The sequence below is a fragment of the Podarcis raffonei genome, chromosome 6 (assembly GCF_027172205.1).
Source record: "Podarcis raffonei isolate rPodRaf1 chromosome 6, rPodRaf1.pri, whole genome shotgun sequence".
Classification (NCBI taxonomy): domain Eukaryota; kingdom Metazoa; phylum Chordata; class Lepidosauria; order Squamata; family Lacertidae; genus Podarcis; species Podarcis raffonei.
The window spans coordinates 67,534,374-67,780,638 of NC_070607.1; the positions used below are offsets into that span (position 1 = coordinate 67,534,374).

At 44.2% G+C, this 246,265-nt stretch overlaps 3 protein-coding genes across 7 annotated transcripts; 2 read left to right on the plus strand and 1 right to left on the minus strand.

The window, feature by feature from the left end:
* The first annotated feature begins 3,170 nt into the window (after positions 1-3,170).
* On the plus strand, positions 3,171-68,947 carry LOC128416244 (receptor-type tyrosine-protein phosphatase V-like). Of its 3 annotated transcripts, none has more exons than XM_053393708.1 (37): positions 3,171-3,768; positions 9,027-9,093; positions 16,128-16,394; positions 20,877-21,143; positions 22,488-22,754; positions 23,919-24,191; positions 25,107-25,373; positions 26,063-26,338; positions 27,995-28,264; positions 29,005-29,274; positions 29,985-30,254; positions 30,664-30,936; positions 38,693-38,965; positions 39,812-40,084; positions 41,015-41,287; positions 42,592-42,873; positions 43,149-43,286; positions 43,384-43,594; positions 44,190-44,257; positions 44,612-44,738; positions 45,624-45,671; positions 46,532-46,625; positions 47,830-47,920; positions 48,982-49,058; positions 52,810-52,944; positions 58,015-58,137; positions 58,475-58,635; positions 59,300-59,435; positions 60,124-60,203; positions 60,721-60,808; positions 61,177-61,276; positions 61,431-61,507; positions 63,367-63,501; positions 63,781-63,903; positions 64,155-64,312; positions 64,786-64,924; positions 67,328-68,947. In XM_053393708.1, exons 1-37 carry the CDS (start codon positions 3,697-3,699, stop codon positions 67,385-67,387), a joined length of 6,309 nt encoding a protein of 2,102 aa, XP_053249683.1. In that variant the 5' UTR covers positions 3,171-3,696; the 3' UTR covers positions 67,388-68,947. The 3 variants fall into 3 exon arrangements, with proteins under 3 accessions (XP_053249683.1, XP_053249685.1, XP_053249684.1); XM_053393710.1 differs by having other exon boundaries at positions 61,180-61,276; XM_053393709.1 differs by having other exon boundaries at positions 43,152-43,286.
* A 14,699-nt stretch (positions 68,948-83,646) lies between these two features.
* On the plus strand, positions 83,647-227,206 carry LGR6 (leucine rich repeat containing G protein-coupled receptor 6). 3 transcript variants are annotated; one of them, XM_053393711.1, is made up of 16 exons: positions 83,648-84,119; positions 144,062-144,133; positions 147,321-147,392; positions 159,262-159,333; positions 175,939-176,154; positions 183,716-183,787; positions 206,915-206,983; positions 208,550-208,621; positions 209,349-209,420; positions 210,395-210,460; positions 211,294-211,365; positions 213,488-213,559; positions 217,550-217,675; positions 219,000-219,160; positions 224,273-224,353; positions 225,161-227,206. In XM_053393711.1, exons 1-16 carry the CDS (start codon positions 83,893-83,895, stop codon positions 226,408-226,410), a joined length of 2,772 nt encoding a protein of 923 aa, XP_053249686.1. In that variant the 5' UTR covers positions 83,648-83,892; the 3' UTR covers positions 226,411-227,206. The 3 variants fall into 3 exon arrangements, with proteins under 3 accessions (XP_053249688.1, XP_053249686.1, XP_053249687.1); XM_053393713.1 differs by lacking the exon at positions 183,716-183,787 and having other exon boundaries at positions 83,647-84,119; XM_053393712.1 differs by lacking the exon at positions 206,915-206,983.
* Positions 227,207-232,066: 4,860 nt separating this feature from the next.
* On the minus strand, positions 232,067-241,984 carry UBE2T (ubiquitin conjugating enzyme E2 T). Its single transcript, XM_053393714.1, has 7 exons — positions 241,805-241,984; positions 239,713-239,825; positions 238,546-238,615; positions 237,618-237,723; positions 236,728-236,826; positions 236,155-236,238; positions 232,067-232,510 (listed from the first exon to the last, which is right to left on the minus strand). Exons 2-7 carry the CDS (start codon positions 239,819-239,821, stop codon positions 232,382-232,384), a joined length of 597 nt encoding a protein of 198 aa, XP_053249689.1. The 5' UTR covers positions 239,822-239,825; positions 241,805-241,984; the 3' UTR covers positions 232,067-232,381.
* Between the last annotated feature and the right edge of the window lie 4,281 nt (positions 241,985-246,265).

A 246,265-nucleotide genomic window follows, 5' to 3' on the forward strand; every position in this document is an offset into this window, starting at 1 on the left:
TGCATTCAACACAGGGCCCATGTCTGAAAAAATTTGAAAACTATTGGTACACTGTCAGGCAGCAGTTCTGCAGGGTCTCAAGCTGCAAACACAACATAATACTGTAATAAATAATAATAATAATAATTTAACTCTGGGCAGCTAACAACATATATAAAAACACAACAAAACATCAAACATTAAAAAACAAAATATCCTATACAAGCAACCAATAAATCAATAGAAATCATCATCATCAGCAACAGTCTACAGTTATACCCAAATTAAAATAACCACCAACTCCAACTAAACATTTAGCCAACACCAACCAAAGGAACTTAAATTAGAACAATTTAAAACATTTTAAAACATTTTAGCCATTTGCCGCAAACCAAGAGTTGTTCCAGCAACGTCCCAGTGGCCTCCCAGGAGCCTCTTTTAGCTGTTCAAGGTGAGTCAGGGCCCTGCCTCTAGGCCAGGTGAAAATGGGCCTTGCAGCAGGGAGCAGTCTTCCTTCCAGCACTCATGGCAGCAGCAATGTAAATCATTATTAATAAAATTACTAATAACAATAACAACATAAAGTTATAATTATTTTGAAGACATCTGAAGGCAGTCCTGTATTGGGAAGTTTTTAATGTTAGATGTTTTACTACATTTTATATATGCTGTAAGCCGCCCAGAGTTGCTGGGAAAACCCAGCCAGATGGGTGGAGTCTAATGATTATGATTATGATTATGATTAACAACAACATTCAAAGCCAATTCCTTATTTCCAAAAATTATGTGTGCTCTCAAAGAGTTACAAATCTCAGCAACCTTAACAAATCTCAGTACCCAGAATTCTTTGAAGAGAAAATACGCTTCAGGTGTTTTTTTGAGGTATAGAACGTACACAGCCTCAATAAGGAGACTTTCTCTTCTACACATGTAATTGCCTGGGGTTTAATCTGGGACTCTACCACTGAGTTATAGACCTTCCTCAAATGGTAAAAACCTGTGTGCATCATCTGAAGAAGGTTCTTCTTCTTTCCATAGTGTTCCTCCACCTCAATCCATTTCCTGTCTTACAAGCTGGCTTGCCGTTCCTACAAAGCCACCCACACAAACTCTAATCCATAATGCACACCCAGTGATCTTTCAACACTCTTTGAGTCCCTGAAAACTATACGCAGGAATTAGATTTCAGTCGGGTGTAAACAAAGCAATGCAATCTTCTTTGCAGGGAGATTTTCTATCTCTTGCGGGCTTGTCCTCTCTGCCTCAGGCTCTAAAGGTGAACCAAAAAACCCTAGACAACACTTTTGAATGCATCTTAAGATATACCATATTGGTGTATGCACCTACACCAAGGAAACCATAGAAAATGCTAACGTTGACTTACTGAGAGACTCCAAGATGGATCTCTCAGATGATAATGATTTGGTATTCCTGTATACTTAATGACTTTGGATAAATTTTGAGAAGGTAGAAGAAGAACTGGTATTCTCTTCTACCTTCAAATTTTTTTTTTTGGTTCTAAACCAGAAACCAAATACAAATATTCTTCTTGAAGGGCACATCCACCCAACCTGTGAGCCACTGAGCCAACTGCAGCTCCCTTCCTCATGCACGGCAGCCTACAAGAGCTTGAAAATCCTCTCATTTTTGATGACTGCTTTAGGGGCAAAGGCTGGGGGCGGGGTGTCAAATGTGTGTGCTCTTTCAACTTGTTTAAAATAGATTATTTTGAAAGATACTTCAAGTTGTTTGAGAGGTTGGGATAACGTATCCCTTTTTTAATATAGAAGGAATGGGTTGTATTGCAAAACATCTATAATCCGCATGTAATGACAGAGTGTTAGGAAATGTATTTGGTTCATTTTCATTACATCTGTTAACAAAAGGTAATGTTTCCTACCTTTCCTTTACCACACCAGCAACCCCTATACAAGTAGGCTAGTCTGGGGGCCAAATTAGATTTTGTACCAATGAAGACCCTCCCATGAACTGCAAATAGCAGTTGACCACAGCAAATATGTTTTCAGAAAACAGGTCCAAAGTTGCTTAGGCTTCCCTGTGGCTATTTACAAAACCCAAAATGCACATATTAATTAACACCACACCTAGTTTGGCCCTAAGAGTTATTGTATGCAACATCTTCTCATTTCTTCTCTGCTGTGCCATCACGAAATGCCGCTCACTGAATTTTGCAGGCCCATTTGTTGTGTGAGAAATGAATGCCCAGGAATCTGGCAGCATGTAGTCAAAGTAGAGACATAGCAATGGTCCAAAAGGCTGAAGCCCCTTCTCACTCTCACTGTCATTCTTTGCCATGTGCTGTAAGGGGTATATGTTCAATTAAAAATATATGTGTGTCATTTATTATACCTAGTTTTTTTTTACCTACCTGCCTGAATCTTGTTTTTTATCAGTAGTGAAAAAAATAACAAAGCTTGTAGGGTATGAGTGTGGTTAAGGTGCTGGACCCCATAGTGTGACAACTCATTAAGCTCCTTGTGTAGGTTTAGGATTTTAAAAACATTTTCATGCCACTTTTGATATTCACTTTTGAGGATCTGTAGGATTTTGTGTGACATGTGTATCATTGCACATGTGTATACCATGTGTGCACTTCACAAAGGTTTGAAAGTTGTCTTGTTGTGTGTGCATGATTCACAATTTGTAATGCTTTTGTGTGCATATGTATGCATTCAAACTCTCAGCAGTGTTTGAAACACTACTTTCCCAGAGTGACAACCAGTGGGAGATGTTTGTTCCAACGAAACTCAAGCACATCATCAGCTTGATGGTCAAAGCTTGCCAACGGTGGATATGAAAATGTAACACGACGCAGAATATTTTATTGATCTAAAATTACTTAGAAGCCTGTATTGACTCCAGATAATGACTGAATACAGAATACAGAATTACAAAACTCTTATCTGAAATGCTATGAAAAACAGCTACATCCAGGACAATCTTTATTTCAGTGAACTTTTCAGCTCTTTTTTTGTGTCACAGTTCTGGCTCAGTGGCTCAGTCAGCCTGAGGTCTCACTGTTCTTGAAACTCCACTGACCATTCCGGAGCTTTTGAGTTTATGGGAACTGAGACTCCTAGTGGGTCAACGCTGCTGTCTGTTCATTCCAGGAGAGAGAGAACAGGCAGACATTTCTCTTTGGGCTACTCTACCACCCTGAGCAAGAAGAGTAAACCACCCCCCAGTCCCTCCCCGGCAACTTCTGTCAGCTTCGACAAACTTGTTCTCAAAGAAGAAAATGTCTAAAAAACAAAAGAAAAACCCAGGACAAAAGACGTCCTCTTGGAGACACACACCCATAGAAACAGACACTCCCACATGGAGGAACAGCGCTGGCAAGGCTTGCTCACACACGCAGCCACACACGTACAGCCTCTCGCGCGCAGGGAACAGTCGATGCTCCCCCACACAGAGAGGAAGGCACACTCTCCCTCTCTCAGACACACAGGCACGCTCCTCGTCCTCTCATGCACAGCCTCTCGCAAACTCACACATACACCTTTGAACTCCCCGGCAAACTGGCGGCTGGAGCTGGCATCCTGCATGCCAGGGCCCTGATGTCACAGGCCAGCGAGGAAAGTCTGCAGGAGTTGCCGTAGGGACAGCTGGGTGAGGAGGGCAGCTGCTCTTCGAAGAGGACTATAACTTGCTGCTGCGGCTGCCTTTCTCTGCTCCTCGTTCCCCTCTCTCCACCAGATGCTGTGGCTGCTGCTGCTGCTGCCCATGGAATGGGCCTCTTCACAGGCGCATCTGCAAGCTGTGGTTGAGGTGAGTCCACGTTTCTCTCTCTCTCTCTCTCTTCCAGTGCCTTTCCTAGCTGGCGGTGGAGGCCGGCTCCTCCGAGTTACAGCCAGCCTGCATTTCTCTGCTCCGCTGGGGGATGAGAGCATTCCTGCCTGCTGGCCACACAGCTGCGCTGAATTAGCACCATTGCCCATTAGAGAAGCCTGGCTCCCTCCAGGAGCTTCCCCCAGCCTCTCCTCTAAATGAGACCACAGAGCCTTGTGCCAAGGCAGTGCGCGTGAACAGGACAGGAGGACACTTATTGTGGCGCATGGGGATTCGCAGCGCTCAGGAACGGGGCATGGGAAGGGGTATGGCCTAGTAGTAGGGCACATGGAGAAGGTCTCGGGTTCAGTCCCCAGCATCTCCAGGTAGGAGATAGACCCCTACCTGAAACCCCAGAGCTGTTTAGACCAAGGGTCTGACTTGGGAGAAGGTGGCTTCCTGTGTGAGGAGGCAAAGCCACGCAGTGGGCCTGTAAACAGAGATGGGAGCTTGTCGTGAGTAATTGCCCTGGTGCTCAGTGTGTGTGGCACATTCTGCCGCTGCTCACACCTTCACCTGCCCGACTCAGAAGCACACCAGGTTCCCAGTCTGGATGCTGAGTCTGTTGGAAATGCTGGAATGAGGTGCATTATTATACTTCATACTCTATACTTTTAGTTCTACTTGGGTGTTTCCTGCCAGCCTCTCTGGACTTATGTATGCTTCCCACACACCCCGGCTGGGGCACATGAACCCTCATCAGGCGCAGCTCTGTGACCTGTTTCCATTAAGGGCCTAGTTCCTCTTTTCCCCCCTCACAATGCATTGATAGTTGTAGAAATTTGCCTTTACGCAAATCTACCGTGCGGCCAGACCTGGAATACTGTGTGCAGTTCTGTGCGCATATATATTTTTATATATATATATATATATATATATATATATATATATATATATATATATATAATTTATTAGTTTTCAACATATCATTTTCAACAATAATTAAACGTACTTTAACATCTTATACAATTTTTTTACTTCCATCAATCACCTCTGAAAATTTTCCAATCTATTTACTTAATTTACATTTCTTATTTTCACTATTACATTTAAATCTCATAACTAATATCTCTCTTCTTTCTCTTCTTTGCAATATTTCATATATTTCTCCTTACAAAACTTATTGTAGACCTACTAGCGTAATTTGTTGATTCCAATTGCTATTCAAATAGTTCGTATATTTCTTCCAATCTTCTGTAAATCTCTGGTCCCGCAGGTTTCGAATCCTTCCTGTCATTTTATCCAATTCTGCGTAGTCCATTAATTTTGTCTCCTGTTCTTCTTTCGTTGGGACCAGATCAGTTCTTGTACAAGGAAAGGTCACAACTCCTAGGGCCTTTTTTTGTTCAGGGAGAAGGGAGCGAACAAGGAGGGATGTAAGAGATGGAAATTATACTTGGTGTGGACACAGAGAGGATTAGCACTCTCTCATAATACCAAAACCCAGGGTTGTCCAGCGAAGCTGAATATTGGGACGTTTAGGACAGGCAAAAGGAAGCACTGCAAGATGTAGTAATGGCCACCAAGTTGAGTGACTTTAAAAGGGGATTCGACAAATTCACAGAGGCTATCAACAGCTGCTAGCCACAATGGCCTTATGTACTACTGCCTGAATCAGAGACAGTATTGCTGTAGTTGTTGGAGGGGCCCATTGAGCTCATGTCCTTCCCATAGGCATCTAGAAGGCCACTGTGAGAACAGGATGCTGGACTAGATAGGCTTTTGGTCTGATTTGTACATTGACTCCATGTGCCGGTTCAGGATTTTGGCCTCCCAAAATTCTCTACTCTGTTTGTGTACAGAAAAAAACTTGTGTTTCAGACCATTTCTCCAGAGAGAGGAGAAATTATCCTCATTATTATGTCACCATTAGGTGTGGCAGTAGCACAACCTCTGCATCCCCAAGTCCCCACCCCCACTTTGTTGCTAAAGGGCCCTAGCATCATTCGGGATCATGCAGGAGATGGAGGGGAATGATGGCACCACAAAAAAGGTGGATAATATTACAGTGGTACCTCAGGTTACATACGCTTCAGGTTACATACGCTTCAGGTTACAGACTCCGCTAACCCAGAAATAGTGCTTCAGGTTAAGAACTTTGCTTCACGATGAGAACAGAAATCGGGCTCCGGCGGCGCAGTGGCAACAGGAGGCCCCATTAGCTAAAGTGGTGCTTCAGGTTAAGAACAGTTTCAGGTTAAGTACGAATTAAGTACTTAACCTGAGGTATCACTGTAGTAGAAAATTCTGCAAAATGGCTTTCTCTTTTTGGGAGGAGGGGGAAGAATGAGGTAAGAGGAAGAATGAAAAATCACATCTTCTAAGAAATTTCGGCTCTGCTCTAGGGAAGGTTGTTCAGCCAGGCAGGTGATTTCCCTGGTGATTCTGATCACTTTCTTCATGTCATGAGAACCATCCTGGAGGCAGGGTGAGGCCGAGGACAGGGATTGGTGTTGCATTGCCCTGCCACTTGCGAGAATTCCCCAGATGCATTGCATGAGATGCTATTCCAACCATAAGATTTACATACTTGCAAGCCTTTGAAAATCCTCTTTTTCATTTGGGTAGCTCTCTGGGAGTCCAGAGATGTTGGACTCCCATAATCCTTGACCCTTGTCTATACTGGCTGGTAATAATGGGAGTCCAACAAACGTTTATCGGGTGCCTTGTTGGTAACTTCTGCACTAGATCTTGGTTTTAACCATGATATTCAGCAGCATATTCAGAACAAACAAAACAGTATGCATCATCACACACAATTCATATGTGGAAATCATTCCGACAAGCTGTAATGATGGCCACACTAGCATAAATACCTTTAAAAATAAATTTCAAAAGTCAGGATTGTTCAATGACAACTAGTAATAATCTTGAAGGACAGAACTTCCTTCCACGTTTCATGAATAGAACTTCACTGTTCAGGATTAATGGATGTGGGGGGGGGGGGATACAGCAGGAGAAAGCTATTCCAGCATGCCTTGCTTGTGAGCAATCCAGGGTCATCCAGCTGGGAGAGTTGCCAGCTTCAGTCCTTTCCAGTCCATGTAGCTCTGCCTTTAACAGCAACTTGATGCACAGACATTGGGAGGAATTCAGCTCCACATTGCTACAAACATTCCATCATAATGCATTTCTGCTAGCCCAATGAAATTATCTCCCCATACATGCTGTTCTGGGGGTACTGCTGACCCACACTTCCACTAATTTGTTGAGCTGGAAGGAAGCCTCATTGTGCTAGTGGAAGTCCTTGTATGGGCTTCTGCTAGCAGGACCAGTTAGTTGAATCTGGCCCCGGATAATGTTTATTTCCATCCTGCAATAAAAAACATTGTACCCACTGATTTCTACACATCAGCCTGTTGTGGAAAGCAGACCTGCTCCTTTCTGCTGGCAACCTTGCTGGTTGCCATTACTGGAGACAGAATGCAGGATAAGGGGAATCTTTGGTCAGACCCTGATAAGCAAATCTTAGGGGTTTTTGTTCTTGTCCAAATCTCATTGTAAAATTAGGAGCAAAATTAGGACAGCAGAGCTTAAACTGAACCTGATGCAAAGAGGAGGAACTCCCATGGATCATTTCTTCCTGGCTTTTCCAACTTCACGTTCCTCCAACCTAACTATTGCCATAGGGCTGCAACTAGAGTGGAGGCGAAATCTAGACATTTTATGCAGTTGGGTGTAACTTTCCCAATCATTAAAAATAAAATTAAAAGCCTTAGAAGGCTAAAAATTTAAGTGGAGGGAAAGTGTGGTGTCCGTGTGCTTGACCCCCCCATTTCTTTCATTTATAATCTCATCCCCCCCCCAACTGTTCTTCCACAGGTATCTTAGTTTTGGTAAAAATGGGAAATAACATACCACCTTCCTATCACTATTCCTCTATTTATGTTTACATATGCAGACTTATGATGTTGTTTTACACACACACACACACACACACACACACACACACACACACACACAAAACACCTGTGAGGGAACATTGACTGCATGTAATACCTAGGTAAAGGTAAAGGGACCCCTGAGCATTAGGTCCAGTCATGACCGACTCTGGGGTTGCGGCACTCATCTCGCTTTATTGGCCGAGGGAGCCGGCGTACAGCTTCCGGGTCATGTGGCCAGCATGACTAAGCCGCTTCTGGCGAACCAGAGCAGCGCACGGAAACGCCGTTTACCTTCCCGCCTGAGCAATACCTATTTATCTACCTGCACTTTGATGTGCTTTTGAACTGCTAGGTTGGCAGGAGCAGGGACCGAGCAACGGGAGCTCACCCCGTTGTGGGGATTCGAACAGGCGACCTTCGAACCCACAGAGACACCCGCGTCCCATGTAATGCCTAGTTTGCCCCTAATTGTTTACTTCAGGCACCACCCTTTACCACCACATACCAAAATGGGGAGAACCAGGGAGTCCACTACAGCTGCAGCGTAATGACCTGACCCTTGTTACGAAGGAAGCAACCTGGATAATGCCACAAAGAGAAACAATGCAAGAGGCAGGGCTTGGCTGTACACAGCAACAAGTCTGGCTTCCAGAGAGACATACCAAGCTGGGAAGGGAGGCTGGCAGCCAGACCTTACAGTTCCTGTAAGCCAGTCTAGGTAGGATCTGTAGTTGGACAGCACTTGGCAGCTGTCAATGCTGAGCCCTTGACTGTGAAAAGAAGATGTAGCCTTCCACCACTCAGGCATTCCATGCTGTACCCATCCATTTGGATGCAAACTCTCTTCCCCTTTGAGGTTGTGGTAGCAATGTCTGGCGAGGATGCACTTCTGTTTTAAAATAGTTTCATGCACCCATCCCTGGCCATTAACTATTCTGGATGGGGCTGATAGGAGCTGGAGTCCAATACATCTGGAGGGCACCAGGATAGGGATGACTGGACTTAGTGATTCGAATCAGAGAGGTGTCCCCTCCACATACTGCAAGTGTGAGGGACCAGGCATAAAGGTGGGTATCTCAGGGGTGGGGAAACCTGTGGCCCTATCATCCGTGACCATTGGCCATGCTCACTGGGGGCGATGGGAATTGGAGTTCAGCAACATCTGGAGGGTCACAGATTCCACACCACTGGGGTGTCATAACATTAGAGGTGTTGTGTCTCTTTGTTTTTATGGCAGAATAGAGATGCAGTCTTTTTCTGAGCCTTGCTTCTATCCAGACACCACTAAGGATTTTATTAATTTCAATCTCATAGGATGACAGATGCAACCAAACAGATTGGCAAAGGAATCCAGGAGTGGAAGGACTGCCTGACGAGAAAGGTGAGTTTTCTGCTCCTCTCCCCTGGGAGTTCCCAGACACGGAAATCTGGAATATCACAGGAATATCCACTGTTATTGGAGCCAGATATATTTCCCTAGAGATCGTTTCAAGGGACAAAGTGACGGAGTGATGGAGACCTAAGGGAGTGAGAATGTAATGGGAAGGTGTCCCTCAATGTTCTCACCTTCTTTTCCCTGAAGAAGAGGGAGAGATACTTTTCCTCCCCAGTGCAGCTCAGCCTTCAACTTCCAACTGGCTTTTATGGAGCCAAGCTTCATGGGGAAGGACACAGCTTGAAAAACCCTCCTTAATCTAAAGAGTCACTGAAAACTATCTGTGGCATTTGTGTGTGTCGGGGTGGTGGCGGCATTCTTACAGTCCACAACTTTTTAAAAGAATTGGCTTATTGTGCACGTTGGGAGACCGCAAACCCTTTATAGGAGGCTGGGACAACCCAGTCAGATGGGTGGGTACTACTACTACTAATATGTGTGTGAGTGTGAGTGTGTTTAATTAAAATAGTAGACAATGAAGGAAGGAGGGTGGAGATTGTGTTGCTAATCTCTAATTTTCCTTCCTTCTTTCCTTCCTTCCTTCCTTCTGCGCAATATTCATGATTTCTCCAGTTTTATCCTCACCCAGTGTTATACCTAAGGCTTAAGGGACAGTGACTATGTCAACATCACCTTCTAAGCTTCATGACTGAGTCTAGGTTTCCTCAGTCCTATTCTTACACTCTGTCCACAATACAACACAAGCTCTGTATCATATGTCCTATAAGTGCTTGTGACATTTGCACTACCACTTTCCATGCAGCAATACACACACCTAGGGAAATATTCTTTTCCCGGCACCATGTTTCTACAGACTGTTCTGGGTAAAAAGAAACCTGGAGCCAGTGCCGAATTGTATTAGGCCTCCCTTATTCGGGCGATTCTCCAAACTATTGTTCACCTTTTCTGTGTATGAATTTCAGTGTGTTTTCAAGTAGCTAGAGATATACAGTAGTAGACAAAAGCTTCTGAACTGCCTTGGCGAAACAAAGAACTGTTAAAAGTCAGATCTCTTTAGGCAAGCAAGATGCACATTCAAGATCATGAAAAGTGACAGCAGCATTCTACAAGTGTTCTGCCTTAGCATAAAAATAGATGTTGAATTCTGTAAGCTATCTAATGCTTGCAGGGATGGAGAATATTGTGAAGGAAAGGCCCAAAATGAATTGGCAAAAGTTATTATTGCTTTCCTCCTGGAAACCAAGTCAAGCCAAATTCTCTTAACTCAGGGACTGCACATTTCCATCATCATCATCATCATCATCATCATCATCATCATCATTATACCCTGCCCATCTGACTGGGTTGCCCCAGACACTCTGAGTGGCTTCCAAAGTAAATAAAAGCATAATAAAACATTATGCATTAAAAAGCTTCCCTATACAGGGCTGCCTTCAGATGTCTTCTAAAGGTTATATAGTTATAAAACCTTGAAGTTTTTATCAATATTAATTAACCTGGATACATGTTTGCTCAACAATTAATTGCAGCATGCAGAATTTCCACATAGGTGAGTTCAACACAAGCCACCAAGAATATATTAACAATTACAACATGCAAAAGTAGCACAGGTTGCACACAGACTTTGCCAGCAAGCAGGTAAACAGGGCATTAGGCACACTTCTAATACATCAGCAAAGCATTAAATAAGGCCTTTGTCTCCAGAGAGAATTACACTGCAATCCTAGGAACACATTAAGACTTCATTATGTAGATACTTCTCCACAGTGAGTTAGAATTAGAAAGGAACAGGGCAAGGTCTGTCTTAAACTGCTAATTCACCTAATGAAACCACCCAAGGTGTCTGCAGATCTTGCATCCAAAACTCATAATTACCTCCACCAGGGGGGAAAAGCATACCAAAGTATTGTAGAACCTGAAAGGCCAACAGATTCATTGTGACATAAGCTGTCATCGACTAGAGTTCACATCTTCTGATGCATGAAGAGTTATGCACAGTTAGTGGATATAGTTGGGCATTGAGGGGAAAGATAGTAAACAATGAAGCCAAATAGCATGAAATGCAGGAGTGGCAGGCTCTGTTTACACATGTGCGTGTGCATACACATTGCAGACAAAGATTTCAGTACTTGTATGATTGGATGAAACCCACCACGTCCCACCACTGCACACAAAAACATGCCCCATTGCCTGAACAGGGCTACAACCTATGGTGATTCTGCACAAAGCTTATATGTCAACAAAATAAGCATAGTGGCCAATCACAACAGCAATGTGCAATAACACAACATTCCTAGCTTCACTATGCTAATTTTTAAATTACTTACCTGCAGTAGGAGAGGAAACTATTATCTATGTTGATGCCATTTCACGCTGGAATGAAGTGCCTTCACGGAAAAATGATGGCTTTTAGGTTAGGAACAAAGTGTTTTCTAAAGACTGCCAATGGTTTCTGAATATTGCCATTTTTGTGTTGCCTTATTCTTTTCTGTAAAGACTGACTTGCTTGTCCTAGGTCAGGCACCCCCAAACTCGGCCCTCCAGCTGTTTTGGGACTACAACTCCCATCATCCCTAGCTAACAGGACCAGTGGTCAGGGATGTTTTGTAGTCCCAAAACAGCTAGAGGGTCGAGCTTGGGGATGCCTGTCCTAGGTAGACACCAGAAGGGCATTGTTGACAGGGCATTACAAAAATTACATGTAATGAATTGGAAGATGAGCCTGTGAACGAACACCTGATGATATGGTTGGCTTTATGGATGATGTCTGTAAGACTGTTGTATGTATGAAAACGGAGGTAGAGTTGGCATCTGGGCTTGTTGCAGAAACTGGTCCTTAGGTTAATTGTTGCTAGTGACTAGCCAGTTTCAATTGAGGGGCTTTCTGCAAGTGTGAACAGGGCTACCACCCAAGGCCTGTCGAATTGTCCAGGATAGGCTGTAGATTATTCATGATGCATTGGGGCACCTTTACCTGGGAGCCATAGGTGACAAGTTATTTTCTCTTCTGGATCTGACTCGTAGAAGGATATGCCTGGGAGTCAGACTGGCTTTTTCAGTCTCTTATTTGCATTTCAGGGTGAGGGTGTCATCAGTTTCAGGAATGCCTGATGTAAATATTGAGTTCCTTTCTAAGGAGCTGGAACAAACGTGGTTGGATTGTGGGGCTTGACTACAGACAATGAATCATGTAGTGCTGGGGTTGCCAACACTGCCCCCCTCCACTTTGACCACTTCAAAATTGCTGATGGTCTTAGCAGACCAAATTATGATTTTCCTGTCTGTTGTTTGGCAATTGTAGATGCTAAAGAATTAAAACATGACTATTCTAATGCAGTGGATTTGCCTGTCATACTACTGTTGCTTTTTATAAACCAACCACTCCTACTCAGGCTCAGCATGAGAGTGAGGAGGCTTTGCTGATATCTCAAGGGCCTCCGACTTTTTGGCCCAGATCAGGGGTAGCCAATGTGGTGCTTTCCAGTTGCTTTGGACTGCAACTCTCACCAGCCCCAGCCAATGGTCAGGGATGAAGGGAACTCCCCTGAATCTGTGTGGCTCATTTGACATCAACGTGAAACTGAGCCTTTAATGTCACTGGCTCAGTCATGTGGAGTGCTCTTCCAAGAGAGATTCAACAGGTGTTTGTGAAAACTTTTATGTGCCGCCACACTTATAGAGTCAACAAAGAAACATAGTTAGCTCGTGATCTGTTTTAAATTCTTATATACTTTTTAGTGTCTCTGTGTGTGTTTGTGACAGCTTTGATTGTGTGTGTGTGTTATACAATTATTTTTTAAAAATAAATAATAAATAATATGGAGCCCACAACATCAGGATAGCATCACGTTTCCTACTCACCTAGGTGATGAAGGTGTTATTGATCTATGTCAGATAGAGAACAGGCCTTTGGGTTTGGGGGTTAAAGACAGCAGACCCTGAAGGACAATACAGTTTTGAGCACCTTATAATAATAATAATAATTTATTATTTATACCCCGCCCATCTGGCTGAGTTTCCCCAGCCACTCTGGGCGGCTCCCAATCAGTGTTAAAAACAGTACAGCGTTACATATTAAAAACTTCCCTGAACAGGGCTGCCTTAAGATGTCTTCTGAATGTCAGGTAATTATTTATCTCTTTGACATCTGATGGGAGGGCGTTCCACAGGGCGGGCGCCACTACCGAGAAGGCCCTCTGCCTGGTTCCCTGTAGCCTCACTTCTCGCAATGAGGGAACCGCCAGAAGGCCCTCGGCGCTGGATCTCAGTGTCCGGGCTGAACAATGGGGGTGGAGACGCTCCTTCAGGTATACAGGACCGAGGCCGTTTAGGGCTTTAAAGGTCAGCACCAACACTTTGAATCGTGCTCGGAAACGTACTGGGAGCCAATGCAGATCTCTCAGAACCGGTGTTATGTGGTCCCGGCGGCCACTCCCAGTCACCAGTCTAGCTGCCGCATTCTGGATTAATTGCAGTTTCCGGGTCACCTTCAAAGGTAGCCCCACGTAAAGCGCGTTGCAGTAGTCCAAGCGTGAGATAACTAGAGCATGCACCACTCTGGCGAGACAGTTCGCGGGCAGGTAGGGTCTTAGCCTGCGTACCAGGTGGAGCTGGTAGACAGCTGCCCTGGACACAGAGTTAACCTGCGCCTCCATGGACAGCTGTGAGTCCAAAATGACTCCCAGGCTGCGCACCTGGTCCTTCAGGGGCACAGTTACCCCATTCAAGACCAGGGAATCCCCCACACCAACCCGTTCCCTGTCCCCCAAAAACAGTACTTCTGTCTTGTCAGGATTCAACCTCAATCTGTTAGCCGCCATCCATCCTCCAACCGCCTCCAGGCACTCACACAGGACCTTCACCGCCTTCACTGGTTCTGATTTAAAGGAGAGGTAGAGCTGGGTGTCATCTGCATACTGATGAACACCCAGTCCAAACCCCCTGATGATCTCTCCCAGCGGCTTCATATAGATATTAAAAAGCATGGGGGAGAGGACAGAACCCTGAGGCACCCCACAAGTGAGAGCCCAGGGGTCTGAACACTCATCCCCCACCACCACTTTCTGGACACGGCCCAGGAGGAAGGAGCGGAACCACTGTATGACAGTGCCCCCAGCTCCCAGCCCCTCTAGACGGTCCAGAAGGATGTTATGGTCGATGGTGTCAAAGGCCGCTGAGAGATCCAGCAGAACTAGGAAACAGCTCTCACCTTTGTCCCTAGCCCACCGGAGATCATCAACCAGTGCGACCAAGGCAGTTTCAGTCGCATGGTGAGGCCTGAATCCCGATTGGAAGGGATCCAAATGGTCCGTTTCCTCCAGGCGTGCTTGGAGTTGTTCAGCAACCACCCGCTCAATCACCTTGCCCAAGAATGGCAGATTTGAGACTGGGCGATAGTTGGCCAAATTGGCCGGGTCTAAAGATGTTTTTTTAAGAAGCGGTTTAATGACCGCCTCTTTCAGCGGGTCTGGGAAGGCTCCCTCACAGAGGGAAGCATTCACCACCCCGCAGAGCCCATCGCCCAGCCCTTCCCGGCTCGCTTTTATCAGCCAGGATCGGCAAGGATCAAGGAGACAGGTGGTCGGTTTCACTTGTCCAAGCAGCCTGTCCACATCCTCGGAGGTAACAGATTGGAATTGATCCCATGTAACAGGACCAGACAGAACTCTAGCACTCTCCCGCCGTGGCCCTGCTCCCACGGTGGAGTCTACCTCCTTCTGAATCTGAGCGATTTTATCTGCAAAAAACTTTGCAAAAGCATTGCAGGAGATCTTGGGGTCCCTACCAGGCCCCGGTGGTACAGGTGGTTCCGATAGATTGCGAACCACCTGAAAAAGTCTCCTGCTGCTGTTTTCTGCAGATGCAATGGAGGCGGCGAAGAAGGCCCTCTTCGCCGTCGCCATTGCCACTTGGTAGGCTTGACGTTGAGCTCTAACCCGTGTCCGGTCTGATTCAGAATGAGTTTTCCGCCACTGGCGCTCTAGCCGTCTCAACGATTGTTTCATCACCCTCAGCTCCGGGGAAAACCACGGGGCTGTCCGGGCTCCATGCAATCGGAGAGGGCGCTTCGGAGCCAGACAGTCAATAGCCCTGGTTAACTCCGCATTCCAGCGGGCCACCAGGGAATCAGCTGAAAGGCCATCAACTTGGGATAAAGCATCCCCTACCACTCTCTGGAAGCCAATTGGATCCATTAAGTGGCGGGGGCGGACCATCCGAATCGGTCCCACCTCCCTGCAGAGGGGAAGGGTTGCGGAGAAGTCCAGTTGCACCAGGAAGTGATCTGACCATGGCACTTCTTTTGTTTCGCTTTTAGTTAGTGTCAGATCACCAACATCCATAGAGGTGAACACCAAGTCTAAGGCATGTCCACGGCTATGAGTTGGGCCAAACTTATTCAGGGACAGCCCCATGGAGGCCATGCTTTCCACGAAGTCCCGAGCGGCCCCTTGTAAGGTCGTGTCGGCATGGATGTTAAAATCCCCCAGGACAACCAAGCTAGGTGTCTCCAGGAGCATATCCGCCACGACCTGAAGCAGCTCGGGCAGGGAATCCTTGGTGCAGCGGGGAGGTCGGTACACCAGTAGGAATCCTGTACTGCCCCTATTGCCCAACTTCCAGAACATGCACTCAGAAAACTGGGTCTTCCCAATAGGACGCCTGGTGCAGACTAATGACTTCCTAAAAATCACTGCAACCCCCCCTCCCCGCCCACATGACCTGGGTTGCTGTGCGTAAGAGAAACCTGGTGGGCAAGCAGCGGCAAGGACAGGCCCATCTGCTTCATCCAACCAGGTCTCTGTCACACATGGTCAAATCCTCCATCCACAATCAGGTCGTGGATGGCAGTGGTTTTATTCATCATTGACCTGGCATTGCACAGCAACACTTTCAGGTCATGTGGGTTTCCCTTGCTGATTACTGTATCCTTCCGGTCAGGACAGACCTGGAGGCAGGGATAGTCCTCAAACAACGACTAAACCAGCCTCCTCGGTAATGACATGGTCTATCTTCCCCAGGACACTTCCTGAATGTGAGCATCAGCAGCCAAGGTCGCTCTGACTACCTCCTCTTGACCTGGGAAAGGCCCCCTGGAGATGTCCGGGGCTTTTCACTAGCGCTTTATGACTTCAAGACAGACTCTTTGCTGCAGAATGGATCAGCTGGGATCGATGCCACCAGTTTTGACTTCCAGGGCTTGCTTCCTGGGACACGATACAGCATTGAAGTCACCGTGCTGCTGGTCTGTGCACGAAACTACAGCAGGAGAGTCACCGGGCAGACAGGTAAGTGGGAGACAAATGCATCTACTTTGCCGCATGAGGCTATTCTGAGCATAGAGTTGGTTTATATTTAGAAACATGGACATCGCCTTTTCTCGCTTTCATTCACACACTCAAGACTCAGCATGCCACATTGTGTAATGGCGGCCTCCCCTTGACATGCCTGGCTGTCTGCTTTCTTCAAAAGTTGAAAGTGCTCACTTCTATAATAATAATCATAATAATCATAATTTTATTGTTTATACTCCACCCATCTGTCTGGGTTTCCCAATCACTCTGGGCGGCTTCCAGCAAAATATAAAAAATAATAACATTTCAGACATTAAAACCTTCCCTGAATAGAGCTGCCCTCAGATGTTTTCTAGCTTACTGAACAAGTAAAAGAACAACTAAGTGGGTCAGGATGGAGGCAAGAACCACCCTGGCTTGTGAGCTGCTATGCCATGGAGGAAAGTCCCACTCGGCTAGCACTATGCCTTGCACTAGTGCAGATAGTTCATTGAGCCTTGCCCTCAAAAAATCAAAGCTGCCATTTCATTGTCAAAGCTTCCAGCTACCCATAAAGGAAGGATAACGGAGCAGCCTAGGACTTTTGCTTTCATTTAATACCCTCTGCCATTCGTATCCTCCTTAGAGTCTGAAAATACATGGCAGAAGATGCTTCTGGGAGGCTATGCCAATCACACTGCGCTCACACTGATGTTCATGCAAATACCATCAAATGTTAGAAACATGCAGGATCACTTTACAGTATACTTGTTTTTTTCTATGACATCTACAGTGGTCTGAACTTGATTTTGGATGGCTCTTCCAGGCTGAATTGCTTTAGCTGTGTCAGGCTAAATATAACATGATGTACCAGTACTTGCGGTTCTACATCCAGTATTTAGCACAAATGCAGCAACATCTGGCTATTTTTTCTGCTTGCACATCCAAGTTGGGCCAATAAAATGTGTGTCTGGCCCATCGTTTATGCAACACTATACCCTCTTGTTCACAACTTCCAGATGCTTTGCTGGGGAGGGGGAATACTTTGTTCCATTATCCCTTCTCAGCATTTGCCATTTCATTCCAGAAACATCTGAATCGTATAGCTAAAAGCAACATGTTGTTTTGTGCATGCAACATTGCTTTTATTAACGCTGCAATCCTAAGTATTTCCTGCTTGGAAGCAAAGTCTCATTAGTTAGAATGAAACTTGCTACCAAGTTAGTTTTCTTAAGGTGGATCACAGCTTATCCTCCAAACCTCCCTGGCTTGCAATTTACATGTAATAATAATAATAATAATAATAATAATAATAATAATAATAATTTATTATTTATACCCCGCCCATCTGGCTGGGCCTCCCCAGCCACTCTGGGCGGCTTCCATAGAAACCAAAAATACAGTAAAATATCACACGTTAAAAACTTCCCTGAACAGGGCTGCCTTAAGATGTCTTCTGAATGTCAGGTAGTTGTTTATCGCTTTGACATCTGCTGGAAGGGCGTTCCACAGGGCGGGTGCCACTACCGAGAAGGCCCTCTGCCTGGTTCCCTGTAGCTTTGCTTCTCGCAATGAGGGAACCGCCAGAAGGCCCTCGGCGCTGGGCCTCAGTGTCCAGGCTGAATGATGGGGGTGGAGACGCTCCTTCAGGTATACTGGACCGAGGCCGTTTAGGGCTTTAAAGGTCAGCACCAGCACTTTGAATTGTGCTCGGAAACGTACTGGGAGCCAATGTAGGTCTTTCAAGACCGGTGTTATATGGTCTCGGCGGCCGCCCCCAGTCACCGGTCTAGCTGCCGCATTCTGGATTAGTTGTAGTTTCCGAGTCACCTTCAAATTTACATGTACAATGTACAATTTACATGTACAATGATATTGAAATCAACTAAGGCAAACTGATTTGCAACCTTTCCCTGTGACTTGCACAGAAACTGAGAGCAATTGTCAGGCTCTGCAGGCAGCTGGCCGCAAAGTTAGCTCAGAGTTATTCCATGGCCGCCTGTTCCTAATGTAATGGTACCACAACCGTCTCACAATGTCCTTGTGGACTTTGGAACAGTGGGAGCCACTAATTGCAGAAACAGCCCAAGGTTTTCTGTTGGAGCAACTGATATGGGTCGTTCTATTACAGACAAACTGTGCCCAGACAATTCTGTTACAGAGAAGTGTTTTCCAGGCTTACGAAAAATTCCTTTGATGGCAGAAGTTCGTGTATCAGTCACCAGCTGAAATTTGCTGAATGCAGTGTTTTCACAAAAACTGTTTTTACCACAGCCACACACTTGAGGTGGTGTACGTTTCCATTTAAGTGCTTTTTATTGTCATTCAAGCTGTAGCAGAACCTCACTGCAGTTTGTGCTTGTGAGAGTGCCTCTGAAGTATAGCAACAACCAGGGTCGGAGCTAGGGTAGGATTGCACCTGATCCAAGTCCCCACCAAAATCATAATTCATAGAACAGTATAGTTGGAAGGGATTCCAAGGATCCTCTAGTCCACAACCCCCTGCAATGCAGGAACCCCAGCTAAGTATGGCCTTCCAACCTCTGTTTCAAAACCTCCAATGAAGGTAAAACATGCTATATGCATTATTTACTAAAATGAAATTTACTTTAAGAAAAATAATGTCTTAGGTGAGATTGCTGGTTGTAGTAATGATTTAAATCCTGCAAATATTTAGGGTGTGTACATACTGTGTGATAATGTGCATTCGGAGCTGGATACAGGAACCTTTTTCGGGTGCTGTACACATGACATCATCCCCATGTCATCCCTGCCCCCGCACTAATGGTTGATCTGCTGGAGTGCTTATAATCCATTTTGTGCTGAGAATGCACTTCTCAAGTGCACGCTGCCGGCGTGTGTACACAGAGCAGGCTTTCTCAGGTCACCTCCTATTGGGGCAGACCTTCTGGCCTTGCAGGACTGTGCCACTCCCCCTCCCCGTATTTAACTTGTCTATGAATGAAATAGTCAAAACAGGAAGCCATACCATATCTTAGTTGTCTCTTTATGGTGATGCACACCAGTATATCAGCACACCAGTTTCCAAAGACTGCAGAAAACAACTTTAAAAACAAAAAGTCTGTGGACCCAGTAATTCAGGAGAGTAGATAACACTGTTGCACACTAATTTTAAAACATGCCCACCTGTGTTTACAGACAACCTGGCTAGCAGCTGCTACTTTAGATTGTGCCATTGCATAAAGCTGTGTACAAAGGCAAAAAAGGTAAAGGGACCCCTGACCTTTAGGTCCAGTCATGACCGACTCTGGGGTTGCGGCCCTCATCTCGCTTTATTGGCCGAGGGAGCCGGGGTACAGCTTCCGGGTCATGTGGCCAGCATGACTAAGCTGCTTCTGGCGAACCAGAGCAGTGCATGGAAACGCCGTTTACCTTCCCGCCGGAGCAGTACCTATTTATCTACTTGCACTTTGACGTGCTTTCGAACTGCTAGGATGGCAGCAGCTGGGACTGAGCAACGGGAGCTCACCCCAGCGCGGGGATTCAAACCGCCGACCTTCTGATCAGCAAGTCCTAGGCTCTGTGGTTTAACCCACAGCGCCACCCATGTCCCTTGTACAATGGTAAAGTCCTATGTAAAAAAGCATGCTATAATAAAATGGCAACTGTGCATTTCAGAGGTAGAGTGTGTACACAGCCTTAATCTGAAAGGCAAAACTTTGGAGCACCAGGCGCTGTCAGTTCTCCCAGTTCCAGAGTCATCAGACCTCCTAAAATAATCCATGAATATTCACCAACTGTGTCTATCCAAGTCTTGCTATTTATCGTTTTATTATAACTGGTGTTAATGTTTTACGTTATAAAATAGGGGGGTTGACTTAAAGATGTGTTTCATGTTCTTTGCCCTAGGCATCAAGATACTTAATTGTGGCCCTGGCAACAGCCCAGCACTTCTTTACCTATAGACACCCTGTTTCCTGTGTCTGCATGCAGGCTGAGTTTACATAAGGCTGAGCTGAGGACTGTGAAGCTTTAAGCATGCAATCATAGGTGCACTTTCCCAATCACAGTGGGTTTCATTTCTGAGTAAACATTAGTCGACTTTCACTGTGAAGTGTTTATCTTTCAGTTCAGTGGTGGGGAACCCGTAGCCCTCCAAGTTTTGCTATAGGACAACTAAGAACTTAATTCGTTCTGGAGGTCTGTTCTTAACCTGAAACTGTTCTTAACCTGAGGTACCACTTGAGCTAATGGGGCCTCCCACTGTTGCTGTTCTGTTCCACGCGATTTCTGTTCTGATCCTGAAGTAAAGTTCTTAACCTGAGGTACTATTTATGGGTTAGCAGAGTCTGTAACCCGAAGCATCTGTAACCTGAGGTACCACTGTACTTCAGATAGGCTAGAACAGAACTCACATAAAATACTTTAGAAATCTGGTCAGGATTTGAGAGAGATAGGAGCAGGTTTGGGGATCTGGTAAATATTCTGAAATGCTTACTCACTGGCAACTGTTTTGGAACCTTCATCTTGTTTTAGCTCCCTTAGCTGTGCGGGACGTGATCCTCAGCTATGATGGCCCTTCTGTGTTAGTAGCCTCTTGGAGTGAAGCCCCTGGCGGGAAAGATGGCTACCAGCTGGTTCTGTACCACATAGACTCACAGGCACCTGTCAGGAATGTGACTCTCCCTAAAGGGGCCACCACCTTCCGCTTTGAGAGGCTTCGAGCTGGCAGTGAATATGCCCTGCGAATCACCACCCTGGCTGGATATTCCAAAGCGAGCACCAGTGCACGTCAATGGACCGGTATGGAAAGTTGCTACTCTGACCTGAGGGTGTTGTTGGAGGATAAAATCAGCTCTGTAGAGACAGAAGCGTCTCCAGAAATTAATCAGATACCTGGGTGGGGCTACGTTATCTCATTGTTCCCGCATGCTCAAGGAGTAGTGAGGGGGAAAAGAAAGTAGGCAGGGGCTAATTAGCCATGCCTGAGATTAGTTTACGACACCCGTGGAGCTTATGAGGCCTGACATTTTATCTATTTATTATAAAGTGATTTATGACTTGCCTTTCAGCCCAGTGCAGTCCCTAAGGCGGCTTACAATTTAGATAGGCAATTTAGACAATTGTTGTCTATGGAGTAAGACTCACCTTCAAGCAGCCAGGCAGGAAAAGATGACAACCAGTCACTGGGAATCACAAATGGAGACACTGCTGTTGGTGCTCAGGTTCTGGTTGCAGGCTTCACGTGGCCACAGTGAGAACAGGATGCTGGGCCAGAAGGGTCTTTAGCCAGCTCTGGTGAGGCTCTTATATCCCTGTGTTCTTAAAACTGACCATTTTCTCTTCCGTTAGGCCAAAGGCAGAGAGGTTGTGGTTCTTGCTGGACTACAACTCACATCATCACTGACTGTTGGCCATGGTGACTGGGGCTGATGTGAGCTAGAGTCCAGCAACATCTGCAGGGCCACCTCTGCTTTAGGCTACCAGCGTGCCATCAAAAATTGGCAAACGTATGTGTGAGCAATATGTGTGAGCAGTATGTGTGAGCAATTGGCAAACGTATGTATGAGGGACGTGGGTGGCGCTGTGGGTAAAACCTCAGTGCCTAGGGCTTGCCGATCGTATGGTCGGCGATTCGAATCCCCGCGGCGGGGTGAGCTCACGTCTTTCGGTCCCAGCTCCTGCCCACCTAGCAGTTTGAAAGCACCCCTAAGTGCAAGTAGATAAATAGGTACTGCTTTATAGCGGGAAGGTAAGCGGCGTTTCCGTGTGCTGTGCTGGTGCAGGCTCGCCAGAGCAGCTTCGTCACGCAGGCCACGTGACCCGGAAGTGTCTCCGGACAGCGCTGGCCCCTGGCCTCTTAAGTGAGATGGGCGCACAACCCTAGAGTCAGACACGACTGGCCCGTACGGGCAGGGGTACCTTTACCTTTACCTTTATGTGTGAGCAAGGCAAGCAAGTAAAAAATGACAGTGGCTTAGCTGCTTTCACTGACTGATTTGTTTGCAAGGGTGCTGGAGTGTCCTCTTCCGAGGACTGGGGACTTCCATGGAGTGGGGGTATCTTTGAAAAGGGACCCCTCTTCTTGGAGCAGGTGGTTTCCTGTAGTGAGAGATGGCTCCCTTCAGCTTTCCTTTGTCCCAACAGCTCCTGTTGCCCCCAAGGCATTGGCATTCCATAGCAACTCCAGCTCCAGTCTGACAGCCTCATGGGCCAAAACAGAGGGAGCAGAATGGCTCCATCTCACTCTGCAGAACCTCCACACCGCAGCTGAGAGCAGCACAGTGTCACTCAGGAGAGGCCTGTCCAGTTACGTCTTCCAGCACCTGCAGCCGGGCACCCCCTATCGCCTAGGGATCAGTGCCGCAGCTGGGCTTTACCTGATAGAGGGGCCCAATGTCACAGCTTATACATGTGAGTATGCAGCAGGATACTGTTCAAGGCACTTGGAAGTCAGGTAGGCAGGCCTAAACTGGAATGAGAGGCTACTTTGAGCCTATGAAACAGAATAAGGCAGGGTTACAATAACAGGTAGTCCTTATCCTGAGAGACCTAGAAGCTTGCTCTGAGTCTGTTTAATAGGGATAACTAACACACATGAACATGTGTATAGTGCTTCTGGCTGTGAAATAAAGACAGTCTTATTGTTCTTTTCGCATTATTTGGTGCTTGTGTTTCCCTACTGTAATAGAGGCTCCATAATTTACTTTCTGAATACATGAACCAGAGACATTGTGTTTTACGTTACCAAAGCAGTGCCAATAAAGTTGAGAATTTCCAAAAGTCAACCAGACTTTTTCCAGTCGGTGGGTGTGTTCTCAGTGCAGGAGGGTCCTTCAGGTCCCAGGGACCATTTCTAAAAGGCGATCCCTATATTCCAGTTGACTAGCTTTCATGTTTGGCGAATCCAAGCTACCTGCAAATTGAGCCTTTGGTTTTTTCCTCACTTGTATTATGCAAAGCAACTAAATTCATTTCCTTCCTTTGAAGTATGGGTTTCCCTTACATCAACTGTAGTTGCCGTCAGGGAGACTTGACATTGTGTGTGTTTGTAAGTCTTAATATGCAAAATATTCCCCTATTTCTCATAGAACTCAAGAGCAGAGCAGGTACATCCCAAACATCCCCCTTTGTTTACATCACATTCAGATATGCATCTGAAATATATGTCAAACCTCCAGTTTTGTGCTCCACTTATCAGTGCTAGCTTGACCCTTCAATTATCCTAAGAGTTGAGATGGAGAACTCTGAATCATATGAGCAGCTAAGGGTTTGGAAAGCTATCACAATCTATTTACTAATTATTCCTAAAGCACCTAACATGATTTGTTGGCTCTGAATTAAGGAAGACATAAGCTCTGTCCACAGGTTTACAGACCACATCACACTTTTCCAACCTGGTGCCCTCCAAACTACAACTCACATCAGCCCCGGCCAGCATGACCAATGGTCAGGGATGATCATAGTTGTAGTCCAATACATCAGGAGAGTACCAGGTTTGGGAAGGCTGACAACACCCTGTTTCTTGGCAATTCATTAATGGTGAACGCTGATCCTTCCTTTCATTTTTTCCCCCAGACCCCCTGAAGCCAACCAATGTGAGCTTGGTCAACAGTGGCAAAAATAACACTTTGAAAGTGACATGGAACTCACCAGCTGGAGGAAGAGAATTCTATCTGGTGATTCTGCAGGAAGGGGAGAGCAGGACACCTGTCAGAAACGTATCGGTGGCAAGGAACAGCACACAGGTCACCTTCCAAAGTCTGAGCCCTGGGAAAAGCTACATTGCCTTGGTGACCGCTGTTGCTGGACCCCATAAAGCATCTACAAAGAGCATCTCTGCCTGGACATGTAAGCAGGGCTTGAAGCTCAGATCCTGCCGGGAGGCAGTGGCTCCTATAGAAATGCTTTGCTACTGGTTTTGGGTAGGAGGGTATTTCAGTTACCTGACTGAAGGGAATCCTGGTAAGGTGAGGACACACAGGGAAGAATTCAAGATAGCTTTAAGGAGATCACTCTGTCAGTGCAAGCATTTCTACTTGCTGGATGGAATTATCTCCCCACTCCTATCTTCCCCCACACCATTCTGGGGCTTCTCCCAACCTCCAACCCCTCAGCCAATTGGAGATGAGGGCACAGAGGGAGGAGAGGGTGGGGGAAAAACCCATTGCGCTAGTGGGGACCCGTTAGTTGACTCCATCCCTCACTGTCTTCAGCGCCAACACTGATGCTTCATCAACTTCAACCTAAGGGACCACAGAAAGAGGTTTCTTCACCACAGGGTCATAAAGTATGGTTCCAAGGCAAATGAGGGCACCAGCTTGCTGAAGCTAAGCAGGTTTGGGTCTGGATGGGTGACTTCCTGGAAACCACATGTGCACTGCCTTGGTTTCCATGATGGGAGAAAGGCAGGATAGAAATGCAAGATTTTTGTTTGTTTAGCATTCCCAACCATCTGTCAGGGTCAGTGAAGAGAGACTCCAAGAGAACAGTTCTCTGTCTTGGCTGGGGCTTCAGTTATTAGGCGTTGGACAAAACAAATATTCTGAGTTGACTTGAAGAGGAGACCTTTCTGATAATTATGTCCATCTTCTACTCTGGAAGCTGGGATGGGAGAAACATCACAATGAGTCTTCTGGGAAAGGGTTTTTTTCTGGTCACCCTTTCATTCTACACTCCCAAATAGGTGCTCCCCAATTCGTATCAACCCAGACCTTTCATAGAAGGCCCTGTGCATAATTTTGTGTCTGTCTTTCCCCCTTCCAGATCCCGCAGCTCCGCCAGGTGGGAGCTTGTCGAGCCAAGGCAGTGCCCACATGCTCCGTGCCCACTGGCAAGAGGCGCCTGGGACTGGCTATGTGGCAGCATTGTACACCACGGAACCCCACATGCTGGTGCAAAACAAATCCGTGCCTAAGGGTCATAACAGTCTGCGCTACGAAGGGTTAATACCAGGCACTCGCTATTCCTGGGAGATTTGCACCATTGCTGGGCCCTACATCTCCCCGCCCCTCGTCCTTAGCAACTGGACACGTAAGTGCCATGGGAAGTCCAATAGGCTGTCATGCACACGACTGTCAGGTCCAAGCCTTGAGAGTTTTCTTGGGTAATTGAAGGGGAAAAGGAGCTGCCACTGAAGTGGGAAAGGGGTCTGGGTGGGTGCAAGAGAGACAGGTGGGGCCTGTCAAAGTTCAGTCACCCCCAAAGCCCTGGAGCTTAGTGAGGAGGTGATTTTAGAGCTGAAAGGCTCGTGATCTCTTTCAGAACCCGTGGCACTGGACTGACATTTCACACTTTTGCCTTTATCGTCACCACCATTTCATTTGTGTGCTGCCTTTCCACTTATGCTCAAAGCAGCTGACAGCAATACACCACAAAATCAACAAGAACTATTTCACAATAATGATACAGCAGCATGTAACAACATCACAAGAAAACAACATTTCAGTACTGTGAATGTAGGCACCTCCTGGTGGAAGCAAAAGTAATGAGGGAGTCTGAACAGTTTCACCTTAGTCCTAGCCACTGCTGCTATGTCTTCAACAAATTAGCAAATAATAAAGTCCATCTGATCAAATCGCAAAGCCTCAGCTTCCCCAAAGGACCACTGCACCTTTGGTGTCATTATTTGGGCAGCGTTAAGGCTTCCAAAGGCAAAGGGGTGAAGAAGCTAGAGACAAACCTCAGAAATGCCTGAAATTGGTCTGATCTCCTCCTTTCAGATCCTTTGCCTCCGGAGCATCTGAGCCTCAGTAATGGCGGTCACAGCACCAGGTCACTACGGGCTTCTTGGCAGAGTCCCTCTGGGGTCGGAGGCAATTATGCAGGGACTCTCTTGGAAACTAAATCCCAGTTGGTGGTGAAAAATGTAACAGCGACGAAGGGTGGGACAAATGTCACCTTTGACGGGCTGATCCCAGGGCGTCAGTATACTCTGAAGATGATGGGAGTGGCTGGACCATATCCATCCATCATTCAAACAGCCAGTGACTGGACATGTGAGTATGCCATTTTCTGGAGAAGCAGTTGAGGGTTCTCCCAGCAGGTTCTGTCCCTGGTTGATTTCCATCGAGTCTCCGTATTTACCCATGAACAGGAGAGAGAAGATGTATCCCATCTGAAGGAATAGTAGAGGCAGGAAGACAGGGAAGAGGCTGGTAGGGATATTATGAGGCCTAGTTTGGCCTTTGCTGACAGAGGAGTTTAGCCTGATTCCGAATAGCCTAATTCTGAAGTACGTGAAATTTTCACCAGCGTTTCAGACTTTTGAATTCAGACCTTTGACCTTTCAATTTCAAAACATTTTCAAACTTTTCCTTTAAAATCTTAATTCTTGTTGATGAATTTAAGGCAAGAAACAAACTGGTGGGGTAAATAATTTTATACTTTTGCCGCCCAAAGCAACAATAATAAAAACACAAACTCAAGTTCCAAATCCAAAACTATCCATAACTGGTAAATGTTAAAAAGAAATAGAGCAAGGCTTCATTTGGTTTGTTAGGGGTCTTTTCCTTCTCCAAATTAGGAGAATTTGCATGTGTATCCCCTTCCACCCATTGCCCAGGTTTCTGATTTCCTCCTCACACCTGAGCAAAACATAAATGTTGTTTGGACCGTACAAGATGTATTACTAGTTCTTGGAGCACAGCATCCCCACCCTCCCTGTATGAATCATATGGACTTTTCCTATCTGCATATATCTGACAGCCATGAGCCTTTAGGCTGCACATCCCATTTTCCCCAGTGGATAAATATTATAAACCTGTGTATATGAAAAGGTAAGTTCACAAGCATCTAGCCCCAAAGGGGAGTTACCCGTAACATAACCAATTGGGACCATTTTGTGGATTGAAGCCAGGGTGGGTGGGCAGAGCAGAGTGTCTGAAACTGGACTTGGAGGGTAGTAATCTCCTTACAAATGCTGATATGAGTTTTTCAGGAGAAATTAAAGCTTGCTGGTATTTTGGTCCCACAACTACACCCCAGGTTTTTAGGTCTCATGCACATGTTAAATAAATAACAAATAGCAACCATTTCCCAGTGTGGTATAGTGGTTAAGAGCGGTAGTCTCGTAATCTGGTGAACTGGGTTTGCGTCTCCACTCCTCCACATGCAGCTGCTGGGTGACCTTGGGCTAGTCACACTTCTCTGAAGTCTCTCAGCCCCACTCACCTCACAGAGTGTTTGTTGTGGGGGAGGAAGGGAAAGGAGAATGTTAGCCGCTTTGAGACTCCTTCGGGTAGTGATAAAGCGGGATATCAAATCCAAACTCTTCTTCTTCTTCTTCTTTCCAACACCCAAGAATACCTGCCCTTGTGGAGAACATCTGCATTGGCTTCTGTATCTCACCTCTCTTTCCTCCCCGTTTCCTCCCTGAATGTAATTAGATCTAATGGCTAATGAGTCATCTCAGGCTGTGTCTTTTAAGAGGGCAGAGGGAATGGCATTAGGCTCCTTGCCAGTGCCCCTGGGCACCCTAATCTAGTGTGGATGTGATGTAAGACAGTGTCCTGTCCCCAGTGCTGATATAAGAGTCTGCCAGTCCAATGGGATTCTGTAGGAGAATTAGGGAAGGGGATGCAGAAAGCAAAATGTCTTGGCCGGGCATTGCTGTATGGTGCCGACCAGCCACTGAGAAATCTATTTCTTTTCAGACCCTTTGCCTCCTTCAAGGGTGACACTGGCCAGTAGCAGATGGTCCCCCAGTCTTGTTGCCACTTGGGACCTGCCTCCAGGTGACAGAGACCAGCTCTTTTTGCGATTCTACAGCCAGGAGCATCCTTTGCAGAGGAACATCACAATTGGGCCAGGCATGCAGAATTTCACTTTTGAGGGCCTTCTTCCTGGCAGCCAATATTTCTTGGAGGTTATAGCACTGGCAGGAATATACCGGGCTTCAGCACAGGTGGTCTCTGCATGGACATGTGAGTATGCAAAAGAATTTCTGAACAGTGTGAGACCTCAATAGTGAGACTTTCTTAAGCTTCCATCATTTGTGCAATCTAACATCTCAGCTTCTTGTTAACCCCAAGAATAGCAGGTGCTCCAAGTGTCCCTATTTTCCAGGGACATCCCTGATTTAAAGAAGGTGCCTCAGTTTCTGATTTGATCCCAGAATATCCCACTTTCCCTTAGGATGTCCCTATTTTCTTTTCTTTTTCTTTTCTTTTTTTAAATTAACATGTCCCTATTTTCATTGAAGAAATATTGGACAGTATGGAGTTATCCAACCCCCAAGCCGTCTGAAGGCAATCCTGTATAGGGAAGTTTTTTTGAAAAAGCATTTAATGTTTTTTATATATGTTGGAAGCTGCCCAGAGTGCTGGGGCAACCCACTAAGATGTGGGGGGGTATAAATAGTAAAATTATCATTATGGAATGGGACATCCTTATTTCCATTGGAGAAATGTTGGAGAGTATGGAATAGGTCGAGTAATGTAGCATTGGAACAAAATTATTTGAGTGTTAATAACGCACTGCCGGTTAAACCACAGAATGTGTAAATCTAGGAATTTAGCAAGCAGGTGGCAAAAGCCTCAAGATGCCACAGTGATACATGTCACATTAAAGCTAACACAAAATGCCTCTGTGAAAGCAGCTGTGTGCCTGCTTCCTTATGCCACCATGATGTACCTCCCACACACCATTTTTGTTGCAACCACAGATCCTCTGTCTCTGGCTAATGTCAGTGTGAAAAGCAGCCAGAGCCCCCAGCAGCTGACTGTGAGCTGGATGGAATCAGGAAGAGGACGAGAGTACTGGGTGCAGCTCTACTCGGGTGAATCTCTCTCCGTTATCCGGAATGTTTCAGTGCCACATGGAACTACCCAGGTGACCCTCGATAGCCTGGTGCCGGGGACTCAGTACCGGGTTGAGATTGTCTCCAAAGCTGGACCACACCACATTTCCTCACAAACAGCCATTGGCTACACAGGTACAATGTTGCCCCCTTCTGTCTTTTCTCCCAGGCCAAACATTCTAGTTAAGTTTGCACTCAACACTAAGCCTAATGCGTTTGTGGACATTCATCCACAGACTTTAGGCTTACTGTGGTTTACAGTCTAAAATATTGACTTGCAATCTGAAACGCAGATTCAGGGAACATGGGGAGGGGAGGGAAGCAAAGTGTTGTATCCATCTAAAACAGTCATATTCAGAATAAGTCCGCTTAAATCAATGGACTTAAGTTAGCCAATAGTGATTTCGGTGGGTCTGACGTATTAGGTACAACCCCCAACTTTTCCTTAGTATAACTTAATGACCTGGTGGAATGGCCACTGACTAAGGCAAATTGCAATGGGAGGAGCAAATGGGCATTGGCTCCAGCTAAGCCTCTTGCCTCGTTAGAGTCTTGTTGACTCTTGTTCCTATTTCATGATTACTTTTTACTCTGACATTTTGTGGTACTTGCTGATGACTCAGGTTCTTGCCTTGCTTGTGGGGTTGTTCAGAACTTACTTGTTGCTGTTTCCCTCCTGCATTTGTTGTATGGCTTGTGTGTCATATCTCAAAGGACTTAGAAACTTTAGAAAAGTTGCCAGGGGTTATGCAACATAGAAATCAACATGATGGCTGTCCCCACAGGCATAGCTGTGTTCTCTGTCAACAGTTCTTTCCTGAAACCCTTTGTGGTTCTCCTTCTAGTGCCCTTGATGCCACTTGCCGTGACGGTGACCAGCCATGGCTCCTCAGTGTTGACAGTGCAGTGGAAGGCCCCAGCTGGACAGAGAGATAGCTACATGGTCTCCGTGTCTGAAGAGGACTCCACAGCTATCAGAAACCACATGGCTGTCGAGAAAGCCAGCACTAACCTCACCATAGAAGGGCTAACCCCAGGCATATGCTACCTCGTTGCAGTGTGGTCACTGGCTGGACCGTACAGCTCCACGTCTCGGAACAGCACAGCCTGCACAGGTGAGTCGAGTGGTCAATCCAGTGGGAAGAGAAGGTGTTACATCTTGGATGGAGGAAGATCTGTGAGAAATAATTGAGCCCATGCTGCTGATGATATCAAACAGTGTTACGGAGTTACATCTGAATGAATTCTGATGCAAAAAACTTGAGCAGGTTTGGATGGTGGTGCAGTTCTTCCTTTCAGCATGAGTCAAACACTAGATCTGCAGTAACTGTCAGATAACTTCATACTCTGCTTTCGTGTAGCCGTTGCGTAGACTGATCTTCTCTTTAGCACTGGGCTTGTGATTAGCAGAAGTTGACTACTGCTCCAGCTGTATCACTGTGAGATGTGTGGGGTGTTGCTGTGCCATGGGAATCAACGGCCCTTTGTGTCTGAATGTACCCTCTTCTTCTTTTTCCCCGGAAGCCCCTGCTGCTCCTGTGAACCTGACCCTGAGTAATGTTGGCAACTCTTCTGTGCTACACACAGCCTGGGGAGAGCCTCCAGGAGGAAGAGACCACTACCGGATGGTCCTGTATAGCCTAGTGCCTCCAGGCATGGAAAGAGTTCGGGTTGTGCAGCCAAGCACCCAGGACTTCCTCTGGACGGGTTTGCCATCAGGAAGCCAGTTTGCTGTGCAGGTCATCACAGTGAAAGGCCAAGCTGAGGCCCCTTCGACCATTGCTGTTGAGTGGACATGTGAGTCTGACAGGCTAAGTCCCACCCCAAGGTTGAGGAATGCACCTGTTACCATCTGACATGCAGCTTCCTTGTACAGTTCTAGGCCTAGAACTCTTTCCTCTTCTTCAGTGGCCCATTTCATCTCTTCTCTCCTGGGTCTAGAGCCGAACTGAAATTTCTCAGAAGACCTTTCTTTTCCTGAGAAAATTTCTGAGATTTTTCTTGTTCTTGCCTCCCTAGAAAAAGACTACTTGTCAGCGCTGCCCAAGGTCCCAGCTCACACAAGACCAACGCTGCTTCTTCCTCAAGTTTAAAAGTCTTTATTGAAGTACAGTTTCATTTCCAGACGCGCAGCGCGCAACGCTACGTCTATGCATCAGACCGTAGAAGTCCCATCTGAATCTCCTCCCCCCTGACACCAGCTTAAGATTCTAGCCTTACTCCACCTCTTCCTCTGTTCCTTCTTTCTCTGGGTCCTTCTGCTAGTCGGAGTCTCAGCCCTCCTAGATTCTTCTGACGCTGATTCTGCCTACTCTTCTCCCCCCCTCCTTCGGGCTTTAGGACCTGGCTCCCAATCCGGGTTTTCTGCTGTCCCGCGCTCCTCCACATTTGAACTTGGCACGCGCGCGCAGCCTCCCACTTTCCTTCTGACCGTTACACTTGTGTCACTGCTCCCCCTTTCGGGGAGGCTAGCTGGACCTGGCCTTCCCTCCGTTTCCCCACTCCCCGATGGAGGAGAAGCTGGTCCTGACTCACGTGACTCTTCCCCCCCACTGTGCTCTGGTGGGGGAACTGGTCCTAATCCTCCGCTACTCCTTTGGGACTCCCCTCTGGTTCCTTGTTTATGGATCGTCCCCCCTGGGACTCGCCTCGCCCTTACCATAGGCGCCCCCTCCTGGGAATCTTCTGATTCGCTGGAGAAGCTCATGGAATCTCTCGGTCCACTGTCATATTCCCCTACGCTCCCCTCTGATTCCTCTCCTCCGCTCTCTATTTGCTCTCTCCCCTGCTCTTCTGCTCCTGAGCCTCTGACATCCATCCCCCCCTCGAAGCCCCCCCTTCCCCCCTCCCCCTCTTCGGGTGTGGGTTCCAGGTGCTCCAGCGCTGGGGGTGTGAGTGCTGGCTTCCGTTCTCTCCCCCTGGTGTGCAACCGGCCAGCGGGATCAGGCCCCCCCACGATGGGTTCGTCGACGTCGACTTCCTCTGCTTCCATTTCTCTGCTGTCGTGCTCAAAACCAAGATCCTCCCCCCACACGTCCATGTCCACCTCTCCACCCGGTCCCTCGGGTGAGGCTGTGTGCAAGGGCCCCCTCAGCAGTTCCCTGCTCCACCCCACTTCTGGTTGAGTGTCCCACCAATAGGAGCGGTCCGTGGCAAACCCCGAGAGCGACCCCTCCGGGGAGCTCATCCCCGGCGTCGGCTCCTCATCTGAGGAGAAACCCTGGAACGTGCTGGCTGACAGTGTGGGTGTGAAAAGCCAGTCGTCGAAATACTCCGCCGGCATGGGTCTGTGTGGGAAGATCGAATGGAACTCGTCTTTGAGGTAGTGCTCCTCCACGGCGTAGCACGGCACCCACTCGTTGGCGCTGGCCGGAGTACCCTCCCTGGCGAGGAGATATTCAACTCCCTCTTCCCCCCATCTGGAGTCCAAAATCTGCGTGACCTCGTTGAGTGGCGTCGCCCTCTGTGGTCCCTCCCCTGTTGGCGATGGGCTACGTGGGGCTGGTGCGGTCCCTGGCGCCTGAAACCTGTGGGGTGCCTTGTAAGGCGTGAGCACTGACCTGTGAAAGACTGGGTGCATTCTGGAGCCCTCCGGGAGTGTCAACCGGTAGGCCACTGGATTGATTTGTGCCGCGACCTGGTAAGGTCCCAGCTGCTTGTGTCCTAGCTTCCTCTTAGCTAGCGTTCTGGCCGGCACTGCCTGAGCTGCTAACCAGACCCAGTCCCCTACCTGTATGTCTTCCCCAACCCTCCTGTGCCTGTCTGCCTGCATCTTGTAAGCGTGTTTCGCGAGTTCCAAGTGCCTTCGGAGTTGCTCATGGACCTCCTGTAACTCTGCGGCTAAGTGCTCCGCCCCCCGTGGCTCCCCCTCTGCCTCGGTCTCCAACCCCGGGAAGGTTCTGGGGTGGCGCCCATTGTTGGCGAAGAACGGTGTCACCCCTGTAGACCCGTGCTTCGTGTTGTTGTAGGCAAACTCGGCTAGCGGTAGGTAGTCCACCCAGGTCGAGGGCTGTTGATTGGCGTAGCATCGCAGGTACTGCTGCATGATGGCGTTGACCCTCTCCACTTGTCCGTTGGTCTGCGGGTGTCGTGCCGACGCTAAGTTGATCTTGACGTTCAGGATGCCCAGCAGCTTCTGCCAGAAGTTCGAGATGAATTGGCGGCCGCGGTCGGACAGGATGAACCGCGGCAGGCCGTGAGCTTTGAATACGTGGTTTATGAACAGCTTGGCGGTCTGTTCCGCTGTGGCCACCTTCGCGCACGGAATGAAATGCGCCATCTTGGTGAAGAGGTCTACGACCACGAGTACCGCTGTTTTGCCGCGCGAACTGGGCAAATCTGTAACAAAGTCCAGGGCCACTTTCTCCCATGGTTCGAGCGGCGTCTGCAGCGGTTCCAGCAGACCCGCCGGCTTCCTGTGTACTGGCTTGGCCCTTTGGCAGGTGTCACACCTGGAAACGTAATCCGCAACTTCTCCCCGCACCTTGGGCCACCAAAAGTCCCTGGTGACTAATTCCGCCGTCTTGTCCTTGCCGAAGTGCCCAGCGCTGGGCGCGTCGTGCAGCTGCTGCAAGACTCTCGCGCGAAGGTCGTCTCCCGGTACGTAGAGAGCCCCTTTGCGGAGGAGTAGTCCGTCGCGTATCTGGAACTCGTCGTCCCTCGCTGTGCCGTTTTGCACCTCCTCCATCTTGGATTGCGCAAACGAATCCGCCTGTAGCGCGCGACGGACTGCGTCCAGGTCCACTGCGGCTGAAGCGCACGCCCACACCTCTGGTGCGAAAATGTGTTTGGCCGCTGCCGGTGCCGCTTCCTCGAGATACTGCGGCTTCCTGGATAGCGCATCCGCCATGACGTTGTTGTCTCCCGGGATGTATTCTATCCGGAAATCGAAGTCAGCAAAGAACTCCGCCCAGCGGATGTGTCTCTGGTTCAGGAACTTCGCCGTGCGCCAGTACTCCAGGTTCTTGTGGTCCGTGCGGACCTGCACTGTGTGTCTTGCTCCGACGAGGAAGTGCCGCCACGCCTTGAAGGCTGCATGAATGGCCAGCAACTCCCTGTCCCAGATGGTGTAGTTCTGCTCCGACGTGCTGAGCTTCCTGGAGTAGAATGCGCACGGTCTCCAGTCCCCTTGCGGATCTTGGTGCAACAGGACCGCCCCCACCGCTCTGTCCGAGGCGTCCGTTTCAACCCTCATCGGTTTGCTGGGGTTTACGTGTAGCAGCTGTTCTTCGGACGCGAAGAGACGCTTGAGCCTCCGAAAGGACTGCTCCGCCTGGTCCGTCCAGGTGAACTTCTTCTTCTTGGAGCTGAGGGTGTCCGTGATGGCCGCCGTCTCCTTCGCGAACCCCTTGATGAACTTGCGATAAAAGTTGGCAAAACCGACGAACTTCTGGACCTCCTTCCGGTTGCGCGGGCTCTTCCAGTCCAACACTGAGCGGACCTTGGCGCTGTCCATGGCAAGTCCCTTGTCGGACAGCTTGTAGCCCAGGAAATCCACCTCTGTCGTGTCGAACTGGCACTTCTCCAGTTTGGCGTAAAGTCTGTGCTCCCGTAGTCTCTGCAGGACCTCCTTGACGTCCTCCTCGTGCGCCTCCTGCGAGTCCGAAAAGATCAGGATGTCATCTAAGAAGCAGACGCACTTCTTGTAGAGGAGTCCCGCTAGCACGTGGTGCATGAAAGCTTGGAAACAATGGGAGCCATTTTGGAGACCAAACGGCATGACTCTGTATTCATAGGTTCCTAAAGGCGTAAACATGGCTGTCTTCCACTCGTCGCCCTCCCGCATGCGTATAAGGTTGTAGGCCCCTCGTAGATCCAACTTGGTGAAGATCCGTCCCTTCCTCACCGTCGCGAGCAGGTCGTCAATTTTGGGCATGGGGAATGCTGTGGGCTTTGTCCTGGAATTGATGATTCTATAATCCACTATGAGCCTCCGTTCGGGCGTGTCTCTCTTCTTCACGAAAAACACGGGACTGCCCCCCACTGCTTTGGATTCCCGGATGAATCCCCGCTTCAAATTGCGATCTATGAACTCCCTGAGTTCTTGCATTTCGTCTTCAGACATGGAGTACAGTCTCCCAGTCGGCAGCGTCGCCCCTGGCAGGAGGTCAATCTTGCAGTCGTAGGGTCTGTGGGGAGGCAGCTTGTCTGCTTCCTTCTCGCAGAAGACTTCCAAAAAGGCCTTGTACTTGTTGGGCACCGCTTGCACCATGCCTAGGTGTAGCTGCGGTGCATCCTCTTGCCCCTCCTCTTCCTGGCAGGTCTGGATGCAGTGCGCTGCGCAGTAGGAAGAGCAGAAGGTCAATTGCCGCTGGTACCACGCTAATGCCGGGCTGTGCCTATCCAGCCAACTCATGCCCAACACTATGGGCGTGTCCGACAGGTGGGTGACGTTGAAACTGATGACTTCACGGTGGTTCCCAATTTGCATCACCAGAGGCGGTGTCTGCTGTACCACCTCTCCTCCCAGTATCTTCCTGCCATCTACCGTGACAACATTTAGGGGCGTCGTGGCTGGCAGGAGTGCTATGCGATGCTGCTTGACGAAGTCCAACCCTACAAAGTCTGCGTTGCTACCAGAGTCAATGGTAATAGGGACCTCCAGGGTGAGCCCATCGGGCAGCTGGAGCGATGCAGTGAGTTGCACCACTGGTTTGGGTGGGAGGGGGTCTGTGGGCTGCAAAATCTCTGGGGACTGCTTCACTGACTCGCCTGGTTGAGCCCCAGTGCCTCCGTCTCCAACCAGGCTTCGCCGTTTCCCTGCTGCTCTGCTCCCTGCTGAATTGCTCCTTTAACAGTTGCTGAGGCTGCAGTGTGCTTCTGGAGCCTCTGGGGACACTCTTTGGCCATGTGCAGTGCACTGTCGCAGATGTAACACTTCCTGCTCCCTCTAGGAGCCTTCGCCTTGACTGCTCCTGGTGTTTGGGCTCTGCTTGCTGTCTGAGCCCTTGCACCTCCGATTTCCATTGGCTCCTCTCCCCTCATCAGCGGAGGCGTGGACTGAGCGCGCTCTGTCTCTCTGGGTAGGAAGGGAGTCGTTCTAACTGACGTGTTTGCTCTTCGCCCCTCCTCCCTGCTCCACGGGCGTTCTTCCAGGCGCACCCCAATTGCGAGCGCCCTTTGGACTACTTCTGTGGTATTTTGGGGTCTCTCCCCCCTGGCCAGCTCATCTTTCACGGCTCCATTCAGCCCCTCCCAGAACAGATCCCTGACGGCAGCTGAGTCCTTCTGCCAGCCCAGCACATTTACTAACCCAAAAAAGCGGGAATGATACTGGCGCACCGTCGCTTTTCCTTGCCGCAATCCATGCATTTCCCTTCTAGCGACATCCACATCCACCGTTGATTTAAAGCAAGCGTCCATGGCTTCAATAAAGGTGCTTGAATCTTTGAGGGCGGGGTCATTTTCGCGTAACAAGGTTCGCAGCCACGACTTAGCTTCCCCATGCAGATGAGTGATTATGAAACCCACTTTCTCCTCCTCATCTCTAAAGTCTTTCCGAAGCAATTTGAGCGCGAAAACTACTTCTGCTCTGAAGTTAGGGTACTGCTGCAGGTTCCCGTCAAAATGGGTCACAATACTCGCCCCCCTTTTCCCGAGGCCAACTCCCTCCGGCTTGGCTCCCAGCTGCCCCTCCTTTCCCCATCTGTCCCACCTGGCTTGCAGATCCTGGCAGAGCGCAGCTGTTTCTCCTTCCTTTTTCTTAGACGCAGCCAATTCTGCGTAGAGCGTTGAGACCGCTTCCTGCAGTTGCTTGACTTTCTCCTCTGTAGTCATCTTTGCCTATCTTCGTGAGCTTGCAGAGTTTTTTTTGAGATGGGACTTACTGTCAGCGCTGCCCAAGGTCCCAGCTCACACAAGACCAACGCTGCTTCTTCCTCAAGTTTAAAAGTCTTTATTGAAGTACAGTTTCATTTCCAGACGCGCAGCGCGCAACGCTACGTCTATGCATCAGACCGTAGAAGTCCCATCTGAATCTCCTCCCCCCTGACACCAGCTTAAGATTCTAGCCTTACTCCACCTCTTCCTCTGTTCCTTCTTTCTCTGGGTCCTTCTGCTAGTCGGAGTCTCAGCCCTCCTAGATTCTTCTGACGCTGATTCTGCCGACTCTTCTCCCCCCCTCCTTCGGGCTTTAGGACCTGGCTCCCAATCCGGGTTTTCTGCTGTCCCGCGCTCCTCCACATTTGAACTTGGCGCGCGCGCGCAGCCTCCCACTTTCCTTCTGACCGTTACACTTGTGTCACTGCTCCCCCTTTCGGGGAGGCTAGCTGGACCTGGCCTTCCCTCCGTTTCCCCACTCCCCGATGGAGGAGAAGCTGGTCCTGACTCACGTGACTCTTCCCCCCCACTGTGCTCTGGTGGGGGAACTGGTCCTAATCCTCCGCTACTCCTTTGGGACTCCCCTCTGGTTCCTTGTTTATGGATCGTCCCCCCTGGGACTCGCCTCGCCCTTACCATAGGCGCCCCCTCCTGGGAATCTTCTGATTCGCTGGAGAAGCTCATGGAATCTCTCGGTCCACTGTCATATTCCCCTACGCTCCCCTCTGATTCCTCTCCTCCGCTCTCTATTTGCTCTCTCCCCTGCTCTTCTGCTCCTGAGCCTCTGACACTACTTTTTGCAAATTTTTATTCAGATATGCTCCACCAATATATATGGATTGGATACTGACAAGGCTTCCAGCTCAGTTACTGCTATTGATATTTGCAGTAGCAGCAGCAAAAAGAAACAAAAACCTCTGAAGAAAAAGAGGCTATGCTACTCCCTCTGCAAATGGTGAGCCTCACATCTGAGAAAGTGTTGGAGAATTTCTACTTGGAGGAATTTGGTGGACTACACCCCAAAATTTCTTTGCACTTATAAGATGGATAATTTTGAAATACCATTTGCACTCAGCTCGGCTCATCCCTGACCTTTTCATTCACTCTGTTTAGTTACCCACTTTCCTACCCTGTTACTGAATTCCACATGATAAAATGGAAGGATTTCCCCTCATGTTGAGGTATTACTAGCCTGGACCATCTTGCCTCATTAGAGGGAAGGAAATGTGAGAAGTTTGGGGAAGTGGAAAGGCTTGTTCTTCTCTAGATGTGTGGCTCACATGGGGGCAGATATGCAGGCAGTCACTGACTCACACAGGCCACAATCATACACACAGTATATAACACCTATCCTTTATGCAGACATCTTCCCAGCATGTGACCAATTGCATGCACAGAGATTTCTCCAGAAGATCCAAAATGGCGGCAGGGATGAGACATAAAACTCTCTGATCTATGTTCTATAGAAAGGTGGACTGAACCAGGTGCTTCAAAGTTTTTTGGCCCTTAAGTTGGTTTAAAAAATGCCTTGAGAAAGGTTGAGTTGGACTTGACCAATCTTGAATTCTCTCTTTCAGCCTGAGCTATTATTGATAGTTTAGTCCTGCCTGCATGCTATGCCATGTAGATCCCATTGGATAATTATGATAGTTCCATATATTGCAGCTACAATAAGCAGCCTCTTCCTTCAGTCACTGCCCTTTATTTTCTCATGCAAGTTCTTACTATTTCACAGCTCCTCTACCTGCTACCTCTGTGCAAATCAGGAATGAAAGGCACCCACACCGGCTGAGTGTGGCTTGGACACCAGCCTCTGGTAGACTGGATGGCTACGAGTTGAACTTGTATCGCTCAGGATCTGGTACCACAGCAGCACAAACATCTCTGGGGACAGATGCCACCAATTTCACCTTCTCAGGTCTGACACCAGGAGCCAAATACTTCTTTGAGATCATCTCAAAGGCAGGACCCTATAGGACTTCAGCAGGGAATGTCAGTGACTGGACAAGTGAGTAGCACAGGCTGACATCTGCCATTTTAATCTGAATGTCAATTTCTCTGTGGGAGGGAAACAGTCAGCAAAACAACCTTTCAATTCATTCCAAGCAGAGTGTTGCAGCCTGCTGTGAAAGAAAGCAGCACTGTGGCATTTATGAGACAAGACAATGAGGCTGTCTGGCTGCTCTTATCGCCCAGGAAATAATCCTATCATTGCCTCTGCACCTCAGGATGAAGACATAGGAAACCAGAAATGGGATTAACTGGGTCCACCCATTTTATTCACTTGAACAACTCTGATCCACAATTTCATTTTAAACAGCCCCACCTTCCCGGGGCAGGCCAGCATCAGATCAGTTCCTATACTAATTTTGCCCTTCACAGCCTGCACACTTCAATAGCATTCCCAATGCTATTGAAGTCTGTTCAGAGGTCTGTTCAGCATTGGCAGCCTTGAGCCAGGACACAATGGAGTCAAAGAGGCCATCAGAGTCCAAGGGTTAGCAAAGTTTGCCAGGGCCCACTTCAAGGAGTTAGTTTGGATGAGTCTCTCTTCACCACTCTGAAGGGAGCCTGTGGGTGCTCACCTCAACCTGATTCCCTCCAGATGTTTCAGCCTCAGCCAGCATGGTCGATGGAGTTGTAATCAAAAACATTGGAGGGACCAGGCTGGGGAAGGATGTTTTTTGTTTTCCTTCTTCCTGTAATCCTACACAAAGTCTCCCAGATGTGACTTAGGGATCTGTTGACTTTTAATACAGCAAACCCATTAATACCCAACAGAGAAGAAGTGGAGGGGGACATTTTCATGGCTGATTCAGGGTGCTTTTCTCTTCTGGTATTGCCTTCTTCTTAGGTCCTCTGCCTCCTCACACGGTGCATCTGTCAAACAAAGGGCAGACTGACAAGCTGAGTGCTTCCTGGGGACGCAGCGCAGGAAACCAAGATGGCTATGTACTAACACTCTATTATGCTGGATCAGGCACTGTGGCATCCAAGACATCTGTCATGAAGGATGCTACTAATTTCACCTTCGTTGGCCTGAATCCAGGAAGTAAATATTTGCTAGAAGTTGCTGCTGTGGCAGGGCCTTACCAGATAGCAGCAGAGAATGTCAGTGACTGGACATGTGAGTATCCTAATGCACTTCTGCGGGTTTGTTCACACTGGAGCAAAATGTGGATTTGAACCACGTTGACTCCCCATTAATATAGGGGTGTCCATATGATGACCTCCCCATCCCAGCATGGATCTTTCCGCCTTTAAATGTGGGGTTTGCCCATCCTTGGAAACAGTCCAAAACAAGCAAGACAAAAAGAAACCCCACATTTGAAGCGGGAAATGAAAACACCCATTGTCTAGCCTCTGGGTATGCATTTAAGCCTTTTATGCTGATTGCTGCCCCATAGAAAACAATCCAGGTATCAGGAATTTTAGTGTACTTTTGACTGGGGAGTAATGTGTCTAACTCAAAATAAAATAGGAATTCATTATTTTTCTGACTCAGGCCTTACTCCATACAAAAAAAGATGGCTTGTTCTGTGTCTGTAAACATTTTTAAAAATTACTCTGCTAATGCTAATGCAGATAAAGTCCTTCATTATTTTATCCATCCCACAGAGGGTGGGGCTGTGGTTTAGGGAGCATGGGTTACACCAGGCCGGTAAAATTAGCCATTGTTCTGATACCCATTTTGCTAGATGGGGAGAGTTGGGAATCAGAGCCAGTGTATGACAGCCTTACCTAGGAATGGCAAGCATTGAACCTGGGAACGTCTGCATGCAAAGCATAAGATCTATCACTGCACAATTGCCCTTCCATTTTGCATTCATAAGGCTCTGTATTCAATTCCTAACATCTCAGTAGAGGTGCTAATCTCAGCAGAGAGCCTCTTCCAGTCCAGGACGATACCACAAGCACCACTGCTCTGACTACTGAATGTCAATGGTGGCTCCTCTAGACCAACTCTCTCCCTGTTTGTTCCCCCCAATCCCAAAGCAGACGGCCCTGTAGTTTTAGTGTCTAACTCACCCTCTCTTGCATTGTTTTTACACCACAGATCCTTGGGTTCCTCGGAAACTCTCCATAAAGGCAGAGAAGGGAAACCCAGCACTGTCTGTGTTCTGGACAAAGCCCCTCAGCAAGCCAGAGCGCTGCCAGCTGCAGCTGTGGCACCCAGGCAACAGCACCATGCTACAGCACCATGCCTTGACCCAGTGGCAGGTCCAACATGTTTTCCAGAGACTGGTCCCAGGGAGAAATTACTCCATATCCCTCAACTGCATCGCTGGACCATATACGAGCAGCTCTGAGACCGCAGTGATGCCAATAGGTAGGTATGCACTTGTCCTAGGACAAGAGAATGTGGCAAGAACTTGCAGGACTTTTATTTTCTTTTTATTGCATTGGCAGTGGCAAAGTCTTGAAGACTGTGTAAATGTGCCACCTTCTAATTTTCTCTGGATAAACTCTCACTGGTATAGAAGGAGCCTCAGAGGCAATGCAATGCAATGCAACCAAACACATTTATATTATCCATTGGTGAGATTGCTCACTGCTTTCCCTTTAGTATAAAGGCTTTCTTAAACATACTCTTGGCTCTATCATTCCCTGAGGGGTTCTGGTGAATCTTTCATTCCTCCAGGAGAAAATCCAGAACTCTTTTCATCATAGGGCACTCTCATGCATCAAGCTTTGTGCTTGTCTGTCCCTTTTTAGTTACAGAAATCTTCACAATTTTGTTCCTTTTTTCATGGAGTTAACTTCACTCTTCTTATCAGTTAGGTAAATTTCCCCACTTGTTTTATGGGTTTGGTAGTGTCCTACTGCCTTTAGCCTTCAAAGTCTGTTGCTCTTGGTCATTTGTTAAATTTTGCTCTGCACCCGTCCCCTATATAGCAGTGGGGGAAGACAGAGCATGTGCATGCCTCACACCAGCTCTATAACAATTTGACAGATGTTTTAATATCATACAGAATGGGCTGAGAAATATGATGATAACAAAACAACAGCACCACTGATTTTTCATTTATAAAAGCCCCAATATTCAATCATTCCTCTTCTTTAAGTATCAGCAGCAATGTATGTTTCCTGTTGTTAGTGTCCTGAGGAACTCTCACCTATGTACTCCCCAGTGAAGACACAGAAGCAATTTGCTTCTATTCCCAAGAACAGTTGGGACCAAAAGAAGGAGATGTGAAAGGAGAACGAGAAACACTTACAAAACCCCCAAATATATATGTCTCCATGCAACAAACCTATAAATTATACTGCCCCATAGAATTTATGAACATCTTGCTTATCTGAGACAAACTGTTCAGGATATAGGATTCCGTCCTTCCCAACTAGGCCTCACCTTCTGTCCTAGGCCTGATCACCACAGCAACAACTGTGGGATGAAGAAGAACTACTCCCTTCTGTAACTCAAGGACCATATCCCAAGGTGGTGTAGGGGAATCTGTTGCAACCATTAGTCACCCTACATTGCGTCCGTGTGTCTTGATGTGCTGAGGGCAGTGCCCCCCAGAAAAACGCACCCAGGGCCTCTACAGCCCACCCCATGCTGTGCTGGATGTGTGGTCATCACAGAGACAGCCAAGCTGTGCCTCCTCAAGTTTTTGTGTTGTGTCTCTCCAGAGCCCACACAAGTGAAGGACCCACAGTGTCTGCCTGACAGCACAAGTATATTTCTGAACTGGACCATCCCTGAGGGTGATATCGAGTCTTATAAGCTGACAACGAAGAAGTTTCCCCAAGGAAGCCAGCAGCAGCCTGTGCTTCCTTTGGCTGTTTCCAGGGCTGACGTCACTCTGACAGAACTGTCCTCAAACACTTCCTATCAAATCAGCGTTAGTGCTGTGGGCAGAAATGGCATCGCAGGCCCAGCTGTGACACTGCTCTGCAATACATCTGTGGAAGGTATGTGTCTTCCAGGGTCTCTGTTGCCACAGGTTGAAAGTGCCATAACTTAGTGGTTGAGCAATAGGTTTGGATACAGAAGGTCACAGGCAGTGGCAGATCCTGGTAGATCCTGGGTGCAGTAGGGCAACTAGGTGAGGTTGCACAGACAGGATAGGGGGGCAGTTGAAGAGATGTGAAACACTGAGCATTTGAAATATGTTATTTAAACTTTTTATTTATATGTACACCTGCTGGTGACACCCTAATACCTCTTCCTTTCTGGCTTTCCAAAGCAGTTCTCCCGCCTCCTGTGCGAATGGACACCCCCCAGTTTGACGCCAGTTCTAGAGTCATCATCTCCCCTGAAATGTTCAGCGAGGAAAATGGCCTCATAGAGTATTATGGAGTTGTTGCCACCACTAATGAGTCTTGTAAGTATCTGCAACCACCATGGGCCATCCTTGTGAGGGGATTCATGATGCCCCCCATGATCATAACATTGTAGTGCTTCCCTCTCTGTATCTCCAGTGTTGAGGCCCACCCAAGACATCATCTCCCGCACATGGTATGACCACTATTACGGGCAGGAAGACTCTTACTTGGCTCTGTTGGTGCCAAACCCATTTCGTTTCAATGACAGCACCAGTCCCAAGGCCTGGCCAGTGACAGTGGGTGCAGATGAATGCAGCCGCTCTCGAAAGACCTGCAATGGAAAGCTGAAAAAAGATTCACAGTACAGGTAAGAGCATAAGAAAGTGCCTAAACAGAACACTAAAGGCCTATCTGTTCCAGCACAAAGCCATGTTCCTTGGTTCACTTGGGAAGCTCACAAGCAGGCATGATGAAAATGTTCCATCACCAGATCCACAAGGATCTGCTAATCAAAAATATACTGCAGCCTTCTCGTTACTCTTGACCATTGACCATGCTGGCTGGGGTGGATGGGAGCTGTGGTCCAATAACATCTGGAGGACATCCTGTTGCAGAAGGCTGGTAGACTGTTTCTGCACATGGAGGTGTGAAATTAGGCAAGCTTAACTTGGAACAAACTAAGCTCATTCTTAAGTCTTATGAATCATTGCATAGTTGTTTCAGCTCTGAAAGTGCTATAGGAATAAAATTTACCACTCAGGAAAATGAATAGAATAGTATAGAATAGTGGCTGATACAGCACTGAGTCATCCTTTATATCTCAGTGTAATGCACCTTGAGGAGTCATTGGAAAAATAAGGGGCAGGAAAAGAACCATTTACACTGCTGAACTATTTGGAGGGAAGGTGAGGTATAAATGTAATGAATAAATGCATAAAATTCTCCATTTTGTTCTGTTACAGGTTCAGCATTGCTGCCTTCACCAGATATAGTCAACAGGCTCCTAAAGTGTCATTCACAGCATTCTCAGGTGAAACATGTCTCTTCATCTGGTTGCATTCTGGATTAATTAAGCCTCTAGTTTCTTAGCCAATTTCACTAGGTCCTTTTTGGCACCTCCTGTGTATCTTTCAAAATGATGAACAGTACAATCCTACACATGTCTATTCAGAAGTGTACAGGAGTGCAGCCTCCTTCACAATCGTATTAATATGTTAATCATGATGCTTCCTGAACAGTGAAGTGGTGGGTGGCAGGAATCCCTGGTGAGTGCCATATGTGTGATAGATCTCCATGTAAGGGATATTCTCATGGCTACCTAAACCTCTGGGTAGAAAGGGAGGAGTCTCATATAAACTGTACCTTTCATTGTCTTTGTGTTCAGCGGCAGACACCTCAGTAGCCTCTGCTGCTTTATCTGCTCCAGTTGTGGCTGGGATCATTATGGGATTCCTCGTGACAGTCACAGCAATTGCTGGATGGGTCTACTGGAAACATCTGAGAGCAAGGAGGTGAGGACAATTGCAGGGGTTGCTGCTTTGGAAGGAATGATACAATGCAGGATTTTAGTATTTGGAGCTTGCTTGGAAATCAGCTGGCAAACATTGAGTAAATCTCGGGTGCTTCCAGAAAAGAGCCTTCTTGCATTTTTTTGGTCTTCGCTTTCCTGTTTTTTGTTGCATGTGGAATTCACTAATCCAGGCTTCCTCAACCTCAGCCCTCCAGATGTTTTGAGACTACAATTCCCATTATCCCTGACCACTGGTCCTGCTAGCTAGGGATCATGGGAGTTGTAGGCCAAAAACATCTGGCGGGCCGAGGTTGAGGAAGCCTGCATGACTAATCCTTCCGAATCACAAATTCCTTTTATGGCTTTTGTTTTTGCTACCATGCTACCATTTCCCATCTACATCAATGAGCATGATGGGATATAGCTGGATTTGTCTTACCTCTTCCTCCCATATTCCCTCCCACTGAAAATTGCTTTCTTTTTGAGCACAAAATGGCCCTAGATAGACTCACTGAATGTTTCTAAAATACACACATTCATAATATCCAACAGGTGAGAAACTATGGGCAGGTTTCAGCTAACAATTCCCACTAGAAGAAACACATGCAAGGACTTCCACCATCCCTGGCACCCCCCTATTGACGGGGGGGGGAGGGGAAACCCCAGGGCAGTGCACAAGGCAAGGAAAGGGGTGGGGATCATTCCATCTGGCAGTGACAGAATAATCAACATCGTGTGACATTGAAAATGCCCCCTGTACCCCAAGCACATATAGAAGTTTGGGAACACATATAGTTCTCCCCTTAGGTGGGAGAGTCAGTAGTAAAGAAGATGCTTGTCTCCCCACTAGGAATTAACCACCTACATGTATGTGCCTTGCTTTCAGAATGAAAAAGGGTAACATCCCCCAAGAAATGGCCACCTACAGCCCAAGGTGAGTGAAGCTACTCTTGTGTCTCCCCTGCTCACTTAGTGTCATCTTCTGCCACAGCATAGGCAACAAGCCAGGCTTTGGGGCAGGAGGAGTTGTGGGTCTGGCCATTCCAGTCTATCCTGGCAAGGAGTTGTTGTGGCACCAGCTCTCCCTCTAAGGGCTCATCACGTGAGATTTCAGCTTGCTCTAGGCTGAGCTGGTTTTACTTCTATGTTAGTCCCAGACAATGAGGCAAAACATTTAAATAAACAACTTCCTTCCCACCTCTTGTCCTGCAAGGGGATTCCTGTAGGGATGGGTGAATCTTCTTTTTTTATGTAATATACCATAATGCATTTGGGTATGCTCTTTTCAGTAATATATGAATCTATATGCACAATTTCCCCTGGCATGTGCATTTTGTGTTAGAATTCCTGCATGTTACTTGGCTGGACATGTTATTTGGCTGGAGAACTGCATTTCAAAATTCAGAGAAGGGTGACTTTCCCCAAAGGATGGCTCTGTTTCAGTTCATATATTATTTCAGAATGTGTATTAGGTAGATAAGCATTTCTCCCCCATGCTTAGATTCATGCCATACCTTGAAACTGAAGTCATTGTGAATTCTCTTTTCAAACAATGGGCTGATATCCTCCTTTGACTACTATAACAGTTTGCCATACGCCTGCTGATATACCGGTAACTTCTATTACAAAAGAATGTTTCTTGTTTGTAATTTGAGACTTATCGGAAAGGAACCTGAATTTTACCTAACTTGTTGTGTATGTACATTGAACCACTCTCTCGGTATCTTCATTCTGCCTAAAGGAGGATCCCTGCACAGCGCTCCTCTCTCTTATGTGCATCTTTATTTCTTGCAGAAATACTCACCGGCCAATCCCCATACAGAGCTTCAGGCAATATTATGAGACAAGGGCAGCAAATTCCAATCATGGCTTCTCTCAGGACTTTGAGGTAAGTGTCCCCCTCTTCTTCAAAGTTAATCCAGGCTGACTGTGAGGCCACGGTCAGACATCATCATTGAATGCAGGCTGCAGAAATTTGCCATTTTCGTGCTTTTATTAGAGCTAAATTTCACTACCTATGAAATATCCATCGAAACCAAGGCAGGTGAGCATGAAATGTTTCTCATCTCCTCCCAAATCAACATAATACTGAGTAGCGTGCAGTCTCCTCTTCTTGTTACTAGTAGGTGCTAGTTAACCTAGAAGGAGGAATATTTCTCTGCCAGCATGTGCTGAATACTATAAATTCAGGCAGAAGAGAGGCTATGTTCATGGCACCCCCAACCACCACTATACAGTGGTACCTTGGAAGTCGAACGGAATCCGTTCCGGAAGTCCGTTCAACTTCCAAAACGTTCAGAAACCAAGACGCGGCTTCTGATTGGCTGCAGGAAGCTCCTGCAGCCAATTGGAAGCCACGGAAGCCCCGTCAGATGTTCGGGTTCCAAAGAACATTCACAAACCGGAACACTCACTCCAAGTTTGCGGCGTTCAGGATCCAATATACGTCTGTAGCTTCAAATATCAGTTTAAACAATGGTCAAACCAGAAGAGACCAAGGTTTTAAAATAAATTCAGATAAAACCAAAATGTTGGTTAAAGACATGGATGATCAGTAAAAAAAATTGTTAGAAAAAATGTCTGGTTTGAAAATATGTAAAAAAAAAGTAAGATATTTGGGATTCTGGCTGACAGCAAGAAATTGCAATGTATTTGAAAAAAAATTATATTAAATTGTGGAAAGAGGTTAAGAAAGAGTTGGAGATTGAGGAGAGAATGAAGCTTTCCCTGCTAGGTAGAATTTCAGCCACTAAAATGAATTTATTGCCCAGGATGCTGTTTTTATTCCAATAAATCCCAATTGTAAACAATTCAGACTGTTTCAAAGAATGGAAAAACGATATTTCTAAATTTATTTGGCAGGTGGGAAAGCCAAATAAATTGGCTTTCTCTGACCTTGATACCAGACTTGAATGTGGTTTGTTTTAATTGTGATAATCTTTTGTAAGCTGCTTTGAGAGCTTCTCAGGCCATAAAGCCGGGAGATAAATATTCTAAACAAATAATAAATCCCCTTCTCTATGAGATTGGCACCTGACTCAAACTGACATAGGGGATCTTGCTGATAAAAGTTTCTTCCTTCTGTCCCACAGGAGCTGAAGGAAGTAGGGAAAGAGCAGCCAAAAACGGAAGCTGAACTGCCTGCTAACGTCTCCAAGAATCGATATCCTCATGTTCTACCATGTAAGTTCTGGACAGAATTATGTATAGCTAATTTGTCCCCTCTTCCTAGTTGGGTTATCTTGGCAAACTCCCTTCTCTGGTTGGCTTCATGCATTTTACAAATCTATTGGATGTTGCAGTTTTAGCCATTTCCTGTCCCATGAATTGTAACAGAGCTGAAAGACGGTTGGCTACACCTTCATGCAACTTTTAGCCCCTGCTCCCCTTCCTCATCTTTTTGCCCTTTCCCCTGCTTTACACCCCACCTCCTGAACAAGTCCCCTCTGCGGTAAATCCCACTACGATGTGCCTGCATGTGTGTGAGTGTGACCATGTGTGAGTTGTATGCCTGGTGAATGTGTGGTGGAGTGAATGTGTGTGTGATCTGTACATGTGAAGTGTGCATACTGATTGATTGATTATTTAATTTCTGTACCGCTTAATGGTCGGCATCCATCTGTGTCAGGAGGAGTGTGGTCAAGCTGTTGGAAGGTTGTAACACCTGCTGTGGCTGTAGAGACCAATGCGGGAGAGACATGTTTTGTTGCAGCTGGGGCAGATGAAGGTATCCGGTTGTGCTGCTGCAGATGCACCAACTCTGAGCTTATCCCAGCCATCATGCCCCCTCTGGTCACTGCTGTGGATACACGACCTGACAGCTTGTCTCCAGCCACTGTGGCCGTCTGCAAGGGATTCCCACACAGTGGGGTTAATGTTGCCAACCTTCACATCACACAAAAAGCAGAGAATTGGCTAAACTCTTCCAAAGGGCTGCCAAGTTGCAACCTGGAGAATCTGATTTCACCTTTGTCTTCTGTGTACCTTCTTCCTTTGCGTGCTGTAAAGGAATATTACAGTCCTTTGCAAACAGAAAGATCAGAGGAGAGGAGCACTTACCTCAAAATCCTAAGAGAAGCCACAATTGGAATTTGCTGCCCTTGTCTCATAATATTTCCTGAAACTCTGTATGGGGATTGTCCGGTGGGTAAAGATGCACATCAGAGAGAGCAGTGAATTTATATTGGTTTATATGTATTAGCAACTTTGTGTTTAATGTAACATTTTAATATGTTATTGTGCAGATGATTACTCCCGAGTGAAGCTGAGCCTGCTGGATGAAGAACCACATTCTGACTACATCAATGCCAACTTTGTGCCAGTGAGTTCTTTGAATACTTCTGTAACCTTACTGGCATCTCATAGGAAGGTGCAGGGTGTTAGGGCACCTGCAGCAAGATCTTCACTTATGATTTCACACAGGAATGAAACCTAGATCTCAGGAGGCCTGGTTGACCATTAGAATACTCTGCAAAGTTGGGAACAAGATTTATTTATTTATTTATTTATTTATTGAATTTGCATCACTATAGCTTCAGTTAGGACACAGCAGGTATATCTTGTGAAGCAAATAGACATTTCTAATAATTTTATACTGTCACTATATTATTAGAGTCTTTGGTTTCTATGGAATGATAGAAAACCCAGCTTTTCTTTTCTTTTCGGTAAGTAGGAAGGTAATACGAAGATAGACAAGGATAAAAGGAAAACAAAAGATGGGGAGGATGGGTCAACTGAGCAAGGTGTCAGAATATCATAACTTCCACATGAGTGTAAACATGGTCTAAAAGCGGACTCAGGCATGGACACCATGTTTTCCTCAGTCCAAATTTACTATAGTCCATCTCTAGGCAAAGGCAGGCATAAGAGCAGAAGAGAAGCCACAGATGTCTCTCAGCTGCAAGATGGGCCTGGCTTCATGAACTGACAAAAACAGATGAAAGTCTTGCCACCCACCTGCAGCTTCAGGGGGGCTGTCTACTTTTAAAATTTTTAAATCACCATATGAACATTCACACATTTATATGCATCCTCTTTTAATTTCTTAATAAAACCTTACCAGTTCAAAACCGCTCTGGGGATTGAAACTGGGTAATATGTCCTAGTGACTTTGCAGGGGCCAGCCAATCACCACCATGTGCGGCTAGCTTCTTCTTCAGACTTGCAGAGCTGTTTTCCCCAGAACATGTTTGGGTTTGGACTGAATGGAGCAAGGGCACTCCCTGAGCAGCCCCATTGCTCTAAAACTTTCACTTGTCTTTCCTCTTTCTCCTGCTATTTACAGCTGCATATTAAAGAGCTTGGATGTTTCCCTTATGCCTCTCTGGTGATTTATCCAGGTAATGGCTAGAAAGCGCATCTTTATGTGTGTGCATGCAGCACTTGTATTTGCACACCCAAGTCTGCCTTGTGTGTACATGGTATGCGTGCATAATAGCACAGCAGTCATGTTTGCATGCTTGTGTAAGAACACTGTGCATCATTTGCACGTTAACATCTAAAGTTAGAAAAGAAGCCTTTTTAGCACAAGAGCACCTGTGTCTCCTTTGCAGGCTGCATTGGCTAAAAAGTGTGAGCCTGGCTGGCCGCTCCTGGAAACACAATACTGGAGGAGATGATCTGTCTGATCTGACAAGGCTCTTTTTGTATTTGTAAAAATGTGAGCAGCGGCAGGCAGTGGCAGATACGGCAAAGGTGGCAGCCTCTCTTTTGCTAAACAATCTGTGCAACTGCTCATTCCTGGCAGCCCCTCTTTTACTGAAAAATTGTTCACCACGTATGGAGAAGGGATGCTAGATACAGAGGACCAGAGGGCTAAGGGACAAAGGAGATCGGAGGCTAAACATTTCACATTCCTTTTAGTTTGGTTTGGGTTTGTTTGCTGTCAATACAAAGCATTGCTGGGGGACAGTGCATGGAGATGAGGGTTTTTATTATTATATTTATTTCTACCTTGCCTTTTCCCCAGACAGGGACTCAAGGTGGCTCACAGATGAAATAGGAACAGCTAAAAACATAGGGGAGAAATTGTTTTTTAAAAGCAATGAAACCCTAATAGAATATATTAGGAGTGTGCAGAGCAAGGAGCGAGCAAGTGCTGGCTGGGTGACCATTCAGCAAGGGGGCCATGGATGTGGTGGCAAGGCCAGGCAGGGCTCTGGGGCAGGGAAGGACGGGGAGCCGGGGATGGGGCCCGTCAGGATACACCTGGGTACGACGGAGATCCCTGTTGAAGCTGGCACCTGTGTGTCACCTCCTCAAAATTGTGTGCCTGGGGTCACGCTCCCCTTGCCCCTCCCATGCTGCTCCCCTGCCTGTGACCCTCCAAATGTTGATGGATTCTATCTGCTATCAGCCATCACCCAACATAGCCAATGATCAGAGATTATGGAAGCTGTAGTCCCAAAAATATCTGCAGGGCCACAGTTTCCCCATCCCAAGTGTAGTGACTTCTGCTGAGAAGGTACCTTCTTCACTTCAGCTCTCTGTAGCATATTGTAGCATGCATCATGAGTGGCTTGAGTGTGTTAATAGCGCAGGCATGGGGTAGTGCATTGAGAAATCTTTCTTAGATTTTCAGGTTGAGCTATCTGATTTTCCGGTTTCTTCAAGCCCAGTGAGGTGGCATTCTATGAACTTGCATTCCTTAAGAGAGCCAGTGTAGTGTAGTGGTTAAGAGAGGTGGACTCATAATCTGGTGAACCAGGTTCGCGTCTCCGCTCCTCCACATGCAGCTGCTGGGTGACCTTGGGCTAGTCACACTTCTCTGAAGTCTCTCAGCCCCACTCACCTCACAGAGTGTTTGTTGTGGGGGAGGAAGGGAAAGGAGAATGTTAGCCGCTTGAGACTCCTTCGGGTAGTGATAAAGCGGGATATCAAATCCAAACTCTTCTTAAGCATGTAGGACTGTGCCTACTGCATTCTGTGGCTTGGAGAATGTGAGATCACCTGAGGAAGCCAGTGGGCCTTTCCTTCACTCTAGAAGAGCCCACAGACCACATTAATCCAAGACTTTTTACGGGTTTCTTGAAAAGACCATCTTTGATCTCTATTGACTCCCTGTGTCCTGAGCTGAATGTTGTGCATAGCATATGGAATGTAGAAGCATTTTGGATCTTGAGCCTTTTAAGGTGTGATGCTATCCTACAGATCCACTGACTGAGGGGTATTAGAAAATGTGGCTCTACCAGCAAAGATGGAGTTACCAGCATGGTATGGTAACTCCCAGTGACACAAGTGGAGTTTTCCACCAGCTTGTCTGTAGTCCTGGTGTATGACAGGGGTGAACATAGGATTGTGTGGCTCACTGTGTTTCTCCTCCGTTATTAGAAGGGTTTAAAACTTGCTGTTTAAAAATAATGGGGGAAAGGTGCCGTAAGGAATGTGCAACAATATTATTGTAGGATGGAGAATTAAACCTCTATAACTTTGCTGCAGCAGAAGGATGACTCAGAATGTACTCAGTTTGAATCTATACAGCTAAACATCAGTACCTCCATCTGTTAATAATTGGTTACATGAGAAGTTTATTTGGTTATGTTCATAAATAAGCATGCAAGATATAAATGAACGTCACAACCAGTGTTGTCCAAAATATTCGGAGCTGGCCAAGTTGGTGAAGGCTGCTGTGTAGCATAAATGCATTCCAAACAGATCTGAAACACTGTTAAATGTTTTGGATGACAACAACAAGAAGTTTATTATTTATACCCTGCCCATGCTGGCTGGGGCTGATGGGAGTTGTAGTCCAAAACATCTGGAAGGGCCAAGTTGGTTAAGGCTGCTGTGAGGAAATAGCAAGCATCTGCAAGACCATAACCACAACCATCCAAAACAAGTCAAGCTTAAAACTCATCCTATTGCTTTCAGCAGGACTTGGTCAGCACTGACATTTGCTGGATTGTGCCCAAAGTTCTTTCAAATTGTAAACTAAACTATGCTCTATTTTTAAAAAAACAAAAAACAAAAAAAAACCACAATACAGAGTCATTAAACCAGATCAATACTGTATGCTTTCCTTGGTTCAAGAAAAGCATTCTGCGATTGCTAATTCTGCTCATTCATTCTTTCAGGGTTACAACTCCCCGCAGGAGTTCATTGCCACACAGGGGCCCCTGAAAAAGACCCTGGATGATTTCTGGCGGCTCGTCTGGGAGCAGCACATCTGCACCATTGTCATGCTGACCGTGGGCATGGAGAATGGACGGGTAGGTCTGATGGAAGCCCCTACTGTAGGGGCGGGGTCCCCCTTTTCAATCCATATAGGCCTCTTTCCCTTCTTGGCCAACTTCCAGGGGCCACATGGCAGAGGTGGGCGGGGCTAGAAGCAGAAGCAGGTGGAGCAATCAATGTTAATTTACTCTTGCCCCCTTCCATATCCTCCACCCCAATAAACAAGAAGCAGAAATGCATATTCTAGCCAAGTAGAAACACACAAAGCAGGGCCCATGGAAGAAGGGACTTGCCTGGGGAAAGATCTGGGGGGGGGGGCCAGATAGAGAAACGTGGAGGGCCACATTCAGCCCCTGGCCTGAGGTTCCACATCCCTGCCCCACTGTATATGGTCCAGGGAACAAGAGTTTTGCAGCATGGTAGCATAAGTGCCCCTTGCACAGGCAGTGGGAGAGTCTTGATGGCCACTCGGGACCAATACTTCTTTCCATCAGTATTGTCAGAGGCCTGTTGCTTTATATCTAGTGGAAGGGAATGCTGAGGGCCAAAAGTAGATATATGAAAATGTGTGTAACAAAACAAAAAAAATGTAATGCAGACTTGGGAGGCTTTGATCTTGAGTGAAGGATCAGTGCCTCACCCTTTACCCACCAGACATTTCCCCACTCAGAATCATCCCCAGCAGTTTCTGCCCCCTCGGAAGCAGAAAAGCACGGTAACAATTGAGATCTTGTGCATATAAGCTAAGAGTCCAGCATTTCTAATTGCCTGAGTTAACATCTTTTTGCGGGTGGTAGCTGATCAAAAATTTATAAACTTTTCTTAAATAATGAATGTTAAGAAAAAAGCAAATTAAAGGCTAGGCTACATGATTAAAATTAGAAGAACCTATTGGCCAATGGGAATACCCAGAAGTATAGGAATGATTTATTATTGCTTGCCAGCTGAAGAGAAAGTTAACAACTGTGGTATATTACTACCACAGGTTGACACATAATCATAGCCCAGTGTGCAGGAAATGTGGGACTGATGCTGGTTTTGCTTCATGGTAAAGATCTATGGGAGAGAGAAAATAATGAAAGCATTTTAATTGCTACTGCTGCTATTGTATCCTGCTGTGCCTCCAAAACAAGAGCCCAGGACAGCTAACAATGATCAAACCACTACAAGTCGCCAAATATAACTATAAAATATCCATAAAAACTGACCGATCAGCACAAAACAATCTGCAACTGGTATTAAAACAATCTAATTCAATCATTCATTTAAATAGTGACATAATAACAAGCTAAGATTTGTAACTCAATCCCATTCTTTTTATTTATTTTTACTGTGCTGCTTACTCACACAAAAATGCCGAGGTCAAAAAAGGGAGAACTCCTCCCATCTTGTGTGGTTACTTTTAACAAGCATACTTTGGAAGTCAATGACGTCCGGGCGTCCGGCACACTTCCGCTGCGCTCTGGTCTTCCCCCCTGGGACCTTTGACTCAGCAGAGCGTAAAACACAGCGGAACAGAAGCTTGAACGTTCTTCGTGTGATGGCAATAATTCAGGCTGAAACGCAGCAGTCTCCTTATCTTTAAAGTCTTTATTCCTTAGCAAAACACAACAGCAATAAATCTCCTGCCTGGCGACAGTTCGCACATGGCTGCTGCTCTCCACGGAGCAAACACACACACAGACTGAGAGAACACAGTAAAACCCTCCCTTCAGTGTTCTAAACCCGCCCTCAGAATGTGAGGCGTCATCACTCAGAACTCTTAACCCTGTAAGTTCTGAGCCTCTCCTAACACCCCCTCTCGAATCACGTTCTGAGAGGACTTCTGAGTGTTCAACACCTTTCCCATTGCCTTCCGCCCCTTCCTGGCATCGTTGTTAGGCACTTGTTGAACCTCACAAACCTCAGGTTCACACTGTGCGAAACCAACCCACGCATTTGTGACCTGAAACCTCTCAGGTGGAATTCCCTTTGTAGCCCGCGATGACCGCCTGGGCACAAACTGGGGTGCTCCTTTTGACCCACTGGGGCCAGCGTGTGCGTCTTCCTCATCAGAAGACTCCCCCTCTGACTTGACACGTCTGTGAGCTTTCTCCATTATGCGCACTGGAGATGAGGGCTCACTCTTGGACACTCCCTTAACAACCTGTGGAGACGCCCTACTCTGTTCAGGGACCTGGTCTCCACCAGCAGGTTCAGGCTCTGGCTCTCCTTCCTCCTCAGAGTCAGACAGACAATCTGAGTGAACGTCAGAGCTCGCTTTGCGCCTTGCCCAACCATCCTGCTCAAAGAACTCAGCCTGTTTACTGACCAGAAGCTTGGTCTGATCACCTTTTGGGTATGCGAATCTCCACCCTTTTGTCGCAGGCTCATATCCACAGAAGATCATTTCCTGGTACCTTGGGCCACCCTCCTGCTGCAGAAACTTTGGTACAGGCACCATGGCTCTGCTACCAAAAGTGCGAAAGAAATGCACAAGCGGCTTCTGCCGATGAAGCAGGAAATACGGGGTGTCACCTACCACTGCATTGTAGCACCTGTTCATCGTGAAATTGGCTGTCTTTACCGCCTCCCCCCAAAAACTTTGAGGCAAACCAGAGTCATCCAGTAGAATCTCGGATGCTCGAACCAGAGCTTTACTCCTAAGCTCTGCCACGCCACTGTCCTGAGGAGAAGTCACCTTGTGACGCATCCCCCTCTGGCGAAAGAAACCCTTTAGAGCAGACCCAGTGACCTCTGAACCTCGGTCACACTTGAACCCCTGCACCTTGGTGGAGAACCTTAGTTCCACCTCTGCAACCCAATCTTTGATCAGTTGTGTTGCCTCGTCCTTAGTTTTCAGCGTGAAAGCCCATGCGTTCCGCGTATAATCATCTGTCAGCACCATCAGCCACTTGGCCTTGCCCAGACTTGGCTGTGGCATACCTAAAAGGTCTGCATGCACAAGCTCAAAAGGCTTTGTGGTTACTCTCTCCACCCTGGGATCATTAAATCCCTTGTTCCTTGCTTTTCTGCAAGCTTTGCAATTCAAAGGTTGACCACATTCTTTTACCTTGCAACCTTTGGTGCACTCTGATAACATCTGAACGTCCTCACAGGACCCATGTGACATTCTCTTGTGCCACACGCAAGCACACGACACATGAGTGTGATCAGTGGCTTTCCCAGTATTCCCCTCACCCTCCAGAGGTGTTTCCAGAACAAAGAGGTTGTTCTGATCTTTTGCAACACTTATGAGCTCCTTCCCATCTCTGGAAATTGTGCAAACATTTTTTTCAAAACTCACTGAATATCCCTCCTGTAAAAGGCACGGTACAGACAACAGGCAATGTTTTATCTCAGGGAGAACATAGACCTTCAGTTCAGCCTGTAAAAAAGAGACAAACATGTTAACAACATGGGTTATACGTCCCTGTGAACCTGTAGCAAATTTAACTGTTTTCTCAGTTGAAACAGCCTTGCAGTTCCACATTTGTCCATCAGGTGGCGCTGTGACCAGATGGGCATTCGCAGCCGAGTCAACAACCCAACGTAGGACTCTCCCCCCTCCGGAGTTGTCCTTCTTTGTTGCCTTAGCAACTGACTTCCTGCTGCCCCCGACCTTGGGGCTCTCGCTGCAGGTGTTCTCCAAAATAGCCATCGAAGCAGTCAGCTGATAAGCCTTCCCACGCCTGCCTTCCCTGCAGGCCCAGTTGCCATGGAAACCCGGCTGGTTCCCATGGGAAGCGACCTTGGACACATCCTGCCCTGTCTCCCTTGCTCTCTGTGGGCAGCTGCGACGCAGATGGTCAGCCGAAGCACAAACAAAACATCGCCTAGTGGAAAACTTTGCAAACTTGCCTTCGGTCTTCTCTGCCCCCCCAACCTTTCCAGCAGCACTGCTGTTGGGGAAATGGCTTTTGGCTTCTGCTGTGGTTTCTCTGCAAACCCCCTCCAGCTCCTGCCAAACAGCCTGGGCACTCTCAAGACCCTTGGAATGGCCTGCATCTCCACTCTCAGGTGCAACTCTCTTCTCTTCTCTCAGCCACTCTGTAGCACGCAGCTCATATGTAGGGGCATTCTGGCAGCCCTCCAACACAGTCCCAGCCCCCTCTGGGCCTTCTGGGCGTCCCTCAGCCCCTCCTGGGCTTGGTGCCTTCTTTGAGTAGCTCTCAGCCCCTCCTGGGCTTGGTGCTTCCTCAGAGCAATTCTCAGCCCCCTCTGGCCTGGCTCCCACTGTCTTCTTCAGTGCCTGCCTTCTCTTGACCCAGGGCTTGCTCCCGTCCACCTTATCAAAGGGAATTGACGACTTCTGGCTGTCTGCCATCTCTCCCCCGGGGCCCGGCCTACTTACAGGTAACGGTAGTGCCTCCCGGTCCGGCAGATCCCAGCTCCTCCCAGCAAACTCCTGGCTGGCTCCAGCTACTCCTCAGCTGGCCTTTGGCTGCTCCTTAGCCTCTTTGCCTGCAGTCATCTCACACACGAACGTTGCTTATCTTTATTGCTGATCTCCCATAACCTTTGGAAGTCAATGACGTCCGGGGGTCCGGCACACTTCCGCTGCGCTCTGGTCTTCCCCCCTGGGACCTTTGACTCAGCAGAGCGTAAAACACAGCGGAACAGAAGCTTGAACGTTCTTCGTGTGATGGCAATAATTCAGGCTGAAACGCAGCAGTCTCCTTATCTTTAAAGTCTTTATTCCTTAGCAAAACACAACAGCAATAAATCTCCTGCCTGGCGACAGTTCGCACATGGCTGCTGCTCTCCACGGAGCAAACACGCACACAGACTGAGAGAACACAGTAAAACCCTCCCTTCAGTGTTCTAAACCCGCCCTCAGAATGTGAGGCGTCATCACTCAGAACTCTTAACCCTGTAAGTTCTGAGCCTCTCCTAACACATACTCTACACAGGAGTGCAGATAGAAACTCCAAAACACGGTGGAAGTGGTTTTGACATTTCCTGCATTCGAAGCGGTTTGTTTTCAGGGAAGATAGTATGTGTTGTGCACAGCACTGTAGAATCCACCAAGCACATTGCACAAGGATAGCCAGGGGCAATATATAAGGAAACAAGGCTCTCATTTCCTTTGAAAATGTTAATTGCAGTTCCATCTCCCTTGCTAGGTGCTGTGTGAATACTACTGGCCCTCGGACACTTCTCCTGCCTCTTTTGGGCAGATCAGCATCCACCTGCTTGCTCAGAATTTTGCAGATGAGTGGACTACACGGGAGTTCAAGATCCAGCATGTGAGTAGGAGACCAGAAATACCCCATGGCACCTCCCAATAATCTTGCCCAATCAAAAATGCAAATATAATATAAACTGCAGCGTTGTGGTGCTCCAGGGAATCCTAATGACCGGAAACAAGGCAAAACTCTTTTGCGAACAGTTGAGAACATCTGGAATAAAGAGTGCATCCTTCATAAGCTTGTGGACCAGCTTTCTTTGTTGTAGTACCCAAAATCAGCAGAAGCATATCTCATGCAGTTTAATGGCAGGTGCTTCCTCTCTTGCAATTTCAGGTTTAGGACTTTGCCTGAGCTGCTTCTGTGGGCACTAATGTGGGCATCTCTTATCACACAGGAAGGGCTAAACATGGAAAGGAGAGTAACTCACTTGCACTACACAGCATGGCCTAATCATGGTGTTCCTGAGTCCACAGCTTCCATGATTGCCTTTATAGAGTTGGTGCGAGCACACATGCAGGGTGCAAAGGAATCTGGGCCTACGCTGGTACACTGCAGGTAAGTTTCAGGCAACGCACTTGGCTGGTTATTAATGTTGGGATTCCTTTCCACCTTTTGCTGCAGACATGGGATTGTTGCGTGTCACAGGTCTGTTTCATTCCAGCACAGATTGCTGGCATGAGCAGAACTTCCACTCTGTGTTTCTTTTGTTTTTAGTCTCTCTCCGAGAAGACGGCAAGGAGAAATGCCATGTTTTCTTTGTCTTGATTTATGTATAATAAATGCGTAGTTTAGTATGTGTCTACAGCCTCAAGCCTCTTCTGTTGTGCAGTTTACACTGCTGAGTAAAGTGTGCTCAAGTCTGCAAGCTTGAGTCACTGATGTACATCGGAGCAGAGGTCGATGAATTTCTGCAGCGGCAAGGCTGAGGGAAAACACTTCAGCTGGGGCCGAGCCAGCTGGCCTTTCGACCCCCCCATAGATTCCAACAATTACTACCAAAATCTGTAAACGCAACGAAACATCAAGAAAAATGCTGCCATAAAATCATTCAGTTGGTAAACATCATTGCCTTGCCATGGTTGGCATGATCAGGTGTCCTCTTTGCCCAAATTCCTTGACTGCTGGGGTCACAAAAGGCAGGGAGCACAGAATGAGAAGGAATGAAGGCCTCCAAGGTGAGCTGTGTGAAAGAGCCTCTTCTTTCCCTGTATTATTGCAGTGCAGGTGTGGGGCGCACCGGGACTTTCGTTGCTCTGGATCGGCTCCTGCAGCAGATGAAGTATGAGAAGGTGGTGGATGTGTTCAACACCATTTACAGCCTGCGGATGAACCGCCACCGGATGATTCAGACCCTGGTGAGAATCTCAGAGCTGCCTCTCAGGTCGCTGGTTGCCCTGACATGGGAATCATTCAATGACACAAGGTGGCCTTACCCTTTCTGCTGGGTATTTGTGGCCAATGCGGAGGGATGGAAAAGATGCCAGAGACACAATGGGCAACAGAAACTAGAAGGAACAGCAGTGAGGGACCTGGGGGAGGGCTCAAAACATGGCAGGGACAGCCAACCTCTTGGAGTCCATAAGCACATTGGCAAACCAGAAAAGCTGTCATGCACACACACACACACACACACACACACACACACACACACACAAACATACTGCAACCAAGAGCACATGGCAAACTGTTCTAGTGGCTACAAGAGAATGCTTCTTTCAAGCCTAATTTCAGTGAAGGGGTGGGATCCTTTGGGCATCCTCTATGGGCATGTAGAGAAGCAAATGAACAAAATGGGCAGCTACTGAAAAATAAGCATAGGATGAGGTACAAGCATTGGCTGTCAACTGGTTTGCAAGCAGCTTCTTTTTTATTTTATTTATAGAGGCTGTAGAAAAATCAGTTCTTTGGCAAGTTCAGAAATAGAGGCCTGAAGCTCCCAGCTGCACATTATAATGATTAGACCTGGTTGCCTTTCTATTTCAAGGTGCACTGCAGGGCTTTCAGGGTCTCCATGTACATAAAATGTGTGCTCTTCTCTTCCAGGGGCAGTACATTTTCCTGCACAACTGCATCCTAGAGAAGATCTCTGAAGACCCACAGATTGGCCTGTCTGGAGTGGAGCTGTAAGTTTATACCTAATTTCCCCTTCCATTCCAGTGGAATGCATAGTTCTCTCCTGTAAGCCACCCCTCCCCCTGCTTAACATAGCTATTGTGCCCAGAAATGAGGCTACTCCTTCTTCCCCACCCATATGTGCAAACAGGCTATTACATTGCTGGATCAGAGCTAGCACAAGTATAATGCAAAGGGGGAAAAGCAGTTGGTTGGTTGGTTGGTTGGTTGGTTGGTTGGTTGGTTGGATGGTTGGTTGGTTGGTTGGTTTGTTGGTTGGTTGGTTTCCCCATTCATCATCTGGAAAGGTCTATAGGGATCAGCAACCAGGGCACCATACTCATTGCAAATAGGAATGGCCTGCCTCAAATAGCAGCAGAGGCTTCTTGTTCAGTAGGAGTTGCAAGAAGTCTCCTGGGACCACAGTGTCTTGTTCTCTTTTCAAGGCAGCTGTGCCATCAGCTCATGTTAGATGGATATGGAATGGGGAAGCTGAATAATTAAACCCATCTCTCATGTTTTCTCAAGCTCCCATCCAGTCCCTCTCAAGAACTTTGTTCAGCACCACGCAAAGAACAGTTCCAAGGCCAACACTGGCTTCCTAAGGGAGTATGAGGTAAGAGGTTGGCACACAGGGATGCTGGGTTTTAAGGGTGCTCCAACTCCACATGCCATGTGGGTGACCAGATTGGGCCGCATCAGAGATGCACGACTATCACCATGAGGGCAGCTCAGGCTCAAGCTGTGAAAATATACACCCAGCTGCATGTAGAATGTAGTTAACTCTTCGGAATGAATGTTTTGAAGAACTCTGCATTAGCAGCTGTATCAATGATTAAAGTACTCACCATTGACTCTGGGGTCAGTGATCCTGCATGCTCAGTCATAGTGAAAAGTCCACCCCAACCCATTTCTCCATCTCTCTCTCTCTCTCTCTCTCTCTCTCTCTCTCTCTCTCTCTTCTACTTTGCTTCTCCTCATCAGCAGATGCTCCTGGAGGCTGCCAAAGAGGAAGTCAATTCAGCAGCACCACTTTCTAGCAGTGGCAACCAACAGATCAACCTTCCCTCAAGCAAGAACTCTTGTGAGTAACAGGTTTTGTGGTTAGTATTGTTGTTGTGCATGAATTACGGGTGGGGCATAAGGCGCTGAGCTGAAATTCTGCAGCACAGGACTGAGCTGTGCCTGACGCACTGTGTCACCCCACCCTCCACCTTCTCACAAAGGCTGTTTTGCAGATGATCGCTCAAAAGTGAAGTTCTCGCAGCTGGATCGAGATCCCTTCTCAGACCTCACGAATGTCTGGCTCATCCCTGTGAGTCCACCATGAATTTCATTTCCCTCCTTTCGGGTCCTCTGTTGTTGCCTCCAGATGTCTTGGCTGCATGCTGCACTCCTATAGAAGGGAGCAGTTCCTTGTGTCACTGTTTTGAGGGGTTTTTTTCTTTTGAAATCAAGAGGTGTATATACTTTTTAATGAAATGTTATGAAATAAATGTACAGTGGACACTCGGGTTGTGAATGTGATCCGTGCAGGATGCACGTTCGCAACCCACAGCATTCACAACCCGCATCTGCGCATTTGTGCATGCGCGGGTTGCGATTCGGCACTTCTGCACATGCGTGACTGCCGAAACCCGGAAGTAACCCATTCTGGTACTTCCAGGTTTCGGCGGTCTGTAACCTGAAAAAACGCAACCTGAAGCATCTGTAACATGAGGTATGGCAGTATGTGCTTTTCCTTGCTTTGGTGAGAGAGAAAAGGCTAGGTCATAGCAAGTACAACTCAACTGCTGCCAAGCTGTGAGAAGGTAACAAGTGGATTCTGTGATCCTGGCTGTTCCTTGGCTCAGTATTTAAGAAGATAGACAAGAGTGTGGCAAACAAAGCACTCACATCTCTGGATGACTAAAAGCAGGGCATTATTGAAGACACTACAGTGGTACCTCGGGTTACATACGCTTCAGGTTACAGACTCCGCTAACCCAGAAATATTACCTCGGGTTAAGAACTTTGCTTCAGGATGAGAACAGAAATCATGCTCTGGTGGCGCAGCGGCAGCGGGAGGCCCCATTAGCTAAAGTGGTGCTTCAGGTTAAGAACAGTTTCAGGTTAAAAACGGACCTCCGGAACGAATTAAGTACTTAACCCGAGGTACCACTGTATTAGAAATTAAAATAATATTGATAAACTGGAGAGTTGGGACAAAATGTACAAGTGTAAAAGGAATGCCACTTCAAAGGAAATAAGCCCAAGTGTGCAAAAACTACTCAATAAATAGTGAGTTCTTAGAATTGTAGAGTTGGAAGGAACCACAAAGGTAATGTAGTCCAACCCCCTGCACTGCAGGAATATTTTTGCCCGTGGTGCTCAAATCCATGACCCTGAGATTAAGAGTCTCATGTTCTACCAATTGATTTATTGCAGCCCCTGAAATTAATACAAGACCTGATAAAGTGCCATTGTGCAAAAATGGCAAACACTTTCTGTGGCTCAATTGGCAAAAGTATATTCAGAGACAAAGGAGGGCCAAGTACATGATCATTGGTTACAAATAATTGTTAAGTAATTACAGTAAAAGCAAATAGTGCATTGTGGGAACTTTGTGACAAGCCTGCCAGTGGTGGGTATAGGAGATAATACACTGGAAGAGGATAGAGAGCTGACTTCCGGATGAGGGATACAGCAAGTAAATTTCAAATGTAATACCTTGTTTGGGAATCTATATAGCAGTAAGTACCTGGGCCAGCCTTCTTTAACCTGGTGCTCTCCAGATTTGTTGGACTACAACTTCCATCAGCCCCAGCCAGCACGGCCAAATGTAAGAACACCAGGCTGGAGCTGGCTGAGCTCGACAATCTATTAGGGTAGTTTAGTTCACAAAGTTCCCTGATTATCAAGACCAAGAAATCTAGTCTAAGACAAGTACTTAAAGAAAGAAAATATGCTTTCATTTCACCCTCTGATCTGTCACTAAAGTTGCCAGCAACTCCTGGTGCCTCATCTCCAACTAACTTCCCATGGAGGAATAAGCCAGTTACAGATACCATAACCTGCAGCTTACTCCTGTAGCTAGGATAATCCTTATCCAAGATTAGACCAGGCTTATCCTCTGCCACTGACACTTTGCTAACTCTGCTAAATGAGACTCTGTTTTTCTTTTTCTTTTGGCAGGGCTGTAACTCGGCCAAGGACTATATAGCTATTGAAGGACCTGACAAACTGGCCCTGGAGGAATTCTGGGGGCTGGTCTGGGAACATGGAGTCCACACCATCATCACTCTACTACCTGGACAGATGAACAGCCCCGTAAGATCCACATTATGCATTATGCAGACCCACAGAATTATAGAGGCAGGTCCTTCTGGGATAGCTGCAATCGCTGGGGCCATAGCACAGAACTATGGGACAGGTTTGGTTTGGGCACCTGGAACTGAGAGCTGTGCCGTTTAGAATCCTGGCTGTGTAAGGACTGCTTTTCCACAAGTGGTTCCCATGTAACTGGAGGCTATATCTGAATGGTGCCATCATGTGGTCAGGGCAAATGGAACTGCAACTACAACCCGTTTTTTATGTGTGTATGTGTAGGCTCCAGACAACTCGTGCTGGCCCTCTGAGGGTGAACCTGTGTGCACAGAGACGTTGACCATACAGCAAGGCCCAGAGAAGGTTATTTCAGGATGGCCATGCACTCAGCTGAGACTGAAATATGTACGTGAGTTGGGAATAGTGGGGGAAAGCCATGGGCCGTGGGCAAGGTCAAGAAGAACAATGAAGCAATATCACTGGACATGGGAGTCCAGTGGGAGTTTGCGGGGAGTGTTAATTGGAGAACTCCTTGTCACCATAGCTAAGCTTTTGAGCTAGACAGAATTCTTCATTTGTGCATTGGCCTGCCCTCTACACTGCATTCCCAAACAGTTGCTAGATCGATTATCATATTGTCTTTGTTACTTTGTCAGGAGAAAAAGGCCAAGGAGAGACTGCTGCAACGGTTCCGGTTCCCTTTGGGGGAAGGAGAGGAATTTCCAGACCCTGAGATCCTGGTGGGCTTCCTCACCACTGTCAGGCAACTGGTGCCATATCGGAAAAGAACAAATCCCTTGGTCCTGCATTGCAAGTAAGGCCCTGCCTCTCCAGGTGCCCTTGGGCTCTTGCCCAGTAGGCAGCCCTTTTTAGCAGGTAGCATATGGTGCCAGTGAGGGCATATGCCAATCCTAAGATGTAGGCATTCCCATCTCACTGAGCTGATACCCATCAGTAAAAGGGCTACTATCCGACCCCCTGCTGGTTCTATCTAGTGGCATCCAGTATGTGGAACTCCCTGCCTCATGACTTCAGTTTTTGTGACCAAGACGTGCCTATCCATCGAGCTCTTTGGTGATGATGCTGATGTTTTGGTAGGATCACCTGTGTTGTGATTGTCACTTGCTGTGTTGACATGAGGAATAATAAGCTCCTGGTTTTAACTAATGTCCAGTGGTTAATGGTTTTACGGATGGTATTTTTTTATTGTATTGTGAACTGTCCTGTGCTGAAGGGTGCACTAGTTTATTTTTTAAAAATTATTTGATTTTTTTTTTCCTTTCACAGTTCTGGCAGCGTAGGCCCAATCGGGGTGCTGATTGCCCTGGATACTCTGCTGCAGCAGCTGAAAGGAGAGAAGAGTGTGGATGTCTATGGTGTTGTTCTGAGGCTGGTGAGGAGCTGCTGCCTCATGACTCCAACACTGGTAGGTAAAGGGCAGAAAGGGAAGCTGGAGCAGCAATGCTAGCCAAGAGCTGTGTCAAGGCCAAAGGACACTATGCTGTTCCATGCTCTGCTCTCCTGCAGGACCCCTGTGCTTTCTGTCTCCCTAAAGCTAGTCAAGGAGGACGTGGGATCCCTGATGGCCTTTCCCTTTACTGTACTGGGGTACACTTTTTGCATGGCTATCCAATATTGTGGTTCAAAGTGGGGAAGTAGGTAATTCCAGTCATGACTCCGTCTGATCTTGTATAGCAAGCCCTTTGGATGGGTCTCTACAGCTCAGTGCCCTCTCCCCCTCTCCAGCCACCATCTGTCTCGTATTCATGGAGGGCTGGGAAATATTGGGCAACTTTCACACAGCAGATACTTTTGGACCTGCTTTCTTTCACCAAAGCCAGAGGGATGTCAACAAAGTTTTCAGTTCAGGCTTTTCCATATCATCAACCAAAGCATTTTCCATACTCTGTGAGATATTTATTTCATCTGCATGTAATAGAAACTGGGGGAGTTGGGATCGTTTTGTGCTGCTGTTCATCTTTTGAAAAATTCAAAGAGGCTAGATGTAGTCGTGATGCTATGCAGGAAAGGGAGAGTTCATAATCTCCAAAGACTTTGGGGGATGGATTCAAGGAAATAGTTGTACTAGAGGATGACAGTGTAATGAGTTTTGCTAGCCCAATGGGGCTTCCTCCTCCTCCCTCTGTGCACCCCCCATTAGTTCAAGGGAGTGGTCAGGAGAGTCCCCAGAAAAGCACATGGAAGAAGGATTGTTCCATCAGTCAAGCGGAAATGCTTGCACTAACGGAGCAATTTCCTTAGCGCATCTTTGAATTCCATCCTTGGGGAAGAGGATCTCTAGGGGCTTCCTGTAATGCATACAAGAGTGACCAACACTAAAAGCAATCAGTAGCCAAGAGTGACCAGTGACTGGCGCAGGTCCAATCCGTGCTTGGAACACCAAATCAAATAGCAATAAGTACACTACACAGCGGGTGTTGCTGTGGGTTAAACCACAGAGCCTAGGGCTTGCTGATTGGAAGGTCGGCAGTTCAAATCCCCGCGGTGGGATGAGCTCCCGTTGTTCGCTCCCAGCTCCTGCCCACCTAGCTGTTCAAAAGCATGTCAAGTGCAAATAGATAAATAGGTACAGCTCCAGCGGGAAGGTAAACGGCATTTCTGCTTGACTGATGGCCACATGACCCGGCCACATGACTCGGAAGCTGTCTGCAGACAAAAGCCGGTCAGGGGTACCTTTACCTTTTTTACCTTAGAGAAGAACTGCAGTTTTCCCATGACAAACCATTGCAATTTCAAGCGCTGGGAAAATGCAGTCTCAGCAGCAGTATCTTCTGCAGGGAATATGTCCAGCCTCTAGGGCAAATGTCCAGCCTCTGTACAGTAAATGAGAGACAAATGCACATTTACTGCATAAAAAGGTTTGTGTATGTCAGGAAAGGTAAAGGTACCCCTGTCCGTACAGGCCAGTCTTGACAGACTCTAGGGTTGTGCGCTCATCTCACTCTATAGGCCGGGAGCCAGCGCTGTCCGAAGACACTTCCGGGTCACGTGGCCAGCGTGACAAGCTGCATCTGGCGAGCCAGAGCAGCACACGGAACGCCGTTTACCTTCCCGCTAGTAAGCGGTCCCTATTTATCTACTTGCACCCGGGGGTGCTTTCGAACTGCTAGGTTGGCAGGCGCTGGGACCGAGCGACAGGAGCGCACCCCGCCGCGGGGATTCGAACCGCCGACCTTTGGATCGGCAAGTCCTAGGCGCTGAGGCTTTTACCCACAGCGCCACCCACATCCCGTATGTCAGGTACATATGCCCAAAACTGCAGTATTAGGCTGCTTCCACATCAGCTGATCTTTGTGACAGTTGTGCCACTAGAGGGCATTGTGCTCAAGCCCTTCTGAGTGAAATCCTGTGTATTGCAGGACTTATCACAGACCAAAAGCTGCAGCACAGGTGTACCATACAACTTAAACTGCATACACACATACACACCAAGTTAGAGCTCCCAGACATTGCCAGAAGAGAAGAATGTGGCCCTCCCTAGTGACCAAGCTGCTTAGCTGCAGAGATGCTCACATATGCAGCCTGCATGCTTCCTGTAGCCATAGAGCAGCTATAAGGGGTTCCACAGTGTGTTTTTGTGCCCCTGCTGCTGCATTAGCAGTTTGATCCAGCTGAACATGCTTGCCTAGTTCACTGTAAATTCCTGGAACTAATTCCTGGCCTGTTGTGATGGCAATCCTTGGCTGTGTTTTCCCTTTTCACCTTGGAGTATTATTACAGATTCTTTGATTGTCCATGGGAGATGATGAGAGCAGAGCTCCTAATCTCCCCCACCTCTCTGCTTCTCTCTCTCTCTCTCTCTCTCTAGGATAAGTACATTTATCTGTACGATTGCATTCGTGACATCATCACCCAGAAGCAAGTTTAAGTTGCCGCTCTTTGTTAGATGGGTGGAATGCACCGAGCACAGCAGTGCTGTAGGCATAGCCAGGATGGAAGCGATCTTATGTGGAGATGAGCAGCTGCATCTTAGCAAGAGCAGAGTGGTGAAATAAGAAGAGCCAAGAACAGTGAGCTGATTACAAGGAACTTAAATCTGCTGTCAGAAAGGCACGGGTATCCATGTATCCCCTCGGTCAGGATGGATTTGGTGGGGAGGGGTTGGGGAGAAGCTTTCCTGAGACTACCTGGCCTGGTTTCAGCATTTGGGGATTCTGAAGAACCTCGAGGTTCCCATACACTGACAGAATTCATGGGGACCACAATAATGGAATCAAGAAGTCTTATCAAGTATGACAACCTTTTGGATAACTTGTGGCATTCTAGATGTTTCGTGCCAGAAAGAGATACAGCAGGAGATGATGTAGAAAAAAGTGATTGGCAGGGCAGACCAATGGTCCAGCTTCTCTGCTACCACATGCCTGATACTTCTTGGTTTTTTGACCCTTGTGCCAGTGGACTTGCACAGCTGGGTCTGTGTAATCAATTTGTCAGACTGACACAGTCCCCACTGCAACATGTCTGGGTGATTCCCTTGCACAAGCAGACTTGAACAGTCTCCTATTCTCATCCAGCTTGCATGGCGTCAAGAACAGGACAGCACTGACTAAGTTGCAGTATCTTCTTCACAAAAGCACCTCTGAAATAAGCATGGATCATCTTGCACACAGGGAAGGGAAGTTTAAACCGTCGGCAGTTTATGAAACCTTATATGATGCAACAAGAGTGAGTAAAAAGAGGCTAAGCATGTTTACACAGAACGAAAGAATGGTGGTATCCAGTCTAATGAAACTAATAGAAAGCTAATTCTAGGATATCCCAAGGACTTCTTTGCACAATGTAAAAATAACCTATGGAATTCAATGCCAAGGGGAGTTGTCTATTTGTATAAGTGCTTACGTGGCTGCAATCCTATATCAGATACCAGGAGCAAGTCCCACTGAACTCAGTAGAGCTTATTTCTGAGTGGAGGGTTGCACTGTTAATGGGTTAGACTAATTAATGCAGGATGAGGATATCCAGATGAAAGGATACAGTAGGGACAGCTAATGTAGTGGCCCTCTAAATTTTGTGGACGACAGCTCCCAGCCAGCATGGCCAGTGGTAAGAGATCACAGCAACTGTAGTCCAGCAACATTTGCAGGGCACCATGTTGGCTACCTCCAATATACAGAAAGGGTTAGAAACAATGCAGAAGGTGGATACAATCATTTTACCCTATCTGTGCATTTCTTTAGCACAAAATGCTGGTTACTGTTTTGGGAGATTTCTAAAAGAAGAAGAAGAAGTTTTAAGGCCACTATTAGTTTGATTCAGCATGTTTTCATAACAGTCCATATATTCCACATGGTAAGCCCATCAAGAACCATCTCTCAGAAAGCAGACAAGACTTATCATCATGATCCCCCAACACCCTCTGATTCTGTTCTCTTTCACTTCCTGCCTTGGCTCTTGACACTGCTAGGCACCCTCTTGAGAGCTGGGCTTGTTCCTCTAGTGTTGCAATTCTTTCCCTGGGAAAGGGGGGTATTGGGAATATCTGCCATTGCACTCAATGGGGCTTAACTTGTGATTGAACATGTTTAGGATTAAATTGCAGGACATTCTTTGGTAAATTTGATTCCCGTCCTCAGTTTGAGTCTCATCATGCCCAAATCTTTCTACTTTAAACTGGCTCACTCTCAACTCTCTTTTTAGAATGGACACTTTTTTTTAAGAGGCTTGAGGAGTATGCTGAAAGAAATATGCTGTTGTAAATGAAAACAACTTTCACCAGTTTCTCTGAAACAGAGAAAAAACTGGGGGAGGGGTTTGTAATAATAAATTATTCATTTTTTAAAAATGAAATTTAACACTTTCCTGGTTTTATTTATTTATCCAAGTATTTATAAACCACAAACACATAAAATTAATATCATGGTAACATACCATCCAATCATTAAAACTTCATAACATTGAAAGAACAAATATGAGCAACAACACAATGCAGTTCTCTAAAAATGTTTGACCAACAGATGAATTAATATCAACATTGTAAGAGCCTCTCGGAATTCAGACAGTACTCCAAAGTAGAGGAGCCACTGTGGTGAGAGCCTTTGTTTGTGTAAAGGTAAAGGGACCCTGACCGTTAGGTCCAGTCACGGACGACTCTGGGGTTGTGGCGCTCATCTCACTTTACTGGCCGGGGGGGCCGGCGTACAGCTTCTGGGTCATGTAGACCCCTCTTAAGCCATGGTTGGATATCTTGCTGTCAGGGTACCTCAGTCATCAAGAGGGATTGGTGTTCCGCTAGAGGGCAGTGCTGCCATCTACAGTACACACACAGGATGGAGATTCCAAAGGACAGGTAGGTAAAGAAGAGAAAGAGATTGCTGAGGGCTTTGGAACCAACAAATTTATACAACTGAAAGATGTAGAATAGTTCACTTGTTGGGAAACATGGCTTGAATGGATCCAGGCAGAATCAGCACATGGTGAAGAAGTTGAATGACAAAGGATGCTAATTGTTATTCTATACAGCACAGATTTCTATACAGTACAGGCTTCCAGAACCTGGGGCCCTCCAGGTGGTGTTGAACCATGGGTAGGCAAGCTAAGGCTCAATCGCCTTCTAAATCCGGCCCAAGGACGGTCTGGAAATCAGCATGTTTTTGCATGAGTAGAATGTGTCCTTTTATTTAAAATGCATCTCTGGGTTATTTGTGGGGCATAGGAATTTGTTCTTTTTTCTTTTTCCAAAATATAGTCCGGTCCCCCACAAGGTCTGAGGGACAGTGGACCGGCCACCTGCTGAAAAGGTTTGCTGTCCCCTGTGTTAAGCTCCTACCATCCTGGACCATTGGCCATGTTGGCTAGAGAGGATCAGATCTGCAGTCTAACAATATCTGCAGGCCATCAGGTTTGAGAAGGCTGCTATAGCACTAGCTATGGAGGCTTTACATAGAGCAGTGTTGAGAGCCCTGTTCCCAGGGACGTTCAATCCAAAAATGAATGCAAGGAAACAATGGACAGAAATGGAGGTAGAACTATAAACAGGGGAAGAATATTCCAGCTACACAACATACTTTGATTTAGTTACAGCAGCCTTCGCTGTGCTGCCTAGGACTCCCATGAGTTGTAGTCCAACAATGGGCAGCGGGCAACAGGTTGGTGAACGCTGTGTTAAGTTATAGGGGAGAGGGCTCTAGTCACAAGGCTTCCTGGCAAAATGAGTCTTGAGGAGGAATTTGAAGGAAGTAATGAAGGTGGCTGCACAGAGGCATGCTGGGAAGCAGTTCCAGGTTTAAGGGTGAGTAAGGGAGAAAGGGCAGTTTCCTTTCAGGGAACAAAAGCTATTTGGTGAGTTGAGGGTGATGCAGCTGGACCAATGTTTATCATATGTAGCAGTGCCCACTGAGCAAATCTCAGTGCACTATAGTTTGTTTCTGTCAACCAATCTTGAACAACCGAACCACAATAACCATCTTTAAAGTAAAGAGCCTGACCTCTGATCAACTTTCTAAGTGATTCATTTATATACTGGTTTTTCAGTATATGCTTAAAGCAACAAAAATAAATAAAAACATGATAAGAACATAGCAGAACAAGTTTAACAAAACAGCCAGTCAATTAAAAACCCATTTCTTTCCATTGTTTTATTTTGTTTATTCACTTGTTTGTTCTGGAACATAAATAAGAATTTTTAGATACAGCTAACCTTATTTCTGTTTGGTTTTAGACTTCTCCAAGAGCCAACATTTTTAAATAAGTTTTAGGAGTATGGTAACTACTAGACTAAACAAGGGGAAATATTTCAGCTACAGCCACTTCAAATGTAAAAGCTCCGAAATAAGCTTGATTGTTCACAAGAGAGCATGGCTACTCTTGCAGCCTGGAGTTCAGACAGAGAACAAATGAATCCAGCTCTAGAGGACCAGATGAGGAAAGCTGGATTATTTTCAAACAGTGGCAAGAAAAACTAATGGTTCATATGGCATTGTGTGAAGAAGAATTCAAAACACTTGGCATAGACAGCAATACAGCATCACTCTTGTTGTTGTTGTTGTTTGTTGGCATCCGACTGTGTTGGGAGACAATGGAGGAGTGTGCCTTTGGGGTGAAGACAAACTATTGGAAGGTTACAATGCCTGTTGTGGCTGCAGCATTGCTCACATCACTTCCTAACTCGTAGCATTGTTACTCTCTCCAATATCTCCCCAACTGCACAATGTATTCCCAGATTTTGAGTGGAATATTCCAATTAAGTTGAATATGCAGGTCTATACACATTGGATTTTGCACATGTATATGCTATGAAAGCATTATACCCATGCATGGATATCTGGTGGTCTTGGAGATGGAACAGGGAGTAATAATAATAATAATAATAATAATGTTTTTATTTATACCCCATCCATCTGGCTGGGTTTCCCCAGCCACTCTGGGCAGGTTACAGCATATTTAGAAATGTAATAAAATCATCAAGTGGGGAGGAAATATGTGATCTCTCTCACACACACCCTTGACCATGTGTAGAGATGAGATTTGAATCTTTCAATCCAGCCCAATGTGCACCTCCTGCCTCTGCAACTGCCATGGAGTAGGCTTGCTTGACCTAATGACACTTTGCAGGTGTAGCTATTACTCCCATTTCCTTCTCTGCAGTCATTCCTGCCTTTCCTTCTGGCTTAAACATTTACCAAGGTCAATAAAACCTGCGCCTCTTTATTGTTTTAAATGGTGGGAATTATTTGCTCACACACAACTGAACAACAAATAGGGCAATTGATTGTTTGGGACGATGACGTACTCACTGGGATGCATAGCAATCTGTATGTGAGAAAATGCACAACTCCCATTCCAAATAAATGAATGAAAGCAGAGAGGGTGAACAAAGGTATGCTGTGCATAAATTACTATTACAGAGGACAATGGTGCTCTAATTTGTTCATAATTACAAGCAGTGAGGCAAGGAAAGTGTCAGGCACACTCTAGGACAAAAAGGAACAACCTGCTCGCCTCCCACTTTTTTTTTGTTAGCATGGAGGGATGATGCAAGACAGTATAGCATGACAACATAGCATGAGAGTAGCTGAGTACAGAGTTGCTCTGTTCTGCCAGCTCGAACAATGGCAGCATGGGAACACATTGCCTTGGAAGAGGTCAACCAAGATGACCGACTGGGGAATTTGCAGCAGCAGCAAAGCTAATCCACAATCCAGCTTAGCCAAGCCATGACTAGCCAGACTTCCACAAAGTGAACCAAAGTTTTAGGTAAGAATTATGACCTTCTCCAAATCTCTAAGGTGGGTGGTGTAGGAAACCCTTGGCCATCCAAATGCTGTTGGCCTGTGACTCCCATCAGCCACAGCCAATATGGCCAATGACTAAAGATGATGGGAGTGGTCGTTCAGCAACATATAAAGGACCAAAGGTTCCCCACACCTGCTCTGGAGCAGGGATGGGGTATCTGTGGCCAACAAGATGTTGTTGGGCTTCAGCTCCCATCAGTCCCAGCTGGTGCTATTTTTCTAGAAAAAAAGGTGCCGGAACTCACCCTGATCACCTCCCTCGTTCTCTTAGTTCCAGCACCTCTCAGGTGGGTGCCATTGCCCAGCCACATGGCCAGTGGTTAGGGATGCTGGGGAGTTATACAGTGGAACCTTCATTCCCAAACAGCTTAGCTGACGAAAAAATCAGCTCCCGAATGCCACAAGCCCAGAAGTAAGTGTTCCGGTTTGCGAATGTTTTACGGAAGCTGAATGTCCATTTCGGCGGTCGGCATTGTTTCCGGGGCCCATCAGCCAATCAGAAACCGTGCCTTGGTTTTTCGAACGTTTTGGAAGTCAAATGGACTTCCAGGATGGATTGCATTCGAGAACCAAGGTACTACTGTAGTCCTACATTAATTCTACTCATCAGAGACAAGAAATAGGTTGTCAGTCTTACTCAGGCCTTGGTTGCTCCTGCACCTGATCACTTACTTTATGCACCTGGAGCTGCTTGTTGTACCACCAGCATCATTATGTGGCACACCTGGGCTTCGCTTGTGTCATACTTTAAGCTGGTTGCTTGGCATAAAATGTGACGACCATACAAGTTGATGGTCCTCCCTATTAACATGGATTTGAACATGATATCCCCTCCCTTCCCAATCCTGTGCTTTTAGGATCAACCCATTTAAAGTGGGGAGAAGCCTGACCCAATCCCTAATGCTTGTGATGAAAGCAGAAAATGGAGATTCTGTGGCTAATGCTCAAGGATCATCTCATTCTTACTCACAGCCGAAAGCAGGTGAAGCTGGGTCAACCCTTTCCTTGGGAAGCCACCTTGCAATTTATCCCAGGGAGGGAGGAAACTCAGCTCTGAGGGCACAGGCCAGATGCTATGGAAGCTACACATCTGTCAAGAACGCAAGTCATACTTCCTCCCTCCCCCCTCCACACGCACCTCTTAGCTTCTGGGGATGCTTTACAGACAAAGCAGGTGGGCGGAAGGCTCACTGCTCAAAGTGAGTCTTAGATTTCTGGCTTTGTTGGGTTTTGTTCCTGGAGAATGGCCTTAAGAAAAGGAGGCCCTGAAATGGAGATCAAAGCTAGGGAGATTGCTCTAAGCAAGGAACAAAGGCCCCAGATAGTGTCTGGCTCCCGAGAGCATCACAATTAAAGAGAAGGAAAGAAAAGAAGCAATTGGGAGTCTACAATGTGAAATGCATAAGTAACCTGAGCTGGGGGGTGTCGCCAGGAAATGGGAGACAGAGTTACAGCCCACAGGAGCAGGCCAGAGCTCAACCACTCTCTTTCTCTCTCCCCTCACCTGCAGCACCAGTCCTGCCTTTGCACGGTGCATGGTGGCAGGTAGCATCATTACTGGCCCTCTTCTCATGCTCTACCAGCAGCCCAACATGCAGACATGCAGGACTTTTTTCCCCCCAGCCACGGAGATAAAGTTTTTGGGAAAGCTTCGCTTGCTTAACTGATGTGCATTGAACAGTTGTTAAAAGGACAGGAAGAGGATCAGTAATAAATCTGGGAACTTTCATTTGTAAATGTAGTGGATGAATTGCCTTGCTCTGAGTTGCCAAGACTGGCTCTACCATTAGACAGAGAGAGATAGCCATTGGTCAGGTGTGTGTAGCAAACAGAGTTTGAGCAAGCTGCCCTGTACCTCTTGAACTAGCCTGCTGCCCCCTCTGTGCAGTTGAAGATATTGTCTCATTGCCAAGGTTGAAGGAAGATTCGAGTGCCCGTTTGTATGCACCATCTTGTCCTTTGCCTCTGGCAGTAGAATGTCTTTGGCTGACCCTGTGGGCTGCCTCACTGATTTTGGGTATTGAGTTCAAGGAAACAGCACTGTTAGATTTGGATGCAAACATTTTCTCAGCCATTGTCTGCCCTAATGCACCTTTATCATTTCTAAGCAAAAGCAGACTGAAGCACAAAGAAATCATTGCTAATATTCCCAATAGTTGCCAGGGAGCAGGCAAAGGTCTATTTGCTCCTATTTATTCTCTCTCACGTCCACACACACATGAACCTAGTCTTATACTTCACTAATGTTTATGCACCCCTGTAGACACACTTAGCCTTGCACTTACACAGCTGCCATGCAAACATGCTCATGCACACACGCACTCATGCATACACTGATAAATATGAAGCTCCACCCTCTGTCTGCTAAAGATGAAAGCAGCTCACAGATTTTTTTGGACACATTGAGAACTTACTCTGCAATGTAGTGATGTACACAGGCTACTAGGTAAGGAGGTAGGAGACGGATGTTCCTTCAAGCCAGAGTTATTCACAAACCTCCCAGTACAGTCTCTGTGAAGCTACTCTCTTTCAGCCTATGCCAACAGGGGATGCTTTTCCTGGCATGGATATTCAGTGTTGGAAAATCAGCCTTAAAAGCATGTAGAGAAGAAGATAGGGCTTGACCAAACACAGGTTGGTGTCATATTTTTTTAAAAAAGGCAAGTCTGCTGGGAAGGCAAGGATCATTTTGACTGCAAGCCAGGAGATCCCCTGAGTTAAAACCCCAAATTTCCTCCAATGCAAACCAAAACTATTCCAGCAAGTTTTGGACTTAGTTGTGTCTCACCGGAGTTATCAGCTACATGGAGAAAAAATGGCTGTTGTACCTTTAAAAACAGCTTGATCTGCAGAAATCAGCAGATGAAATTTTTCACAGCATGCAAATGGGATACTGAGCTGTTGTTAAAGGTTAATTAAATGCACAGCTATAGTAGCCGGATGAAAGTTAACTAATAATCTTACTGTCTTTTTGGTTTAATTCCCTGTCTGCTGCAAGGAAACACTGACTCACAGGACCTATAGTCATCCTTTGGCACTCATTTCTTCGGCAGTGGATGTGACGCGTGGTGCATGCATGCACACTTGCACATGCTATTTAGTTAGCAACATAGATGAAACAAGAGAAGAATCCCCATGAGACACTTGCCTAAGTCCAAGAGTGTGCCTGTATCCTCTTCTAGGCCCAGTAAGGAACAGGATTTATTGCACTATTTTCTGATTTATTAATGCTGCACCTGCTAAGCAGTTGGAAGATCCAGTGCTTTTTTTCTGGGGGGACGCAGGGAGGTGCATACCCCTAAACATTTTGTGAGTCTAAGTTTGGCCTCATTGAGGGGCAGTATTTCAATATGAGTAGGAAAATGAGACTACCCCTAAACATTATTTTTTTGGGGGGGAAGCACTGGGAAGATCTATCTTCTGATGCACATGCACGCACAAATGCACCTCTCTCTCTGGAACCATTTCCCCTGCAAACCATTGATAACTGTTGTTGTAGGATGGGGAAAGCATGATGCTGAAAATGCAACAGACTGGTCATCCTCCTAGGAACAAAATTAGTCTGATCAAGGGGGATGAGTTTAAATTCAGAGATGAACGCAATCAAGTGTTCGTTTTTTAAAAGAAGAAGAAGAAACCTGGAATGTGTGTGGTTTTAGGCCACCATTGGCCTATGACCTTCTAAACCATTTTGGGCCATTTAAGGGCTGGCTGTGTGTTTGCACTGCCTTGAGTTTGTGTTTACATCTTGAAACGCGTCCAGGAGTCATTGACTGGGGCTGCCTGTGGCATTTCAAACCCTGGATGGCCCTGCTGGATGGCCCTGCTGGGAGCAGCAGGCCAGGGCCTCTGCCCACCCCTCTTCGCTCCAGCAAATGGCTCCCCTGTGGCCTTCTCCAAGCCACATAGAGGGCAAGTCCATAAACAAAGCCCCAGGCATCTGGCTCCCTTTCCCCTCCATCCATGCCACTTATCTACAGCTGTGCCGTAGAACCTGATGGCAAGATACTCTAAAATAGCAAAGGAAAGCGAGCGCTTCTAAGCTGAGTGCGTTTGGGACACAGCAAACACAGAGCCTCCAGCCAAGCCGCAAGAATGTGAGCCTCAACATTCACAACAAGTGCCCGCTGAAGAAAGCAGGAGCAGAAAAATACACCACCACACGCCCACCCCACCACCAGAGTGGGTGGAAGGAAAGCATTCAATCTACCTACACTCCAAACAAGAGCACGGTGCTCTGGAGTCGCTTCCAAAATGCCCAGGGCTAAGGGTAATGGAATGAAGCAGGTAAGGGCGGCAGCAGGTCCTAAGAAGATCACAGCCAGCAGCAAGAATCCCGTGCCATGTTTCACACCTGTGGGCTGTGCAGAATTTCACACCTCTGATACCTTAAGCCCTGCCCATGGAAGAAGATCACGGCACATCCCAGGCCAGGCACGGCAGTTCTGAGGTGAGTCCCGAAGCTTGACTGGAGAGGCCTTGAGGCTCACAATGGGCCCCCAGGCCTGAGGTTCTCCAGCCCTGCCTAAAAAGATCAGATTCACTACCTGGGGGTGCTATTAGATCCAGTCTCATCTTTGAAGGCCTAGCCGGCCTCTGTGGCACAAAAGCACCTTTCGCCAGCTCAATGTCGTATGCCAGCTGCTGCCCTCTACTGGACGGAAAGAGAGCCGGGCCAAAGTCACACACACACTCAGGTAACTTTATAATGCATCCTAAAGTGGGACTGGTTCTACATACTATCTGGAAACTGCAGTTGGTTAAAAACACAGGGGTTAAATTGTGAAGCTGGTGCAGGTGTATCGATTGCCAGTGGTTTCCTTCTCCGTTTTCTCAACACAATTCAAAGTGCTCATTTTTTAAAAAATGAGTAAAACCCTAAATGCTTAGAACCTGGCTTCCTTCAGGGCTACTTTATTCTATTACTGTGAACCTGGCAGGAGCTTTAAGATGATTTCAGAAGCCCTTCTTCAAGTCCCTTCACCATCAGAAATGGAGTAGGCAGTGACCAGAGACACAGCCCACGGGAGCCAACTCCCCCACAAAGTAGACTGGCATTCCCATTCAAATGGTGTGTCTACAGTGTGTCATGTGATCGATTATGCGGGGTCGGGCTTACCTGGGCCCCCACAATATTTTATTCAAGTTGGCACCACTGACACAGCCTTTTTCTGGTGGCACACTGTCTTTGGAACTCCCCAAGAAGTCTGGCCTGGCACCAAGTCTACAGCAGAAGACCTTACTATCTGCTCATGCCTTTTAGAACTTTTGTCTTTACAGGTGTTTTATTTTCTTTTTACAAAAATTGTCATGACCTTTGGCTAGTACAATAAACTTATGCGTGATGATGAAGAAGAAGATGCTATCTACAAGTGTGCATATGATTTTAGTGTATATTGTATTTTTAAATTGTGTTTTTATATGCCACTCCACTAGTCTTGTCAGGTGAAAAAGCAGGGCAATAAGTGAAACAAATAAAAGAGATGAATAAATGCCTGCCTAACTACATTATGCTAGTGGCTAATTCCTATTGGTGTTGAGAATCTCCATATCAAGGTTATCTCTGTGAATATTTTTCTAATTCCTGCCTCATCCCTTGGTCTCAGTGAGAAGCAAGCACTTTTGTTTACAGTTAGTCTTCCAAAGATTAACAATTCTCACATATATACTCTAGGTTTCCTAAAGTAACCAGATACATACAACAATGAATGTAAGTATATACAAATACTTGTGTAATAATAATTATAAAGCATAGTACCGAATGAATCTTTAAAGTATATATTATACTTTTACATATATTCTACATATAATATACACATTTGCAGGTATAATTTTTCATGTAATTAGTCTTTAAAAAAATACAATGCATTGGTGTCTTAGACATCAGCAGTTTGTCAATGCAAGTGGTGATCTTATATGAGTGGCGTTTGATCTGACTGAAGCCACTATATTTCATGTATAAATCTGTTTAAAATGGACTCCTCCTCCGTTTCAGGTCACTAATCAGACATGCAGGGCATATATCCGCATGACATTTACATAGGCTGCAATGGAACCCTGGACTGTGTGGTTCTGTGATAGGCTAACTAGGGAACTATGGAGAATTCTCCATACTTCATCCTTTACCAAACCACTATTCCAAGAGTCTTTGGAATAGTAGAGTTATTCCAGAGTTATTAATGAGAGTTAAAGTGGTGCAGAACTGATATAAATCTGACATCTGACAGCAAGTCCAGTGGGACTTGGATTACCAGAATAGAGATGGATGGATCAGTTTACATCCAGCCCATCTCAACATCACATCCATTCTTTCATGATTTTGTTCCCTCTCATTTCTGGCATAAATAAATAAAAAGTTTAAAAAATCTGTATGAAAATTACGGTAGTAGTTAAATATGTATTTCCTTACCACATGCACTATTCTAAATTCATCTCCCCCCTAAGCAAATGTTTCTAAGCATATTTTATATCTAAATATGCAGTTTTAAAAACATGTTGTTACTTATTTTTGAGCTGAGAACAGCATTGTAACATTTGGAGATGAACAAAATCTGAAAATTAGCTGCTTTCCAATCTGGACATTATTCTAGGAGGTGTGTATTATGCCAGTTTGTATTGGATTTATTTATTTAAGACATTTATATACAGTGCTTTTTTCTTTAAAAAATGTTTAGGGGTACTCTCATTTTCCTACTCTTATTGAAATGCTGCCCCTCAATGAGGCCAAACTTAAGATTCACAAAATGTTTAGGGGTATGCGTACCCCTGCACCCCCCTAGAAAAAGCACTGTTTATATATTACTTAATTATTAGCATTTCTGAGTCATGAACATACAACTAAACTATACAGAGAATAAATCAACATGATAAAATTGAAAAACTACCTTACAGGGCTTAAGGCAGCCCTGCATCGGGAAGATTGTAATATTTGATGTTTCAGTATGTACTGATATATGATGTGAGCTGCCCAGAGTGGCTGGGGAAACCCAGCCAGATGGGCACTGTATAATTAATAATAATAATAATGATAACAACAACAGCAGCAGCAGCAGCAACAACAACAACAATGCCTGCTGGGGAAAAATGGGAACGAATGGATTCTTCAAGCAGGATGAAATGGATGAGCCCAGTAGTGGATCCAACAGTCAAGAAGGCGGTTTCTGCGTGTGCTGTAAGAGGGAAGTGTGGGGCAGATGGGGTTCGTCCATCTGGGAAGGTAGCCCATCGAGGAAAAGGAAAACCGCAGCGGGATATGTTTGGGATAATAAAAGGCTAAGGAATAGCCTCCTTCTGGCAACTCTTGCAGCCAAGCTGGTGCCAAATGTATTACTCTGCTTTCCTTTGGACCACCATATACATTGTACTGCGGCAAGGTCACTTTGGTGCTGCTAATGCAGCAGTTTGACTTCACCCCCAGAGGTGCACTCCATTGTCTCTCAAGACAGATGGATGCCAACAACCAACAAGGTCTATCTGTCTTTTGAATTGAATTGATTATTTCGGTCACAGACCAGTTCCAGCCCACATACAATATCAAGGAAGTCATAAAACACGACAGGGATACATTTGAATTTGCAATTAGGTATAACAAGGACACTACTGATATAGCAACAGTTAAAAATATATAAATTAAACCTTAGTCACTAACATATAACCTAAAATTATCATTTAAGACCTTAATCATTATGATAGCACAGCTTTCCCCCTAAGTTTTATGGCAGTCACACAGAATTTGGCTACCCTTAACGTGATCTCAGGATCCTTGTCCTCTACCAGGGATTTTAGACACTGAAGTTCGGATTCATTTGGAGATTTTTGCATAGCAGGGGTAATAAATATCCCTGTAGAAATGGCAGCGTAACAAGGCATGAGAGACAGTTTCTACCTCCATCAAGCCGCAGGGGCAGACTCATTCGCGTATGGTTTACCCTCGAATCTGCCCTGCAATAAGGCAGAGGGCAGCACATCTTTAAACTTTCTCTTCCCTGGATTGAGAGTGAAGGAAACTTATGGATGCAATGGTTCAGAAGCTTGGTGGCTCGACTCTGGGTGAGATTCCTGCATTGTAGGAGGCTGGACTAGATGACCCTCAGGGTCCCTTCCAACTCTATAATTCTATGTTTCTATCTAGTTGAACTTCATTGGGCTCTTTATATGACATTGTAGCTCTAAAGATGCGATGCATTTGAAGTGCCAGTGCTATAGTCTATGCTTTACTTAGTTAACAAATTAATCGTGAATGTGCTTTCCATGTTTCCCCAGGAATGCCAGGAAATTACAGCTCTTAATGCCTCTGTTAAGGATGTGACCTTTATTTAGGCAATACGGATATCTATCACTCTATGTGGATGGTTGTATTGTGGGACGGCAGCTTTAGCAGAACAGAGGAATCTGGGACTTAGCTCTGCCACTTACAGCCATCCAGCTCCTAGGGAGCAATGAAGCTTGAATTAATAACAGGAAATAATGCCATATCATATCAATATTGCCTAAATAAGATGTCTATTAATTGCATGGCCCTAACAGCTGTGATTTGCCTTCATTTTGTAGCTTGAGTGAACATAAGAACCCCGTAACACAACAGGTCAAACTGAAAGGTTGTTTTGTTTCTTTGTTCATTTGTTTTGGGTTAATTGTAAACGTAATTGTAGTATGTTTAGAGAAGGCTACGCTAGCAACTCTCTCAGTAGGCAAATTTGAAATTGAAAATGAGAAACTCAATTGAAACGTAGTGGGAGAGATGAGAAGCAGGACTCATACTATCAGCTCTGTTGAAAAATCAGCTCCATCATCTCATGCCCCAAACTATTTCCAGCTGGACTTTATAAGAGCTACTATTTAAGACTTGGTGTCTGTGTTAGCTTGTTCTTCTTCCCTCCTCTTTTCCTTGTGTGTTGTACCTTTTAGATTGCAAGCCTGCAGGCAGGCACTATCTTGTTGTAATTGACTGCATGTAAGCCACTCTGGGGAGTCTTTTTGGCTGAACAAAAAAGAAATAAATAGTATCATTAATAAGAAATTACACGCCATTTGAAAGAGCAGAGATTTATATGCAAGCTAAGTGGCTAATTTAGCTTAATATGCCCTACATTCACATTTGCACATTGTACTGTTAAAGGGGCAGGGGCAGGCCAGGATGGTGTTTTCTTTAGGTTAATTGGCAAGCCAACCTTGAGGTTCACAAAAGAAAATGGGAGAATTCAGAAGGAAAAAGTGCACACACAAGTCTCCTAAATCTCTTTCCCCCCTGAAGGCTCTCATGTGCTTATCAGAAATCCAGCTACTATGTACCTCTGAAATATTTCTACCTCCCCCATTGCTCTCAAACTATGTTTACTCATCTCCTGTGATTTCATCTCCCTGTCTCCTTTAACTTCTAACCTCCTACTTTACCTGAACTGTTTATGGAGAGCCTTGGGTCTGTGAGTACTTTCATATCTCTCTCCTCATCTTCCCTTGCATCTTTTTCTGCCTGTCATACAGTCACAAACTTTGTGTAAACACTCCCATTTACCCTGCACCCAGGACACTCTCACTACTGGTTCAAGAAGTGGTGTACACGGGTTAGCCACAATTCACATCTATCCTGATGTTTCTTACGAAAGACTGCATTTTGATGCATCTTCCCCCAAACCAGTTTTGATCCAAATTGAGGGGTGAAAGTGACCTGTTGTTGTTGTTGTTTAGTCGTTTAGTCGTGTCCGACTCTTCGTGACCCCATGGACCAGAGCACGCCAGGCACCTCTGTCCTCCACTACCTCCCGCAGTTTGGTCAGAGAAAGTGACCTAGATGTGCTCAAACCAGTAACACGTAGAGCCTGATGGCCATATTCCAGCCAGCCTTCTTTGCATTCACAGTCCATTCAACATCACATCTACAACCTTCTCTCACAACAGGTTCCTACTGAGCATGTGCAGGCGGCATCCTTATGAACTCCCATTGAATAACACTGGCTACAAAATGCCCTTTTAATTAAAAAACCAAAACAAAACTACAAACATCCCCCAAAACTTGTGGGTAATGGTAATGGCATGTGCAAGGTGTTTACCTTGACCTAATTCAAAAAAATATTTCCCAAAAAGTGCAGTATAAATGGATGGATATTTCCCTAATAATTACTCTAGCCAGGTCTATGGATGAAAAAAACAAAAACACTACCCATCAACTTCGCAAAGTCACTTATCCTCTGTTTAATTCAAAATAATTTGTTTCCTATGCCCAAATTTGGTATGGATGACTCTCAGACTTAACTCTTCTACACAGTTAAGTTTGAAATCAGTTGGTTGCACCATTTTCTAAGCCAGAAAATCCTCCCACCCTGAATTCTCATTATAACGGCAGGATGTGATTCAGCTGACTCACCTTTAACAGACAACCATGACCCTATAACAGGGAGAACAATCAAGAGTCTCTTGGCACCTGAAAGAGGAATACATTTACAGGGAAAGAATCTTTTGTGGGCTAGAACCCAAGATATTTTGCAGCTTAAGACAAAGGAAGAGTCCCTTCTTCTGGACTGGCGACTGAATCTTAATTCAACACTGGCAAATGGACAGTGTCCTCCAGTGCCCTTGGCCAACTTAGGGTCCACGGGGGGGGGGCACAAACACAAATCCCCCAGCATCTGTTGTCTGATGAGGTTTTAGGCTCTGTCAGTATCTCTCCTCTTCTTCTTCTTCTTCTTCTTCTTCTTCTTCTTCTTCTTCTTCTTCTTCTTCTTCTTCTTCTTTCTCTCTCTCTCTCTAAAAAAACACATGTTTCCAGACAAATTCCTGAGCTGCTAACAGGTCTTTCCCCTTTCCTTTTGAATGAAATTCCTGCCAGCCCTGAAGGAGGGAGTGCGGAGAAAGTTCCCCTTTAACTCCTCCCATGTGAGCCTCTCGCTCCCTGCCCAGCCCAGCCCAGCCCGTGTGAAACCCAATAACCGAGATCATTCAACAATGCCTTCCCTTCTCTGCCTGCATCTTTGCTGCGCCAAGGAGGAGCGCAGGAGATTCAGAAGGTGCTCCTCCTGCCTGTGAGGTGTTGGGTCGGTTCCCTCCACGCGCTGAGCAGAGCAGAGCTCAGAGAGAGAGACGCACAGAGAGAGGCAGTGTTGGTGAAGGAGGAGAAACAGCAGCAGCAGCAGCAGCAGCCCACAGCATGCTAGCTGCCGCGGGAGTCAGGATGGAGCAGCTGTCGCCCTGCGTGTGGCTTCTCCTGTCTCTTCCAGGCGCTCTCCAGGTCGCGTCTCTGGAACCAGGCGCTGCGCCCTCCTCGTGCCCTCCGCTGTGCCACTGCGAGGAAGATGGCATCATGCTGTCAGTGGACTGCTCAGAGCTGGCTCTTTCTTCCGTGCCGGGGGGCTTGAGTCCCTTCACAGCCTACCTGTAAGTACAAAACTGTCACACCTTGAGGTTTTCTCTCGCTCCTTGGTGGTAGAAAGTGCGCAGGGGAGCACCGAATTGTCCGCTGGGTGTCTTCAAGGCCACATTTTGCTGAAAATAAAAGTTTCCACTTGCAAATTGGAACCAATAATAACTTTTTAAAAAATAATAAAAGCAGGCAGTTATTATGACAAGAACCGATTTTCCCTAACACCCCCCCTCCTCCTGCCCGCTCCCCTTGTGGTCCTCTGCAAAGCCTGTTTATATTGTGATGTTCTGCATGCTTTACTTCTTGATTGCTACGGATCAGAGGAGACAGAGCTTGTTTGCTGGGCTGATTCTGATTGTTTGGGAGCATAATGGAGTATTTATACTGAGTAATTACTGCAAACTGCTATGGGATCCGTCTTTCAAACATTTCAAGAGGCAACGCTGACTTAGGCTCTGGAACCGTCAGGATCCGGCTTGAAGTTCCCAGCGAATTGGGAAGTTCAATGAGCTTTGGGAAACATTTTCCAGCTCTGCCGGGTACGGTGAACCTGAACGAGTCAAGGTAAAGGAGATTTGCTGATTGGCTTCCAAGCAGCATTTGAGAAGTTTCACGTCTTCTCTCGGGAGAGTTGTTTGTTTGCTCATGGATCGGTGACTGGAGGATGGCTTGGAAATTCTGGGGGTTGCTTTTCTGCACGCCTCTTTTCCTTGCCTCTCAGGGCTGGACGGGCGCTATCGCTTTGAACGAGAGGAGCTGGAAGGCTGCTCGTGAAAGACACTTTGTCTATTCGGGCACAGAAAGTTTAACGAGCGCAAAACTGTCCTGCACGGTGGAAGCAATGATGGGATGCAGAGAACCTGGCTTTGCTTTTTATACAAGGAGAGAATGTTGGAAGTTTGTGAGGGTTGCCTGGCTGTTGAAAAGAATTACATGGCATACCCGGCAAAGAGGGCTGACGTTTGCTCATCCCCACTAAACATTGCTATATTGGGCAGTATTTCCTAGTGCTTAGAGCGGAGAAACTGGCAGATGACTCAACTTTGAGTTCTGGTTTTCCGACTTCCTTGAGTGCGATAACTCACCTGCTGTGCATGTCTCCTAAAGGCTTTGGAAAGTGCGCATGGACTTCTATAAAGGAAAATCCTGGACCCAGCCAAGATATACGTTCACAGCAAGCCAAGATGCTCTAACGTCCATTTTCCTAGTGCCTCAGGGGTGATAGTGGGAGATGCCTATAAGTAGCAATACTTTGTTGGACCCCCTGGAATGAGTCAGTTGGGAAATAAAGATACCACCATTTCAGAGGGATGCTATCCTAGCTAATTGGGAAGCGTGGCACACAAGGGAACTTGCTGGAGTAAACCACACACCAGAGCCATCTTTTCCATAGGGCTTAGTGGGGCGTCGCGCCAGGGTGCTGGCCTCTTAGGGGCGCCCCAGCAAGTGGGGGAGCTGCGTGGCTTTGCCGGCGGCCTCCCCTTTCCCTGCACACGATAAGGCTGGCAGGAGTGCAGCTTCCCTCCCAAGCCTCGGGAGGACAGCGATTCCCGCAGAAGCTTAGGATGGAAGCTGCGCCCTGCCAACCATATGGCTGATGGACGTGCAACTTCTTTTCCAAGCCTCTGCGGGGATTGCTCTCCTCCCGAGGAGGCTTGGGAGGGACACAACTTCACTCCCAAGCTAATGCAAGGATCGCTCTCCTGCAGCGGCATGGGGGAGAGTTGCACCCCCCGGATGGCTGGCAGTGCGCAGCTACGGCCATCCCAACACTATCCGTGGTAATTTGGGGGTGCTGGGTGGATATTTGCATCCCAGCGCTGCATCTGCTGAAGACGGCCCTGCCGCGCACACATATGGTACCCTCTAGGATATTGGCCTCGCATCGCCCTTCACACCCAGAGGCACTCAGCAGATGGATTTGGCAGGATCGGTAGCTGCAGCTCAGGAGTTCAAGGGTGGCATTCAACTAAGTTTTACTCAGTGGAGCCATTGAAATCAATGGACCTAACTAGGCCATGTCCATTGATTTCAATGGGTCTACTCTGGTAAAATTTAGTTGAATGCCACCTGAAATCTTACATTCGTAGAATTGCAGAGTTGGGCAGGACCACGAGGGTCATCTAGCCCAACCCCTCGCAGTGCAGCAATCTTTTGCCCAGTGTGGTGCTTGAGCCCACGACCCTGAGATTAAGAGTCTCATGAGCTGTCCTTCACAAGGAGGCTTACTGATCAGTGGATTAATGAGGGGAAAGTTGGTTCCTAGTTGGCTATTTGACACAGCCTGAATAAAGAACTGAAGTGTATGTGTCCATGTAAGCTTTGAGCTACCCCATATCATGCATCCCCATGACCAGGAGACGGTCTCCTTTGAGATGCACCAGTGTTTTTTCTGGACCAGTGTGTTGTTTTTGCACAGCACACTCCAACACATGATGCCCCCAGCCTTCATCAGGTGTTATATCTAGGTCAGAGTAGTCTGCTTGAGCAACTCATCGTGTCATTGATCCTAGGATGCTATCTGAGAAGTGCTGTTAGGGGACTCAATTTGCCTTTTAAATTCATCCTCACACATCCTGCCTTTAAAACCCAGGAGAAATCTCTTAACGCTAGATTTGACCAGATCTTCACTTTCACCCTTCTGTCCTGTTGCCTTGAAGCTGCTTGTACCGCAGCAGCAGCAGCTGCTGCTATTGCTGTCCCACTGCATTACTGCAGAGCTTGACTATCACACAGCTAGAAATTAAGACTAGTGACAAATGCCCCATTTGTTGGTCACAAGGTCACCACAATCACCTTCCTACACCTAGCCTAGATTATGCACACATAAACCGTTTATAGGAGAACCCACAAAATCTAGACACAAGAAGAGGAATGTAAAAGATGCATCAGGTGTCTGGGCCCAGTTTGCCTCATCAACATCCGTAAACTCAGAACTAAACTGTGCAAGGGAGAATGGTAAACATGCATTCAAAATCATGTGAGGCAAAAACCTTTGGGGAAAATTTGGAGTAAACAAAGAGTGAGTAGGGAAACAGTTAAGCATGGCCTCCTTCTCTTTTGGTCTAAATTCCATCCTAAAGAAGTTTAGCTTTTAAAATGTGTTGCGGCATTGTTGCACATACTAACGTACAATTTGCCTCTTAGCTATTACTGTGTTTTGTAACAGTTCTAGCACGATTGCAAGATCACAAATAACATATTCCTGGCCGTAATAGCTAAAGGAACAGTAATCATGAAGGTTGCAACATCTGGGATATAAATATGTATAGGAATTTTCCTTTTCCAGGGATATTTCAGCCTCCTTTTCTCTGACCAAGAAGGATACATCAAAATTTGCTGCATCTGGAAATGTTTGTTGCTTTACACTGATCTAACTCTATTTCTGAGCAAAACTTTTCAAGAGTTCAGCAGGATGGGTTGCAAAGTAATCACTTTGCAACGTATCCCTCTTGTAGGCACTTGCCTAGTTTGGGCATGTGGTGGCGCCATTGACAGCTCTTTGTGGTACGCATCCTTGCACTATAAAGTATAGATTCTCCCAAGGCCATCCTTCGAATAGAAAGGTTTTTCAGGTGTTTGCTATCTGCTCCTTTTTCCTGTCCTCCTGTGCACTTAGAGTTTGTTGCATTTTCCAAAGAGTGGATGGATCCCATCATGTACATGGATATTTCAAACTCAGAGGTGTTGCTTGTAACTGGTAATTGTAAGTGTGAGTCTTTCTCAGCACCAAGTGCCTCTTGGTGCCCTCCCTCCCAAGCCCTGCACCTCAGGCTGTCGGGGGCATCCCAGTTTAAACTTGATTGGGAACTCCAATCTAAACGTGATTAGACACATGTGGATCTCGTTGCTCAAGTTTTACCCCCTTGGACTAGAACTCTGTAGTGTGAATCAGCAGAGCAACCCCTACCGATTGAGTAGATCAACAAGAATTAATGAAGAATAGTTACACTGGTTTATGGATTTGTCTGGCTTATAGATTTATACAAACTGCTTTATAAATGTGTCTTATTTATACAGTTGCTGGTTTCTAGCATCTAAATACCCAGTTCCTCCAAGTCATTATTATAAGCTTTCTTAGTAATTGAGGAAAAAGAGCATAGGCAGTAATGTTGGGCACAATAAGGCCATTAAACAGAAGGCAAATGCCATTTGCTCAGAGCATCTTCTTTTGATGCTTTGTATGTGATAGGTTCCATGTTTACTTCCTGGCAGCTCCAGGTAGGGCCAGGAATGTCCCCTGATTGGATGAAACCCTGGAGTGCTGCTGCCAATCAGAGTAGACAGTACTGGACTAGGTGGGCCAATGGTCTGCCTTGGTATAGGGCAAGTTCCTAATATAAATAGGAAACTCACAGTACTGTGAATGCCACCAGCTCTTTTTATATTAAGTTCCAGTGAACTGAATACATCATTGACCCTCCTTACTCGCTCACCTGCCCTGTGGCTGGTGTTGGGGGTGAGGAAGGCACAGAACTCAGTATCTTAAGGCCTCAGGGCCCTAGTGCCAGTCCCTAACCCCTCCTGTTGCTTCCCCTCACCACCACCACCACTGCCACTTACCCATCAACTTGGCAAATGTGGAAAAAATAACGGTAAGAAGCAGCAGCCTTTCTCCACTTGCCTGCTTTCCCTCCCTCTGGGCAGCGGTGAAAATTGGACCCAATCGGCTTTCTTGCCCATCTGAAACAAGGTGGGCTCTTCACTCCACTGCAATTCCAAGCGGAATTCAGTTGAGAAGGTGCCTTCCAGTGGCTTTGACATTCTTTGTGGGTCTCTGGAATTTCGCAGCCCACCTGCAAATCTGAAACCCAAGTGCCACCCTTCTCTCTACTGTTTCTGCTTCCAGTGTGGAGGATCACTAATGCAAATAGCACCGACCTGCACCTTCCGCCCAAGACGAGCCTGTTAGTTTGGGCTTGGCCTTGCTCTGACCTTTTCACCTGCCCCTCCTGTTGCCCAGCACTGGAGGTGAGGGACAGACTGGGACCAAACTATGACAGGAATTTGGCACAAGAAATTGCCAGGAAGCTGTCATCTCTAACCCCGGTGTTGGTTATGGGGTAGACGCAGCATAGCACTGAGCAGCGTTCATTCCTTCGTAGGGTGGGGCAGAAATATTCTCACTACACTCAAGTGATAATGTCTTCATCGGTTGCCTTTTAGCCCATTGACCATGGATGGCACACCAAAACAATTAGAATATCTGTATCTCCCTTGGGAAACATGCCTTACCAATTCTGATTGCTCTCCATTTCAGTCAGTTTACATATTATTCCAGGAATGTGGCTCAACGTTCCTCTTTTAGCAATAATGTTCCTTCCAGAACTTGCATTACAGCTGCAATCCTAAAATGCACATTTTCTTGGGAGTAAGTGTTCATACGTAAGTCATGTTATTCAGAGGAATACCTAAGCATATTTCTGTGATGGCCTGGGTTGTAAGTGTCCCTTCCATGTGGCACCTCACCAAGGAAAGAGGATATCAGATGGCCATCTGAGTTTGTAAAGGTCTGCCCCTTAAATATTGGGATTGTTTGTTTGTTTGTTTGTTTGTTTGTTTGTTTAAAAGGCTCATATACAACAAAGTGATTTACAGTCTCTAAAATACACCAGCAACAATTAGTAAAATGCAATAATAAAACTATTGCATCTGATTACAATAATACAAATAAACATAGATTTAAAATAGGCTAAAACCAGGATTAGACATGTGGCTCAACCATTCTAACCCAATTGCTTACCTCACATTTTAATTGGAAAAGGCTGTAAAAAAATGCTCAAGTGGTACATGCATCTTGGTCCTGAAGCCATAATGGACCAGTAAGAGTGCCTCTGCTGCTCTGTGTAAGGGTTTGTTTCCAGCATTAATTAGGAATCAAGATTTTGTGCTATTTTTTGTGAGAGTGGTGTTGGAACAGTGGGTGGTATTAGCACTTTCTATGGTTGTGTACATGTGTCAATGCTTTGCTGTTAGGACTCCTAGCCAAGGAGTTTAGACATTCTCCCCACATTCATTCCTTGCAGAATCAAGATCAGGTAATACCATTCCATTGCTAAAATGGTGTGTTTGTAAATTTAGTACTTGTATAGGCAGGATCACATGAACGCATTCATCTAGCCTTGCCGCAGCATGATTAGCATTCAGAAAGATCTAAGACTGTTCAATCAGACCCCCAAGCCATCATGTGAGTAGAAAGAAAATCACATGTTCCATGATGTTCCATTGGAACTCAGCCTAATCATGCTAAAGCTGGCAGTTAGGCATCTTAGGGAAAGACAGGCACAAAAAGGGTATAATGCAGGTCACGCCACACCAAATGCCACCTTGCATTTTGTCTCTGGCAGCAGAGAGTTCCCTTGATCCCCTGGAAGATGAAAAGGGAGTCACATTGGTTTGCAGAAGGGTACTGTGGGGGGGTTGGTGGAAGGAGTGGCCGTGCAACATGCATTTTTAAAGTCACAATTGAATGCGGTGTTGCTGGCAGCTGTGGGATGGGGAGAGAGTCCTCCTGTGCTTGGGTCCTGCTTGCGAGTTTCCCACAGGCATCTGAAGTAAAGTATGCATCGGATTGCAATCTCCTGCACTAGGCACGTGCCCTTAAACCTCCTATTGAAAGCATGCGATTCAGCATGGGACTCATAGAGTCAGAAGGAGTCTTGTAGTAGACCGTCTAATCCAGGGGTACCCACACTTTTGTCAAAAAGGGCCAGATTTGATGAAGTGAACGTGCGTGAAGTTGTTGAGCTTTTTTTGGAATTGAAGTTGCTGAGCTTTTTTAAGGATTTTACCACAAGGCATATACTGCCACAGGGGCCAGATTAGATATTAGATCGACCGGTGGACTTTGGACATGCCTGGTCTAATCCAACTCCTTACTCAGCACAGGAAATCCAAAGTTAAGAGCATCCCTGGCAAATGATGGAACGAGCCTCTGACTAAAGATCTCTAGTGAGGGACAGCCCACCACCCCTCTAGGTAATTGGTTCCATGGTGACACATGGACGGTGTGCCCTGGGAACCAGAAAGGGGCACTAACGTAGTAGCAACTAAAGCAACAGGACAAGATCTTGGAATTAATTTGGCCACAACTTGATTGATTACAAATGACAGTATGCTTTGGCATAGCCATTGGGTATGTGTCCTGAATCATTCAAACCAACTGCTGGACAAGCTCACAAGGGTTAAGTGTCCCTTCAAGATGCAGATCAACTAAGGTGACCCCTCCCAGGTTGCCAAATGAATGTCCTTTGGCCCATCAGCCTCCATCTGGACCTTCAGATGAATGAATGAATGAATAAGTTTATTACGGTCATAGACCAGAGGAAAAAAACCAACATAAAGACAACAGTAGTTTACGAGGGAATGATGGTGTCAATTAAAAGTTGTAAAATTATACATAAAAACAATGCACATATGCACACACACCCACACACACGCACATATATACTCATATATGCACTACCATATATGTGTAGACTTAAAAAGAAAAAAAAAAAAAAAGGGGGGGGGGGCTTGTCCAAGAGTCAGATCTTTTACTTTTTTACAACTAATGCCCTCCGCTTGATCGCGGCCGCAGAAAACTTGGCCACTTTCAGTGTTACTTCTGGGTTTTTATCTCCTAGTAGGATTTTCAGCCGCTGGGATTCAGATCGACCTGGAAATTTCTGGACGATAGGAGAGATAAACAGTGACCTGATATCCCCGTAAAGGTCGCAGTGTAACAACACATGTGAAGCCGTTTCCACCTCCTTCAGACCACATGGGCAAACTCGTTCGGCATAGGGTGTGCCCTCATATCTGCCCTTTAGTAAGGCAGATGGCAGTACATCAAATCTGGTAAGGGTAAACGCCCGCCTATATTTTGCGATTTGTAGATCCAGCAAATATGGGGTTAAATTAAACCCTTTTTCATAATCTTGGATAGCTGGATATTTATCTATCTTGCTCATATGGTCCTGAAGCTCTACATCTCCTATTCGCTGGCTCACCATCATTTTAGCCTTTTCAAAACCTGCGGCTATAAGTTCTTGTGAGGAAAGCCCCAGGCCCTTCAATTTTTCATAAAGCGACAATCTCCATTTAGACTGGAACGGGTCTAATAAAGTCAATGGAGCCACTCCCACTGGGAAAAATATGAGTTTTAGCCAGAAGTGAATCTTCAGGATCCATATCCTGGCATTAATAGGGAGTTGACCTACCTCCAGCCTAATGGCAGTGTTGGAGACACAGGTAGGTAACCCTAGTAGGGAGCGGTAAAATTTAGTTTGTACAGATTCCAGGGACTTGAGTTTTTGACAATTAAATATCTGGGTGCCATACATCAGTTGTGGAAGTATTTTTGCAACAAAGACCTGGGAGGCGGCAGGAACATATTGACCTCCTTTTCTGTAAAAGAATCTTATGATAGCTCTAAAAGATCTTTGCGCATTGACAATGGAATTCTTAATCTGATGGCACCAAGATCCCTTCTCATCAAAAATTATTCCAAGATATCTAAAAGATGTTACTTGCTCAATAGGTTGGTTATTAATTTTCCATTTATGTCGGAGTTTTCTCTTGGGGAACACCATAATTTTTGATTTAGTATAATTTATTATTAGGTGTTCAGCTTCGCAATACTCTGTAAGAGCTCGTAGAAGTTTTCTTAGACCCACACAAGAGAAGGAAATAAGTGCCGCATCATCTGCGTACAAAAGGACTGGTATTGGTATATTGTTTAGGTTTGGGGAATGAGTACTTGCTTCCTCCATCTTTCCGACTAAGGAGTTTATATAAAAGTTGAATAGAATGGGGGCAAGAACACAGCCTTGCTTGACACCATGGAAACTTTGGATTTCCTTTGATAGGTTCCCATAACGATCGCATCTAACACGGATCCGAGTATTTTCATGTAGTCTACGGATAAGAAGCAAAAGACGTCTATCGATGTTTGTGGCATTTAATTTTTCCCAAAGTCTATGCCGGGGTATCGAATCGAAAGCTGATTTGAAATCTATGAAGGCTACATAGAGAGAGCCTCCTTTCTTTGAGGTGTATTTCTCCACTAGATGTTGCAATACCAGTCCTTGGTCTAGAGTTGATCTATGTGCCCTGAAACCAGCCTGGGCTTCCTTTAGGATGTGCTCCTGTTCCAGCCAGTCCGCAAACTTTTCACGTAAGTGAGATGCATAAAGTTTGCTAATGATGCTTAAGAGACTGATTGGTCTGTAATTGGCTGGATCAAGTTTACAGCCTTTCTTGAATATGGGAACGATGATTGCCAATCCCCAGTCCTCTGGTATTATTGCTGTTTGATCTATGCTGGTGAAAAGGGTGGCAAGGACTGGGGCCCACCAGTCAATATTGGCTTTGAGAAGCTCAGGAGAAATATTATCTGCTCCCGGGGCTTTTCTATGTTTGAGTGCCTGAATAAGCCTCCTAATCTCCGCAACCGACACCGGAGGCCACTCATCACCTGCCGCACACTGTATTAGTGGCTGTGTCAAAGGCAGAGCTGAATATAAAGATTGGAAAAATGCCTCCCAAGTCCCTGCAGGTATAGTAAACTCCACTTCTGAGGAAGTAGATCGCACTCCATTTGCTACCAGTCTCCAGAAGGTGGCCGAATCTCTCTCTCTGGATGCATCTATTAGGCATTTCCATTCTCTTTTCTGTGCCAGGAGTTTTTTGTTTTTGATCAAAATTTTATAGTTTCGTTTATCTTCAAACCAGCCCGTGGGGAGTTGGGGTAAATTGGCAGATCTATAATTCTTGTATTTTTTCAGTAAGTTTAGCTTCATGTCCTGACATTCTTGATCAAACCAGGGTTTGGAGTTTTTATATACTGAAGATTGCCTACTTGGCCTGTTCCTTTTTTCCTTCAGGGAATCTTGAAGGAGTGAAATTAACTCCTGAAATAAATTTATCTTTAGTTCATGGCTAGAGGAAGTTATAAGGTTTTCTCTCTTAGTGAGGAATTCCTTTGAGCATAGCCTGCTTGAAATTTCCTTATGCAGTTCATCTGTCCATCTGATACGCGAATATCTAAGCTCCAGAGCTGTAGGGCTCGAATGCTCGATTTTCTCAGCGCAGGATAAATCCTTCCCCGCAGCTACGAGTGCACTTAATGGCAGATGGTCACTGTCTAAGCGCTCCTCCACTTTGCATTCCAGAACTTTGTTTTGAAGATCATACGACACGATTATATAGTCAATTGTGGAGGCGCCATTGTTAGATATAAATGTGAATTCTCCGACCTTCTCCCCCTCTGTACGGCCATTCAGTATAACCAAGTCCAACTTGTTGACCAAGCGTAGTAGGCATAAGCCGGCATAATTGCAGCCTTTATCCTTTGAGACTCTAGCTGGTATTGGGTGGGTTTCCTCTATAATGGGGACTGTTTCGTGGAAATGGGCATACAAAGCCTCATCAGATTGTCCAGTTCTGGCATTTAGGTCGCCTGCCACCACTACAGAGGCATCAGGAAATGGACCTTCAGATGAAACTTCAATCCAGACCCATTTACTGAGGTACCCTGAAATTTTCATATGTCCAAGGGGAGAGGCTCCCTCTCATCCCATTGTTGAGGTTTCTCCTAAAGGTACTCCTGGCCACTGAGGCCACCTGAGCCTCCAATGACAGGGAATTATGATATGGCTAATATAATTAACCGTATGACATCATATATATATATATATATATATATATATATATATATATATATGCCTGAACAGGGTTGATTCTAACCTTACAGGGTTGTTGTGATGATTACAATAGAATGTACACAAAGTGGTTTAAACTCTCAGAAGTGCTACAGAAATGCTGAGTTTCATTATAAACCAAAGTTAATTAAGCAGCTCAAATTTCTGTGGAGACAAGCCTTTTCGCGGATCTTCTTAGCCACACATGGTGCTGTAGATGAAAGACATCATGTCAGCAAGATGTCATCATTTTTAATTTTTGGCTCAACGGGAAAGAAGTGCTCCCAGCTTAAGGAAAAATGCATCCAGTCTCTGTGAAGGAAGCAAAGCACTGAGGGAGCATCTAGGTGCGAAACCCAGAGCACCCCAGTGCTGGTGAAAAGTGCGGCGGAGCCTCAGGCTGGGAAAGCTACGGTTGGCCAGTGCTGGCGCTGAGAACTGAGGTGGTTGTAAAGGGTCTGGAGCTCTGCAGAATTACTGGCTTGGTCAGGTCATAGCAAAGCAGCTGCTCCCACCCCCTGGCTTTGTGGAGGACAGTGGAACACAGCAAGCCTAGTCTGGCAGCTCCCTCTCCACCTCGGCCCTCCCCTTTCTGAAGAAGCAACTTATAAATCTGCCCAGGGCACTGCAAGCACTGAGCTCATGCCCTTAGATCTGCGCGTGAGGAGCTGTAACTAGCGATTATAGGAATTTAAGACTGGCTTTGAAATTCTTTTTAAAATTTTTTTAAAGTTTTTTTTTTATTCTGGCAGGTCTTGGGATGCCGAAGGGTGAATGAGGAGGGACACAGGTCAGTCTATAATGCCATGCCTTACACTCCTGCTGCACCTGCTCGTGTTCAGGAAGCAGCAGGCAAAGAGAGAGGCTTCACATTTCCAAACTAGCCTGAGTTTGCTAGCTCTTTCAGTCCACCCTGTCCATTTTTTCCAGTGTAGTAAACAAGAGATTGGCATGCTTAGAGCCCCTCGGGACGCCCCCCCCCCATGTATTCTGCAACATGACACGGACACAATGATAGTGTATTATCAGGAGATTTATACTGGACTGTCCACACAGTGTTCAGCTTTCTTAATTGTTCTGCAATGCTTCCTTGGGGTCACTGTGTTACTGCTGGAGGACTTCTGCATGGTGATGCAATGAAAGGAGGGCGCAAAAAATAATAATAGAAGAAGCCTGGAACATTTGCAGTGTCAAAACTTATAGGAAGGACAAACAGTACAGTGGTACCTCAGGTTAAGAACTTAATTAGTTCCGGAGGTCCGTTCTTAACCTGAAACTGTTCTTAACCTGAGATATGACTTTAGTTAATGGGGCCCCCCGCTGCTGCCGCGCTGCCGGAGCATGATTTCTGTTCTCATCCTGAAGCAAAGTTCTTAACCCGAGGTACTATTTCTGGGTTAGCGGAGTCTGTAACCTGAGGTACCACTGTACTGTAAAAGCAGGATCATGTGTAACTGTCCCGAAAGTGTCATGAGCACAAATAATCATGAACGCACAATAAAAAAGACATCTGGAGCAGCAGCCCTGAGATGAAATAAATTATGGTTTATGAGTGGGAACGTTGGAGGGAGCAGTGGAATGCAAGAGAGTTCTGAGCCCTTTGTTTTTCTCTTTGAGGAATGGCTATGGTGACAACCAGTCCAATGATGCACAGTGTAAAATGGCTTTCATACTTCCAATATTGGATTATATTCACACACACACACACAGTTGCTGCAGTTTTGAATGGAACACCAGAGTCCATGTGTTGGAATGCAGCTTGTATCAAACAAAATGCAGGAGGCTGGTACGTGGGAAGGGAGTGGCAAATCCTTCTCTGCCTGCATGTTTTCCTATACACCACCAGCCTGTAGCTGCTTTTCTCCCTGTGTAGCTTAAACTGGTCTCAGAATCTGGCCAGGAGAAAAACAGCATCCCCCTCACACCTGTTCCTTTCCCCATGAAATATAATCTCTCTCTCTCTCTCTCTCTCTCTCTCTCTCTCTCTCTCTCACACACACACACACACACACACACTCACACACACACAGCTTGTCACTCATTTGTGGGTTTTATTCAAGTGCTTACTGGAAAATTAGGTTTGCACAATTAAAGCACTCTTTCACCCTAGCACAACAATACAAATATATCTATGTAACTGGCTTTTTAGTTAGGAAAGGCATGGGAAAATGCACTGGAAAGTGCGGGATGAACAGCTAATTAATGGGAAGACCTCTAAACACTATGCAAGAAAATCAGGACGAGTGCTCATTGTCATATAGCTACCCTGCAAAACCAATGCTCCATAAAGACTCTGCATAGTATAACCTCTGTATAAGCTTTGTGCAAGCAGGATGAATGTTCAATAAACTGATCATCTGAAAGAGGTCTATATATGTTTGATGGTGAGCATTGAGCTAAAACATGGGCTTGCCACTGTCCAATCTCGTTTAAACCCTAAGGGAGGCCCTCTTAAGTGTTGAATGTGCTGTGTGGTCCACACGCATAGTTCCACTGGTAGTATGGGGCTTCCATTTCCTCTCCCGTCACTAAAATCTCCTCAGGGGGGTCCCAACCCTCCTGAGCTGACTTTGGCAGCTGGAGGAGACGGAAGAGGAAGTGCTACTGCCGCACAGAAGTTTGTTGCATCAGCAGAGATACAGCGTTAGATATGGCCCAGTGTATTTAGCAGTCAAATGGTGAGTAGAAATGGAATAAATTATCAGAAGTAAGAAAAGGTATGCAAATGTGCTCAACTTCCATAATTTGTATATGGTCTCTTCTGTAGCAAACATTGGGTGGTACTATGTGCTACAAGGTCTCCGATTCAAATGTTGCAGAATCATAGAATTGTAGAGTTGGAAGGGATCTCAAGGGTTATCTAGTCCAACCTTATGCAATGCAGAAATCTCAACTCAAGCATCCATGACAGATGGCCATCCAATCTCTGCTTAAAACCACCGAAGGAAGGAGAGTCCACCACCACCTGAGGAAGATTGTTCCACAGTTGAACAGCTCTTACAGTCAGACATTTCTTCCTGATGTTTAGTCAGAATCTCCTTTCTTGTAACTTGAATTCATTGGTTCAGACCCTAGCCTCTAGAGCAGGAGAAAACATGCTCCCTCTTCCATGTGAAGTTATTTGAAGATGGCTATCATAACTCCTCTCAGTCTTATGCAACCTAAACATACCTAACTTCTTCAACCGTTCCTCATAAGGCTCGGTTTCCAGACCCTTGATCCTCTTGGTCACCCTTCTCTGCACATGTTCCAGCTTGTCAAAATCCTCCTTAAATTGTGGTGCCCAGAACTGGACACAGTACTCCAGGTGGGGGCTGACCAAGGCAGAATAGAGTGGGACTATTGCTTCTCTTGATCTGGAACTTTTTCAGCAGGGGGCCGGTCCACTGTCCCTCAGATCTTGTGGGGGGCCAGACTATCTTTTTTGGGGGGAGGGAAATAACCCTGTGCCCCACAAATAACCCAGAGATGCATTTTAAATAAAAGCACACATTCTTCTCATGTAAAAATATCAGACGGGCCCCATAAATAACCCAGAGATGCATTTTAAATAAAAGCACACATTCTTCTCATGTAAAAATATCAGACAGGCCCCATAAATAACCCAGAGATGCATTTTAAATAAAAGGACACGCTGATTCCCAGACCGTCTGTGGGCCAGATTTAGGAGGCAATTGGTCCGGATCCGGGCCTTAGTTTGCCTACCCATGATCTGGACACTATGCAGCCTAGAGTAGCATTAGCTTTTTTCTGCTGCTGCATCACACTGTTGACTCACGATAAGCTTATGGTGTACTAAGGCCCCTAGATCCTTGTCACATGTACTACTGTCGAGCCAGGTGTCTTGTAGCTTAGGAAAACGCAAAGGACAAATGCCAACAAAGAAGCATAGGAAACAATGAGAGCATGCTAAACCATGATGTAAGCACCACTACTAGTGAGCCATTGTTTTTGGTAGGCAACAGAATTTTCAGGATATTTTCGGGATATGTAGGGCTTGCTAGAAGATGCTGTCATATTTGGCACAGGCCGCGGCGTCATCATGGCACCAGTGTAGGAGAGATGGTAAACAAGGACATGATAGATTATGAAAGTTCTGAGGAGAACTTGAATGGTATGTTTTTGATTCACTGGAGAAAGTAAGAGCCCGTGGAAGTAAACAGGGATGGGACCGGCTAGGGTTGCTCAGTGGAGAAATATGTTTGTTGAATGTTTTTCTGTGTGTTTGTGTGTGTGTTGGATAAATTACCTAGTCAAGGCTGGAGAAGGAAATATTGCCATGGTCAAAACACGTTAATGAGCCTAGAGGGAAACTCAGTTGATGAGAGTTTGGAGGGAAAGGAAAGTTTCATCTTTACAGACGTCACAGTTAGAACTTTTGAGAAAGCGCTGGCCAGGTTTCAGCCTATAAGATCTATGGGGTATGCTGTGAACAGGCTGTGAGTACCTATCCTGTTCTCACTGGGCTCCTGAGGAAACAGAGGACTTGCCAGTGGCAACACCAAACAGTATCAAGGGCCAGTCCAATGTCAGAGGCTAAGCAAGCAGAGCCCACAACAAAGGGTCAGGCAAGAGACAAAGTCAGGACAGTACATAGTCAGGACTGGCATAGTTTCCAGTAACAGGCAGGGTACAGAGCTGGTACATAGATATTGTTCCAGAAGCTCTTCCAACCCAGCACTGGACTTGCTTTTCCTTGAATATTCATAGGATTGAACATTCATAGGATCGTGCTCTTAGAATATTGCGCGTAGTTCTGCTTGTGCTGTCTCAAAACAGATATTATAGAATATAGTATTAAAATGGTCAAGAAGTTGTGAGCACTTCCCTACAAGGAAACCACTTAGAGGTTTTCTTTAAAATTAAGTGGCATACAATTTTTGTGAAATAAATACAAGTAAAATAAGGGGAAGCCTGAGTGCTTAGCTCTTCGTTGTTGTAAAGAAAAGGGGACAGGGGGGATGATTGAACGACATAAAATTTTATATGGTGTGGGGGGGGGAAAGGTGCAGTAAGTTTTCTTCCTCCCTCTTTCCCTAATAATTCTAGAATTTGGCTAGAACGCAATGGAAATGAATGGCAGAAGAGGTTCGAAGAAGTTCTTTTCCATGCAAAATAACAATGATATTGCCTTTAACATTTGTATAGAGCTTTCAAGTGTTCCAAGGGCTTCATGTGCACTGCCTTGTTGCAATCCTTAAAACAGTGCTGAAAGATGCATCAGTAATATAGGATCAATTTATGGAATTAACTACCACACAATGTGATGATATTTAAAAGCTGAGGTGCTTTTAGAAAGGATGAGACAAACTCATCAAAGATAGGTCTGTCAACACCTATTAATTGGAATCAGAGGTGCCAGCTTGCGAGGGCAATTGGGGGAGGAGGGCGATGTTGTGTGTGTGGTGTACCAACATTGCATACACAAATTTGGGACATTGGGAGGAGCCAGGGGTAGAACTGAATGCAGTGGCAGTGCAGCTTCAGTGGCTGATAGCTCCTCCTCTTCCTGCTGCCACCATCTGCAGGGGGTGCTTGAACCCTCTGCAATAGCAGCAGGAGGAGAAGGAGTCGGCCACTGATTTTTGGCACTGGGGGTGGGGGCAAAAGGGCTCAGCCCCCATGAGTTGGCACCCCTGACTGGAATGTATGGATTGCTGTTTCTGATCCATGTCTATTGGGCCTGTGCTCATTCGTAAGACGTTTCTGTGCTGTTCCCACATCTGTCTGTGATTAATGGGGGGAATGAAAATTTGCATTATTTTCTATTGCATTTGTTCCATTTATATATCCTAGTACGCATTTTTACCCTAAAGCATGTATTTCTGATACACTTTTGGTCTGTTTGAGGTAACTACATTTCAAAATTCATAGAAGTGCAAAAATTGAAGTGCCCCAGTCCATGAATTAGACTGAAATGACATCCTCAGGTATGATTAGATTGAATTACATCCTCAGGTATGATTGTTGGCCAATGTAGCTGACTGGAACTTCCTTGTACAGAGGGACTCGTAGTACAAACTGCAAGATAGCAAGGCTGTCCCTTTCAGTGAGAGCCAGTGTGGTGTAGTGGTTAAGAGTGGTGGACTCATAATCTGGTGAACCGAGTTCGCTTCCCCGCTCCTCCACATGCAGCTGCTGGGTGACCTTGGGCTAGTCACACTTCTCTGAAGTCTCTCAGCCCCACTCACCTCACAGAGTGTTTGTTGTGGGGGAGGAAGGGAAAGGAGAATGTTAGCCACTTTGAGATTCCTTCGGGTAGTGATAAAGCGGGATATCAAATCCAAACTCCTCCTCCTCCTCCTCTTCTTCTTCTTCTTCTTCTTCTTCTTCTTCTTCTTCTTCTTTTTGCCTTTTGTGGGTGCCCAGAGACATTTGCCTGGCTGCTGTTTGAAACAGAATGCTGGATTAAATGGACCTTGATGTGATCCAGCAAGGCAGTTCTTATGTTCATTGTAGGAGCACTCTGTGGGTATTTCTCTGTTGCAGCAAAACCAGTCAAGAACCTCATGGTATAACCTGTTGTGGGTCATGCTTCGGACTAAATGGGCTCCTCCAATGTATTATTATTATTATTAGATACATTTTAATAATAATATTTTATGTCTCTCTGTGATTTTATTATATTGCTCTTCCAAGGCCTCTTTGAGCGAATAATACTAATACTAATACTAATACTAATAACAATTTTATTACTTATACCCCACCCATCTGAATTTAAGTAAATAAATAACTTACCTTACAAGGCTGTTCAGAGGATTTAAAAAAAAAAATCATTCAAACATAACAGTTAGCTACAGGATCAGAGCACCCCACATTATTTCCATGGCTTGTAATGACATGGAATAGGGGACCATTGCCCGGACAAAAAACAATGGGTTCTGAGGAAAATGTAGAACCTTCCTCCCCACCCCACCCCCACCCTCGGTTAAAATTGCCTGGCTCTTCTGCCCGTCTTCATCCCAGAACTTTTTCTGTAGCTGCCTAAACCCTGCTTGAAGGGAGAGGATTTTTCAAATGAAAGGAGCCCCTATGGATGGGGGGGGGAGTGAGTCAGGCACACCTGTACGTGTGGGAGCCGTTCTTGGAACCTCTTGGCTCCCGGCAGGAGCAGCCGCAGGTCCCACTACAAAGGGACCCCGGGGAGACTGAATAGTTTCCAGCCGAGAATGTTCCCCCAGGGCGGGCAATTAATAACATTCCCCCATGTTCAAAGGGAAGGCGAGGCCCAGGCGCGGCAGCATCTTGTCGGGACCCGGCCTGCTTCAGAAAAAAAAGGATCTGCATGGGAGTGAAATAGAAAGGAAATACCTCCTGTTGACTAAGGAAAGGTGTGTGTGTCTGTGAGATTGTGCGAGGGAGAGAGTGGAGAAGGATGATCATTTCCACAGAGGGAAGGCGGTTTGGTTCAGCGCGCTCTGCATGCCCTGAGTACCGCCATCTAGATTTCACAATGTCGTGTTCGGCCACCTGCCCATTCTATTGATGGATTCTCCATATTTTGGGTTGTTCTATGTATAGCATGAGGGACACGGGTGGCACTGTGGGTTAAACCACAGAGCCTAGGGCTTGCCGATCAGGTGGTCAGCAGTTTGAATCCCCGCGACGGGGTGAGCTCCCGTTCCTCAGTCCCTGCTCCTGCCAACCTAGCAGTTCAAAAGCACGTCAAAGTGCAAGTAGATAAATAGGTACTGCTCCGGCGGGAAGGTAAACGGCGTTTCCATGTGCTGTTCTGATTCGCGAGAAGCGACTTAGTCATGCTGGCCACATGACCCGGAAAAACTGTCTGCGGACAAACGTCGGCTCAGTAAAGCGAGATGAACGCCGCAACCCCAGAGTCGTCTGTGACTGAACCTAATGGTCAGGGGTCCCTTTACCTTTATGTATAGCATGTAGATAACACATGATGGGTGCCTTCAAAGAAAAAAGAGTCAAAAAGCCTAAGCAGCTGCTTCATTAGAAAAAAAATATACAGTGGTACCTCGGTTTAGGAACTTAATCCGTTCCGGAAGTCCGTTCTTAAACCAAAGCATTCTTAAACCGAGGCGTGCTTTCTCTACTGAGGCCTCCCGCCACCGGTGCCCTTCCACCATTCGGCTTCCATTTGTCTTCCAGGGCAAAGTTCGCTAACACCTACTTCCTGTTTTGTGGAGTTTGTTGTCCGAATCATTCCTTAACAGGGCTGTTCGTAGACTGAGGTACCACTGTACATAGAAACATAGAGCTGGAAGGGGACCACAAGGACCATCTAGTCGAACCCCCTGCAATGCAGGAATCTTTTGCCCAACATGGGGCTCAAACCCACAACGCTAAGATTAAGCATCTCATGCTTTACCAACTGAGCTACCAAGGCAGATACATAAGTCATGCAGTGTGTGTGTGTAGGAGACCGACCCAAAACGACAACATGGAGTACAAGCTTTTGAGTTTACCAGAACTCTTATTCAGGCTGGATGTTAAACAGAGAAAGAAAAGTGAGAGAGAGAGGGAGATAGAAAGATGTTGCTGGCCTTGTTGGAACCCTGTGTCTGTACTTCGTAACAGTTCAAAGGGAGAAGGAGCTTTGCAGACTTATCTAACCTGATTAAGCTTGCAAAATGCCTCCTCCATTATATCTGGAGAGTGTTACAAACACGAGCTTCTGTCATTCCCAGTAATACCTTTCCCCTTCCACCCTCCCCATTTATGTATTTGTTTATTGCTTAACATCCAGCCTGGAGAAGAGTTCTGGTACATTCAAAAGCTTGCATGTGATTTTTAGCTGGCTTTATTTCTACCATCTCCGTATGTTATGCAAAGGCAGAGCTTTGTGCCCAAGTGATAAGTTCTGTCACTTTTTCCCAAAAAATATATGTATGGGGGAAAGAGCCTTTATAAGGGGAGCAACAGCAAATTTGCTTCTTTAAAAGAAATAAATAGATATCAAGAATTGCAGCCAAATCCTAAATATGTTTACTTAGGATAAATCTCCTGTTGAGTTCAGTGGGAATTATTCTCAAGTATGCTCAGTGGGAAAAACTGCCCCAGGCACAGAAGAAGAAGCAGGGAGCTGTCTTTTGGAATCTATAAATATTTTGGAGGTGCTGCCTGTGTCCCTGGAGATCAGATGTGGGAGCTGTGGACTGTTGGGAGTGTTTAAGCATGTGCCTCTATGTATGCTCAACCTGCGCATTTGTAAATAAATGCAAATACTGCAAATGTTACAAAATACCCATAAGCTTCCAGGGACGGACCTTCAAAAGGCATCAGCAGGCAGTGGTGCCCTCCTAGTGGTGGTGAACCATGAAAAGGATAGCAAGGGATGAGGCAAGGCATATATCTTGCAGCAGCTGGACACAAAGATTTCTTCTCCACCAAGTTAAAAATGACTAAAACAGGTTAGTGGGCTGTTTTATGTCCATGTCTCATCAGACGCTATGTTCTCAGGTTCTCCTGTTACCACAGGACATGGAATGGACAGGACAATCCCCTGGAGGTCTCTCTTCCCACTGTAAGTGGCCCTTGTTACAAGCAAAATCCACAGTTTATATTTATTTATTACTGCATTTATATCCCACCTTTCCTTCAAGGGGCTCAGGGTGGCATATAATGCTATACAACACTGCTTTCCTAACTTCTGCCTCTTTCTATGGCCAATCAGAGCCTGTACTCAGGCCTGCCCTAGGATGGGAATCAGCATTTTGTCTCACTCCTGTCATAACCCATCTTGTCTGCTGCAAAGCCAATAAGAGTTCAAGACTCATAGCTTCTTACAACAACTGATAGTGAAGCCCCACCATATAAATGCAAGCTATAAAGCTTCTTTCATGGACCAGCTTCGTACGAAGACCACAGAGAAGGAATGTGTGTGTGCATATACTTCATGTTTTCCACTCAAAAGCAATTGCTGCTCCCTTAAGTAAACAGTCTTGACATTTTTTAAAAAATGAGGAGAGTCACATAACAGCTTTTTACTTTTACTACTAATTTTCTCTTAATGAAAAGGAAGGCTCATTAACTCCTCTGTCTTCCTTCCTTTGGAACACTTAACTTCCTCTCATGTTGGATCTGGCCAGATAGGGCTTACCCCAACATTGTTTTGCTGACATTCAGAGAATAGCTGTGAGAGTGATAAAAGGAAAATCCTTTCAAGAAAGGTTGAAGCAGCCAGGTATGTTTGACTCAGGGGCCAAACCACATGTGATGTTGAGAGATCTGTGATTAGCACTCTCGCAGTTGTTGGACTGGTTTTGGGTTGTTGTTTTTTTAAAGTATTGTAAATGTGGCCACAGAGGAACCTAATTCAGATTGGGATCAGAGTGCGAGAGTAGGAGGGTGTTAACCCTCTCATGCCATGCCCTTTCCCTGATCTGCCCCTCGTCAACAGTTGGTGCTATTTACTCTGCACGGTGAAACATACTAGCATCATATTGGATGGAGGAGTGGGATAAAAATATTTTCTAACTGGATGAAAATGTCTCTGCCTTAGGTGTTCATTTGGTGGTGGTGGTTTTTTGGTATTTATTTTAACAGAGTCGGTCACGACTGGACCTAATGGTCAGCAGTCCCTTTACTTTACCTAGTAATTGACCTTGAGGTGTATGTAAAAGATGGTTCATGAAATAATAGTGATGATGATGATGAATCGGTAGGTTTTGCAACCTACGCATTCATCTTGCAGTCCATTTGTCCCTTGAAAATCTGATCTAGAGGACTCTCAGTTCCTAGGATTTGAATTATATAGAACATTAAACAGAAATAAGGATCTGGTAAACAATCCTACCATAGTGACTAAGATGGACAGTCAAAGGCTGCAAATAATACTAGAGGCACGAAAAGGGAATCAACGTTAAAGGTATTCCAGATGTTCATCTACTTTTGTGTAAATGATTGAGCTCTGTTGAAAAACGTTTTATTATAATACCTAGGAATTGATCATTCAGAAGTGGTAGAGCAGACTAGGTGAATTGGGCAGGCAACTGGGGAGAATTATAGACTAACTTGGCTCTCGACAGAAATTTAGTAAGTGGTCCTCAAGCCAGGTCCCTATACTGTCTAGAGCAGGCATGGCCAAACTTGCCCCTCCAGATGTTTTGGGACTACAACTCCCATCATCCCTAGCTAACAGGACCAGTGGTCAGGGATGATGGGAATTGTAGTTCCAAAAGAGCTGGAGGGCCAAGTTTGGCCATGCCTGGTCTAGGGGATGGGGAGAAATTTGATTCAGTTTGCGTTTAAAGGAAAAGCTACTGTATTTCCATTTTTTTGAAACAGTACATGAACCAAAACATGGCCATCCTTTGAAATGTGCTTTTCTCTGAATTTTGCACCTAAGGTGTCAAAAAATGCATATACTGGCATGAAGTGTGTGGGAAAATGCATGTATTAGTGAAAATAACATAGATAAATGCAATAGGTTAAGCGCAATTGCTTTGCAAAAGTTTTTTTATTAGGCGATATTCACTAAGATGCTGATGAATTTTCATGAGGATTTTTTTTCTTGCGTTTTGCAAGCTGATGTGGAAACATGAAGAATAGAACGTAAGATTAGGAAAATGAGAAACTGGCAAAAAATCAGAATGGTCAGATTCCCCCATCCCTACCTCTTCATTCCCAATTGCCATTTCCCATTTTCCAACTTTGGGTGGGTCCAGGATATTACAACTGACACCTCAATTTGTGTCACTGATCATATCCTCCTCTTAACTCAGAAGCCAGGCATCCTGAGAGCTGAGAAGATGGTAATTAACTTTGGCTTTCTCTCCTGATAATCAACGGGGCATGTGGCACTACAAAGACCTTGCCACTCAGTCTAAATGAATTTCCCTTCGTCTTGTTCTGCATTCAGATCCTATTAGTACTGGAAGACTTAAGTTAAACCAGGCACCAGGCATGGCTGTGACCCAGTTATGACAGCACCAGTGTTGACTGAGTCAGACTCCACAGGCATTGCAAAACCTTGCAGGGACCAAGCTCAGGTTTCCCTCAGCACCCAGATTGGACCGTCCTTCCAAGCATGGTTTGGATTTCAAGATTTCCTTTCATTTTCCCTAGGCTGGTGTGTGAAACTTTGATAGCACTTTGGATGGATGTTTATAACCGGCCTCTGAGGCATGGCAAAAGGAGTGCGAACCTTTGCAGCAACTTTTTTGGATGTCAGAATAGATCCTAAGTTCCAGATCGGTGGTTTGCCAGCAGACTGAGGAAGGGAAGCCTTGCCTAGATTTTGGTCACATTGGCAAACAGAGCACAGAGATTTGTCTCCATCATTCTGAAGTAGGGTTGCTATGCTTTGCTGGAGGTTGTCATACTTAGAATAATAGAATTGTAGAGTTGGAAGAGACCCCAAGGGCGATCTAGTCCAACCCTCTGCAATGCAGGAATCTCAACTCAAGCTTTGATGACATGGCATCTACACATATAAATCAACACATGCATATTTATACAAACCACCCTTCTCTTTTGCCATGGTAAGCTTTGAATATAGCAAATCAAAAACCTATTCTCTCCACTTCTGGATAGATGATTTTCCTTTCCCTTTTTGCTGTGGTTTTGTACTATTTCTCTGAAGTCCAGGATTTTCTGTTAGATCCCACAGTTTATGGTTGCTGTGAGTCTAACTGGTCACATGAATCTAAGGTGAACATTCTGTTCTCCATCTTCCAAGAATCTCACTGGCTTTTGAAAAGTAGAACATGAATTTCTTATTACTATCTGCAAAATCATAACGTGGATTATGCATGTGTATGAACACAGCCTTGATTCTGATTGCTTTGGTTTTGTTTTTTTTAAAAAACCAATATGCAAAGTGACCTAACAAAAATATTGTTGCATTAAAAATCCCCTAATGAGTACTAGCCTATCACCTAGACATGCACGTTCCTTTCATGTTTCTGCCCGCCTCCACCACTGCCAAACCTTCATGCAAACTGACAGGCCTTGTAGCATTGTGAGCATTTTCTGATTCTTCTTTCCTTTGGGTGGGAGAGGACAGTCTCTGCTGTGTTAAATGCATATGGTTACAAGGAGAGCAAGATTGAGTTAAGAAAACTTGCTTAACCTCCTTACAGAAATTGGATTCAGGTAAGACAGGTAGAGTTGCCAAAAGTAAATTTGCAAGAAATAAGGGAGTTGTAATGTCTCTTTAGGGATGTGGTTGGCTCTGTGGTCTAAACCACCGAGCCTAGGGCTTGCCGATCAGAAGGTCAGCAGTTCGAATCCCCGTGGCGGGGTGAGCTCCCGTTGCTCAGTCCCAGCTCCTGCCAACCTAGCAGTTCAAAAGCATGTCAAAGTGCAAGTAGATAAATAGGTACCGCTCCGGTGGGAAGGTAAACAGTGTTTCCGTGCGCTGCTCTGGTTTAGCCAGAAGCGGCTTAGTCATGCCGGCCACATGATCTGGAAAAACTGTCTGAGGACAAACACCGGCTCCCTTGGCCAGTAAAGCGAGATGAGCGCCGCAACCCCAGAGTCGTTTACAACTGGACTTAACTGTCAGGGGTCCTTTACCTTTACCTTAATGTCTCTTCAGTACAGTGCTATGGAGCTGCACCGTGCTATGAAAATGGAGACATAAATTCTAGAGTGCTGCCACATCCTAGGATAGAGACAACCTTTATAAAGGGGACACAGTGGGGTCCTGGGACCAGCAACCTTGAGTCTTTTATACCGATTAACTGAGTTCAAACAAATGGCCCTTTTCACATCTCTAAATCCCAGATTTAACTTGCCTGCTATATTATATTGTGAACATAATATTCTGTATTACTTGTTGTGCTGACTCTTGGAAGCAGCTGCCTAGTCCTCTCTCACACATCCTATAGTAATCCAACGGACTGTAACAAGCACCACCCTGTGTGACCCAACTCTTTTTGATCCATCCATTTCCCCACCTTCTTAGACAAACAGAACCACAAGGCAGCTCTTATTTGTTATTGTAATAGATGCATAGACACGAAGGAGACAGGACTTGGCCCCTTTGTGTTTTAGCTCCCAGAAAAAAACAGGGGAATAGCAATTACACTGTCAAAGAAAGTTGCTGCAAAGCAGACCTAGACCCTTTTATATCTGAGGAAAACGTTGCTGGGGGTGACCAGCTCTTCGCTTTAATTACAGGCCTCGTGTAACACTTCCAGCAGTTTATGTACAAAAGTGAAGACAGAATGATTATTATTATTTTTGTCACACTCTGAGGACCTCAGGGTGGAGTTATCCCACTGTGCTTCTCTACTGATGAGGTAGGTTAGACTGAGAGAGAGAGAGTGACTGATTCAAGATCACCCAGTAAGTTTATAAAGGCTGAGTGAGGATTTGAACCCAGGTCTCCGCAGCTCATTTCAGGCACTCAATCAATTATACTACATTGGATCACTTATTGTTGGCTAGTGGCTGGGGAAGGCTGGGTGGGTAGGAAAGACTTTCAACATGTGCAATTTCAGCTTCTGATCCTTGTCAAATTTCACCTTGCCCAGAGTAATAATTTCAGCAGGGGTCAATATTTATAGCTCCAAGAGGAAAGTGCCAGATTGAATTGAGCAGAAGGCTTGTGTACCAACTTTTGCATCTGTGTAGGAAATGAGATTCATAGCACATGCCAAACACTATCCAAGAGAGATGGTAAACAGACTGGTAAAAAAAAATAAGCTGCCTTTTCCCAGAGAATGAGTCATGTCCTGCCCACCGTGACAAATTTGCCACCTACATTGAAGGCACGAATCTTTTCTATGGAGCTCAGCTTCGGGGTACCCGTTTGATAACAAAATTCATGGGACAAGAGTCTGAGACTTGTGCACTTTGGACCATTTCAGCTGACATGACCAGAGATGTGGACGATGAGCTTGGAGAAATGCAAGCAGTCATGTGTGAATAAGTGCCAAACTAGACATAATGCAGGAGACCCATGAATATGAGTTCCTTTTTTTAAAAAAGTGTTGTTAATATAGCAGCAGGGTGTGTGTGTGTGTGTGTGTGTGTGTGTGCTACTTTGAATTAGGACCATGGTACTGAGAAACGGAGGATATAATCCTTTCCCCAAGCACTATTTTCTTGTCAAAAGTTGCCAGTTTACCGGACCAAAATATATAGATGCCCACTGGACAAATAGCAACTACAGGAGGGTGATTTTCAGTGGGAAAGTGGCTTGTGGGTGGGGAGGGTTAATTCCCCCTCTCCCAGTGCTACATCCCCTATCCCAGATTGAAAGGTGGGACATGGCTGATATTCACTGCATAGTTTGGCTGTTAGATCCAGCAATGTTCCATTGTACTTATTAAAACATTTCTATTGCTGTCCTCACTCTTTTCAAAAAACCACCTGCAAAAGGGCCCCTTTTTCTGTAGGAACATCACACCTCCTGTAACCCTGCTGACTTCCTCCCTCCTAATCCTCTCCTCTGTCCACTACTCAAGAGCCAGGGGATGATGAAGACAGCCTTTGCATTGTCAATTGCTCTTAATGGCCTGGTATTCTGTGCTCTCTCTCTCTCTGTTTCTTAATGGCACCCCTATCAGATGATCTCCTGAACAGGAAAACTGGTAAAGCCCAAATATTAGCTAAATTATGGGTAACAGGGTTGCCAACTATTGGTTTAAGAAATCCTAGGCCGCTGGGTAACTCCTGGTGTTACAACCAGCTTGGGCAGGGCAGGATTTGGCTAACCGAGGATGGAGGATGAGGCTTTCAAAGGCAACTATTGTGGTTTCTGCCATTTTGTGGGATTCCCTCTTAAGAGAGGTTAGACTGGCTTCCTCTTCGTTAGCCTTCCGCTCGCAGGCAAAGACCTTCTTGTTCAGACAAGCCTTTGAAAATTAAGGTGCAGGCAATGCTGGTCAGTGAGCAGCTGTCAGGGCAAACTGTTTTTAATTGCTGGTTTTGAATGTGCTTTGATGTGCTTTAATTATTGTTTTGAACTGGTTTGTTTTGATTATGTTGTGTTTTGCAATGTTTGTAAATGTTGTCAGCTGCCTTGAATCTCAACTGGGGAGAAATATATTAATAAATATACTGAAGAAGAAGAGGAGGAGGAGGAGGAGGAGCTAGCTATGTTAGCTATGTTCTCCCTCCACTATCAGAAGCAGTATGCCTCTGAATACAGTGGTACCTCTGGTTACGTACTTAATTCATTCCAGAGGTCCGTTCTTAACCTGAAACTGTTCGTAACCTGAAGCACCACTTTAGCTAATGGGGCCTCCCGCTGCTGCTGTGCCATCACTGTATGATTTCTGTTCTCATCCTGAAGCAAAGTTCTTAACCTGAGGTACTATTTCTGGGTTAGCGGAGTCTGTAACCTGAAGCGTATGTAACCTGAAGCGTATGTAACTTGAGGTACCACTGTACTGGGAAGTGTAAGTGCAGAGAGTGCAGTTTCCCTCTGTGTTCTACTTAAGGGCTTCCCCATGGCTGGCCACCATGGGAACAAGATGCTGGGCTAGATGGATCTTTGGACTGATCTAGCAGCGCTCTTCTTATGTTCTGATGGGTTTGTAGGAAAGCCAGTATGGAATCTGACTGGTTATGGTGCATCCTTGTTGGGCCTGGAATTTACTGGCTTTTCAGACTGCAACTGGTTCCCTGACAGAACGAAATGTTGCTGGCAGGGACTTTAATAGGCAGGTTGGCTTCGGCCGGCAAATGGAACCTTGTTTGGACCTGTCCATAGCAATGTTCTTGGTCTGGTCAACAATTCTAAGAAGCTACAGAGACTGGCACTTAGATGCCGCCTGGTTGAGAGGCCTTAGCTAGGTATGTCTGGTATACATGTGATCAATATCTAGGAGATGGCAAAAGAAGATGGGCAGGTTGGCTGTATATTTCAGAAGGGTAAGCTAGCACCAGGCATAGAGGGACTCCTCCCCAAAGAGGCATCAGGCTTGACTACATTTTCACATTCTAGAGATAGAGGAGGTGTGGGTTGCATTCATGAGGAATGAAAGCAAGCAAGGCATCTGCAGATAAACTGCAGTACAGCAGGGCAGGGTCAGGCCAAATGATGTGCTCTTCTTAGAGCTAACATCAACATTAACCAGCGGGCAGGAAAAGCATTTATGCAGGCATAATCAACGGAGCTGATTAATATCTGTTTAGCTGTGGACGTCAGGCTGGGAAATCCAAGACACTTAGAGACATCCTGAATCTTAGCATGTCACGAGAGCCCTGCTGTGTGAGGCATAGCTGCGAGCACAAGTCCCAAGTGAATGCTGAGTGAGGTTTGTTTTGTTTTGTTTTGTTTTGTTTTGGGATAAGGCCCAGTGCACTGTAATTAGAGATAGGATATTTGGCTAGATGGGCCATTGGTCTAACCTGGAAGGGTTGTTGTTCTTGCTCTTGTGTTCTTATAATTGAGAACAGGACAAGCTGAAGATATTTGTATAAACTCTGCCTGCAGCTTCCCAATTTGGAAAGGCTTTCTGGAGCCTCAACATCTCATGATCAGGTTTGCCTCTGGCCGGAATAAAAACCCCTGTCCTAAATGTAATTAACACAACTTTCCCATTAACGGCCACAATGGAATAATTCATAATTACTGAAGCTGTTGCACGCCCAGCTTTCCGGGAGCTTTCTCACAGCCACCAGGAATGTGGAGCCCATTGTATTTGGGGACAGAACTCCTTCTCTGAACAAGAAGACTCCCTGCAAGAAGACTCCTCGCTTGTCCATTTTGCTAACCCTCAGAATATCTGCAAGAAAAACAATGTCTCCTCCTTGGGCCCACTAGGCTCACCATCTGCCTGTTTCAGTGGAGTGCAGCCAATGTGATCAAAGGGCTTGTAGTACCTTCTGAAAGAAGAACAAAAAAAGATGATGGGTAGACAGAGCTGTAGGGACGCGGGTGGCGCTGTGGGTTAAAGCCTCAGCGCCTAGGACTTGCCGATCGAAAGGTCGGCGGTTCGAATCCCCGCGGCGGGGTGTGCTCCCGTCGTTTGGTCCCAGCGCCTGCCAACCTAGCAGTTCGAAAGCACCTTCGGGTGCAAGTAGATAAATAGGGACCGCTTACTAGCGGGAAGTTAAACGGCATTCCGTGTGCTGCGCTGGCTCGCCAGATGCAGCTTTGTCACGCTGGCCACGTGACCCGGAAGTGTCTGCGGACAGCGCTGGCTCCCAGCCTATAGAGTGAGATGAGCGCACAACCCTAGAGTCTGTCAAGACTGGCCCGTACGGGCAGGGGTACCTTTACCTTTACCTTTACTAGACAGAGCTGTATAACATTATGAATGGTACAGAAAAGACTGGGCAGAGATTTTCTCCCCCTCTTCCATAGCACATAATGCTAGATTAGAGGGGGACACACAAAGCATTCAAACCAAAACAGAACCCAAGACTGCTAGCACTCTGCTCCACTCCCACTTTCTTCCCAACCAGGGTGGCCCTGCTGTCTTCCTGCCCCTCAGAGCCAGCACCTCACGTGGGGCTGGGCTTTGGCAGAGACTGCCTTTCCTCCTCCTTGCCCTCTCTCCAGCAGCTGCTACGAGGTGCCCAAGGAACAAGGCCAGCAGTGGCAGCCATGAAGAAGCAATGGGATGCTTCCTCACAGCCGCCGATGCCGCCATTGCCATCATTTGGGACAAGCGGTGGCTCATTTTCCTCTCCAAGCTCAGCGGTGGCGCTGGCAGGGGAAATAGGGACATTCTGAGATCATGAGACGGCTTTCATAATTCCGGGACTGTCCCTGTAAAATCGGGAATCCCTGGTCTCAAATGTGGTCCTCTCACATTTGAGACAAGTCTTTGTTTTCTGTTTGTAAATCATTTTTACCATTCCTGAAACTCAGCTTACTCCTACATCTCAAAATGCGACACAGGAATGGGTTAAATTGGTGTAGTTCTGAGAAAGTGCTGCCAAGCTGCTCCATGATTCTCAGGCACACCCGCACCCGAAAACTAAATTGGTTTCGTAATTATTTCCTCTTCCTAAGGGATCCTGGGAATTGAAGTTCTGTGAGGAAGGGTAGGAACCTTAACAGAAAAATCACAGCACCCTCCACCCACCAAAATATAATTTCCAGAATTCTTTGGGTGAGCTATGATAGTTACAACAATATAAAATTTGATAAAAGCTTGTCGTATGGATCTGTTTATTGCGTATATTAGAGGTGGGGCACCTGTTGCCCTCCAGAAATTCAGCGGCAGCTTCCACCATCCCTGACCATTGTTCATGTTGTCTGGGGTGATGGGAACTGTAGTTCAACAACATCTGGGGCGCCATAGGTTTCTCACCCCTTGAAGAAGATCTGGTGCCTTTGCCAGCCAATGCAATTGACCTCCCCTTCCTAATCTCACCCTGCAACCCAACAACCTCAGCCTGGTCCAGAGGATTCCCCAACTCCCTGGAGCATATTTTGGGAGTGCAAGGGGAAGAGTAAATACCATTTGCTCATGCAAATTTCTATTGTACAAGCAGGTTGCCACAAATGGATATCACCTGATGCCTTTATAGTTCTTTCTCAGAATTCTAAGCCGCACAGAAGGAGTGATCCTAAAGGAAGTCATCCCTTTGCACCATCACTTTGGGCAATGAGTCAGGTTGCTGTTTTCTGAATATTTTTTTGTTAATTGCTTGCCCTTTGTTTTTCATTGTTGATTGAATCTGTTGAAAAGTGCCCAGGAAGTTCTTTGATTTGGGTCTAAGTCTTTAAAATAATTCTAAGTCCTTATAAACCACAAGCATTAGATAACAGGAATAACCTGGTAGGAACCCACCAATGAAAAATCCCAGAATGCAGGGATTGGCCCTCAAACTATTACAATCATCTGCCATCTATTTGTCAGTTCCAATAAACAAAAGGTGCCCTCCAACCTTGAATTTAAAGTCTCAAATGCCTCATTTTCCACTTTTCTGAAAATGTTTCTCATAAAGTTTGCCAAAAGGGGTCAGCTCTCTTTTTAACCAGCAGCTTAATTTTTCTTGTGAGTCCAGACATGAGCGAGCTGGCCAGCTGGAAACCTCTGCAATTAATAAAAAATATTAACAGCTCTGTAAAAGGCTAGGAGGAAGCCAATTAGCTACCATGCTGGTTAGTGGAGAAGGAGAGGGATGGAACTTTAGAATAACAAATATTTTTGCCAAATATTACCAGCTCCTTCACATCTCCTGTACGGAATGCTCCATCTTCTATATTCTTTGAGGCTGCACTTTTTAGTCTATTTATTGGTTCATTGAATGTACCTTTCCCGGGGCGTGGGGGGAGAGAGGCAAGGAACAATATTATTTAGCAATTATATAGTGCAACACATTTCATACACATTATCCCTAGAACAACTGTAACTATTCGCCTATTATAAGTCTGCTAAAAAGTAGGTTGCTCAAGGCCACTCAGTGAGTGCAGGGCTGAGATATTATCAGTAGACTTCTAGCTCATCGTGGCTCGTACGCTTGGCTTCTATGCTACTTCAGCTGCTGGTATGAATGTGGACACTCTCCAAGGAGTGAGGACAACACACACAGTAAAGGATTTGCTAGCCATGTGGAGCCCCACATGCAGAAACATTCTGATCACTTCCATAATGGGGTTGAAACACTTTTCTCAGTCCTTGTGCTCTGTAGGTGCCACCACTAGAAGCCAGCATTGCACAGTGGTGACACCTTGTGGTTGCTGGTGGGAAGCTAAATATGAAACACTGCCCAGATAACAATTTAACAAGAGATGTATTATTATACTGTGATGATTTCATGGGGAACAGTTTCTAGTGGTATGGACTTTGAGATTCCAATTTAAGATTTATTTTTCACACAAGTTAAGATCTCATTGGTTAGAATGGCAAGCTGAAGCAGGTCAAATTAATGAAGGGAACATAAGATATTTTTAAAATCTAGCCAAGTGGGCCTTTTAACCTTTTTTAAAAAACAAAACAAAACAACCTTTATATTATTATCAGGCTTTTTTCCCCGCTGGAACTCACAGAAACTCAGTTCCAGCACCTCTCAAGTAGGTGCCGTTACCATTATAAGAGAACAGGCACTTCTTAAAATTATTAATTAATTGAAACATGAAATTTATTACTGCCAGAGACCAGCTTGAAATTAATAAATTAATGTTGCGTATTTCCCTTCATCCGTAGATCTCAGGGTGGTTCACAACATAAAAATACAAGATAAAAACACACACACAAAATACATAATAAAAACTAGAACAGAAACATAGCTAACAGAACCAAATTGTTAATAACAGCATCAACAAAAGCACATCTCCACCAAACACAAACAAATGAGAAGAGGTTGATACTTATTTTCCACAGAGGAAAAAATGTATTTACCGGTACCTCGGATAGCATGCCTGTTGCAGGCAAATGAGATTTCCCAGCATTCTTCTCACATTACTATGCAGCGAGGAAATGCTGTTTCTCTCCAGAGTTAGCATACTGGGTGCTCTGTGGGGTGGGTCAGGGTAGATGTCACAGACACCTATTTGCCATTGTCTGTGACATCACTGCCAACGAGGGACACAACTTCTTGCACTCGTACCATTTTGTAATATTTAAAGACGTTTACTTCTTTGCTTCTTTAGGAACTGAGCAATTTCCCATAATGGGGGGGGGGGGGACTTTTCACCGGTGCTGTCCCATTTATAGAACATCTTACTCAGACAAGGGAGGGGATGCACCAGTTTCAAAAAAATCAAGATTTCTTGATTCTCTGAGTCTTTTAGTGGTTGATTTTAATGCTGTGCTTATTGAATTCTGCTTCAACAAATTTTAATAACTTAATCTTAGTTTGCATTTTATTATTGCTGATTATTTGTCTGGACTTTTACGACCATCTTGATGCTTGTTCCAAGCCATTTTAGTAGAAAAGTGACAAAGAACATTTTCAGCTGAATAAATAACAGGTTTGCAAACACATATTTGTCATGCATACAGTTTTATGCTGGGCTTGGAAAGAAAGTAGCCAGTCGGGAGTTATACTGGATTGCTTTTCTAAATATTATTTACTTATTTACATTTATGAGATGGTAACTGGCCCAACGTCACCCTTTGAGCTTCATGGCTGAGTGGGGATTCAAACCCTGCTGTCCCAGGTCCTAGTCCAGAACTCTAACCATTACGCCACACTGGCTCTGTGGGAGTCAGCTGAGTCAGAAAAAAGCACTGTGCCAAGGAGTAGAGTAGGCACAAGATGACCCAAGTGAAGGCCTATCAAATCCAGCATCCTTTTCCTCCCAGATGCTTCTGGGAAGCCCAGAAGCAGGAAGTGAGGGCAGTGGCTCTTTCCTGCTGTACTTTCCGTGCTCTGAAAGCCTGTTGAGACATTTGCTAAAACTCTGGTACTGGAAAACTGATAGAGAACCAGAAATATCGTGTTACTTCATAACAGTCTTGGCAGGCTTCAGCTTCTATTGACTTCTGGAGTGCTGGGCTAGGTTTGCCCTCCCCCTGGCCACCTCACATGTTGTGTTGGGTTCCCTGCCATGAAAAGGGCCACCTTATGCCCTTTGACACTGGCCCAGCAAGATGCCTTCCAGACTGAGGAAGACCAGGAAACAGAGGGGTCGTGTTAGCCATGGCCACGGCCGTATCGGCAAACACAGGAAGCATCCCAGAGGCCGTGGTAATGCTGGAGGTTTGCACCACCACAGAATTAATTTTGACAAATATCATCCTGGTTATTTTGGGAAAGTTGGTATGAGGCATTACCACTTGAAGAAAAACCAGCACTTCTGTCCTACAGTGAATCTGGATAAACTCTGGACGCTTGTTAGTGAGCAGACAAGACTCAAGGCAGAAGAGGAAATCAAAGAAGTTGGTGGTGCCTGTGTGTTAGTGGCATAAAGGATTTTTCTATGTATCCAGGTTTCAATAAACACAATTTCAGCTGTGTATTCATAAAAAGGGGGCCAACTTATCGGCTGGTGGTTTGAGGAGTGGGGCCATGTGGCAAAGAGATGGGACCGTTCTCCCAGCTCACACTGAAATGGGGAGTGAGGGGGTGTGACGCTCCCTGCCTGTCATCCTACCAACTGGGAGGGAAAGGTGGCTTGTGAAGCTTAGCTTCCTGTAAGGACGTCAGCTGCTTTCATCTTATTATTTCCTCCTGCCTTCCCTCATGACAATGTGAGTTTAATTTTCTTTCTGAAGATGATGGATCTGTTGTTTTCACCCTATTCTCCCCTTCTTTCCGGATGGATTTATTGCCTGTTGTGAGCGGCTATTGATATAGTTTGCCGAGGTTTTTAAGCTACTTTGAAAACACAAATTAAAATGAATAGAAAGTGTCTGGCAAGCCCAGAGGGTAGAGTCTTTGTAGCTGAGTATTTTTTTAAAAAAAACAACCAACCCAAAACATTTCTCTGCCAAGCTGCATCTTGGAGCTCAGCAGCATCCCAGGAGAGCCAGTGATCTAGGATGAAAGCCAGTTTCAGACAAAATCTTTGCATTCATTAACCTGGACCTGAGCCAGAAACCCACCGTCCAGAGATCCCAAGCCCAGAAGTCACATGTTAACAGAGACACAGGAAGCATGGTGAGTGGGGAATTGCTTTCCCCCTCCTGTGTCTTTTTGGTACAAGTGTGCAATCCTGCACACACAGTTTCAGAGCATGTTCATTACACATGGAAGATCCCAGGCTGACTTGCAGGTAGCAGGTGATGAGCAAGAGTTTTTGTAGAGACCCCAGGGATCCTCCTCCAATCAGAGCGGAGAGTGTTGGACTACATGGACAGACAGGCAACCGTATATGGGCCTTTCCTTCCAACTCTACAATTCTATGATTCTTTGAAAAACACACAATTTTTCTGCAAAGCAGTCTCCCTTAAAATATTGAATTTTTGTATGTTGTTTTCACTCTGTGCATTTTTATGCACACTTCACGCTGGCAAATGCATTTTTGTGCATGCTACTTGGCTGGAGGAACCACATTGCAAACTTTGGTGAATTTCAAAAGAGGACTGTATTCCAGTTTGCATATTGTTTGGAAAGTGTAAATTAGGAAGCTTTGGCTTTAAATGTGAACTGAATCAAATTTCTACCCCAGGCAGTTTTGATATGTAACAGAAATATGCATATAATCTTTTTTTTAAAAAAAAAATTGAAAATGGTTAAATCTTGAAAGTAATTAAAACGACTGCGGAATCTAAGCTGCAGGAAATGATGCACAAAGTGTGAGATTTATGATTTGGCTGAGCCGAGAATACAACATTGTATCATTAGGGAGAAGGAATGTTATTTTCTGTGTAATATTAAAACAGTAGAAAGAAAGATCAGTCCTTTCTACTAGGTTTAGATAGTTTTAAAAGAGGATTACAGTGGTACCTCAGGTTACATACGCTTCAGGTTACATATGCTTCAGGTTACAGACTCTGCTAACCCAGAAATAGTGTTTCAGGTTAAGAACTTTGCTTCAGGATGAGAACAGAAATCGTGCTCTGGCAGCGTGGCGGGAACTGAAGGCCCCATTAGCTAAAGTGGTGCTTCAGGTTAAGAACAGTTTCAGGTTAAGAACGGACCTCCGGAACGAATTAAGTACTTAACCCGAGGTACCACTGTACATAAACTAATGGAGGATAATTCTGCCAGCGACAACTGTATGCTACTTCCAGGTCAGAAGCAGCACGCCTCTGAATAACAGGTGTTGGGGAAGAACAAACTGCAGGGGAGAGCTATTGCCTTCATGCCCTCCTTGTGAGCTTCCCAAAGACATATCGCAGACCCTCCAGGTGTCCCTATTTTCCAGGGACAATCCTGAATTTGAAGAAGCCGTCCCAGTTTCTGATTTGATCCTGGAATGTCCCGCTTTTCCTTAGGATGTGCTATTTTCATCAGAGAAATGTTAGAGGGTATGGAGTTATGCGACCCCCACCAAGGAGATAAGGAGATACAACCTTTCAAAGACAACTGAAGGCAGCCCTGTATAGTTTTTATATATGTTGGAAGCCACCCAGAGTGACTGGGGCAACCCAGTCAGGTGGGTGGGGAATAAATAAATGATAGTGATTATGGAATAGGACATCCCTATTTCATCAGAGAAATGTTGGAGGGTATGATATCGTGGGTCACTGGTGCAAACAAGACTATAGATTAGATGGACTACCAGGCTGTACTGTGTTAGTTTGAATATGTAGTTATTATTGATTTCGTATTTTGTGCATTTGACTTCCTGGAAAGTCAGTAGCTAGAGATCCTTTTGAAAACAGTTCCTATCCTGGTTGCTGTTGCTTGAAGCAAACGTGTCTTCATGGGCTTAATAAGCAGCACATCACCCATCGTCCATTCCACTTTATTACCGTAATGCCACATATAATTGTGGTTTCAGATTGGCTTTGGCACTACCGTGAAATAGAGTGGCTGCTCTTTTCATGGTATGGTTACAGCCAAAGGCTACCCAGTGGCTGTTGCTCAGAAAGAATGTTGTAATTTAAGCGGGCAGGATACCTAATTAAACCACAGCACGGGAGCTGCATGGTGAGGTTTTTAACAATAAAGTGAGTTGTTCTGCTATTGCACTGGGGGTCAAAACAGTCAGATCTGCACAAGGCGGTTCTGATAGTATAAGCAAGTATTATCCCACCACTCTGCCTGCTTGCAAGTCTGCATGCCTAAACAAAAAGAACAGAAACAGCACCATATTGCAGCAGGGTTGCCAGGGCAGTTGTCCTGAATTTATTCTACACTGCCTTCCTCAAAAGACTGGTTACCCTTCACCTGCATCAGGCAGAAAGGAGAAAAGGAGGGGCCTTGAAGTTGTCCATCAACTTCATCCCTGGACAGGAGGCTGAGCAGCAGTGGCGTAGCGTGGGGGGTGCAGGGGGGCCAGCCACACCGGCCGCAACATCTGGGGTTAGGGCAAATCCACAGGTTAGGGGGCGCAAATCCACGGGTTAGGGGGCGCAAATTACTTGCCTTGCCCCGGGTGCTGACAACCCACGCTACGCCACTGCTGAGCAGACAGTCTTCCCCACTATGGTGAGGTGTATTTCTAATTAAATTCTAGTATTTTTTCCTATATTTGCATCTATATGCATAAATTGGCACATGTAAATTATTTGCAAATCTGTGCTGCACCTTAGTAGCCACCCTAGAAATTATTGAGATTAATCAGACCTCTATGGACAAGGTTCATCCCTCAAAGGAATGCTTCTCATTCATTTCATTTTAAAAGCCCTGTACAATTTCATAGCGTCATAGAATTGTAGCATTGGAAGGGACCCTGCAGATCCACTAGTCCAACCCCCTGCAATGCAGGAATCTCAGCTAAGGCATCTCTGGCAGATGGCCACCCAATCTCCCCCTAAGAACCTTCAATGAAGGAGAGTCCACCACCTTCCATCCATTGCATTCCCCTCTGTCATTTGCTTCCCTGCGTTCATGGCTGGCTCTCAACATATCAGGTTAATGGCTTAGCGTTTATGAAACATTGCTTTCTTAGAGCATTGCTGCACCATTCCTTATTACCACTCAGCATATAAGCAACTGTAAGGTAAAGGGACCTCTGACCATTAGGTCCAGTCATGACCGACTCTGGGGTTGCGGCGCTCATCTCGCTTTATTGGCCGAGGAAGCCGGCGAACAGCTTCCGGGTCATGTGGCCAGCATGACTAAGGCGCTTCTGGCGAACCAGAGCAGCGCACGGAAACGCCGTTTACCTTCCCGCCGAAGCGGTACCTATCTATCTACTTGCACTTTGACGTGCTTTCGAACTGCTAGGTGGGTAGGAGCGGGGACCGAGAAACGGGAGCTCACCCTGTCGCGGGGATTCGAACCGCCAAACTTCTGATCGGCAAGTCCTAGGCTCTGTGGTTTAACCCACAGCGCCACCCGCGTCCCATAAGCAACTGTAGATACCTACAAATGCCCATCTTTTAAGTGGTGATCCTTCTATGGAGTTACTCTGGTTTGTTTTAGACAAATGATCTTCAGGATCAGGTTCGAATGAAACTGGATCAGTGTGTTGACAGCAAAAGCTGACTGTGCACGGTGAGGATTGGCTGGAAACTGATGACATCACAAACTCCCATCCTCCCCAAAGCAATGTTTCCGTGTTATAACAAAACTGATTCTGCTTCCCTGTAAAGGAACACTGAATCAAATAATTGTACATGTAGGCAGCCCTTTCAAAATAAGAAGGTGGATAGCCCAAGTGAAACAAGGTGGAAAGGGGCAGCTTATCTACAAAATCAGCTCGTTTCTTTTCTTTTTAGCCATCTTTTGATTTGCTGGCTGGTGCATATGTTGGCAGGGGCGGGGGGGGGTGGCAGCTCATCCTGATTTGTATGGAAGTTTGTGCATGCAGCGTGCACCTTTCTTACAAAAAAAAAATGAAGAAGAAAAATGAGGAAGGACAGTTGCCAACAAGACCCAGATAACCTGTCTGCTACCTGAGCTGAGTAAACAAGGATTAAAACGAGGGGCGGATGTTGATACAGAGCCACAAATGTACTGACTCTCCCGTCAAGTCTCCCCACCCTCTTTGCCTCCTTTGATTCTCTCTTCCTTGCAGTCCATCTGATGCCACCCAAACCCACTGTTTGTTTTCCCATTTGTGCCGGGGCAGGAAGCTGAGTTGCCAGACAATGGGCAGACTCGCTGATGACTGCAAAAGAAAGGCAAAAAGATTTGCTGCTGTGGGTGGGTTGGCCCAAGGGGCATGTGCTCATTGCTTTAGAAGCTGCCGTCATTGTCCTGACTTTTCAACAACCGTGAAAACAAGTACAGGCAAAGAAGGGGGGGAGGTTGTTCCAGTTTATTATGGACAGGAGCAAGAGGAGGGGGAGGGGGCAACAGAACAAAACAAAGGCACCCGACCTTCTGTGATGTTCTGAATCTAAGATTTCCTTAGATCCATCCTCGGTTGATAGGTAGTTTATATATATTCTAACCTAGGCAGAGAATGAGCCTTATTAGGTGCTGAAACCTCATCATTGTTTTGACATAATTGATGCATCTTTTAGAAGCACTGGGGGCCATTCCGCAGGATCAAAGAAAGCAAGCCTCAACGGCTTTTAGGATTAATGTTTGTCTCCTTAAAGAGACAATAGCACTATATATATATATATATATATATATATATATATATATATATATTCACATAATAGAAGTGGAGTGGCTAGCCTTGTTGGGGGGGGGTGTTAAAGGAGACCCTTGTTCCAGGTTCCAGGTATCATGTTCACCCTTTTGTAAATGGGGAGGAAATGGGCATGAGCCCCCGGAGATAGGAGATCACATCCTGCAAAGAGTGAATGAATAGAAGAAAAAGGAAGTTAAATAATAACATTCATGAAATGGTAATAACATTGCTGTTATTAGGGTTTGTATTTTGTTTAAGGACTACATGAATACTCCTGCATTTAAGTCACATAACAGAACAGCAGTCCTTTAAATATGCTTTTGGACTGGCGCATATATATATATGTGTGTGTGTGTGTGTGTGTGTGTGTGTGTGGAGGGTTATCATCTGTGCCCCCGATGCTTATCCATACAGCAAACGCAGTTGCCTCTCTCTGAGCGAAGCGTTGCATTTCCCACAAGTGCAAAACGTTGTGTTTTACATGCTGGGAAAATCTGGCAACTTTGCAACAGAAATGCTACATTTTAAGAAGATGTGTAGCTTCCCCATGACCAACAAGTAGCAACTACAGGTTAATTTTGAAAAAAACAATGAAATAGAAGGGACTGTTGGAATTGTATAGTCTCCAACATCCCACTGATCAAAATTAGGATGCTCCTTTTTGGGGGGGGGGTCCCCGAGCTCTGGCAGGAGCCAGCTGACACAAGACCAAAAAAAGAGTGCCTGCTTGGAATTTATTGCCTTCTGTTATAAGATTCAAGAGAACGTCAGTGTGTTCTTCCTATGGAGGCAATTGGGGATTCTTTTATATGCCTTTGAAGCAAGGGTGTTTAAGGACTACTTTGGGACACAGAGAAAAGCAAATCCTATTTTCATGTTCCACAAAGATACCTGCCAAGCCTTTTTCTCAATATAAATCACTCTAGAGTGTTAAGATCCATGCAAACTAGTTCACACCTCTGAGTGAATTATTGCCTTCTATTCCTCCTTGAATGGGTTATGTATGTTTTCAGTACTGGAGAGCTCGGAGAGTGCTCCTTCTCTTACTTATTTTGGCAGAGAATGCAGCGTCTGGGAGAAGACTGCTTTTAAAAGGCCAGGCTCAGCACCGTCTCGCTTTTTAAGCAGGTGTCAGATTATGACATGGTTTTCCCTTCTCAGGGCAACTGCTCTGCAGATGTCTCATTATTTCTAAAGAGAGCGAATGGCCTGGAAACCATTTGCCAAGGCACTTTAGGCTGCCTTGTTCTCTACAGTCAGCCTGTCCTGTCTCCCACCCACCCCCTTTCTTCTGCACTTGGCACCACTGGATATAGCCTTCTCCGTTTTAGGGGTCCATTTCCCTGCTTTTATCTGGCAACGCTCAGAGAAATCTCTGTGCTGCTCTGCTTCATTGGAATGAGGAACAAAGCTTTGCAAAAGGGCCGCAAGTCAAGCTCGGGAGAAATGGCAAAGTTGGGCATCAAAGAGCAGTGAGCGCCTGGGTTCTTGGCACAGGGCGGTCAGGAGCAGAGCCTTTGAAATCAGACAATAGAAGAGCTCTGACTTAAAACAAGCAGCTACATGGGGACACCTTCCACAGTTCCTGATGTTTCTCAACGATAGCCCAGAAAATAAACCCTTCCCCCACTTACTATAGTTAGTGCCAGATCATAATTTTAAGGACCAGTGGGAATGCAGAATGTGTATATATATTTAAATTCACAGCCCCAATCCAGTTCTACCCATAAGAAGGGATGTGTGAATTTGCCAACTTCAGTTTCTCATTTTCCCAGTCTTCTGACATTTTTTGCAGCAATTTGCAAAATCGGCCTTGACTGGTCTGTTTTAGAAAAAAAATACTTAATCTGTTAGGATATTTCCGTTCCACCTTAAAAGGTATCAAGACAATAGATCTTGTTTGGCTTTGCTGAACTCGGAGAGTTGCAAGCAGAGAACCAAGTACTTGCAGATTAAGCTACATCGTGCAAGAGAGTGTATTCAGAAAGGACTCATTCAGGTGTCCTACATGGCAGGAAATGAAATTCCTGCTGATCTGTTGTCTAAGGTTGTCTAAGGTTGTTAACAGAGAACAACTTAAGGTTTACGTACAAAGGTTGCAATTGGGTTGAACCACAGGTACTACAGGTTACACGGAAAGGGGGAGGATGTTAGGATATTTCCGTTCCACCTTAAAAGGGAGCAGGCTTTGTGAGTCACAGAGTCTGCGTATTTCCTGTTCACAGGATGTTTATGTTTTCAGTTGCTTTCGTTTCCTTCTTGTTGCCTGAGCATACCGATGCAGGCGGTCATGTTTTTCTTTGTTCTGACCAACCCTGAATAAACTGTAAATATGCTCTCCTGCTGTGCATCTTTTGCTGTGTGAATTCTGCTGACAGAGTGTGCACCAGCCTAAGAATGTGGCAATCTATTTCTGAGGCTTCGTGTCGCAAATTGCTGATACTGCGTGTCTACGGGAGATCGATGGATCGTCCGGCAGCCCACTTGGGGGCTCAGATGGACTTTATCTCCCTGGCAGTATCCCAACAACTTAATCTTCTTCATCCCAATAGGTCTTTGATATGAGCAGAGTGTTTGTTGAGCCAGTTTAAATAGTTTTGCTTTGAGTGTTTAGTTTTGGTTTTTTTAATGTTTCATAATTGGATGGCTTTGAAGAGAATTAGACAAATTCCTGGAGGATAAAGCTATCAATGGCTCCTAGCCATGATGGTTATGATCTACCTCCAGGTAGGAGAAGGTAGTGCTACTGAACAACAGTTGTTGGAAACAACGGGAAGGGAGAGTGTTCTTCTGTTCAGGTCCTGCTTGTGGGTTTTCTCACAGGCATCTGATTGGCCAGTATGAGAACAGGATGCTGGACTAGATGGGCCTGATCCAGCAGACTCTTCTTACGTTCTATTCTAATGGTGTTAATAACTGCCTTTATATGATGGTTTGTGTTGAGAGGTCTTATTTTTGTGAGCCACTTGGGTACCTTGTGGTAGACAGATGGTATACAAGTACATAGAAATAAATCAATACTGACTCTGGTGTATATGACAGAACACATCTCTGCTATGGTGACTCTGGTGACGGTAACTGTGATGACTGACTGCTACACCTTCCACAGTGGTTTGACTATTAACTTGTAACTGTGGCTGCTGGGACCACATAACACTGGTCCTGAGAGATCTGCATTGGCTCCCAGTATGTTTCCAAGCACAATTCAAAGTGTTGGTGCTGACCTTTAAAGCCCTAAACGGCCTTGGTCCTGTATACCTGAAGGAGTGTCTCCACCTGAAGGAGTGTCTCGTTCAGCCCGGACACTGAGATCCAGCGGCGAGGGCCTTCTGGCGGTTCCCTCATTGCGAGAAGTGAGGTTACAGGGAACCAGACATAGGGCCTTCTCAGTAGTGGCGCCCGCCCTGTGGAACACCCTCCCTTCAGATGTGAAGGAAATAAACAGCTATCTTATCTTTAAAAGACATCCGAAGGCAGCCCTGTTTAGGGAAGTTTTTAATATTTAATGCTGTATTGTTTTTAACACTTGATTGGGAGCCGCCCAGATTGGCTGGGGAAACTCAGCCAGATGGGCGGGGTATAAATAAATAATAATAATTATTATTACCTCCTGCATTAGCACGCCCGAAGTTACCTCTCTGGGGAACAAGCCTGGGCAGTGTGTATAGAGGTCCTGGGCTGCCCAGACAACAAGACCCCTCCTTTGTCTTGCCTGTCTTTGCTCCAGCCTCTTCATACCTCTTCTGGCTTGGGGATGTCAGGTGGGAGGGAAGCTGGTCACTGCAGGAGTGGGGTACAGCCTGCCTCATCTCTATCTCTTGCTTCCCCTCCTCTCCAGCATCTGCTTCTGCCTCTGACTCTGGACTGCTCTCTGCCACAGACTCTTCCTGCCCACTAAACCTCGTCAACTTCCAACAGCTCCTCCCCCCAGCCTGCTCCCTCTTCTCCCTCTGACCCTCATCGCCATCCCACCACCAGTCCCCTCACTTCTTCCCTTGGGAAGGTGCTTCCACCTTCCTCTGCATCCAGCCAGTCCATGACTTGCTACCCTTGGGTTTAATTACAGTAGAGGCTGAAATCAAAAGGGTTGAACCTAATATTTTTCTTTGTTTATGATTATGATGCATCTATGTGCGACATTCTTCTTTAGCCTTTATTATATGCTGTGGAAGACTGTGTGCAGCCTTTCATATGCAAGGGACCTGTCAGGTATATGATGTATTCCATGTCTATTGTACATATACATGAGAGTATATATTTCTGGTGCAAAGAATGTGCAAGTCATCCATGCAATGTGTGCACCTAGTTTTGGTCTTTAAAAAATAAAATGAATTTCACCTTGAAATCCATGGCTCATTCCCCATGTATTCTCTTAAAAGCTTTGTCGGCCCAAAACATGGCAAGCAGAGCCCTGGTTTAGGCAACATTCCTTGGGATCAACTCCTCTGAGATGCGTATTTTGGCCCTTGTTGAATTTAACTTGGAAGGGACGCTCTGTGCAGCAAACTGAGTGAAGTCTGATTAAAGAGCACATTCTCAAAACAGATAAATAAACAGCAGTCAAATAACCACAAACCAGCCTCACAAATTATGTTCTTTCCCCCACAGTAGTTATCAGTTAAACTCTTCTGAAAATATCCAGAGTTTTATTATTACCATTTATTAAATTTGTATCCCACCCTTCATCCAAAGATCTCAGGGCAGTTCACAAATCCATTGATTGGAGTGAATCTCGGCTAACTAAGAAATTCATTAAATGATTTGCAAAGTAAGGTTGTATCAAAGTTACCATCTGGGTGATACATAGAAATTCAAAAGTAAGGTTTTTCGTGGGGTAGAGATAGTGATGGATCAAACCACCAGCTTAATTTCTGTTTTTCAGCCTGTGTGTCTTGCACTGTAGTAGACCTAGCATTAAAAAGTGACAACTCTAATATTCTTGTAAGACTGTGGCTTTGATTCTGCACGTAACCACCTGAGAGATAGATAGATGATAGATAGATAGATACACACACACACACACACACACACACACACACACGTAGAACTTTCATCTTGATATCCAGGACAAGTTGTTTTCCTTCTAGTCTAGTCACTTGTTATTTCAAAATTTGTTTGATGCTGCATGCTTGAATGCTTAATAATGCAGTATAACTTTTTTAAAATATGATTTTAAAATACCATAGTAGGTTTTGCAGATATTTAAAACTGGTATATAGATTTTTATGCATACAAGTCAGGATCAATATATTTCTGAAGTGGAAAGGACACACACAAAGCCAATGGCAATATGGTATTGTGGCTATCTGTTGGGAAATAGGATTTAATTTAAATCCCTGAAAATAAGAGCTTTCATCTTTCCCTGCCAGGGATTGGTTTCCATACCTCTTTCATGTGTACAATATTCTGAAATTTTATCCAAGAAACTTGACATAGCATAGAGGTGAAGAGGTGAACTGCATACCCTCCGACATTTCTCTGATGAAAATAGGGACATCCTATTTCATAATAATAATGTTTATTATGCCCATCTAACTGGGTTGCCCCAACTACTCTGGGTGACTTCCAGCATATATAAAAACATAATAAAACATAAAACATTTAAAAATGTCCCTATACAGGGCTGCCCTCAAATGTCTTCTAAACTCCATACCGTCTAAGTGTCACATAACTCCATACCGCCTAACATTTCTCTGTTGAAAATAGGGATATCCTAAGGAAAAGAAGGACATTCCAGGATCAAATCAGAAACCAAGATGGCTTCTGTAAATCGGAGACTGTCCCTGGAAAATAGGGACATTGATATGAAAAGGTTTGCCTGCATCATTTCTGTAGCTATTAAAGGCAGAGGAGTCCCAACAGAAACAAAAGGCCTGTCTATCCCTCACCTTAATGTGGATCGTAAACCCCCTGTTGGAGGAGACTCTTGACAGTCCCATGGACTGCAAGAAGATCAAACCTATCCATTCTTAAGGAAATCAGCCCTGAGTGCTCACTGGAAGGACAGATCCTGAAGCTGAGGCTCCAATACTTTGGCCACCTCATGAGAAGAGAAGACTCCCTGGAAAAGACCCTGATGTTGGGAAAGATTGAGGGCACAAGGAGAAGGGGATGACAGAGGACGAGATAGTTGGACAGTGTTCTCAAAGCTACCAGCATGAGTTTGACCAAACTGTGGGAGGCAGTGGAAGACAGGAGTGCCTGGCGTGCTCTGGTCCTTGGGGTCACGAAGAGTCGAACACGACTAAACAACTAAACAACAACAACAAAGAAAATAAATGCAGCTCCAACGCATGCTTTGTGGCATGCAATCACACAGCCCCAATAATTTGCCATGCTACTATTTTCATGAAGTTTCCTTCCAAGCTCAAACGCATCATCCGCCCTGGGAAAGTGGAGCTGAAGTTGTGCAACCACATTGCATGTCCTGCAGCAATGCATGTCCTATGGCACTGGCTTTCAGAGTTGTGCCTTCAGATAACGTGTTCTACATTGACTCATCAGCTAAGGAACATCTGCATGTCTGCCATGGTAGCCTAACGCATTGCAGAAGATTCTGGGGCATGTTGTATTGTGGCTACTCAATCAGTTCATGCGTGACATTAGCAAAGCCTGATAGGCTCCAGCATCACCTGCTGAGAACTCTGAGTTTCTTTGACTAGGAAAGCTGTTTCCTTCAGCCACCTTACACCCTACTTGGAGTACTGAAGGCATGAAACTTGAGGTCAGTGGTAGCTGCTTGTGTAACATGCCATTCCTGCCCAGTACTGTGGGCTCTGGCAGTGTTTGCTGTGGTTGCTTCTGTTTTCACCAGACCGCTCCCTGCCAATCTACCTCGAAGCAGTTGGCAAGAGATCAGAGGTAAGGAGCTGCCAGAATTTTGTGGAAAAGGCCATTTGCTTTTGTATACCTATCAGGAGTTTCAGAAAGTATCAAGGAGGCAGGGGAGAGCCTAATCTCTTGAGCTCCTTGAAACGGAATAGTTGAGGAAAGTTGCCCTATTATCTACAAGAGCCAGGTGTAAACTGGTTTTGCTGTCACAATGAGGGAAATGCCATTGTCTGCCTTGGTACGTTACAACTTACAAAAATGGAAGAAGTTGGTGTTCAGGGTGTACATAGATACTTAAGCCTGAGGTTAATACTCTGTTCCTGGTGATCGCAGGCTGAGGGTGCGTACACAATTTACATTTAACATGTATTTACATGTATAGCACATAACTTCCCCCAGGGGTGCCAACTTGGATAAAAGATTGAGGGGGCCCAGGTAAGTTGCTCCCCTGATCACATGACATGCTGCACGCACACTGTTAAGTTGTGGGTGAACATATCAGACGGCACAGCGATTCTTCAAACAGCTCTTGTTTATTCACAGGCCAGAACAGAACTGAACTGAAGGGTTCAGCCAGCCTGCTTATATAGAGCTCCATTACAACGCAATTGTAACCATTTTCTGTAACTATCCAATCACTTAACGTCACTTTCAATCCCTTATTTGCATATGTGGACCTGAGTGAAAACTATCTACAGTATCCCCCTGCTGGCCCAGGGTGAGAACTTCAGTACATAACACACACCATTTGAATAGCAATGCTCATCAACTTTGGGGGCCACAGCCCCCTCATATAATTTATTGGGCAGGGGTGAAGACTCGCCAGCTCCTGGGAGTTGGCTCCTATGACTCCCCCCAAAGATTCGTGGGAATTATTGTTAAGGGCTCTGGGAAATTACAGCTCCTAGGATTCTTTGAGCAAAGCAATGTGCTTTAAGTGTTCTTCAAATGCATAATGCGTACACAACGTTAAGCAGTAAGCACCCATCCATACCTCTGCTTAATGTGGACTGTGAACCCCTCATGTCTCCTTTAGTTCCCCCCTCATCCATGCAGTGTTCTCCAGCTCCTGCTGTCCCACCGTTTAACCTCCTTAAATCAGGTCCATGTAGCTCTCCTGATCGGATTTTCAAAGCATAGGGAATCTTTGGATTTAGGGAGGAGAAAGTGTATAATATTAATTATTTTAATGATGTATACCACAAGTTATACTTTTAAAGTCGATTCCATTAAAGTGGGTACATTTCTTTGTTTCGCTTTGTAGTTTATGGCCATCCTAGCTGCCATCAAAAAATTAATAAAAATTTTAATAACTCTAATAAAACTCACACGTAACAGAATAATACCACCGGGGGTCAGCTGGAACCACAACCTGTAATTTCCCTTATGTTTTCAAGAATCATATTCCAAAAAATATATAAACTTGGGGGCAATCTCTAACGTGCATCACTAGCTCCAGGGTAAATACAGCTCAGTCTTCTAGCAATTTAATAACATTTGAATATTCGTTTTTAAAAGTTCTTCAAATTCATACAAAATATTCCCGGGGGGCCTGACTTCCACATCAATTTCCAAAAAACTTCTGATCTAATTATACACAGGTGTCACTTCCATTTTTCTTTACTGGAGTTCAGGGTGGGTTATTCAATGACCTCTGGGGTTCTTTGGAAGCCAAAATCTGCACCCGATCCTAGACCTGACATGCCCACAGACTCTTAGGGATCTTTGAAGCATCTATGTGGTTACACAGATTTAAGGCAGTTCATTACATTTTCACACATTTACCTGGTACTTGGGAGGGAATGGAGACTTGTTATATAAAGGAATGTGAGGAGTCCTGGGGGAGTGAGTAGAATTGGTTTGTGATTTCATGTTACTTTTAGCTCTCTTACTTTTAATGTTAATAAATCTTACTTTACTAGATATTTCTGAATTTGGCACGACACTTTACTAAACAATCATAGTTCTATCAGTGGTGTGTCACAAAATATGGTAAGAATAAAAGGAAAATCTGAGCACTTGAAAGTACCCGAGTTATGTTTGTGGCATGGATGCACTCTTAAGACTGTTTTCCCATGGAAGTCCATGTTCTTCCCATAGAACACAAAGTTTGGATTTAAGATTGCTTCATTGCAGATGCATTATCAAAAGAGAAAGGTCCACTTCAGACCAGATGGGGACGGGATTCAATTAAATAGTTGCACTAGCAGGAGCCTGTGCAACAAGTCCCACTAGCTCAAGAGGGCTTTCCCCCTACTCCAACTAGCTCCAGGGCAGTTGGGAGAACACCTAGAACAGAGCATGGGGGGCAGAGAAGGGGAAATAATTGGAATTTCCTAATTTCCACATTATTTATGTTCAATTTGTTTGTAGAGTTTATTTATTGGATCAGAGGTGTGATCCTGGATTAAGAGCAATCGGGGCCGTCTTAAGCGTATCCAGCACTGTAGTGCAAAGATCCCTCAGGCGCCCTCCCCCCCGCCCCATTTCCCAGAGTTGTCTACCTTTTCCCAAGCCTCTGTGGGGATTGCTCTCCTCCCACAGAGGCTTGGGAAGGAAGCTGAACGCCCGCCAGCCATATACAGTGGAACCTCCGGTTACATACTTAATTCGTTCCGGAGGTCCGTTCTTAACCTGAAACTGTTCTTAACCTAAGATATCACTTTAGCTAATGGGGCCTCCCACTGCTGCCACGTGATTTCTGTTCTCATCCTGAAGCAAAGCTCTTAACCCGAGGTACTATTTCTGGGTTAGCGGAGTCTGTAACCTGAAGCGTATGTAACCTGAAGCATATGTAACTCGAGGTACCACTGTAGTTGGCGGGGTGCAGCTTCCATCCTAAGCCTCTGCAGGGATTGCTCTCCTCCTACGGAGGCTTGGGAGGCAAGCTGCATGCCCACCAGCCATATGGTTGACGGGGCGCAGCTGGCGGGCGTGCAGGGAAAGGGAAGGCCTCCGGCAAAGCCGCACAGCTCCCCCACTGACTGGGGCACCCCTGAGAGGCCAGCGTCCTGGCGCAACGCGCTAGTAAGCCCAATAGGAAAGACGGCTCTGAGAGCAATAGTTAGCGGGCTTCCCTTAGATTTCTTCAGAGTTGAAAAGGGTGCCCCTTTATTCACTTTATTATTTGTGTCATTTGACAATATGGGGTCTTACTTCATCTGCAGAGGACATTGTGCTCTATCTTCCGCACTTTGAAATTCTGGTGTGAGAATCAACCCTTTTGGAATGGATAGAGCAATGGCCATTAACTAGAACAAAACCAGAGGCCAAAGGCAGAGTTTTCCTGCTGAGTCGCCTAATACCTGGCAATGCAAATGCATCTCATTTCATATGAAGTACTGGACCTTTGAATTCTTAGAACTCACCCACATTTCCACTTGCCCTGCAGCTTTCCCCGGAGTTTGTGTGTGTGTGGAACCCACTCTTTACTACTGAACTGGAGCAAATGCCATTCGGATTTTCCATGGATTGATGTTTGCTCCGATTCAGTGGTAAAAAGCAAGTTTCCCCAGGTAAAGTGGTGGGGCAAATGCAAAACTGTTTGGACCCATGCTTTCTAGGCAGAGAATAAGCGAAGTGTGAACAAGCCCTTAGAGATATCAGGGAGATGGTAAGGCATCATCTAGCTTGCTGCATTGCCAAAGATTCCACTGGCTTGAACAGATAGAGATCTGGAACAATGAATTTATGAGACAAGCTTCACAATCAGAGAATGAATGCTATTCCCATGTTTATTTATATTTTAAGAACACTGCCAATAAGAAATAAAATTTGACAAGAAAGACACCATCTTTATAGAATTTTTATGAGCATCTAAAGTCAACCCTAAAATAGCTTATAAAAAATTAACTTCCTCTAGGAAGGTGGCTTTAATTGCCAAATTTAAGTGGTGATCATAATGCACTATGAGGCAATGGTCTTCAGACATCTTCATGTGTAATCTTGAGTAGAATTAGCTAAGTTACTTCCTCTTCATGACTGGGCACTTAATACTGGCAACAGGTCATTCAGATATTGAAAGCTGGTGGTGTGCACAAAAAGCATCAGGCCCACAACCCCCAATGGGAAGCATCTCATGCCACTGGGTAGATTTATCCAACCATACATAATTCTACCAGTAAATGTGTTAATAGACCAGAGGGGGAGGGTCATGGTTCAGCACCAGCTCTGCATGCAGAAGGCCATAGGTTCCATCCCCAGCATTTCCAGGGAGAGCTGGGAGAGTTGTGGTGTAGTGATTAGAGTGTTGGACTAGAACCTGGGGTACCTGGGTTCAAATTCCTGCTCAGGCATGAAGCCTACTGGGTAACCTTGGTCCAGTCAGTATTTCTCAGCCTAACCTATCTCACAGTGTTCTTGGGAAGAATTAGAAAGGGGGAGAAGCCGTCTCAGTGGCAGCCCCCAAGTTGAGGAATTCCCTCCCAGAGAGGCGCACCTGGCATCTTCACTGTCTAGTTTTCAGCAAATGCAGAAGATGCACCTCTTTACCCCGGCCTTTGACACCTGAGATGTGTTTTTAGGAGCTACCTTATCCCTATGGTTGTGATTTGCTTCAACTGTTTTCAATACTGAACTTTAAATTGTTGTAACCTGCCCTGGGACCTGCTGGTGAAGGTTGGATAATACTAATACTAATATTAATATTAATGCTAATAATATTAATAATTACGGTAACTGCCTTCAGCTTCTTGGAGGAAAGTGGGGATATACCGGGTATATGTATTAGATAAAACCTGGACAGCTGCTGCCTGTCAATGTAGACTGGTAATCTTAAACCTTTTCAGATCCAGGACTCACCTTTAACCCAAACATGCATTTAGGAACTTCTTTCTTTCTTTCTTTCCCATATATTTGTATTGTAGTAGTGCTTCTGTTGTGTCTCACATTAAATTAGGCTGTGACCCAGCAGCTGATCCAACCTATCATTTGAAGATCAAAGATGATTGTAGACCATACTGAGCTTAGTCAGATGGACAAAATGGTGTCATTATGTTCCATTGGTACCTAACACCTCAACATCTTAAGTATGCAGAACAGCAAGGGAAGCTGGTTGGAGGTATGAAGCTGCAAGGGCTGGGATATGGCATATATTCTGGATGTGTCCTAAAATAAATTTTAAAATTTGAGGAAGATAAAGCAATGGAAAGTGAAGTGATAGCAGGCTATGCTTCACCCGTAAATCTTACAATCTTACTATCTGGATATGTTAAAGAAACTTTACTTATGCAGGACAGGGAATTAATACAACATCTCTTGACCACTGCCAGAATTATTATTTCTCATGAAAAAATATGAACACTGTCCATGAGATAATGGATAACTAAAATCTAGGACATAGTATGCATATTGAAGCTCACGGATAGCTCACAGAAGCTCACAGTTAGAACCAGTGAGGGTAGATGGCAAGATAATATATTTATGAAGAAACAAAGTTTCTTTATAATGTGGTGGATTCTGATTTGGTCAATGACAGCTCTTTTATTAAGCATTCAGCTTGATTTGTTTGCACAGCTTGCGTGGAAGTTATGTGACATTGGCTATTTATTGAGCCTTCATTTTGATTTGTTGCATCAAGCACTTTTCAATGCATTTTCCTTATGGGAGAAGTCAATTTTGGGGTGGGTGGGAAAGCAGGTTTATTGCACTAGGGCTCCAAATCCACTTTAATTGCCCAACCTGAATTTGCCAGTATGCTATGGAACCCCAACCACAAAATAGGAATGTGACATAAGCATTAAGTGCCCCTGTTAGCTACTGCAAATTCAGCTTCACTGAAATCTATAGTCATATCCAAATGTAACCTTATGGAAAACTCTAGCCTATATGTATCAGCTGAAAGCTGGTGGGCTGATTGTGGAATTTTAACTTCATTTCATTTAGGTCCAACTAAGAGGTCTTTGTTGAATTTGCAGCATGTCCCTGTGCTTGTAGAAACAGCTACAGTAATGCTTAATTTGACCAGATATGTTTACGCCTTTTCAAGAGGTTAGGCTAGAGCAAGAGGTGCCTTTGAACCTCCAAAGAAAACCTCTCTTTTTAAAAAGGTTTTTCTTTTTCTCTCAAGGCAAACTGAAATCTTGTGCAATCCGCCAAAGATGGCCTGACATGGACTATTTGAGAGCTAAGTGGGTTGAGATTTCAGGGTAAAACATTGAACAGTCACAGTGGAGGGTGACCCTTAAATTGGTAATCTCATAATCTATTGGCCTACGGTCTAGGTCAGAAAATGTATTCTGTACTCAGTGGTGTCTCATAAAACCTTTGATGTTTGCTTGTTAAAATGATAAAATGCTGGTGTTGTGACAGTCTACAAGCAACTCTGGTCAGCATTTTGGAGATTTCCTAATAGCAAATATTTTTAGATTCTGACTGGCTCTATGGCAAGGATGGATAATTTGTGCCCCTCCAAATGTTGTTGGACTCCAACTCCCATCAGCCCCAGCCAGCCCAGGCAATAGTCATCTGTATGAAGCGTAGTCCAGCATCTAAAGAGCCACAGGTGCACTGTCATTACATAGTGCAAGATGAACTTACTTTAAAAAAAAAATCATTTTGTTGTGGTGTATTCAGAATACATATATATATATATATACTTATTTGCATTGTTTTAAGACCAGTAGCCTGTGTAAAGCAGTGTTTCAATGGAAAGGAGTACAAAAGCAGTCAAGGCAGGTGTCAACAGGTGTTTAGTTTGCAACAGAATCTTTGCAGCTGGCGTAAGAGAGTAAGGAAGATGAGAGTGAAATATGAACATTGAAGAGCAGTGGAGGAAACGGCAGAAGGAACTGCTGTCTTCTTTGGAGGTCTGACCCTATTGTAAGAACTTAAGAAGAGCCTGCTGGATCAGGCCAATGGCCCAATCTAATCCAGCATTGAGTTCTCACACTGGCCAAGCAGATGCCTGTGGGAAACCCGCAAGCGGGATTTGAACACAAGAGCACTCTACCCTCCTGTGGTTTCCAGCAGTTGGTCTCAGGGTGCTCATGAGACGCATCTTGCAGTAGGTTCACTGGGATTAAAGGATTAGCCAAGTGTATGATCCACACCTGCTCAGGCGCATTCCTTCCTATGCCAGGAACTCTGCACACTGTATACTTACTTCTTAGAGAACAGCTCCCTCATTCCTCCCCCCTTTAAAAAAATCTACTCAGTCCTGAATGTTTGATGAAAGCCACAGCTGACCAGAATGAAGTAGACAATTCTCCAAGGGTCAAGGGTTCTGAAGATTTCAGGCATGAAAGCTGAATGAAACAAACATTTGGCAGGCATCTCTCAGCTATTGGATTGAGGACCAAACCCAATGTGATGTGTTTTAGTGGCACACCACCTGTGTTGAGAGGAGAAGGCAGAGCAGGGTGATGGGTGGGGAGAAGATGAGAGGAAACCCAGCAGAAATGAAGTAGCCATGAGGGGAGAAGGCGGGGGGGCACTGAATTTTCTCATCACAGAGAAGACCAATGAAATTTGAAAGACCAAAGCTGGCCCCTGCTTCCATGTTGTGGGGACAGGACAGAGGTCTCCTCTTTTACCTCATGCTGTAATAAGATACTATTATATGTGATGCATAAATAGCAGACCTTCCAAGTGCCCTATTTTCCAGGGACGTCCCGGATTTAGAGCTGTCCCAGTTTCTAACTGGATCCCAAAATGTCCTGCTTTTCTTTAGAATGTTCCTATTTTCACTGGAGAAATGTTGGAGGGTGTGGGGTTATCCAATCGCTGAGGCAATCCTGTATATGGAATGATTTTTTAAAAAAATGTTTTTAAGTACAAATAGACTGTTAATGGATTAAAGGGAAAAATAAGGCTAGAATGTGTTAAGATAAATTATAGGACAGAAAACTGAGGAAGATGGAAAGGATTTGCTGAAACAGTTAACTGAACTGGAATACAAAAAAGGGAGGTGCGAGGAGGTCGTTGAAACAAGTAAATGAAAGATAAGATATGGAAATATTGGATGTGTTTTTAATTGTTTTTGTTTTGTTTTGTTTTGTTAAGACAAGTGTATATGTAGTGTTTTTGTTTTTCTGTATTGTTTTGTATTGTTTTGTTTTGTTTAACTCTTTTTCTTTTTTGTAATCTTTAAACTCTTAATAAATATTTTTTTTAAAAAAAAGATTTTTTTAATGTTTAATGTTTTATTATGTTTTCATATATGTTAGAAGCTGCCCAGAATACTGGGACAACCCAGTAAGATGTGTGGGGTATAAATAGCATAATTATCATTATGGAATGCGACGTCCCTATTTTCATCGGAGGAATGTTGGAGGGTATGAAATAGGCCTGTAACATAATTAAGTTGGGGAGAATGTACATTGACGTAGAATTTTTGTTCTCTTTTTCTGTGTCATATTAATAGCTTTCGCTCGACTTGGGGAGCGGTTCAAAGGTGCTTTTTAAGTGTTTTGTGTGAAAACGGTTTTAGTGTGTTGCTTAGTATTTTACATTTCACATGCTTAGCTGTATGTGTGGTGCTTGGCAAGAAGTATACATAAAACGTTGGCCTCTGATGTGGCAAGTGGACTTCAGAAGCTTGTAAGCCTGAGGCTCCTGGTGTCCTTAGATTTAACAGCTGAGGTAGAAAACTGTCAGTGGACTTTGCAAACTAATGTGAGGGGGGTGTAACTTCTTTTTGCCTTTTAGGCAAAAAAAGAAAAAAAAATAATGATGCTAACTAAAAGCAGAGGTAAAAAGGTTTGTTTATGAGAGGCGAGGGACATCAAAGCGCTTGAATTAAGGAGCCCCTTGAGGGACAGGTGAGTTATGAAGCCTGACTCTGAATCACATGTGGTTCAGTTTCCAGGAACTTTGTCTTAATTTTCCAGTGTATTCAGGTTGGGAATTCCTAGTGCTAACAGGAATAAGAAGCTCTCTTGCAAGCTTCTGAAATGTAAGGAAAGTGAGTTAAGGTCTCTAAATTTAGCAAGGCCCAACATTACATAGGACTGCGAAAACTGTTTGGGGCTTTCATCCAGAATGTTGACATTTTAGCAGGGTAGTAGTACAGTGAGTAAGGCTGACTGAAAGCATTCATTCTTTATACTGGGATGCTGCAGAGGCAATATTTTAAAAACTGCAAAAACTTGTTTTCCATTTAGAACTGTGTGTGAATAATATATCTTGTCCTCCAATTACCAAGAAGTGTTTAGGCCATAGAGTGACTTAGGGCAGAACTGATATAAAATCAATATAGGTTTTTCTGTCATGGCTTCCTATTGTATTTTACTGAGGATACGGAGAATTCTCTTGTACAGATCCCTGCCTTGACTCTTAAAATGCAGTTCCCAGGGTTCCCCAACTATTGTCGGCTGAAATGTTTACTTTACATATGCCCAAACCAGATCAGTTAAACTATTAAACCAGTTTGTTTGTAACGTAAATAGAAATAGGGATATACATGAAAATGCTCCATTGTTTAATCTGCCCCTAACATGTAATATAACATCATTTATGAAATGTTTATGTTGTTTCCTATATACTTTATATGCTATGACCTCTATAATGTAGCTCTTAGATGAGCTGGACTCTGTTGGTATTTTGTGGCCTCTGTTGGTATTTTAATAGTACTCTTACACTTTAAAAAGTACTAATTTAACAAAATGTTGCATTTTGAGTGTGTCCCTGGTGTGTATCCCTCACAAACCCTCCCTCACTTCCCTTCCCTTATTTTTTTGTATTTAATGGTGAACCACCCTGGACAGTGTTTAACTGAAAGAAATATACAAAACAAACAAACAAAACCAATAAGCAAAGAACAGGAGCCTTGAACTGTTGTTTGGGGGCCCTGGAGGGTTGAGAGGGTGAAGGAAAAGAGACATCTTTTATCCTTTCCTCTCTCTTGAAGTCTCTATGCACAACATGAGGATGAGAGTTAATGTAAACTAAAGACATTAGCCTTGTCGTACGCCTTTCCCAATTTTGAACCAATCAGTTGTTCCATATCCAGTTCTAACTGTAGCTTCTTGTCCCACATAGAGATTTCTCAGGAGACAGATGAGGTGATCAGGCACTCCCATTTCTTTAAGAACTTGCCATAGTTTGCTGTGGTCGACACAGTCAAAGGCTTTTGCATAGTCGATGAAGCAGAAGTAGATGTCTTTCTGGAACTCTCTAGCTTTCTCCATAATCCAGCGCATGTTTGCAATTTGGTCTCTGGTTCCTCTGCCTCTTCTAAATCCAGCTTGCACTTCTGGGAGTTCTCGATCCACATACTGTTTGAGCCTTCCTTGTAGAATTTTAAGCACAACCTTGCTAGCGTGTGAAATGAGTGCAATTGTGCGGTAGTTGGAGCACTCTTTGGCACTGCCCTTCTTTGGGACTGGGATGTAGACTGATCTTCTCCAATCTTCTGGCCACTGCTGAGTTTTCCAAATTTGCTGGCATATTGAGTGTAGCACCTTAACAGCATCATCTTTTAAAATTTTAAATAGTTCAGCTGGAATACCATCACTTCCACTGGCCTTGTTATTTGCAGTGCTTTCTAAGGCCCATTTGACTTCACTTTCCAGGATGTCTGGCTCAAGGTCAGCAACCACACTACCTGGGGTGTACGAGACATCCATATCTTTCTGGTATAATTCCTCTGTGTATTCTTGCCACCTCTTCTTGATGTCTTCTGCTTCTGTTAGGTCCTTACCACTTTTGTCTTTTATTATGGTAATCTTTGTACGAAATGTTCCTTTCATATCTCCAATTTTCTTGAACAGATCTCTGGTTCTTCCTATTCTGTTGTTTTCCTCTATTTGTTTGCATTGCTCGTTTAAGGCGGCCTTCTTGTCTCTCCTTGCTATTCTTTGGAAATCTGCATTCAATTTCCTGTATCTTTCACTATCTCCCTCGCATTTTGCTTGCCTTCTCTCCTCCGCTATTTGTAAGGCCTCGTTGGACAGCCACTTTGATTTCTTGCATTTCCTTTTCATTGGGATGGTTTTCGTTGCTGCCTCCTGTACAATGTTACGAGCCTCCATCCATAGTTCTTCAGGCACTCTGTCCACCAAATCTAAATCCTTAAACCTGTTCGTCACTTCCACTGTGTATTCATAAGGGATTTGACTTAGATTGTATCTTACCGGCCCAGTGGTTTTTCCTACTTTCTTCAGTTTAAGCTTGAATTTTGCTATAAGAAGCTGAGAAGACTCTTGAGAGTCCCATGGACTGCAAGAAGATCAAACGCATCCATTCTTAATGAAATCAGCCCTGAGTTCTCACTGGAAGGACAGATCGTGAAGCTGAGGCTCCAGTACTTTGGCCACCTCATGAGAAGAGAAGACTCCCTGGAGAAGACACTGATGCTGGGAAAGATGGAGGGCACAAGGAGAAGGGGGCGACAGAGGATGAGATGGTTGGATAGTGTTCTCGAAGCCACAAACATGAGTCTGACCAAACTGCGGGAGGTAGTGGAGGACAGAGGTGCCTGGCGTGCTCTGGTCCATGGGGTCACGAAGAGTCGGACACGACTAAACGACTAAACAACAAAAAAGACATTAGCGGCTCAAGAAGGCCAGCTTCACCCACCATCTTAAATTATTCTTTTCTTCAAGGGATATCTTAACATTTCATGGCTCAAATTCAGTCAGTCCTGGAAGTCACTGAACATAAGCCTGTATTGGAATGCTGTTTTCAGTTTTTGTAAAAATAATCTTTTAATTTACAAAGTAATCTGTAGCGGCTGGCGGGGCAGAGCAGTGTTGGTTGGTGCTGTTTACCTGGCTTTCCAATGCAGAGGTGGCTGCCAGTAACAGAGGGGGAGGCAGTGGGGAAGTTGATGCGGCGAGGAGCTTGATGTGGGCACAGAAGCATTGGGGGGCACCTCCTGACTATGAAGAAACCACTATCTTATTTTTCAGTGGCTCTATTTCACTTCCAAACTGATAGGCCTGGGACTCCCCAAGTTCAGTATGGTCGCCAAATGTTGTCTAAACCACAGAGCCTAGGGCTTGCTGATCAGAAGTTTGGTGTTCGAATCCCCACAACAGGGTGATCTCCTGTTGCTCGGTCCCTGCTCCTGCCAACCTAGCAGTTCGAAAGCACGTCAAGTGCAAGTAGATAAATAGGTACCACTCCAGCAGGAAGGTAAACGGCGTTTCCGTGCGCTGCTCTGGTTCGCCAGAAGCAGCTTAGTCATGCTGGTCACATGACCCGGAAGCTGTACGCCGGCTCCCTCAGCCAATAAAGAGAGATGAGCGCCGCAACCCCAGAGTCATGTGCGACTGGACTTAATGGTCATGGGTCTCTTTACCTTTACTGCTGATGCTCACATGAGGTGGTGGTTCAGCCCTCCACACCTTATGTTCTTCAACTGTTTGTTTAAAACAGCAGTTGCCTCATTAAAAAGGTATCAGTTGTTGTTGTTGCTGCTGCTGCTGCTGTTAGTATTTTTAAAAAACTATTAACAAGTAAAAAGAGGCATAAGTTTTTGACAAGATCAATGTGGAGCAAACTTCTTCAGCCATTATTCTATCCCCATCTTCTTCAGTATTGGAAAATTGTTTTCTTTTAAAATACAATTATTCTAAGTGAATTTTCATGTTACAGTTTTCGTCTGATAGCAGACAAAACTACATGCCTGGCTGCACCATAATCCTTAGATATGACGACTACAATATATCTGAAATTTGTTTTAAGTTTCTCATCACCCCCAATTCCACATGCAGCATGCAGCATCAGATTTTTTTTGACCAGGTATGCTTGCAGAAAGCACTGTGCTCCATCCCCCCCCCCTTTTTAAAGTAAATTAAAACTCCATGCACAGTTCATGGACAAGAAGGTATCTATGTATGGGAAACTTGAAGAAATGGTTTTCAGCAATAGTGATGGGCAATGGCTAAATTGTATTTTATGAGGAAGATGATGCAGATAATATATTTCTTGCTTGTTTGTTTGATTTGCAGTATTTATATCTCATCTTCTTGCCAAAGACCCCAAGTTGGCTTACAAGAAAGCTAAAATATGACAAAAAAACAAAACAGCTGCCCAATAACATTATTCAAGATCATAAAAGCAGCAGATAAGGAAATTAAGGCCATCATATAAAAGCTGAAATGAAACATCTATAAAACAGCAGAAAGACATTTAAAAGTTTCCCAAATATTGTGAAATGCCATTAAAAGCTAAGTCTGAGCACTTGCTGAGATTTGAGCCATAAAGTGAGTTTTGTTTAACTCAGTCCAGCTGATGTGTGCTTGTTTTTTTTCTCCACTTCCACACCTCTGGTGCCAATGGGATGTGGGGTGATCAATACAGAAGAAGAGACTTAGGGCTTATCCATACTTACCTTTCCAGGCACAGGTCTGCACTTTAAAGCTCCATGTACAAGTGTTCCTTTTTTCGCCCCAGAGCTTTCTCCATGAAAATCTGCTCTTTAAAGTTGAAGCACAACAAACAGCAATTTGGGTTTTCTGTGGATTGTCATTTGCTCCGATTCAGTGGTAAAGAGCAGGTTTTCATGAAGAACACTCCAAAGCAAGAAACAAAAACAAAAAGTGATTAGACAGGAAGCTTTAAAGCGCAGACCGCTCCTGGAAAGCGTGGAGGAAAGGTAAGTGTGGATAAACTTTGTATATTTATTTGTTTCAACATTACTGAAATAGCTTTTTAAAATTGGAACAGTAGATCTTCCTGTCATAGAACAAGTGTCTAGCATATCACTTGACATCAGTTTTATTGTCTTGTGATCATAATCAAATCTTCTTTGACACTATAGCCAGTCACCTAAGCTATGCAATCTGTTAGATGTAATGGAAATGAAGGCACATATACAAGATTTGCTGGGAATAATGGAACAACACAGGGAAAGTAGCAAGAAACCCTTTAGCAAAATAATAGAGAATTGCAAGAAGCTGGCAAATGACGTGGATGTGGAACTTAAAGACCTATACAAACTAAACAACAGAAAAACCATGTTGGTAACCCCAGCCAACCCACAGAAGAGCTACATTCCCTACCTGGATTCGCTGTTACCTCACTGTGGGCTTGTTTCAGTGATGAAGACCAACCTGTTTAAAGTTTGCTCAAACTATATCTATCTCAGTTGTACCACATTGAAGGAAAAGGCTTTCAATCCCATGTGAATTCCATTTGGGAACATTATTTGCAAACTTTGGGGATGAACCTGCTACGTGGTATGAGTTGAGGGCAAAATGGCATAACAAAGCAATACACCTATTGTGTGGCTTATGCAACATGAGTCTTACTGAACTATTCAACCACACAAAACTTCCTGCTATTGAAATTGCCATCCAGACAACATTTCCCCTCCCATTTACAATATGCGCAATTGAACAAACCTTTAGCACTTTGCACAGAGTGAAAACATGGTTTTGCCTAACAGTGAATGAAGATCTGAGCAGAGCCTACACGAGTGATAGTTTTTTTTTAAGGCTGGACTAGATCCTATAAGTTTATGTTTTACTTGGGTATTGCAAATGATCCAAACCTCTGATTTTCTTTCCTTTTCTTTGTTTTTCTTTCTCAGTGATTTGAGCATGAACAACATCAGTGAGCTGCTGCCTGGGGACTTCCACCACCTGCGCTTTCTAGAAGAACTGTAAGCATAATGAGGTTATATGGCCTCTTGGTTTAGCATTCCCTTCCCAATTCTGAGGCAAAGTGATATGTATGGCAGAAACAGGTGATATGTGACAAAGTCAGGTGTGCAGCATTTAAATAATTTGTTTATACTGCTTCCAAATGTTTGGTTTATTTAGATCTTATCTGGCTCCCACCCCACCCCGTAGATCTACATTTCACATTAGCTGATCCAAACCAGTAGTGCTGTATTGCATCCTACAAAATAGAAGGGAAGAGGTAGATGCAATGCAAGGGTGACAGTCATTTTAACAATCAAGGTTGATATGTGCCCTGAGGATTAGGAGCACACAGCCTGCAAACAACTATAATTTAAAAATAAATTCAAGGGGTGCTTCTAGATGGAACCAGTACTGCTCATGTCCACAAGTGATTACCAGTATCCACATGACTACATCATCATCAAAATACCGGTCCATATTTTTTTTTACATTTATTCCGAATTTCCCCTTCAAAAATTATTTGAATCGTTGCAGGCTTAAGAGAAAGAATGTCATACTCAGGCTGAAATATCACAAGAACAATAACTACACAAACAGAACCAGCAGTTTTTACTGAACCTTGTTGGGCTGGCACTTTTCTTTACTCAAAGGAACAGATACTGGGATGGATGAAACCTGGGATATGAGAGGATAGCAACTTCTTTGATTTTTTCCATGCGGAAATGGATTCATAGACTGCCTTCCTCCTTACAAAAAGTGGGCATGATTCAATTAAGTTGTTGCTCTAAATCTGTTCTAAATCCCCACCAGAAGAGTTAATTCTACTCATGCATTTCCCACTTAACGCTGCGTTGAATTCTGGCCAATGCTTCCGTCTACGTCCCCTGAAGTTACTTCACAGTGTACATGGCAGACCAGTTGTGTGTACCTCTTGGAAAACTGTCTACAGAAAGATGGGGGCGTAAAATGCCTAATGATGCAGAGTCATGAAGGAGCACAATACAGAGCCCACGACACAGACCTGGAAGCTGAGAACATATCCACTTGTCACTTCAGTCATCAAAATGGAAGTGACTTTGCTGAGCCAAGGCATACAACTTTGTCTTCCCTCTGATGGGGAGAATCAGGCAGGTGGATGTTTGTGTGAGAAAGTTGCAGTCAGCAAAGAAACTAAGTGGAACTGGGCAGGAATGGGTTTTGCTGATTGACAATAAACACTGGAAATGCAATGGCAGTGGGGTGGGGGTGACACCCTGTGCACAGAATGCTATTGTGTCAGGATATACAGGGCTAAATAGTCTGAGTGATTAATGATAGGGAACTGAAACCAGTGTTGACAGCTTCAGTGGCATAGCTCCTCTCTCCCTGTTGGTTTGTGGTAAAAGCATATTACACTAGGCACACGCCTCAAGCTCCCCTCCCCTCTCCCCACAAAAGGGCAAGCACAACAAACTGAACTTTCCCTATATACTTGATGATACAGGAGTGTGTACACACACACACACAGTCTACCGGAGTCCTGTTTGTCCCTCCCATTCTGAGTTCAGTGCTTCATCCCTTCCTTTTCAATGCAAGGCACAAGAGCCTCTGGAAAACTACTCCTGTCTGTGTGTGGAGAAAGGTAACCGTCAGAGCAGCACTCCTCACCTCATGTTACTAACTAGGATATAGAAAGATAAAAATGCAGGAGACAGTCTCAAGCATCCCCCCACTTATGTGGGTGCTCTTTTGGCACACTACACAAACTGTTCAGGTTTCTAAGGGTTAGAAATCTAGTCCCCAGGAAATAGCAGCTTATAGAAAATGCATAGAAAGGAGGATAAAACAAAATGTGTTGCGTGACCACCATTTGTCTCATCTCCCCTCAGAAACACCGTCCCCTTCAGGGGAGCAGAAATCAATCCAAAGAAGCAATATCAAAAGTTAAAGAGTCCCAGGGTGACAGTAAGCAGAGACTGCAAGGCAGCTGGTGGTGTACTATAAGGAAGGCAGGTTGAAACCTGCTCCTGTATATTAAAGAGATGACCCTGTACTCTTTATGCTTTTATAGGACTAATTATGGGCGCCATTTCTTTAAATCCCAGGGAAGGAGAGAGACATGCAGCACTTGTATCCTTATGTGCATAAATGCATTCACAAAAGCAATCATACTTTAAACGGACGAAAAGTGACTGGTATTATGTCCATGTCATTGTATTTGGATGACTCCAGAAAGTCTGCTGACTCTTAGAAACACAAGAAGAGCTTTGTTAGATCAGACTGAAAGGCCTAACTAGGCCAAAATTCTATTTCCAAAATTAGTCAGCGAGTTGCCTCTGAGAAACTTACTAGAAGAGAGGAAAGGCAACATCCCTCACCTTTGGTTTGTCCCCAGCATCTGTTACACTTCCTCTGAACATGGAGACTCTTTTCAGCTATTCCAGCCTTCAAGAAATATTTTCTCTATGAATATCTCGAGTCGTAACTCCATAAGAACACATTTTTATGGCATTCAAACTAAAATGAGTTGTTGTTACATTGCCCATCTGACCGGGTTGCCCCAGCCACTGGGCAGTTTTGTAATATCTTAACCTTTTCCTAACAGACTTACTTTAGACATACCTCACAACACAATGATCTTTTTTTGCATGTCATGGTAAGCCAAAGTATGGTTTACTGGGACAGCACAAACACGTCCACACCCAGATAAGAGCTCACTGCACCTTTGCTTCTCTCAGGGCTCAGCTCAGCATGGGACAACAGTTAAGGCAAGGTTTGGTTTAGCATGTCGTTTGATAAGAGGGTCATGGTTCAGGTCTCTCCTCCTTAACCATATGAGCAAAACTTGGCTATAGACTATGGTTAAGGAAACCACAAGCTTGGCTTTGGGCAACATTCTAAGCCAAACCTTGGCTTTACTGACATGCAATATGGTGCAAACTCAGCCAATGAAACCTTAGCTATAAAGCCAAGAGTAGACCCTTGATACTGCCTTCCATGTGGCTAGTATGAATAGTGACGGGAGGAACATATAGAATTGTTCACAGCAGTTTTAGAAATACCTTCTTCCTGAAATGACTGTTGGTTCTGCTCACAAAGCTATATCTAGCTCAGGAGCAAGAGACTTCGCTCCAGGTCATAATCATATTTCCTTACAAAAGGCACTAGTAGACTTTCAAATATGTTATCTTGTTATCTTGACCATGTCTCTTTTGTTTATTGCAGGCGCCTATCTGGAAATCAACTCTCTAAGATTCCAGGGAAAGCATTTTCTGGCCTCTACAATTTAAAGATTTTGTAAGTTACAATTTCTTCAGTTTACTGCTTTATGCTTGTTCTCCAAACAGGCATTTAGGTCATGGGGTCCATCCCTGTGAATATGTGGTTCATTTGAATTCCCATGTATTAGAGACCATTATAAATATCATCACAGAAATGCTATGTACCAAATGTTCCTTGGAGCTGGGTTCTGTCTGATTTCTTCCAAATCATGCTTGTGGGAGATTGCCATCCGAGCAGCTGCAAAATGTTCAGGGCTGCTAAATAACTGCTCAAATCCTAATACACCACTGGAATTCCATTGTGTCTAGGGTATTTAATTTCAACACTTGCTTGCTCTTGAATCAATATATTTCAAGTTATTTTTCTTCTGTTTTTATTTGTCAGCAATTCATACAAGGACAACACAGTGTTTAAAGTTCTTCGTGTCTCCTTCATTTCCTCATCGAGTTTCTTCACTATGATGATGTATCAGTTGTAGGGGCAGGGATTTCTCTATACAGTGTGCTAAGAAATCCTTGTGGCTCTTGATAATGACTTCTATTCAGCCCCAAATAACAGTGGACAGTATCTCAACTTTTGACTTTCATGCTTGACTGCATTTGTAGGATGTGGGTGGAAAGAAATGGCAAGGGAACCAGAACTGTGATTTTGGTTAGGTAGGCATTTGTATGGAACCTATAATATACATTGCCAGTTGCTTTATATGGTCTTTATTAGTCCAGAATCAATGCAAAGGCATTGGACTTATAGCTACACCTCTGTAATATCTCATTTTCTGAAATAGCTCTGTCCCTGGTACTTGCCCTGCATTAACACTTCGTTCAAAGCAATCACGGCTAACTGAATTGGATATCTTTTCCTCTGGTCATCTGTGATTGCCTTAATAGGAAATGCACCCCCCGATATTATGGTGTATTTTTTATTTATTTTCATTTGTTAATGATTTTGCAACAGCAATCCGGTTCTGGTGAGTGTTTATTTAGGTTCTCAGTTCTTCATCTTCCCTTTTTCCAAGGAGATATTTTACAATCCCTTCTCTTCTGCAATAAACATTTCAGTCCTGAGGGCATGTTTGGAACTCAACCACAATGTGAAATCGCTGTAGCCGACAAAGTTTATATGAACCAAGCAGGTAGTAACCTGCTCCCGGGATTAGAGAGTGCAGTGCTGTTTACTAGGCCTTCTAAAGAATCCTGCCCTAAATCCCTGGGTTTAGAGATGAGTTGCTGCTTTATCCACAGTCTGCATTAGGCACCGAATCAAAGAAACCAAGAAAACCACAGCAAACCCACCCTGTTTCAACAAGGGCAACACTATGCTCAGGGAACTCATGGGCTCTGAATGCCTCTTTTTATCAGTTTACATTGGAGCGCTTCCCAGTGAAATAGCTAAGAATGTTGGAAGTATGCAGGGCTCATTGAAACTAAAACAGCACCTCCTGCAGGTAATAATAGTAGTAGCAAAAACTCTGCTGGCATCGGGAGAAAGCATCGCTTGAGTTCTTTTTCTGAGGCTGGAGGCATAGTGCACAGAGCAACTGTGGCAATCTCAAGTGGCACGGAAATCTGTGTGTGGGCATCCTCAGGTACATCCAAAGCAATCCTGTGAGATGTGATGAAGTAGAAACCTACCTCTTAGCTTCATTCCACTTGACAGGAACACAACTTGAACATCCATATTAACAAAAGGATTGAGCATTATAGCTTTCATTTCAACATGAAGGATTTATCATCTGAATGGGGAGGTATGGGGGGTATATCGCCAAGGAAAACGTGCAGGTGACCCTATCTTCATGTCCATACTGTTCCTGTTCTTATTCCAAGAGTCTAACGGCATTTCCCCCTGCTCTATTCTGCCAGTCCACATGGCTGGTCAGAACTAGCATGAGATATAAACGCAGGTTATGTTGTCCATGTGGCTGGATTTCCACGGGGATTATCACAGGTACAGTGCCCAGCTAGGAGGCAGAAGTTCCCTGCCTATGCTCAACAAGGGATGAGCCTTATTTTGGCCATTAAGTAACTCATGCAATAAAGGAGAGAACTGGGCCACATTTGCTAGCTGTTCACCATCCATTGCATCCATGTTATCTGGCCCCATAGCCCCTCCGCATGTGTGGTTAGAATTCTACACAATAGGGGAAGTCTGAAGCAGCCTACCACCACCGCTTCAGTGTATCCCAACCAATGTGGGAATGACCAGCAAATATTTCTCTCTTTTTTAGCAGGGGGTGGGAGGTGAGGACTATGGAGAAGCTGCAATGTACATCCCACCTAGAAATGTTGCTCTTCCGTTATCCACAGAGTAAAGGATGCTGCCATGTTATAACCATTTTTATTTTCAATATTTTTGCAATTGAATTTATACCCCCACATGTGCAGCCCATGCTATGGCAAACATTCTATTAAAATTAAAACAGTTAAAACAGCTAAAACAATAAGATCCAAGGAGCAGCAAGCCGCTCCATAAAACTGTTCCAACATTTCCCTGTTGAATCTGAGTTCTTTGCCAGGTTGTAGACAGGTTAGGGGTCTTAGATGCTTTTGCACTTCGAGCAAAAAGTAACATGATGCCCAGAAACATTTTTCTCCAGTGAGAGGGAGATGAAAGCCAGGAAAACAGCATGCCTTCTGAAATCTGCTGCCTGAAGCAAACTACTTCATGTTGCTTCTTGGTAGGGTTGGTCCTGTTTGCAGCGATATGCTATGCTTATATCCACACAGAGTGCATGCTTGATTTAGTGTTTCCTGCTGAGAACCTGGCGAGAGGCTTTTCCTGTAATGACCCAGTGGGTGCTGCTCTAGGAGTGATCTTACTGCTGGGCAAGTGGGTGTAGCTGCAATTCTTTGAAGTCTAAAGTGCCACTCTGCTTCCGTGAGAGCACACAGAACCAACTTTTGCTTATTTCACCTTTTTTGGAGCTGTGGGATAACAAGGGAGGGCGCAAGCTGAGGAGAGACCATGGGACACAGAGGTGAATCTCTCCAACGGCTTGTTGGAACGAGGCTTGAAAAACCACCAAGTAGGGGTTGCGGGAAGGCTCCTACTTTCATCCAGCCCAAGGTGCCCCAGGCAAGGAATGCAAATTAAAACATCCAGAAAACAGCATGTGGGACAAGCTTTGCCTGTCTCTCCCTCTCCCCACCTACCCCAGTTCCAGCATGTCAAAACATCTAATACAGCTTTCCGTTTATGGGGTTGCCCAGAGCGCTTGTGTGCCCTTCCATCACCTGGTGCACCAGTACTCAGTTCTGCAGGGTGCTGGGCTTCTATGAGCAGGGGTACATCATAGAATCATAGATCCCGAGGATCATTTAGTCCAACCCCCTGTAATGCAGGAGTATGTGGTTGGCCTGTATGAGGACCAAACCTGTGACCTTGGCATCATCAGCACCACAACTGAGGTAACTGGCGGGTATTCAAAAGTACCCAGTCCCTCTCTTCCTGCGCACATTGTTTATTAGGGACCTAGTGTTGCTTCATATACCCTTCCCCCAGTTCCTTGTTGGGATACCAGTTGGGCTGAGGCTGAGGCCTCAAACTTCACCCTGTAGCTTGCCAGCCTCTCATGTCCCTTGCTAGCAACTTCTCTCTGCTGGACTTAAGGTCAACTAGAAAGGGGAGCAGGCCCTCTCTACCCCAGCCCTTCTGTTGTTCCTTAGTCATAAGGAACTCTGAAATGTCATGTTCAACAGTCAAGCCTCTCCCCAGCTGTTCCTTACCTGGTTTATCACCCAGTCATTCTTCACCAGCAAGCACAGCTGATGGGGGCACCGATCCTGCATCCACACAGGAGGGAAGCCTAGCGGAAAATGGGGCAATCCCTGGCGGTCCTTCACATTGAGTTTAATTTTTAGTAACAAGGGATTTCAGTATGCAAGGTATTACTTCAATATGTAGAACCCATTATATACCCATAATTCAATCTGGTTATACAGTGTCATGTCAGCAGTTCACCATACAGATCCTTTCATCCCTACATTTCCAACATGCCAATTTGGTCATGTGAACAAACCCAGGTTTTTGAACCTGGTTCTGTAGTAATTTTTCATGCAAGAGCTTTCAGGCATAGAGAATCTGTGAGGTGGAGGAGAGGAAACTTTAGCAAGAAAACAACAAACACCCCCCCCCAACTGATTAGTTAAAATGTGTTGCACAAGAAGAATTGTAATTGTATATGCACAACATGCTGTTCTGTGGGAGGGTGCGGAGAAGAAGAGCAGTTCAGGCAGAATAGCAACTCCAAGCTTCGGGTGAGAATGCTTTTGTTACATGCAAGGAGTCATTGAGATAGGCTTCACGGAGTGTCAGTCAATTAGGCGGGAGAGGCTGCTTCAGATGTGGGGCTGTGTGGGAAAGCATTCCTATGATTAAATGAATGGCTTTCCCCAGAAGGCATGGGGAAACACATGAATCGATGCTGTCTCTTTAAATCCCTCCCTGGAGTGGCGGGCAAGCAGCCCTTGATCTATACCTTTCTCCCTTTCATCTTGCTCAATCATTAAAACCAAAGGGAGCAAATAAACATACAGAGACATTCTCCAGGGAGAAGTGGATCAGCCCCAGAGCCCTGCCCTGCCTCTATTACACATACAAATGTGCATACAAGCATGCGCACACCCACACCCACCAGAGTCCCACTGGAAACCTTGCTATCATATGCACATGAATACGAACCATGCCTGCATGCAGCAGGCAATGGAGTTGCAGGAATCAAGAACAGGGAGTGCACCACATAGCAATGTTTTGTTGCAGGTCCAACTTGCTTCCCCCTGTTTTCATGTTCAGGTGTGAGTGTTGGTGCTTATGTAGTGAAAATGGCACCACTTACACACAAGATAGAGGTTTCAGCAGTCCCAGGGTTTCCTGAACAGCTATCAAGGTGAGTGGTCAGTAGCAGGTCAGCAATCATTCACACCGTGTCAGCTGAGTTAACTCTCTGGTGAACCGCGCTGAGATGTTTTGATGAATAAATAATAATAATAAAATAATATTTATTTTTTAAAAAACAGCTTAGGAGGCCAGGCCAAATGAGCACAGCAACTCTTCCCAGTAGATCTTGCCCCAATATGGTAGTTGTAAGGACTGAAGGTCTCTGCCTTTGCCCAGCTCCCGAAGTCGTCTCCTCCCCAGCTCCTTCCCAAGCAATCTGAGGCTCCTTCAGTTTGTCTGTCTTTACTCTGCCCTCTACATACCTCTTCTCGTTCCGGGAGACCTGGCCGGAGGGGAGCTGGTTGCAGCAGGAGAGGGAGACTGCCTGGCTTCATCACCAACCTCACTCATTGTTGCCTCTTGGTCCCCCTCCTCCGCAGCCTCCTCTTCTGCCTCTGGTGCTGGACTGCTCTCTGCCACAGACTCTCCCTGCTCACTAAACCATGTTATATCTTCAGCTTCCAACACCTCCTCCTTCCAGTCTGCTCCCTCTGACCACTCATCATTGTTCTGCCACCAGTCCTCTGGCTCTGAGCCCCTTGGGGCTTCCCTTGGAGGTTCCCCAGCTGGTGCCTCCCATCTCCATTTCCCCCGTGATCACTCATGAATAAAGCAACCTGTTAACCTGTCAATAAGCTTGTTAAAGAGTTTTCTTGAATTTGTTTAATTTATAATATTTTGCTTCCATGTGTTTATTATCTGGATCACATTCATCAACTTGGCTAATTATGTATAATTCTGTATCACTGTTCAATATATTTAAAAGGCATAGTTATAGCAAGTTGATCCAGTCGGGTTCTTCTTACATTTCATATATACTAGATCTGTGAAACTATGTTTGATTGTTTTTCTTCATTTGGGTGTTCTTTAATATGATGATGAGTATTTTTCTTGGGAATCACCTTCCTTTTGTCCTCTGCTGTTTTGTAGTGAAGAAAGAAAACACAGCACCCTAGGGACCTGCACTGTCCACGTTGTGCTTCTAGTGTTTACTTGGGTAAATGCAAATTACTATCATTAGTCAGAGATGTTTACTGAAAGCAGTGGGGCTGGCAGGCTACTCCCAGTGTAAACTGCAGCATGTCCACTGAGCCCTGTGATTAGAGCCATTGTTCCAAAAAGAGAAATGAGCTGCCTGGCCCCACACAGTGCAGCTTTACTACTCCTTTTGACTGTGACGTCTGTCATTTATCCCTGGCTGTTCATAACATGCTAAGCCAGAGCAATAAAGAAAGAGGTGGGTGGAAGACGGTACCTTCTGTGCTCTACCATTTCCATAAGAAGCTGCTTTGTAGGAAGTCAGACCACTGGCCAATCTAACACAGTACTATCTATGTTGACTGGCTGTGGGTGTGTTGTAGCATTGTTGTTGTTGTTTAATCATTTAGTCATGTCCGACTCTTCGTGACCCCATGGACCAGAGCACGCCAGGCACTTCTGTCCTCCACTGCCTCCCGCAGTTTGGTCAAACTCATGTTGGTAGCTTCGAGAACAGTGTCCAACCATCTCATCCTCTGTCGTCCCCTTCTCCTTGTGCCCTCCATCTTTCCCAACATCAGGGTCTTTTCCAGGGAGTCTTCTCTTCTCATGAGGTGGCCAAAGTATTGGAGCCTCAGCTTCACGATCTGTCCTTTCAGTGAGCACTCAGGGCTGATTTCCTTAAGAATGGATACATTTGATCTTCTTGCAGTCCATGGGACTCTCAAGAGTCTCCTCCAGCACCATAATTCAAAAGCATCAATTCTTCGGCGATCAGCCTTCTGTATGGTCCAGCTCTCACTTCCATACATCACTACTGGGAAAACCATAGCTTTTACTATACGGACCTTTGTTGGCAAGGTGATGTCTCTACTTTTTAAGATGCTGTCTAGGTTTGTCATTGCTTTTCTCCCAAGAAGCAGGCGTCTTTTAATTTCGTGACTGCTGTCACCATCTGCAGTGATCATGGAGCCCAAGAAAGTAAAATCTCTTACTGCCTCCATTTTGTCCCCTTCTATTTGCCAGGAGGTGATGGGACCAGTGGCCATGATCTTTGTTTTTTTTATGTTGAGCTTCAGACCATATTTTGCGCTCTCCTCTTTCACCCTCAATAAAAGGTTCTTTAATTCCTCCTCACTTTCTGCCATCAAGGTTGTGTCATCTCCATATCTGAGGCTGTTGATATTTCTTCCAGCAATCTTAATTCCTGCTTCGGATTCATTCAGCCCAGCCTTTCGCATGATGAATTCTGCATATAAGTTAAATAAGCAGGGAGACAATATACAGCCTTGTTGTACTCCTTTCCCAATTTTGAACCGATCAGTTGTTCCATATCCAGTTCTAACTGTAGCTTCTTGTCCCACATAGAGATTTCTCAGGAGACAGATGAGGTGATCAGGCACTCCCATTTCTTTAAGAACTTGCCATAGTTTGCTGTGGTCGACACAGTCAAAGGCTTTTGCATAGTCAATGAAGCAGAAGTAGATGTCTTTCTGGAACTCTCTAGCTTTCTCCATAATCCAGCTCATGTTTGCAATTTGGTCTCTGGTTCCTCTGCCTCTTCTAAATCCAGCTTGCACTTCTGGGAGTTCTCGGTCCACATACTGCTTGAGCCTTCCTTGTAGAATTTTAAGCATAACCTTGCTAGCGTGTGTAGCATTACCTGGTGATATTGGGCACTGAACCTCAAACCTTCTACATGGAAGTATGTGGTCTTCCACTGAGCTGTGATGCATCTCCATAAAGGCTTACTAGCACAGTCCAAGTTCTAAGCTCTGTGCATTTAATAATAATAATAATAATAATAATAATACTTTTCTAAAGTCAGGAGTACGGAATCTTTTTCAGCACATAGTGCATGCCCCAACATCAGCTGATCATCAGAGCTTGTGAAGCCAGGCAGTGGCAGAGCTGGGTGCTCTGGCACCCAGAGTGGCACACATGCTGTGCACCCAAGGGGCGGGCTGATCTCGGCGCAGCTGCGCAATCCTCCCCGAGGGCCGCCCTCCCCCCCGACCTGGAAGCATACAGTGAGCCGGGGAAGGGGGGAGAGCCGCAGCAGCTGCTTTGCCACTTTGCCGCTCGCTGCGCTTGGGGAAGTCGCGGGTGGGGGGGCCTGCGCCAAATGTCACCCCCCCTTCAGGATGACACCCAGGGCGCCCTGCTCTCCCCCCCCCCACGCCCCTGAAGCCAGGTGCATTCATGCATGAGGGAGATTTTTTGGCTGGAACTTTTCACTCTGGTGTGCAATTTTCTGCCTGCAGAAAGTTTAACGTGAGGTTTGCGTAACAAATGTGATTCCATGTTTGAAGCCTGAAGCATACAGTCCCAGAAGGACTTTACTACATGATTTTTCCTGTTTGTGGAGATCAGCTCCAGATACCTCAAGGAAACCTTTTGTAGCAGTAGAGAAGTACAAAATGGGCAGAATACATGACATATGTGATACTTTTATTTTTTTTTTATTTTTTTTTTATAAAGATTTTTATTGGAGTTTTACAGAAAAGAAAGATAAAAATTCACAGAATAAAAAACCCTAGATTACAAAAAAAAGAAAGAAACACCAAAAATACAAAAAGAAAGCACAACTAATTAAGAAAAATTAAATTTAAACATAAAAAAGTTAAAACCAATCCATTTTTCAAATAACCTCAATTTCATATGCTTATGTTCTTGACCTCCTCACGCCTCCCCCCTTTTGTATTCCCATTCAAATATTTAGTTCAGCAAATTCTTACCCTTTTTCAAATGTTAAACTTTATACCATAACATATACTATATCCATATTTTCAAGCATATCAATACCTATTTTTTTTTGCATAATCTTATTAACTTTTATCACTAATTACCACTTATTGCCAATCCAAGCACAATTTTAGCATTCATTAATTTTATAATATTTCTGAAGATAGTCTTTGAATTTCTTCCAGTCTTCTTCCACCAACTCTTCTCCCAGGTCTCGGATTCTGCCAGTCATTTCCGCCAGTTCCATATACTCTATCAACTTCATCTGCCACTCTTCCAGGGTGGGTAGCTCTTGTGTCTTCCAATACTTTGCGATGAGAATTCTTGCCGCTGTTGTTGCGTACATAAAGAAATTTCTGTCTTTCTTTGGCACCAATTGGCCCACCATGCCCAAGAGAAAGGCCTCTGGCTTCTTAAGGAATGTATATTTAAATATTTTTTTCATTTCATTATATATCATCTCCCAGAAAGCCTTAATCTTTGGGCATGTCCACCAAAGGTGAAAGAATGTTCCTTCACTTTCTTTACACTTCCAACATTTATTGTCAGGCAAGTGGTAGATTTTTGCAAGCTTGACTGGTGTCATGTACCACCTGTATATCATTTTCATAATATTCTCTCTTAGGGCATTACATGCCGTAAATTTCATACCTGTGGTCCACAACCATTCCCAGTCAGCAAGCATGATGTTATGACCAACATCTTGTGCCCATTTAATCATAGCAGATTTAACTGTTTCATCCTGTGTATTCCATTTTAGCAGCAAGTTATACATTCTTGAGAGTGTTTTAGTTTTGGATTCTAACAACTCAGTTTCCAATTTAGATTTTTCCACCTGGAAGCCTATTTTTTTATCCAAGTTATAGACTTCTCTTATTTGAAAATAGTGCAGCCAATCTCGCACCTTATCTTTTAATTTCTCAAAACTCTGCAGTTTCAGTTTATCTCCTTCTTGTTCCAATATTTCCCAATATTTCGGCCATTTGGCCTCCATATTGGACTTTTTCAAAGCCTTTGCTTCCATTGGTGACAGCCACCTTGGGGTTTTATTCTCCAGTAAGTCTTTATATCTTAACCAGACATTAAACAATGCTTTCCTGACAATATGATTTTTAAATGCCTTATGAGCTTTAACCTTGTCGTACCACAAGTATGCATGCCACCCAAAAACATTGTTAAAACCTTCTAAGTCCAAAATGTCTGTGTTTTCAAGAAGCAGCCATTCTTTCAGCCAGCAAAATGCGGCCAATTCATAATAAAGTTTCAGGTCTGGCAGGGCAAAACCACCTCTTTCTTTAACATCAGTTAATATTTTAAATTTTATTCTGGGCTTCTTGCCCTGCCAGACAAATCTAGAAATATCTCTCTGCCACTTCTTGAAACAGTCCATCTTGTCCAAAATTTGCAAAGATTGAAACAGAAATAACATCCTTGGCAGTACATTCATCTTTATAGCCGCAATTCTACCCAACAAGGAAAGCTTCAAGTTTGACCATATCTCTAGATCTTTCTTCACTTCTAACCAACATTTCTCATAGTTATCTTTAAATAAGTTTAGGTTCTTAGCTGTCATATTAACCCCCAAATATTTAACTTTCTTTACTATTGTTAGGCCTGTCTCCTTCTGAAACCTATCTTTCTCAATCGGTGTTAAATTTTTCTCAAGAACTTTAGTTTTAGACTTATTCAACTTAAAACCAGCCATCTTCCCAAATTCTTGAATCACTTCCAAAACTCTTTTCGAACTAGATTCTGGCTCCTGTAATGTTAGAACTAAATCGTCTGCAAATGCTTTCAGTTTATATTGCTTAGCTCCGACCTGAATACCTTTTATCAAACGGTCCCTTCTAATCATATTCAATAATACCTCCAGGACAGTGATGAATAACAATGGGGAAATTGGGCAGCCTTGTCGTGTGCCTTTCTCTATCTTAAATCCCTCTGTCACCATATTATTCACAATTAATTTAGCCTTTTGTTCTGAGTAAATTGCACTTATACCATTTTCAAACCCTTGGCCCACCCATATGTGATACTTTTAACAGTTTTGAAATTGGGTGCCCTTATTTGGGGTTTTATCGGAACTAGTGTGCATATTCAGAATCTGAAGTTGCATCCATCCCTAGGCATAACATTGTGGGTGATTCTGCACAGATCTGTGCAAGACATTCTCACTTTTCTGAGGTGTCCAAAATACTCATGTCAAGAGGCCTAAAATTACTCTTCAGAAGAAAAATCATTGTGGTAATATAATATCAGAACTCCGATGAAATTTCACAGTATCTATATTCTCCACAAAAGGAATGCAAATATTCTCCCAGACACCTGCATGCTATTTCTTTCAGATCCCTCCTCAGAAGCCACCTTTTCCATAACACCTAGTTTCCATGCCATTCTGTGTCGCACCTGTAACTAAGCCTAAGCACAGGGAACTGAAACAATCTCTCATTACTTCCCTCTTTATCCCAGTTTCAATTTACATCATGCTCTTCTATCACTTTTCCTGTGTCAGATTTTAAATGGTCAGTTGCTTGGGCAGATATGTGTCCTTTTATACCTGGTGAAGCATCATGCACACTGATGGTGCTATGTAAAAAGTAACAATAATTATGAACAGAGTGGCCTTTTCCCTAAACTAATTCCCAATTAATTCCAGGTGTTCACTTACATATGCATAAGATATACTAAGTCACAGGAATCATGGTGCTACTTTGTACAGTGGTACCTCGGGTTACAGACGTTTCAGGTTACAGACTACGCTAACCCAGAAATAGTACCTTGGGTTAAGAACTTTGCTTCAGGATGAGAACAGAAATTGGGCTCCAGCGGCGCGGCAGCAGCAGGAGGCCCCATTAGCTAAAGTGGTGCTTCAGGTTAAGAACAGTTTCAGGTTAAGAATGGACCTCTGGAACGAATTAAGTACTTAACCCGAGGTACCACTGTATAGATTTTACATTGAGAAAACATTAGCCCTTGACAGGTTTACATTTCTGCCAGAGTCCCACAATTCATGCAAGCAATGGAGTCTGTGGTTTCAGGACAAATAGGCTTTGGAATGCCATTCCTAGACCTGTATTCAGCAGCCCTGTGCCCTTGTTAATGGAAGGTTTTGTGCCTTGAACAGCATCTGTATTCTGAAATCTTGTTTGGGGGGGGTTGGAATTCTGTATACCCTATTGTGTTGAGGGTTATTTTTTAAAGTTGTCATTTTCCCCCCTTCTAATTATAGGATGTTACAGAACAATCAGCTCAGTCGCATCCCAGCAGAAGCTCTGTGGGATCTTCCAAACCTTCAATCACTGTAAGTCCTAATGGATTGTCCCTTTAAGCTGTTATGGGATCTCTGAAACAAGTGTTATTCAATACTTTATTTTATTTATTTTTTTATTTCAAGAAAATTGTACGTCTCTTGATTGGTTAAAAAACACACCTCTGAAACATACTAAAATACTAAAACAGAGTAGAATTACCTCAGCGTTCTAAGCATCTGAGTAGATTTGTCTAAACAAGAATATTTTTAGCGGTTGGGGTGAAATGGGAACATAGGAAGCTGCCTTAGATTGAGCCAGACCATTGGTCCATTTCACTAAGCATTGCCTACACTGACTAGCAATAGCTCTCCATGGTTTCAGATGGGAATCTCTCTCAGCCCAACCATGAGATGCTGGGGACTGAACCTGGTACCTGCATGCAAAGCATATGCTCTACCACTGAGGCATCACATATCCCCCTCCAAAAAATCCAGTAAGGTTTTCATAGGAATCTTTAGGGCAGGCTTCCAATCTTCTGAGCAGGTGCTAGAGAAAAGAATGTGGTACAAAGCATCAGAAATTTTAGAACTGGGAGGTAATTTTCAAACTGACACAAATATTTGGAAGCATTTCGTAAAAAAACTTTTTGAAGGATCATGTCTTAATGGTAGAGCATCTGCTTTGCTTGCAGAAGGTCCCAGGTTTCATCCCTGGCATCTTCAGGTGGGGCTAAGAGAGAATTGTATTTGAAATCCTGGAGCCACTAGATATCACTGAGATAGATGTCCAATGGTCTGACTTGTTATAAGGCAGCTTCACATGTTCCTAATACCACCTTATGTCTTATTGCAGTACCTCGGATGGCTAAATCTATGGTTCCATTTCTTTCCTTGAAAAACAAAATAGTGCAGAATTTGAGCTAAAGGAAGTTGGAAGCAGGAGTTCGGCAGCATCTGATGTGGTTGCCACTCTATCTGAGTTCTCTCTGGGACCAGGATTAGCAGTTGAATGGTTGTGAGCTTTCATGGACTAGAGCCCAACTGAGCAGAAGCATGAAATGCTATCCTTAGTTTGTAAACACAGAAAAGGTTCATAGACTCTGGAGCCAAATGGCCACGGGGCAGCAGTAGTTCTGCCACACAACGAGTTACACACAGCAATAAGGGTGCTTCCATTACATGTCGGCAAATTCGCTTCCCCAAAATATTGGACATTTTGTGATAGGGAAAATGATGGCAAAATGCACTGGGAAATGTGTGATAATACCTGCTTTGGTTCAACATCACTAACCTCAACAGCAGATCAGCATGAATGCCCAATAAACAGGTCACCTGGAATTACCTTAAAGTACAAGAAACACTGTGGAATAAAACATATTACTCCCATCTGCTTAAAAAACATCTCAGTAGATTGATTGGTATGGAGGAAGCTAGTCCAAAAGATACCTGGGCCTCAAGCCTTATACGTATCAGGACTTTGTATCAGGTAAGTATCAGGACTTTGATTGGAAATGAACCAGGATACAACAAAGCTGTTTCAACAGAAGAGATGATCCTGACACCTAGTCTTGGGGCTCATCCACTTACCTTTGCCCCATGCTTTCTAGTAGCAGGTCTGCATTTTAAAGCACTGTGTCTGAGCACTTTTTCTTTTTCTTTTTAATGTCCCAGCACCTTCCCCATGAAAACCCACACTTTAATGCTCAGTTGCAGCAACTGACAATCCGTGGAACCTAAATTACCATTTGTTCCAATCCAATGCTAAAAAGTGTGTTACCGCAGGGAATGCGAAATATAAAGTAGGTCTGTGCTGCCACCACCAATTTGTACTGTGCTGTTCTCCCTCATGTCACCAATCCTGCTGGTGTTAGGAATTCTTAGTATAGAGATTAGTCCCCATGTGGCTTGCTAGTGTAGGGCGCTCAATCTGCAAGCATGACACTTGCAAAACCCACTGTCTGATAGCACCCTGTAACAGCCATGTTCTGTTGAAATTGCTTTTTAATGCTGTCACTCAACAATCTAGTCTTTGAGTTATTAGCCTCCATAAGAGGCCAACAGAGAATGCACATGGACAAAGGTATTACCTTTGGGATGAATAAACATGATCTTCGGAGATGTTAAAAGATAATTTTCCTAATGACAGATGCTTTGCCTAGTTCCATGGCAAGTCATTATGCAGTGCCATTCATTGTACAATCCCTCTGTGATTCCTCATTCAAACAGCTCTCCACATCATAATTTCCTTTCCCTCCTCCCTCACACAGCTGTGCTGTTAAAACCATCCAGCCCAGAGGTGACTGCATTTTAGCTGTGGGACATATGAGCTTTCACTGTCCCCGAGAATGGCAGTTTTCTTTTGTTTTTGAGGCAGTTTGCTCTCTGAAAGGGACAAGATCTTATTGCAGGAACTGTCTCCTCGAAGCAAATGGGAGTATGGACTTACCAATGAAATCCAAGTCAGATTCTTATAGGATCTCTTTCAAAGCAAGTGCACTTTCAATACAAAAGAGGTGATTTTGAACTTTCTCCTCCAATCATGTGGTCTGGAGAGCATCCAAGCACATGAAGCATCTACCAGTACTCTCCCCCTCAACAATGAGCAGTAATGTATTGGCTGAAACTGAATAATTAGCATTTGTTGTGTGGAGAGATCCTTTTCTTCCACCAGAGTGAATCATATAAGTATATACCTCGTACTGTGGAAAGGAAAAACAGTGTGCCATAAGTCTCTAAACCAACGTTATTCAGGTCTCCGTATATCTGAATGATTGCAATAGTAATCATACCTGGGTATTTGTTCTCTCATCCTTGCTTCCGTTTGGTTGACATTTTTTGGGGTAGCCAGCTGCTGCTTTTACACCCTGCAGGAAAATGACAGGGTGGAAAGGCCTAACTTTGGGAGGATTAAGGCTGGGAATACAGGGCCCATCCACACTACCTGAAATTGTCTCATACCTTGAATGTTCTAGAATTTTTGATTGAGGGACCACATGATGTTCTTCTGACATTTTGCATGTCTTTTAGCAAAAAAAACCCCACATTTAGTCTGACCAGTAGTAGTGCAAAAAAGGTTTTTTTAAAAAAAAAAATGGTAACAGGATGCTTTCCCCTGTGATATCTGTTTAGCGTAACAACACTGACCATATTTTCCCATTTTTAACTCAGAAGAGTTCACGCTGACCCAGCTTGGGAACCTTTGTTCATGGTGGTTGCATGATGAGCGCCACTCACTGACGTAATAACCATAAGAAACAAGGGCTGTGAATGGTTTCCTTCAGTAGAATCCTGAGATCAAATACCAAAGCTTATGCATTTTAATATGTTGAAGTTAGACCTTCCACTTCTAACGGCATTGTGGTTCATGAACCACACAGCAGCGAAATATGTGGTCTCCTCAAGTACAGTACATGGATCTCATCATAGATCCTCACTTTGGGCATGAAGATATAGAAATGAGAGTGAATGTCACATCTGAACTCCATCCGTGTTTATAACATTTGGATTGAACATTAACTCCCACTGCAAATGGTCAAAATTGCCTCCAGGTCATGCAACTTGAGTCAAATGCCTACCCATGATCTTATGGAGGTATAACCTATAATCCCCCCCCCACCTCGCTATGGATATAGCCACAGATATTCCACTTTCATAAAATTGTTTTAAGCCACCATACCCATGAGTATTGCTGTCAGGTTGCTATTGATGAAGAGTGTTACACACTACAGCTGTTAAATCGCATCTGCAGGAATGGGTAGGACACATCAAGGGGAGGCAATTTTAATGCAAACTAGTTTATACAGATATTTTACCTGATAAAAACAAGCCAGACCTAATAATAATAATAATAATAATAATAATAATAATAATAAATAATAATAATACATTTTATTTATACCCCGCCCCCCCAGCCAAGACCGGGCTCAGGGTGGCTACCAACCGATATAAAACAAATTGATTGAAATACAACTTTAAAAACAAGATTAAAATACAACATTAAAACATTAAAATGCAGTCTCATTTCAATGGAAACTCAAATAAAAAACTTTTTGGGGGATGAAAACGTCAAGTCTTCACCAAGGCTAACTATCCAGACTGGTCCTACATGGGCCAGAAAAAAGCCAGGGAAGTCTCCAAATAGGAGTTCCATCACAGGAGGAGAAAGAGTGTTTATTGCATCCTCCCTTCAGAAAGAAGAAACCAAAACCCCTCTACAATGGCAATTTGTTTCCTGCATCCAGATTTAATAGAGGGGAAAAACCACTCTTTGGAGATCTCCCTGCCCTCATTAAGTCCCATTAGACTAGTAGTTATTAGGATAAATTAGGTCTGATTTGAGAGAGATGAAAAGTCATTGAGTAAACAGTTTCCCCCTTAGCAGGCTGCTTTGTGCGTTAAGCAATATCTGAAGCTAAGCTGATTTCCTCAGATTTCATTGGGGCTGCCAATACTTCTTCATTCAAATTGGCTTTGTGTCAAATGCCCTTCTATTATTTCTGTATCTTCCCAGGGTTGGTCATTTTATCAGAAGAAAGACCAGGTCTGTATTTCCTTCCATTTAGAATCTATGAGTAATTTTCCACAAGTCTTCTATATATTTATTGCCAACTTGGAGCATCCATAGATCACTGCCGAGTGGCTTCCAAACATTACAAGTTGAGTGGGGACCTGAATCGTTTATTTACATTTGCCTAGAGGCTGTGGTTTTTCCATTTGCCCTGAAGTGTTTCGTTTCATAGAATGCTAACTTACCTACTGCTTGGAAATCAAGCAGCACTCCATAAAATATTCCACACCGGTGTAGGTATTAAAAGGCTTGCACATTGGAGGCCAGGACAGGTAGATGAGGCAGAATTGTACAACGTTGCCTTTATTGTTTCTCCATGTGATATTTACAGGTTTGAAATTGGGGGGTGAGGGGGAAATCCCATAATCTGTGCTGCAGGAGGTGTTTGTATTTATGATGCTGTTATGTACTGAGTTGAATAGGATCCAAACTGCAGCAGTCTGATTGGTCCTAGAACAATAGGAATTAGAATGCAGCAATCTGATTGGTCCTAGAACAATGCAGCAGTATGATTGGTTGGCAGGAACCACCCAATCATGCTCCAGATATAAGTGAATCCACAACCTGAATGGCTTACAGTAGAATTCCAGAATTAGCCAATCATGTGCAGCCCATTGTGTAAATAATGTAGTGTAAATAAATTATTTGTGTAAATAATCATAACTTTGAGGGGATTTTCATTCATTCCTCCTCACCACTATGAGCTGAATAAAGAGCATGAAATCACTTTGCGACTCTGAGTATATTTCAGATGCCATAATATATCAAAATTAGCAGATGGCCCTTCAGACTTTTTTTGACGTGGGTTTGTTTGTTTCTTTGGCGAGTATATTCTGCAACATGTTACTGGTACAATAACAATGCATTAGTGCTGGAATGATGCCGGACTGTCCACTTAACCATCCCACTTTATGTGTTCTGTGATGCTGTACAATGTTATTGCCTTTTTGCTGTCTGGGAGTGAGGCACACTTGCACAACAAAAGCAGACAAAAAATAAAGTGAACATTTGTGGTATAAAAAGTTACAGGAGTTCAGCATTTGTTGGCTGAGGCTGATGGACATTGTAGTCTGACAACATCTGGAAGGCAGCAAGTTGGCAAAGGCTGTTTTAGATGTTGCCTGGCTGCTCCATATATGTTCTGAAGCACTCATTTACACCCCTGGCAATCAGGACCATGAATTATTAGCAGCGCCTGCTATTGCAGCTTTTGTCCTCGGTGTTTTGAACTTGCAGCTCTGTGCTGGCTGGAGGGCACCAGGTTGGCAAAGCTGTTCTGTTCTGAAGAGATGCAGACAGAAAAGCCTGAGGAGGAAGCAGCACAAAGTCATTAATGATGGGGTGAGGCAGGGCAAGAGAGTTTGAAGTAGTCCTTTGTGCAATCCTTGTGCTTCCTTTCGTCTGCATTCTTCTCATTTGCAGTCTGCACAAAATGAGAGGATTTGAAGAGGCACATCTACACCTGATGGCAAAAACTCTAAACTACATGTCAGATACTAGGCCTTATTTAAGGCAGTGATTCAGTTGTGATTCCCTGGCAAAGTGTCCGTCTACCAGCAGTTTTATAGGTGTGGTAAGGGCATACCATGCGCGCTCTAGGAGAGTCGTGTGTCAGGCTAATTAACAACATTGTGGTTACAACAAGCTCTTACCTAAAGCAGATGGGTACACTCTGTTTCTCTGCCAGCCAAAAGCAAAGCAAAGACTTCCAAAGCAAGCAGGTGCTATAAGTTATAATTATTGCATTTTCAGTAAGAGTGAGAAAAAGAAGAGAGCTTGATTGGATTAAAATCTCAGACAAGACTCTTGAGGCTTGTCTTTCAAATGAAAATAAAAGACAATGGAAGCAGCTTGGTTTTCTGCAACATTTCGAATGCACATCCCACAGAGATGCTTAGAATGCCATCTCATATGTCCCCATTTGCAAGTATTAGAACTGAAGCATGGCAGATTCTGAAGCCCTCTTCAAAAGTCAGCTCAAGATCTTTCAGTCACCTCTTCCCATACCAAGTTTTATTACGGCAAAAGCCAGTGACACTAAACACCACAAGATCAAACAAAAAGAAATCAACAACAACATCAGGGAAAAAAAAGGATTACACAAGGGAACTTCGCATTCAACAGAAGAGATTTACGCTTCCTGATTACTAAAGTGCAAAATTTGGCCACCTCATATGATATTGAGCTTGAGGAATCTTCCAGAAGGTATTTTCGTAGAATTTCGGGGGAGGATTCCAAATAATGTTGTAGGGGTATGAATTTTGATAAAAGCGGCAAAATAAGTTGAACTCGCTCTTCACTATAAAATTCGCAAAATAGAAGGATGTGTGTGACAGATTCTACCTTATTAGACATACAGGGGCAGAGACGCGCATGCATTGGTACCCGCGTGAATTTGCCGTACAGCACTGCTGAGGGCATTATCTCAAAGCGGGCTCTAGAGAAAGCCCATCTATAAGCTTCGTTAGTGATGTTAGTTAAGTAAGGGGCAGTTGCAAAATTAGGCCAAGCTTTTAAACATCTATACGTCTCCGGGAGTAGGGCGTCTTCTTGTTGTAATTCGACATCGTAAAGTCTCTGAGTGATAATTGCTTTTGCCTTATTCAGAGTTCCCAAAAAAAGGTTTTCAGGGTTTAGGCCAATTTGTTTTATCTTATTAGTTATTTGCATAAGCCAAGGAGGATAGGGAACTGCGGCCAGGAAGCAGGGTAACAGTCCCTTAGGGTTGTAATGGATTTTCAGCCAGAGGGATATTGCTTGCTCCCAGACTTTTAATTCCACTCTGGGCAGTCCTGCGTCTTGCCTTAAGACTGCATTAGGTGTACACTTTGGGGTAGCAAATAATGATCTTAAGAATTTTGATTGTACGGTTTCAAGGGTCTTAAGGTTGGCAGAGGGGCTAATTTGAGAGCCATACAGGAGTTGGGCTAAAGATTTTGCCTGAAAGACTTTTAGGGCCATCGGGAGGAAGCCAGCTCCTTTCCTTCTGAATAATCTAAGGATGGCATTTGCACTTCTTCCTGCTGATATAGCTGATGTGGTCAGGTGTGCTGACAATTTGGCATTATAAGAGAAAGTAATGCCTAAGTATTGGAAGGTCTTAGTCTGTTCAATGGCGTTTCCCTTTACGCTCCAATTATCTTTCCTGTAGGAGCGGTTAAAATGTACAATTTTGGTTTTGGCAAAGTTAATTGTTAACAGTTCAGTGTTACATTGGTCACTAAACTTTCCTAAGGCACGTTTCAGACCCACTTTGGTTTGAGAGAGAAGAACAGCGTCATCCGCATACATTAAAACTGGTACTTTTCTGCCGTTAGAGAACACAGGGGGGTGGGTTTCGATTTCACGGCAACATGTGACCAGGGAGTTAACATAGATGTTAAATAAAAATGGGGCTAATAGGCATCCTTGTCTAACTCCTCTTTGAACTGGGATTTCTTTAGAGAGTCTGCTGTCCTGTGCGAGTCTTATCTGGAGGGTATTGTTCTCATGAAGCTTAATCATCAGAAGTAATAACCTTCTGTTAATACCCATATTGGCCAATTTGGCCCAGAGCCTACCCCTGGATACAGAATCAAATGCTGCCTTTAGGTCCACAAAGGCCGCATACAATGATTTTTCCAATGTTTCACATACTTATAGACAAAATAATCTAACACTAAGCAGTGATCTATGGTGGAACGTCCAGATGTAAACCCTGCTTGTTCAATTTCTAGCAAGTCATTATGATCTAACCATTCACATAATTTTAGGCATAGATGTTTTGTATAAAGTTTGCAGATCACATTCAGAAGACTGATTGGTCTATAATTAGATGGGTCAGAGGGGTTGCCCTTTTTAAAAATCCTGAGCATGGTGTCTCTGATCCTTAAGGCAATTTTATCTTTCACACACAAAGTCCTATCACTCTAGTTATGTATATTTTTACATGTTACAGCATGGCAGCACGGCGCCCAACTTTGGTAATATTATATGTGGAAGGCTGTTTTGGCATTGAGCAAAATATATATTAATAAAGAATAAGAAATGTACAATTTCTGACTGCAGTCCCCCAAACTACAGTGAAGGTTTCCTCAGAGGGTTCCTTGACTTGTGGAAATAGAGAGTGCACCTTATATAAAGGGTGCTTTAGAAGTTCTGGTCTGTCTGTACGTGGGCTATTCTTTGTAGCCCGTTTGAGATGTTTCCATGTTTCAACAACTGTGCCACCTTTATATAATTGAGGTACCTTCTTCAAAAGGAAAAAAGTGAGGGAGGAAAATGGGCCAAAGTGCCATATCCCAGACTAAACACATGTAACACTGGTGATCTAGGTAGAAAATGGCGACTATCAATTCCTCAGCATGTGCTTAATCCAAGCAAGGGGAGGCAGATGCAATAGAAGCCGTTGTTCCAGCTGGCTGTTTTCCATTGTCACCCCATATTGCAAAATTATTCCAACACTGACTTCAAAGAAGAAGGAAAGACAGAAGAATTTGCCCGATAAATGCTGTCCTTCAACATATTGACTTCTATTACACTGCTTGCAAAGAAGCAGTGAGACATCTCAATCCATAGAACTGGTGCACCACCCTCTCCTCATGTCTTTAGGAAAAACATTTTGGAAGCAGACAGAAAGAGAGTAAAGACCTCTTTAAAAATGTTAAGCCCATGAATAGGGTAATTATCATCATCATTATTATTGCTGAACATTAAAATGCAAGGAGTGACTTCTTGGAAGTCACGGGGACAGTTGCTTTGATGTTGACAAAGGAGAAGCCTTCCCCACCAGACAAGTCGGTTGTAAGCATATATATTCTGATGACGGATGGAAGGAAGGAAAGGAATCACTTTGGAATTAGCATAGCCTGAGAGCATGTTCCCGCTTTCATAGGCCACCTTTGATCTGTTTGAAATGTGACAGCTCATTGTAAGGGCAATATTGCTTCATATAAATCATTTTTGATAGAATGTGCTTTTGCTTCTTAGAAAAAAGAAACGAAAAGAAATATCTTCCACTGAATGTTTAAAGGATAAAAGGCAACAGAAATAGACTGGGGTGTTTAACATCAACTTATAATTTATTGGCATGGATCTAATCTTGTGGCAAAGCCACATTAAGTATTGTTAAGGTAATTTATGAGGCATAAGCTTTTCCTGGAGCACAAGAAAAGTGAGCCTTCTAGCTAGTTGAAAAGAAGCCATCAAGTAATTGTGAATTTTAGACTTGTAGAGTAATCCACAAACAAGCAAAGCAGCCCTTCTTGAGGAACAGCCATAGCTGAGTGGTAGACAATCTGCTTTGCTTGCAGAAAGTCTTGGGTTCGACCCCCATCCAAATAGGGATGAGAGAGATTCTTGTCTGAAACCCTGGAGAGCCACTGGCAGTCGTGTAAACAATCCTGAGCTGGGTGTACCCAAGAGTCTCACTCCGTATAAGGTAGCTTTCTACATTCCTATGTTTTTGTGTTCTATGTTCTAAAGGATATAGTAGCCAATTGCTAAATAAAATGATGAAACCTGACTGGAAACTGCTTTATGCCTTAGAAGCTGTGCCCCATTATTTCCATTGTGTAGTTTTGTGCCTTGTTTGAGGAGAAAGTATTGTTACAAACTTAGAACTTGCCCTAGGGGTGAGAAATTCCAGGGGCAGTACTCCTTGAATTTAGCTTCCTTTTGATGGAGTGATGTCTGGAGACTTTTTGTAATGTTTAGTTTGTGGAGCTAGAGGACAGACTAGCAGAATGTTACCGTAGTTAGTTAGTTAGTTAGCATGTAGCAGATCCATTTCATATCCTTAGAGCAGGGTGGTCCACCTTTTCATACCAAGTGGGCCGCAAGAGTGCTTTGATACAGAACCCATGGGCCACACACTGCCTTGTTGTGCATAGGGTGGGGAGAAGCAAGGCCAAACGGGGCACTGGGCTTTGGGAAGGAGGCATGAGGGCTCTGGCAGGGTCCTAGAGCCCTCTTACCTCCTCCCCAAAGCTGGGAGGCTTTGGTAAGGAGGAGGGAGGACTTTAGGACCCTGTCAGAGCCCTCTTGCCTCCTTCCCAAAGCCAATTGCATCACTTATCTAGCTTTGGGAAAGCAGTGTGAGGGCTAGAGGGGGCATCAAGTGTTGTCAAGGGTCACCCCCAAAAAGCTCAAGGTGCTGCAGGCAGCCCTTGGACTGTGCATTGGACCACCCTGCCCTAGAAAGGCATCCTGCACCCCAAGGTGTATCTCTGAACTGCAGTTTCTTCACAAGCCTATAGGTTGCAATCTCCGCTTCCAGGTTCTAATGACCTCTCCCATTTGAAACCCTCAGGAAGGTTATCCAGCTATTTCAATTAGCTCCCATTGAGAAGATATCTATCAGTCATTCTAGGCCATTGGCAAGCCATTTGCCTGACAAAGACAAAGCACAATTGGTGCTTTCATAGCATTATTAGCTGAAGCTATGAAGTAGAAGTGCTTCATATTTAGGAATTTTTTTCTTGAAAAGGACATATAATATAATCTTGAAGTATATTCACAATAAAGAAGAATCTGCCCAATTAATTAAGGCTTATATTTTCAGGAACAGCAGAAATATAGCACCATTCTGGGGGAGAGGGAGGCATCTCCTATTCATTCTCCCCTGAACAATATGCCTGGAATACTCTTTTAAAATAAACTGTGTCCACCACAAAAAATGGCCATGAGTGGGGGATGCTATGACAGATTCAATTTTCCAATTTAACTGAATGTATAAACAGGTTCAGAGTAATGAGACATCAGAGCAAAAGAATATCTAGTGAACAAGGACTCTATGTGTCTCCGTTAGCCTATTGTAAAAGACTGTTCGCTGAAGTCTATTATAGATATAAGTATGCAGACTTTCCTAGTGAAATCAGCATATGGGAATTGTTGTCAGTCTCCCTGCTGTACTGACACATCTACTGTATTTAACATATGGGACCTATCAACACAACTGCACAGACATATCTACTGTATAGAACATCTGGGACCAATCACCCATCTTCCCTGTTCTTTGGCTTTTCACTAAGGGAAATGTAACAAGTCATGTGCTTAAGTGAGAGGGTTCAGGGTCATGAATCTTCCTAATCAAGGTCAATAAAAAGCACATTGGGGACTTTATAATATTGTTTGTATACTTCTGTATAGGCACGCAGGTTCTGTTGTTATTGGTTTTTTTACTCAAGATCCTATTGCATTTTAAGCCACACATAAGATGGTAGAAGAGCCCGAAAGAGATTTTTTTCTGTACCGTACTACATAAGTTTTTTCAGGGGGGAGGGGAAATGCAAAAACTTATATGAGAAACTTGCATTCTCTTGTAGTTCTGTAGTCTAGCCACAAGACAGATGAGAAACGCCATGAAAATTAATCTTCACTATGGTTCAAGACTTAAAAACCAGACACACAATATATTTAATTCAATAATGGTGAAATTGAGTAAATCTATGGCATGGCTAGAATTTCCACTTTTCTTCCTGTCAGTATTTATGTGATTTTAATAGTTGCATGGCAGGCAAAGCATGTGACTGATAAACCCTTTCCTGACATGGTTGATACGCTGATGTGGAAAAGTGAGTGACCTGCCAGAAAAAAAGGGTCTGCAATCCTACCTATAGATATGAGTGCTAAGATTTGGGGGGGGGGTGGACTGGGAAAGAATTTTTTGTTGTCAGACAGATAGTTCAGAGCATGAGACTCTTTATCTCAGGGTCGTGGGTTGGAGCCCTGCGTTGGGCAAAACATTCCTACATTGCAACAAATCTACAATTCTATTACAGTGGTACCTCTAGTTACGAACTAAATTCATTCCGGAGGTCTGTTCTTAACCTGAAACTGTTCTTAACTAGAGGCGTGCTTTCGCAAATGGGGCCTCTTGCTGCTGCTGCTGCACCGCCGGCACACGATTTCCGTTCTCATCCTGGGGCAAAGTTCTCAACTCGAGGTAACTCTTCCAGGTTAGCGGAGTTTATAACCTGAAGCATTTGTAACCTGAGGCATTTGTAACTCGAGGTACCACTGTATTCTAAGGCTCTTTATTTCCCCAACAGGATAGCTCAGTTGGTTAGAGTGTGGTGCTGATAATCCCATGGTTTCAGGCTTGATCCCCAAATGGGACACCTGGTTTTCCTGCCTTCACTGTCACTAGGTAGGCTCAATGATGAGCCCTCACATGTAAGATGTGATGTGTGAGAGTGCATGTACAAAATCGTGGTACCTTTATTCTGTCAACCTGCGGGTATAGGGTGGTATATAAATTCATTAAATAAAAAAATACCTTGGGACACATTCTTATACTAAAGATCCACCAGATGATGGGGTTAAAATATTAGTGGGAAAAGTCTGTGGAGGATTGGTTTGGCCCTTCACTGGGTGCTACGCTTTAGCATTACACTTGAACAATCTCAGAGCCGCGTCTGAGTTCCTCTATATGACATGAACATCCCACTGTAGGATTGATGCTTGTGATGGAAACTGCAGCATGATCTGAGAAGCACAACAGAATAAAAAATGTCAACGTCTATGTGGAAATGGAGCAAGTTGGCACTGGCCTACCCTGTCTCCTAATCTGCCCAATTATCCCAGGTATAAACCATAATAGAAAGTGCTTAAGAAGCCATAATCACACAGTGCAGAAAGAGGAGAGCCATGTGGTTGCTTTTTTGTTTTGCTTAATTGATATAATTAGCAGCTTCTTGGTGCCAAGGGAGCTGAGTTTTATATTCGCTCCATCTCTTCCTCAAGAAGAACTACATTTGGGAGCAATAGCAGTTAGTGAGCTTGAACTCTGCTACATGTTTTTATGGCAATCCAACTTTATTTCAGAAAACAAGCAAGCCAGGATACCAAACTACTTCTGGAAGCCAGTTTTCAGTTTATTTATGTCTGTCGGTGTTATTGTTTTCACTCCCACTTTCCCTTTGTGGTGAAGGTTCCAGGGCAGCCTTGCAGGATCAGTTTTTCTTTTGAATAACAGAGCAATGGAGAATTCTGGTGCATTTTGCAATAACTGTTTATTTACAAATGCGCAGATCGGGCAGGCAGCAAGCCAGTAGGACCATGTAGGTGGTGCAGGTTCCAAAATGGCATCAGTTCCTAAGCAACAGCATCATCTCTAAACAGAAAGCCTGTCTCTTCAGCCAACCCCTGAAACTTAGAACTTCTTTTCTCTTCTTCCTTTAGTCCAATACAAATTGCTTCTTTTCCAGGTCTCTGGCTGACCCAGTTGCACAACCCCTTCCTACATCCAAATATCTGAAGCAATCTGCTTCCCTGGTTCTCCATTCATTGTCAGTGTCCAAGTCACAAACCAAAATAGAAGTTTTGAAGAATAAAAGGGCAGCATGACCTGTATTATTACTGGGTTCAGGGGCACTCATCTATCTCAGAAAAACCCTGCCGTTAAATAATAAACTGGCTTTTATAACCATACACTCTGCAGTTTTTGAGTCTTTATATTTAAAGACTTACCTGTTGCAGCTTTCTCTGAAAACATAAGGTAGATAGTAGGGGCTTCATCAAGGTTATCTTATAAAACCATATGTAGACCCTTCATTTGTTGAGTACTGGAAATTGCATAATTCTTTGGATTTACAAGATGTAGTTAACATGACTCCATTGTACTTGGTGATTTTCCAAGTACTCAGACCTCCAAATGATACAAGTGAAGGAAGGGAAACACTGGGTTATCACCCTCTGCTAAACCTAGCCATTGTCAAGGGCAGACTACTAGTTTGAGTAGACTCACAAGACTTTCAACAGGTGTTTCCCCAAGAAACAGATCCCCCCCGACAAATAATTCCAAAACTGAGATGCATGCAAGGCACGAGAAAGCAAAACCTATGGAGTACTTTATAACAAATTGGCATGCTGAGGATATGATATTATTCCATTGGCATTCTGTAAAGTTTATTTTCTTTACTAAGAGTTTTATTCAATTCCTTTTGTGCTGGAGCTATTAGTCCCATTGCAAGTTGTTACTGAACACCTATCTCTATGGAACAGCTTTCCAAAGCAACTTGTTCCACCTTGTCTTCACTACACTTTAATGGAAGCAGGGGTGAGGCAGACCTCATTTCCAACCCAAACACATATAGGAAAATAGTAGGTCACAAAGTAGTAAAACCAGCGTCTACAAGCAATGTTTTGGAGAGCCCATTCTTCCCCTAGCTGCAGTTGCGGCTTGAGCCAGAAAACTAAGATTCTCTATAGACTGATTGAAGTGGCCAAAAGATACTACAATAGAACACAAGACACATTCCCCCTAAGCGCCAAGAAAATGTTTAATTTTCACTTGCATTAGTATTTCACTTAAGAGGTTTTACAGATTATTTCTAGGACAACTGAAACATTCATGTTAGATGAAACAGTATCTACATTTCAGGATTTACCATACAAACAAAAGATTAAGAAATTCAGCTTGTATTAGGTGGATGAAGGATTTCCCTTTCTCCTCCATTTGCTGACTCATTCAGATGACACAGTAGCAGAAACAGGTACCAAACCCAGCTCTTTAACTGGGCTTAAATCCTTCTTCTTGAGCTCTTCAGCTTTTATGGAACTAAAGAATTCTGATTTAAAAAACCCAACTACTTCTCATCTGTGTCACATTTGGCTTACACTACTGCAGTTCCTATACCAAACCTGCAATTTTTATTTTGTTGTATATTATAAACAAACAAACAAATGAACCAAACCACAACCTGCCATTCCACAGGAAATGATGTTCAGATATTTTATTGCTTATTACTTGGTTTAGGGAAGAGGATTCTGAAGACATTATGGCAGTTCAAGCTAGCCTTGAATCTGTATAAGCGGTAGGGCTGGGAGAGAATTTCAGTTCATTTTACATTTAAAGGTGAACCTACCTAATTACATTCCAAAACAATACATGAACCAAAACATAACCCCATTCTTCAAAATTTACACAAAATTTTGCACTGCAGCTCTCCAGCCAATAATGTGTACAAAATGCATATATTAGGATAAAGTTTGCATAAAAAATGCATTTGTTAGTGAATATAGCATGCAAACAGAAAATGGCATTGCAAAAATGTGTTTATTAGGCAATCTTGCATACAGAAGTGTGTATATTAGGATATATTTGCACTATGATGCTGATGAAATTTCTTGGGGACGTTTTTAATTAAAAAAAAACACAAATTGGCGTGGAAATGCGGAGAAGTAAAATTAAGATTGGAAACATGGGAAACTGAGAGAAACCAAAATTGACAGATTCATCAATTCATCCCTAGTAGAGGGGAAAGGTTATTTATTTTAATAACAGTATATTTTGAGGAATGACAATGTACATCGACAGGAACAGCAGAAGAATTCAGAAAAGCATAACTGTGCTTCCTATAAATTGACTGCACAGCACCAGTATACTGTAATTCTGAACAAATCCCCAGACACCTTGCTTACAAAGAAAATCAGCTAGTCAGATGTTTGAATACTGTAATAAGGAGAGATGAATTATGCATGTTTTCTTTTTCTTTTTTGTAGAATATTTATTGAGATTTTACAGAAAACAAAAGTTTACAGAATAAAAAGAAAGCATATAAAATAGAAGAAGTAATAAAAAATGCAAGAAGTACAAAAATACAGAATTATGCATGTTTTCACCTGAAGTGGCTAATGTCACTTCTGCCAAGGTGCTTTTTCTTTGATTTGATTTGAGTTTGGAGGACTGATGCAGAATTGCCCTAGAATATCTGTGTTACATAAACTGGAGCCACTGTGTGGGATCGCGGCAGCTGTACGATGTGATTTTGTTGAGATCCACCACCTACACAAGAGACCAAACAGTATTATCAAAGGAATTTTCATGCTATATCATTCCAGAGGTATAAAACCTCACACCCTCTGTTTCCATTTCCTATCAGGTCAAATCAGCTGGAAGCACGGATATTCCATCAAAGGATGCAAGAATGTGTAGTCATTTGCATATGTCTGTCGTGCCTCCTGAGCCTCTGTGCAGGCCACTGGTGCTGCAGTAACTTGCTCAGGTCTTTGACCATTTAATGATAACCAACAGGACACTTTCTGCACTGTGCTATGTGCACACATGCTGTGTTTGTTTGATTGACTTGTCTGTTTATTTCCTTTAGGCGTCTGGATGCCAATTTGATCTCTGTGGTACCTGAGAAGAGCTTTGAGAAGCTGCCCTCCTTACGCCACCTTTGGCTGGATGATAATGCTCTGACAGAGATCCCTGTCAAAGCACTCAACAACCTGCCGGCTCTACAGGCCATGACACTGGCCCTCAATCAAATCTGGCACATTCCTAACTACGCTTTCCAGAACCTCACCAGCCTTGTGGTACTGTACGTGCCCCCTTTTATTTTCCGTTTATTCTTTCGTTCTTTCTTTCAGAAGCCCATTTCTCATAACACAATGTACTGTTTAGACAAGCAGGAGATAGTTGGTTGATCAGTGTTTCAGTCTGGGCCGTGTCTCATAAAGGAAATCTCCTTAGTCTACGTAGCAAGTTCATAAAAGCATGGTTTTAGAAGTATTTAAGCAGTTTTCAATGTAAAGCTGTTTTCACAAGATATAGTACAAAACAAATTAAAGGAATAATATTACTTCCGGTAACTGCCCATTTCCATATGGGACACATTTATTTCACAAGCAAGTTTTCCCCACCCCACAGAATACCATACCATGATTATAACAATGAACTCTAATAACCAGAAAAATGAGCACACCAGCGAAAACATCAGATAAAATGAAACATACAGTTTTAGCACCAATGCATGTGAGTAGGACCACAATATATTTTTAGGAAATTACACCTGTAGGTTATTTAGGGCTTGCTTTAACCAATAGCTTATAGGTTTGCCCATCTTCTTAGATGGAAAGTTATGTGTGTAAATTTGTTAACTGTATATTGTTTGGTGTTGATTAGGAAGTTTTGCTTGTGATTACCAGCTGTCTTAGAATTATTACCATACTTATGAGATATAGGATTGAAACAGCTACTCCCGCTCTGGAAATACACATGCTTTGTGGCTAGGCTATAAAAACATCATCAGGAAACTAATACTAAGCCAAACTGTAGCAAGTGTTTAATGGTAAGACTACTACATGCCTTATGAAAAACAAATGAGGAAAAGAGGATTTCCTAAATGCTTTATGCATTGACTTCAACTGCCTGAACAAAATACAGCAGATTGTTTGAGAGTGATGATTAGAAAAATTAAAATATGCAGTTTATTTTCCAAAAGCTCCTGAGAGGCTTATTGTGTAGGACTTTTCAAGCTGCTTAGAGAAAACAAAAATGATTCAGGCTACTTCTATTAGTGCAGGAACAAGAGAAAAATAATAATGAAGTGTTAAATCATGTACCTCGTGAATGATATTCACCTGTACTGACAACACTACAAATGTGGGACACATGCTTCCCGGGGGCCATAGAAATATCTAAATGTTACCATTACTTGGGGGAACTCTGTGAGCTAGTAGAGTTTTGCCCTTGGTTTGGCTACACTTGGAGATAAATTCCCACCCAGCCACGAAGTTCATTAGGTGCGGTGCTTAATCCACCTCAACTAGCATTGTGAGGATAAAATGATAAAACTTAAGAGATAAAAAAAATACCCAAAATTTTAAAAAGAATACTACAAGACAGGAGTAAGTGATGGCCACCAACCTGGATGGCTTTAAAAGAGTATTTGACAAATTCACAGAGGACAAGCCTATCAACAGCTGCTAGTTGTGATGACTATGTCCTACCTCCACCTCCAGAGGCATCACACCTTTGAATACCAGTTTCTGGGAATCACAGGTAGGCAGAGTCCATGTGTGTGCTCATGTCCAGCTTGCAGGCTTCCCACAGGTATTTCACCAGCTATTGTGAGAGCACATTCCTGGACTAGATGGGCTGTTGTGCGGATCCAGCAGGTTCATGTTATGTTCTCTTCCCCCAACCCTTACTATTATATATTTTTTAAACTGCAGGCATGACTACTTACCATGCATTAAAAGTAGCATCTGATTTGGCCCTTTTGGTGTGTGTGTGTGTAAGTGTGTAAGAGATTTGGTTAAGAAACAGGCATGTGGAGGCAGAAGAAGGGCTTGTCACTGCCGTAAACTTTCTAATCTGGGAGCTAATGAAATAGCCACCTTTGGGAGGGGGCCAAAGAACAGCTGTGGAGGGGTACTGGGGAAGATGTCATTTACAGCCTGATTAATACTTCTGGATACCCCTGATCAGCAGTTTCATAGCTAAGGACATGACCTTCCCAGGTGCAGCAATGCTCTTTCCTGCTGCGCACACCTTGGGCCTCTGGGACCGAAATGGCTGATCATCTGCTGATGGCGGAAAGAGCCAACATGAAAATATACAAGCTTCAATCTGGAACAAGTTAGGGGCATCAGCCTCTGCTAATAAATTATATCCCCACTAAGGAATTCTGTACACCAGTTCCCATCCGTTTCTCGCATAGGTTTGTAATGGGGGATGCGGGATACTTTCTGCACAAGGAAACGTCCTGTAATGTATAGATCTGCATTCTATACATTAACATAACCGCAGAAATCATCCTTTCTCCTTCTATCATGTCTGGAAGTTACGGCTTTATGTACAGTGAGATTTTACACATCACTGCTGCAAGGGAGAAAACGTGCTTAATAACCTCAGTGTTTAGGAGACTCACCAAGGGAAATTGAAACACCTACAATCTAGCCCAAGATGGAAAAGACAAAGCATCATTTCATCTTTCCAAGGATTCCTAGATTTCTAACATTAGGGAAGGAAAACATATGAGCACAATCCAGAGAAGTGCTTTATTTTGTTTTTGAACTTTGCAAAAAAAATTTAACTTTTTGCAGCCAAAGTTAAAGCATTTATTTAGTTTTTTTAAGGAAAGCGAGGCACTGGTGGGCTTCAAGGACATCTAAAATTCTGAGCAGATTGATATAAGAGAAAAGGGAATTCAGAGCAGACTGATAACAAGTCACAACTGTTATTGGGGGGGTTGTACCCCCCTGTTTATTTCCATCACTGGAGCAGATAGACATCAAAACAAAATTCCTCCTATTTTCAACACAAATTTGACACCCAGAAGCTAAAAGAAGAAATTTGTGCTCTTTCTGTCTGTGAGGTTGACTAAATCCCTATCTGGGGGAAAAAATTCTGTCAGCAGGAAAAAAATATAGAAAAATGAGATTTTAAAAGAAAAGGGAAAAATACTGATTGTTTCCAATCTATTCTGAAAAGAGATCTTTAAGTGGGCCAAGTGGGATTATAATGGGAAAAGACAGGGATTCTGTACTCAGCACAAGTGAACATAGAAATCAGATTCTGCAGGAATATTTTGGGGAGGCACCTGATGTTTGTTATGGGTGCTGGAAATTGCTGTTTAGAGGGGGCTAAACTTCAGTTCGAAAGCACATCAAAGTGCAAGTAGATAAATAGGTACTGCTCCGGCGGGTTAGTCATGCTGGCCACATGACCCGGAAGTTGTCTGTGGACAAACGCCGGCTCCCTTGGCCAATAAAGCGAGATGAGCACCGCAACACCAGAGTTGGTCATGACTGGACCTAATGGTCAGGGGTCCCTTTCACTTTCCCTTTAAACTTCAGTTCCCATGGTTCGTTGGGAGAAGCCATAACTGTGGAAGTGTGGCTGTGACCTAAATGAGTGGATTTCCCTACATGGGAGTCACAGCCAATAAAGGATTGGACCTCTGCTTCATATTTAAAAAGGGAAAGCAGCAGTATACACCAGCATTTTTTGGAAATTATGTATTTGTACACAGAATGTAGCATTAGTTGTCATTCTTGCATACACTGGCTATATCCCTATTCCAAGTTTTCCCCTGTGATGCTTAGGAACACAATGCAGTAATCATCACATTATGTGTGTTTCTTCCTACATGCCATTAGCTGGCATTAATGTTCTGAATTGCTTTGCAGAAAATAAAATAAAGTGTTTGATCTGGATTTTTATTTTAAACAAAGGAATTCAAGACAGTGCTATTCTGAAAGCTGCTTCCTTTTTGGAATGATCCCAACTCTCCTTCTTTTCCTGGATTCTGATATGTTATACATATTGTAAAATAGCTTCATTCTGTTTGTCATTGATTCATCAGAGGAAATATGGTCATTGATTTCTCTAGAAACCTGAATGAAATGAAGAATTATAGAACTGTGTCTTCATTTTGTCAAAGCACCACTTCTGCAATTGTCAAACCATCTGTGACTTACCAGGAGAAATGGCTCTGTGTGAGCAGGGAACAGTTTGGCAGGCACTGGAGCAACTGTGATTCCACTTGCTAAAGTAATTTATTTAACATGGATGAGAGGATGGAAGAATGGAAGAGGAGTTCCTCTCCTCAAATATTTACCATCCCAACTTGGACTGTGAGTCAAACTCCCTTTTGTTTATGTTCCTACGGAGCTGATGGCAAAGATTGGGTTCCATTTTCTATGAGAGCTCCAGCATTTCAGATGCTCATAAGATTATAAAACTCTTCTGTGGGGACTGGAATATTCATGGTTTGCTCCATTTCAAAACAGAACAAAACATTCCAGGCCAAACTTAAGCCAGAACAGCTTGACCTTTGTATCTTTCTGGTTCTCCTATAAAGTTATGACTCTGTTTGTGTGATGGTACAACTGCCATTCAACATCTAAGTTTTCCAGTTTAGAAACTTAGCTGTTTCCCTGGTTATACTACGCTTGTGTGTCATCATCCCCTTCACTCCAAGTAGTATTTTATCTAAAATTCAGTATGATGTAATTATACGATGTAATTGCATGATGTATCTAAAATTAAGTATGATGTCTGAGCGCTTTCTTTTTTGCCCTGCCACCTTCTCTGCCTTTTGCTCCCAATTCGTGGTAAAGAGCAAGTTTTTGTGGGGAAAGCCCTAGGGAGGAGGGGAGCTCTCAGACATGGCACTTTAAAGTGTCAATCTGTGTTTAGAAATGCAGCACGAAAGGAAGTCTGGATGAGCCCTAAGTTCTATTAAGGTCACTGGGACTTACTCCCAGGTAAGTCCCATGGACTGCAAGAAGATCAAACCTATCCATTCTTAAGGAAATCAGCCCTGAGTGCTCACTGGAAGGACAGATCGTGAAGCTCCAAGACTTTGGCCACCCAATGAGAAGAGAAGACTCCCTGGAAAAGACCCTGATGTTGGGAAAGATGGAGGGCACAAGGAGAAGGGGACGATAGAGGACAAGATGGTTGGACAGTGTTCTCGAAGCTACCAGCATGAGTTTGACCAAACTGCGGGAGGCAGTAGAAGACAGGAGTGCCTGGCGTGCTCTGGTCCATGGGGTCACAAAGAGTTGGGCACAACCAAATGACTAAACAGCAACAAAGTGTGTCTAGGACTACAACCTTATTCCCACTTACTCCTGTGTTGGGACGAAGGGCACTTCTAGACAACTTGTTTGTTGAACATTCAATTTGATTAGTTTGTGGGGACGCAAGACAATGGGCTCACTCATGCCATCATGTAAAATTGCTAAAAACCCACATTTTCCTTATTCACCTTGCCCCACTGTAGTCCAAACCTGAACACCTTGCACTTTCTTCATACTTGGAGCAGACTTTTCTCCTGACCAGGTCCTTTTTTTATTGGTTTGTTTTTTCCTGTTTACTTGCCTCTGGCCTGCCCCTGCCCCTACTTTTCCTCCTTCCCTGATCAAGTGAGCTTGGGCGAGTAAGATTTCATGTGTGTTTGGTCCTTGCTCAATACCTGAGCGTGGAGTTCAGAGTGAATGTGTTCCCCAGATGGAAACCTATTCTACTCAAGTGTTATGTCTGCTAGATGCATTTTTGCCTTTATTTAACTTAGAACCATTCCTGTTGCTAATTAATCAAAGGTACGAAAGGTGAATCAAAGCTTTCCAATTGCTTGTGTGCAAGTTTTTGGTACTGTTTCAAATATGGCAATATGTCATGTGTTACTAGTTATAATATATTTGAACTCTGGACTGCCAAGCCTGGGATCCAGCCTTCAGAGCAACTTAAACTGCAGGTGTCATCTTTGTGTAAAGGTCCAAGGTGATGTCAGGGCAGCCTGATCTAGAAATGCGCCATAAAATTTGATAGAGGAAACCATCTGGATATGGGGGGGTGGGGGGGTTTGCTTTCCTACAGTCAGGGAGGAATAACTGTTTTATGCTCTAATCTCCTGATTTAGTTTTTGAATGAAATCGATCTTCTCCGTTGAAAGTTAGACTGGATCCAAGTTTTCTCTCAAGCATCTGCTTTTCCCTGTTTCCCGCTTGCTTTAGAAAGGCAAGCAGTATTCTTTTTCTGCAAAAGAGCAAACACTCTAAGTGCTCATCAGAAACATCCAGGGATGTCATAGACTTCCATTTATCCACCACATGTTTACTCTGTTCCTTGTAAATTCAAGCTGCTTTTACCATGGAACTCTGTGCTCTCTGCCAAACCTCCAGTACCGGAGACCAGTTGGAATGGGATTTCTTTTTTCACTGACACCAGACCAAACACAAATAATTAAGGTGCCATTGATTTCACCGGCTGCTGGATGGAATCTCCCTGGGGGCTGCGTTACATCACGTCACTGCCCAAAACATTGCTTGCTGTTTCAGACCAGGATAATATGTCTCTGTTCCATCATAAAGAATATAATGGCCATGAGCTTATCTAAAAATATTCCTTAGTGAGTTGGCCACCTCTTTTTGCTCTGTAATGACATCTATTGCCAGCTAAAATTCCAGCGTACCAGAAATGATCTCATGGCTGCTCTGGACCCTTAAAAGTGACAAATTTTTCTCTCTACGCTTCCTTTGTGGGTTGGGTTTTAATGAGTAGGAGAGGATTTTGAGGAAGCCCATCTACAAAGTAAGCTGGCTTTCCCCTTCTTACTCCGCTTAACAAAAAACCAGACAACAAAGTTTAAAAATAGAATTAAATTATCATCTTGCATTGGTTCAAAGCAATGGCGGAAGTAAAAACTATGCCGGCAAAATACTTATATTTACAGTATAACCAGCTTCAGGCATGTGCCTAAAACTGGAGCAAGCGGAGGCATTTCAGCAAGCAACGGTGGTCAAAGGGAGAGGGATCAGAAGTCCTATACGTTCCTTCCTCTCCAGGAGAAGAGAGGAAATTACATCTCACAGAGTCCTCTTTACCAATTGTATTTCTATGATCCAAGTGTCTGCCTATCAGCAAAGAAGGGGTATTAGCCCCTTCTCATGCTAACTAGCAAGAATATGCATTTGTTAGGTTTGTCTGCTAATCTCCCACATCCTCTCCTTGAGGGGGGGTCCAACATCCTCAGGTATTTTCCAAAGCCCCGGGATTGCCATTGACCACTAGATCTCTGTGGTTCATCTTAAGCCTGCTATCTCTGGGCAGTGGGGAGATAGAGTTGTCATATTTCAAAATGTGAATATCTGGACAGAAAAGTTATTGAGCCTTTGTGGGGGGTGGGGAGGCATGCAAAGGAGATGGGAGTGAGGAGACCTCCAAGTTTGCTTATGTCCCGTGTAACATCATCAGAAGCATGACGGCAACATTGTCTGAGTAGGGTATGGGGAGAGCTTGAAAATTAGCCAGTTTGGACCCCATCCAAATTCAGTACAGATTATCTAATTTTATGAGCACACAATCTGAAACCAGATAGGGGAGTCTCCCCCATCAGTAGTCATGATGACTGGGGCCTATTGCATACAGATAACAACTGAGTGTGCTCCCTTCCAATGATCCCTATTAATTTTGAATATATTCAGTTGTCTGCCATGTTCATGAGTGCTTTGGGAACTCGTGAACACTTGTCTAGGGTCACCTTGCCCTTGGCAGCATTTAGCTTTCAGTGCTTCTCTAGGCAACAAAATGGAAAAAAAATCTGTTTGCTGATGTTGGGAATCTAAGGATCTCCTTTCTCTCTGCAGACACCTGCATAATAACCACATCCGCAGCCTCGGAACCCACGGCTTTGAAGGACTCCACAGCTTGGAAACTCTGTAAGTTGTTTCCTTTTCCTTTGTACCTAGCACTAAATCACCCATCCTGAAAGAGTGGGATAGTCACGCTCTGTGTATTCGTTCCATCTCTCTGCAAGAGGATCTAGAAAGGCTTGATCTCTTCAGCTATTCCATCCTAGAGCCAGGGGCATAGCTAGCTGCTCCGACACCTGGAACCCGCCCACAGGGGCAGGGTGAGCTGTGCATGAGGGCACCATGGTGATCCATGCACGGGAGCGCCATGGTGATCTGTGCCGTGGCGCGGCAATCCACCCAGGGGGGCAGTGTGGCGAGCTGCCCATGGAGTCTGCCTGGCGAATGCAAGCCCCATGCTGCCGTTTCAGGCAGTGCAGGGCCCCGAGCCACCGCGTCACTCCCAGGAGAGACACATGGCTCAGGCGCGCTGCAGGCCAGGCCCTGCGGTAAGTGCTGCCATTTTGTCACCCCCTCAAGGATGACGCCCAGGGCAGACCGCACCACCCTCACCCCCTTCCTATGCTCCTGCCTAGAGCTGAGCTAGGAAATGGCTATGCCATACCTTTCTGGCACTCGTGCCTCTTTTTTCTGGATATATTATCAGCACTGGAGGAATCAGAAAAGTTCAATAAGTCAGTGGTGAAACTTTTCCAGGCAAAGCTACATAATAGACTTTCTTACATCCAGAGGGCCTACGAAGTTGTGGGGAAGGGGGGATTGGAGTAGACGTGAATAAGCATCCTGCTGCTTGCCTAAGACAGACTGAGCCTTTGTAGGTATTTAAACTGAGGTTTTTGCTAGCCCTCTGTTTGAATGCTTGCAAAAAATACCTGGCTGGGTGCTCACAAGGGATGCTCTGCTGCTACCTACCACTTCTCCCGCTCTCTAAGGGCCTGGAAGCCTATCTGGGTCAGGTCATGGACTTTATGCACTAAGATGGAGAAATGTGCTGGGCAGTGTTGCTTGATGCAGCATCATGTAACCTCCCCGCAAACAGATCAGAATGAATGCTCAGTAATTATCCACAGTTGTCTTATCTCCATGCAAGCATCTCAGGATTAATGCTCAAGGAACAGGTTGTGTGAAAGGAACCTGGAACTATCAGTCTCAGAATCGCCAGAAGGAAACTGATGCTATTTGCATTATTTCCACCTTATCCCTGCTAGAAATGATGTAAATAACTTCAGTCTCTCAGTGAAGATTCTGAGGTTGGCCATCACAGTACCATCCTTTTCAGGTAAATATATTCTGTCATGGCTTGGGAAGTGCCCACTACAATAGCCTGCCCTGATAAGTTGCTGGACCATTGAGGTGCAAGAGCAGCTGGTGTGGTGGGACAGACCAATGGGGCCTTGCCTAACTACTATGGTGGAAACAGCTTTCTTTTTTATATGATGGCCTAGTAAAAAATAACAAACAAGATAAATCAGCATTCCAAACATGAAACTAAGAGGCTCTTGCCCTTAGTTGTCCAGAGACCTTTGCATCCACTCCAGTAAAACAGTTCTTGACTTTAATGATGGAATCAAACTGTCAAAAGAACAAGAAGGACAAAATGGGGAAAGAGCCAGTAAAAGAGAGCAAAACTCTATCCCAGCATAAAAGTGTCATTCAAGGAGATAAAGCTGCCACCAAGATGTGAAATTCTGCCAAGGATGTCTGTTATCCCCAAAAGCTCTGAGCTAGGAATTAGGAAGAGGCAATATGAGAAAATATGTTTTCCAGGCAATAGTATATATAATATGCTCCATTGCTAGAGCCTCCATTTAGGAAGGGGAGAAAGATAATAATAATAATAATAATAATAATAATAATAATAATAATAATAATAATAATAATAATATACCCCACCCACCCATCTGGCTGGATTGCCCCAGCCACTCTGGGCAGCTTCCAACACACATAAAAATAATAATAAAAAACATCAAGCATTAATAGTAACAGTCTGATCCAGACTTGTAGGCTACAGTTTCTTCCTTGTATGGCAGGAAAATGTACTATGCACATGATCTAAGTCTGTGCACATCATGTGTAACATTTCAAAATATATCTTGGAGTGAAGTTCTTGGATCGCACTATACAGCTGCTTGGGGTGTCAAAATGTATAGCGCCCAGAAGACAATTTGTGTGTGTTGACAGCAGTGTTATTTACGTCGTATGACTTTCATCAGAAAAAATCTTTAGGCTGAAAGTCCTAAAAATGGTGGTATCTGTGCTTCAGTTCAGTCCCATCAAATCAAAGCAAGGACAATCCAAGAGCATTACTTATACCATAGTGCAATGGGGGAACCCTTATACTTAGCCACAACATTGTATTTTAAATTGTTGTAACCTACTCTGGGACCTTAGGGTAAAGGGTGTATAATAACAACAACAACACTTCACACCATTGTTCCATATATATTTTCATTAATGCAGAGCCAAATTCTGGTGTTTATAAAAGTCACAAAGAAAATAATGTCTAAGATGCAAAGGTTCTTGTGTGATACATTGTTATATTTTCAAATATCCCTGTATTTCATATTTCTTTATTATTATGTGTAAACACTTCCTCAAAAATGTGGATCAGCACAGTGTCTGTGATTGCCACTCATTTCAGTGGTCAGTATGATATTGCTAGGATTGCGCTTCTGAAATTCAGAAGACTTGTAGGTGCTCAAATTCAGTGATTTCTATCAATATGGTAAGGGGACATATTGCTATCACAGTGAATTGGCCCAGTTCACATATGCAGGCAGTGATATGAGTGGACACACTGGTCCCAGTACAGTTCCTTGGGAGACTCCATTGTGTGCTTCTTACTGTTCTCCATTTTGTAAGCAAACCATTTATTACAACCCTCTGCTTCCTGTTCTTTAACCATTCCTCAAACTCCATGACTCTTTAATTTACAGAGGGGCCTTCAGTACAGAGCTTTCCCAAAACAAAATCCAGCCACATCATGCCCACCAGGTCAGCCCTATCTACATGCACATTGACAGTTCTGAAAGCTAGTTGGGCAGGACTGCCTTTTGTGGAAGCCATGTTGATTTTCCTCAGCAAGGCTTGTTAATGTGTTTAACAATTCTGACTTTAATAATTTCTTCCAATTTACCTGGAACAGAAGTTACGCTGACAGATCAGTAATTTTCCAGATCCCCTTAGGATGAATTAAAAAAAACAACAAAAAAAAATGGTGTTAACTTTGGCTGCCTTCCAATCTTCTGGTAAAGAGGGTGATTTTCATGATGTTGTATACTTTTCTTAAAAGATCAGCAATTTAGTATTTGAGATATTTAAGACTTTTAAAATAAATGCCATCTGGCCTCAGTTGTCCATAGACCTTTCTAGTTACCCAGTTTGCTTTAACAACAGAATCAAGTCATATAAAGAACAACAACTAAGGAGAGAGAAAGAGATTTTCTAATTTGCAATTTTTAAATTAGCTCTAAACCTTGTTCACCTCTGTTGGACATATCTCCTTAGATCCCCTCTCTGAATACAATGGTGCATATGTGGGCATCTCCAACATCTTCCAATTACATGAAAGGCCAGCACAGAGAAGAAATTCATTTAGCCTCTGTACCATTGCCCAGTGTTCCTTTCACGTCTTGGTTGCCATCTAAAAGTCTTACTGCCCCTGGTTGGTTGGTTGGTTGCTTCCTTACTTCTCCCATTTACTTAAGAAGGAAGGTTTGTTAATTGCTTTGTGTCATTAGTAATTTGCTACTTAAATTCCTTCTTTGCTTTCCTTTATCAATTTTACATTGTATTCATTTTAAATTTTCCTCTGATGCTAAAAACAGTCATCCACCATACCTTGCCTCCTTGCCCCCTGGTTTGTCATAACCTGCACATAGATTTGCCCAAAGGTGGTGATGATCTTTGGCACCCATTATCACAATATTTTCCCTTTTGGCTGCCTGTCTGATTTCTGTCTATCTCAAGATCATCACTAGAATTTTGGATCGGGGCGGGGGGGAGGCACAAGAGCATAACCCCAGCACTGTATTACTTTAGCTTAGAACTCTATCCATCACGATTCTATGACTGTGGGTGAAGTTCTTTCTCCTAAGGCTTCCTTGGATTTTATGTCCATGGATAACTGTATCCTACTGATCCACTGTGTCTCCAATATTCCCATTATATTCATGTTATCCTTTTATTACTAGGCATTGTAACATGAAAACCAACCAAATATCTCATAGCAAAAATCACAAGCAAATAAGATATACTAAGGAGGAGGGCGGGAAAAGTGTTTATATGGAAATGCTCAAAGCCTTGGAGCTAAGATGATGAGCAACCTGGATTAGACAAATTCATGAAGGATACAGCTATAGCTACCTGCCATTATGACTGTGTTCTACCTCCACTGTCAGGGGAAGTAGGCTTCTGAATACTAGTTGCAGGGAACTACAATTGGGGAGAATGTTCTTGCAGTCCTGTCCAGCTTTCCATAGGTACAGATGCTTCAGGTTACAGACGCTTCAGGTTACAGAATCCGCTAACCCAGAAATAGTACCTCAGGTTAAGAACTTTGCTTCAGGATGAGAACAGAAATTAGGCTCCGACGGCGCAGCAGCAGTGGGAGGCCCCATTAGCTAAAGTGGTGCTTCAGGTTAAGAACAGTTTCAGGTTAAGAACGGACCTCTGGAACGAATTAAGTTCTTAACCTGAGGTACCACTGTATCTATTTCGCCACAGTGAGACCAGGCTGTTGGACTAGATGGGCATTGGGCCTGATCTGACAGGGCTCTCTCTATGTTCTCCACTATTTCTATGTGATTAAAAAGGTAAAAGACCCCTAACAGTTAAGTCCAGTTGTGAACGACTCTGGTGTTGCGGTGCTCATCTCACTTTACTGGCCGAGGGAGCTGATGTTTGTCCGCAGACAGTTTTTCCGGGTCATGTGGCCAGCATGACTAAGCTGCTTCTGGCAAAACCAGAGCAGTGCACGCAAACACCGTTAACTTTCCCGCTGGAGCGATACCTATTTATCTACTTGCACTTTGGCATGCTTTCGAACTGCTAGGTTGGCAGGAGCTGGGACCGAACAATGGGAGCTCACCCCGTCTGATCGGCAAGCCCTAGGCTCAGTGGTTCAGACCACAGCTGTCCTCAGTTTGAGGGCACAGAGCGCTGAGATAATCATCCCTAAGGGACAGGGGTGTTTCTAGGTACATTGCTAACACATAGTGCAGGCTCCTGTCTTGAAGCACCTTGGTTGCCTGTAAAGAATATGTGGTTTGGCATTGCTCTTTACCTGGGAGGGATACATATTGCACATTTTAAAAGGGTCCACATCCCACAAGTTGTGTATGAAGCAGGTGCTGGAACATGGCGGCAGTGGTGAATGCTTGACTTGCAGCCAAGCTGCAGTGAGGTCCCTTTCCCACCAGCCATTGCTCTTGTGCAACTAATTGGCAAGCCATCTCCCCCTCTAGCAATCCCTGATGTTGCCACCAAGTCATCTCCTCTCCTGAGAGATTACAGGAAGAAATAAGGAAACCTCCGTGTTCATTCTCTTTTGTGCGGTTTGGCAGGTTTCCTTTGGAAGTCATTAGGGAGCCGGGCCAGTTCACCTAGGGATAGAAGACACAATGCAGGCATGTAAAGGAGAAACCGAAGCACCCCAAGGGCACCCCAAGGGCACAGAGCCAGGCTTTATTCTGGGAAGCTGATTGATATGAGCATGTTTTTGAAACGGCTTGCCGGGGCTTTTACCGAAACTGACATTAAATCTCAGGAGTTCAAGCTATCATATGAAATGCTGTGCAAATAACAGAGGAATAGTCACGGGAATTAACCTAAAGGAGACGCCAAGCTTTATGAGACTGAAGGCAGTGATGAATGGAGGAGAATGTGGCTCTCCAGAAAAGTAAAAGAAGGAAGCATCTGTTAAAGGGCTTGGGGTTTGTTTGGGTTTTCAGTAAAAATTGCAATAAGAGGGGGAAATGGAATAAAAGAAAATAGCATACTTTACACACACACACACACACACACACACACAATAGCAGGTTCAATGAACAGAGATCTTCCTGCCATAGGCACTGATGGCCAAGCCATGAATATTGTTGCCTTGCATATACCCTTCAAGCTTATCTGTCCAGCCCTCGGGGCTCTTCCACAGCCACACCCCCTGCAGGCCATGCTTTGCTGCCTCCTTGAGCTTTTCTGCCAGGTTGAAATATGTCCTTGAACTCTGACAATGCCTCTTGCTTCCCTGGACGGAGCATAGAGAGGTGTGTTTGAGCATGTGGAGAATCTTGCCTAGGGCAGGGGTCGCAAACTTTTTCAGCAGGGGGCCGGTCCACTGTCCCTCAAGCCTGGTGGGGAGCTGGACTATATTTTGAAGCGGAAAAAAGCAAGAATTCCTATGCTTCACAAATAACCCAGAGATGCATTTTAAATAAAAGCACATATTCTACTCCTATAAAAACACCAGGCAGGCCCCACAAATAACCCAGAGATGCATTTTAAATAAAAGAAAACATTCTACTCATGTAAAAACACACTGATCATCGGCGGGCCAGACTTAGAAGGCAATTGAGCTGGATCTGGCCCCCAGGCCTTAGTTTGCCTACCCATGGCCTAGGGTATGAAGACAGAATTTACATTCATTTCTCAGCTTATCTTTGGCTCTGGCATGCCCACCACAGAGGACATGTGGCCCTCAGAAGATTGCCCAGAGGAATTAGAGCGCTCGGATTGAACAAGGTTCCCCAAACCATAGCTATGGGTTCACCCTTTGTCTAACAAGCAAGAAGAAACTTGCCTTCTCCCTCCAGATAGTATATTCATGCTAAAGTGATCTGCCTTATTTTTATGAGCTCCAAACACTTGCACTCCTAAGGCTTCTTCCTAGCCTCTTTTCAGTCTTGGCGTCACCACTGTACTGGTGTCTGTTCTTTCAGCCCCGTCAATTCAGCTGTTAGGCTCTCCTAGTGGGACAGAAGTTCTCCCTGAGGCAGAAGCAAGGTGTGCTCATTTGTGTGGGGCAGGGATGGACTGTTGATTCTTAAGGAGACAGCACCCTCTTAAGGATGTTCTAATAACTGATATATCTAAGATCATGGATGTCATAACAACTTAGCACACTCCACTGTGTGCGAGGTACATTTTTCAAAAGCATAACACGAACTTTCCTCTTTCTGAACTGAGAGAATAAAAACCGAGAGGAGCAGAACAAAGCAAAAGCTGTGCCAATCCTGATAGCCCAGTTATGTGGAAACATGTGATTATCAGTTTATTACACACCATGCTTTTTTTCTTAAAAAATATATATGTTTAGGGGTATTCTCATTTTCCTACTCATACTGAAATACTGCCCTTCAGTAAGGCCAAAATTAGATTCACAAAATGTTTAGGGGTATGCGTACCCCTGCATCTCCCCTAGAAGAAAAGCACTGATTACACATCATTGGCAATAACAGGACTTCAGTTGGGCTGCAGTCCAGATTTAAGTGGGTTATGAAGTAAGCTATGCTGAGACATATTAAAACAGTATTAAATGCTCAAAATGGGTTAATTATAGAATGTCCCTATTTTCTAAGGGATATTGGAGAGTATGTGTATGCCCTCTGATTAATGTTTGGGTACACTTTCTCTACTTTTGCATATGTTTAAAAGCCTCAAGATCTACCGTAATAACATCCATAATCAGAAATGTTTAAAAATGAATTAGAATATCGATTTGAATTTTTTAAAAAATAGGGGAATCTGGTTGAGAATTAATTTTTCTCAGCTGAAGTTCAAAGTGAGCTAAGAAAGGAAAGGGACAGTAGCCCAAGAAATCAGCAATCAAAGGTACGTTATCTGTTCAGATGACTTTGAGGAAGTGGCACGAAGCTGAGCAAAGTCACATAATAGGCTAACATGACAAGTGCAACTTTTCACTGACTACTAAGACTGTCAGTCTTTGTTTCATTCACCTGTCTACTTTCACCCAGTTGCATTCACAGAAACTTTGCTTCCTCAAAATGCTTTGTCGTCAAGTCAGATGCATTTAGTACTTTGAAGCACAGAGTATTCTTCAACAAACCTGGGGCAATAAGAAGATAAGGCGAGGCTGCAGAATCAGGCCAGTGGCCTGTCTAGAACAGCATCCTATCCACACAGTGGCCAGCCAGATACCTGTGGGGAACTCACAAACAGAACCCAAGCACAATAAGTCTCTCCCCTCTTGCGGGTTCCAACAAGTGGCTTTACAAAGGATACTGCCACCAACCTTGACTTACGGCCATTGTTATTTGTAGCCATTGATAGCATTATCCTACATGGATTTGTCTAATCCTGCATGAATTTGTCTAATCCTGTTTTCCTAGAATCATGGAATCTTGTAGAGGTGGAAATGACCCAAAGGATCACCTAGTCCAACCCCCTGGGATGCAGGTATCACAGCTAAAGAATCACTGACCTCCCTGAATACCTTGGAGTAAGCCCTGTTAAAAACAGTGGAGCTTACTTCATGTATACAATTGCACTAATTGCTATATTTGTGAAATTTAAAAGAACAAGCTTTTAAATTAAATCAACTAAGCTTTACTCAGAGTACACTCACTGACATTACTGAAGATGATTAGGTTAGGTCCATTCATTTCAATAACTCTGCTCTGAGTTAATACCATTAAATGTCTTCGTTTTATTTAAGCGAGAATTATAAGAGGAGATGCAAATTGTTGCAAACCAAGACACTTAAGTTTATTCTAGTTTTTTACCAACTGAAAAAAATAAGAGGTGGCACTGATGTTGAAAATGGAAAGCATCAACATTTACAAAACAATAGGTAGGTTTTAGGATTTATAAACAGTATGTAAACATTCAGCAGTTTCTTTCACTTGATGCAGAAGCGGTCAGAATTTAAGGGCCAGGCCACCATATCCAGGGGAGCAATATGCTTCCCAGATTGCACTCTTAATTTAAATACCTGAAGCTGTTCTGTGAATTGAGGACTTTTCCAACACAAAGTTCAATGAGTTTGTTTGTTCAGTTCAGTTCAGTCAAACGCAGTAACATGCTGACATCACTAACACTGTTATCTTTGAATCTTGGACCCAAGAAATTTGGAGCAGTGTAAATTGGCTAGATGATTAAAAAAAAAAACCAGTGCATGAATTTTGCATTAATCTGACAAAGAGAACATTTCAATATGGGCTCTTCAATTTTCCTCAAGTTTCCTATTTTTGTATTTAATCGAGAAAATATTGGGGGGGAGATGTTTGTGAATACTTTCAAATTATTTCTCCTGATGTTTTACATATCTGCTTCAAAGACAGGTGATTTGCTTAGGATACACTAAACTTGCATGGTTTTTGAACCACGCAGCAGAATGTAGCCCACAACTCATGTCCTGTGGCTTGCTAGATGACCACCTAAAACCGTTTTTGACATCTCCGGCAAGCAGCAACAACAACCACAACAGGAAGTTTACCAAGCCCCTTGCTGGTTGACAAGTCAGTGGGTTACAAGTTGTGGAGGCCTGACATGGATGAGAAAGACCCATGAAAACATAAGAAGTGCACTTCTGGATCAAGCCAAAGGGGCATATCGATTCCAGCTTCCTTTTCCCCCAGTGGCTAATCAGAAGCCTGAGGGATGCCCATAGGCAAGGCATAAGCACAAATAGCACTCAATTCACTGTTATTTCTTGACTGAAGCTAGTCAATCAGGACACAGGAATGCTTTTGCAATATAATGAACAACCTGTATAAATATTAATACAACCACTGTAGTAACCTTATTCTATCACCGTAATCTTATATTCTATGTAATTAGAAAGACCTAAAATTGAAAATCCGTCTTTGTTGAATGACCAGAAAGCCCCCCAAAGTCAATTTTCAAGTTCACTGATTAGGTCCAAAGCCAGCATTATCCATTTACGCAGACTCTAATTCTGTAGCAATGTTATTTTTCTGGTCTGAAAACATACCACTAAATGAGACATACACAAATGTGTACCTGATGATAAGTCAGATAAGAAGCTTTTGAATGGATCAGTTTTATGACTTATTTCAATTAGAATGGCAGTAGCGCTATGCGCTTTGGCAGTGTACAGGAATAAGCTGTGGGGAGCTGGCTGTGAAGACAAAGAGAACATTTTGTTTTTAACCAATTAATCTGTTTTGAAAAACTTGCACACTCAAGGTATTTAAAGCCTGGAGCCCTGGCAGCAGTCTTGTATGCAGTTTGAAGTCCCATTACGCAAGCAATCCTGTAGCATATAATGTAACAAAAAAGTGGGTGGTATGGCAGAATTCCCTACCGATCTCAAGATCGTGGCTTCTATTGCCTGGGAATTGTATCTTGGCTGGAATCAAGTGTCATCACATGACAGTGATTGCAGTCTGGACACGTATCATTTATGATATGTTATTTTCTTCCTAATCTTAGCTTGTGGTTCGAGGACCCGAACCCCGCGCAGTGGAATGAAACACAAGGACACGTGATATAAGGTTAATGGGCAAGAAAAGGCCACAACTTTATTGATTACAGCAAGTGAAAAGGTATTGGCTTAGGCATTGGATTACGTCAGCTGACTCCACCCACTCGGAGAGGGGTGAGTCTAAAAAACAAACAAACAAAGGGGGTTTATTCACCAGTAGGTGGAGCCTGTTAATGCTAATCCAACTATAGGCTCTCCCCTGATGTCACCGAGGGTCGTGCCATGGCCTCCCGCCAAGCAGGCATCGGACAGAATACACGACCGCCGGATTCCTTTAACGGAATACCCAAAAATTGAAGGCACAGGCGATGGCCACACCTAGCCCTTCGACACCACAACACATTATTCCAATGCCTAACCTACCCACCAATACCACGAAAGTTGTGACGATTGCTACGAGGTAGGCGAAAAAACCAAAAAGCCTAATGCCAAATGGAAACATTCCTACCAGGCCCCCCGGATAACCAGGGCGACCAACCTAAGGTCCATAGCAAGGCCAAAAGAAAACTGGAAACCCTGCTCTAAGGGAGTGGAGGGTGGGTGACTCGCGACAGGACGACAAAAGTGAGGGCTGGAGGCTGGCGCCGCAGCGATTCAGGCTGCTGTACACGCCCCCTTGAAGGCACCTGGTTGGGTGCTTGACCGAGGGCGTGGGCGCCAGCCAGGTGAGTGGGAGGCAGGGGGCAAACGCCCCCTGCTTGAGGCGGAGTCCGGCTCCCGGCCACAACCACTCCCCTCTCTTGCAGGGAGAAGAGTCTTTTCCCTTTACAGTATCAGATACAAGCTGTTTAAGTGTGATATTCTTGTAATGCTTGTTCCTCTAAATTGCACATGCAGGTTGGGAATTGGATATATCTGTTCATATTATAAAAAGACAATGCACTGTACCCAAATATAAAATGAAAGCTGAGGTGAAGTTTCAGCTTTCCTCCCCCCCCCCTGTAGGAAATGTTTATTCTCATTGAAAAAACATGGGGATCAATAGATGATGTAGTAAAATTTTTTTTGAAGTTTTATGTTGGTTTTTAATTTAATTTAATTTAATAATAACTTTAAAACATATATATAGTCCAAAACTTGGTTGCCAAAGTTTACATACATACACACATAGATAATAATGTTAATTGTATGCTGTCTTTCCATAGTTCAAATCATGCTCGAGGTGAAACATGAAAAAACCGTGCATAATTACAGTAAAACAAAAGCAGCCATAAACAATAAGTAAAACATTAAAAAAATCACAATCAAATTTCACAATTTCAACATAAATAATAAAAAATCTAAAATAAGAATGCAGCTTTCCTCTTAAGAACTGGAGTTAGCAAGAGACTGAGGGAAGCTGGAGTACTGAGTGTATGGAATAAGAGCAAGAAGATGAGGAGGAAACGGGAATTCGAGAATGGGGTCAGGTCTAGGTAGACTGTAATGATACATGGGTAGAAATCTGAGAAAGGAAAAAAGCATACTATAATACCAGAAACGCAAGAGGCTAGAAGTAGATTCTGCTCTGACTGTCTGGCCTGTGCCAGTTCTCCAGTTTTTCTAAGCATTGTGAATTGAGCAGGATTAATCCATCCACTTAAGGTACAGTTCAATAGGCCTTTCCAGAGGTCATATCCTGGAGTATAAAATGCCAGCCACTGAATGTGAATCTGATTAAACTTTTTATAGTTTCTGACCCCGGGATATGAGCTGTGAAAGAATGTGTTTGTTGTTTGGTAACTGATAGAATTTGACAGATGCTCATGGAATGTAATTTTTGTTTTGATTATGGTTTTAAGGTCTAAAAGAATTAACTGCTGTTTGAACTTTCATGGTGCATAATGTCTATGTTTCAAATGTGAACCAGGGTCACATTAGAAATCCTTGATAAACTAAAGAGATTTAGCAAATGTGCATATTCTGTAGTTATTCCCATTTGTCTGACACATAGCTATCTGCCCTATTATTTGTGCAGTTTCTGACAGAGGTTTCCATGTACCAGTTTAAGCTTCATTTTCCCCTGACCCCTACCCACTTTTTGTATGAATGGCATGACATTCCAGTTGGAACTGCCACAATTCCACCCTTCTATTCCTAGAGTTAATTTCCAGTTTCTGCTGCCTTTATCTAGGTGTTGTTCTACTATCTTGACAAGGACAGGCAATCAGTTGCCATGGGTCTCTGGGGCAATTTGGTTCAGTCATCTCCATCACTTGCCTCCATCACCTTGCTGACAGGTTTCATGCTAATGGTGGCATCATGTTATGTGCTTTAAATGTATACTGTGGAATCTGTAATTTGTACAAGGCAACTGTCCTCCTGTCTCAGAGGAAGGGGGAATCTCATGCTTTTGAGAGGGAGGAAAGTACAGTGGAAGCCAGAGCAATACCTAAAGCTCTTCATGGTCTTTCTGCTCATTCCTGTCCTATCATTTTCAATGTCAACTTCTCCTTGCTGTCTTAGAAAGGACAGCTTTAATGTACAACCTATTCTAGATTCACCTATTCATTCCACAATGCTCTCCAAACCATAAAATGAAGTTGGATTTGTCTTTACTGCCAACACAGAAATCTGCAGACTTTCATATGGTGCTTTCCATAATTCATACTGGCATCTAGCCAACGAAGTCACTCTGGGTGTTTCTGGTAAAACATTCACAGCTATTACATCATTAAAAAGCGCCCACGAGGTTGCTTTAATGGCATACTATCATTTTACCAATATGGAAAGGGAGCACCATTCATACAAAATAAATAAATAAATTGTAGAGGTGCATAGCAGAGGTGCATTCAGATCTACTCTTGGTTTCCTAATCTATGTCTATCATTCTGAGCATCACCCAATTATGTGGAATTAGTCCCCTTGGGGTTTTTTCCCCCTCTGTAGCTGCGTCCCTGGTGTTCTCTCTCATTCATACAGATTCTTCCTGAATCTGTATAGTGAAGGACCCCCCAGGAGAGTCCAGCTCCCGAAGGCCTACTTTTAGCTTGTTAAATAAATTCAGCCCAAATTGAAACCATATTGAATCCAGAAGCTTCCTCGGCTACATAACAGACAGCTGAGAACAAACACTTTCCAGAAGCATTAAAGAAAAGGAGCTTAGTGTGAGGGGAAGGCCTGGGGGGATTGAGGAGACAGCTGAGTTTTGATCCTATGAAGTGACACTAACATCTTCTCAGGAACAGTGTGGTCACATTCTATGATCATCCCAGGTTTGGGGAGTTAAGAGAAAGGGTTTGCTCTCAGTGTTAAGCTATCTGGGATTCACTGGTTGCAACGTATAGCTAAATACTCTGTCCAGACAAAGCCTGACCACTAGCAGTTGTCCCACTCCCCGGCAAAATAAACCTAAATTTATGGTACCATTTCTGTCAGCAGTGACTCATTTTCCATATGAAGAGGGAAAGCTGATGATACAGGTAAACCACAATCAAAACCTAACCTTCATCTTTCTTTGGGATCAATTTATTTGAGAAAGCACAGGGACTTCTTTCAATTTCTTGTATGAACAAGGCACTCTTAATTCACCTGTCATGCTGAGTTTGATCACATTATGACATAAGAGTGATCCCACTTCACTATGGAGAGTGTGTAGCAAAAATATCCTTTAAAATTATTTAATTCAAGGGGGAGTTGTTATCCCAGGATAGCAAGCCTGGAATACCAACTTCTAAAACTTAGCTATGTAAAAACAACTTCAGAGTCAAAGCAGATTCCCATGTAACTGCATGCAAAATTTTCTGGGAAATCTTAGCTGGAATGGATTCTTGCTGATTTGACTTGAGCTAAATTTCTGTAATGTTTAACTCCATGAGCCTTCTCCCCATTCCCAGTTATACCTCACATTTTGCACTCTTTGAATGTGGCACTCACCCATAATATTTGCACTGCCCAGATGTGGGCACATGCCCACTCCAAAAAAGGTGGACAGCCAAAATTATTGGAAAATATCAGCTATCAATGTAGAAATAATGCCCTAGCAAAAAGTCTGGAAGTGCTATGGACCCTTTTTTCTGCTTTCTTGGGCAACAACTGTCACAGAGTTACAGCAGCAGTCCGAATTACTGGAAGGGGCTGGAAACAGTATGAAACTAAACAGAAAATTTCCAGCTCCAATTTCTGATCTTACTGCATCTGTAGGTTTATTAGCTGCAAATTTGTGGTGTTCTGTGGAAGAGTTTATGGTTTCATATAGGTTTTTTCCCCCCTTGGCTTCCTAGGCAGAACCACTAATAGCCTCTAAGAGGCAGAAAATTGAGCTGAGGCTATCTGTTTTCGTCTCTCTCACTCTCCGGCCCCTCAAGAGTTATTATTAGTTCCAGGCTGTGTGTCATTGGTTCAAACAAATCACTCTGGCAGGCCTGTCTGGCAGTCATCATTTTGCTACTGTCGATTTACTTTTACTCTTAAATAAACATTGATCGAGGTGTTCTAAATATGGGTCCATGGAAGCTCTCTAGAACAATAACAAGTTCAGTTAGCCTGCTGCTTTTCCAGGAGACCAGGCGGAGTTTTAATAGGTTCCTCTTTTAAAAGCAGGAATAGGTGAAAAACCTGAACAGGCAGCTCTGAATGTGGTTAAGCGAGTAAGGGTTTTATAGCCGTACCCCTCACACCCATACCCCCTTCAAGAAAGACCATTAACATGGACAAGAGACTCTTTTCATATACCGGTTTATTTCTATTTGGAGTTCTCTGGAGCAACACGGAACGTAGTCTTGCTATTGTTTGCCAATTTTCTTTGGGGGGGGATTATTTTAGTTTTATAGAATTACATGAACATTCTCTCGTTGGAGCTATTAAGCAAGGGAGTGCTCATCCAACAATATTTTATTTTATTTTTAAGTAAGGAAGACATGAGCAAGTCCTGTCAGGGAGTTCGGCTACTCAACATAATTAATGTCCCAGGCACAGTCCCAGTTGGTGGGTCACACAATGCTTTCCAAACTGCAGTTGTGTTATAAATTATAGTGCTGGCCAGAGAGAAAACTGTGTTTTCCCAACAATGATACAGCGTTCTTCCAGACAGGGACATAATGGGCCATTCGGCTATTGCAAACAGGTTGTTGACAACAGGTTGCTGTATGTTTTTTAAATGGATTTCCAAAGAAAGTGGGGTTAAATGGGGGCAGAGGAAATACGTTGTTTGGATGCCCACATAGTGATGTGGACTCTGTGACAATGCAGTTCTAAGTGCTGTGAAAATGCAGCATCCACCAAGACAACTAGAGCCATTGCATCAAAAAAAGTTCTTAGTATAACATTCTGTTTTTTCCATGATGTTGACCATTGACTATACAGTGGTACCTCGGATTAAGAACTTAATTCGTTCTGGAGGTCTGTTCTTAACTTGAAACTGTTCTTAACCTGAGGTACCACTTTAGCTAATGGGGCCTCCCACTGCCACCACCGCGCAATTTCTGTTCTCATCCTGAGGTAAAGTTCTTAACCCAAAGTACTATTTATGGGTTAGCGGAGTCTGTAACCTTAAGCATCTGTAACCTGAAGTGTCTGTAACTTGCTGAATTTTAAGATGCTAATGGATTCTCAGCCTTAGTATATTCTGCAGCCTGAAGTTTTCCCACCTTAGTACAAATATTTTCCCCGGTTTTGTTTTGTCTGATTTGGATTTGAATAGCCCCATGGACAGAAAGGTGGTCTAAAAGCTAAGCCAGGCCACTTCACAATCTTGTTTGACGACTCTTTCTCCATATTTAGCAATTTAGATGAAATGTTTTGGGGAGGGTTATGGGTATATGGTCGCAATTATGCAAATACATCCCAAAGATTTGCTCCAGGACAGTGATGGGAAAGCTGGAAATAAAATAGCAACTCACCAATGCTAACATAATGTCATCTTTTGTGACATTACACTGATGCTGCAGCTAGAACACTTCGTCCTAAGCATTTATTTGTTGGCCCAGAAAGCCTCTAGACTGGCCTATAAAAAACTCTTATAGAGTTGTTTTGCTATAAGGAATGGCCTTGTCAAGCTATCACCTACGCAGGACTAGTTAAAAAATGGAGTAAATCAAGGTAGACTTTTCCATTGCAGATGAGGTTGGGGCTTGTGCCAGCCTTATCTGATCCTTCCAAACTCTGTTCTCAGTACCAGAGCTTTACTCTGAGTATAGCTTATGCAGTAAGAATAGGTTCTGAGTGCAAATTCCTCAACAATTTGAGTAAATAGAGAGAATGCTGGGGAAGGCTGTCTAGCTCTGAGGGAGGTGTTGCAGACCCACTCACAGTACAACCCACCCCACAGGTGAAGGCAGTAAGCAATGATAGGTGGAACAATCCTGACACAACTTTATGGCTTAAAAATTGGTCACAACCTTTTCAATCACAGATGTAGCTAGGCTTAGGCTTAGACTTTGGCTGTGTATCCACTATCAGTCTCCCAGGGGAAGGCTGAAGTTTGTACAGGGTTGTGCCTGAATTATGGGCCAGCTCAAGACACAGGTCAACTAAGCTGATACTCCGCAGACCTCTACTGGAAGCCCCAAGGCCCTTTGGTTCCCCACTTGGATTCAGGACAGAAACTTCCACTCAGACCCCTCTACCAGGGTACCCTGAGATCACACCTGCTTGATGTCAGGGTGATGAACCAAATCACCCAGAATTGGACTAAAGATTCTACCCAATGCCTTATCTGCGGAAAGTTGTGGCGATTCTTATGAGGAATGCAAGAAAGAAAGAAAAAACCAACAGGCCTGATTTGTTTGCAAGCAAATTCAAATACAGTGACCATTTGAATCACAGCAAGGTCTTTATATAAGGTGCCTCAAGAACAGCATATGGGGTGGATGGGCTGCTCTTCTGCTGGCCATGCTGCTGATCTACAGCGAAGCCGGCTGTTACCCTTTGATGCCAGACCAGAGTGAAGACTTGCTGCAGTCTTCAGCCAATGCCCCCCACCCCCGCCGCCAAGGCTGATTGGGCAAAAATTCAAAATTATTGGGCAGGGAATTCCAGGATCCCATGCAGCCCTCTGAGGAGGATCCCAATGGCTGGCCACAAGGCCGAAAGAATTTTTCTCCTCCGTGGGGGGTGGGAATCATGATGGGCCTCAACCACTGGCCATCCCAAAACTGGATAAGTGGCCCTTTCTGGTCAGGCTTGAGCTCCTGCATCTCCTTTTGTAGAAATTAAGCACTGAAGTAGTCTAGTGGAAACTAAAGTATTATTCTGAAGGAAATCTTAAGTCCTAAATTGGTAGCAAAGCTATATTGCAAAGGTTTCTCAAGTAGCTCTTTCATATTTTGCATTGCTCAGTGCTAGCATTCCTAAGAGCAAGTTCTAAGAAAGGGCTTTTGTGCGCCTCAGTTCATTTGCATTTTGGTATAACTTTTCCCCCTCTAGCAAGTGCATTCCCAAATAGAGTTCAGGAATGGCACCCCTGTTCAGAGGGATCTGCTGAAAAATACAATAATTTTTTCTCTGCCAAGCAGAAACTGAGAGGTTATCCAGATAGGCTCTCAACATAAGTGAAGAATGCCAATGCTTATTCGGAAAGAACTATTCTTGTATGTGCTTGCATGCTGCTTGATATGCAATCAAAAATTACAACTGTCAATTAAAGCCTGTGAAAGCGCTTGGAAGAGCAACTGAAAAAGCAAATGAGCGGCTTACGTTTTACTAATTATATTAGCTATCAATTGATGTTTTGTTTTTACTAGTTCTAACATGGATCATGTCAAAAATTGCCAGACTTTTCATGTTCATGGGAGAGGCTGCTTGGAGGACTAGACCGTCATAATGGAAATATTATATTTCACAATTCCCCACCCTGCATTCATAGGAATTCCATTAGTTATGGAAATTTTGATCTAAGCAAGCGCTATATCAACAATTGCAACCCAATACAGTCATCCCTTTAAAGGCGCCTCCAGACTGTTGCTATTTTTGAGTGGGATTCAATCACATATTGGCAAGCTCAGGTTGTGCAATTACAGTGGGAAGATCTGGTGCAAGAAACCTACTTCCCCAAAGGATCAGACTTTTTTTGCAATAAAGAAAATGATGGGAAAATGCGGTGGAAAGTATGGGGTAACACTTGCTCTGTTGTAACACCATCTAGTCTTCCCACAAATCAATCGGAGTGAATCCTCTGTAGCTGATGTCTGATCTCCCTGCAAACACATCAGGATAAATGTAAACATTATTATCATCACCACCATCATCCCCTCTTCACCACATGGTCTCAGGGAAGGGTGCAGCAATTCAAAATATTGAAAACAATTAAAAACAAATCAGACAATATTCCAAGTACACAACGTTCCAAGTGCCGTCGCATCATAGATTTGTGCAATGGCTTTATGATAATGGCAGTTTTATTGTCAGTTCCTTTCCTAATAAACCCTAATATGGATATATATATATAGTGTCACAATGGGCACTTTCCAGTCCTTCAATATGGAGGCTGATCTTAGGGACAAGTTACATATTTTTTGTTAAAAGATGAGCAATTTAACACTGTAGTTCTTTAAGAACTTTCAGGAAGATGTCATCTGAACACAGTGATTTTTCCATTTTCCATTTGTCGATAAGGTCTAAGCCTTTGTCCTTTATCACCACTATTTTCCTCAGTTCCTCTGATTCTCTTCTTGAGAAAGTGAGTTCAAGCACAAGTGACCTGTGCTCTTTCACTGTGTAAACAGAATGCAGAGAATTCATTCAGTTTCTCTGCAATGTCCTTGTCTTCCTTTAGCACACCTTTTACTCCTTGTTGTCTAAAGGCCCAACCATCACTGAAATATACTCAAGAGTCGAGAGTGGATTTCATGCTCTTTATTCAGCTCATAGTGGTGAGGAGGAATGAAAGTTCCCTCAAAGTATCTGCTTTATATACATTATTTACACAATGGGCTGCACGTGATTGGCTAATTCTGGAATTCTCCTGCAGGCCAATCAGGTTGTCGATTCACTTCCATCTGGAGCTGGATTGGGTGGCTCCTGCAGACCAATCATACTGCTGCATTGTTCTAGGACCAATCAGACTGCTGCATTCTGAATCCTATTGTTCTAGGACCAATCAGACTGCTGCATTTTGGATCCTATTCAACTCAGTACATAACAACCACCTTAGCCAGTTTCCTCTTTCTAATGTATTTAAATATTTAATTGGTGATGGTCTTTATGTTTAAAATGATGTGCTCCTCAGATACTACTACTACTAATACTACTACTACTAATAATAATAAGTGCTTCCTTTGTTGTCTGCTTACATTTCTTTTGCTAAAGTTTGTGTTCCTTTTAGTTCTCTTCATTTGGGCAAGACTTCATTTTACTGGACCACAATTTCTTCCACTCTTCTTGAGGCATGACCTCTCCCCTTAGCACACTGCTTCACTGGACACCTTTTTAAAAAGCTCTCCCAACCCCACACATTTCCTTCCCTATTTCCTTTGTACTAATTCTTCAAACCCCATTTTCCCTCAAGCCCATCATTCACTAACCTCCCCACTTCCTGTGGAGATATGATGTAACCAGTAGCAGCAGAGGTGCCTTTATCTTATCCAAGCATTTTAGTCATTCTCTGCCAGGAGATTCACCACCACTGCAAAATCTCACAGAGCATTAGATTATAAAATGATTAGCCATAGTTTTGGGGGTTTTTTAACAGTGTGTATTGCTTAGGCTGTTCTCAAAAGCAGTGCTTTTATCTGAGTTTTCATTTTTCCACGTCTGTAACTGAAGGAAAAGATATAGTGAGAAGATAGTACATCCAATATAAAAATGGCTTTTTCCCATTACACACCTCCCTGTAACAAGTGAGACATTTAAAACTCACCTGTTTCTGTGTCACTTGAGAAAACACCATTGTAGTAGTGAAGTTTGAAATTAGAATGTCATAGAAGACTGACGCCTTTAAAAATTGGGAAATATTTCTGGTCACAAGTGGAGTATGCTTACCTCCACTGCAATCAAATACCTTAAGCATACCGAGCAAAGCGTTTTGTGGTCATTACAGCACTAGATTTCATGGACCAGAGCTATCTTCAGTTGCATGAAGTGTGATTCAGTTTTCAGGTATGCATACCTTGGATGTAATGGTGTGTTTGTGTGTGTGTCAGTGTTGGAATTAAGTATCAATGGGATGCAACAAGTATAGCCTGACAGCTCAGTCAAAGCTCAAATATATGTAAAATGACCCTTTGCAGTAACAGTGGTTGGTGACGACAGAATTGTTTTAGCATTGCTGAGAAAATTCACTCCTATAGTGGAACAGGAAACCATTATCTCTACTTAGACCCAAATGAATAGAATTGAATTTTTTAATGTTGCAGTTTCAAACTGGCATTTCTCTTTGAAGTTCCTTTGTTCCAGGGTAGCCACTTTACAGTGTGTGCGTCTGTCTGTCTCTCTGTGTGTGTGAATGAATATCTGTGATGTTCACCTACTAGTCTGTTGTATTGGGGCTTCTGAGTTTAAGGAGGTGTTATAGCATATGGATCTAACTGCATGCAGACACTTTTGACACTGATTTGTGTTACATGATGCTTCTTTCCACTGCTAATAAGAGGCATGTCTAGCCCTGCCTACAATGGATAAGGGCACAGGGGAGTTACAGGGTAATTATGAGGCAGTGGTTGTGGGGGAGAAAGGAGGGAAGTGGGCGTTACTAGGCAATTAGACGGCAAATCCCATTTAATTCCAGAGTAAATTCATGGTTGTTTCTGTCCTTTAACCACAATCCCATTCATGTGGTAATTACTTTGGGGTCCATTAAGTGCAATTACAAAGTAATCCACAGGAGCCAGTAATTACTCAAAGGTTCTAAGATATTCACCAATTAAAACCCACTGGGCTACCATGTAAATAGAAATGGTCACATGGCATTTATGAGTCAGGATAGTTCCCTGCAACGTGTTTTATTGTGCTGGCTTCTTCTATGAATGGGACAATGAGGCGATGGGTAGTACATAATCTACACAGCAGCAAGTACCTCATTGGCCGTTTCAGACCAGAGAAATCCAGTGTGAATTATTTGTTCTGTTTCTTTTCTTGTGGATCACCCACACTGTTCAGATGGCATCATATTCTTTGGGTTAAGTTTAGCTAGGAGCTTCTCTTGTCTATCTTCATCACTGGCTCGGAAATACAGGTAGAGGCATTTCTCCTGTAAATGGGCATCACTCTCTCAACAATTGAATTAAACCGGTTGGGGGTGAGGGGACACTATATTAGTTGAAAATTTCAATCCAAATACAGTAGGAGGGTTAACACACTCTGACCACTGAAAAGCATAATTAATGTTGGGGCCTTCTTGCATGTAACTCATGATATATCTCATTTCCCCTTGAAGAATTAGTGGTGCTTTCAGATGACAGTTATAGTCATCTGACATGTGACAAACATGGCATGCCAACACCACCATCCCCAAAAAATGTGTTTAGGCCTGTGCCATCCCCCTCATTCCTTGTTGTAACAATGGCAATAATATATAAAATGGCAATTATGTATAAAAGTGTATTTTTCACACCATTGGCACGCTGCCGGTCTTGCATAGTTCACATATCCTCCTCCTAATGAGAGGGCATGTGTATTTCAGTCTCCCTTCTGTTAGTGACTGAAAGTAAACGGAGTTGTGCTTTGCAAGACTGGCTTGTGTGGCTTTGCCCTCAAATAACAAATGGGTGAAGGGAGCCTGCCATAGCCTTTCCTTAAAACCACAGGTGGACAACATCGTGTCCTCCAGATGTTTTAATCACCACCACCACCACCATCACCATCGTTTTATTTGTATGCCATCTTTCCACAAAAAAGAATGACTGCTCAAAGCAGCTTACACAGTGGCGGAGCTAGCTGCTCGGCCACCCGGAGCAGCGCACATGCTGTGCACCCAGGGGCGATCCGCCCAGGGGACGGGGTGATTGTCACGGCGGCAATTCGCCCAGGGAGGATTTTGTCACCCCCTCCCTCTGGGATGGCACCCGGGGCAGACCGCCCCACCGCCCCCCTTCCTACGCCCCTGAGTTTACAACAAAGAAAACAATAAAATCAACTATCATGAGAACAATTTCTTGACATAATAAAGCAATAGCGTAACAGCAAATATCATAACACCAAAACACAACATTTCACTTGCAACAAGATTGCATCGTCATCTTAATTTTATTGGTTTTGAACTACAACTCCCATCATCCCTGGCTCCACAGCATTGTGGGGGGATGACTCATTGGCCACCCATACCTCTCGTTTTCTTTAAAGTAGCCATAACATAAGTTACATCAGCAGTAGCTGCTCTCTGCCCTTGTAGGCTACAGCTGCTGCTTCCCCTTTTCTCTGAAAAACAGGCAAAGCCAAGCAATATGTGAAGAAAGCACTCTGTTTGAAAATGCATTAAATAATTTCCTCTTCCTTTTGCTTGGTTTTAGAAATGTGTTTGCGAGGAGGACAGTGATGGTGGTGAGTGTAGGATAGGCTGGTAGAATGCCTAGTCCTAGAAGGGCAGCTAAGATGCATCAGAGGGAGTAGCTCAGATAGGGATGTTGGGGGTCCAAGATGGCGGTATTACTAGAGGTCTCTGGAGCTTGGCTTGGCTCAGGCCTGATTTGTCTCCTAACAGGGAATATTCCAGCATTTCTTTGATATTGTGTTTCCAGACATGGGTGGCTGGATAAACATACTTGGAAAGCTCATCTCCAGTGCATAATGACTCTGTTTTTCCAACCCTTTGGAATGTGTCACACTCTGCTGAGCTTTTCTAGCTTTCTTAATGATGCCTTTGCTTTTCTCTCTCCCAGGGACCTAAATTATAATGAGTTGGTGGAATTCCCAGTGGCCATTAGGACACTCGGCCGACTTCAAGAGCTGTAAGGCATTTCTTTTGCTTTCCTCGAGGAAGAATTCTCAGAGATAATCTGGCTCCAGCTTTAATGTGGACGGAACTGCCATTCCAAATGCTAATGCGCATTCCTCTTTCACCAGGCCTCTCATAAATTCAGCATGCCCCTCTCCCCGCACTGCAATAAATGCCTCACGGATGTCATTAGTGCCAAATAGAATTTCCAAAGTTGTGGTACCAGTGGGCAGATCGCCATGGGGTGTAATAACTATGGCCTTTGGCCAAACACATGAGACTCGCACACAAACACACCTCCGCAGAGAACTGCTGAAGGCCCACAGCACTGATGGGATGGGCATATTTTGCTGTGCCAGTTTCTGCAGCCCCTGCTGCTTTCCACCTCTAGGGCTATGTTCCTTCAGAAGAAGCTTTGAGGCTCTAATTATTACCCTCAGTGGAGCATTCTCATTTTCCACCTCACTAAGGTCCATTCATTCTTCCAGGACATGGGCAATTTCTGGCTTTCCAGGAAACAGACGTGCATTGTGGGTAATAGGCTTCTCAGCCCTTAGGGTGTGTTCAGATGGTCCTAATTTGGGAGTGGCATGCACTGTCTCAGTGTTTCCAGTTTCCAAAGTCCACATATCTGGGGTGTTTCAGCTGCACTGGTTCCCACCAGATTACTGTGTCCCAGGATAGGAGTCTAGACTGTGAAGCTTACATTGTTAGCTTGCCAAGAGCACAGGGGGTGTCTTTTGTACTTATTTGCATATATTCTGCTTACATTATAACTGCTGTTTGTGATGTCAGGTTTGACCAATGCTGCTAATTCAGTCTGGCTTCATTAAATGGTTTTGTCCTATCTTTCCATCTAAAAAAATTGATATGCATGCACATTCGCTGTAAAGAGCTTCATTTACTTTGAGCTTCATAGAGAATTGGTGAAGTGCATATATTAAGAAATAAAATATGGTAATCATGGCCACGTAATGGGCATGTGTCTGTTTTGCAGCATGTATACAAACAACAAGGGACGCGGGTGGCGCTGTGGGTAAAACCTCAGCGCCTAGGACTTGCCGATCGCATGATCAGCGGTTCGAATCCCCGCAGCTGGGTGAGCTTCCATCGTTCGGTCCCAGCTCCTGCCCACCTAGCAGTTTGAAAGCACTCTTAATTGCAAGAAGATAAATAGGGACCGCTTTCTAGCGGGAAGGTAAACGGCGTTTCCGTGTGCTGCGCTGGTGCTGGCTCCCCAGAGCAGCTTCGTCACGCTGGCCACGTGACCCGGAAGTGTCTCCGGACAGCGCTGGCCCCTGGCCTCTTAAGTGAGATGAGCGCACAACCCTAGAGTCGGACACGACTGGCCCGTATGGGCAGGGGTACATTTACCTTTATACAAACAACAGGAGGGAAAACATAAGTGGTGACAGCTTCTTGCCACATCTTCACAAATGCAATGGACTACATTGAAGATACTCACACAATCCATGTAGTAAATTTTATGTTGTGAGAAAGCTAACTTCAGACTTTCTATGTTTAAACAATACTTCTGTGTTCTAATCCTTAACCACCCTGGTGTCTTCTTGCTCAACAGGGGCTTCCATAACAACAACATCAAGGCTATTCCAGAGAAGGCGTTTGCTGGGAATCCATTGCTCCAGATTATGTAAGGAATAGGAATATGAAACCCAAGATCACTGCATAACCCCACCATGCTTGTCATCAGGGAGCTCATCATAATTCCCAGGGCTGTTGTCTCTCTCTATTTCCCGAGGGAAAAGTTAAAGAAAGGAAACCAACATGAGTTGGAAAGTTGTACTCTAAATTTCCTTTACCTGTTTCTAATGCCATGTAATTTACTGTATTCCATCAGGGGAATGAAAAAGAGGAATCAACAGGTTATAACTGCAGTGTTTTCTTCATCCATATCAGTGCAGGTCCCCTTTCAGCCACTGGAAGATAGGAAAATGTATGTGAGATACGAAGGAAACTCCTGAAGGAGCTGCCCAAATATGCTTTTCAGGCAGTTTTCCACTTTCGTTCATGGTGCTGCTTTTTTTAGAATTACTCTGTGGCAGGCAAAGCTTGTCATTAGCTGGACAGGCTATGTCAGAGCTTCGTTACTGTAGAAATTTGACTAGGCAAAGGGTATTCTTGGGTCAGCTGGGAAAACATTCTTCACTTTTCCCCATGGTCTTAGACCACAGTGACACAACTCGTACCTGCTTTCGCCCTATTCCCCCAGATGTGATAGACTTCTATATCCCACATGGTGCAGCTCTTTTAATTCTATCCCAGTCATCTTCCTCAGTAGTATTCATACTAGCAACAGGGAAGAGACCAGGCCTTCCCTACACATATTGGCATTAACTGTGTCTTCTCCTCTTCTACAGGACTTTGACCCGGGCTGGCATCCGTTTGCTTCCTGGAGGAATGTGCCAGCAGCTGCCCAGCCTACGAGTTCTGTGAGTTACAAACACGCTTCCCTTTCTTGCTAGGGCTCTTGGCAGGCATATTTCCTACCAACACAGGAAGCCATGGCTCCCTGTTGCTGACCAGTCTGGCACAGAAATGTACTGGGCAGCCATGGCACATTTTCCACCCTTCTGCTTTCTCCATTCCAGGGAGCTAGCATTAATGGGCTTTCTGGAAATCATATTGTGTCGCTTCAGTTCCATCTGTAGTCATATGGAACATCACTCTTAATCCCCAAATTTAATGAACACCAGTATCGGGACATATTGGGTTAAGAATATTGTGGTGATGAGTGGGTGGAAAAACAGGGCAGAGACTATCCAGGATTATGATCAAAGTTTGTCTTATGCACATATTGAAAGAAGTGCTGGATTGAAAAATCGCAGACACTGGAGTGGCATCTACAGCTCTTGCGTAGTCCTCAGCTAACACACAATACATTAAACTGTGGTGTTTTTCCGTTATACGTCCCCAGATGTTGTTGGACTACAGTTCCTATAATTCCCCAGTCATTTTAGCCAGTGATCAGGGATTGTAGGTGTTGTACTTGAGCAACATCCTTGGGACACAAGGTTGAAGAACACTGGTTTCAAGTGATGTAACAGCATCATGCAGAAGTATGCTTTATACCCCTATGTCAACTTAGATAGCCACCAAGTAGTAGCCCGTTACTGCTCTGTTTTTTGCTTTTTTTGGTGAGTTGGACACAGAAAGAAGCTAAATTGAACAGAGGAAGTGCTGAATAATCTAGGGATAATATCAGGAAACTGGGCATATAAATGAATGAAAGGACTGCTGCCAAGCATGGGGTGGGTGCAAAGAGGATATTACCTGTCTCTGGGGTTTCCTGCTTCCCCAGCTGCATAGCCTGGGGACACCCACTCCTTTCCTCAAAACCAAATACATTCCAGGAGGGCCTTCAAGAAGGAAGGCTTTGTTCTAACTTTCGTTGTTTTCCCCACAGTGAGCTCTCGCACAATCAAATTGAGGAGCTACCCAGTTTCCACCACTGCCAGAAGTTGGAAGAGATGTGAGTAACTCTTGCTTCGGGGCAAGCTGAGGTGGAATCCCCAAGCCTGCACAACAAGTTAAGCAGTCTGGAGGTGGATAAACAGTCTGGAGATGGGTGCTGTAGCACAAGATCTTCCTGGGGTTTAATAGCGTCTCTGGGTTTCTTGTGCCCTTTTTGCATGAATGCTTGAAGCAGCACAGGAAGCTGCCTTATACAGAGCCAGGCTGTTGGTCCATCTAACTCAGTCTTGTCTGCTCTGGCTGGCAGTGGCTCTCCAGGGTTGCAGGTAGGAGCTTTTCCCAGCCTGACCTAGCATCGGTTGAACTTGAGACCTTCTGAAGGGAAGGCAGATGCTCTACCACTGAACATAAAATAGTTTTGAGGGTTGAGAAGGTCAGGGCAAAACAGACCAGTGAGTATGAGGGCACTGAATCTTTGCTTTCCCAAGAGTTCCCTTCTCCCCACCCGCATGGTATTCCCATGGGCGGGAGCACCAGCTGGTGACACCGAACCCTGCAGGCTTCATAGTGTGATCTGAAGAGGCCTGGGAACAGTTGGTATAAAGAAACCTTGGTGCTTGTAACTGCTGCCCCCCACCCTGCCTTCCTCAAGCACACTTTTTATTTGAAGGGGGCACTGTCACAGGCCTGAGGCAGTATGCAGGGAAAGGGGTGGGTGGCAAGGAGTTGTTTTGTTTCTTGATCCACTTTCCCCTTGAAATCTGAACCCCTTTTCAAGCCTGAATAGAAATAAACCTTCATGGCAGCCCTCCTTTCTTCTGCTGCCAGTGAGGATGGAGATCTCTGTGAAGCAAGTCTCCCTCTCTCATTTCAGCCTCTCTGTCTTTGCAGTGGCCTTCAGCACAACCGCATCCACAAAATTGGAGCAGACACCTTTGGGCAGCTCACAGCCTTGCGCTCCATGTGAGTACAGCTTGCTGGGAAGCATCAGAGGTTTTTATTTTAGTGGAGTAGTGCGAGGCAGTGCACTCTGGGCATGATCGCAGATGCAGCCGTACAAAGATCTGTTCAAAACAAGCCTGCCGTGCCAGCCCATGGACACACAACACCCCATTCTTGCAATGACATCTACCTTGCCCCCACCAACCGAAAAAAAGGAGCAGCAGCACTGAGTGGAATATGTACTTCAATGTGTGGGGCCCAGCTCCAAGCCTGCAAAAGTACCAGATGCAGATGAATTTAAAATATTGTTGCAGAAGTTGGGTGCCACCCCCACTCTCTGCCAAGCCAGTAGCAAGATTCCAGGGGATTTCAGGCACTCACCCAGGGTTTGTGCTCCTTTGGAAGCTTGAAGACGCAGCAAAGACTGTCGTGGCTTTAATAAATATAATTCGTTCATCTATTTACACCTTCAGTCTGCATGGAGGGAGTCCAGATCTTACAGCATGGTCATTTCAAGAGGGGCTTGTACCCCACAGCAGCGCAGCACTGGAGTCAAAGTTATCTTTCCCAGCCAGCCTTCAGCCAGGCTGCCCAAGATGGATCCCAGTCTCTTCTCTCCCCTTTTCTTCTCAGCACACCTCACTCCGAACTCTCTCTTTTCCTGACACTTCAGTCATACACCTTATCACCATAGCAAGCTCTGTCTGCCCAGGCCCAAGAATTCCTCTCAGATGGATCATCAACACCTTTTGTCATGTTTATGCCTCTATCCCAGGTGAGGCCCTGGCTTGGAAAAGAAGCTTAGCCGGTGTTCTTCCACTGGCCTGCAATTTTCCCTTCAACCCTCCAACTAATCAAAACCCTACTATTTATTAATTTCTAGGGTTTAGGGGTGTCCCCTTCAAATCTACAGCAATATGAACACACACTCTATATCTATCACATGCCTCACACAGAGAGAAGACTTGTGATGTATTGCATTCCTCAGAGTTACAAGCATACCAGGAGCAAGAGATTATTTGTGCACCAAAACGTTTCAACCCTTTGGACTGAAAAGGGGGGAAATTAAAAATAAGTAAAAACAATGGTCCATCACTCATCTTTCCTGCTCCTTACTCAAGTTCTCGAACAGAGTCCTCTGTCCCAAAGCTTAGTCCCTAGCCCAATCTTGCAAACCTCACAGCCTTTCACTTTCTGCTCAGGCTGTTCCTTACACAGCTCTCCCTGTTGAAGCTAGAGGACAACAGCCCCTCATACCCTCCATGGATCTTTCAGAAGCTATATGCAAGAGCCCTGTTGTGTGACCAGCCAGCTTGTATTCCTAAGGCCCATACTTCTGAGGTTCTGCTGAAATAACAATCCACACCATACTCATACTAAATTCACACATAATAATTCCACCACCACCCTTTGGTGGGTGGGGAGGTCACAGTGCACAGAAAGGACAGGGTCAACCCTTCCTTCCCCAGGCACAACCTTTTCCTGAAAATGCCCTCCTGCGCTGCTATCATGCTTAAAAGAAGCTTTCCATTGGAGCCAATAGAAGGCTTTTTGACGCCTAATTGCAAGGGGGGGATGCTACAAGCTGTATGGGGAAGCCCCAGGTGCCAGATCCAACCCATGGGATGGTTGCTACCCGTCCCTAGAAAAATGTGGTTATCCTTTTTTTCCTGCTTGGACTTCCAGTGGGACGAGTTTTTTCATGTGTTCAAGCTTATTCTCTTCCTCATCCTCAAACTGTGCTGGCAGAGGGTGGGTCTGGTGGGAGGAGGAGAGTGAAAGCCTGACCAGGTATTAGGCAAAGGGTAGGTTCACAAGGAGGAGAGCCAAGGGTGAGAGCAATAGTTATCACAGGACAGAGGTAGAGGGTGGGGTGGGGCAGGGAGGAAGAGTTAGAAAGAGGGTTTTTGCACGGCCAGAGGGTGGGTCACAGAATAAACCACTGTAAACCCTGTGTCATTGTCATGGAATGCTTTGAAGTCATTTCTGCACCAGGTAAAGTAATTTTTAGCCCCACAGTCCCCCCCCCAACCTGTCCTTTATTTTGCCCAACCAAAGGTGGCAACCCTAGCAGTTCCCCACCCCTGACTTACAGACTCTTCAGCATACTTTCTCCATCCCTGCATGTACTTTTGCCTTGCAGAGACCTGAGCTGGAATTCCATTCAGTCTATCCACACGGATGCCTTTGTGACCCTCCGCTCTCTCATCAAGCTGTAAGTTACAGTGGCAGGGATAAATTACTGTTGTTTAAGTCAAATTTATATGCCACCCTCCCTTCCAAAGCAGGCCAGGGCAGTAAGAGAGGTAGGCATTATGTCAAAGGTATGCATTGTGTCAAAAATTAAATACCCCAAACTGAGGTGCTGCAGAAGAAGTTAAGCTCCTTTTACACACAGCTAAATATGCTTTTCACCTGACCAAAACCTGATTGCTTATCCATTTTCAATGTCTAAATTAAAAGGGTAAAAGTGCTATCACTTTATAATATTTTTAACACCAGGCAAGTGAAAGTTCTTAGTTCTGCCAAGCAGTGAAAATTTTGGAATTGATGAGGTCCATCAACATCCCAAAGGCCTTTCTTGGCTCCACTGTCCCTTCTTGTTTAAACAATAATATACCATTAAATGCCAAGGGTTGGTTCTATTACAGAACAGAGTTTAGCTGAAATAACCCATACAGCATGTTCTGTTACTGGACTAAAACCATGTACTTATTTTCAAGGGAAAATCAGGTGAAAAGAAAAGAAACGTATTGCTGGCAGATTCCCCTTAAAAGTGGCAGGCTAACAGTACATGGTACAAAAGCCTAGTTCCCTAATTTCTAGGGATAATGGGGTGGGATTTACCTAACCAGCCCCAGCAGCGGAAGTCCTGCGCATGGACTGCTGCTGGAAAATGAGGCTTTCCCTTCCTCTCCTCCCCACACACCTTCCTATGCCCCCTTAAAGGGGGGTAGTTCCATCTAGCAAACGAGAATGCCAGATGGAGCAATTGGAAGAGCATGATACTGAATTCCACCGATGGACTTTTGTCCAAAGTAAGTCTAAATAGCATGCATAGGGCCAGCAGGCTGCTGGACTTCATTGTTTGAGTATCCAGGTATGGACTCTTGGATACCGCTTGGGCATGTGGAAGCTAGGAAAAGCGTCAGTGTCCTTATAGAATACTTGAGAGTAGGGGGTGGATTATGGGGCACGTCCTGCTATTAACAAAAGAGCAACTGAGCATCTAGTGCTGCAGCAATAAAACTGCTAGCACATTTGCAAAGCTAAACAGGGTCCTGTATGATTTCAAATTGGATGGGGGGGGCTGTGTGTTGAGATTCCTGCATTGCAGGGATGACCCTCAGGTCCTTTACAACGCTATAATTCTATGAACTGCTATGGAAGAACCACAAAGCAGGATTTCTAAAGTGATGGGCCAGGTGTACGTGTGCTTCATTGGCACTGCATCTTCCCATGGTCATATTTTGACATGTCTGTGCATAAGCAGAAGTACAGGAAGTGTTCCTGGGAAAAGTAGGTACTTTTCTCATGGGGCACGCCTCTGCCGACTCGTGGAACTCTGTTGTGCTGAGAACACAACCCACACTGGTCTCACAGTCATTGCAGTTGGCAAGTGTGGGGCCAGGGTAGACACAAACCTCTTGAGCCGCTGGCCTGCAGGGATAAATGGGCAACAAAGGCATATCTGATCACTATGCTGATGTGATATAAATGTCTCACCGCACTATTATATTGCAACGTGTGGGACAAAAAGGAGTGCATGAAATCTGTCTGTGGGCCTGAGGCTATTCGTCTGGCATTTTGGAGAAAAGCCTTGCTTTTTTATTGTGTGGAAAAGATAAAAGTGATCGTGCCTTTTGCCGGCGAAGCTAACAGAGCAACTATACTGAGAAACAATCAGCTACACATAGTGAACTTTGTTGGCCTCTCTTTCCTTAGTGATAATTCAACCTATACTTGGAATCTTTCTGCCATTCAGCAGAATAGCTTCCCCTCATACATCCTCAGTGGGTGAATCACGTATTAAAGCTACTTGCTGGCTAGCCTGGGAAGAATGTATAATATAATAATGCTATTTACATATTTTATTACACTCTTGTACCATTCTTCTTCCCAGGTAGCTCAGGATACTATAAAAGATCCTACCCTTTCCTGTTATAGCATCACAGCCACTCTTTGAGGTCACCAGTTAACTTGATTAGCAAAGCAGTGGTTCTTTACCTTTGGTCTCCCTGGTCCTAGTCCTACACTGCACCATACCCGCCAACATTTCTCCAGTGAAAATACAAAATGCTACTACGGAGAGCAAAAGAGGCCCACACCTTCCAGGATCTCTGTTTGGTCAGTGTCTCATTGGGAGACCTTATAGGAACCATGTGTATGCTTCCTTGGGTTCCATGATGGAAGTAAAGTGGGCTTATAAATGTTAGAAAATAGATAAAATAAACAAGACTAGTGAGAAGGCTATAGGTTGAATATCACAGAGGAACGAGAAGCCACCAAGATTCACTATGTGTAGATGCTTATTTTCCTTGGCTTCATGTCACATACAAACAGGGGTTCGTTGTGAATGACTAACACTTGTTGCATAATTGCTAGCTGATAAATAAGGCAACTTGAAACCATGAGTCATGAAACTGGCTTGAAACCTTACAAGGAGCCTTGTCCATGTAGCGCTAAACCATGATTCAGTTTGACATGTCATGCAGCCACTATGTATGGAGTGCTTTAAAAGGTAAAGGTAAAGGTACCCCTGCCCGTACGGGCCAGTCTTGCCAGACTCTAGGGTTGTGCGCTCATCTCACTCTATAGGCCGGGAGCCAGCGCTGTCCGCAGACACTTCCGGGTCACGTGGCCAGCGTGACAAGCTGCATCTGGCAAGCCAGCGCAGCACACGGAACGCCGTTTACCTTCCCGCTGGTAAGCGGTCCCTATTTATCTACTTGCACCCGAAGGTGCTTTCGAACTGCTAGGTTGGCAGGCGCTGGGACCGAACGACGGGAGCGCACCCCGCCGCGGGGATTCGAACCGCCGACCTGACGATCGGCAAGTCCTAGGCGCTGAGGCTTTAACCCACAGCGCCACCTGCGTCCCTATGGAGTGCTTTAAAGCACTATATATTTTCTTACTGGTAACTGTTGGCTATTTGCAGTGTAGTAGCGCTGCAGAGAGCTTGCTGGGGAGACCATGCATTAAAAAGGGACTCAAAAATAACTTAAACAAGGTTTTAATAACAAAAACAAAAACTCCATTTACACTAAATACATCAACATGACCGAACCACCAACCCATCCCCCAGGGTAATGGGAGAGCTAGGTGCTGCTCCTTATATACTACACCCAATTGCTGACACAGCTTAATCAGTACAATTCAGCAGCACCTGCTATGTCTCACAGCTGTAAAGCTGGGTCTCGTTATTTTTCTCTGGCCCTTGCCAGAGACATACACATCAGGTGGAACAATGATGAACCTTTACATTTAAAGAAACCATTCAACATTTCCACTATGTATGGAGTGCTTTAAAGCACTATATATTTTCTTACTGGTAACATCTATTTTTGATGGAAAGAGATCTACCGTATTTAAAGCAAATACATCTCCTAAAAGTTAGATTATTTACCAAGGATTATGTGATGAGCACAAGTTTCCCTGTTCCTATGAATAGTTGCTGCCTTAAAGATGCATGATTTGGTCAGTGGTTGCCATTTTTACCCTAGAGAAATGCAGCATTCTTGGTTCTTTCCTTTTGGGGCTGTGCTGCCACATTTTGCTGCAAGAAGAATACTTTCCCATGTAATGTGAGTTGGTGTTTGGCATCAGGGTGTAAATGCACGCTGTGTCTTTTCTCCAAGCAGCCAAATGCCTGCCAATTCGTAACAACTTAACCTGAACAAAGGTGTGGGAAAAGCAGCCGCCTATTGCGTTCTTTTCATTTATTTATGTAACATGATCTATTGATTTTTAACAATATCCCAACAACTCACCCAAGGGACTATCAGGATGGTTTAACAAAAATATATTTAAAAAGATGCGGCTCTCAAAAATTGGGTTATAAATCCTTTAAATAAACCAACCTTTTTTAAGTTTTAAAAAATCCTCATTAAAACAGTAATGATATAAATTCTAAATATCCTTGGGCCCAGCACACTTCTCACTAACCTACACCAGTGTCCCCCCCCACCCCCTTTTTCTCCAATAGAGATTTGACTGACAATCAGCTGGTTACGCTGCCATTGGCTGGATTGAGCGGACTGACTCATCTGAAACTTAAAGGCAACCCTGCACTGTCTGAATCCTTCACAAAAGAGAGCTTTCCCAAGATGAGGTGAGCTTTGTTTCCGATTTCTGGCTTCTGGCTCTGTATGATTGGACTTCGTTTATTTGCTTTGATCTGCCTTCCGCTGTCCTTGTTTACTAGACGTTTCCGTGAATGCTCTTTGGCCAGAGGTTTGAGCAAGCGTGACTTCCTGCTCACACTCTGAATCCATTGCTGCCTTGAGAAATCGATGAGCCACTGAACGTCTTGTCGCTGGCATCATCCAAGCTCACACACAAGCAGAGACCTTGGAAGCAGGGGGCTCACGCCTGGGGCTCAGCAGAGCGGAAAACCTTTGCAAAAGCCAACCTCAGTTAATGACATCCAGCCTTCCCACAGTAAATGCTGTTTGTGTGGCCGTGTCTTGTCTGCTGTGGATTAATGAGCTGCCTGGAGGGATTAGTAAGCAGCTAAGACAATACTCGGTAATGTTCAGAAAACAATGGCAGAAGTGCCAGCAACATGTGGTGTTCAGCACTGGTCCTGCTCAGAGTAGAACCACTTAAGCTAATGGACATGGCTAACTTAATTTCAACACGTTCGTTCTGAGGTGGACTTAGCTAAATACAAACGTTAGCATTTACAGTATGTGAATGAGGAGTCCCTGGCACTCCGTCCCCAGTTCAGTGCCTTTGCAGTACAGTCGTACCTTGGAAGTCGAACGGAATCCGTTCCGGATGTCCTTTCGACTTCCAATACATTCAGAAACCAAGGTGTGGCTTCCGATTGGCTGCAGGAAGCTCCTGCAGCCAATCGGAAGCCACGGAACCCACGTCAGACATTTGGGTTCCAAAGAACGTTCGCAAACCGGAACACTCACTTCCGGGTTTGCAGCCATCAGGAGCCAAAACATTTGACTCGCAAGGCGATCGACTTCCGAGGCACAACTGTATATGGATCACAGCATTCCTTGGATTCGAAACATTATCAGAGACTCTTGAGTGCTCGGTATTGTACTCAGGCTCTACCAAGTTTATGGGAAGAAGGCACTGAGTATTAGTCATGAGATCAACCATTAAGATGCAGACAGCTGATATAGTTGCAGCCTTAAAAAAATGGATAGACCTTTGTGTTTGCAGGAAGAGACAGGAACATGGGGCAGGAAGGAGGAAATACCAGAGGAGCACAAATATTGGGAGACCACCTAAATAAACATCTGGGACCGTGTATGTGCTTGTTCTATACCTGTGTAACTATATTGGCTTCTCCCATATAATACTCATAATTAAAGTGTGGTGAAAGGTCTCTTCCAGGAATCCCTAGCCCCACTCACAGAACTACAGTCCTCCCAAGTTCCTTCAGGTAACTAGTAGCTCTATATTCTTCTCTCCAGGGTCCTGGAAGTGCCCTATGCCTACCAGTGCTGTGCGTATGGAGCCTGCAGCAATTTCTTCAAAATGTCTAGTCAATGGGATTCTGAGGATATGAGTCCTGAGGATGAGGACGGCCACAAGAGGACCTTGGGACTGCTTACAGGCCATACTGATAATCACTGTGAGTAAGACCGATTTCCGGGTCGCAGTCTAACTTCTGCTTGCAACCTGAGTTTGTTAAATCAGAAGTTAAGCTGGGGGGGGGGGAGTGCAGTCACTAAGAAGAAAAGCAGGCCTGTGCTCTCATTGTGTTGGAGCAAACCGTGCACTTTCCTGGTTACCCTAATATTTTGATCACTCTGAACTGGCAGCTGCAGCTTCCTGAGTGCAAGGAACAGAAAGGAAGACTGGGGTGTATTTCAGGGGGGATTCTCTGCAGTAGGGATCAAAGTGGGCCAGCTTAATCGTTGTGGCTCTTGCATTGAGGGGGTCTGCTGCTCACTTGGCTGAATCTTTCCTAGCAGGGGGAATTCTCAGTGACTGCAAGTCACATGCAGAAAGCATTGGTGGAAATACACGGATTCCCAAACCACAGCTTGGATTGTTTGTTTGCTGCATGACATGATTGTATAAACACATGGCCCACACACACTGACAAGACCGGGAGACTTGAGTTGAAATGAGAAATACATTTGACACAGTCTACCATGGGGAGAGGAGACTCGTCATCTCTTGATCCTTCTGAGACAGCCTCCTGGCCTATATTATAACAGCCTTGTTGCTTCAGTTCTGGAAAAGTCAAGGATACCCTTCTCACATTTTGTAAGGCTTGTATGGGGCAGGTCACCACCTGCAGTCTGCAGTTACCATCGCAGCCTGGTTGATGTTGTCTGTTTTTTTAATAGAATTCATATTTAAGCTTAAGTTTACTGTTCATTAATAAGTAGTACCAGACACTTTTTTTCTTATTATTCATGCTCCTTTTTTACACTTCACTGGAGTTAGGGAGCTGATAAGCATTTATCTTTTTGTGGGAATCCTGGGTGTGCATTTCTTCCCTTTCAGAAAAAATAAATAAACTCCATGGAAGGTAGATTTTCTACAACTCACAAAGATACTCTCAGGGTTGTACCCTACCTCCTGCCTCCTTCTCTTTCAAAGAGAAGAACTTGGAGAAAGTTGCTTCATTACTTACAAAATATTTTTTGAATAGCTGGTTGGTTGGTCACCCACAATCTGATTCCTGGGGAGCAGGGATGGCAATGCTTGAGTGGACTGTTTTGCTCATGGCTCTTCCTGGAAAAGCTTTGCATCAGTCACAGTAGAGGAGGTACTCTACTGTGGAATCCACATAGTGGGTTCAAATTGCCACAAGGAATGGTCCCAGTGTACCTTTTATAATGTTATGCTCCTGGGCTTGGCCTTGCATCCAGCAGTGAAGAGAGTAGGGTTTTCCCTGCAAGTTCAGTGGAAGCTCTGTGTGGTTCCTTTGTACAACCAGATGTTTGGATGGCAGGATGTTTGTGGGAAAGAATATGCACTTTTTTGAAGTTTGCCCAAATCATGTTCTTGACACCTCCAGTAAAATACACAGCAGAGACTCAGCTGTCTAGACTGCTGGGCAACAGGTCTTACTCTTACAGGTGCCAGCATATTCCTAGCCTAGCTGGGATGGAACTGGGCTTTCTGCAATGAGGAGGCATCAGTGATGTGCTGTACACCTCACAGCCATTCAACCAAAGTTCCTTAGGGAAATATTCGTCATAAATTCCATTCTGTCCATGTGTGTGACTATTCAAGGCATGAAAAAAGCTTACAGAAGAGAGAAATACTTAATACTACATTTGTTGTAATATTCCCCCCCCCCCAACAAAGGCTCTCTGTCTCTAACAGCTATTTGACAGGCAGAAATTATACAGGGACAGCTTTCTCCATTGCTGTCCTTACATGCAGAGGATCTTACTTGTAGGGAAGAAAGAGATCTTTATTCCAGCAAGTAACAATGTAGGCTCAGCAGCAGACACAGGGCTCAGGAGTCACAGCTCAGGAGTTCAGGGGCAGGGCAAGAAGTTTAGAACAGGATGGAGCAACAAAGATGCCCCAACAAGTTTCCACACCCTACACACCATGCTTTTCAAGGCAAGGCATGGCATGCTCAGTCATAAGACTAGGTTGCCTTGCAGGAATGTCAAGATGGCAGAGGTGGCACCTGGTTTGATGTGTCTGTCAGGAGCTTATCCTACTCTTGAGTAGGACCCTGGCAGAGACACATGCCCGACTGGCATGTTCCCTCCCTCCTGGTTGATCGTTCGGGAGCTTCACAAGCTTTCTTCTGCCTGAACATCACAACGACCAATGCCAACAGACATCGGCACACTTAGGGATCCACAGAGTCTTCGCAGCTTGCATAACAGACCTCAGCAACTCAGCATTTTGGCTAATCTACTTTTTTTTTACATATAAACACACATGGAGCACTGCAACATGGCTCCCTCTCTCTCTAGCATCAAATAGCAAAGAGAAAAAGAATAAAGGACGATAGTCCCACTTCACGGAACACAGTAACACAAACATCCTGTCTCCGTCACTTCCCACTCTGTGGAGTCAAAACATGCACTGTCATGTGATAGACAAAAATCCTATGACTGCAATCATGGAGCAGGAATTGTAACAGTGACAAGACTGTACCCTCCTGTTCTGCCTCCCCAGCCCTCAGCTGTTCAGAGCCCTTCCCAGCTCCACTGAGGCTCTCTGCTCCACAGGAAGTTCAGGAAGAGAGCAGGTATCCCTACTCCCCTTTCTGAAGTAGCTCAAGTTGGGGTGAAGATATCCTCCTTCCTCTGAGGTTCCCACCATTCAGTCCCACCTTGTCATCTTTTCTTCCTCTTCCTCCTGCATTAGAGCCTGCCAGTCTGGGCCAGATCCTGACCATACTGTGAGACTCGTGGCAATTACTTTGTCCCATGATGAGGAAAACTGTCCCTATAGAATTCCTGCATCTGTGAAAAACACAGGGTTTCTCTTGCGAGGGAAAGTGGCAAGCCTCTATTAAAGGACATTCCTTCAGAGCTCTCTCTCAGTGCCTAGTGCTGCCCATTCAAAACCCTATTTAAAACATTTACCTTAGTAAATGTTTCCAGCAGTGGTGCGCTAATAATATAGATCTGCTCAATATCCATATCCAAGGGCCTGGAGAATTTAAAGAAAGAGATTGTGTTACACACAAAAAGAAATCTGCAAAACAGAGCTAAACACCTTAATAGCCAACAGAGCAACTACTCAGGAGTGGGGGAACTTTTTCAGACATTACCAGAGCGCAAGGACACTTTCCAGCCAGGCAAAAGTACCCAAGGAGGGTTCAAAGCAGGATCAGTGAGAGGCATGGCTGGGGCGGGGATGCGGCCTTAGGAGATATTATTTGATGATAATGATGATAATTAAAATTTGTATTCCGCCCTTCATCCGAAGATCACAGGGTGGTTCACAACACAGAAATACAAAATGAGAACACAAAATACATAATAAAAACAAGAATAAAAACCAACCAATTACCCCCTACCCACAAACACATTTAAAAGGACGTAGAATGTTAATCAGCCTGGTTAAAGAGAAACGTTTTTGCCCTGGGGAGAACATTCCACAAAGGGGGAGCCACCCCAGAAAAGGCCTGTTCTTGTCTTCCCACCCTCTGGACCTCTCGTGTAGGAAACACATGAGGAAAGGCTTCAGATAATGGTTGCAGGGTCCAGGACAGTTCATATCAGGCACTAGGCAAAACCCGGACATTTCAGTTGGCTCCTAGAAGTCTTAGAGGAGGCAGCATACCTATGCTCTTGCTGAGATAACAGACTTTCGTATTTAAGCTATGGAAAATTCTCTTTAATGCTCAGCAAAGTACAACCATTTTGGTAGATTCTTTTTTTAAAATAAAGAAATCTGAAACCACAGTAAATTATAAAATCACATATAACGACAGTACCCCATGATGCTTATTATAGAAAAGAGCAAAACACATTACCTTATCAGAAATACAAATTTGTATTCTGTAACAGTGTGCAATCAATTCCCATTCCTGAAACTTATTTATCTATATAAAAATATTTATTTCTGTGTCTCTTAACGGGATGGACCACTGGGTTTGGACTACTCAAATCCTCTTTAGAGTTCTCATGATTTTTCATCATCACTGTTAATTTAATAACTGCTAATTGCTCCTATAACCGTAATCGACCTGGCTTTTGGCTTTCCTTCAGAAGTCTAGCAAATAAAATTCTGGCCAAAGTAAGTATATGTAGTATTTGTGCCTGACATTTTTCTGGAACGCTATGCTTCACAGAATTCAGTAGACCCGTTAAAGGAAACTTTGGGAAATGTTTGTTAATGACACCAGCCTCCATAGACCAAACTTTTCCTGTTCTGCTTTTGGGAATTTCCACTACATATGCTAGAACTCCCTTTTTCTCTCTTTACAGAACCAACATGTACTGTCCTGCCCTTCTACTCTTTGACTGTATCTGATGCCATTGCATGGCCGTCCAACACAGTTGCCTTTATAACATGCAGCCACCAAAAAAGTTAATTCCTCACTTTAAAAAAACAAAAAAACCCTCACACCTCATCCAGACCTGTGTTGCATACTTGGTTTCAGTTCTCCAAATAGACCTGCCTTCCTTGAAAAGGCTTCTTTAGTAACATTTGATAAACTTTGCGGAATTCCCCCCCCCCTCATTTTTAACATTTCAAATTCAGTTTTCTCCGGGTGTAACTCGTGTTTCTGCCCTACCCTATGTATAACAGGGAGTGAGAGTGTTCTTGTGCTTGCGTCCTGCTTGTGGGTTTCCTGCATAAAATCATAGAACTGTAGAGTTGGAAGGGACCATGAGGGTCATCTAGTCCAACCCCCCGGCAGTGCAGGAATCTTTACCCAACATCTTGTTGGCCACCACGAGAACAGGATGCTGGACTTGATCGGCCATTTACCTGATTGAGCAGGCTCAAAATTAAGGGCTGACTTTTTGGTTTTGAATAGGATGTTGTTGTTGTTGTTGTTATTGTTGTTGTTATTTACCCCACCTTTTTCCTCCTCGTCGTGTAAGTCATAAACCATCATGTTCCTGAGGTTTATTGTTCCAGTTATGAGATTAAGAAACATAGGAATGTATAACAAAGATGGCTCTCTTTCCATTTTAACAGCAGTGACTTTATGAAAACAAGCTACAGGTCTGGCTCACAATGCAAAGCTAAGCATTAACACCCCTGTGATGTTGGTCTTTCTTTCTGTATGACTTTCCAGATGACCTGGATATGGATGATTTCCAGCTGGAACTTGAGGATTCAAAGCTGCACCCCAACATCCAGTGTACCCCAAGCCCAGGTAAGAAGTAGTCGTGAAGCACAGCACTTAAATCTTTAAATAAAAGGATGGTTGCTATACGTGTTGCAAGGGAAGCCAGCAAATACTATTTCTGTGGTGGCAACAGATGAGTGTTACATACATCGCTCCATTCAGAATTGTGTTCTTTTGTGGTTGAATTATGCAAGCACGGAATTGGGAGTGGGTGAAGAATTCAGCAAATTTGTAATCCCCCTTTTTGAAAAGCTATTTTTCTAGTCTTTAATGCCACAAAGAAAGTGAATGTCAATGTTTGTGAAATCTCAGGAGGGGGTGAGCAGGATTGTTGTAGCCTGGGGCAGTCTTCCATGCCCCATCTAGCTCTTTGCCCCACCCCACCAGCTCCATAAGCGGAATCAGAATGAAAAAGAAGCGTTTTGTTCTGTGAACATTCTGCTCCAAAATCCTGGTTGCGGCAACTGGTTTTAAAGCTGTAGAGCTGCATGTACAAGACCTGCCTTCTGCATTGAGCCTCCTTAAATTGTAGCCATGATGTCCCTCAGCCTCTGCTTGCTTGTTCAGTAAGTGCCTGTTGCTTCCTCAGATATAAGTGGAGCAAAATGGTCAAATGTCCTAAGAAGCTGCCTTATACAGAGTCAAACCAATAGTCCACCTAGCTCAGTAGTTCCTACGTTAACAGGAGATGTCAGGGATTGAACTTGGGACCTTTTGCATGCAAAGCGGATGCTGTACTACGGAGCCACAATCCTGTACTCAGCAGTGCCTTGTGCCAGCTGCTCTGCTGCCGCATCCAGTTTGTAATGTGGCTCCTTCCTTCTTTTCTTCCAGGCCCCTTCAAGCCCTGCGACCACCTGTTTGAGAGCTGGGTCATCCGCCTGGGTGTCTGGCTGATCACGCTGGTCTCCATGATGTGCAATGGGCTGGTCATGGCGGTTGTCTTTGCTTCGCCCGGCTACCTGTCCCCCGTCAAGTTTGTCATTGGCGCCATTGCTGGAGCCAACATGCTGACGGGCACGTACTGCGCCATCCTGGCCTTTGTGGACGCCATCACCTTTGGTCACTTTGCGAAATACGGGGCCCGGTGGGAGACGGGCGCAGGGTGCCAGGTGACGGGCTTCCTCTCGGTGTTTGCTTCGGAGGCTTCCATCCTTCTGCTGACCCTGGCTGCCGTGCAGTGCAGTCTCTCGGTGTCATGCATGCGGACCTATGGGAAGGTGCCCTCTTTTGGCACCGTCAAGGCAGGTGCGCTGAGTTGCCTGGGGCTGTCTTCAGTGGCTGCAGCACTGCCGCTCTTCTCTGTCGGGGAGTACGGGGCATCCCCCCTCTGCCTACCCTACCCACTACTGGATGGGAAGCCTTCCATGCTGGGGTTCATGGTGGCCCTGGTGCTAGTCAACACCCTCTGCTTCCTCATTATCACTGGAACATACATCCGCCTCTATTGCAACCTGCTGAAAGGAGAGTTTGACTCTGTCTGGGACTGTGCTATGATCAAGCATGTGGCTTGGCTCATTTTCACCAATTGCCTTCTCTATTGCCCCGTGGCCTTCCTGACCTTCTCTTCCATGCTCAGCCTCTTCCTCATTACCCCTGAAGTCATCAAGTCTGTGCTGCTGGTGGTGCTTCCTCTGCCAGCCTGCCTGAACCCCCTGCTCTACCTGCTGTTTAACCCACACTTCAGAGATGACCTACGGCTCCTGAGGCAGAAGAGCCAGGCCCGGGAGAGCTGTGCCCAGTCCTACGTGTCAGAGGACACAGAGAAGAGCTCGTATGACTCTACCCAGGCCCTGGTTGCTTTCTCTGACATGGATCATATATTTGAGGCACCGGACATCTTCAGAGTGCCTCCTAGGTGCTCGTCGGTACTAGATGCCTACAGCTACCCATCAGTGACTCTCATCCCACACCAGCAAAAGGCAGGTGCTGGAGGACACGACAGTGGCTTCTCCACTCACCTGTCCTACCTTGCTGATGATGAGTTGCTCATCGCATCGGAAAGCAGAGACCCGGCAAGGAGCAGCCTTAGGATTGCCTTGTTTTCCACACCGCCTGCACCAGCCTTCACGTCTCACTTATAAACAGTCGTTCAGCCTCCCAGACCCGGTACACATTCGCTCTGTGAAAAGCCTACGCAAGAGCCCACCTGTAGCCACCAACAGCTTTGGACAATGGCTGTTCTGGGGAAAGGGTGGCACAGTTTATTGCTTCTTCTGGGGGGGGGGGGAGGCCTTGAGAGCCTGCAAGGTGCTGCCAACTCCATGTATCCTAGCTTACTGGAGCATTGTCTTCTGCTCTCTTGCCACACCAGTGTGTAAGGCAGTGTGGGTCCTTCAAGGGGTGGGGGGACGACCAGGGGACCATTGAGTTACAATCTTCTGATACACAAAAGCAGGCTATTACCTAAGCAAACCAAAATGTAGCAAAACGAGAAACTGCTAACCAACTATGATGCAGCTTCCCAGGATACATCTGGTCCTGCTCCTTATAAATTGTGTGGAGCTGACAACAGATGGCAACAGAGTGCTATCCCCAATGAACCTTGCCTTAGAACGATAACAGATGACAAATAAGGCAGTTACTGAGCTGCTATATAGACATGACAATGCCTGCCAGGATAGATAGCCCAGCACCAGCTGAACATCTGAATTGTCACCGCAGTCTTTCCTCTTCATTCTCTGAAATGAGGTATGCCATCAGTTCTGTTCTACAAATGGAGAAGAGGAGATGAAGGTAACATACTATTCTTTAACTTGGGATGCTTCAGTTTCATTAATCCTGGTCTCTCTTTTTTAGGAATGATGCACCTATCCAGGCTGCAGATGTCTAAAATTTACTTCTAAGGCACCTAAAAATGAAGTGAGAATCCCAGGGCAGTGACAAGTCAGTGGCAAGGTTGTGCCATGTCAAGAGCCAAACCATGCCACATTTTAGGTTCACCATTTAGGGTAGAATGAATTGCTTGTTCCTGGTCTCACTGAAGCCCATAAATGCAAAACATGAGCTAAAATGCAGTGTAATGAATTTGGTGTGTTTCCATAATCTTTTGGAACTCATGTAAACTCATCCTAATGAGCACATAATGGATAGATATTCTACCTTGTAGCACCCCCTCATTTTTTAAAAAACTGCTGGTGTTGCAAGGAAGAAGACTTGAGTACAGTGAAAGACTGAAAAGAAATTTAAGGCCCAGATATATTCACCATAAGCCAGAAATCCCCAACATAAAAAAGTATTCTTGCCCTCTAAGCCAAGCCCAACAAAGGGCAACTGCAGCTAAAGCCCAACCATTTACAGATTCCAGAATCCAGTTGCATTGCTCCGGTTCTGCAATTCAGCCTTCAATTATCCTCTCGCCTTCTTTGCAACTTACATATAGAAATCATGAAAGCAAACTCACATCTCTTGCTTTTCCACCTGAAAGCACCTATGCTCTCAGTAAGAACTATAGTCCTACTGACAGATGGGAAACAGTGACACAGGACTAAATTTTGATTGGCACAGGAACAAACCTTAATTGAAGCCACTAGAAGGTTAAGATGTAACTTGCTGCTTGATGGATCTTGATGGATGCTTCTAGAAAGTGCAAGATACAGAAATTATCCCAACTGTTTAACAACTACAGCTTGCTGGAATTGTCCAGGTTAATTTCCAGGCTGGTTTTCCCCCCTCTTTTTTTCTGAGAAGGCATAGTTATCAATTAATAACTTGTCAAGGGAGGTAGGAAAAAATTCCTGTCATAGGGGATTTTATTGCTAACATTTTAATACCTTGCAGAGCACACTATCAAGCATATAGTCTAGACTACATATGTAGTTCTGCTTTTAGGAAAGTTCTTAATATTGTCAGGAGAGAAATGTAGACTGAAACACAGAGGAGGATATGGAAAAATGTTACAAACACACCAGGTGCCTTTTCCTTCAGTCCCCTTAAGGATGATTCTGCCGAAATAATTTTGGTTACTACAGTGTTCTGGTTGGGTAGAACTCCAGAACTCTTGAAGTCCCCACTTGCTACTTTGGCTTACTTAAACAGTGTATGAATGGAAGCTGGCTTAAATGTCTTGGGACGATTCATTATGGCCTAGAGAAAAAGATGCAACACATATAGTGGTAAGCCCTTTTGCTGCTCAGCTTCTCCAGAACTAGAATTAGTATTAACCATCCATACCTGGAAAGAATTGTCCTCCTTGGGGCTGTAAGTTTGAGCGCAGCTCAGTCAACTTTTAGAAATGCAAAATTCCTACAACTTGTAGCATCAATACGTCCAAAATCAACCACAGGAAGTATCAATTTAAATGCCTTTACACACCATGTTTGTTATTGTCTGTATATACACATTGCCATATATGATGGCATACGATGCTAGCATGAGCGTGTTTGTATATTATGTGTATATTTATATAGAGAGCTATATAGCCATTTGCCCTCTCTTTTTGACCTTGTGTCATCTTTTTCTTTTCTTTTTTTTTTTGTATATTGATGTGTAAAGCACTCTGGAAGACCTTGTAGAAAATTAAAAAATTGTTAATTTTAAAGCCATGCTTTATTTTGTTTCTATGACTTAGTCGGGGAACCACAAACCCTCAGGCTTGTTCCTACATGCTCATTCCTTGCGACAGCTTGTGTCCAGGCATAATCTTATCACAGATGTATCGCCACAGATATAAACTCAATGTTTTCCAGCTGAGTTGGTTCATGTGTTCAGTTGCCAGTCATCAGGTTTAAGAGTTCTCTAGTGACATGCATGAAGGTGAACGAGCTCCAGTCTGTATGCTAGTAAGTACCAGCATTATCTAACATCACAGCAAGTGTGGTTTGGGAAATATGGGGGGGGGGGGGACACAAGACAGACATAATCTCAGACAGAAAGTGAAAGCCTCTCTTTTAATAAAGGAGTCTGATTTGACAGCACCAAAGACAAACTAGCTGCTGAAGCATTACATCAACTCTTCAAGAAAACCCCTCCTCACCCCCAAATCTTATCTGGGTCTTGCATTTCATGCCTTTATAGGAAGGCCCAAGGAGATGAATGAATGAACACTCCCACTTCAGTGACAGTCGGCTTTAAAAGAGGCTTATACACAATTTTGATAGCCTGTGACTTCAGATAGCTGAAGAACAAAACGGTACATCAAAGTTGTTGTTTTTAAGGCAGATTAATATAGCTGGCTAACCCACAAGGATTGGAATGTGAACTAAGCTCTTCAGAGTTCCTTCAATTTTTGAAAAATCTTAGTAATAGCATAGTCATTTGAAAAAACACACACAGTATAATGAAATACTGAGAACCTCTACAATTCTATACCAGTCCAGATGGTCTCAAATTCTGTATTTGGAACACGTTGAGGAAATTTAGATGTGTATACAATTGTATGCTTGGTCTGCAAGTTTGGTTGCTAAATTGGGATTTTGTCAGATTTGACTTTCTTATTTTAAAAAAACACAATTGAACCCCCCCAAAAATGATGCAAGAGACACAGCTGGGGCAACAGTCAGGTAGGGACACAAAGTCTGAGAAAGTAAAGTTATTTGCGTGGAAGACACGTCCTGACACACATACACTATTTAGGCATGATGCATTTTTTCACAGCCTCTTCATATGAAAGCATGAGAAAAGGGATTAAAGTTTTTTAATCATGAAAACTGACATTCTTTCCCAGAGACAGTATTTCTCATCTACCCCATTTCAGCACTATGATGTGGAGTATATGGCAGTGGGGGAGCAGGAGGAAACTCAGGGAACTGTGCAAGGGATAGTATTCCCTCTCCTCCCCATCATAGCACTGCAATGAAGAATGTTTACTTGCAAATGCACCTCTCTGAGCTTACGTTTTGATTATATGATACAATCGCCTGCTCTCTAAAATTGTGTTAGGAAAATGATGCAAATTACAAGGGGTTTTCATTTAAACCTGCCCTACCCTCACTTTGAACTGTGATAAATGCTTTGTTTCAGCTGCCCTGAATATCGAATGAATGATATATGTTTATTGTGCAAAGAGGCTTTTTTTAAAAAAATCTGCTTCATGTTTCTTTGGAGTGTTAAAATCTTAGACTGTGCCACCTATACATAAATTTTGGAATTCTATTTTGTGATATACAGGCAACCCCTGATTTCCGCAGGGGCTATGTTCTGGGTCATCACGTGCGATGGCAAAGCATGCATAAGCCCGCCTGGGTTGCCATGATGCGTGCATGGTCACACATCAATCGGATGCACGTAAATGAGTTGCTGCCTGTGTATCTATTTGTGTGTGCTTGTATATACATGCACACACACACATACACACACTTTAATGTAGAAGATTCCCAGCAAAACTGATTACACTAAAATAATTTTAATTCCAGTTAACAATTTAATCCCACTTGCTGTGCTCATGCCCTGCTTGCAGGCTTCTGTAGGCATCTGACTGGCCACTGGGGGAACTGAATTCTGGACTAGGTGAGCCATTGGTCTGACCCAGGTTTGTTTTGTGTTCCCATGTTCTAACACCCCCATCGTGACCCAAAATAATTTATTACCTCTGTTTCCCATACATTCAAATGGCCTAATATTGTTTTCCCCTCTACCAGTGTTTTGGCAGTTTGCTCACTAGGAGGATTACTTTGGGGGAAGAAAACCCCAAATATCGACATATAGGCAATATAGTTCCTGCTGGAAGGTAGCAGTAACTGCCTTCTGTCAAAGACAAAATGTAATAAATTGTATGGCTGATAATTTGCTAGCGTAGGCCTTTGCCAAAATACGTTCTGAACCAATATTTAAACCTACTGTATAATCTGTTTACAAGAGTTATGCTTAGGTTTCTTTTCAGAGTTGGAAAAATTGGGATTAAAGTCAAAACACAGTTTCAGTCCAATTTTCTTCACATCCCAGTTCTAATAAAGACACTATCCAGTCTTCTCCATAGGCATGTGCTCAACTTTTCCTCAAACACACCTTGCAAAATGACTATTTAAAAAATACAACCTTACCCATTTTTAATTCAACGTGGGGATGCAATGGGAAAGTAGATGGAATGCTTGATGCAGTTTTGTTGCCTGTGAATAAAATTATATTTCTGAAAAATGTTATATATCCAAAGAATTGCTTACTTGGGTGGAAGTATAACAGTAGCTATGGGTGTGTACAGTTATTTTTAGTAATTTATTCAAAGGTATGTTCGCAACTGGCTGTACTTATACTGATTAAAGACCTGTTCATTTTAGCTTTGACCCAGAATAGGTGTGCTTCTCTAAGAATACACTGGTGCATTTTGTTGCATGTACCACTTTTACTACTAATTACCTAAAAATATTATATTAAATGTAACAGGTTTAGTAAAGTGCACTAAAGGTTTAGCAACATTGGTAAAGAGCAGCGTCCACAAGGAAAAGCCAAACTCACACTGCACTTTTACAGTTAAACATGCCTAATTGTTTTTAGTGCTGCTTCTGTCTTCACTGTCACACCTTAAATTTAGAGGAGGAATCCAGCACACTAGAGATACTTCTCTAATTAAACAGTGAGGGATTGAAACCTGGGCATGCAAACCATGAGTTCGTCCTTGGAACTGTGCATCCTTCAGACCAATGCTCAACTTGCTGAAGGTGTCTTCAAACTTACAAAGCTGCCAAGAAAGGAGCAGATACATAAAATATTATTTGCACTCATCTGTAGTCCAGCAAATGAGGCCAAAGGTACACAACTTTAGCTTCCAGAAATAGTTTAAACACCATTCATGACCATTAGTCATAGCAGAACTAAATATGTTATTTATTATTCTCTCAGTGGTGCCTTCATTCAAAACATGCGCAAAATACAGCAAAATACACAAATTAGGCAGCGAAAGAGAAAATTGCTGTAAAGAACTTAAGAAATCTGCAGAAGTAAAATAAGATGTTTTTAAAAACAGACAAGTGCTATATTGCATCACTGACACAGCCTTAGAGGCATTGCATATAACAAGTAAATAGTACATTAATTGCAACAAGTCTACTTAAGAGATGGAAAGGAACACTGAAACACACAGAGAGCTAGAGACTGGGATACTGCATGACAGCAAAGCTTCTATGTTTCTGAGCAAGGTCTTTTGGACAATCCACTGATACTGCTTCCTTTCCTTTTCTGGGAAATGTGAGAATCCTTGGGTAGGTTGGCTGCACTTTGGTGGTTCTCTTCATCGGTGGTTTCCAAAGTCTGGAATAACATCAGAGAAAACCAAGTGAGAGAGAAAAATATTGGTTTTTGTGTTCACACTTTGCTCAAAGGACCAATGCTTTCATTCACATCTTGCAAGTATGCAGACTCCCCAAGTTAAGACTTCAAAAGTCATAGGGCACATTTTGTTCTTTAAAGACACAAATCAGCTAATTCCTCACCCTCTTACTACCCCACCCAGAATTCCCATAGATCCTCATTATACAGCTCACCACATTTAGTGGCCTGGCAGCCAAACTTGAGGTGCTACAGAAGAGAAAATGTGCCTTTTCCTCTATCACTGGACTATTCTTACGTGTTCTGGGAATTAGAAGAACTTTTTCAGAAATTTGTGCAATACAATATGTATGGCTCTGCAAGATTTGCACAGGCTGTTCATAGATTACTTCCATAGCACAGATATACCCAGTACTTTTTTTCTGGGGGCACTCAAGGGTATGCAGTACCGGCATCTTTTTGCCTAGAAGAAAAGCACTGGATATACCAGTTCTTTTACAAGCAAATTCTGGGCAACATGGAGATGCTACCTCCAAACAGAAATCAGTTCTTTCTACAAGCAGGCCAAATTTATCCAAAGCTGAAATTCCTCTGACAGCCTAAGAAGAATCAGCTTCTTCACATTAGTTTAGAAACAAGAAAGTGCAACTATGAAAGAAGCTGTATTATTTAAGGTTCAGATGCCCCCAAGTGTTTCAGCTGTGTAATTTCATCCCAATTTACCTGGAAATTTCAATAAAAGTAGAAGGCATAGTTGTGAATTACTGAAGACCACTCTGTGCTTTATTGGGGCACACAAAACTGTTGAAGATGACACAGGATAATTTATACAGAGCTGATTGCTACATCTGCTTTCTGCTTCATTGCTGCTGCTGGGTTGGGTGCTCTAGCATGGATGACTCCAGTAGTAAGTGCTCCCTCAAAGTTTATTTCCTGCTATTCTATTCACTCCCCAGCTTTCAGTCACTGTAGAATACAGACCTTTATAGTATGCATTAAATCCTTGCTCCCCTGAATGGTGGCATTTGCATTCCCAAACATGTTTTGCTTGGGAGTTGCCCTGACTCCTTAGCTCCTAAATATAACTAAGACCCAAGTCTCATGTGCCCACCAGTCTTTTGATTTGTCCATTCTATGCTAATAATGAGCAACTACAACAAACAGAAAGTTAGGGATCCACTTTATGAACAGACAAGTGAAAAGTTACAGAAGAAAGGCAAGGAAATCAGGGTTCTAAACCAGATTGAATAGGGAGCCAGCCAAATGTTTGAACAATTAAGAGTTCTAAAAAGTGCAGGAAGCCTACAAGAGAACAGCTGTCTCCCACTACAGACGTTTGCCCTGAACACTTGGAATACAGAAACAACCATGCAACAATGGGGGCAGTCTAAAGGCACAGCCCCTTTTGTAATGGCAGTGCCCCTACATGCAAGACTGATTAGGGTTAAAGTGATGGAGGTGGCAGAATGGACTGTACCACTTCAGACTGCAAGTGGGGGAAATTATTATTACTTATTAAATTTCTATTCCGCCCTTCATCCAAGGATAACAGGGCAGTTTACAACATAAAAACACAAAAAAATATACCATGATAACAAACAAAAACAGTAACACCTGCAGCCTAGGGCTTTTGGAATGGTATTCCATGCTCACTGAAGAAATGGAACAGTAATGCTTTCAGACAGATGTTACAGTAGGAGGTGAAATATCCTATCAAGCATTAAGATCATAGCCAAAGACTACATCCCCATCATTTTGAAGCTATCAAGTTCTATATGGAAAAACTTCAGAAATGCACTGAGAGAGGAATCAGGCATACAGTGGTACCTTGGGTAACATATGCTTCAGGTTACATACGCTTCAGGTTACACACTCCGCTAAACCAGAAATAGTGCTTCAGGTTAAGAACTTTGCTTCAGGATAAGAACAGAAATCTTGCTCCGGCAGCAGCAGGAGGCCCCATTAGCTAAAGTGGTGCTTCAGGTTAAGAACAGATTCAGGTTAAGAACAGACCTCCAGAACGAATTAAGTACTTAACCCGAGGTAGCACTGTATATGCAGAATGTCAAAAGACGATCTCTCAGCCTGCCCTTAACCATGCTTTGTCATCTCCTCTCCACTCCTCAAATGACCCAGTTTGCTTGTCTGGAATGCTATAACCAATTATGTGACTGGGAAGAGGCCAGAATAACTACAGTCGTACTTTGGTTTTCGAACAGCTTAGTTCTCGAACGTTTTGGCTCCCAAACACTGCCAACATGGAAGTGACTGTTCTGGTTTGCGAACTATTTTGGGAACGTCCGACAGAGCTTCCTGCCGCCAATCAGAAGCCGCGCTTTGGTTTCTGAATGTTTTGGAAGTCATACGGACTTCTGGAACGGATTCCGTTCAACTTCCAAGATACGACTGCACACTGGTAGACTTGTTTTATGAGGATAGACCTTCATCTCATGACAAGCTTATCTCCTTCTAACCTAACTCTGGAGCACAATGGTTTAAAGCCCTGCAGGTGAGCAGCTTGACATTCAGGTTAAAAGCACTCATCTTTGAAAGTGTTTACAGTGATCATTTCACAGGAAGGTTATTAACTACCCGCTATGGAATCCTAACTGATTCTTTTTGCAGGGACCCTAATGGTCCTTGCATGATGTAGGCGAATGATATTGGCAGACCAATCTCTGAAGCTTCCTGGTGTGCTCTGTGGTCTCATGCACCCTTTAAAACTGTATCAGCAGCTGTCAAACTAGCTTCTCAAGTTAGTTTAAGCAATATAAGATGTCAACGGTGAACTAAGTTATATGAATCCTGCAACTTACGCGGGAGGTGTGTTCCAGGGATCACACTAAAGCCAAAATTCACATGAAGTCAAAACACAGGTAGAATTGCCAACGTCAGACACCTGCCCTTTATTTATTTATTGCCAAGCGCGTAAAGCTGAATGCGCACAAGTTAAATGTGCCTAAGTTGTGGGCTTACTGTATTAAAAAAAGAAACTTGTTTCGCTGCATATGTAGACCAGATGTAACTGGGAGAATTTCTAGAAATTATTTCCCAGATCAGTGAACAAGGCTGATCCCATATCCTAAATTTCCCTAGAATCAATGTGTGTTTGGCCTGGGGTACTGGAATGATTTTACCAAAAGATCTGCGTCTCTGCTGATGAATTCCTCACTTCATACAAATACACAGAGGATGCGTGCTGTCTGCAGATTTAGAACCATACTGCAAGCCAAATAAAATTCCATATAAAATGTTTGCAATAGGGTAACTTCCAAATATTCTTACCCAAGGCAAATTCTACAAGATCAGACACAAATAAAATACAATAAACTCTGAACAATCCCTGCATTTTTCTATGACAGTTTAGAGTTATGACAACGTGGCCAAGAAAGCAAAACAAAAACTCCCATTGCCAGAAAAGGTAGTCTACAAGGGAGAAGTTAATCCAGACACTTGTGTTTCATGGCACATTCATAGTATTTCCATCCCACAAACTCAATTATAGGAAGATGGGCAATTATAGGTGACGCAGATTTGAAGTATTCCGTTGGGCACAGCAAGACTGCACATGTGAAGATTAACCTACACCCCATTCCTCTCTAACAAAAGTGATATACTTTCCTTACCATTGTTGTCTGGCTTGCATACTTCTCTGTCCATTGTCTGGCATTTTTGAGGAATGTTTGCTTGTTGTATTTATACTCAGAGGACTAGATATAATTAAAAAAAAGAAAAAGGAAAAAGTAAGAGACAAGGATAATTATGGCCTCTCAACCATAAGACCATAGTTACGTTTGATGACAGATTTACTAGACCGCATGGAAGACTACTTAACCACACTAGGTATTTAGGAAGACTGCAATGGCCATATTTTGTATCCTGTATGCAACACATATATACCCATCCATCCATTTTTAAGCATGATGTTTCAAGGTAGAAAGCGTTGACCTCACTGTCAACAAAACACATTCTATTTGAGCACCTCCCACCTCGTCCCACCCCCATCCCAACTTCTAGGTCAACATGGCCTTTTCTCAGTTGTATTACTGGAAAATTTGTACCCCAAAGAAATGAACTGCAAGAGGTACATCTATTGCACTCTGTGGTTTCTTCACATCCCTTCACAGACAGAGTTATAGCATAGTTATAGCTTCCAAAAATACAACACACATTCCACCAAAATAAAGGAGGAAACTTACTATGTCAGCCATGAGGGGGTCATCAGGGTTGGGTTCATTCATAAGTATCTGTATTGAAGTCAGCAAAGTAGCAATATTCAAAGACGGTCTCCATGCACCCTGCAGAGAACAAAAAATTACTTGGGTGAGTGGGGGTATTATGATACAAAGAGAAGTGTGTTTTGTTGGGAGCTACTTTGCAGGCCCAAGCTATAATTTCCCCCAAGATTTTCTGGGCAAAATTGCAGAAATTTAGAAGCAACCTGTATATCAATTAATATATACAAGTGTGACATGCAACAAAATATTGCCATGTATTCTCTTCCAATAACAGGAGTGCTTCTGTTTCCTCCAGATAGTGGTGAGGGGCTTAAGTAGTCCAATTCACATTCCTTCCCTAAATTCTCTTTTCTAAATCTCACTCTACATTCTGTGGCTTGAGGAGACCACCCTTCATCCTCTTTATTTATTGAGCTGATTTTGGAGGGGTGTGCTGCCCTCTTTTTTTTAACTCTTTATGTACTTCTGAAAAAATCTTAGAATAACCCCCAGTAAACTATTTCCCCCCCTCCAAACCCTGTGTCACAGTGACACTCACAAACTTCAGTATTATCAATACGCATAGCCAGATTAACATGCTGCAATAATATGTGGTACTCAAAACCCCAAAAGCATCAATGCCACCTGTGCCACACACAACCAAAGGCAATTAAGAAAAGATGAGGTTTACAAGGAGCTTAGACCAGTTGACTGTAACTGTTTGTGTCCAGGTCTCCTCAGTAGGGAAATACAAGCAAGTGGCCTCTTTCAACCAATACGCACAGCAGGATCTGCACTTGCAGATAGGAACAGCTGTGCCAGGAGGCCTACTGCTGCTCTCATCAATCCCTGTAAGAGAGGCAACTCATTACCTTAGGTGGCAATCTGAGAACATCAAGGCAAATTCTTCCAGCTGAGTCAATGTTGGGATGGTAGATGGGAGTCAGAAAGCGTATCTTTGGGGGTTCAAATGGATACCTAATTAAAAAACAGTTGGTTCTCTTATTTTGAAAGAGAATTTTCACAAGTTAACACCCACAAATCCCTCATTCTTATCCATTTCTGAACATGCATGAGCATCATAATAATAATAATAATAATAATAATAATAATAATAATAATAATATTATTTATACCCTGCCAATCTGGCTGGGTTTCCCCAGCCACTCTGGGCGGCTTCCAACAAAATATTAAAATACAATAGTCTATTAAACATTAAAAGCTTCTCTAAACAGGGCTGCCTTCAGTTGTCTTCTTCAAGTCTGGTAGTTGTTTTTCTCTTTGACATCTGGTGGGAGGGCATTCAACAGGGTAGGTGCCACTACCGAGAAGGTCCTCTGCCTGGTTCCCTGTAACTTGGCTTCTCGCAGCGAGGGAACCACCAGAAGGCCCTCGGTGCTGGACCTCAGTGTCCGGGCAGAACGATGAGTGTGATATCCAATTGTGGTATCCTATTTAAGCAAACAGGGTTTACACTTCCTTACCTCTGCAGTCCCCTACATGCCACCAAAAGCTATTGTTTGGAGTGTTAGGAGAACTCCTGTTGCACCCATTTGCATAACATTGATCTCACTTACTAGATCTAGAGTAGGCACGTCCAACTTCCAAGCGCCTGCAATCTACTCCCTGTTGGACATGCCTGATCTAGAGGAATCAGCTTGATCTTAAAGCAGTTTAACAGCTCTCTAGTTCCTAATCCTGTAAAAGGAACTGCAGTCTCATGAGCTGTATTTAACAAACCTACCATTCCATATCTGCTTAATACATTGAAGTACAAAAATTTTTCAAAAATCCACTTAACTTTCAGGCACAACTATTTCCAAGTTAAAAATTCCTTTCTCGTATGGTGTATCTGCAGAACCCAACAATTCTAAAGAGAAAAAGACATATTAAGATACATCAATACTGCCCTCTTTAGGTAACTGCTTCAGTCACTGCAAAAACAAAGTTTGATCACATAAGCCACAATATATTCATAATATCTTCAAAATACATCTATCCAAGGAACTAGGCAGGAAAACAACAAAAGTTACAAGGAATGTAATAATTATTTATTTTTCAGACTTATTGTTCAGTGCCAGAATTCTAAAAAGCCTTGGATGAAGATGTATTTTTATCTTCCAGGAAAGGTTCTTTATACTGGCTAAAAAAAATAAATTTCTGTCCAAAAAGAATTAGAAAATTATGAGCATCTTCTAATCTTTGCTACACCAAACATTTGTTTTAGAAAAAGGAGCTACTTCTCTATTTCCTGCTATGCAGATGACCTAGTATCTTTACTTTTTATGGATTATACAGTGGAAGCATGGGTTGCGAACGTGATCCGTGTGGGATGCACGTTCGCAATCCGCGTCTGCACATGCGCAAAGCACAATTTAGCACTTCTGTGCATGCACGACCGCTGAAACCCGGAAGTAACCCGTTCCGGTACTTCTGGATTGCGGCAGTCCGCAACCCGAAAAGATGCAACCTGAAGCGGCTGTAACCCAAGGTATGACTGTATACATAATTCTGATATACACAACACCTTCCCTTTCATTATTAATCGCAACTAAGTTCAGCTTCTTAAGCAACATTTCCTCAAATTCCTGTGAATCATTGGCAAAAAACTAAATGAAATAATTGCATTAAAACAATCTAGAAAAGGGCTGGGGAATCCATAGCTCTCCAGAAGTGGTTGGACTGCAGCTCCCCACCATCCTTCACTGCATGCTTTTTGGCACCACGCAAGTTTACTCTGAAACAAATCCAAATTTTTTTATGGAAGTTGCTTCTAAATACAGTATGCAGTATATTTGCATGCATACAGAAAAGGCAAAACTGAAAGTTCTCTGGAACTTTTAATTAATGCTTATGTATATAAGTTATAGATTCTAACCTCTAACTATTTGTATATTGTTTTGTTTATTGTTGCTGGGTTACTGAGGTATGGAGGGCAGAAAAGATCGAATCCAGACAGATACATACGGGCTTCAAGATCATCTATACGGCTTCCATTCTGCCAGCAAGTAATTCCTGGCGGCGGCTGTGTAGTCAGCAAATGCAGCTCCCTCTTAAGTCGTGAAGCCCTTTGCATTGTTCTGCAATAATGTAGGGGAAATTTGCATCATTTAACTTTTCTAATTTCAGCAACTATAAATCCTTTCTGATAATGAATTGCATGTCAGTGTAGTAGTAGCAGAATTTTCAGGTAGCTGTGTAAGTTTTTTAAAAAAGGATTGTAGCCTGTTTAGACTAGAAATGCTGATCCAGAACCAGTCTCACACTTAGAGATCACTATCAAAACAATTTCTTCATGTCAGAAGCACTCATGTTTTACATCAATCAATATTAAATAGGACTGAGATATTAGGTAACGTTTTTGCAACTTGTATATGATCTTGTAGAGATCATTAAACACTAGGCTGAGATCTATTAGTGGGCAAGGCAGCACAATATTTCAGGAGTACAGTGGTACCTCTGGTTACGAACTTACTCATTCCGGAGGTCCATTCTTAACCTGAGGTACCACTTTAGCTAATGGGGCCTCCCGCTGCCGCTGCGCCACCAGCATGAGATTTCTGATCTCATCCTGAGGTAAAGTTCTTAACCCAAGGTACTACTTCTGGGTTAGCAGAGTCTGTATCCCGGAGTGTTTGTAACTGAGGTGTTTGTAACCCAAGGTACTACTGTAGTTGGTGAGAGCATGCCTTTTCAATCAACTTATGCTATATGGAAAAGGGTGGGCATCAGATTTATAGACTTTACTGGCTTCTGTGGAGGTGTCTTTTAAAGAAGTTAGGCTCCCTCCCACCCTGGTAGGAAAGTAGCATTACTACTGGTGGGTATCACTGAGCAGGATTCAACTAAGGAGTCCCATCAGCAGACACCCATGCAAGAACTTCCATATGCACAATGGGGCACCCCCACTTCCCCCAGCCAATGGGCAGGGTGGGGAAAGAATATAAAATAAAACCAGCCATTTTTAAACACATCACAGTTACTAAAATTATATGCCTGGGTACGCTTTCATGAACAAAGAAGGCTTTAGCAAGCACTGGGGGGAGAAAAATACAGGGAAGGAACCTGCCTAATATTAATGTGCAGGGAGTTCTGAAGTGAGGGTGCTGTTGACTTGTAAACGTGGGGCAAACGTGATACAGCACTTGTAAAAGTGTGAGTTCTGCAGATCTAAGCAGTGAAGATGGTACACATTGGGGGCGAGGCAGTCCTTCAAGTAGGTGGAAGTAGACCTTCAGCTCCAGGAGGCAGCCAGGCCCCTTCCTACTGTTTTTAAGGAAGGCTAGAGGGGGGCATTTTGTTAAAAATGGGAGCCAGTCGGCTCCCATTTAACACTATATATTATATGTATAGAGAGAGAGAGAATGTACAGTGTATCAAAACAAAAAAATTTTTTCCTTCCAGTAGCACCTTAAAGACCAACTAAGTTAGTTCTTGGTATGAGCTTTCGTGTGCATGCACACTTCTTCAGATGCATGCACACGAAAGCTCATACCAAGAACTAACTTAGTTGGTCTTTAAGGTGCTACTGGAAGGAAAAAAAATTTTTGTTTTGACTACGGCAGACCAACACGGCTTCCTATCTGTAACTGTACAGTGTATGTAGATTAGAGAGAGAGAGAGAGAGAGAGAGAGAGAGAGAGAGAGAGTGTATGCACACACAAACATACAAAGTCTCCCTGGCTTTTGACACTATATATAGATATTGTGTGTGTGTGTTTGTATATATATAGTGTATAGTGTGTGTGTGTGTGTGTGTGTGTGTGTGTAGTGTATAGTGTGTGTGTGTGGACACACACACACACACACACACACACTTTTAATTGTTGTAACCCGCCCTGGGGACCTGAGGGTGCCAGTTAAGATAGCAAAATGAAGGTAATAGCAATTATAACACCCAAAATTCGAGCCTCAGTACATGCAGAGGGAGGGCTATTCCTCCTCCCCTCTCCTCGTGCGAAACTGAAGAGGAAGCGCCAGTGTGAACCGGCTCTCCCCGCCCCGCCTCGGAGGACTTCCTTAGCCAAGGCGGCCTGCGAGACCCCCGCACGAAACCCACCCGGTGCTTACGAACTCCTCTCGGTTTCTGAAGAAGCGGGACCTTCCGCTGCCTTTCCCGCCCTTTCAGAATGGATCGGCAGCTGCAGCAAAGCTGGAAGGAAGTAGAGGTTCGGGAGGGGTTTAGAAAAACCCGCTGCCTCAGGTTAGAAGCACGAAGGCCCGACATGCTTTGCACGGGCCGCGGCGTGAATGGGCGTTCGAAGTGTCCGTCAAAATGCGACCTACTACGGATTGGCCAGCGAGGGCGGAGGGCAGAGCGGCTCCAAGCGGGGAAACGACACAATCAGGTTTTCCCGACACTTCGGGCACGAAGTCGAACTGCTCTCTCCGTTCCAGGCTGCTGAGGTTTCGTTAGCAGCAATCACAGCTGCTTTGAGCGCCTGCGGAAGATATTCTTATTTTTGTTAGGGAGGGGCAGCCAACGTTGTTCAGCTTTTTTTTTTAAAGGAAATCAGGTGTAAAAATACCCCGTAAATAGGACATTGCGGGGGGCAGGCTTCTGCTGGGGTGGGGGGACAGAACCTTAGATAACCGAGTACTTTCAATGCTTGTCAATCATTTTTGTGGACCTGGGGGGGGGGCTGCCCCCCCATGCTACACCCATGAAGCCTACCCAGATGTTTTGCAAGTTTGTACGGGTTTAAATTTGTTTCTAGTATATTCTATTGTGGTTTTAACTTTATGTATGTTTTAAATTATGGTTGCTAAAAAAAATAGTGATAATTCTGATTGCTTTATTTTTTTATTTGTAAACTGCCTTGGGTTTTTCCTACAATCAAGTGGTATATAAATTTTATGGAACAAAAATAAAATAGATATATTATGAATACTCTGTGCTGATTTTGCAGATATTTAAGATTTAATTGTCACAGATTCTCACTTACCCCGTTGCAGAACAACTCATCTATAACCACATATATGTACATCTTGCAGTGCGCGTGCACACACAGAGAGAGTTTTTAATGTTTTTAAATAAAATCAAATACTGAGAAACACTTGCCAACTTGTTTCAGAACTTCGTTACACCCAATGCAGTAGACTACAGTCCATAAAAGCTGCCACCAGACAATGCAAAACAGGACTACCATGGTTTCGCTGGGTTTATTACAATCCTTTGACTGTAACATGCATTGCTTCATTGACTTCAAAATGTGATAAGCCAGCCCTCCTCATTTTGCTGAGTGGAACCTTGGACCTCTATCACAAAATCCTGCCCTTACCACACCACTGCACCCAACCCACTACGTGTTGCTGGCTAATAAACCATTTCCTGAGAGCTGGACCATAAAGAAGGCTGATCGCCAAAGAATTGATGCTTTTGAATTATGGTGTTGGGAGAGACTCTTGAGAGTCCCATGGACTGCAAGAAGATCAAACCTCTCCATTCTTAAGGAAATCAGCCCTGAGTGCTCACTGGAAGGACAGATCGTGAAGCTGAGGCTCCAATACTTTGGCCACCTCATGAGAAGAGAAGACTCCCTGGAAAAAACCCTGATGTTGGGAAAGATGGAGGGCACAAGGAGAAGGGGACGACAGAGGACGAGATGGTTGGATAGTGTTCTCGAAGCTAACAGCATGAGTTTGACCAAACTGCGGGAGGCAGTAGAAGACAGGAGTGCCTGGCATGCTCTAGTCCATGGGGTCATGAAGAATTGGCCACGACTAAACCACTAAACAACAACAACAAAATGTCTTGAATATATATAGTGGAGGTGTTGTAAGCCCATTTTTGTTCATGTACTCCGGGCAGCATCTTTAGCTGACCTGCACACCACAAGAAAAGCATAAGCACATTGGTGCATCTCCATCTGTGTGAGGAGTGCAATGAGGCATTAAATTCACCCCTTTTGCAAGATAACTATTTCTCATGTACTTTAGAGGACTGAGATTAAAAAGCATATGTATACAGTGTTATGTGCCCAGGGCAGACTGAAAAAGAAATCTTCATAAAGTATGCCCCGCCCCCTACAAATTACAATTACAGTTTTGCACCCCACACTATCCTTTAATCATTACATAATCAAGCCCTGTTCAATAGCAGAGATCATGCCCTTAAACTCTTTATGGCAGATTAAAAAATGCCAGTAACTTGGATGTGTAAGAGGTCAACATGTTTTAAAGGAGAATTTCATTATTGGGCAATTTATATTACAGCATGCTTCTATGTAATTTGATAATATTCAATGGCACTAAGATAAGTAAGTATACACTGATTGTAATCTAATGGCATAATCCTACACATGTTTATTCAGAAGGAACTCCGATTAAGTTCAGTGAGTTTCAGGTAAGGAGCTATATGATGTCAGTCTTGGTTATGCAAGTTAAAACTCTACTTAAGAACCTTATAAAGCAGCATTCAATTGTATGCTGCACATATTTATTTCATAAAATATTATATATCACTTGGTTGTAAAAACCTCAGAAAGAATAAAACAATAAAATTATCAGTAAAAAGAGTTACATTCAAAAATAATTAAAAACAATGACTTCACTGCCTCTGCTGCAAAACCTAATGCACCACTGGCCTGAACCCTTTTCACTTTGAATAATTTTAACCAAGTATTTATCAAAACTTTAATAAAATATTAACCACCACCACCCCAAAAAAAACCCAGGCATTTAGCATGTAATTAAGGGTTGTATCCAACTGTGTTCTACTCAGTGGGCCTACTTTGAGTAGGAATAGCAATGGCTACAATGCTAGGTTTCATTTTATTTTGCCTATAGAATCTGCATAGCTCCTTAAACCAGATGCCTATCACATGCCGGTACTCTTTTAAGTGGGCATTAGTCAGCTGCAGCTTTTGCCAGGAGGAAGGAGAAGGGATTTAGAGTGACCTACATTCTGCCCATAGTGACCTAGTTATTGTATTGTGTGTGAGGCAAGCACATACAGAAGCTTCCAGGTGTCACATAAATGCCAGTCAAATTCCTGTGAACAGCTTTGAACTGTGTGACAGGATATGATCCTGGGATTCCCAGCAGGAGTCAAAAGACCTCAACAGAAAAAGGTAAGCACTACATGGTGCATTTGGGGTTCAATTCTTAAGCCAATTAACCAGTCCAGTTTTTTTGCAGTGGAATTGCTTCAGAGTTTGTTAATTGAAGATTGTGCCTGTGAAGATGATTCCAAGTGAACTGGGAGAACAGGCCTAAGACATTTGCAACATTTTGGGAGGATTTAGTCCTGATCCTCCTGATTCCACTTACAGTGTGTCAGAAGAGACAGAGGCACAGTGTCATCGCCTTCCCTTCCAGGGCACTTCTTTGATTTGGATCACAAAAAAATATGAGTTCTGAATCTTGAGAGAGATTTGGGAAGCATTATAATTCAGCATGTTAATGATTACCATGTACATAAAAGATATACAGATGTGATTTTTAAATATGAAATGGTACTAGCGGGCTGTAAGAAATATGCATATTTCCACATTAATATTGTGAAATTTATTTCCTCCCCACACACAACTCCATACTTTGTTACCAAGATATTTGCTTACTTAGCATGGGTAGTATTTAAAGTACAGTGGTACCTCGGGTTACATACGCTTCAGGTTACATACGCTTCAGGTTATAGACTCCACTAACCCAGAAATATTACCTCAGGTTAAGAACTTTGCTTCAGGATGAGAACAGAAATCGGGCTCTGGCGGCGCGGCGGCAGCAGGAGGCCCCATTAGCTAAAGTGGTGCTTCAGGTTAAGAACAGTTTCAGGTTAAGTATGGACCTCCGGAACAAATTAAGTACTTAACCCGAGGTACCACTGTATATTCTCCGGTATATAAGATTTGACATTTTATAGCCCTCTACATTCACTTATCTTGGTCCAATAAATATTAATCCTGTTCACCTAGGGCAGGGCTAGGGAACCAGATGTTCTTGCACTCCCAACATCAGCCCCAGCCAGTGTGGCCAAATAGGAATTGTAAACCAACAGCATCTAGAGACTAAAAGATCACAGTTCCCCCAGCCCTGGCATATGGATGTTGGATAGTCAGTTTTGACTATCAGGAGTATGAAGCCACCTGTTTTCTGTAAAGGACCTTGGTTTTAACGATGGCATTCGACCTGATCATTTTCCTGTTGCGATATCTGACAGCATGGCAAGCTAGAAATGTATGACGTAAATAGATGTGTATGGGATGCCTCCACCTTTGCGTTCTGATAGGTCTCAAGTGCCTACACAAAGCTGTATAAACGTGCAGAAAGTAACACAACCTCGCTGCCTCTCCACATTGCCCCTGGTGAACTTCTGCCTGTTAGCAGCAGAGGAGACAAAAAGGTGTCAGCAGCACTTCCCAGACTGGTCTACACCCGGTCACACAACCAACCCAAGTCTGGACACGCTTCCTCAGAAGAAGCAAGGTCTGACTGAGAGCAGTGTGACTGACACCAGGCTCGGGGATTTATTACCCCGACAGTCGGTTTCCCGTTTTGCAGCGGGGTTTCCTTCCCACAT

What these genes read in the sequence shown, in the direction of transcription:
- LOC128416244 (XM_053393708.1), top strand. Translation starts at nt 3,697, where the DNA reads ATGCTGTGGCTGCTGCTGCTGCTGCCCATGGAATGGGCCTCTTCACAG. An exon ending in GAACAGCACAGCCTGCACAG is followed by an intron (nt 30,255 to 30,663) that starts GTGAGTCGAGTG and finishes TTTCCCCGGAAG; the next exon opens with CCCCTGCTGCTCCTGTGAAC. An exon ending in GACCGCAGTGATGCCAATAG is followed by an intron (nt 41,288 to 42,591) that starts GTAGGTATGCAC and finishes GTGTCTCTCCAG; the next exon opens with AGCCCACACAAGTGAAGGAC.
- LGR6 (XM_053393711.1), top strand. Translation starts at nt 83,893, where the DNA reads ATGCTAGCTGCCGCGGGAGTCAGGATGGAGCAGCTGTCGCCCTGCGTG. An exon ending in CTCACAGCCTTGCGCTCCAT is followed by an intron (nt 211,366 to 213,487) that starts GTGAGTACAGCT and finishes TTTGCCTTGCAG; the next exon opens with AGACCTGAGCTGGAATTCCA. An exon ending in CTCCGCTCTCTCATCAAGCT is followed by an intron (nt 213,560 to 217,549) that starts GTAAGTTACAGT and finishes TTTCTCCAATAG; the next exon opens with AGATTTGACTGACAATCAGC.
- UBE2T (XM_053393714.1), bottom strand. Translation starts at nt 239,821, where the DNA reads ATGCAAAGGGCTTCACGACTTAAGAGGGAGCTGCATTTGCTGACTACA. An exon ending in TATAGATGATCTTGAAGCCC is followed by an intron (nt 238,616 to 239,712) that starts GTATGTATCTGT and finishes TTTTCTCTTTAG; the next exon opens with AATTGTTGGGTTCTGCAGAT. An exon ending in ATGCAAGCCAGACAACAATG is followed by an intron (nt 232,511 to 236,154) that starts GTAAGGAAAGTA and finishes ATGTTATTCCAG; the next exon opens with ACTTTGGAAACCACCGATGA.